Source organism: Phodopus roborovskii, unplaced genomic scaffold (assembly GCF_943737965.1).
Source record: "Phodopus roborovskii unplaced genomic scaffold, PHOROB, whole genome shotgun sequence".
NCBI lineage: Eukaryota > Metazoa > Chordata > Mammalia > Rodentia > Cricetidae > Phodopus > Phodopus roborovskii.
In genome coordinates this window covers 16,422,164-16,709,430 of record NW_026126549.1, presented here as the reverse complement: position 1 = coordinate 16,709,430, position 287,267 = coordinate 16,422,164, and the positions used below count along the sequence as shown (strand labels likewise).

The 287,267-nt window shown below is 43.3% G+C and overlaps 4 protein-coding genes and 1 pseudogene across 6 annotated transcripts; 1 reads left to right on the top strand and 4 right to left on the bottom strand.

Moving 5' to 3' along the window:
- Positions 1 to 75,078: 75,078 nt before the first annotated feature.
- Positions 75,079 to 81,011, bottom strand: Tex43 (testis expressed 43). Its single transcript, XM_051201044.1, is given in 3 exon segments — positions 75,079 to 75,360; positions 77,820 to 77,928; positions 80,632 to 81,011. Coding segments are annotated over 3 exon segments (429 nt in total). The 5' UTR covers positions 80,742 to 81,011; the 3' UTR covers positions 75,079 to 75,150.
- Positions 81,012 to 81,838: 827 nt separating this feature from the next.
- Positions 81,839 to 96,373, bottom strand: Phax (phosphorylated adaptor for RNA export). The gene is made up of 5 exons (XM_051200788.1): positions 96,138 to 96,373; positions 93,440 to 94,023; positions 90,018 to 90,138; positions 85,674 to 85,757; positions 81,839 to 82,471 (listed from the first exon to the last, which is right to left on the bottom strand). The coding sequence occupies exons 1-5, from the start codon at positions 96,339 to 96,341 to the stop codon at positions 82,202 to 82,204; spliced, it is 1,263 nt and encodes a 420-aa protein (XP_051056745.1). The 5' UTR covers positions 96,342 to 96,373; the 3' UTR covers positions 81,839 to 82,201.
- An 11,076-nt stretch (positions 96,374 to 107,449) lies between these two features.
- Aldh7a1 (aldehyde dehydrogenase 7 family member A1) lies at positions 107,450 to 154,818 on the top strand. Of its 2 annotated transcripts, XM_051200773.1 has the most exons (19): positions 107,450 to 107,708; positions 108,579 to 108,632; positions 110,011 to 110,076; positions 114,300 to 114,380; positions 114,792 to 114,915; positions 115,724 to 115,856; positions 117,191 to 117,235; positions 118,949 to 119,026; positions 121,683 to 121,780; positions 125,456 to 125,497; positions 127,233 to 127,327; positions 127,703 to 127,787; positions 129,385 to 129,491; positions 131,066 to 131,182; positions 131,339 to 131,436; positions 131,581 to 131,654; positions 134,628 to 134,703; positions 135,628 to 135,665; positions 154,758 to 154,818. In XM_051200773.1, the coding sequence occupies exons 1-19, from the start codon at positions 107,517 to 107,519 to the stop codon at positions 154,808 to 154,810; spliced, it is 1,656 nt and encodes a 551-aa protein (XP_051056730.1). In that variant the 5' UTR covers positions 107,450 to 107,516; the 3' UTR covers positions 154,811 to 154,818. The 2 variants fall into 2 exon arrangements, with proteins under 2 accessions (XP_051056730.1, XP_051056731.1); XM_051200774.1 differs by lacking the exon at positions 154,758 to 154,818 and having other exon boundaries at positions 135,628 to 135,874.
- Positions 154,819 to 160,375: 5,557 nt separating this feature from the next.
- On the bottom strand, positions 160,376 to 219,984 carry Gramd2b (GRAM domain containing 2B). Of its 2 annotated transcripts, XM_051200758.1 has the most exons (14): positions 219,720 to 219,984; positions 185,831 to 185,950; positions 182,136 to 182,247; positions 179,750 to 179,816; positions 177,897 to 178,000; positions 174,381 to 174,476; positions 170,506 to 170,577; positions 170,331 to 170,411; positions 167,606 to 167,717; positions 166,860 to 166,982; positions 166,244 to 166,331; positions 165,067 to 165,171; positions 164,721 to 164,814; positions 160,376 to 161,595 (listed from the first exon to the last, which is right to left on the bottom strand). In XM_051200758.1, the coding sequence occupies exons 1-14, from the start codon at positions 219,800 to 219,802 to the stop codon at positions 161,554 to 161,556; spliced, it is 1,299 nt and encodes a 432-aa protein (XP_051056715.1). In that variant the 5' UTR covers positions 219,803 to 219,984; the 3' UTR covers positions 160,376 to 161,553. The 2 variants fall into 2 exon arrangements, with proteins under 2 accessions (XP_051056715.1, XP_051056714.1); XM_051200757.1 differs by lacking the exon at positions 219,720 to 219,984 and having other exon boundaries at positions 185,831 to 186,081.
- A 31,440-nt stretch (positions 219,985 to 251,424) lies between these two features.
- Positions 251,425 to 251,884, bottom strand: LOC127234048 (cofilin-1-like; annotated as a pseudogene).
- Between the last annotated feature and the right edge of the window lie 35,383 nt (positions 251,885 to 287,267).

Sequence of the window (287,267 nt, the reverse complement as noted above, 5' to 3'; positions counted from 1 at the left end):
CAGAATCTGAAGCAAGAAAGAAAATGCTAAAGACTACTCTCCAATATATATTTATTGAGTGAATGAAAGTAAAACAATTAAATACAGAGCTTCATATATACTTTGCAAAATACTTTTTCCAGTTGTAAAATATTAAGAACAAATCATGTTTCAGGAGATTAAGTGACTATGCAGAATCTCTTACAATTCTGATAATGATTTTGGGGGGGGGGGGAATTTGTGTTGGTTTGGTTTGGTTTGGGGGGTTGTGGGGACAAGGGTTGGTTTTTTTTGAGGCAGGATTGACGCTCAGTAGAGGTGATTTGTGGCTCACAGAAACCCCGCCCAACCCCCTCCGTTAGAGCAACAGAGCAGAATCCATCAGCAACCTTGTCTAGAACTCCGTGGTCAGCATCATCGAAAGGACAGCAGCAAGACTGCTGAGCATGCTCTAACTAACAGAGCACTTGCCTGTCGCTAAGTTCCCAGCACCAAAAGCAAAGGCAGCAATAAAGGATAAAAGGAACTGCACAGAACAGCCTAACTTGCCTGCAATGGTTGGGCTGGGCCAGATGCCTTCGTAGTGAAACTTCATTCTAGATGTATCTGGAAGGTGTCTGGGTGGTGTTTAATTTCAGTCAGTAATCTTTGAGTGATTGGGTCTCGTCCAGTAAGTAGGAGGCTAGACTAGAACAAGACTACTACGCTCTAAGGAAGGAAAGGGATTGCTAGCAGACTTTTAGCTTGATCATCAGCTTGTTCTCCCTCTCCAGCTTACCACCTACCCTTGCCAGTCTTGAATGGATTCCTTAAAATACATCTGCCCTATAAAAATATACCTCCTGTCTGTCTGGGATGTTTTTATGGAAGCTGAACTAATACACCTTCCTGCAACCTTTCCACAGGATGTGAAGGAGCTAAGGAAGCCTGCCCTTTGGATTGAGGGATTGAGACAGGAAAGGTTTGAACTCTGTTGAACATATGCACGCTGTGATACAACACTGGGGTAGGTGAAGCTCTCATATAAATCATCTAGGCCTCCAAGTGCCAAGTACTAAAGAGCCATGCAAAAAGTAATGTGGGAACACCAAGGGCTGGGCAGGTCTCTATGTGGGAGGAGGGAGCACAAAAGACATCGATGAGCTGGCATCTAAGAATGTCAGCCTCCAGGGACTGACAAATGGATTCAGTACCTTGTAGAGATCTGAAAATGGCAACCCACAGCCTCCAGGGGAAATTGGGGGAATTCTCAAATGGCATCCCTAATCTTACGTTGTGCTTTTTGTTTTAAACCATACCTACCCTGGGAAGTACTTCAGGGACTAGTGAGGGGCATCCATTTCAGTCACTGGGCTGGCCTTCACTAGTCAAGAAGATCAGAAAACTGAAGAAATTACTTCATTATTAAAACAAGAAAATTGGTTAAGGTGTATCCAAAATAATAGTAAGGTCTTGAAATGTTCTTTTGTGCCTACTTGTGTAAACCACTGCTCTGCCTACTTTAAGAGAGATTTATAAGGACTGGGAAGATGGCTCAGTGGTTGAGAGCACTTTGCCAGGCATTGGTGGCACACATCTTTAATTCCAGTGCTCAGGAGACAGAGGCAGGAGATCTCTATGAGCTCAAGACCAATCTGAACTACAGCATGAGTTCCAGGACAGGCTCCAAAGTTAAAGCGAAACCCTTTCTTGAGAGAGAGAGAATGAAAGAGAGGTAGAGAGAAGAGAGAGGGAGCACTTTGTTTTTGCAGAGGATGCAGATTCTAGTCCTAGCAATAATCTGTCTTTCTATAATTGCAGTTCTAGAAGGTACATCACCATCTTCCCATCTTCTGGCCTTCATGAGTACTTTACAAACACAAGGTGTGCTTACATATATGCAGGCAAAATACTCATATAAAAAGAAATAGATCTTGGGAGCTGGAGAGATGGTTAAAAGGATAAGAGCACTGGCTGTTCTTCCAGAGGTCCTGAGTTCAATTCCCAGCAACCCCATGATGGCTCACAATCATCTGTAATGAGATCCAATGCCTTACTCTAGCCTGCAGACAAACACGAAGACTGAGCACTGTATGCATAAAACTCATATACATAAATAATCTTTTTTAAAAAATGAAAGAAATCTTAGAGAGATAAGCATGCCTTTAAGTTCAGTATTCAGGAGGCACAGGCAGCTGATCTCTGAGTTTGAGGCCAACCTGGTCTACAGAACTAGTTCCAGGACAGCCAGGGCTACACAGAGAAAACCAGTCTTGGATTGGGCCAGGGCAAGGGGAAAGGAGAACAGGGTAGATTTATACAGAATTAACACATGCATACTGTGGAAATGAAATGTATACATGTAAATGAATAGCCTAAGCAATCAATCTATGAATTATAGAGGCCCGAAGGAGTAACAAGATGACAATGACCAGTCACTGCACTGCTAAAACTTAGAGAATGTCTCTTCTGCCTGGACAACATGCTAGAACACCTAGACATGAAAATGCTTATAGGCCCCTAACACATGTGATAGGGGTCCCAGGACTCCTTGAGCTCTTCAACAAGCTAGTCTTGTCAATAGCCAAGCATCAGTTTCAGGGAGAGACCCTTTCTCAAAAGGTGAACAACAACTGAGCAAGATACCCAATGTCAGCTTCTGCCCTCAGCGTACATCATACACCAGACACACACACACACACACACACACACACACACACACACACAAAATAAACAAATAAATAAATAAAATAAAAACTAGAATTTGACAGAGTATTTGTTAGAGAGGTTTATAAAAGTTATGAATTTTCACCTGGACACATGAGGCAGGACAGGCAATGTTCATCCCCAAAGGCACTTCGCAGATTTGAGGGACCCCTGAGGTTTTCCTGTTCATCAAAGGATGCTGGGGCGATGCAGCTATGAGATACAGCCGTGGAGAACACAAAGATGTGGGGGACCAAGTGCTGAGCCTTGACTCACTAGGCTCCTGAGCTGCATCCAGAACTATCAAGGTAAGTATCTACCAGGTCAGGAATGAAATGATCAGATGAGACTACAGAAACAACCCACCACTTCTATATTCACTGGGGAAAAGCACCCTGCCTATGTTAACCCCTTCACAGAGTTCCAGAAGTGTGTGGTCACTTATACGAAATAGCTTTCATTTCTCTAATCTAACACTTCTATACTTCCTTTAAAGGATTTCAGTTGGTTGATTCTAAAATGAAGGATGGAGAAATGAAATCTCAGTTGTCATAGGAAAATAGGAAGTCACCAAATTACAAGTCCAAAATTTCTATTTTATTTAATGTTTTTGTTCTTTGAAATTATAATCATATCATCATTTTCCCCTTTTCCTCCTCCCAACCCTCCCATACCCTACCCTTCTCTTGCTCTCAAATTACTTATTAAATATATATACATATATATTTACGCACACATATATGACTAAATACATGAATACAACCTGCTATAGTCCTTACATAGTCACCTGTGCATTTATGATCTCAGGGCTGGTAACTTGCTACTGGATAACCAATTGTGAGTATTCTTCCTCGGGGATGACCATTTCTCCCACTCGGTATTCCCCAATTACCCATAATTCTTTGTCTAGGGTTAAGGCCCTTTCATGTTATAATATGTATTCAAGTTTTGTTTAGGCATCCATGTTGGTGAAGTTTCATGGGTGTAACACCTGACATTTCTAGAAGAAAGAATCTCACAGCAAATGACCTGTGCCTCCGGCTGTTACAGTCTTTCTGCCCGCTCTTCTGCAATGATCCCTGAATGTCAGTTTCAGGAGCTTGTATTATAGATGTAACAGTTGAGCAACATTTCTCTTTTTAAAAAATAAAGTGAGAGCCAGCAAGACTCTTCAGCAGGTAAAGATGATTGCTTCCCCCATGATATGAGTTCAGGCCCTCAGACCCACATAAGTAGAAGAGGAGAACTGACTATGAAGAGTTACTGTCCTGACTTCCACCTGAGTACCATGGTGTATGCGTGCACGCACGCGCACACACACACGCACACATGCACACACACACACACACACACACACAAGTAAATGTACATTTGCCTTGGATTTATTTATTTATTATGCATACTGTGTTCTGCCTGCATATATGTCTGCAGGCCAGAAGAGGACACCAGATCCCATTACCAATGGTTGTGAGCCACCATATGGTTGCTGGGAATTGAACCTAAGTCCTCTGGAAAAGCAGCTAGAGCTCTTAACTGCTGAGCCATCTCTCCAACCACAAGTGTACATTTTTAATTAAAAAAAGGGGAGGGGGCTGGAGAGATGGCTCAGCACATAAGAGCATTTGTTTCTCTTGCAGAAGACCCAGGTTTAATTGTCAGCACCCATATGATGGTTCACTGCCATCTGTAATGCCAGTTAAGGGGATCTGATGCCTTCTTCTGACCTCCATGGGCACCAGACACACACCAGGTATACATACATGCAGCAAAACACATATAAAATAAAATGAATAAATCTTGAAAAAATTAAATATAAAATACTAAAAGTGAAGTGAATAAAAATCATCTGCTTTGGAAATAACTAGTAAGCCATTCTCCACACCTTATCATTAAGAACTGAGCATGACTTTGTGATTTATCTTTTCATCCCCTGGGGGACACAGCAGTGATGCTACTCTGTCACCTCTGTGTCCCCAATGCCCATGTGCAAGTAGACAGTGTAAAACAAAGGATGTCTCAGTACACTGGCCTTTACCAGTCCCGCGCCGCGCCGCCGGCCCCCCCCCCCCCCGTTTCTCTCAAGGTACTAACATAGCATAGATATGAGTGTGTTTCCTTTGAGCAAAAAACTGTTTTCGTGTGTGTGTGTGTGTGTGTGTGTGTGTGTGTGTGTGTGGCGCACCAGTACATGCAACACCACCCATGTGGAAGTCAGAGGACAAGGTTTTTTTCCTTACACCTCTATGTGGTGCCAGGGATTGAACTCAGGCTACCAGGCTTGCATGGCAAACACCTTTCACTGAGCCTTTAGACCTGGCTTTCAGCAAACTACTAACAGACATGAATCTTGCTTTTGAAATGTTTTAAAGTGATTCTTTGTAAGAATTACACAAGACGATTGTCTGACTTCCTGTTCCCTATTCTTGTCTGAGAGTGATAATCTGACCTGTGATGGTTTTTAGTGACTACATATCTGCTGTTATTAAGATGGCACTGAAAACAGTAAAAAAACACATATATTCTCTCTAAATGGCATTGCCCGAGTTCAGCTTCGTAGTTACATATTTCATATTTAATGTTGCTCACAAAACTAGTCAGTTATTGGTGAAAAATGGAGGAAGTCAACCACTTAATTAAAACACAGATACATACACATATACCTGGGTTGGGGGCCAGGGATTGAGGTAGAATTTTATGTAGCTCAGGCTAGCATAAACTTGCCATGTACCAAAAGATGACCTGGAACTCCTGATCCTCAAGTCCCTTCCTGCTCAGTGCTGGCATGAACCCCACAGTGATTGGCTACTTCTCAACTTTAAAAGTGATTTACTTAGTTTTCAGTGAAAATGAAAACACTTCCAAGGCTGTCCATTTTATTTAGTCATGTGCACTGTTTATCTTAGTGCAGCATCCACTGAATAGTGCACGTGGTAATGGAATTGTTACAGTTTGATTCAATTTAACACACTTTCATTTTTGTGGTTTATTTTTGTTTATGTTTTCAAGACTGTTTCCTCTCTGCAGCCCTGACTATCCCAAAACTCACTCTGTAGACCAGAGATCCAACCGTCTCTGCCTCTCAAGTGCTGGGATTGAGCCTAGATTTTACAGACTTTAGTAAATACAGCTCCAGAGAGAAGAGGAAATGATAAAGGCCATCTCCATCCATCCCACAGGTGTTTGGGAAAAGCCATGGTTGGTTTCTTTGATTTGTGCTCTCAAAACTCCCTGGAAGCCAGCCTGTCTGCAAACACAACTGCTCAGGCTGCTGAGTGAGAACCAGCCGCCTTCCTTTGGAGTCAGTGCCTGAACAGGCACCCAGCTATTGCAAAAGGCTGCAAGAGATAAGATCTGCTTTTCTTAGATGGGGTATTTAGATTGTTGTGCTGCATGGCCACCACTTACACATTTTGAAAAGAAAAGTAAATGTGTGCTTTCTGCACAACCACAAGACCACCCCCACCCCCCCACCACACCCCACCACACCCCCCACACCCCCCGGTTGCCTGCTGGACAGAGGAAGGGTAGCATTAGAGGTGCAGCCATCTGCTTGCCTTGGCTCCTAGGGAGGCTAGACATGCTAATTGGCACCCTTGCCCCACCTCCACACCCACCCTTACTATCGTGCCTCCACCATCTGGCTGGATGATCCTGTCTGCCCACACCAGCTCCTTTCTTTCAGCAAACCATAGATGTTCAACTTCCTAGAAAGGTAAAACCAGCTTCAATGGAACTTGCAGCCATGAGTTTGTAAAATTTCAAAAGAAATTGCACAGATTATCTTCTCCATCCCCACAACCATGCCCTGTCCCTCACTAGCCCCTGTCATCTCAACTAAATCATCCTTTCTTCTCTATCTAGGAAAGCCGGTAAGTGTGGGGTCCAGGGTGTTTTGTTATTGACAGTTGTCTGATGATAGCCAAGAACCTAATTACTACAGCGAGTCTCTCCCAACAGTGTGACTTAGATAGTTAGGAGTTTAAATGGGGTTCAAAAACATACAGTAAATATAATTAATGTTTCTTGCTATGAAGCCACATGAAACGGTGAGAGGTACACTTCTAAAACAGTAACAGTGCATTGATCCTTAAACAGATTCAGCAGAAATAGACCCCAGTGAGGCAGACTAAGATTCTGAGAGGTTTGAACCTTCCAATAAGTAAACACCAGGTAGTTAATAAAAGAGAAGAAATATGATTCTATCTTTCTGAGGACTGACTAACTGATCTGGATAAGCTGGTGTTTGTACCACTGTTTTTGTTTTGACTTAACAAAATCCTGTTAGTCTATTTTAAGCCACACACACACACACACACACAGAGAGAGAGAGAGAGAGAGAGAGAGAGAGGTACATAGGTACTCATATATTTTTCTTTTGGTTTTTGTTATTCTATGTTTTGTTTTGGATTTTTTTTGTTGTTGTTATTGTTTTTTTGTTTTGTTTTTTTTTCTTTGATTCTTGTTTGTTTTTCTCGAGACAGGGTCTCACTATTTAGCCCTGGCTATCCTAGAACTAACTATATAGACCTAGCTGGCCTCAAACTCACAAAGCTCCACCTGCCTTTACCTGGGTCATTTTTTCTTTCTTTCTTTCTTTTTTTCTTTCTCTTTTCTTTTTCTTTTTTTTTTATTAATTTATTTTATTTTATATAACAAAGTCCAATTAAATGAAAACAAACACTTATACACAATATTTGGGAATTTGGGCGTTGTTCTTTCCAAACTACTTCCTGCTGGTAAGGGGAGCTGTCATGGGGGATTCGAAGAAGATTCAGAAATCCTGGCTGTAGTCTGTAAGGCTGCTTTGTCCAGCTGTTTTGAATGTAGGATCACCTTGTACTCTTTTTCAGGCGGTCTGGCATGATCAAACCACATTAGTCTGGAAGGAATCCACATCTTTTCCCCAGCTTTTTTCTTTTTCTTTTTTTTATATTTATATCTTGTACTGCCATCATAACAGACTTTGCATACATATATGTAATATATAATATATAGTAGTGCCAATTAGTATGTCTAGCCTCTCCAGGAGCCAGGGCAAGCAAATGTCTTCACCTTTAATACTACCCTTCCTCTGATCAGCAGGCAACCAGGGTTGGTCTTGAAAAAAAATCACAAAGCTATCATTGACTCAGAGTGGGAATCTGGTTAGGACATTGGTGATGGGCTGTAGTTAGCCTGGGATGAAAATCCTCACTCCGTGATTACATTGCAGACACTGCAGTGTAAACCTGGAAAAGGAAAGAACCTCAGGACCCGGGGGGCCCAGTGTTTACCATGCTGAAGGCAAGGATTCAGGGAAATGCCTGTGTGTTTTTTTTATTTTAAGAATAGAGGCCAAGAAACTCGGTGTAGGGTATTTTTCTAAATTAGATGAAGTTGCAACCCAGATCTGATATTCCTATCTGTGGGAGACTTTTTCCCCACTTTACCCTTTGTAAGTGTCTGGGGAATTCCTCACCACCAAAACTTAGCAAGCCACAGGGGCCACTGGGAAAGCAAGCTGTAAGGGTTGGCAGCCTCTGAGGTGGGTGTGGAGAAGAGGAGGAGAGATGATCATGCTTGTAGAGTTGGGGTCTAAGAAAGCACTTTAGAGGTTGGGCACTGTGGTTCATGCCTTTAATCCCAGCACTCCAGAGGCAGAGGCAGGTGGATCTCTGAGTCCAAGGCCAGCCTGGTCTGTGAGTGGATTAAGGAAGTCCACGAATGCCCCAGTTATTTGGGGGACACTCACACACTGATGGTAAAGTGCCACCACGGTCTTCTGCCTCTAGAGGCACAGGATGCTGGGATGCAGGATAATGATCACCTCTCAGCCCTCACTCCAAGAGAGAGAGCATGAGAGCCACCCCTCCTCTTTCTTATAAGGGATCACATCCACCAGTCCAACTGCACACCAAAGACACTCCCTAAGACCCAGAAACTATTGGGGGAAACAAATTCCCACTACACTGGTCTACAGCGTTAGTCCCAGCACAGCCTGGGCTACACAGGGAAACCCTGTCTCGAAAAACAAACCAAAACAAACAAACAAACAAACAAAAAAGGAGGAAAAAAAGAAAGAAAGTGAAGTGTCTCCAGAGAAACAGTGAGAAGTCCCAGAGTGTCGAGGAGAGAATGTCCAGGCCTTTGAGTGTACCCAAAGAAGACATGGAAAGGTAGAAAGGAAAAGTTATTCTTATCTTAGTTTGAACTTAGCAGACAGGCTCAGGCCCAGCAGTGTTGCTGTTGGAAACTCTGAACTGGAGAGCGGCTCCAGGGATGTCTAAGCACACCATCTCATTAAGGAGATAATTACTTTCTGCTTTCCTGCAGGATGGTCTCCGAGTGACTGACAGGCTCAGCTGGATTAATTCTTAAGAGAAGGAATAATAGTTCTAATCTTTAATCAAAACCATCTCCCACCCTTGATGCTAAACCTCCAGTTACCCATTTCTTTGGCAACTTTAGGAAATGGCCACTCGGATGAACAGGCTCCATATTTTGACCCAAAACCCAGTGACCCAAAGAAACCAGAGTGGTGAATCCATTTTGGTAGCCACATCCAGTTCTTGGTGGCAAGGAGACATCACTACCCTGCAAGCCAAGTCTTTGTGGAATGACTGCTGTGCTGTTGGGCAGCAAGAACAATCTCAGTAGAAAATTTCTAGGACTCCTGCATGTAGCCTCCTTTAACCTTGAACCTGTAGCCTCCCTGTGAGCTACACCATGCATTTTCAGTGCTCCCCTCTTCTGCCTATGCCAAGACCACTTTCTACTGTCTGTAACAGCACGCCCTGGGAGAAGCAGCCTCTAGTGGTGACTTAGAAAGAACCACAGGCTGGGGATGTGGGTCAGTTGGGAGAGTGTTTGCCCAGCATGCCTGAAGCCCTAGGTTTGACCTTAAGCATGAGAATTGGGGGCTGAGGATCATACTCAGCTACACTGCAAGGTCAAGGCCGATGCACAAGGGACCCTGTCTCAGAAAGAAAAGCAAAAATGAAAGGAAGGGGAAGGGACGATGGCTCAGAGGGTTAATCACTTGTCAGGCAATCATGAAGAGCTGAGTTTGAATCTCCATGAAAGGGATTGGTGCAAGAACGAATATCCCAGTGTCCCTACAGAGAGATAGGGTAGTGACAGGAGAATCCCCAGATTCTCAGGAGACATCCAGCCTGGAACATGCAGCAGTATGACAAAAGAGACAGTCTCAAATACAATGGAAGGTGTCAGTCCTCTGATCTCCACACATGCACTCCATAACACCTGTGACACCTCTCTCTCTCTCTCTCAATCACTCACTCACACACACACTCTCACATTCACACACTCACACACACACACACACTCCACGCAGGCACTCGCTATTTCTTTGGAAGGAAGGAGGGAAAGAAGGAGAAAGGAAATTTAAAAGAAAGAAATTAGAACTGTTGTGGGGGCTCCACCGGAGAAGACTTCGTGGGCATGGATTTAAGCCAATAGAAAGTCTATTCGCTGACCTGCAACTACACCAGGTGCTCAGGGTCCCAGTGCAGTCCCAAGCCTTTCTCAAGGTGACCTTTTAAACACAAAAATCATGTCCTGGGTTAGCAAGAACAATTGGCCAGATCTACAGAAGCCAAATAGTAAGGTTAGCACATTTAAAGACTTCCCATTAACTATGGACTTTGATGGGTTAGGTTGGGTCTTGTTTTCGTTTTGGCAGGTGATGCTGTCTGTGTGCTGAGTATTATGGCCTGAGTGGTTCTTTCATTATGGAGTCTGGGTGTGCTAATATCTGGGGACCTGTTACAGAACTGAGGAAGGGGGTATAGGGTCTCTTAGAAGCCATATTTTGCTCACAGACATGAGTTAAAGGCAAGGTGATTAATGAATACATGTGTCTATTTTGCTTGCTTAAAGAGGAAAAGGAGCCTTTACTGATAGTTGAAAGCACTGAAGGGAAAACTTTTCTTTATCTACGTCCGGGTCCCCAAAACTTGTACAAAATTCAGGACTTGTATCTGAAGGTCTCTGGTCCACATCCCTGGTGCCATTTCCTCTGTGCTCAGGTCTCCTGAAAAGAGAGAAACTCTAGCCTTTGGTCCTGGAAAAGAGCAGAGCAGATGGATCCTGGAGGTAATGACAGATCCTCTGGAATTTGTAGCTGCAAGCTCAGACACCAATAATCAACAGGGGTTAGAACAGCACCTGGTGGAGAGCCAAGGGCAGAGACTGAAGATGTCTAACTCTGTCTTTTCCCTCTCTTTATAGCCAAAGGACTTTCAGTCTAAGCTTGATCAGATAGCACAAGAGTCAGGGTTCCCTAAAAGAACAGAACCAATACAATTAATATATATGCTTAAAAGGGAAGTTTTGTTTTATTTGTTTGGTTTTGTTTAATTGTGACAGTGTCTCTTGACAAAGCCCTGGCTGTCTGTCCTATCACTGTGTAGATCAGCTGGCCTTGATATGTCTGCCTTTGCCTTCTGAGTGCTAGGAATAAAGCATGTGCCACCACCACCTGGCAAAAAAGGAGTATTTGTCAGACTGGCTTAGAGGATGTGGTTCAGGTAGGGTAGCCCAACACTGACTGTCTCATGACAGAAAGACAGACAATGTGGTAGTTGCTCAGTCCACAAGGCTGAGTCATTTGCAGCCCCAGTCTGGAGCTGGAGACCTGAGGATTTCAGGAAGCTGCCGGTCTTCAGCCTGTGTTAGAATCCTGTAGATATTGGATTCAAATCTAGGTAGAGCAACCGCAACAACTTGCCAGCAAGAGTGAGAGCAAGCTGGCAAGAAGCAAAGCTTCCTCCGTATGTGTCCTTTGTATCTGGGCTGCCAGCAGAAGGTGTGGCCCAGATAGAGGGTGGGTCTTCCTGCTCCAAATAATGTAATTAAGAAAATCCCTTCCAGGAATACCTTGTGGGTTTTAGTTGCTTCCAATCATAGTCAAATTGACAACAAAGATCAGCCTCCACAGACTGGTATAGCAATACTTTCTACGTTTTCTTTGAGGTGATGAAAAACTCTAGAAATAAATAACAGTGATGATTACACAATACCATGAGCAAGCATACTTAAAGCCACTGACTTGTGGTTAAAAATGATAAAGGGCTGATGAGATGGCTCATTGGGTAAAGGCACTTGCTGCCAAGCCCAAAACCCTGTTTGATTTCCAGGACTCACTTGGTAGAAGGGAGAGCAGACTCTAGTAAGTTGTCCTCTATCTTCCACATGTGTTCTGTTGTTCTGTGTCACACACACACACACATTTATTTTTTTCATTTATTTATTCATTTATCTATTTATTTATTGTTCTGGTTTTTGAGACAGAGTCTCTCTATGTACCCCTGGCTGTCCTGGAACTTTCTGTGTAGACCAGGCTGGCTTTGAACTCACAGAGATCCCCACCCCTCACATCCCCCAAAGTATCCTTTCTAAGCATTTGGTATTTGGTGCTAAGCAGCTCCTCTTTCGAGGAGCTGAGAAATTTGCCTGTTGTCTAATAGACAATTAGTCACTCTCCTTTCCCAACTCATTAACTGCCCCTGAATAATCAGGGGCAGTAGACTCACTAATGCCTCTAGGTGTAATGAAAGGAAAAGTGGACCCAAGGATGTGGTTCAGCTGATGGAGAGCCTGCTGAATGCGCACGAAGCCCTGGTTCCATACCCTGGACTGCGTAAACCCTAGCACAGAGTACGGCACCTACCTCAGAACAAGGAGGCAGTAGAATCAGAGGTTCAAGGTTATCATCAGCTACACAGCGAGTTCAGGGACAGCCACTGCTGTAGGAGACCTTGTCTCAGTGAATCAAAATCAAATCAAAAACAAGCTGGGGGAGACAAGCATCTGTTATCACTTGGAGATAAACTATCCAGGTGTTTAATGAAAGCTTCCTGTACACCAATACTAAGCCTCTCTGCCCATGCAGCAAGTCAAATCAAGCCAAATTAAGAACAAAAGATCAAGTTTATTGGACAGAACATTCCCTGATGATTTTTTTCCTGGTGCCCCCAGAGATGAGACTGGGAGAGGAGACTGAGAAGAAAAAAAAAAAAAAATGTGTGGCCTTTCTGTAGGCGGCATTTTAAATACCCTGAAAGCAAGGTCTTGAACAGCTCCAGGGTAGGAGCCAGACGCTTGGGGGCTTTCTGAGAAGGGCAGGGTTTGGAATGGGGTAGTGAGACCAAGGTGGAGCTTCCAACTGAACATTTATTTCTTTATTTATTTACTTATCCATTTATTTATTTATTATGTGCATTGGTGTTTTGCATGCGTGTATGTCTGTTAATGTGCCAGATCTCCTGTAACTGTAGTTATAGACAGTTGTGAGCTGCCATGTGGGTGCTGGGAATTGAACCTGGGTCCTCTGGAAGAGCAGTCAGTGCTCTTAACCATGGAACCAATTCTCCAGTCCTGAATATTTAATATTTTCTATCTGGTGACATTATTAAGAGTTAATTGGATCATGAAAGCACTAATTTCATTAAGGACTTTGTACCTGTGGTGGTTTGAATGTTAGGATCATATATTTAAATGTTTTGCTAGAGAGTGGCATTATTTGAAAGGATTAGGAGGTATGTTTTTTGTTGGTGGAAGTATGTCACTGCGGGTGGGCTCTGAGATTTCAAAAAGCCAATTCCAAGCCCAGAGTCTGCTCTCCCCCTCTGCCTTTGGATCTCGATGTAAAATGCTCATGTATTTCTCCAGCACCATGTCTCTCTTCACAGCACCATACTTCCCATCATGATGATAATGGAGCAAACCTCTGAGACTGTAAGCCAGCCCCTATTAAATGCTTCCTTTTATAAGTGTTGCCATGGTCATGCTTTCTCTTTGCACCAATAGAACTAGACTAAGACAATAGTTACATGGAATACTGGGAGATGGGGGGGTCTAGGAAATGGCTCTAGAGCATGTCTCTCCTCCCCCCCCCACCCTCCAGTCTGCCATGAAGTGAGCCACACTGTGCTCCCTGATACATTAGGCTTCTGTCTCACCATACACCAGCCAAGGGCAGAAACCTCTAAAGCCATGAGCCAAACCAAACCCTTCCTCCCTAAATTGTTTATCTCAGACAAAACACTAAGTGGCACAAAATCCTTATCTAGAACGAGGCAGCCTGGCCAGAGAGAAGTTAAAAGTTATCAACTGAAACTGAAAGTTGACTTAGGAAGTATCTATGAAGTTCACATAGGAAGCTGATGGCTGTAGACCCACTCCTAAAATCACATACTCTCAGCAGACCACACCTACCAAACTCTACAGACACACCCTTCCCTGATTCCTCACTTTTAGATCAGCACCTGGATTTGCACTGGACATGCCTAGAGCCACGTAATTAATCTAGTTGTTCTCTATTCCAGGAATGTCCTTTCTGCTTATCAACATACATCCGGACCTTGCAGGTTTCTCAGGGTTCAGTCAAAATGCTTCCTTCCCCTTTCTTATGCCCTAGCTGCCCATACAAGTCAACTGATTTCAAAATGATGATTGCAGAAATAGTACCTACATGGTTTTGACCAGGAAGGGTAGTGATGGAGGAGATGAGAGGTGCTAATGTCGTAGCTGTTGATATATAGTTCAGTCAGTAAAGTGCTTGTCTAGCATGTAGCAAACCCTGGGTTTGATCGCCAGCACCAAATAAATCAGGCATGATAGCACAGACCTGTAGCTATAAATCTAGCTAAAACAAGAATGGAAGCTTCCTTCCTGCTAGCCAGCTTTCATAATCCTAGAAGGTGCTACACAGGCCACTGGAAGAGAAAAGGCATCAGTCATCTTACCAGCTGTGACCACCAGCCTGCCAGACAAGATGTGGTCCTGAAGCAATCATGGCAGCACCGCTGTGGGGGTAACCAACTGTGTTGGCTTGCTCTATAGGAGGGAGCCTACATAAGTTCCTTTAAACCCAGTCCCAAACTCATTGGTTTTAGGCCCTAGGGGTAGAAGGAAGGGCTACTTTACCACTATAGTATAGCTAACTTAACATGAACTCAAAGTGCTGTCTAGATATTTATATTTATTTATACTGTTAATACCACCAGGAGACATTAAGACCACTACTGCATTTAAATACTGTCCAGGGTGATAGACAGTGGCCAAGTCCATATCTGGGATTCCCAGAGAATGGCCATGAATTATGTCAGTCCAGTGCTTATAAAGACAAAACCCCCGCAAAGCTATGTACTTCCTGCCGTCATCCAATCAGAGGCAAGAACACATGCTGAAATACTTCCTGCTTACATACATCCCACACAAATGTGATCAAGCACATCCTAGGCAGTTGGGACAAGCAACCTTGTTTACAAAAGTGAAACCCAGAGCTTGTTATCATACATGAATCATAGCCTCCAGCATTCCAGGAAGTAATCTGTCCTTGGGCAAGTAGGGCTTACTGGTTAGAGGCATGTTGTTTTATATAGATCTCTTTTAATGATTTTTTTAAAAAATACTCATTTATTTATTATGTATACAGTGTTCTGTCTGCATGTATGCCTGCATGACATTACAGATGGTTATGAACCACTTTGTGGTTGCTAGGAATTGAACTCACCCCTAAACACACACACACACACACACACACACAAATAAATGTAACAAAAGGAAAACAAAAGAAAAGCTCTTCAAGATAAATGCCTTGGGTCAGGCGGTGGTGACACATGCCTTTAATCCCAGCGCTCAGGTGGCAGAGGCAGGAGGATCTCCTGTGAGTTAGAGGCCAGCCTGGTCTACAGAGTGAATTCCAGAACAGCTAGGGCTGTTACACAGAGAAACCCTATCTCAAAAAAACAAAACGAAACGGAAAATTAAATTGGTAAATTTAAAAGCCACTGTGCAGCAAGGGGAAGAATTAGGATGGAGAGGCAGCTGATAGAATGGGAGAAAATCTTTTCAGACAGGGCATTAATATCCAGAATGCATAAACAACTCAAAAATTAAACACTGGAAAGAAATAAGAAAAAGTGCCCCCCACAAAAAATGGGGGGAAATGTTCTTTAGCTGTCATAGGAAAGCAAAGTACACTGAGATTCCACTCTGGTCAGAGTGGCCATCACCAAGCAAACAACAGACACTGGAGAGAACAAGAAAGGGACTACTAACATGGTTGTTGGGAATGTAAATTAGTGTAGCCACTATGGGGTCAATATGGCGATTCCTCAATAAACTAAATACAGAATTATCATATGCCCAGCTCTACCACTCCTGGGTACAAATCTGAAGAAATCTAAGTCAGTAAGTGAGTAAATGTTAGTGATATCTTCACACCATATTTAGTATGACACTGTTCACCATAGACAAAAGGTTGGTACCCATCAACTAATATAATAAATGGACAAAGAAAATATGCACAGCAAGTATCACTCAGCTGTGAAGTGAAATCACTTTGTTTGCAGGACAAAGGCTGGAAGGGGAGATCACATACGTTCAGCAAAATAAACCAGACTCAGAATGATAATGTCCTACCTTTTCTCTCATATGTGACTCTAAGACGCAGGGGTGAGAGACATGAAAGCAGAAGGGTGGTACGTGCCTATGACCCTAGTTTGTGGGAGACTGAGACCAGAGAAGCAGAAGCCTTAGATACCTAGTAAGTTCAAGACCAGCCTGGGTTACATGCTCAGACAAGCAAACAGAAAAACTTGAGAGACAGAGAGGAAGAGAGGTAGAGAGAAGGAAAAGGGAGGAGGGAAGGAGATAGGTAATGTATAGATGAATAGATAGATGAAAGAGAGAGGTTTGTTTAGAAAGAGGAAAGCAATTGGGGACAGGAAATAAGAAAAGTTAAGAGGATGAATAGGACCCAGCTATATCCTATGCGTGTGTGTGCAGTTTTAATGTACAATGTACATTGATGTACAAAGAAACCCATTGTTTTGTACTATTATATGTATATGGATAATTTTTTTTTTTTAGTCTGGAGTAAAGAGTTCTAGGAGTCTCACAAACATTAAGGCCTTGAAGCAGGAGAAACTGTTTTCTGTGTTCTCTAGGAATGAGGAAACTATCAGCTAGGCAGGAAGTTCATCTCCGCCCTCCTGGCCTGCATCTCAGAGCTTCAGTGAACTCTAGAAACCAAGACAGCTGGGCTGTACTGTGCTGGGCTGGGCTGGGCAAGGCAGCAGCAGTCTTCCTGCTAATGCCTCAAGAGACCAGTGTCACAGCAGGTGTGCTGACCACTTCTGAATCCCTAGAAGAGCATTTCCAGTGTGTTCCTCTGACCTCCATACATGGATAATGCACACATATGCCTCCCTGTGCCCACATCACACCTAGAGAAAGAACTAAAAAGGACCAGCCTGGGCGATATAGTAAGTTCCAGACTATCCTGAACTACAAAGTTAGACCCTGTCTCAAAACAAACCGGAAATAAAGGGGGAAAGGAAGGAAGCTAAGGAATTTGCAGAGAAGCATTAGGCCTGTTAATATAAAGGTTTCTTTCTGTTAGGAGTTAGGGTTGAGAGAAATGCATTTGCCTTTTTACAGAATTTCAGTGCCACAGGGAGACTGTGAACTATCATGGAGGCTATTCACTTTTTTTTTTAGATTATTTTATTATCTTATGTATATGAGCATTTGCCTGAATGTATGGATGTATACCACAAGTGTGCCTGTTGCACTTGGAGGTCAGAAGAGGGGGAAGAGGGGGGGTTCAGACCCACTGCCATTGGAGGTGTAAGCCACCATGTGGATTCCAGGACTCAAACCTGGGACCTCCACTCTTAACTGCTGAGCCAATTCTCCAGTCCCATCATTCGACTTCTCATAGCCAAATGATACTTCTTGGGTTTAGTCATCAGACATGAATGTTCTTGTCTTCCTACTCAGGAAGTAAAAGTCCTAAGTCACTACACACCAGTAAAGTTAAAAAAAAAAAAAAAAAAAAAAAAAAATCAATAGGAGGAAATAGAGCAAAACCAGGCAGTGTCCTGTCTTGCCACAGTCCGTGTTACTGTCTCATAGGCTCTGGAAGGAGGTACCAGATGCTTACTGCCCAGTGTGGAGCCAGCAGCAGCATTTAAGTCCCCAAGGGGCTGTCTCTACCCCCACCCCAGCCCCAGCCCACTGCAAGAAGCAGCAAAGCTGGTTCTTGGCACCTGAAAGTCTCCACTGAAGGCACAGCTGGGCATCACGGAAGTCATCGCCTTGGTTCCCAAAGAAATGGCCTAAGACTGTGAGCATGTTGGGTACAGTGACAAGTGGAGATTTGGGTAAGAGTCCCAGTCTGTAGCTAATTACAACATCCTGTCGTTGAATGCAACCCTCCCACTAATTAATTGTTTCTTGTTTGTTTGTTAGTTGTTTTTTGATACAGGGTTTCTCTCTGTTGTTTTGGGGCCTGTCCTGGAACTAGCACTTGTACACCAAGCTGGCCTGGAACTCACAGCGATCCATCTGCCTCTGCCTCCCAAGTGCTGGGATTTAAGGCGTGCACCACCAGCCTAGTTCACTTTGAACCTTTGGTCCTCTCGACATCTCTGAGCACTGAGGTTTTAAGTCTCTGCCTGGTATATTTGGTGCTGAAGATCAAACCCATGTTAGCCAAGCATTGTGCCTACTGAGCCACCTTCCCAGCACCTTGTAAAAGATATAAGGCCACACTCTACCTGTTCTAAATGAGAATTTTAAGCATCACTTAGAGGTATTTTAGTTAATTACAGTAAGTGTGTCTTAGTGTTGGCTGAAATGAACAATCTCCACTGTACTACCCTTTGAGTCCTTGAGAATCAGAACTTCATACTTCATCTTTTTGTTTGTTTGTTGTAACGAGTACGGTTTTTCCGCCTGCCGCTTGGTCTTGTCCTGCCGCTGCGCCAGCCCCAAATAACACACAGAGACTCTGTATTTGATACAATGCTGTTGGCCCGGTTACTTGTTTCTTATCGGCTAGCTCTGCCTTTAATTATGAACCCATTTCTGCTGATCTATGTATTTCTCTTACCGGGGAGCCGGCGGCATACTGCTTTCTCCAGACTCTCCATCTTCGCTCCTCCTTCCTACTTCCTATTTCCTCCTTGTCTCCTAGTCCCTCCTATCTTCCTTTCCTATTGGCCAACAGTGCTTTATTATTAACCAGTATGAGAAACATATACAGAATGACATCTCCCATCAGTTTGTTTGTTTGTTTGTTTGTTTAAGTGTTCTCCCTGCATGTAAGCCTGAACATCAGAAGAGGGCACCAGATCTCATTCTAGGTGGTTTTGAGCCATCATGTGGGTGCTGGGAACCAAAATCAGGACTCTCTGGAAGCACAGCCAGAGCTCTTAGGTGGCTCAGGGCCTAATGTACAATCCATCTTTACCTCACTCACACCAGTATCATGTCTGCTATTAACAGAGTCAAAAGCCAAGCAATGGTAGCACACGTCTTTAATCCCAGCACCTGGGAGGCAGAGGCAGGTGGATCTCTGTGAGTTTGAGGCCAGCCTGGTCCTCCACAGAGTGAGTTCCAGGGCATCCAGGGCTACACAGAGAAATCCTGACTCAGAAAATAAAACAAAACAAACAAACAAACAAAAGCTGGAAAAGACTGGAAAAGGAGAGCAAATAAAACCCAAGATATGTGGCCCAGGAAGAGGTAAAGACTGATAAGCTGTGTTTTAGGGAATAAACAGTAAGCATAGAACCCTCTGACTATGAGCATGGAACCTTCTGACTGTGGAAACAGAACCCTCTGAGTGTGGGGATAGAACCCTCTGACTGTGAGGATGGAGCCCTCTGAGTGTAAGCATGGAACTCTCTGAGTGTGGGGATGGAGCCCTCTGACTGTGGGGATGGAACCCTCTGAGTATGAACATGGAACCCTCTGACTGTGGGGATAGGGTCCTCTGACTGTGGAGATGGAACCCTCTGTGAAGATGAACACTCATTTTGAGGACTGTTACCAACATGGTTTTAACAAGGTTTTAAAGAGTCACTTTGTTCTTTTCGGTTGGCTGATGAGTCAAACCAAAACTGTCATGTAGGTATGTAGGTTACCAGGGTTTCCCCTCTTTTTTTTTTTTTTTTTTTTTTTTTTTTTTTTCTACTAAGATCATCTGCTTTTAAAGGGAAGTCAGAATTACCACAATAAACTGTGCCGCCCTAGAGTAACAATATGTTGAACTAAAGACTGAAGGCCATAAGAAAACAGCACAGGAAACTTTACCCATGTCCTTTCTGACCAAAAGCAGGACACAAATAACCCTTTGTAAACACATTCCCCTCCCCTTCACTAGGAAGAAAAGATCAACCTGTGTGTGTGTGTGACACACACACTTACTAAGCACCCTATATCTACTATGCATTTTTTTCTTGTTTCTGTTTTTCAAGACAAGGTTCCTCTGAGTACCCGGAGCTGTCCTGGAGCTCACTCTGTAGACCAGGCTGGCCTTGAACTTGGGAGATCTGCCTGCCTCTGCCTCCCAAGTGCTAGGATTAAAGGTGTGGGCCATCAGCACTGGGCTACTAAGCATCTTTACTTATCTTCCTATAAATAACCAGCCCCAAGCCCTTTTCCCTTTGGTAAAATTAAACCCCTGGGTCTAACCAACTCTGAATTGTAGTTCTCTTGCTTGAGGCCCATATGCACAAAAAACACTTATGTTGTCCTAATCTATTTTCTGTCGCTAGAACAGAATACCTGAGAACGGTATTTATAAAGGAAAACGTTCATTTTGGCACTTGGATCTAAGTCTGGAAAGGTCGATGTGTGGCAGCAGCACCGGGGAAGACTTTGTGCTGCTCCAATCCATGACAGGAAGTGGGCATAGCAAAGGAGGACCGACCGACTCCTGCTACAGTGAACCATTCCTGCAGGGTTTGCTGCCACTGTGCAAACACCGCCCAAGCTCCAGTATTGGTGCACTAAGGAATTAAGATCCCACTCATAAACTGGAGGTGGGGTGGAATGAAAACGAGTGCGTGCCGCTCCTGGGTATGATTGAGAAGAGGGTTTTTATTGTAGTTATGAGGGAGAGAACAACCAGAGACATCTGCAAGGGTCCAGTGTGAATTGGGCCATGAGGAGGGTGGGTGGACACGGGCACGGGACGGGGACCGGGGGTAGGGGACCCGACACAAAAGTGGAGAGAGGGGGTCAACAGCACCAAGAGGACCAAAATGGCTGAGTCACATAGAGATCAGAAGGGGGGGGGGGAGGAGCCCAGCCTCAAGGCTAGTGAGAGTTAGGGTAGGGGACCAGGTGAGAAATGCTAGGAGGAGCCACAGGTACTGAGTGAGACTTGTCCTGGGTGACTTTGCTGCCTGACATTCCTGAGTGCTGGGATTAAAGGCATGGGCCAACAAGCCCAATGGCTACTTCTTTCTTGAGATGACACAGATATCCTCTTAATTAAGCTCCTAGAAGACCTGGCAGGGATGAAGGGTGAGGTGGGGTGGGCACGTGGCACTTAAACCCCAGCAAATGTGAATTAAAGAGCAGGCTTTTGTCCCAACTCCCTCCTTCTCTCCCTGTTCTTCCCCTTCCTTTGCTCCAGTGCTGGGAACTGAGCCTGTAAGCCTTGTGCTGCAAAGCGGTATCCTCAGATCTATAGATCCCAGAAGACCTGGCTGGCAGGCAACAGGAAAAAGAAAACAGAAATCTGGTGGTGAAATAGTGTGCTTGGAAGAGTGACTTACTGGATGTCATTGGGAATGTTCTCTAAGGGGTTAATTAACTCTGTGCCTCTTGCCCCCAGGACTATCTGGGAAAACAGAGAGAGCTGTACACATTCCTGCCTGGAAGAAGCTTCTACATATCATGCTCTGAAAATAACTTTTTATCTGGGCTTTAGTGGGAAAGGGACCAATGGAATTTCACATGCAAGCAAGCCTTTCATGGTTTTAGTATGGAAATGTCTAGAACCTCGAGTGTTACTGAAACATATACATTAATTATGCTTTTATTTCACTGTATTTACTTGTTTACTGGTATTTTAAGGCAGTTTGTGTAGAGAACGATACCAATGAACTGGTACTCCTCATCCATCTCTCAAGTGTTGGGATGACAGTTTTGGACCACCACTTGAAATGTATGCTTTTTGTTTTGTTTTTAAAGATTCATTTGTATTATTTGTTTGTGTATGTGTGTGTGTATATACACATGTGCACACATATGCAGGTGTGCAAGGAGAACAGAAAAGGATGTCAGATCCCCTGGAACTGGAGGCTGTTGTAGACTGTCCCATGCTGGGACAGAACTTTGGTCTTCTGTAAGAGCATCCAGTACCTTTAACCACCGAGTCATTTTCCCACACACTTACCTGAAGTCCCCTTTAAGGTAGAGGAGCTGTGAAAGCATGCTCTCTTGGGTGTGGTAGAGAGGATCAGAAGGACAGAGACTGCATCTTCTGGAGTCTCTGGGTTCTACACTGATGCAAACAAATCTGGGGCAAGATCCCACTACACATACCCTACACCCTTTTAATTTGGATTTAGCTTTCAAAACAGGGTCTCACTACATAGACCCTATGTAGACTGGCCCAGGGCTCACTATATAGACCAAACTGGCCTAGAATTCGATATGTGGTCCAAACTGGTCTATAACTCACTATGTAGACCCGGCTGGCCCTGAACTGATAGATTCACCTGCCTCTGCCTCCTGAATGCTGGGATTAAAGGTGTGCCCCACCACGGCCAGCTGAACTGTATGTTTCAAAATGACTAATAATTGATTTTATGTTAAGATAACTTCACACCAATAGAAGAAAAGTTGACAAGCAAGTTGCTATCCCTGGAAATCATTTCACAGTCATAAAATATGTCCACATTGCTTTGTGTTTGTGAGGAGCTGGACAAAGGCCAGAGTAGTTAGCACTGCAAAGAAACTGCAAGTCTGGGTTTTGCTCCCAACTCTGCTACAGTTTGAAATTATTATAATTTTAATTCTTTTTTACATGTACTTATTTATTTATCTGCTGTCTTGTTTGGAGAAAGGAAGTAATGCACACCACGGCCATATGGAGGTCAGGGAACAACTTTCAGAAGTTGCTTCTTTCTTCCACTGTTGGGGTTCCAGGATTGAACTCAGTCATCAGGTTTCATGCTGCAAGTCCCCCACCCCCTGAGCCATCTCACTGGTGTACCTTGGGATTCTTAAATCTTCCTACTCATCTGTTGCTTGCAGCTGGAACACATGTCTTTGAGCCTCTGGGATGCCCCAGCCTCCTCATTTATTTTATAAATAGTGGAACAGTAATATCTGGTCATTAAGTTCTCTTGTGAATGTAAACTGACTCACAAGCGAAAGTCATTAAACATTCTAACTGACTGTGAATATAAAAGTCTTACACACATCCAGGACACAGGCTACAAAGCTACAAAGAAAACCGGTCTCAGGCTGGAGAGGTGGCTCAGTGGCTCAGTGGTTAAGAACACTAACTGGTCTTCCGAAAGTCCTGAGTTCAATTCCCAGCAACCACATGATGGTTCACAACCATCTGTAATGAAATCTGGTGCCCTCTTCTGGCCTGCAGGGATACAAGCAGACAGAACACTGTATACATAATAAATAAATCTTAAAAAAAAAAAAAAAAAAAAAAAAAAAAAAGAGAGAGAGAAAGAAAGAAACCCTGTTTTGAAAAACCAAATAAATAAATAAGAGCCTTACAGGCATCTCTTCTTCTGTGCAGAATGATACCAACCACATGTTCCATTACCTGGGTACTGAGTGTTGGAGGGTGGCAACAACTTACCATGAGGGAAACTTTTCAACAATATTAACAAAAGGCCTTTCTTGCCATTATACCCTGAACCGTCACCTCATGAACCCGCCACCAAGCCTCCCTCACCACCACAAACCATAACTGAAAGCCTGGAGCCATACAAACCCTTGCTTCCCTTTATTTTGTCACAAGGAAACGAATAACTAGCAAGGAACTCAGGCTTGCCCCTGGAGACATGAAGAAAAATACTGATTGGCTAATGGAAGACATTCTGTCTGCCAGGGATCAAAGTTATAATCTGAGATTCTGCTCAGAAAACAACTTGCTGTCACACCACATTCTTTCTGACTGAATGTGTGGGTCTTCTGCGGAAATTTCTGCCATCTGCCTTTAATTGCAAGGAAACACCAGGCACACTGAACTGAGGTGTTAGAACGTAAATGACCTGTACTCTTCAAAAATCTTAGTATCATGAAAGATTTTTAAAAATTATCTCTGATTAAAGGCAGGTAAAGAGATGTCACACTCAATTTCTGAGTTTGAGACCAGCCTAGTCTAAAGAGCTAGTTCCAGGACAGCCTCCAAAGCCACAGAGAAACAAAACAAAAAGACAGAGATACCACACTGAATATATTGTATAAGCCCTAGGCTTTTCTTTTGCTGTAAAGGACATTACTCAGATAATAGAAAAATACCCAAATAAGATTTGCCAGATATAATGCCTTATGCATGTAATCCTATCATTAGGGAAGTTGGGGCTGGAGAATTGCCATGAGTTCCTGAGCTATTAGGGTTTAGCTGAAGAAGGGTACCTTGGTGGATGGGAGCCAAGGAATTCCACAGAGATCATACCATACAATGGATCTCATGCAAGAGATTTACTGGCAGCATGGTCAAAAGGCCACCTCAGAGAAGGGACAAGAGAGACAGAGATCCAGACAGACAGACAGAACAATTGAGTGGGCTGTGAAGGCGGGGACCTTTAAAGGGTACGATTGTCACATTTGGCAGCTGGTGAAGACTTGACTGCTGGTGCTGAGTTGCTGAAGACAGGCTTGGGAGCACCTTGTTACTAACATGAGCTACAGAGTGAAATATTACTTCCAAAAGCAGATGTAGTTAAGTTGCTGGAGTGATAATACACACAAAGCTCTTGGATTGATCTCTAGTGGCTCATAAAGCTGGTGAGGAATACATACCTGTAATCCTAGCACTCAAGAGGTAGAGGTAGGAAGATCAGAAATTCAAGGCTATCCTCAACTGTAGAGTGAGTTTGAAGCCAGCCTGGGCTACAAGGGTAACTTCTTGATTTGTGCTTAGGTTCTTTTACGGCCTCCTGTAAGAGCTAAAGTTGACCTGTAAGCCCCACTTGCCCAAAGACAGATAACTTCCTAGATTGCTGGGGGCTATGTTTTTACTTTTGTAAACAAGGTTGGTTGTCCCAACTGCACAGGACGTGCTTGATTACACGTAGGCAGGAGGTATGCAGGCAGGAAGTCCATCAGGATGTATGTTTGGCCCTGATTGGACAAAGGCGGGAAGCAAGTTCTGCCGTTATGAGTTCCTCACTAACGTAGTAATTCAGTACTGTTCTCTGGGAATCCTGGGTATGGACTTGCCCTGTATCTATAATCCTGGCCAGTATTAAAGAAAGCTTATTTTAATTGGACAACTGTCATTTGGTCTTTCGCCTCCTGTTTTCAGGTTTAACACCTGATTCTGTGGTTGTTTTCCTTTTTTTTCTTCAAGACAGGGTTTCTCTGTGACTTTGGAGCCTGTCCTGGATCTAGCTCTTGTAGACAAGGCTGGTCTCCAACTCACAGAGATCCACCTGCCTCTGCCTCCTGAGTGCTGGGATTAAAGACATGCGCGACACCATCACCCAGCTCTGTGGTTATTTTTCTTACAGTCAGGAAAGGTAGGAGTTTTCTATCTCTTCTGGTTTTTAATAACCTACCTTGAGTGTGGGGGTTTGGAGGCTGAGGGTTGATTCAGGAACCATACCCGAAAACCAAATAATAAATGTCTAGCTGTTCACTTCTATACCCCTCTCCTACATCATGTCTATTACACCATACATGCCGTTGTAATCCAGACAAACCTGGCCCCGCCCCTTGGGAATCTGGCACTACACAAACACCACTGCACACGGAAATAAGAGGAAAATGCCACCCACTTCCCCTCTCTACCGCTGTTCCTCTGAATGGGGCAGACAGTACCTTTCTCTCTCTGTCGCTCTCCCTGTCTTTCTCTTCACTCCTCCCTCTCCCTTCCTTCACTCCTTCCCTCTCCTCCAATAAAACTTCCCACTTAAGCTCTGTCTGCCTGGCATGTTTGTCCTCATCCGCCATGGGATCCACCACAATCCCACCTTGTGATTTATTGTAACAGCCTTCCCTGACATCTTCCTGTTCCAACTCTGGTCTGGAACTGAGTCAATAGCTCAAGTTGCCTCCTTGAGCCTGGAAGGAGTTTTCTTTGTAAAGATCTAGTGAATAACTAATTCTCTTATCACCCACAAACTGAGACCCAGAGCATGCCCAATCAGTGTTTGCAAAATCTCTCTTGTTGCCCTCTCCATAATACGTACACTAGAGTCTGTCTGTTCCTGGGGAGGTTCTTCACTACTTAGACCTCTGATTTTTGCTGGTTGATAGGTTTCATGTATTCCAGAGTGGTCTCCAACTTGCTATGTAGAGAAGAATGACACCTTAACTTCTGGTCCTCCTGCCTCTACCTCCTGAATGCTGGGTTAGGGGATGATGCTCTGACATGCCCAGTTTTATTCTGGGGCTTTGTGAATGCTAGAATAGCATCTACCAGCTCAGTTCCTTCCTTATTCCCGCTTGATTTCTTTCTCCTTCAAGTATCTGCCTCCAGTGAGCCTCCAAGACAGCAGTTCTCAACCTGCGGGTCTTGACCCCTTTGGCAAACCTCTGTCTCTAAAAATATTTACATGACGATTCACAACAGAAGCAAAACTTACAGTTATGAAGTAGCAACGAAAATAACTGTATGGTTGGGGGTCTCCACAACACGAGGAACTGTATTAAAGGGTACAGCTGCTGATCCAGAAGAACAGCTCTCCTGGTCTCTTCCCCTTTCCCAGTGTCTGGCTCTTGGTCTTCTTCCCTAAACCTGGCATCAAAACAGTAACAGCAGGGTGCACAGCATGGTGAGGCCTCAGTCTGGACAAGACCAGCAGGTCCTTCAGTCATTCAGATCCATCCATAGCACCCTGCTAGAAAACAAGCCTTTTTCTTGCAACACCTGTGGAATTTGCTGGCACTCCTTCTAGGCTTCTGGCTACATTTGAACAGTTTGGAAGTGGGAGTTAAAGGCAAGGTTGGGCAGGGGGAACACACAGGACAGAAAATCCTTTTTCTGTCACATTTGGTTAATAAAACTTGGAAAGTCATTTTCATGGCCTTTATGACATTGATACCTTATAAAATTGTGGTAAATTTAAAAATCAAAATGGAGAGGTTACAAGCAGTTAAAATGTTCAGCTATATGTATTGAGAGCTTTTAACTAATTATTTGGGTATTTAATTTTTTCAGTTTTGTGAAGTTAAAATGTAATTACGTCATTTCCTCCCTCCAATCTTTCACATTCCCCCACTTGTTACTTCTCAAATTCATGGCCTCTTTTTTCCTTAATTGTTATTGTTACACATATATGCCTGGGTATAGAAATACAGCCTCTTCTGTTCATTTAATGTTAGCTTTATGTACATGAATTCTGGGGAGACTTTTCCCCATGCTCTCAGCATTCCTTAACTGACAGAGTACTTTGTCATGGGTGAGGGCCCTTGAGAGTTTCCCCTTCCATGCTGGCATGTCTACAGGTGCCATCCTTGCCCAGGCCTTGTTTCGGCAGCCATATTGTTGAGGTATCGTCAGTGAAGCTTCTCTGCCATTTCTAGGACACACAATCTCATAGTAGTTTTCCCGTTCCTCTGGCTCTTCCAACCTTTCTTCCTGCTCTGCTGTTCTGCAGGGTTCTCTGAGCCTTAGGTACAGGGTTTTGTTGCAGATGTGTTGCAATATTGGGCAGGGCAACACATGGTCACTGGTTCTCTGCATTTGGACCAGTTGTAATTTTCAGTTTCTTGGATGAGGAGTCAGAGCACACTTGCCTATCTGCATAAGTATTCAGGGTGCAGTTGGGCATTATTACAAGACAGTTCTTTAGTAAAAAGTGGCAGTAGCTACCCCTTTCAGATCCATGACCTTACTAGCTGAGATTGTCTGGGTAGGAGGATTCCAGTACTAGGCATAATTTCCTTCTTGCCCAGCAAGCCTTAAATCCATGAGGATAATAGACTAAGCCCCTGAAATTGTAAGAAAGCCCCAATTAAATGTTTTCCTTTATAAGAGTTGACTTGGGGGGGGGGTCGCTGGAGAGATGGCTTAGTGGTTAAGAGCACTGACTGCTCTTCCAGAGGACCTGAATTCAATTCCCAGCACCCACATGGAAGCTGACAACCGTCTGTGACTCCAGTTCCAGGGGACCAGAAACCCTCACACGGTTACATATGCAGGCAAAACACCTATGCACATGAAATTAAAAAAAAAAAAAAAAAAAAAAAAAAAAAAAGAGTTGCCTTGATCGCGGTGTCTCTTCTCAGCATAAAAGCTCTAACTAAAACAGTAGGCAAAAAGCAAAAGCTTTTTTTCTTCCATGTCTTTTTTTCATGGGCTGCCACCAGAAGGCATTGCCTAGATTTATGGTGGGTCTTCCCAACACAAATAATCCAATCAAAAAACTCCTTCACAGGTGTGCCCAGATGCTTGCGTTATAGTTGACTCCAGATGTAGTCAAGAGGACAACCGAGATTAGCCATCACATGTGGCCTGTGTTTTCCCCCTTAAAAGGAAAATAAAGCCTGGGCAGCTCATGGTGGCTCTGGTCTGTAATCTCGAATTGATTTGGGAGGCTGATTAGAACTGCCAGGAGTTTGAAGCCAGCTGTTTGGGCTGCACGGTAAATTCCATACATGCCTGTCTCAAATATACACTACTCGCACACACAAAATGAGGGTGGTGGAGATGAGGGATAAAATCTGGGTCATTTCTCCTGAGAGCCCAAAGGGGCTAATTAAGAACAGCTGAAGGCAGTAATGGCTCCACCCTCCACAGACTAGCTGAGAGGTGGGGGTGGGGGTCAGGGTGAGGACTGGAGTTTCTCCTGAGGCTAACCGGGTCGGGTCGAGACGCCGCCAAGTACTGTCGCCAGAGAGGTGAGCCCCAAACCACCAGTTATGCAGCCTCAGGCCGTGTTGGAAGATAGTGCACAGCCAAGGGGATCCAGCTGCCCGGCAGATAAGAGTAAGGAATGTTGGGGGCGTGGGGCGCAGAGACACAGGGATGGAGCTCAGTGTTCCAGAGGGCTCTGTCCCCAGCCCTCGGAGTAGAGAGGAAAGAATGCCCCCTACGGTGGAGACAAAAGGAGTCTGAGTCAGTCTTAGAGGCATGATAATCACTTACTGCTAAGTTTTATAGGCTACTGATTTCAGAATTATTTCACAGTGGAACCCGCAGGTGGGAATAAGAAAGTGTATAGCTGGGAACAAGATAAATTTAAGTTCCACTATCTGGGAGGGCTGACCGAATCAGTAAATTTTAGAAGTACAACTTAAAACTCTCCAGTAGTACCAGTTTGCTGGCGTACTCAGAGCAGTGTAGGGGCCTTGACTGGTTCACTTTCTCACCGGTTAAAGAATGAAAATACGGGAAACCCCTTCTCAACGGGTAGCAGCAGAAAAATCTTGAACACAGCACACAGAACGAGTAGTTTTTATTGATTGAGGTTGAGGAAACACACTCATAAAGCTAGAACCCAGTCACTTACTGGTTGTTTTTTTTTTTTTGTTTGTTTTTTTTTTTTTTTTTTTTTTTTTTAAGTGACTGAAGGGTCTTCCTCCCCTAATTTAGGGTTGGTCAGTTTGAAAAAAGGCAAGCTGGCTGCTTGGCGTACAACTGTTATTTAACCATGTCCTGATCCGACTGGAACTTGTTTAACCAGTCGATCAGTAGGGGGCTTCCGGGTAGGAGAAAAAGCCCACTGGGCCTTTGTTTTATGTTGTCTGCCTTTTGTCTCAGGTCAGAAGGGAAAAGGAAAAGCCAGCCGTCGTAGACGTTTGCCACCTTTATTGCCTAGCCACAGCCCCTCTCTCTGTCTGCCTGTCAGGGAATCTAAATCCTGGTCCTTCAGTGTGATTTATTTGTGGCACACACCTGTAATCGCAGCGCTTAGGAGGTTTAGGAAAGAGGATCACAGATGAAAGGCCACTTAAGGGCTGCCCCTGTTACTATAGAGTGCATGGGGGACCTTGTCCCATTCCATGGAGGGCAAGGGACAGACATGCCAGGCAGACAGAGCTTAAGTGTGAAGTTCTATTAGAAAAGGAAGAGAGGGGGGAAGGAAAGAGAAAAGAGGTAAAGAGACACAGAGACAAAGAGAAGACAGAAGAGAAGAGGGAGACAAGAAAAATCCTGCCTGCCACAACCCAGGGGAACATCGGGAGAGAGATCAAAGTGGGCAAGGGTCTTTATTTTAAGGAGCCAGGATGCATACACCTGCCAAGCTCAGAAGTGGATCCAGGTTTGCCTGGATTACAACAGCCCCTGTCTCAGAAAAGCAAAAGTCCAGGAGTAATGGCCTGAATTCCAACACTCTGGAGGTCCAGACAGGAGGTAGGAGGACCAGGAGTTCAGAGCTAGGCTCAGCTAATTCAAGGCCAGGCTGGGATGAAGGAGGCCTGGTCTTGAGAAACTAAAATAAGGATAAACAATATAATATTTGTGTTCTTTTAAAAATATGGCGGTGGTGTGTGCCTTTAATCCCAGCGCTTGGGGATCCAGAGGCAGGCTCCAAAGCTTCACAAAAAACCCTGTCTCAAAAAACCAAGGGTGTGTGTGTGTGTGTGTGTGTGTATACATATACATAATACACATACATATACATACATGTTTGTTTTTGAAGCAAGAGTCCTTCTATGTAGCCCTGGATGTTCTGGAATTCATGATGTAGACCACTTTGGGGGTCTCCTGGAACTCACAGAGAGCCACTTGCCTCTGCTGCATCTGTCCCTTAAGTGTTGGAATTAAAAGTATGAGACACAATACAACATATTTTTTGTTGTTTTGTTTTTCTATTTTTTTGTTTTTGTCAAGATAGGGTTTCTCTGTGTAATAGCCCTGGCTGTCCTGGAACTCACTCTGTAGACCAGGCTGGCCTTGAAATCAGAGATCTCCTTGCCTCTGCCTCCCGAGTGCTGGAATTGAAGTTGTGTACAGCCACAGCCCATATCCACCTCTTTTAAAAAAGATTTTTTAGAATGTTTTATTTATGTGTGCGTGTGTGTGTATATATATACATATATATATATATATTTTTTTTTAATGAGTAGATGCCATGTGTGTCTGTGTGTGTGTGTGTGTGTGTGTTGGTGCTTGTGGGAACCAAAAAAGGGGCCATGACAGGAATCAGAGGCATTTGTGAGATTTCTGACATGGGCCCTGGGAGTGAAGCTGGATGGAAGAGCAGCAAGTGATGACCCCTCGCTCATGCCCCAATAATTGTATAAGAAATTTATTTTATTTGACATAGGAGTGGGGTATGTGGAGGCAAGGGGACAGTTTTCAGGAATCAATTCTCTCCTACAGTAAGATCTAATAGGTTTCACACCTGCCCCCCCCCCCACACACAATACATCACTCCACTGATGCAGTAAGTCAGATCAAGCCGAATTAAAAAGATACAAGAGCAAGTGTATTTGAAGAAAACAACTCTTGGGCAGGTTCTCTAGTCCCAGAGATGGAGACTGGAGAAGCTGTGCCCATAAACAAAAGCAGGGAGATTTTATAGGTTGTAGGGGAGAGGTGATGATGTGTCCTCCACAAGCTGGGTTTGTGCCCAAGTAAGTATGGTCAAAAGCTGGGCACTTTAGGTGGGGACTTGGTCAGTTTGCTACTTCAGAGGAAGAAGTTATGCTAGTCATCAAGAATTTGGAATGGGGCTTTTGGTGCCTTTCCTTTGTTGAGAGACTCTCTGAGTGAGCAGGGTTTGGAGAAAGGGATAGGACTGGGGCTTTCTGGATCATACAGGTGTGAGCAGGAGATCCCAACCAGACAGGATCCAGATATTAGACTCAGGACATCAGGCTTGCACAGGGACTTTACATAATTTTATGTTTTTATCCGATAATCCATATCATACTTTCAGCTTAAAAAAAATCACCATCTGTGGTGGTTAGAATGAAAATGGCCCCCATAGGCTCCTAGGGAGCAGCATTATCAGGAGGTGTGGTCTTATTGGAGGAAGTATGTCATGTGGTTGGGCTTTGAGGTTTCAGAAGCTCAAGCCAGGTCCAGTGGATCACTCTTGCTGTTTTCTGCTGGATGTAGAACTCTTGGCTCCTTCTCCAGCACCATGTCTACCTACATGCCACCATACTTCTCACCATGATGATAATGGACTAAACCTCCAAATTGTAAGCCAGTCCCAATTAAATGTTTCCATTTATAACAGTTGCCATAGTCTCTTCATATCAATAGAAACCCAAGTAAGAGACCATCTTATAATGTAATATTTTGGATTTTGAGGGGGTGTGGTTTAGAGACAGTGTTTCCCTGTGTAGCTCTGGCTGTCCTGGAACTTGCTCTGTAGACCAGGCTGTCCTGGGAACTCACAGAGATCCACCTGCCTTTGCCTCCTAAGTGCTGGGATTAAAGGTGTGGGGTACCATACCTGGCTCATAATGTAATATTCATAAATATTTAAAATGAGCAAATCCCCCTTTTGCAGAAGCATGCATATCTCTGCAAAATCCTCTGTAGGGAGGATTTTCTTTTTTGTTGTTTTACTTTCCTTCCTGGTGGGAGTGCCTATTACACCATTCAAAAGGAACTCAACTTCATTTGGCAGTTGTAAAGAGAAAAGGAAGAGAACAAAGGAACCGTGTCTTCTGGACTTGCCAAAACCACCCAGGTGTGTCTCACTTCAGATTGCTTTAACACTTCACCTTGGCAAATTGAAACTTGTAACATTTCCATAACAAATAATATGACTGATTATTTCTCTACCACATAAAGGGAGTTGAAATGGTCTCCAAAACTCAACAAAAACCCAATTTGTTAAGAGGATTATCTTTGTTTCAGAAGTATAAATGCATGCACATGCACACACACACATATACACACACAGATACATCATCATTATCAGAGGACTGTGTCTGTATTCTTAAGCTGGGATGGCATTAATAGAAAAGTCTCTCAAATATACTCACTTGTGTTATCTGCTTATATAATCATCCCTGCCCAGGCTAGCCTTGAACTCCTGACCTCAAAGATCCTGCTGGGCCAACTTATCTACATCCAGCTTTTTTATGAAGAGGTAAGACCAGTTTTATAAAGATCAAGGACCTGTCATCTGGATCATTGCAACTTTGATGCTTGTACTGGAACATCTAAATGTTCCTTTTAGTTCCTTGATCAAATCCACAGAATAATGGATGCCTGTGACATCTAAAGAGTTGGGAGCCTGATGTGGGATGGCCTTCTGAATGCTATGAATATGTTTCTCTCATTGGCTGACGAATAAAGCTGTTTTGGCCAATGGACAGGATGTAACCAGGCAGGAAGTATAGGCAGGGCTACCAGACTAGGAGAATGCTGGGAAGCAGAAAAGCAGAGAGGAGATGCCATGTAGCTGCTGAGGAAGGAAGATTATCTGGGTATTCTCCTGTAAGCCAAGACCACGTGGAAATATATAGATTAATAGTTATGGGCTAATAATTAAGAGAGAGCTAGCTAATAAGAAGCCTGCGCCATAGGCCAAACAGTTTATAATTAAGATAAACTTCTGTATGTTTGTTCGGGACTAAACAGCTGTTGGACCAGGCAGGACAGAAACTTCTGTCTACAGAAGCCAGCAAGCTGGCTCAGCAGGTAGAAATGCTTTCCACATAAACCCTGATGACCCTTCTGACCTGAGTGCAATCCCTGGGATCTGTCATGGAAGAAAAGAATGGACCCTGAAGTCGTTCTCTGACCTCCACATTAGTGCCAAGACAACATGGGCACACACAATAATAATAACAAGAGTAGTAGTGATAATACTAAATTAAATAAACAAAGGATACAGAAAACAAGAATAAAAACAAGCTGCTTAGTAGAAATGCCACTCATGAAAATGCCTCACAAGGAGATGACTGTTGAAAACAGAAAGATCTGAGGTGCGGTTCACAAACAGAGCTCACCTACTGTACTGTCTATTTTGTTTGTTTTTTTTTTTTTTCAGTTTGACACATGCTAGGACCACCTGGTGGGAGGGAAATCTCGGTTGAGAAACTGCCTCTGGCAGATAGGTTTATGAGGAAGTCTACAGGGCATTTTCTTGATTAATGACTGATGTAGAAGGGCACAGTCTGCTCTGGGAGGTGTCACCCCTAGGGAGATGGCCCTAAGTTATGTAAGGCAGCACACTGGCCAGGACATGGGGTTTTATACTATAATCTCAGCACTCGGGAGGCAGGAGCAGGTGGATATTTGAGTTCAAGGCCAGCCTGGTCTACAGAGTCAGTTCCAAGGTAGCCAGGGATGTTACCCAGAGAAACCCTGTCTTGTGCAGGGTGGGGTGGGGAGTGGCAAAAAAAAAAAAAAAAAAAAAAAAAAAAAGCAAGGAAGCAGACTGAGTAGGTCTTCTGTGGCCTCTACTTTATTTTCTGTCTCTTGCCTTCAGGTTCCTGCCCCAACTTTGCTTCTTGATTGACTGTTAACAGTAAGCTAACATAAAGCCTTTCCTCCTGTGAAGTTTCAAACCCAGGACAAAGGGCCCAGGTACCTACTGAACATATCAAAGCTAGACCTGGCTTCCAGGTTCTCCCAGCATCCTTCAGTCCCTACCTTTTACAGGGTATGGCTGGTATAGCCTGCTCTCTACCCTGAACTCTCCAGCCCAGAACTGGGCTGCCCCTCCCCCAAAGGCTCTTCCCTGTATAATCCAGACATTTTGGTTACCCACCCCCTTTTGTACCTTTGGCCTCCTGGCTGCTATACCTGGTCCCCTCTCTCCTCCTCCCCCTCTCCCCACATGGACTAGATCAGTCTGGTTGTGTCCACTCTGGACTTTTTCAGAAGTCCCTGCCTCTGACTATGCTCTCCCTTTTATCTACAATAAACTTTCTCCTCCACCATACCTAGGAGCAATCATGTCCTTTCCTTTTTATTCCTTTTTTTCCATTCACCTCTCCAAGTTGCTTTGGGTAATGGTATTTATCACAACAACATAAAAATAACCAAGACCTTGGTTTTGAACCCCATCACAACAAAGAAGAAGAAACTTAAGAAATCTCCTTTTCTGTTGTAGGATATCCAGAAATGTTGAGCGCTCAGCTGTACTTTATGCAAATAGCAGTTTCATGTCTTCTGCAACAAGCTCCGGTATTAAACCTTATCCTTTCTTCCCCCTTACCTCTGTGTAGCTCTGGCTGTCCTGGAGCTCATTTTTGTAGACCAGGCTGGCCTCGAACTCACAGAGATCCACCTACCCCTGTCAGTGCTGGGATGAAAGACATGTGCTATCACTTTTGAACCCAATTGATACGTCTTCAACTCAGCCGAAAATACTTAAATTTGCATGTTATATGAATTGCCTTAGAGAACAAAATAAAGATTCCCAGGAAGCATGCTTGTTTTCTTCATCAGGAAAGCCAGTCTTCAAAAATGTTAGAATCACAGAAAACTGCAACACTGCTGCTGGGTGGGAATCTGTACTCCACAGTTGGATGGCAGAGGTCTGGGAGCGCACTCGACAGATACTGGAATTTATATCTCACAGGAAATCATACTACACTGATGTGTTAGTGTATGCAGGCAGGTTTCTCCCCCTGCCTCAAACATTTCAGAAATAAACTCCTAAGCCAGCCTTGCTGAGGAGCCCAGATAATTCAATAATCCACCCAGACAGCTGAGAAGGTAAAGTTGGGTCACAGATAAGCAAGCAGTGGCTGAACGTTCCGAGCCCATCTACCACCTGACAGGCCCAGGCATGGGCTGTGAGGCACATGTGTGGCCATTGTGCTTGCCCAAGCCATTCAGACACCGTGTTCCAGCCTCTGAGACTGTAGCCACATGTTCCTCTGGCCCCAAACATTTGCTTAGGAGAATAGATTTCCTAAGTTCATGCATGAGTGCTGAAACAAAATCGTCAGGTTTTGTTTTTTAATACCATAGTTTTATCTCTCTCCTGGGTTTTCATGTCCCTCACTCAATAAGTATTTATTGAGAGCCTCCTGTGGCAGGGGTATTCTCTATGCTTGAGCCAATCAGAAGACAGATGCCCACACTGGGTCTTGTCATTTTCCCCTAAGTCAGCTAATTCTCCAAGAGTTATGGTTTAGAGTTGTATTCTGTGACAGCTCCCAGCTGCAGGGGAGCAAACGTGTCTGACTGATGACAGATGGAAATAACAGCTTGGGTTTAAAAAAAAAAAAAAAAGCAGACTGTCTGGACCAACAAGATAGAAAAGTCAAATTTCTTTAATTGCACCCATCCAAGCTCCCAAGTAGTATAAAAATCTAATTGAGATAAAATGTTTACATGTTGTCACAGTACTAATAGATTTGAGAATTAAAATATTATTCTTAAGTAGATTAACACCCTCTATGTACTCCTGGTTTCTCCTGCAGCAGCCGGCACATTTTCCTTTGCAAGCGACAGAAACCCAACTCAAAGCAGCCTGAGTGTGAGACAGTTTATTGGTTTGTGTCATTGGCGCGTGCAAAGTGGGGCTGGTTTCAAGATGAGAGTTATCGTCTCAGGTGTGTTTGTGAGATTTTTCTCTCAGTTTAGGTTTATGCTGATTGTGAGACTTCATGTTTTGTTTATTAGTTTTAGGATATGGTTTTACAATGTAGCTGGAGTTGGCTTTGAACCTTGTGATCACGCTGCCTCAGCCTTGGGGGTGCTGGGATGCCCAGCATGCTGCTGGGGGCAGATAATTGAAGTCATGGTTACTGTAGCTGCTGGGGTTCCACTTCTACAGACAGTCCCGCCTCTGCAGGTGAGCTTTCCCCACAGAGCTGGGGTGAAGGGTAAAAGGTCAGAGCCCTTTTCTGGGTTTGAAAAGTCACCAAAACCCATCAATCCCTGTACCCCAAACCCACCAATACCTGAGCTTGAAATCCAACCAATCCTGGAGCTTGTCTTGAAATTCCACCAAACCCCACCCCCAAGAAACCCTATGTAATGCTGCCTTCTGCTCAGTTCTCTGTTCCTTCTCACCCAAGCAGAGGCTGCCTCCCACTCCGAGTCCCTCCCAATAAATCTCTTGTGTGAGATCTGTTTACTTGCCCCACATAAATCCTAAGATTGCATTTCTGTGGAGGACAGATTCCCCAAGGAAGAAGAGATCTGCAAAGGAAAGCAAAAGACATGGCAGAAGATTCCATTCCTAAACTTGCCCTCCTCTTTTGATTCAGCCATGCCCACTGAATTATTGAGTAATATGGCTATTATACTTCTATCTCCATGGGTCTTTAACACATAACAGAAAATCATGTCTGTCATCAAAGCAGAACAGCTGGGATCCAGCCCAGAGTTCTTTTTTTTTTTTTTTTTTTTTTAAGATTTATTAATTTATTATGTATACAGTGTTCTGCCCACAGGCCAGAAGAGGGCACCAGATCTCACTTCAGATGGTTGTGAGCCATCATGTGGTTGCTGGGAATTGAACTCAGAACCTCTGAAAGAACAGCCAGTGCTCTTAACCTATGAGCCATCTCTCCAGCCCCTCCCCGTATTCTCTTGAGACAGAGGTTTTCACTTATCAGTTAAGGCAGGGAATTCCAGTGTTCCAGGAAGGAGTTGCTGGACTGCAGGATTGACACAGGCTTTGTTCTTTGGGACAGGGTGTGGCCAGGGGGAGCACTGGATCTAAGTAAAAAAAAAAAAAAAAAAAAAAAATTATTTGACGATGGCCTCAACTTTATTATTTTTCACTGTGATTTCATAAGTCTTTTTAAGGTTCAAGCATATTGGAGGACATTTATACTACAGGTAAGCATAATAAAATGCAATCTAGCTGATGTTAATAAAGAAAGGGAGATGACTGTGTCATGTATAAGGCTACCACCTAAATTACTGGGTTAGCATAAGGCCTTCTGCTCTGGCATTCCAGATTGCAGGTGTGTATTTCCACAGATTTTCTTGATGTTACTGGTTAACCACTAAGTGACGATTTCCCAGTTGTCTTTCTAGAAAACCTACAAGGAGGTGATACACAAAACCAAAACCAAAAATTGAAAACTAATTATTTGAGTAAAAAGTGGCTCCCATCTGTGTAATTTGGCTTGGTGATGTGACATAGGCATCCTTTCTTTTTTCCTGCAGCCTCAAGGGACACATCATGCCTTTCCATATTTCTTGCAACATCTTTCTCCTGCCTGTTCAATACGGTACAGATAATAAGACTTGGGGAGATACAGAATAGCATTCACTTGGCTCCTGGGGGTCCAGCTGATTGAACCTGTTAAGGCAAAGCAGGAGGCGGTGTGAGTTGCCTTTCTTACTGCTATGATGGAGTACCCAGCAAGAAGCAACTTAAGGAAGCAAGGACTTCTTTTGGCTCACAGTTTTAAGGATACATTCATTATGGTGGGGAAGACATGGCACCAGGTAGCTTCATAACAGTGGGAACACAGAGCTGGGAATTCTCACCTCAGCATCTTTGTGAAACAGGAAGCAGAGACTGGCTAGGGTCGTGGTTACTTTTTCAATTGTTATGCTAAAGCACCATGATCAAGGCAACTTATAGAGGAGAAGGAATCATGGCAGCACCGTGGCAGCCAGCAACCCTCACACTCTTGGTCAATTCTGAAGATGTCTCACCAACTCAGAAATTGGGCCAACTTATAACACGTACAAGGTCTGCCCACTTCTGCACCAGAGGATAGGACTCCGGGAAGGAAATGTACGCTATCTCTTTAAAGAACTAATTATTCTGCCTATCTTGTTAGCGTGGTTTAAGATGAGTTCACTTAACTAGGGGTGGTCCTTAGCCAGTGATTGAACCAACCAAACTGGAATGTTAGGTCTCCACCCAGGCTAGAGATTCCATTCTCTTGACCAGGAGTTTATTTTCTATGTTAACAGTGGAAGAAAAGAGCTCCTGTAAATGGTTCTGTGACCTGCACACCCTGACATGCTTGTATACACACACACACACACACACACACACACACACACACACACACTATCTGTCATATATCTGTCTGTCATCTGTCTAATAAAGCTTCTCTTTCATCTAAATGCTAGATGCCAACTAGAAGTCCATGCCATATGGTTGACAAGATCAAGGTCTCTATGTGGTAGAAATGAGGTTTCAGCCATTTCGCTTTGGACATGACAAGCAAAAGCAAGCACTCACAACAGACATTAGCTCAGCTGTGATATCAGGCTCTCCTTTGTCTGCAGCACGGCGGCACGGTGGCACCTTCTGTGCTAAAACAGCCATCTTTAGAAGGGCACGTCTTTAAGGCGGGGGTGATGTGCACACGGTATGGGCGCCTACACTTGACACCAGTGGTAAGACTCAGCAAGCAGGGCTGCTCATTGGAGTGAATATATTCGGGGATTTGTATGTATTCGGAGAGAAGGACTCAGAGGACAGACTCTGAACATACTGATAATCTGACTGAGGATATGCAAGTAGGAGGCAGTTCCATACCAAAAATTACAATTTGGAATGCCTTAGTTAGGCTTTTCTGAGACAGTCTCACTGCTGAGGTGGCTCTGCAATTTGCAAACTCACATGAACATCCCCCCTCAGCTTTTGAGTGGCCCCAGCAACAGCTCCCATGCCTGGCTTAAACATCAGGCTTTTGCTTTTTTTATTTTTCTCAAGACTGGGAACTAAATCCTGAGTCTTGTGTATATTACCCCCAAGTTACAACCCAGCACTGTTACACTTTGAAGAGGATTTACACTATTGCTTTCGTTTATTTATTGAGTGTATATCCTTGTGTATGCAAACACAAGAAAATCAAAAAAGGATGTTGTAGCACACACATTCTAATGGGTAATAATAATAATAAAAACAACCTGGAGTCAGATGGGGAGTGGGGCTGAAAGATCAGAGAAGCAAAACAGCCAGCCACTCAATCCTCAGACCAAAAGGGTGCATGCAATCCTGTCTCTAGGAATCCTCAGAGCCAATGCATCCTCAGACTGATGACCTAGACTGACAACTCAGACTGCTGCCTCAAGACGGCCATGAACTCCTGTCTCCTCCTACTTTATATCCCTCTCTCTGCCCAGCCATATCCATTCCTGTGTCCACCTCTTTAGTGCTGGGGTTAAAGCCGTGTCACTCCAAGTGCTGGGATCACCTTTGTGTGAGCTCTGTTTCTCTTTTAGACTGGGTCAACTTTATGTAGTCCATGGTGGCCTTGAACTAACAGAGATCTGTCCCCCAAATGCTGGGATTAAAGGTGTGTGCCACCATTGCCTGGCCTCTTTGGCTAACTAGTGGCTAGCTTTGCACTATGATCTTCAGGCAAACTTTATTTGTTAGATCTTAAACAAAATATCACCACAGAAAGTCAGATCCCTGAGAACTAAAGTTTCAGGCTGTAGTAAGCTTCTTGATGTAGTTTCTGGGAAACAAACTCAGGTACTCTGCAAGAGCAGCAACCACTGAGCTGTCTCTCCAGCTCCTGCACGATTGCTGTGAAATTCTAGAGCCCTCACTTTGGACATGTAAACAACTTTACATTTCATCTCATTAAGCACACAGCCAGTGTTTAGATCGTGTTGGTTGTTGAGTGTCATCCACGTTTCTGAACCAGATCTGGATGGAAACTGAGATTCTGTACCTTCTTCACTCTGTGTTCAGAAAACACTAAGAACATGGTATTTTGAACATTGAACCTAAAAGCTGGGCATAGTGTCTCATGCTTGTAATCTCAGGCACTAGGGAGGCTGACGCAGGAAGATTACTGCTATTTCAAGGTCAGTGTGGACTACATAGTAGTTGCAGAATGAGAAAACAAAACAAAAATAAACAAGGAAATTAAGTGGAAATGTGTCCTTTTGTCTAAGGCACCGTAGTCTGAATTTAATCCATCTTCCACAAAACACCCTCAGATAACCTGGGACCTTGTTTTCAGAGCCAAACCCGCTTGAACCTTAGGGGTCCTGAGTCTCCTGCTTTCTCGCCATGAGCACTCAACAGCGATCTGTTTTCCTTGTTAGAATCGACTGCCGTGCTTCTGGGGAGAAGGCGTGGCAATTCCCTGTGCCGGTTATTAATACAGGCGGGATCACACTGGAGGGCTCTTTGTGTGGGAGGCGGAGAAACCTCAAAATGGGCGTGGCTGGTACAACTGCTGGCTGCCTTCCCCGGGTCGTTTTTTGTGAGAGGTTTTGCTTTTGTTTCCCTCCGGGCAACCACTGGACTACTTGACAAACTGCAAGGTCCATAGGGGTCACGGTCCAGCAACCCAAAAATAGCTTATCCAGAATTCCAGATTCCAGGCAACCCCATGCGTTCAGCAGCAGGTTGTAGCTGTTCATAAAGGAATGACTGTGTATCTTCCCCCCCCCCCCTTGGTTTTTGTAGACAGGGTCTCACTATCTCACAATGTAGCTCTGGCTGTTCTGGAACTAGCTTTGTAGACCAGGCTGGCTTTGAACTCAGAGATCTGCCTGCCTCTGTCTCTTGAGTGCTGGGACTAAAGGCACTGCCACTGTCCCCTGCGTAACTGCGTATCTTTTAAACATCAGTGAAGATGCCAGGTTCATGAAATACCTATTGGAGCATAGATAAAAGAACAACACAAGGATTATTATTTAATTCAATTTCACAATACCTTTACTATTCTGGTTCTGAAAAATTAATATTTCAGATTCTTAGGAAAAAAAACAAAAAAACAGTAGTAGAGTGTTCCATGGCTGTGTGCTTAGAGTTGAACCCAGGGCCTCAAGCATGTTAAGCATAATGACTCCTTCACTGAGTTATACCCCAGGCCCTCTAGAATATTTTGTGAGGCTTTTAAAAGCCTCCTTTTGGAAGACTTGTCACTGAAAAACTGCATTTGTCACCACAAAGCTCAGGTCCACTCCTGGGAGCCAGTAGTGGTAGTTTATGTCCGGCAACCCTCTACTTGGGACACGAACACAGAAGGATCAGGCTGGTTAGTGTGTCTATGGTCTCTCTCTCTCTCTCTCTCTCCCTGTGTGTGTGTGTGTGTGTGTAATTCTCTTTCTAGCCTCCAAACGTTTGAGAAAGAAAAGAATGAATTAAAATAAGTGACTTTTCAGGCAGGAGAGACGACTCAGCAGTTAAGAGCACTGGCTGCTCTTCCAGAGGACCAGATTTCAATTTCCAGCACCCACATGGCAGCTTACTGTCGATAACTCAAGTTCATACCAATGCACATAATCACGGCCAACTTTATAGAGCTTAGAAATGCAGTTCTTAGATACTTGGCACAGACAAGGAATCTGTCAAATTCTTAGGAATGTGAGATTCCAGGTTCACAGGTTGGTTTTTTTATTTGCTTTTTCTTGGTTCTGGAGATTGAACCAGCAAGCCTATATTGAAGCAGCCCATATTTGGGTCATTTAAAAAAAAAAAAACCTCACAAAAACTCAGCTGTGGCTAACAAACAAATGACTTCATACTTCATGGTGTAAGTGACAGCATTTTAGATCACATCTGGACTTCCACTGCTGTGTGTGAGCTATGCTGCCTGCTAGGCTCAGCCCTTGAAATACCTTCCTTTTCCTATGGGAACTACAGGAGCGCAGCAGCACCCAGATGGACTGATGTTTCACTCTCTAAAAGTGAAGCAACAAAATGAGTTTTTAAAGAAAAAACAAATGCTGAAGAATAGCCAAACCCCACTGGTATTCACCCGCCTACACACCTCAGCGTGTGCATGGACACAACTCTGTTTAGGGCTGGCCCTTCCTCTCCTTATCAGGAGTCCCATTCCTGGGTGGAATTTCTTTCTACAGGCAGAGTTGGCAGAGAAAGCAGTGTTGTGTAAAATGTGAGCTCAGAGGTTAAATCAGTTCCCTTCCATGGGTTCCCGCCCTTCTGCCTACTGCTTGGGTCTAAGACCAGTTAGGATCATAAGGAAGGTGTTTTCCCACTGCCCCATACCCTGGTCACACTGTCTGATGCAGTCTTTCTCAGGTGAGAGCTATCAGCCCAGGGAAAGGCCAGCTGAGCACCTGGGTGGAGCGTGGTGGTGGAGGAAAAGGCTATGTTAAGAAAAGGGCTTGTATTCCTCAGAGACAAGCACTGTCTGGTACGTGGACCATTCTGGGTGCCTGATAGGACCATGACGGGGACTCTCACCAGACCAGGACAGCTAGCAAGGCAACCCAGCAGACCACGAACCACTGCACACACCAGATGGCCTCTGGTTGTCATTGACGCTGACTTCCATGTTCCTCAGAGCATCCAATTTGATCTTTCCTCTTTCCTTCCTTTGATCAAGCAGATTCTTTTTTTTTTTAATTGTTTTGTTTGTTTTTGTGTGCATGTATGTGTGTGGCTTGCACAAGGTGATATATTCAATGTGCACACAGTGCCCAAGAAATCGAGGAGAGTACACCAGATCCCTGCAAATGGAGTTACTACTGTTACAAGCTGCCCTGTGGGTGCGGGGAACCAAACTCAGGTCCTCTGCAAGAGGAGTTACATGCTCTTAACTGCTGAGCCCTCTCTCCAGACCCTCTAGTGATTTCTTAATTTTTGTCTGGGGATGGGAGTAGGGTACTATAAATGTTTATCTGAATTTTTGGCTTTAGCTACGCCACTGGGTTTGTAACACTAATGTGCAGAAAATGGAATGTTTGGCCTAAAGCCAGGGATGACTCAGATCTAGCTCACTGGCTGAGGCTTTCGAGGTACAGGCAGTGAGTGTGGTGTGGGGGAAGGCATGAAGATCACACGTTTATCCTTTGAAGTATTCTGTGACTAAATGTCCTCAGAGAAAATGGAACTGATAACATATAATTAATAATAATTTAAAAAAACTAGAAAGAGTTTTAGGAATCATGCCTCTAGATTCTATAGGGAAAATAAAGGAAAACTTGGAAAAACAAAGGTACTGCACTTAATGGAAACATGTGACTCCTAGGGAGAATAATAATCGTAGTGTTAAAATTCCTGACTGTTTTCTTTTATTCCAAGAATCATCATTGGGAAGCTGGGCGTTGGTGGTGCACACCTTTAGTCCCAGCACTCGGGAGGCAGAGGCAGGTGGATCTCTGTGAGTTCAAGGCCAGCCTGATCTACAAAGCTACACAGAGAAACTCTGTCTCAAAAAAATAAAAGATAAATAAAAAAGAACCATCATTGGGCCATCTGAGTTCTATCCTTGAATGTCTCTTGGCAACATCCATTGAATGGGTCTTATAAGCAGTTCACCACAGATGTTCGTATTCTTTGAAAGTTCCACATACGTCTATACTATATTTTTAAGATTGCTTATTGGGGTTGTAGATATGGCTCAGCAGTTAGGGGTGCTCTTCCAGGGGACCTGGGTCAATTCTCAGTACCCACATAGCACTGTAACTCCGGGGATCTGACATCCTCATACAGATAAACATGCAGGCAAAACACCAATGCATATAAAATAATCATTTCACAACAGATTGTTTTTCTTTGAGAGAGTGTTTGAGAGATCGTTCTTTGAGAGAGTGTGTAGCTTTTGGCTGTCCTGGAACTCACTCTGTAAACCAGGCTGGCCTCAAGCTCACAGAGATCCTCATGCCTCTGCCTCTTGAATCTAGGATGAAAGGCAAGCATCATCACCACCTGACAATAAAATAATCATTTCTTTTTTCACCTTTATGTGCATTCTGGGGATCAAACCTAGGTCTCCAAGCTTTTCAAGATGTGCCTTTATCCTCTAAGTCTCCTTATCAGCCCAAGATGTTTATAAAAATCACTTGTTTTCTCGATTTCATGAAATTTCTGTCTCCAAATATGGTTACATGGGACTCAGAGTTTTGGCATATTAATTATAGAGACATAAGCATTCAGCATATAACATAAGGAATAAAAAGTGGCATCATGAGACTAGAGAGATAGCTCAGGGGTTGAGTATTGACTGATCTTCCAAAGGTCCTGAATCCGACTCCCACCAACCACATGGTGGCTTGCAACCATCTATAATGGGATCTGGTGTGCTCTTCCGGCGTGCAGGCAGAACACTGTTCTTTTTAAAATGTTGATTTTGTTGCCAAATACTAAAAATGTTTATCATCTTTCTTTTCTTCTCTCTCTCTCTCCCTCTCTCTCTCTCGAGACAGGGTTTCTCTGTGTAGTACTGGCTGTCCTGGAACTCTATTTGTAAACCAGGCTGGCCTCAGACTCACTGAGATCCACCTGCCTCTGCCTCCCGAGTGTTGGGATTAAAGGCATGTGCCAACACTGTCTGGCTATTTAGCTATTTATACATTTTCTTTGGAGAGCTATTAATTCAAAACATTTGGCTGCTTTTACAAAGGTGCTGTTGTCCTCCCTCCCTCTATTCCTCCCTCCCTCCTTCTGTCCCTCCCTCCCTTCATCCATCCCTCTACCCCCACCTTCCTTCCTTTCTTTCTTCCTTCCTTCCTTCCTTCGACAGGATTCCTCTGTGTGGCCCTGGCTGTCCTGGAACTCCCTCTATAGATGGGCTGGCCTCAAACTTAAAGATCCACCCGCCTCTACCACAAGTGCTGGGATTAAAGATGTGTGTCACTACACCTGGTTGCTTTTGTTTTTTCTTATTGAATTGCCACTTATATATATAACGGATACAGTTCCCTTTGAGGACCCTGCCTGACTCCATTTTGAAGGCAGAAACGATTATGTTCTATTGTTAAAGATAAGTTTCTATTTACTGAGTTGCTCTCTGTTTGCTGGAACCTGACCTTTCCCAGCCCATACCCTTGACTTGATTTTAAGAACATTCTTACCATCCTTGACCCTCTCTGAACTCTCCCTAATCATATGGTAACCACATAATTGTTTTTTAGATCTTTCTTAGTATTTCTTTATTGCCCCGATGTCTCTCTTCTGTAAAACAACTCATGATTTCACTTCTTAAAGGAAGTCCAGTAAATGGATTCCAGGATGTTTGATGGGGGATGGGATGTCCGTGTGTGTGTGTGTGTGTGTGTGTGTGTGTGTGTGTGTGTGTGTTTCTCTTATTGGTTGATGAATAAAACATTGGCCAGCAGCCAGGCAGGAAGTATAGGTAGGGGTACCAGACAAGAAGATTGCTGGGGAGAGGTGTCTGAAAGAGGTAATGAGGAGGCACCATGTAGCCAAGGAAGGAGTAACAGGTCCAGGCATTCTCCGGTAAGGTAAGGCCACATGGAAATACTTAGATTAATAGAAATGGGTTAATAGTTAAAAGAGAGCTAGCCAGTAAGAAGTCTAAGTCATTGGCCAACAGTTTAATAATCAGTTCATCTCTGTGTGCTTATTTGGGGCTAATCGGCATGGGACCCGGCAGAACAGAAACCTCCATCTACAGATGCTCTCTTTAATCCAACTTAGGAGGTAGCTGCCGGCCAGCTCCTGGGTGTGCCCCCCCCCAAAAAAAATCAAGCCTTCTTCAAATTTGGCTCAAATTATGGTAGTGGTCTTCATTGACCTGGAACCTCCAGCTCAGTGCTGCTTGACCCAGAAAATCCCATTCCACTCTCTCTAAACCCTGCCCTCCCCGAGACTCTCCAACAAAGAAGAGGTACCAAAAACCCTAGCTCAGCATCCTTAGTGACTATGGCAACTCTTCGCCTGAAGCTGTCAGCAGCCCAAGACCCTGCCTAAAGTGGTTAACTTTTGACCTTACTTAGACACAAACCTAGCTTATAGCAGACTCATCACCACCCCTGGCCTACAGGCTATATAAACTCCCTGCTTTAGTTCAGACATGTGACTTCTACTCCCCATTCTCTGGGACTGGAGGACTCATATGGAAGTTGCTTTGTTCAAATAAACCTGTTCTTTCACGTTTTCAATTTGGCTGGCCTACTGTATCAGCTGAGAAACCTATTAGTCTCATTCTTACCATTGAGATTAACACCTTATCAGATATACAAAATGAAAAAAATACAAATTTTATAAAGAAACAATTTGGGTGGGTGTAGGGTGTAGCTTGGTATGTAGAATTCATGCCTGGTATGCATGAAGATTTGCGCTTGACACTCCCCCCCCCCCCATTACGTAAAACAGGTGTGGTAGCACACAAAGAAAATCCCAGCACTTAGAGGTAGGGGCAGAAGGATGAGATTCAAGGTCATCCTCAGTTACAAAATGAGTTCAAGGGATACGGAGACCTTGAAGAATAAAACAAAACAAAATGAAACCAGGACAGAAAGAAAGAAACCCCTGGAATTGAGTGCAGGGCCTTGCATATGCTAAGTATATGCCATACCTCTGAGCTATACCTTAAATTCCAGAAAAACATTCTTAATCATAAAATTTATAGAAAATGTAGACTTCCACAAATATTAGAGTTACCAAAAGAACAAAGAAAACAAATTACATTGAAAAATGTGAAACTATAAAGACAGGAAATGAAAAGGAAGAACAGAACCAAAACCAGATGTGACTGTCATGGAGATAAGTGGAAAAGTGCTTGAAGTTCCATGTGGAAACAAAGAGAGCTCCAGACTGGATCACAAAGCAACAATTCAAACTGTAATGTATGTGAAAGGAAAGCACTTTGGGTCACAAAGGGTGAAAATGAAGAGATGGACAGAAGACATTTTAGTATCAGGCATAAGTGAGTCATGGGGGCTTGACCCCCAATTCCTGGCCTCTGCCAAAGAACGAGGTCTCAGCTGGAGAGCGCCAGTTTCCAGTGAGATCCCACTTTCCTGCAAAACCTTCTCAAGTTCCAGCTCAGCCCTCGTCCTCTTCTGCCGGCTATTGGCCAGAGAAAATGAAAAGATGTGGATTCCTTCCAGACTAATGCAGTTTGATCACACCAGACCGCCTGAAACATAGTACAAGATGATCCTACATTCAAAGCAGCTAGACAAAACAGCCCTACAGACTACAGCCAGGATATCTGAATCTTCTTCGAATCCCCCATGACAGCGCCCCTTACCAGCAGGAAGTAGTTTGGAAAGAACGACGCCCAAATTCCCAAATATTGTGTATAAATGTTTGTTTTCATTTAATTGGACTTTGTTATATAAAATTAAATAAAAAATAATAAAAAAAAAAAGTGAGTCATGGGGAAAAGTATAAAAACTAGACCAAGGACAGGTACCGTCCTTGTTAGTCTTGTGTCAGTTTGTCACTAGGGTTATCTGGGAAGAGGGACCTCAGTGAGAAAATAACTCCATCAGATTGACCTGCAGGCAAATTTGTAGGACATTTTCTTGATTAATGATTGACATAGAAAGGCCCAGCTCCCTGTAGTTGGTGCCATCCATAGGCAGATGGTCCTGGGTTGTATAAGGAGACAGAAAGCAAGCTGGTATGTTTCTCTTATTGTTTGATGAATGAAGCTGTTTTGGCCAATAGACAGTCAGGATTTAGCCAGGTAGGAAATCCAAACAGGGATAGAGAAAGGTAGCAGGTGGAGTCAGGGAGATGCCATGTAGCTGCTGGGAAAGCAAGAGGTCTGGGCATCACCAGTAAGCCAAGACTATGTGGAGATATACACATTAATAGAAATGGGTTAATAATTAAGAGAGAGCTAGCCAGTAAGAAGCCTGAGCAATAGGCCAGCAATAAGCTTCTGTGTGTTTATTTGGGACTAAATGGGTGTGGGACTGGGAGAAACAGAACTTCTTTCTACATCCTTGTGAACTTTAGATTGTTTTCTAGGGTTTTTCAACTCAAAACTATTATCTAAACATCTGTTCTATCCTAAAGTTATTTTAAAGTTTTGTTTCAGCTAATGATGCACACCAAAACCTATGACTTCAGCATTGAGAGAATTAGAGCCAGCCTAGCTCCTGGGGACTCAGCTGTTTTCCTTAATCATTCACTTGAGTTATGTAGGGTCTATACATCTCCTTACATGAAACTCATAGGCCTTAGCAGTGAATCATTTCCTTGTATTTATTGTTATTTGTCAAAATTCTATATAAGCTAACATTATTATTATCAATTAGACAGTACTGCTTAGGGAGAAATCATCTTCATAATAATCCACAGGTAAAAATGCCCAGCAGGACAGAATATCTCCAAGAGATAAACACAATACATTACAGGCAGTGGGAATCTCCCCACATCCATTCATACCATGCCAGATACCAGAGGAAGATGGCAGCAGAAGCAAGAAACATTCTAGGATATGTGGTCTTAGGGCCTTGCCCGTCCAAAATTGACCCATCAGAGAGTTTCTTGGTGGGCTGATACCTTGAGCTTCAGTTGCCACCTGCTGCTTCTCTAGCACAGCCAGCCACCAGAAGCCCTTAACCACTGAGATCTCTCCAGCCTCACCCTTTTCTTTACGGATAGGGGATGTCCTTCTATATATATGTTTCTCTTATTAGTTGATGAATAAAACACTTGTTGGCCAGGCAGGAAGTATAGGCAAGGCAAGGAGACGAGGAGAATTCTGGGAAAGGTAGGCAGAGGGAGCCCACCAAAGCAGTCACCATGTAGTCAGCAAAGGAGTAACAGGTCTGGACATTCTCCAGTAGGCCAAGACCACGAGGAAATACATAGATTAATAGAAGGGAGTTAATGTTTAAGACAGAGCTAACCAGTAAGAGGCCTTAGCCATCAACCAACAATTTTATAATTTATATAAGTCTCTGTGTGCTTATTTAGGGCTGAGAAGGGTGGCAGAACCTGGTGGGACAAGAGAAATCTACAGCAACACTTTACTCCTCATCCTCTTCTTCTTTCTCCTCCTCCTCATCCTTCTATTTATTTTGGTGATTAAATCCAGGAAACTGTGCATGTCAACACATGGGGTGCTTTTAAAAAATAATTATATCTATTCTTCCTTTATTTATTTGTGTGTGTGTGTGTGTGTGTGTGTGTGTGTGTGTGTGTGTGTGTGTTTGGAGCATAGAGGACAACTTTTAGAAGTCAGTACTCTTCTTCCACTGATGGGAGATGTCATTCTGTAAATATGTTATTGGTTAATGAATGAAGCACTGTTGACCAATTAGGGAAGCAAGATGGGTGGGACTAGGAGAGGTAGGGGATTCTGGGAAACATAGGACCAAGTCACGACATGATCTCAGGAGGAGAGGATTCACGAATTTGATATTCTCAGTAAGATAAGACCATGTAGAAATACTTAGATTGATGGAAATGAGTTAATAATTAAGACAGAGCTAGCTAATAAGTTCTAACCATTGGCCAACAACTTAATAACTTTTAGAGTGTGTTATTTTGGGACTGACACAGCTGCAGGACCAGGCTGGCAGGAAAGTGCTAGTAACAAAAGGGTGCCTGCAAAGTGGATACTAAGAACTTCCACTTAAAACTTGACCAAAGCTTGAAAAGGGATTTCAGAAACAAAACAATAGAGTCAAGCCCCACTTCTTCGATTCCACTTGATTCAATTTGATGCATCTGGATTACAAACACCACTCTAAAACCAGTTTGGGGCTATAATGCTTGAGACAACCCCAGACTAGATAGCTGAAATGATACACCTTCTTATTACACCCTGGCCAGAACCTCAGATAAGAACTTCAGCCAAGCATTTCCTGCCACACAGAGACTAAAAATGTTATAGCTAGTCCCCTTGATAAATTTTGTTGCCTTAATTTCTTTTCCTTCAGGATCCCATGGAGTCATCACTGTCCCATTTCAGCAGGAAGTAATTTTAAGAAAACAACATCCCTTTCCCTACTGTTGGCATTAAGTGGTAATATTCATCTGCATTGGGTTGGTTTCCAGTTGCTTATGGAAGGTGATGTTCAGACTCGGGTATCTCTTTTAGATAAGTATAGGGTATGGTTGGGAAAGGTATGGTTAGGGTGTGATATAAGTAGATGTACATAATTTCTAGTGTACTAACTTTAGCAACTGTTAGCTATAGATAACTAAAATTGCTAGATCCTTGACAACTTAAATTGTTAGATTCGTGTATGATGACTATTTAGAGTCTTCTTTCTGTTTATGATGTCTTGCACACAAATATAAAACTATATATATTAGGATATTTTATCATTTTGCACTTCACAGTTCTACCTCTTGTCAAGACATTTCAGCTCTATCTCTGTTAGTAAGAAAGATATACATGTATATAGATACAAGTCCCTGTCCTTGCTAAATTAGTTTGGGAAGCTTCAGCCATTGTACAACTAGGTTCCTGAGAATTAGAAATATTTTCACCCATATTTCTTATAACTATGAGATTAGTCAAACAGATTTTGATCTTCAAACACTTCATAGACCTGTAGGATCTGGCATTTAAGTGTTTTAATAGTAGTACCCCGTTGACATGAGACACATTTGCTCCTGACAGCACCAAGCGATTCCTGAGAGTATGTTGAGCACTGATGTCACTCCTGGAGTCCATCCTCTCCTCTTCTTGGCTGATGGCCTCTTGGGCAAAGAACTGCCCCCACCTCAACCACTGACTTTGGACATGATGTCCTACTGTGCTTGCAGGAGATGATCTTAAAAGATGGCTAAACCTTGCCAAGTCAGGGTAAGACAGCTTTTCAACCTCCCTGCTTCTGAGTTGGTTAGTCAGATACTCTAGGTCTTAGCCAAAGCTGGTTGCCCCAACATTGCTGTGAGACTTTAGGTGACTGTCCAGGTAGCCTGCTGTTTCTGTCCTTGCTGCAGGGGAGGGCCTGAGAAACATGCCAGGAGTGGAAGCCGCCTGACTGTCATCCCACCATTCCCAAGACAGGCAGCATTACAAGTTCTAGGCCAGCTTGCAATGCTCTGACTCAACACTGAACCAACCCAATCCAAACCCAACCCAAACAATAAAGTACCAAGAGTGGGATGTAACTCAATGATAGAACATTTGCTTGAGCATTCCCAAGGCCCTGGGTTCAGTCACCCAGAACACATACAAACATTTGTGACATGAATCTACTAGTACGATCTATCTGAATTCTTGAGGCATGGAGGGCTCACATGTAAACATGATTATTGTTGGACATGATTTAGGAATGAGTGTCAGACATGGGTTTGTTTTTGATCATAGAAGAAACAAATAATGAGAGTCCATTTCTCCTTCTCCAACCTGAGCAGATGCTCAGTTAATTACAGGATTATTAACTGGAGGTAAGTTTATATGACAATAAGGGAGACTGTGCTACCAAAAATAAAAAGAATGTGCCATGTCCTCACTCTGAAACATACCAAGCTACCCTGAGCTTTCTCTTTCATAGCTGCAGTTAATAGTCTAGCCTGTCATCTATGAAATGCTATGAATGGGGAAATTACAAGGTAGAAGCATCAGATGATGTAATAATAATGTAGCCAATAAAACATAAGAAAGTTGAGGCCTGGTGTTCTCACCAATTATATAAATATAGAGGAGAATTGTAATGTGGCAGATGCTAGTTTGCTTCTTTCTTTACTTTTTCTCAGGATTTATTATAGCCCTGAGTGTGTGTGTGTGTGTGTGTGTGTGTGTGAGAGAGAGAGAGAGAGAGAGAGAGAGAGAGAGAGAAAGAAGAGGGTATTGGATCCTCTGCTGCTGACATTACAGGCATTTATGAACTACATAATGTGGGTGCTGGGATCTGAGCTCAGGTCTTCTGACAAGGCTGTAAGCAATTTTAACTACCAAGCCACCATCTCCCCAATCTCTTGTTTTCTAAATAGAATTATATGGTTAGGATTCAGTGAGATGGCTTAGCAGATCTTACGGATAGGCAAATCAAGCTGTTCTCATACCTCAGCATACCACTGTGCCCAACTTGGCCAGGGTTGCAAGCAATTCCCTGATTTATTATTTCACTGGTAAGTATTTTAACGTGAATTGCTGATAAGTATGGATTTTAAAATTATATATAGCCGGGCAGTGGGGGCACATGCCTTTAATCCCAGCACTTGGGAGGCAGAGGCAGGCAGATCTATCTGATTTCGAGACTTGCTTGAACTACAAGAGCTAGTCCCAGGACAGCCTCCAAAGCCACAGAGAAACCCTTTCTTGAAAAAAAAATATATATATAGATATAGATATAGATATATAATAAGTGGACAGTAATTTTTTGGTATCTGTGTTAATTTAGCTTTTCCTTACTATAATTATGAGACAAATTAATTCTTAAGAAGAACAGAATTACTATTATTTTTATATTTCATTTTATATTGCTTTATGTGTATATGTGTTTTACCTACATGTGTGTCTGTGGATTAAATGTATGCCTGGTGCCTGGGGAGTTCAGTAGAATGTATCTGATCCCCTGGAACTGGACTTACAGTTTCCAGGTCCCAGATGGGTTCTGAGAATCAAAATCAGATCCTCTGAAGAGCAACCAGTACCCTTTACTGCCGAACCATCCTTCTAGCCCCTAAGAGAAGAATCATTTTTAAAGATTGTTTTATTTGGGGGCTAGAGAGATGGCTCATTGATTAAGAGCACAGGCTGTTTTTTCCAGAGGACTCAGAGTTGAGTCCCAGCACCACAGGGTAACTCACAACTGTAGTTCTAGGGGATATGATGCCCCTTTTGCTGGTCTCTGAGGGTACCAGGCATACACATGGTACTCTGACACACATGGAGGCAAAATAACCATACAGATAAAGTAAAATATAGAAATTTGAAAGGATTCACACACACACACACACACACACACACACACACACACACACACACATTTGGTTTTTTAAGAAAGGATTTCTCTATGCAGCCCTGGCTGTCCTGGAACTTGCTCCGTAGACCAGGCTGGCCTCAAACTCATTGAGATTCACCTGCCTTGTGCTTGTGCTGGGATTTAAGGTATATGCCACCACTGCCAGATGGTTGTGTAGATGTGGGGTGGGGGAGGCACTGGGTTCCCTAGAGCTGGAGTGACAGGTGGTTGTGAGCTGACAGACTCAAGTGCTGACAAGTGAAGTTGGGTCCTTTGGAATTTGGAAGTTCAGCAGGGGCTCTTAACTGTTGAGCCCTCTCTCTAGCCCTGAGAACACAATTATTTCACTCTTTGCTTTGAAGGCTTCGTCCACAGTTAATTGGACCTCTGGTGAGTCTTGTGGGGGGATTGCAGTAAACTCTTCAAGGAGGCCATGGAAAGGCAGAGACTGGCATTCCAGTGTCCTTTAAGGATAAACCTCCAATAACTTAAAATAATGCCCCTAGCCCTGGGTCTTCCAACTTCCATGACCTCCCCAGATCCAACCATTGCATTATCATCTAAAACTCAGTTCATGGGGCTGGAGAGATGGCTCAGAGGTTAAGAGCACTGGCTGTTCTTCCAGAGGTCCTGGGTTTAATTCCCAGCAACCACATGCTCATAACCATCCACAATGAGATCTGGTGCCCTCTTCTGGACTGTAAGCATACATGCAGATAGAACACTGTATACGTAATAAATAAAGAACGACTTAGTTCATGACAAATTTCAATTGAAAAATGCACGTTTTCGCATTTTTTTCAAGACAGGATTTCTTTGTGTAACCATCCTGGCTGTCCCAGAACTTGCTTTGTAGACCAAGCTGGACTCAAACTCAGAGATCCACTTGCCCCTGCCTGCCGAGAGCTGGGATTAAAGGCCTGTGCCATGTCCACCCAGCTGGAAAATGCACATTTTTAATCTTCTTTTATTTTTTTTTAACCTCAGAATTCAAATATGTTACAACAATTTTCTTGCTGACTTAAATATAGCTTTTTTTTTTGTTTTTGAAAGAGAACTTTCTACATTGCCCAGATTGGTCTTGAACTTCTTTTTTTTTTTTTTAAAGTTTTTGGAGACAGGGTTTCTCTGTGGCTTTGGAGCTTGTCCTGGAAGTAGCGCTGTAGACCAGGCTGGCCTGGAGCTCAAAGAGATCTGCCTGCCTCTGCCTCCCAAGTGCTGGGAATAAAGGTGGACGTCACCAACGTCCGGCTACCCTTGAACTTCTAAATGCCATTGATTGTCCCACCTCGGCCTCCAGATAGCCAGGACTGCTACAGCTCCAGGCCTTTTATATCTCTTTTGAGCTCATTTAGCTCCCGAGGAATAGAGTAGTGTGTGGATTTTTAAATTTTATTATTTTTCTATAAACTTTATTATTAAAATACTTACAGGAAAATCAAATACAAAATTAATGAGATCCAGAGTGTCTATACATCTCAGTGAACTTCTATACAGTTAGAACAGCCATTCTAAAGCAGAGGACTTCACATCAGATTTTACACTTTCACCATCAGATATATTTTTATGTGCTATCCATTACCCGGAAACAAAAAGATTCACGGCAGATTTAGACAGAAAAACAGTTAGCTTTATGTCCTCTTTTCATAACTCTTGCCTGTTTCCTGCATTCAGTCCTTCCTTATCCTTTCTTCTAAATCTGATCATTTAAATTCTAAATCTGAAAGAAAAGATGCACTTGGGAGGCAGAGGGAGGTAGATCCCTGTGAGTTCCAGGACAGTTCGAGCTACATACTGAGACCCTGTCTAACACACACACACACACACACACACACACACACACACACACACACACGATGATACCAAACCAAATTCTCTCTCTCTCTCAGGTCTTCTGCAGCCTTGGACTGAGGGTGACCTTGAACCTCTGATCTTCCTGTCTGTGCCTCCACTGTACTAGGATTACAGGCATCCACCACCATGCCCACTCCTGCATGCTATGCCATCACTCAACCAACTACATCAATATCCCTCAACCTACTTTTAAAATGTAATGGACTCAAATTAAACGTGGCTAAGAATATGCAGTTAAAATTAGATAAAGTGGAGCTTTTAAAATATGATGCTGAGTTACTTGCTTAAGGACAGCAACTACACTTATTTATTCTCTTCCCCTCTATGTCAGGGTTGGGGGTAGGGGTGCTGAGGGAATTGAAGGATTTATTAGATGATTCGGGAGAGCAAAGAGTTCAGACCAGCCAGAGCAGATGATCCTAAACAAACACTGCCCTCCCCCAAGGACAGTTCCATCTATGTTCCAGAGGAAAGTCCTGGCTTCTTATCCACTCCACCAAAGCTATTCTATTGTTATTTTTCGACAAATTTAAAGGTACCTGCCCAAATCTTATTGAGGGTTCTGGCACCAATCCCCATGCCAGGGGGAGTGTTAGTGAGAACTGTCTTTTGCTGGGAGCTCCAGCCTGCCCAGAGATAGCCCCAGGCCAATGACTGCCTGCAGGAATTGAGATACCAAGTTCTATTTCCTTGTCTCAGACAGGGACAATGCTGAAAGACTATCCTAACTTGAGGAACACCACAGGGGACTGGAGAAGAAGCTGAGTCCTCAGATGCAATGCCATCATGGATCAGCTTCCCTCCACACCAAGATCCCCTCTGGATTCTGTAGGCGTGTCTCCTAAGGTCACTTGCCAATAAACCTTCTTCTGCACTCAGTTTTTGGTTTTCTGCAATTTTCATAGTTACCAGCCTGTGATACGCCCTTACCAAACAAGTGTAAACAGATGCATCTGTCCCCCCTCTCTTAGTTTTTACACAAATGATAGTTTACAAACCATTCTGCATTTTGCTTTTTTCCTCTTGAATCATATATTTATCTCTTAATAATACATTTTGCAAAGACATGTTATTATTTTTAATGGATGTTTACAGTGGATATATCATGCTCTATCTAACCATCACTCTATTATTATTGTATATGTTCATTAAGCTGTTTCCATCTTTGGTATTACATACTACAATGCAATAAACAGCATTCTCTGTGTGTTTGTTCTTTCAGACATATGTGATTATATCTCCAGAGTACGTATCTAAAAGTTGAATTGCTCGATCAAAGTGTGTGTGTAATATTATAATGATTGAGGGCCTGGGGGTGGAGTGTGCTTAGAATGCAGGTTAGGCCCTGGGTTCAATTTCTGGAGCCCAAAATAAATAACAATGATGACAAATGCTGCCAAAATGCTCTCCATAGAAGCTGAAAAATGAGTCTACCTCAGCCAATACCCTGAGTGACTAATGCTTCTGTTTTTTATCAATCCGATGAGGAAGAAGCTGCCTCATCTGAGCTTTAAGTTACATTGGAATAACATTGAATGCTTTATGTTTAAAAAACATCATATTATTTCATGTATGTGTATACTTATATGAACTGTCTCTTCAAATCCATCCCTTCTTTTTGCTATTGAGTTGTTATTTATTTGTTTATAGTAACCATTTTATTAGAATCCTATATTTTCAACTACAGTTCTTCTCACAGTTTGTGATCTGTATTTAGACTTTGTCGGTGGAGGGTTTTGCTATGATTTATGTTGCATATATTATGTTTATTTTACTGAGAGGCTTGCCCAGACAGATCTTAAACGTATGATCCTTTTCCCATCTCTTGAGCAGTTGGGGATACAAAGCATGTGCCACCATACCTGGTGATTTTGTTTGGTTTTCCTTTTTCAGATGAGGACTCACTATTGTGCAGCTCATACTGGCCTTGAACCCTAGATTCTCCTAATTCACCCTCCTGTGTAGTTGTAACTACATATGTGAGAACCCGCAGCAAGCTTGTTACTCAAATATTCAAAGTGCGGCTTCTCAATCCTTTGTGGTTTCCGGGATTGGAGCTATAATGGTACAAAAGGAAAAGTGGTTGAGATAAAATTTGAGATGTACTGAAAAGGACTGTGCCAATTAAAACTTGTGGTAAGATCAGAGCTGTCTTATCATCATCAGCCCAACCAAGAGCTATCTTCCCTCAATCCCATCTTCTTTGTTTGGCTTTTGTTTGTTTGTTTTTTTAAGACTTATTTATTTTGTATACAGTTTTCTACCTACATGTGTCCTTGCAGGCCAGAGAAGGACACCAGATCTCATTATGGATGGTTGGGAGTTACCATGTAATTGCTGGGAATTGAACTCAGGACCTCTGGGAAAACAGCCAGTGCTCTTAACCTCTGAGCCATCTCTTCAGCCCTTGTTTTTGTTTTTCGAGACAAGGTTTCCTTGAGTGTGTAGGCTTGGCTGCCCTGGAATTCTCTCTCTGTAGTCCAGGCTGGCCTTGAACTCAAAACACCTGCCTGCTGCACCACCAGTGCCCACCCCATTCTATCTCCTAAATCCTCCTCCTTTCCTAATTTGCTTATGCTCAGCTCACTTTCTCCATTCTTATACAGGCCAAGCCCGGCTGGTGGAATGGTGTCACCCACATTCAGGATGGATCTGCCCCCACTCACAGGCATGGCCACAGACTAACTCATGTTAGCACTTTCTCACTGAAACTCTCTTACCAGGAGACTCTAGACTGTGTCATGTTAACCATTAAAGCGATCACAGTACACGTTTGGAAAGGTTCAAGTTCTTCCTATGTTAGAGCAGGTTTATTAAATTAACTTGAGAAAGTTAATGCTGGAAAGTGCAAATTTAGCTTAATTTACAGAGAGTTAAGGGTAATATTAAACTTAAATATATGTGAGATTAAAGAAACAGAAGAAATTAACATACTGGCAAATAGTCATAAATGATTGTTGTCTACTATTATGCCAAGATTCATGGGAGCTGCCTGCATCAAAGCCAAATGTATAGTGTCACATAGAGGGCCTGAGCTAAGTGGTGATGGCTTCAGAGAGGAATGACATGGAAAACCTGATGTATGCTAAACAGACTCAAACTAGTAAGTGATTGGCTGCAGAAAGAAGAGACATTGGGGCTGGAGAGATATCTCAGAGGTTAAGAACACTGGCTGTTCTTCCAGAGGCCTTGATTCAATTCCCAGCAACCACATGATGGCTCACAACCATCTGTAATGAGATCTGGTGCTCTCTTCTGGCCTGCAGGGATACATGCAGGCAGAACACTGTATATATTATAAAAAAAAAAAGGGGGGGGGGGAGAAAAGATGGATAATGCTGTATTTGAAGTGTGAGCCAAATAAACATATGTTTCATGTACAGAATCTCATTCCTAAACAGTGTGACACAGACGCTATTGGCCCTTCCACCCTTGAAGGTCTCCTGTAGGTATCCGGAGATGTTCTAAAATGGTTCCTTAGCAGAGATGCTCTACGTTCTTCCCTTTCACTAGTGATAGGAGTATAAGCAAGAAACATCCCTGCAGTGGGGACCCAGGTCTGCAGCAAGTAGAGAAGATGCATGACCAAGAGACTGAAAAAGGCTTGGGACACAGCTCAATGATAAAGAGCTTGCATAGCATGCCTGAAGCCCTGGATTTGATGGACTGACCCAAACCTGAGCATGTGCCCTGCATGTGCACCAAGACTAAAGGATCACCAGCGTTTTCTGTACCTTTAAGTAGTTTATGAGTGGCCATTGCTCATGTGACACACGACCTACATAATTTGAGAAGAACTGGCATAGCTATTTAAGCAGGGTTTGATGTGATAGCCCAGGCTGAATTCAGTAGCTCTCCACACTATTGGAGATGGCTCAGCACCTTTCACTTCGGGAAAGTCATCCCAGAGAAAACATGCGTGTTATAGAATGGGTAACGCACAAGCAGCCAGGAAAAGTTCAGAACACCCTTTTTTCTAACATGCATTTGGCCTAAGTTTCTTATACAAACCACAGGCGACCGAAAGCCTTGCTGTGAGTGCAGAAACAAACCTGTGATTCTGAGAAGCAGATTATCTGTAACGAGTGCGGAAATTTTCCTTTTCCTGATTGTATGCTTTGTCAAGTAGTTTCTTTAGCTTGTTTTTTTTGTTTGTTTGTTTGTTTTGTTTTGTTTTTGGCAGATGATTACTGATACATGCAAATACAATTTTATTGGAACACAACCATGCCTGCTTATTCATAAAGAAAACAAAACTTGGGGCTGGAGAGATGGCTCAGTAGTTAAGAGCACTGACTGCTCTTCCAGAGGTCCCAGGTTCAATTCCCAGCAACCACTTGGTGGCTCACAACTATCTGTAATGAGATGTGCTCTCTTCTGGACTGCAAGCATACATGCAGACAGAACACTATCTACAAATAAATAAATAAATCTTAAAAAAAAAAAAGGAAAGAAAACAAAACAAAACTGCAATCTGCTTGTACCTTAATGATGGATCCTTTCTCAGCCTGGATTGTACGCTGGTGACATGGTCCTGGCCAGGTGCCTTGGCTGACTTTGGCATTGCCTAACAGCCTTTTCCCACTGGGCTTTCTTGGCTCTTATTAAGACTTTTCTGAAGCATAAATCATTCTCAATTACTACCTTAATTGAACAGACTATTGAAACTCTCAGTCAACTTAGCTTTCCTCTGGCACCAAAAGCCACGATCATAGTCTCTTTGGCTCATCTCCTGATTTTAAAGTCCAATAATAAAAGATACTTAGTGATCTAAAGGTTTACGTATTCTAGTGTAAGTCTGTGCATTATTTAGCATGCTAAACCTTTGTATTCCCCATGCTCCTAGCTGTTGGGAATCGCTGTAACACATTAAAACAACTTTATTTTAATACAACATAGAGAATCATGAACTCCAGACAAGGGATGGAGGGGGGATGGAGAATAAAAGCACCAGTCTTGCAAGCCTCATGGCCTGAGTTTGATCCTGAACCCATGTACAAAGCCAGATGCAGTAGTGTACATCTTCAATCATAGCTTTCCTGAAATGAGTGAGAGGCAAAAAACAGGAAAATGGCCAAGAAGCTCATGGGCCAGCTAGCCTGGAGTGCATAGCACAGGTACAGAAACAAGAGACTGCTTCAACATGATTAAAAGAAAAACAGACTCCCAAAAGCTGTTGTTGAAACAGGGGCTGGAGAGGTGGCTTGGTGGCTGAGAGCACAGTCTGCTCTTCCAGAGGACCTGGGTTCCATTCCCAGCAACCACATGGTAATTCACAACTATCTATAACTTCAGTCCAGAGAATTCAATGTCATCTCCTGGCCTCCAAAGGTACCAAGTATGTTCATGGTGCACATACACATATTCAAAAAAAACACCCATACCCACACAATAAAATTATAATTAAAAAAATATTTAAACCAGACCTTATAGCAGGCTTGTAGAAAAACTAAGATTGGAATCTAGTTCCTCTGACTCAGTGGTCTTTGACTTCTTCAATGCATGCTATAGGGGAATAAAGAGACCAGCGATTCAACTCTCAAGAGAAATAACTCCTAAGCCAATCAGTGGTTTCTCAGAGGAAATGTGGCAGAGATTCTATATCAGAAGGGGCCTAGGGGGCATCAGGCTGATTCTCTAGAACATTGCTTTAGAGTTCACAGTAGAGTAGGACCTGCTACCATTACCACTCCTGAGCTAGGGGCTAAATACAACAGACATTTATTTGCTGCTCGATTACCAGCATGGATGCTCCTGGCTTATGACAGCCTTCTACATGGTGATTCAGGAACCCAGAACCTCCCTATTCCTGGCTTCCACACCCTTTGCAGACAGGAAGCGGCTAGGGAAAGAATCAGCACAGAAGACTTCTCAGAGTTCTTGAGAAAATACAATTCATTTCACACATTACGATACTTAACACTCTTCATGCAGCCTCGTCTCACGGGGAGAGTCGGGGATATACAGGCTGTGACTGACCACTGATTTTGTACACTTGGGAGTGGTGAGCACAAAAGTTTGGTGAGCTGTCCCAGAAGCAAGGGGGCTGGGCCTACACCCTTGCAACAGTTACCAATCCAAGGGAATCTATGAGGTTGGGAGTGCAGTTACTTTCAAGTTGTACCTGGTCCAGACAGCATCCCTCAGCCCAATGCTAGCCCCTTGGAAAGAATCATTACATCATTACATCTAGCACAAGTCAGCCTGGGGAGATGATTTAGTGGGGCCAAAGTAGCATCTGGTCCAGTCAAACATTTGTGCCACCCAGCTCTAATCACTTCTCAAGTCAATGTGACTCCATCTGGTTTCTAATCTGCCAGGATTCTGACTGGTACAATTCTGAGCACTCATGAGAGGAGGGTTAGTGTAATAAACTTAAACACCCTGAATGGTTGTTGCAGCTGGTCCTGAGCAGACGATAAATACAATCATCCTTAGGATGAATGCTCGCTTGTTGCCCCATGAAAGGCTCTGCACAAGTGGCTGGTTGCTTTTCTGAAAGGACCGTCCCCTACGGAGGGCTCAGCACTGCTCCTCTTCACTGATGGTGACAAGTGCAGTAGCCGTATCAGCTTTGCTGGGGGTTCATGCTGTTGAACTCACTCATAGGTCCGTTTGCTACTCTGTTCACAAGACAACTGTGTAAGAACTGGAGTGGCTGAGCCCGAAAGCTAGTTGAAACCTTCTAGGTGGTATTTCTATAACTTTAATTTTAAACATTATTTTGCGTGTTTGGGTGTTTTGGTTGCTTCTGTGTCTGTACACCAAATGCATGCCTGGCGCCCACAGAGGCTGGACAACAGCATGGGGGATGCTTTGGGACTGGAGTTACATAGATGTGGTCTTGAGTTGTCATGTATATTCTGGGATATATTCTGGGACTCAAACCCAGATCCTCTGGAAGAGCAGCCAGTGCTCTTAACCTCTGACTCTTGTTTATTGCCTCGTCTACTATGGTTGATTTTGGTGTGCGTTAGTGATATTCTAAAGAAAAAAAATTACATTTATTTGTTTATTGGGGGGAGGAGCTAGCCACAACATGGGTGTGATAGAGGTCAGAGTTAGCAGAGGCTGGCCTCAAACCTGTAGAAACCAACCTGCCTCTGCCTCCCAAGTGCTGTGATTAAAGGCATAAGCCACTATGCCCAGCTGAGGATGGAAGTCTGATTGTCCTTTTGGCAGCAGGCCCTTTTACCTGCCATGCCATCTTGCTGGCCCAGTATCTTTTGGCTCAGTATCTCAGATCCACTCACATACTGGTTCTTCCGATCATGACCCTCTTATTGGAAGTTTCCTCTCCACCCACAGTGAATAACAGGGAGCCCCCCAGAAGTTCTAGCCCTAACACTGTCTGCCTTCCCTCTATCTTTTTTCTTACAGTGTTGGATGACAAGTACTCCACCACTGAGCTACATACCTCCCCGAGCGTATGCTTTTTCCCTTAGTGGCTGGAGACACAGGACACAGTATCTCCAGAGAAGAGATGCCCTACCATGGCCCAGAACACTGGAACCTTGGAAATTTTGCCAGTATTAGCAGGCTCCTTCATGTTTTCTTAGGGGTTATCTTCTGTTTGTACTGCATGTATCTTGGCAGCATTCTGGAGCACTGGGCATTTCTTTCTAACCAGGTTCATCTTGATATCAACAACAGGATTGACCAATATAAATGTCTACGGAATGTCAATACGATCCTTTTGTGTACTTTTTGGTTTTGTTTTGAAACAGTATCGTGTTATATAACCAAGACTGCCCTCCAATTTAGGACCCTCTCCCCTCAGCCACCCTCAGCCCCTCAGTGTTGAGGATACAGTTTACCCTAATATACTCTGCACTGAGTTTTGCTTCTTGGTTGGTTGGTTCAGCCCAAAGCATCTGGGGAAACTTAGAAAGAACTAGTCAAGGTCACTGAATTGCCACATTCTTTCTCTTAGGCCACATAGACCAAAAGTTACTCACTATAATACTGAACTGATCATGCTGAGACATTCATGTCCACTGTCTTCCCCACTTTGAACTGGTGCTTTTAGACCCTGAAGTGAGCATGACTGTGAATGTTCCCACCATCTTTCCTTTAAAAACTTTTTATGTTATGGGTATGAGTATTTTGCTTGCATGTATTTCTGTGTACCACAAGTACCATAAGTACCAAGTGTCCTTGGAGGCTATAAGAGAGGATTCTCTGGAATTACAGATAGTTGTGAGCCACCTCCTGGAAGCTGGGAACTGAGCCCAGGTCCTTTGCAAGGGCAACAAATGCTCTTAACTGCTGAGCCATCTCTCCCAATCTTTACCTTTTAAACTATGATCACAAACTGAGCATGCTCCAAATAGGTATCTTAAGTTGAGCAAGCTCAGAAATGTGCCCACCCTAACATGCTTTCCTACACCAAAATGTATAGATTCTTCAAATAAACTACCATTGTTACTAATTTTAGGGAGAACATTGCTTTGCAAAGAACCTCAACAAGACTTAAATACAATAAATAACAATACAACTACAGAAAATAAATACAACGTGACTGTACCCATTAAGACAAGATTTGAAGAACTGTGTTAAGTCCCACTCTGACTAAGAATGGGGAGGAGGGAATTAACACAGTTCTAAACCAAAGTTGTACACAGACTGAATGGAAAAGAAATAAAAGGAAAGTACATGACTGCTCCTAGTTATGGTGGAAGAGAAAGTTTATTGTAGATAAAAGGGAGAGCATAGTTAAGAGGCAAGGACATCTGGGAGAATCCAGAGTGGATGTGACCCTGAGCCATGTGGGAAGAGAGGGGACCCAGATACAGCAGCCAAGAGGGCAAAGGTACAAAAAAGGGGCAGGTAACCAAAATATCTGGATTACATACTGAAGAGCCTCCAGGAGAAGGGCAGCCCAGCCTCTGGGCTTGAGAGTTTAGGGTAGGAGCAGGAGACACCAGCCATACCCTGTAACAGGTAGGGACTGAAGGATATTGGGAGAACCTGGAAGCCAGGTCCAGATTTGATATGCTATATGAACAATAATAAGACAGCAAGAGGCAGCTGCTCCTGTTACATCTGCTGTTGTGAAGTAGAGAGGCAGAGAAGTTAGTTCTTTCTACTTTTTTTTTAGACAGGATTTCTCTTGGTAACAGCCCTGGATGTCCTGGAACTATCTCTGTAGACCAGGCTGGCCTTGAACTGACAGAGATCCACCTGCCTTTGCCTCTGGAATGCTGGGATTAAAAGTACTTTTTCCTTTTTATTACAGCTCAGGACACCCAATCCGTGGAATGGCTGAAGTGGGTTTTAAAGTGGACCTTCCCATCTCGGTTGACACTGATCTAGATGGTCCCTCATAGACATGCTCAGAGGTTTGTCCCTAGGTGATTGATTATAGGCAATCAGTATTAGCCATCACTGGTGAGCCAACATCTCTTAACAATTACATGCCGCAGATGATGGGGTTCTCATTGCCATCTAGTGGTTGAATGACGCAATGTTTAAGAAGCACTTCTATCACCAAGGGTTCCCTGTGAGCAGTGGTACTGAGGGCAAAGAAGCTGAGGAAATGGCTCAGTAGTGCAAAGATTCTCAGGAATCACCCGGAAACTCCCAACCCTCTGTAACTCCAGGGGTTGCTCTCTCCTGGTCTCCCCAGTACCAAATATGCTTGTGGCACAGGATTGTACTATACACGTGCGCCCAAAGCTCCAGTACACATAAAATAATTTAAACACAAGCATGCACACGCCTTTAACCCCAGAACTCAGGAGGCAGAGGCAGGTGGATCTCTGTGAGTTAGAGACCAACCTGGTCCACAAAGAGAGTTCTAGGACAGACAGGGCTGTTCCACAGTGAAACCCTGTCTCAAAAAACAAACACCACATCAACAATAACACCCCCCCCCAAACAAAAACCTTAAACAAAAAAGAAGTTGGGGTAGGAATTTTTACTTCTGTGATTCCAAAGGAGAAATTTTTCACTGAGGTAAGAGGTGAAGAAATCCAGATTCCAACTAAGTAAGCCCAAGGCAAGGCCAAAATATGTTCCCTCCCTGCCACTGCCCCAAGAGGCTGCTGTCCTGCATCAGCCAGTCTTTACCGGGATCTCCTCCTGGAGTCCGGTAAAGCCTTTTAGACATTGTCTGCAGACACATTTCCTGGGAGGAAGCTCCTGCCAATCAGTGACAGCCCTTCACACAGTGACAGAGGTCTGAACCCTGGCAGTCAGCCATTCTACAACTGGATGATATGTAGAGTCTGGTGAAGGGGATATGGACAGGGCGGCCAACAGCATCCACCCTGCTCCCCAAAGAAGACAAAATGCAATCTAAAAACTAAATGATAAGAAGAAGGCAGCTATGTGTGGGGCTCGGGGTAGTGCTGAGATGGGGACAATGTTAGCGCATGTGACGTCCAAAAAGAAAGACAACGTGGGGAGAATGTGAAGTAGATGGAGCTGGACAAGGCTGGGCTGGCAAATGCGACTGGGTCTGAGGTAAGAGCAGCTGGCTTTCCCTTGGAGCACATTGATAAAATGATTTAGTTCCTATGTTAATGAATACTTTATACAGGGAGCCACTTCTCTTCAATAATTGGACGAACGAGAGTTATAGTATTAATTTGCTGGACACTAAGACACAGAGAAATTTGAGTTCGTGACCTGGTTGGGTCTGTTGTTTCTGCTTTCATTAGAATTACCGGTCCACACTTCAGCTCATACTTAGCTCATTCCAAATATATCAGATCTAAGCTGTTGCTGCTCTCATGAATTTTTATGAGATTACAAAGCAAGTCCAGCGCTGACCTTGAGTGTCTTATCTACCCTCTCTTCATTAGGCTGTGCTCGGAGGAGCCATTCCCGAAGGAGAAGATGCTATTAGTCATACTAAAACGATCCAGCACAAAAGAGCCCTGGACTTGTCACTTCTGACACGGACATCGACCTCCCACTCTGTGTCACCGTCCGCCTTTGTAGTAGAAGTATTTTATTCCCACTTGAAGGATAAAGTGATTTTATCCTTTCCTGACCTCATTTATGAAGGGAAATGTCATGAGCGGTTATGCAATTCTAGTGTGGCCCTCGCCAGTCTCCATCTGCACAAGTCCCTGGGATGTGTGCCTCACTCACACCATCAAACCCTTCTCAGTCCCTGGGCTCTGGTCCTCAGCAGAGACCGCCACCTGGAGTTTTGACTATGTGAGCACTCATGTCTCTCACACTGCAACCCATCCTTTGACCTACTTCCAGATTAATTTTTGTCAAACCAGCTCTGCTCATTAACACCATCATCTGGTCCACAGAAATCCATTACAACTGCTTGTCTGCAAAATTAAAGTTCTTTCTGAAGAGCCAGGTGTGGTGGTACACACCTACAATCCTAGCATTTGGGAGGAAACAAGAGAGTCTTGACTTCAGGGCTACATACACATAAAGCAAACATTAAATTAAATATACAAAAGAGTGGGTGAAGCCAGGTGGTGGCATGCTTTTAATGCCAGCACTCGTGAGGCTGAGGCAGGCGATCTCTGTGAGTTCAAGTCCAGCCTGGTCTACAGAATGAATTCCAGGACACTCTGTCTTGGAAAACAAACAAGAAAAGAGATGTGGGTGAGTCAGTTTAATAATTATTTTTACCTTTAGACCATTTGTGCTCCCTAATTTGGCTTTGAACTGTGCTTGTTGAGTTTTCGGGTGTGCCTCAGCAAGAGTGCATGACACACAGAGAGCTTGCCCACCGGGAAGAAGAGCAGGAGGAGTGTTAAGTGCCTGCTCACCTTTTGCCTACCACTTTGTGAGTGGGGTGTGAGGATAAAGATCCGTTTTTAACAAAGTCAGAAGCTTCACATTTTCTTTTATGGTTAGTGTTTTTTCTATCCCATTTATACACTATTAAAAGGCATGTGGGGACTGGAGATGTGACTCAGTCATAGGGCGCTTGCATATAGAGGTCCTAGGTTCAATCCCCAGCACTACAAAAAGAAGAAGAAGGAGGAGAAGGAGAAGGAGAAGAAGAAGAAGCATGCACCATCACACTGAGAGAAAGAGAGAGAGAGAGAGAGAGAGAGAGAGAGAGAGAGAGAGAGAGAGAGAGAGAGAGATGGGTTTTCTGAGCTGCATTTTGAGATGTGTGGAATGTATGGATGTTTAGACAGTTAAGGGCTTCCTCTCCCTTGAGGAGCCCATGCACAGGCAGGCATGTCTTAAGTTCCCCTGCTTTCTCTTGGGAAGCACATATTCCTACCTGGGTGTGCCATGCTTTCTGGGTGCCTTGCTTCTGACGGTAGCACTTCCGCCTGTATTAAAATCATCCTAGCAAGCTCCCAACTATGATCTCTAAGCCAGTCCTCAAATTCTTTTCAGCATTGAAGCCACAAACCCTGGTGTGACCTCAGGCTGGTGTGGGTGGCAGTGTAGAGATGGGTCTGTCCTCTGATCACTGACAAGTATAGGGATTAGGGGTATCGATGAAAGCATGTTGTTGTTTGAGACAGAGTTTCCCTATGTGGCTCTAGCTGTCCTGGAACTCACAGATCCTGCACCACCACTCTGTGATGAAAGGTTTTAACATGACGTCCCTGGGGATGCTTGTGCAACGCTGTAAATACACTAATTACCACTAAATGGTATAAGAAGGGCTATCTTTCTTCAGACCAGTGTCAATGCAAAAACACAATTCTCACCCCACAGAGGGTAAGAGATAGCTGTCTTATTCTGGTGCCAACTCATGACCATGGCCAGGAACAGATTTAGGTCACACCAAATTACATGTTCCAACCTGGAAACAGCTTCATGAATTTTTTATTGTAATGAAACAAAGTAAGCAATAACTCCGGGCACTTTTCAAATAAGTTGGTGGAGACATCAGAGAAGTGGGTTATAGCTAAATGGGAACCCTCTGCTGTAGCCTCTGAGGCTGTCTGAGGACACCCTGAGCATTTGGGCCTGTGGAAGCCAGTGGTCTAAGTCAACACATTCCAAAGGAAATCTAGTCTCCGTCTGGGCATTCCAAGTGATTACCTACTGATCGCAAAGCTGTTAGGTCAAGAATAGAGGAGGGCCATAGATGGCTACTAAGAAGGCTAAAGATGGGGTTTGGAGGGCTGGCTCTGTGGCTAAGAGCACTGGTTGCTCTCCAGAGGACCAGAGTTGTGGGTTCAATACCCACAACTCACATGGCAGCTCACACCATCTTCTGGTCTCCTCGGGTACCAGACACACACATGGTACATATACACACATGTAGACAAAAACATATAGGCTCATAAAATAAAAGTAATAAATAAGAGGGGGACAAACCCACTAAAGAAGGACCAAGTTAATTAGGCCCTTGTCCTGCAACATTCCAACTCTCTACATCGTTTGGGGCTCCCAAAGTTAATCAGGGGTTGGACGTCTGTTTACATTCTCCCTGGTAGCTGAGAGTCACATTTTGTGCATGGGGATGGGGCACACACTGATTATTAAATGTGATACTTGGAAAGGCTTCCTGTGATCGGATATAAACGAGGCTGAGTAGCAGGCAGGAAAGCAGTCTTCAGGAGAGAGGGATAGCTGCCAAAGCCATTAAGGAGCAAATCAGAACATATTAAAATCTACTGGGCATTATGATATGGATCTTGTCTTTTAAAATTATTTAATCTTCTATACTTGTCATAACATGACATATATTAATATACCTAAAATGAAAATACTGAACAGATGACAAGAATACACAGTTTGCCTGTTTGTTTGTTTTTCCCAGACAGGGTCTCTCTGTGTAGCCCTGGCTGTCCTGGAACACTCTCTGTAGACCACACTGGTATCAAACTCATAGAGATCCACCTGCCTCTGCCTCCCAAGTGGTGGAATTAAAAGCATGCACCACCACCATCTGGCTAGAAATACACATTTTAAACAAACAAACCTTCTACAGTTTTTAAAAATTAGATTGACTATTTATTTGAATCTGAAACACAGGAAATATATGTAAGGTATCATAAGTATCTAAAACTTATAAATTCAGTTAGAACACATAGTCTCGTGTTTTCTTAGCCAATTTAAATGAGTGCATTTGTTAAAGAATTAAGTCATTATATTGGCTACTTTGAAATTGTTTTTATCTTTTAAAAAGACATTTACTTGTCATTAAAATTTATGAGGCATTGAAAGTTGAATAAAGTTGGTGTATTTTAATTTTATTCTTTTTGAGCTAACTGTTGACATTTGTAGTAAATATATTAAGCCTTTATCAAGTGTTTTACCTAAAATATTTTTTTCTTTATTTACAACTAAAATAACAGAGATGAATAATTGTCCCATGTATATTATAATTGATTATGATTACTAAGATAAGCAAATATGCAAAACTTTACATAATATGTAAAAATTATACAAACCTTAAGATGTCTTTGTAAACCTTTATACAGGTCTTTAAAAAGAATATTTAGAATTGTGTCTACCATAGGCTTGGTAAGACACAGAACGTTGCAAATCCCATTTTGTTTTAAGAAGCAGTAGTGGTCAAAATATATTTAAATCCTTAAAATGCAAACATGTGTATACACACACACAAAATCTAAAAGCACTGAGATTGGTCACATTTTTTAAGTATTGGAATACAGAGTGTAGCATTTTAGAGGAAGGCAAGTATCCCAAAGGAAAAATTGCTCCCGGAACATAAGTGAGCATCTCTTGACGCTAATTCATACCTCAGGCAATGGAGGCCATGTTACAGAACCAGAATTGACACAAGGAAAACAAGATAACCTTTGGACCAGAACTCTATGTCTGTATGTATATATGTATATATTCTTTTTAAAAAGAATTTTTACATTTAAACTTAAGAGCTTATGTTAATTCTAACAAAATGGGCCACCAGCCACCTCAGTTTGATCACATTGACTCTCTTAGTACTTTGTTATTCTGTCCCTTCAATTGGCAAACTTACTTAGCCTGTTGGGGCAGTTGGAGTTAATACTTTTCCTCTTCAAGTTTTAATTTTATTCTGAGCCAAAAGAAAGCTGAGCCAATCTAACAGCTTTAGACCTACAAGTCGATTTGGTATTAAGTAAATGATATGTAGAGACTGTGCATACATAAATCATCCTATATCAGCTCTTTTTAAATAGCTAAATAGCTGGTGAGTGGGCAGCTTCCTTTACTGCTAAGAATCTTTTTCCAATGTTACTTTAGGCCAAAGTTTTTTACTGTCTTAATTATATTTACCATGCTTGCTTTTGTGCCTAAAAGAAAAAGGGGGAGGAAAGAAATAAAGGAAGTGTAGATTCTTGGATCAGGAATCATCTACTGGCCCAGATTTGGCAATACTGGTCTCCTCTGATCTGGATCAGACATCACAGGCCCTGTCCCACACAGCCCTTTCCCAGCATAAAGAAAGCAAGCCAGAATAGCAAGAGGACTAGGGGAAGGCCTCCATCTCAGGAGGAAGGAATAATGACATAAAATACAGCTGAAACCAGTTCCCAGAGGCACAAAGGATTGTTTCCAGCACAAAAAGGAAGACTTGAAACACAGACTCCAGCTGAACTGGGCTCCCAATGGCTAGAAGACCAGCAGATGGGAAGAAGAGGAAAATGCACTAGCTGTTCCAGAAGTCTGCAAGGAGGTTGTTTCAGAGAATGGGGTGAGAACGCATCCACAGTGGAAAGTATGAGAATGTGCAATAAGACGGTCATTCGTTCGTCCTTTCAGTGTGCCAGAAGCTGTGTGAATGGAGACTGATTGCGACCGAGTGTTGATGGCCTTTCCAAACACTATTCTCTAGTAAAGCAAAGATAACATAAGGTGGTACAGGCCTCTGAGTCTGAGGCCAGCCTGGTCTACAAAGCGAGTTCCAGGACAGCCAGGGCTACACAGAGAAACCAAAAATAAATAAATGTACATTTAAGACATAAATATAGTAGGGGACTTGTTGGGAATGAGGTTTCAAGGGGAGGGAATAGAATAAGAAAGGGTAATGGAGGTGAATAGGATCAAAAACAAAATAGATGTGTATAAAATTGTCAAAGAATTTTCTCAAAATGTAAAGAAGTTCTTCAAATTGCATTTTTAAAATTTATTAAAAATTACATTTATTTTTAAATCCTTGATGATTATATACATGTGTATAATATATCTTGGTCATATTCTTCACCCACTTCATCATCCTTACCAACATCGTCCCCATCTTCCTCCAGCTTCATGCCTTTTCATCAATAACCCACTAAGTTCAATTAATGCTACCCATATAAGCATGGCACATGGGATTGTTCACTGGGGCTTGGGGAAACCTACCGTTGGCTTCTTCCCGCAAAGAAAAGTACTCTCCCTCCTTCAGCAGTCATCAACTGCCATTAGCTTCTCAGGTGGCAGCGTCTCTTTTCTCCATTATGCAAATTTATTTTTTCTTTAAAAATTTTCCTTTTTGAAAATAGATTGTTCTCTCATACAATACATCCTGAGCACAGCTTCCCCTCCCTTCAATCCTCCCAGCTACCCCCACCTCCTCTCTTCCCCATCCACTCCCCCTCCATTTTCTCTTCAGAAATCAAATTGCATTTTAAGTGATGCAACAGAGCCCCCTTCTGGTCAAGCCGAGGAACTGGCGTGTGAAACAGCGTCCCAGAGTAGCTGGCATTTGTGCTGATTTTGGAACAAGGACAGGACAGAGGGAAAATTATTTCCCACCCAAGGAAGAACTTCTGTTGATAAAATACATGTTTGTACTTGCCTGTGCTCCAAGAACTCCTGAGTTCTAGGCTAGTCTGGGCTACAGAGACCAAAATCATCTTTTTGTCTCAGAAGACCGAAATCATCACCATCATCACCAGTGACATAACCGCCACACCCAGAAGTACTAACATTGGGACCATTTTGGTGTTCTGGCTTCCAGAATTATTTTTGGTTTGAATATATTGCTATTATTCACATACATACACACCACCACCACCAACAACAACAACAACAGGTAAACTGGCCTCATCCCTCAGGGTTCTGGCATACATATTCCCCACATTGTTTGCAAAATACACAGATCCTCTCTTGGCAGAGCCCAGAGAATGCAGAGAACTATTTCAATTCAAGCCACTGTTCATATTTCTGCCTGCAACCCCCTGCCCTGTGGACTATGCCTGCATAGCTGGTTCTCAAGGCCCCTCAGATAGACAGAAACTAGGCAGTGCTGGTTAAATACTATCGCCAGGGGTTTTAGTATAGGAGAGCTATACCCTAGGCAGTTTGGACTTTGGAAGTCCAGAGGGTTCACAATCACTGGGAAGAACACAACTAGACAAAGATCCATCGTGAATTAAAGCTCTATTGGGAGAGAAATCGTAACCTCAAACTAACCCGTCATGGAGGAGGGAAGAACCAAAAGGAATATAAAATTAGGCAAGGGGCTGTCTGCAAGGGACACTCACTGGAAAATAACTTGGCATTCACAGAAACAGAAGAGAAATCAAGAGGAATGAAGAGTTCTTTACTTTTGTATGATTGTGACTAACATACCTGAGAGAACAGTTTAATGGACAAAGATGTATTGGGGCTCGTGGTTTCAGACAGTTTGGCCCATGTCTCTTAGCTTGGGCAGAGCATCATGGTAGCAAGGGGAAAAAGAAGAAAGGACTGTGGCCCAGATAAAACTTTCAAAGGTACATCCCCAGTGACCTACTTCCTCTAGTTAGGTCCTGCTCCTAAAGTTTCCAGAACTTCCAAAAATAGCTCCGTCAACTGAGATCAGGTGTTTAAACATTTTCCTGAGGAAGACTGTCTCGGTTTGGGTTTCTATTGCTGTGAAGAGACGCTGTGACCATGGCAGCTCTTACAAAGGACACATTTGATTGGGGTGGCTCACTTATAGTTTCAGAGATTCCGTTCATTATGACCATGATGGGGACAGCGTGCAGGCAGACGTGGTGCTGGAGCTAAGAGTGCTATGTCTTGACTGACAGGCAACAGGAAGTCAACTGATGGTCACACTGAGGGAAGCTTGAGAAAGAGAGACCTCAAAGCCCGTCACCTATAGTGACATTTCCTCCAACAAGGCCACACCTCCTAATAACAACACTCTCTTTGGGGGGCCATTTTCTTTCAAACCACCACAAGGACATTTCAAACTGTAACAGACTGTTCTGGTTACTATATAGTATGTCTACGGGGAGATACATTTATAAAGAAAAGGTTGAATTGGGTGTGGTGGCACATACCTTTGATCCTAGCACCAGAGAAGTAGAGGGAGAAACAGGCAGAGCTCTGTGAGTTCGAGGCCAGCCTGGTCAACATAGTGAGACCAATGTCTTGGGGGCAGAAAAGAAAAGCCTAGGCTGGGGTCATAGCTCAGTGGTCCAGCAGTAGTGACCAACAGGAGTGAGACTCTGGGTTTGATCTCCAGCACTGAGGAAGGAGAAAGAAAGAGTTCTTTGATGAAGCTTTTCATTTGAAGGCTGAAAGTAAGACAGGACAGACACACTGGTTCAGCCTCAGGTTAGTGGCTTTGTTATCTGAGCATGGCCAAGAGTGAGATGATATCCAAAGACAGGCCTTCAATGAGGGAGGCCCTAGAGTTGAGCCCTGATAATAAAAGCAACAGCATTAACCACCAGCCAGGGGACTGGAGTGATTCAAAGGTTCTTACCCTCATCAGAACTAACTCAGGGGTCCCCCAAGCACTACCTTAATCTCTTCTGAGGGTGCACACCCAGTTACCCAAGGTTCCCAATATGCTTCCTCGTGTGACAGTGACACTGTGGGGGCCAGACACAACACATGAACCCTTGTGGGGATGAGAAGACCCAAACCACAGTTTGTTAATACCAGGAGCAGTGAGCAATGTGCTCAGAGGTCTCTGCATGTGTCCACTGCTCATTTCAACACAAGATTCTTTCCTACCTAGTCCTAGACATATATGAAGATTCTCAGCTCCCAGACTCAAGGTACCCTTTCCCAGAGGCCTCGGGCTCTTTAAGATGTCCTGTGGAGTTCCCATCCCTCATTCCTGTAAAGCTGTCTGGGCTTCAGTTATTGCTGAGGTTTTAAACGCTAGTTGAGTGTCATGAATGTAAGGGCTATCTCCGAAGTCGACACCAAGCCTCCGCTTTCCCTATTTTCAGCTGCTGAATTTGCTTTTGTGGTCAATGACAGAGACAGTCCTGGACTGATTCTCAGCAGGGGCAGGAGAGCTTGCTCTAGAGAAGTGGATTAATCAGTTCACATCTCTTTTAGACACTCAGGGTCACAAACCTCTCAGTTCTTAAATATGTAATTTATATAAATGTATAGACTATCAAGAAAATGCAGAAAATAAGTCCTCTGTAGGGAACTCCAGCTATTTTTTTTTTTTTAGATAGAGTTTCTTTGTGTAGCTTGGAACTCTGTACAGCCCTGTCCTGGCACGCTCTCCGTAGACCAGGCTGGCCTCAAATTCAAGAGATCCATCTGCCTCTGCCTCTGCCTCCTGAGTGCTGGAATTAAAGATGTGCACCACCACCGCCCAACTTCTCCAGCCATTTCTTAAGTTTTGGATTGAATTAAGGGACAGAATGATAGTTATCATGAGTGTGACGTTACAAACATAGAAGTGTCTGTGCCTTTCCACAATGTCAGAATTTCTAAAACACAAACTTTCAAGCCATGTTGGCTTCATCAGCTGTCGCCTGTCAAATAGTCCCAGCTTCCCTTGATAGCAGTGTTGGCAGACTCGGTTTCGTTTATTCCAATCTTAACTTGGTTAACTCTGGGTCACACAGCATAAATCACACAGCACATTTCCCCCTTTCCTCCCTGCTCCCAACCCCCGTGTATGTGTGTTTCTGTGCAGGTTTGTGTGCACACGTGTGTTATGGAATGCCCACGAAGAGTTAGAGGGGTGCAGCAGAATTCCAAAGAGGCCTAACTAGAGGCAAGCACAAAGCTGCCTCTGTCTCCGGAGTGCTGGGATTAACAGCGTGTGCCATCACCACCCGGACACAGGATATAGCCCGGACACAGGATACAGCAGCGTAGTTGCACCTATGGACTCACGGTGACTGGGGCTACATGCACAAGACAGCAGGGCTGGGTCTATCTGTTGCTCTTTATCCACCTGTAGTGAACCACTTTACTTCAGACAGCCTAAGAACCGATGCCCTTCCCGAACCTTCGAAGATCTCTGTATTATGTTATTGACAATCATTCATCAAATGAACTTAAACACCAGAACTGACAGAGGGCAAGAGATTGAGCTACTTTATCATTTTATTCTTCTGAGTAGTAATGGGATTTGAACCCTGAGCCTGTTGTACGTTAGGCAAGCACATGGCTACCCCCAGGCTGGCACATCAGATCAGTCGCCTCCTGAAGCCATGGGAGATCACGGTGCTCTGGTATCTGGAGAGAGGTGAGTGCAAAGGCAAGTCGGCGATCTTTATATCCGGTGGGCCTTTCTTCAGAACGACTTTCCGATCTTCCCCATGGCAAAGCCGCTCTCTGTAACCCCAGAACAGAGAATCTTCCATGGGGCCAGCATAGATCCCACAAGCTTCTGCTTGCTAAGAGAGAAAACACTCTGCTGAACGGCACCAGACGTCATTTTCATCTTAGGTTTAAAGACCCTTCCTTCCTTCCTTTCTTCCTCTCTCTCTCTCTCTCTCCTTCTCCCTCCTTCCCTCCCTCCCTTCCTCCCTCCCTCCCTCCTTCCTTCCTTTCTTCCCCTCTCTCTCTCTTCTTCTCCCTCCTTCCCTCCCTCCCTTCCTCCCTCCCTCCTTCTTTCCTTCCTTCCTTTCTTTTTAAAGAAGTATTTATTTAAGCTGGGCAGTGGTGGAACATGCCTTTAATCCCAGCACTTGGGAGGCAGAGGCAGATGGATCTCCATGAGTTTGAGGCTAGCCTGAGCAAGTGCCAAGAGAGGCTCCAAAGCTGCATAGAGAAACCCTGTCTTGAACCCCCCCAAAAGAGTTATTTATTTAATGTACAATGGTGTTTTGCCTGTGTATATTCTGTGTAAGGGTGTTGGATGCTCTGGAACTGGAGTAAAGACAGTTGTAAGCTGCCATGTAGGTGCTGGGAATTGAACCCAGGTCCTCTGGAGAATAGCCAGTGCTCGTCTACTGCTGAATCTCTAGTCCCTGCAATGCTATTTATTAAGCCATCAAATTATATAAAATAGATCCCAATATTAAGATGGAAGAAAAGCCAGTTATGGTGGTACACACCTTTAATCTCAACATTTGGGAGGCAGAGTCAGGTGGATCTGAGTTTGAGACCAGCCTTGTCTATATGCAAATTCCAGAACAGCCAGGAATATACGACAATTCTCATTCCCTCTTTCACACACCACACACACATAACAAAATTGAAGAAAGTCTTAATAATAAGCGTATATAGACTGGCATTTCATACCTTCGCTTTAATTTCTTTAGTTTTTTTGTTTTCTTTTGTTTTTTAAGTATTAGGTAAAAACACAACCCAAGCTGGGCAGTGGTGGCCTGTGCCTTTAATCCTAGCACTCAGGAGGCAGAGGTAGGTGGGACAGATAGAGCTACACAGAGAAACCCTGTCTCAAAAATAGACAAACAAACCAAAACCAAACCAAACAACTCCCCCCCATATATCTCAAGGAAAACATAACTTCTTTTATTTTATAGCATTGTACAGGGGCATTTTATAAGGAAACAATTGAGCCTTTTTGTTTGTTGTTCGGAGGCTGTCTTGGAACTCTCAAAGTAGACCAGGTTGGCCTTGAACTCACAGAGATCTACCTGTCTCTGTCTTCCAAGTGCTGGGATTAAATGTGTGTGCCACCACCTGGCAACTGAGCCATTTTTTATAATTTATTTTACTTTATGTAAATATTTATAATTTCTAAGACTTCTTTTTTTCGTGCCAGAACATATTTTTATCCAATAGTAACTATTCTTTTGAAAATTTCAAATTATTTATACTTTAATATATTCTAACTCTTTTTAAAAAAATAACTTACTGGATAGGTATGATGGCTCCTGTCTTTAATCCTAGCACTGGGAAAACTGAGGCAGGAGGATCACTGATGTGGTATTGTTTGTGTTCTGACAAATAAAGCTTGCCTGGAGGTCAGAGGGTAGAGCTAGAGTTAACCATGGAGTTCTGGAGATCTATACAGATACATAGGAAATGATATGGCTGGGCAGAGAGAGGAAGTAGACAGAAGCTTGGCCTTTTTCCAAGAAGAAGTGACTGTGTCTGGTCCTTTACTTCTCTGATCTTTCAACTCCACTGTCTGACTCCAGGATTTTATTATTAAGACTAATTAGGGTCACACTTTAGATAGCCATGAGTTCAAAGCCAGCTTGGGCTAAATGGTGAGTTCTAGGATAATCTGACTCCAGAGTTCAGAATTTGAGAGGGGTTAGTGAGAAGGAGAAGGAAGAGGAGGAGGAAAAGAGAAAGAGAGGAAGGAGGAAGGGAGGGAAGAGGAGAGGAAGAAGGGAGGGAGGGAGGGAGGAAGAGAGGGAGGGAGGGAGGGAGGAAGAGAGGGAGGGAGGGAGGCAGGGAGGGGGAGGCTGGGAAAAGAAGAGTCTATAATGGCCAATCTGAATTTGGAAAACTTTCAAATTGACCAGCAGCACTGAGTAGGCAAGTCTTACCTGTAGATCCAGCCCAGCTGTCTCCATGACTCTACTTGAATATTCACCGTCTGAAAACATAGCTCCTGGGCTGCAGTTTTACTTCTCGACACCTCATGAGTGTATGTGGCCTCAAATGCTGTCATTGGCCATTTTAAGTTTGCATTTGGGTTATATGTGAAAATACATAAAATAGGTGTTTTTACAGAGCTATATATGCCTCAGAGAGTATACTAAATTGGCTTTGTTTTCATTATCACATTTAGTTTATTTAGTGAGCATGTGTATGTGAGAGCAGGCCAGAGGATGATTTGTAGGAATCAGGTTTCTCCTTCAAACCGTGGGTCACACACCTTCCTTTCTAACAGCACAGACAGCCTTTAACCTGAATATTTGTGAGAAAATACCTTCAGATTCACTTTCCTGAATTTCATGTTTTCTTTCCAAGGCATAACGTAACGTATCGGGATCATGCCTTGCCTTAGTGAGAACCGTGGTAAGTGAATTTCCTCATACCTGAAGATCAGGAAAGGAGAAAGGAGATTTTTGTCAACTTGGGTCCATGTCATTCTACAACAATGGTTCTCAACCTGTGGGTCATGACCCTTTGGGGGGCAGTCAAACAACCCTTTCACAGGGGTCGCCTACGACCATCAGAAAACACAGACATAGCCAGGCATTGGTGGAGGTAGAGGCAGGCAGATCTCTGTGAGTTCGAGGCCAGCTTGGGCTACACAGCTAGTTCCAGGACAGGTTCCAAAACAATACAGAGAAACCCTGTCTCAAAAAAAAAAAAAAAAAAAAAAAAAAAAAAAAAAGGGGGGCAGACATTTACATTATGATTCATAACAGTAGCAAAATGATAGCAAGTAGCAACAAAAATAATTTCATGGTTGGAGTGATCACAACATGAGGAACTGTATTAAAGGATCAGAGCATTAGGAAGGTTGAGAACCACTGCTCTAAGAAATGGATGCAGTTAATCACATCCTACAGCTGCAGGTCCGAGAGCTGTGCTACTGAGTTTCCTCAAACAGCCAGCCAGCCAGCTGGGTGTGGTAGCTCAGGCCTTTAATCCCGGCAGTTGGGGAGCTAGAGGATCCCTGTAGAGACCATCCTACTCTACATACTGAATACTGGGCGGCAGCCAGGGCTAGAGTAAGACCCTTCCACAAAACAAACAAACAAACAAACCCAAGTATCACTAGGATCAAGTTAGGGCTGAGTATGTGTACTCCAACTCCAAAAGTACATACAACCCAGATTTTCATTTTTATTTGGTGTGTGTATGTGTGTGTGCAAGGATGCCTTTCAGAGGCCAGAAGTGGGTATTAGAGCCCCCAGGGCTAGAACTAGAGGCAGCTCTGAGCTGCTCAATGTGGGTGCTAGCAACTGAACTCTGGTCCTCTGGAAGAACAGCAGATGCTCTGAACCACTGGGCCATTCCTCCAGCCCCTACAGTCTGGTTATAAGATTGAATCTAGTACACCATAATTTGCTTCATACCTATGAATTGTCCAAAGGAAATATGAAGCCAGAGATAAGAAAGAAAAGGAGGGAGGGAAAGATTAATTTGGATTCTGGATTTATCTAAGCCAGAGTCACCATCTCTGCCCAAACTTTTCTGTATGGGACATTTCACTTTCTGTATAAATGCTAAGGAGAAGTGTGTGGTGGTTTGAATGAGAATGGTCGCCACAGGCTCAGCTCAGCTGTTTGAGTATTTGGTACCCAGTAGTAGAAGGGTTTGGGAATGGTTAGGTGTGGCCTTGTTGCAAGAGGTGTGTCACTGGGGGTGGACTTTGAGGTTTCAAAAGCCTCTCTTTCTCTCTCCCTCCCTTCTCTCTCTGCCTCATGCTTGTTTATGAAATGGGCTCTCAATTGCAGCATGCCTGCCTGACTGTTGCCATGCTCCCTGACATAATGATCATAGACTAACCCTCTGAAACAAGCTTCTCATAAACCCTTTCTCCTATAAGTTGCCTTGGACATGGTGTCTCTTCACAGTAATAGAAAAGTAGCTAAGACAAAACTCAAATTTACTGTACTCTTATATGTCCCAGACTGCCCAACACACCGGCAAACAGAAAACCCAGGACTCACTCAGAGTTGATGATGGACACCTGTAATCCCAGTTAATTGGGAGGCAGAGGCATCACAAACTTCAGACCAGCACACACAGGAAATTTAAGGAGATACTACCTCAAAAGATTGAGTCAGAGGGCATGGAGGACACCAGGTGAATGTGGCCACCAACTCAACTAAGCAGGGCTCACGTGGGCTCAGGGACTGAACTGGCAAGCACAGAGCCTACAAGGGTCTTACACCAGGCCCTCAGCATATGTTATGGCTGTTAGCTTGGTCTTTTTACAATCCTCCCAGTAGGAGCAGGGTGTCTCTGACTCTTTTGCCTGCTCTGGAGACTTTTTCCTCCTGTTGGGTTGCCTTGTCCAGCCTTGATGACAGCTTTTGCCTTGTCTTATTGTATCTTGTTTTGCCCTGTTAAGCTGTCCTCTCTTGGAACCCTTCTCTTTTCTTAAGAGGAAATGGAGGGGGAATAAAAAACAAAAATCTGGGGGTTAGGAGAAGTTGAGGGAAAGGAAACTGTGGTCAGAATGTATTGTATGAGAGAAGAACCTACTTGGGCTGCAGCAGAGATGGCATGGCTGAGCAGTTAAGAGCACTTAAGTGTTCTATCATGAGGGCAGGGGTTCAGATCCCAGCACCCACACTGGGCTGCTCACAACTGCCTGTGGTACCAGTTCCCTCCAAATCTTGACACCCTCTCCTGGCCTCCAAGGACACAGACACCACACACACACAGTGTGCTTGCCCATAAACCCATGCAGACACACACCATACATGTAAGTAATGATTTTTTAAATTAAAAAAAAAAAAAAAAAACCAAAAACCCAGAAAAATAAGGGACAAGGGCAGGGCTGCAGTTTAGGTGGTAGAGCTTGCCTAGCATGCATAAAACTTAAGGTTCCATCCCCAGCACTTCTTGGCGGTGCACACCAGTATCCCTAGCACTCTGGAGGCAGAAGCAGACCAAGAATCCAGGGCCATTTTCAGCTATATAAGGAAGTCAAAGCCAACTTTGACTACATGAGACCATGCCCTGGGGGTGTAATGGGGGAGGCTGGCAAAGCTCAGTGGAAGATCACTTGCCTAGCTTGTGTGAGGCTCTGTACTGTCTAATACAATACAAGGAGCCACCAGCCCAGACCCTGAGATCCTCACTTATTGGCAGGCTTAGATGCATTCTCTGCTGCGCTGCTATTGTCCAGTTTCGGTAAAGCAGGACAGGCATCTTTTTCCAAAGCCATCACTGGCAGCAATGACAGAATTCTCACCTAGAATCTCACACAGTCCAATTCTGATGAAACTGCAGCTGTTGATGTAACAATTGTCCTGCTAACACCACAGCAACCCTTAGAAGCTAAGAGTATGCAGCTCAGAGCTATTTTCAAGTGTGTCTGTAAAGTTTCTTTGGGAAAAACATCACCGATTAAAAAATGAGAACACTTGGAGACATTTGGAATTTTACAAACAGGAAAAATCTGTTAGACTAGAGCCTGAGGGTGTGGTTCGGTTATTTGCTTAGCATGACAGAACCTTAAGATTTATTTACTATGTATGTAGTATTATGACTACATGTATACCTGCAGGCCAGAAGAGGACAATAGATCTCAATACGGACAGTTGTGAGTCACCATGTGGTTGCTGGGAATTGATTCAGAACCTCTGAGAGAGCAGCCAGTGCTCTTAACCTTTGAGCCATCTCTCCAGCCTTTAATCAGTCTTTATCACTGTATACAAACCAAGTGTGGCAGTGCACACCTGGAATCTCAGCATTTGGGAGGAAGAGGCAGGAAGATCAGCTGTCCTAGGCCGCCATTGGCTACAGAGGGAATTTGAGGCCATTCTGGTCTACATAGTGAGTTCTAGGACAGCCAGAGGTACACACTGAGATCCTATCTCAAAAAGAGAGAGTAAAAAGCTTCTGGTATTTTGCTTTCAACAAATGGCAAGCAGCTTCCATATAGACTTAAGTTTCCAAGAGTGCTTGAAAGGACTAGTGAGAAAGCTCAGCAAATGAAGACATGTGAGGTTCAGGCCCTACACCCCAGAGCCCACTTAAAGGGGGAGACAAAAATCACACTTTGACCACCCCATGCACACTGTGGCCACATGCATGGCCCCCCACATCTCCATCTCCCTCTCTGTCTCAGGCAGACAATAATAAATAGTTTTTTTTTTGTTTGTTTTTGTTTTTTTTTAATGCCAAAAAGTAGTAGAGTATGGTGGCATAAACCCATAATCTCAGCACTGTTCAGGCTGAGGCAGAAAGACAGGAGGTCAGTCCATACCAAGACCCTGCCCACTCTATTGGAACAATTGGATGTATGAACTGAGTAATCTATGCACATTATAGCATATTTTAATGGAATGTGTTAAAACCAAAGCATAGTTCACCACAAAGACAAATCAGAAAACAAAAGCTTCTTAATGGCATGAAACAGTGAGCTGGACAGAGGGAGCACAGGTAGCATTAGGCGTTAACAGTCACTACATGCAGCAGAATGAGAAATCAAACCCCATGCTGACACACCTGTCAGACACTGCCATCAAAGGCATTTCACTGCCCACATACAATTTTTACTTCAAACAAGAAATAGAAATAGCTCTCCTTTCTCCAGATTCAGTGTATAGTACAGCAACTTCAGTAGAAATGGAAACTATTATTTTTTACAAAGTTCTATTCTTCAAAATGTCCAAAATGTGCCTAAAAGATGTCCAAATCCTGAGTATGGTCCACCTCGATGGCTTCCTCAGCATCCAGCTTTGTTTCGCTAGGTCCTTCCTGGGCTTCATCAAGAGAGGCCAGGGCCTCATTAGTGTCACTGGCAAAAGTTTCTCGTGATGTATCATCATCCTCTTGAAAATTCAGACTTTTAATAGCTTGTTTCATCTTTTTACCCAATAGCTGTGTTCTTCTTTTTCTAGCAGCTTTTTTATTTTCATATTCCTTTTGATTTTCAACGTAGAAAATGTCCTGAAATAAAATGAACTTTGAATAAAAAAAAAACAAGCAAAACACCACGCCATATTATTTATTATATTAGGAGGGAGGCCTTTTATAATAATCTATTACACACACACACACACACACACACACACACACACACACACACACAACTAGTGATCCCATTATCAGAACAGATTTCATGACATTGTCAATTGCTATAGCCAAAACCAATCTACTGTTAGATAAGCCATGCTCACTCTACCCTAACACATTGTTCCCACACATCTATCTGCTAAAAGAGGATCTACCATGGGGAAATTTTGCTTAGAATTTAAATAAACTATTACTGATAACACACACACACACACACAAAACAGATTAAAGATTAAAGATGTACTAACTCTGAAACATCCTAACTATATATGACTACCATCCTAACTATATATATATATATATAACTATATATGACTACGAAATTAAACTGACCTATGTAAGAACGTGTCACTTGCAAAATTTAACAATTCCCTCTCTAAAAAATATTACTGTAGGGACTGGAAAGATAGCAGTCAAGAGTACTTGCTGCTTTTCTAGAGGACCTGGGTTCAGTTTCCAGTTGGCTTACAACTGCCTGTAACCCCAGTTTCAGGAGAGCCTACCCTCCCCCTCAGGCTAAGAGCACTGAACATACATCGTATGTGTACACACATGCAGGCAAACACACATACACACAGTGCTTCTTAACACTGGCATGACTGAGTTCCTAGGCAGGGTATCTAGCCTTTCCCACTACCTATAATATAAAGCACCCCATCCCAAAATATGACAATCAAAAATGTTTTTTGAGGAACAAAACCAATATAAATAAATACATGCTTGTTAGGAGACAGTTTCACTACACTGCCATGGCTAGCCTGGAACTCACTATGTAGACCAGGCTGGCCTCAAATTGTGAGGATCCTCCTGCCCCTGCCTCCCAAATGCTGGGATTACAGGTGTGTAATCCTGTAATCCTTGGAACCATATCCTGGTGTTAAGAGGTAAAATGCATTTTTATTTTAATTTATTGAGTATTTTGATCTTAAAGAGAAAAGCTAATGTTTGGCAATGCAGTAAATGGTTACGATGTTCCTTTCCCATCAAACGGAAACGGAAGGTGGGGCATGGCGATGCACACCTTTAACCTTCAGCACTAAGGAAGCAACCAGGGTTACACAGTGAGACCCCGTCTCAAAAACAAAAACCAAATTATTACCTCCTGTTTTCCCCCAAACATGAACGCAGAGTGCACACTTATTCTTTTTTATTTGAGATGGGGTTTTATATCAAATTTTCAGAGATCTGCCTGCCTCTGTCTCCTTTATATTTTCTATTTTCTACAACTTAAATATTAGACTACAAGGTTCCCAAATAAAGATAAGCAATAAACAAAAACCCAAAAGGAAACAAGAGAAAGAAAAAGGAAAGGATGAAGGCAGGTAGAGGAAAACAATAAGGCTGGGGAGGTACCTCAGTGGGTACCAATCACCAGTGTGGTGATATATATCATTATTTACGTTTAATAAAGATTGTCCGAAGTATCAGAAAGCAGAGCTAGCCATACTAGTTAGCCATAGAAGTTGGGCAGTGGTGGCACACACCTTTAATCCTAAGACTCAGGAGCAGAGGTAGATGGATCTCTCTGTGAGTCCAAGGCCACCCAAGGTACTCGAGAGCTGAATCAGTCTAAAAGATTCAGAGCTCCCGCCTTTAATACCGCCCTAGAGAGGTGTATATAAGACAGGAGTCCAGTGTCTCAGGCTGCATTCTGAGATTCAGTCTCCAGCCATGCTGAAGAGAGGCAGCAGTCTCAGGCTTGGTAAGAGCTGGTGGAGACAGGACCAGCCCTTTCAGCCTGAGGTAGAGGTAAGAGCTAGTGGCTTGGCTGCTTTGCTTTCTGTACCCTCAGGCAAGCTTTAATAAATATCACCACGTATCAGAACCAACATGGTGGAAAGAAACTACTCTCATCAGCATGGGGACCTGTGTGTGTGCTCTAACACTAACACACACACACACACACACACACACACACACACACACACACACACACACACACACTAAACCAAACCCAAAATAACAACAAAAAGCCCTACTCAGCAAGTCTGGTTCAAGTTTCCAAACTACAGACAGACTGTTACCAATGTGGCAATTAAAAGAGTAGTTGCAACACCATATGGACAGAATATACTATCTGGGATGGCAGATGCAGTGGTGGCACACAACTTGAATCCCAGGACTCAGAGGCAGAGGCAGGTGGATCTCTGTGAGTTCAAGGCCAGCCTGGTCTAGAGAGCGAGTTCCAGGACAGGCTCCAAAACAATACAGAAAAACCCTGTCTCAGAAGCAAAACAAATAAATAAATAAATAAATAGGAAATTTAATCTTTTTATTTATTGAATGTGGGTTTTTGTGCATACTAAGCACATGCTACATTGAGAACCTTAGTTCACTTTTATTGCACCTGTAAAAATCTCTTATTACATTTATTCATGTGCATGCTTGTACACGTGTGTCGTGAGGTAGTCAGAAGACAACTTGCAGGAGTCAGTTCTACAGTTTCTCCATGTGGGTCCTAAGACTAAACTCAGGTTGTATACCTTGCTGGCCATCTACTTTAGACACTGAGCCCTCTTGTCCACCCTACTCATGTTCTTAAAACCAATTCTCAAAAAAAAAAAAAAAAAAAAAAAAACTAGACTAGCAGGGCAGTGGTGGCACATGTCTTTAAACTCTGCACTTGGGAGACAGAGGCAGAGGAAAGCAGATCTCTGTGAGTTTGAGGCCAGCCTAGTCTACAAATTGAGCTTCAGGACAGCCAAGGATATTACAGAGAAATCCTGTCTCAAAAACAAACAAAACACAACAACAACAAAAATCAGAAAGAAAAGGAGACTAAGTAGAAGTTCAAAAAGAACTATGCATCTTTTTTCCTCCTCTTTCTAAGACAGGATCTCATGTAGCTCTGGAAGGCTTCAAACTCACAGAGATCCACCTTCCCCTGCCTCTACCCAAGTGCTGGGGTTAAAGGCGTGTACTACCATGCCTGGCTGTCCTCTATCTTTTGGAATGGGATCTTTCCTGGGATGCAGCAACCCTCCTGTCTCTGCTTCTGGGTGTTGGGATTACGTGTGCGCCCTAAGTCTGGCTTTTTGATCCATCCTAAAGCCAAGGACACAGTCACTGTCATTACCTTAATTTGTTCTTCACTGATGCTAGGAGTGTTTTTCAGGAGATTCAGGAAAACCCCACCAGGTGTTCTTCTTCGACTACCATCCTACAAAAAGAAATGGAAAAATTAAACTATAGAAACTCACACAGGCAACTTTTCAAGAGTATTTCAAATGTATTATGAGCAAATACTAACAATGCTGAGACAGAAGTCAGGGCCTTTGCCATGCTAGGAAAGTGCTCGGTTACTGCACCACAACCCCGACTCCCAGACTACGGCTCCAGGAATGATCAGGACATATTTGACTAGCGGTATGCTTATGGAGACAGCCAGAACCAGACTTGAATCCTAGATCTGGTTCTTTTAAAGAATTTTAGATTTAAATATATACTCTTAAGAGATATACATCTACCACTGCTTCCCGCTGCTCATAAAGTTGTCACAAACACCCAATTAGCAAGTATTAAAACACAGCTCTAGGTGTAATATAACGTTACATTTGTTCAAACTTCAGTCCGGTTTACGGACACTTTATTTAAAACATTTTGTTGGGGTTAAGAGTATAGCTCAGTAGAAGAGGGCACATTTTGCATAAGACTGGGTTTTAATTAACCACTGAAGTGAAAACAATGAATCAAAAATCAAAGAAATGAACTAACCAAATGCATGCGTACACATACAGATTCATTAATACTGGACTAATGGCTTAAAGCATTATAAATCATTATTAAATGAAGCTTACTGCATAATTTTTTTCCTTAAGGCAAGGCACAGTTCTCTTGAATTTATAAGCACTAGTCAGTACTCACATACTATCCACGGAGGGCCAGCTAACCACCAGAAAATAAACCACAAAAATGCAAAACATGTAACACTATGTACAAAGACCTTGAGAAGGACACTAGCTCATAGAGCAAGAGGCAAAACTCTGATTCATGATATTAATTCCTATAGCTAGAATGCAACGTGCATGTCAAAGACCTCCAAGAACTATTTCATTCAAAGTAAAAAGTCAAATTTGAGCACAGATTATTTCCCACAAGGACCTGCTCACAGTCCTTCTCTAGCCTTATGTAGTGGTTTGGATGAGAATGGCCCCATAGGCTCATGTTTGAACACTTGATGGCAGCTAGTGGTACTGTTTGGGAAGAATTAGCAGGCATGGCCTTGGTGGAGGACACTGGGCACAGGCTTTGCAGTCCTAGTGTCTCTCTGTCTCGTGTCTATGTCTTAAGATATGAGCTCTTAGCTACTGCTTCAGTGACTTGCCTGTCACTTTACTCACAGACTCTAACCTTCTGAAATGCTAAGTCCCAAATTAAATGTTTTTTATAGGTTGCCTTGGTCATGGTGTTTCAGCACGGCAATAGGAAAGTAACTAAGACACTTTATATCCTAGTCTCTCATTGATTTTATTCAGTCACAAAGACCCCCCCCACCCCTCCATGTTCCTATCGGGCACCAGAAAGAGATTAGGTCAACTACACAAGTTGAAACCCACCTTTTATTAGGTTCAATGAGGATTTTCTTGCATTAAGTTTTAATTTTGAGCCAGGTGTGTGAGGCATAGCTTTGATTCCAGTACTCAGAGGCAGGTGGATCTCTGTGAGTTTGAGGCCATCTGGTCTACAGAGTGAGTTCAAAGGCAGCCAAGTATATATAGCAAGACCCCCATTTCAAAAACAAAGGAAAAAAAAAAAAATCACACTGTAATGGCATGTACCTTGAGTATTCTTGGCATCCTGCCAAACTTTGCACCCCAGGCAAATTCTTGCTCACTTTGAGCATTTCTGGCCCTAATTGGTACCTCTCATGCCTTCCATGCGGTCACACACTGCCTATTCTTGCAGTACTTACTGCTTTGCCTGTTAAGCCTGTTCAAATCTCTACCCTGACCACTCATTTACAATCCCCTATTCTCTTCTTTACATCTTCTTTTGATCTATTTCTTTTCCCTTAGGGCATACACTTGCTAATACACTTTAATTTATTACTCACTCATAAAAAATTTTATAGTAATTTTTTTTCAAGAAATGCCACAGCATACATGTGGAGGTCAGCTTTGCAGAAGCTGGCTGGCTGTCCCATGTCATGACCTGACCCCAACCAGGAATGAACTCAGATCATCAAGCTTGCAGCAAATGCCTTTACCCACTAAGCCATTTCAAAGGCCATTACTTGTTCTTTTTGGTTCCTTTTTTTTTGTAATTTTGAGACAGGGTCTCATTATGTAGGCTGATTAGGTAGACCTGCTCAGTAATCCTCCTGTCTCTGCCTCTCAAGTGTTGGGGTTACAGGCATGAGCTACCATGGCTGGCTTTATGATTACTGTAATTATAATTCTTGTCTTCAACCTCAACAGCTCTCAGTAGATCAGTATTAACTCACTGGAACATAAATTTCCTTTTAAAAAAAATTACAGCCAGGGAGTGGTGGTGCACACCTTTAAGCCTAGCACTTGGGAGACAGAGACAAGAGGATCTCTGTGAGTTTGAGGCCAGCCTGGTCTACAGAGCTAGTTCCAGGACACACAGGACTGTTACATAGAGAAACCCTGTCTAGAAAAACAAAATCAAACAACAACAACAATAAACAAATAAAATAAAAAATTACAACATTACAAATAAAATCTAGCCTAATGGCTAATTTTATCTTTGGTTGCTAAATTCTATAATTTAAATTTATAGGCTGTTTTTTTTTTTTTTCAGCCAATGTCAATATCAATTCTTTTTAAACATTATGTATGACAGGGTGAATGTGGTACCCAGAGAGGCCAAGGGCATTGGATCCCTGTGGAGCTAGAGCTAATGGAGGCTGTGGGCCATCCAGCATATGTGCTGGGAACTAAACTGCGCCCTCTCAACCTGTCAATCCTGTAGGCTTCTTTTCTCTCTATTCCTACTGGGTAACACACTACAAAACAAGAGCAGCAAGTAAGAAGGAAGGCATTCACATTTTCATCCTTACTTCACAGTGAAAGCTGAATGAATGGAAGCTCTAAAAACCTGCTCTAAGTGATACTGCCCTTGGTCTTGTCAGAGAAGAAACAGTGAAGTTTTTCTCAATTCCTTTCCCAGTTATTGCTGGCCCACTCTAGAGGGTTTTCAGATAGCTTTCCTTCTTACCCCTTGAACCTATCTATTTATTTATTTATTTTATGTTCACTGGTACTTTGCCTGCTTGTATGTCTGTGTGAGTGAATTGGATCTCCTGGAAAAGGAGTTACAGATAAGTGTGAGTTGCTGTGTGGGTGCTGGGAATCGCACCTGAAACCTCTGGAAGAGCAGCCAGTGCTCAATGGCTGAGCCATCTCTCCAGCTCCCCACCCTTGAACTTTTAATACACACAGGTATACTGTATATCTATTTGTGATTTGACTTGTTTTTGAAACAGAGCCTTGCCCAGGCTCCTGAAACCCTCAGTAATCACCTTTGCCTCCTGAATGCTGAGATTACAGGCAAATCTCATCATACCCAGTTCTATTTGGGTTTTATACCTTCAGTGTTTTTTTTTTTATGATTTGTTTATTATGTCTACAACATTTTGCCCCCATGTCTGCCTCACACCAGAACAGGGCATCTGACCTCATTATAGATGGCTGTGAGCCACCATGTGGTTGCTAGGAATTGAACTCAGGATCTCTAGAAGAGCAGTCAGTGCTCTCTTAACCTCTGAGCCATCTCTCCAGCCCTAACTTCAGTGTTTTCAAGATAGGTTCTTAATCTGTAAACTAGGCTGGCACTAAGCTAACTACCCTATGTATACCACCTCATCTAATCCTTTTAGCACAGGATGTTCAATTCTACCTGAGGAGACTGAGCACAAGGAATCGAATAATTTAGTTAAATCACAGTAATTTGTGCTCCAAAACCAAACCATTCAAACTTTAGTTTTCAACTCCTTTCAGATTGCTGTCTCAAAACTATACTTGTAAGAGGGTATAATAACAGCCTACAGTCCCAGCACTGATGGGGCCAGGGCAGCACCAAGTCTGAGGACAGCTGGAGGTACACAGTGAAATCCTGTCATCAAAGGGGCTGGGGAAGGCAGACTGGCAGGTTCATTTTGATTAGGAAGGAAGGAAGGAAGGAAGGAAGGAAGGAAGGAAGGAAGGAAGGAAGGAAGGAAGGAAGCCAGATGGTAATATGAAACTAGAAACAGGTGTGAGGCAGTGGCGGTGAACTTCAATCCCAGCACTTGGAAGGCAGAGGCAGGCAGACCTATGAGTTCAAGGCCAGCCTAGTTTACAGAGAAAGTTCCTGGACAGCCACGGTTACACAGAGAAACCCTGTTTCAAAAAAAAAAAAAAAACTAAAACCAAACAAATTCCCCAAACCAAACCCAGAAACAGTAAAGCAGTCTTACCATTATGCAAAGCCCACCATTCTGTTCAACTTCAGCAGTTTCCATCAAAAGTTCAATGGCTTTTTTGGTCCCAATTATCCTCACTACTCGGGCTATCAGGTCTTTCTTTGGTTCCTGTAACCTGTTGAGAACACACAGCAACTTACTACTTGTTAAATCTACTTTAATCCCCAGTGTGCTCCTCAACTAGAACCCAAACCTTACTGATAACACTTGCTTCCTAAATCTCCATCCAGTGGATGTGGAGTCACTGACATGGAAAAACCTGCTCTTCAGGCAAAAAAGAAAAGATGCTGACCTCAAGTTCCATATCAACTCCTAAACTAAGGCTCTTCATTTGCCTTGTTGGATTACAGCAGTTCTCAAAATAAGCAAGTATGCAGAACAAGGCGAGTTAATTCAATATGAACAAATAACAGACATATAGTGTGCTTCCAGTTATTACTCTTCCAAATTAACCTTCCAACATCTACAAATGGTTTCTCATAGTGCAATCCTAATGGCCTTACCTTATCTGCACACATCAATTCTTTCAAATGTTAGACACACTATTTTCATTCTACTCTTCAGAGTAGCCAGGAGGAGCACTTGCTTCACTTGCTTCACAAGGAGCGTTGGGCATGATGGCGCACGCCTTTAGTCCCAGCACCCAGGAGGCAGAAGCAGGCAGATTTCTGTGAGTTTAGGCCAGCCTGGTCTACACATTGAGTTCCAGGACAGGCAAGATTGCAAAGACAGACCCTATTTCAAAAAAACAAAAAACCGGGAGCTTAAGTAGCTCTTCTAACTGGGTCAGACAGAGTCCATGGCTCCCAGAAATAAGAAAAACAGCGCAGAAGCCTTTTCAGTTTCTGCCCAGACCCCAGACCTTGGTTTCTCCTCATGGGAGCAATGCAGTACTTTGGAAAAGGCACCAGAAAGGAGGAGCAAGTGACCAAGGTTCAGCTTCAGTCTGATGCTCACAAAGTTGACAACCTTGTGCAAGCTAGGTAAGGTAAGTACTGGGTCTAAGATTCCTTATCTCTAGGGGAGACCTTGGTTTATAAAGTCTACCTTTCTTCAGAATACAATTTCCAAACTTCTACTTAAAATGTTTTGCATGTGTTAAGTGTACTGCCTGCATGTATGTCTCATGTTTGATGCCCAGGAGGCCAGAAGAGGATACTAGATCCCCTGAATTGGACTTTTTAATGTGTTGTGTATGAGTGTTTTGCCTGAATGTGTGCATGTGTACCATGTGTACACCATGCCCACAGAGGCCAAAGGAGGGTGTTGCACTGTCTGTGGCTGCAGTTACAGATGGCTGTGAGCTGCCATGTGGGTGCTGGGAACCGAATCTGGATCCTCTGAAAGAATAGCCAGTGCTTCTAACTAATGAGCCATCTCTCCAGCCCCAAACATCTTCACTATTAAAAGAAAAACAAACGGAACCCAAAACTAACCAGTACTGGTGTTACCTGAAACACTTGTTCAGCATTATGTAGAAAAATAAATGCAGACTGTCCATCCAGTATAGAGATACATAAATCTATACAGATCCAGTAAAACTGCAGAGTCAGAGTGGTGGTTGAGTACCTGTAATCCCAGCCCTTGGGAGGTAGAGGCGGGAGGATCAGAGTTCAAGAACTATCTTGTAACATAGTTAAGCTTGAGGCTGGCCTGAGCTATGGGAGATCTTCCTCAAAACAAAACCCCTAAATCAAAAAGCAACACTTCTCATTTACAAATAAAGTAGCTGGGGTAGTGAGTGGTGCAGGCCCTAATTCCAGAACTTGGGAGGCAGAAGCAAGCAGCTCTCATGTGAGTTTGAGGCCAGTCTAGTCTATATAGCAAATTCCTAGGACTGGCTTTAGCTCAGGGTTCCTTCAACGATGGAATAATTCAAACTATCTCAAAAAAGAAAAAAGAAAAAAGAAAAAAAAAAAAAAAAAAAAAAAAAAAAAGGAAAGGGGTAAAAGTAATGATTAGTTTCTGCTACAATATAGGTTGATTATTGATAATAAAATTGAAGAAAGTAGCTGGGCGATGGTGGCACCCGCCCTTAATCCTAGCACTTGAGCAGCAGAGGCAGGTGGATCTCTGTGAGTCTGAGGCCAGCCTGGACAACTCCTTCCAGGACAACAGAGCTACAGTGAAACCCTGCTTATAAAAACAAACAAACAAAAAAAAAAAAACAAAAAAAAAAAAAAAAAAAAAAAAAAAACACAGAAAGAAAGGAAAAGAGAAAAAGAAAGCAAAGGCAAGAAAAAGAAAAGAAAAAAGGTAGCCAGGCATGCTAGCACTTGGGAGGCAGAGGCAGGTGAATCTCTGAGTTCAAGGTCAGCTTGGTCTACATAGCTATGAAGAGAAACCGTGTGTGTGTGTGTGTGTGTGTGTGTGTGTGTGTGTGTGTGTGTGTGTGTGTGTGTGTGTGTGTGTGTGAGAGTTGGGTGGGGGTAGAAACTACAAAAACGTATACTGCACGGCTGCATCTGTATGGCAAATTTACAAGGACAGAAAAGTATACTTGTCTTGGAAGGAGAATAAGGACATTAGTAGTAAATGGACATATGGATGAGGACCGGAGATTTTACTGGGTGATGGAGAGAAAGGTTTTTTAAAAGCAATGGTTGTAATAATAATAAAACAATGGTCATAAAACTGGATAATTTGTCTCCATAAAAAAAAAAAAATCAACACCTGAAAATGAGTGGTTTTCATATTAACACATCAGTTATTTTCAACTTAGAATAACATTAAAAAATTTACATTCATGTGTGTGTGTGTGTGGACACGGCATAAATGTGGAGTTCAGAAGACAACTTGCAGGAATCAATTCTCTACTTCTACCACATGGAACACCAGGCTTGGTGACAAGAGCCTAAAACAACTGAGCCATCTTGCCAGCCCTGCCTGGGGTTTTCCTTTTCATCTTATTTCAAGACAGTAGCTCATCTAGCCCAGGCTAGCATCAAGCTCCCTGTAAAGCTGAGAATGATTTTAAACTTCTGCTCTTCCATCTCATTTGTACTGGGGTTGCAGGCATGTTATACTCTGCCCAGTTTATGGGGTGCTAAGGGTCTCATGCATGTTAGGTAAGCACTGTACCAACAGAGCTACATGTCCAGCTCAATGTTACCTTTAAAAAGACACAAATTTGGTCATAGTCAAATATGATCCGGGTTAATTCCTTTAAGAAAAACAAAACAAAACCTCAGCCAGGTATGGCATACACCTTTAATCCCAGCTCTGAGAGTCAAGGTTCAGGTAGGAACTCTGTGAGTTTGAGGCCAGCTTGGTCTATACAGCAATCTCCAGACAGCTAAGACTATAGAGACACCCTAAATACAAACAAATAAACAAACAAACAAAACGTCAAAAAGGAATGTATTTAGCATCTATTTTGCTTCCTGTAAATAGGAGATATGTGGTCAAGTGCCTACCTGAAAGCAATTTCATCAGCCACTTTCTCTTGAGAGTCATCTTCTGTGATCTCATAGCGGCCTTTGTAGTTCATTTCTACTCTGTTACCCAGTCTGTCTTTGACAGGCCGCTTCCGTTTGAGATGACCTTGCCCATTCTCTTCTTCCTTTGACCCTGGTTTTTTGTCACCATGCATATATTCATCTAGATCTTTGTCTAATTCTTTTGTGTATTCTTGAGACTCCCGCTTAAGTTTCTTAGCAAGCAAGTAATTGTAGGTCTCAGATTGCCTGCTTCTGTCAAGGGTACCTTCCATTCCCAGGATGCCAAGCTCAATGGCCACAGCATCTTGATTTTGTTCCTGGAGCACAGCACCCCAAATATTGTTCACCTTCTTCCCTCCATTAAGAGCTGTTTTCTGACTGCTCTGGCCAAACGAAAAAGGCTCCGGTTTGGGAGGAGGGTTAAGGCATTTCTGCCGCTTCCTTTTCCAAAGAGAGCAGTCTTCGTCTGAATCCACACTCTCCTCACTGGAATCCATGTTTTTCACAGTCCGATAGTGCGATACTGGTGCACATGCAACACTGCCCCCGCCTAGCACTTTCTGCAGAGGAAAGAAAAGTACAGTCAGTTCCACAAAGCATTAATTCCACCTACCATGGGCTATTTTTTACAGCAATGCAGGTACTGCGCATGCCTGTCATCCCAGCATTCCAGAGGCTAAAGCAGGAGGACCAGAGGCTTAAGGACGACTTAGGTTTCACAGTGGATTCAGGCATGTCTGAGGGGGCACACAGACTTTACTAAGGAGAAGAGAAAGGAGAAAGAATGTACCCGAGATTCCACTGGAGCATCTAAAACAATCATGCTCCAAAGACAGTTGACATTCATCTAGTCCCTATTAAATTAACTTGGTTCTGGAGACCGCCTCCTAAGAATTTACCAAAGCCTGTACCTCTCACCTTTAAAGACCACAAGTGTGAGAATGACATACATAATAATTGTTACTTGCAGTTAAGACACAGTTTGTTTCTTTTCTCTCCAAAACTATATTTTCTAGTTGGATATATCCACTTCTTTTATATGGTTCTGTGGCTACTCCTTTAAGAAGTGATGTTATCAATCCCTGAACTCTTGGGAGTTCAAGGCCAGCTAGGTCTACATAGGGACAACCCTATATAGGGGGAAAAACAAAAGATTTGATGGTAAGCTATGGCGAAGAATCCCAGACATACTACTTTTATCTCTATTGTAGTAGTGCACACCTTTCATCAGAGCTCAGGAGGCTGAGGCAGGAGGTTCCTGGTTTTGAGGCTATGAAAAGAGACTCTGTCTCAAAACAAAAACAAAACCCCTCAAAGTTCAGATTTCACAGCATTATGTTAATCAAATTATTAACATTTTAAAAAAAGGAGGGCTGAAAAATAAGATCCTAGTATTAATTTCCTAAGACAAGTACATGCGAAGATAATCACTAAGAACATTTAACCAGCACATAATAACTACACAAATTTACGTGGTATAATATGATGCTTCAATATATGTATATATTTCATAATGGTCAAATCAGGGTTGTTACTATCTATCACTTTGAACATTTATCATTTCTTTATGGCAAAAAAAAAAAATCCCTTTTATGGGGGAGGGGATACCTGAGTGAATTACACATGACTTATGAGTGGGGAGGATTGAACTCAGGGCCTCCAGCATGCTAGGTGAGCATTCTATAATTGAGTTATACCCCCACTCCCTGGCTATTCTGAAATATACCCTATTGTTAACTAGTCACCCTACTATGCAATAGAGCCCCGAGTTTATTTCTTCTAACTGTAACTTTGCCCTCAATCTTTGCTTTTCTATTGTAAACACAAAACCAAGCACTTAGAGAATTCCTGTTAGGTATTTAAAATAAGTGAGATGATTTGAGGCAGCAGATGAATAATCCGCCAGCAATAACCGCTGACAACAATGGCCACGGCCAGGCCTTACAGTGTGCAGTATTCCACATCACACCCTTACAACCCTGTGCGGAGTCTCATGCCAGTCCCATCTGAAAATAAAAACAGGGCATTTAAAACATTTTGCCGATAACGGCGGTGCCGAGGATTGGGTGCGAGAAGCCTGGCTTTCTGAGGGAGTAAAAACAGAAATCTCAGAAAACTAGGAAGCTGCCTAGAGTGGTGGTGCACTGTGATCTCCCAGTACTTGTGGAGTCTAAGGGGCAGGACGACAGTTCAAGCCCATCAGCCGTGGGATACATAGCGAGATGCCGTCTACAACCCGGAGCAGCTGAAACAAAGCCTGGCGCCTGCCTGCCTGCCTGCCTGCTGGCACGTGGAAGCTGACCAAACTCGGGGTGAGGGTGGGGGGCACTGAAGACCGGACCCCGGGTACGAAGTGAGCTCCCTGTCCCTGTCCGCCAGGAGCAAAAATTAAAAAGGGGAGAGAGTGCATCAGAAGCCGTCTCAGCTCCCCGTCCCCACGTTCTAGCTTCGGGGAGGAACGTGTGTCCAGCGGCGGCCGCGCAGGAGCGGGAGAGCGTGCAGCAGCAGCAGCCGCAAGCGAGGGGACGCGCGCCTGTTCCAGGAGGCCGCGAGGCGGGCGGCTCCGCGGGGTCGAGGCTCCGCCGGGGCCCCGCGGCCTCCGACTCGCCGCCCGCCGGGGCCGCCCGCGCCCCTCCTCCCGCCCGCCCGCCCGCCCGCGCGCCCTCTCGCTCACCGCCATTTGCACCGGCCTGTCGCTGGGCACGACCGTCATGTCGGAATCCGAGTCGGAGAGCTGCCCGTCTTCCATGTCGCCCGCTTCCAGCGCCATCTTCCCGCGGCGCGCAGGGTCAGCGGAGCGCTTCCGGCGGACGCAGGGGAGGCCCGATGGCCGCGCTCCGGCGCCCCCGTGCGGGCGGGCCCCGGAGAGCGTCACCATAGCGAAAGTCCCCGCTGGGGGGCGAGAGGCCCGCGCCCTGCGGCGATGGCCGCTCCGACCTCCGGCCTCTCACCCGGATGGATGCTCCGCGTGCATCCGGCTGCTCGCCCCCACCTCAGCTCCCCGCCTCGCTCGGCTCGCCCGGCTCGCACGCCTGGCTGTGCGGTTGTCCCTGGCCCAGTTCTGTTCCCGGGCCGCCCTTGCTGCAGCTGCTTTTCCTGACTCACCCCAGGCCATTCTCCCAGAGAGGATAAAATAATAGCCCACCTCACACCAGGGTGTTTACCTAACCACGGCTATATTTTCATTTTTAAAGTGCTGTTAATGTTAATGATAGGCTTTAAAAAGCGCTCGTTTTAATGTTTTTTTTTTAATTTATGCTGATGGAGGCCAGGGTTGTTTTGCAAGAAATAAATCCTGTTATGTGCTGCTATGCCTTCTATGTCATTGTGAGCTTTGCCCCCTCCCCGAACTATAAGTCAAAATAAACCTTATTGAATAGTAAATGTAAATATTAAAGTCTTAAACTTTTTTATTAAATAATGGATAAGTAAATTATGTTTATGAGGTGGTTTAGCGTTCAGTTACAGATAATCTGGAGGCGCTAGCCCACCCCCTACCACCAAGGTCCCCAACCACACCCATCTTTTCCCTTAGTTGTTAACTGGTGCCTCCTTGTCTAGGCACTCCAATTTACCCTGGGGCTAAAAAGTTACAAGCACTCTGGCACGTGACTGAGCCAATGCTGATCACAAAAGGGGATACCAAGACCCAGAATAAACGGTAGGTAAATACGGCTGTATGTTCTGAGCCAATAGGATGGGGAGTTTGGTGAAGGTGCTTTACTAGGTGAGAGCAAAGGTTGTGTCACTCTCTGGAGTACCAGCCTATAGGAAGAAGGCAAGACGCTTTGTTTGTTTGTTTTTGCAATTGTGGTCTTTAAAAACCACTGTTTCTCACAAAACCTAAATAAATAAATAAATAAATAAATAAATGAAAGTCACTGTCTCATGCTAACCTGGTACACCACTCCTTCTAGTAGGTCAACATCCATGTCTACAGAATTGTAAAATAAAAACTTTAACTTTCCCTAGTCTCTTAAATTCGTTATCACAAAGTGAGGGGCTTGTCTCTCACATAATTCAAAGTTTTTAGCACCTTCCTTGGTGACCTAAGCAAAGGACGGTCAGCCAAGCAACCGAACAGACTGCCCTCAAGCCAGTCCAGTAACTTAAAACATTGCACAGACAGACACACAGCAGCATGGTGGGGTGCTCTGTTGAAGGCCTTGCTTTGTTTTTGTGCAAGACTAGGAGTCGCACACAGTAGGCAAGTGTTTTACAATGGAACTGTGCCCTCAGGGCCAAGCTTTCTGATCTTCCCACCTGCTTTCTTTAAGTCCCAGAACACCCGGCTCTGCTCAGTACTAATTTGCCCACCTCTTTGTTTCCTGTTACTATTCCTTACAACCGTGTAGCTGAGTGTGTCTTTGAGTTCGTGATCCAAGCACCGGGATTGTAGGCCTGTACCACCATACATGGCACATTTTATCTTTCCTAGTATATTGCTTACATGAGGTTTTTTGTGATACATTATTTTATGTCTGGCCTCTTATTTTGTGTCATGCTTTTCATATTTATGTATGACTTTATGAGAACAGGAAAGATTTTCCCCCCAAATGCTTCTGCCATTTTTAGGTAACCCTAATTAAAGAGCATTTTAGTTGAGTCTAAGCCAACCTTTGTGACTATAGTTAGTATTGGTCTGAGTTCTACAGAAAAACAAACCACATTTAGAGAGAATTTCACAATATAGAATGACTGTGTAAATTGGCTAATGTGACTATGGTGTCAGAAAACTCACAGTCTTCCATCTGTAGACTGGAAACTGGGGAGATTTAGTGGCATACTCATGGTTTGAGTTTGAAGGCTTAAGTAAAAGGAAAACCTATGGTATGAATTCTAGTCCAAGTCTATTATAATATGGATATTGTCCTCCAACATGTTTGTTTGTTTGCTTGGTTGGTTGTTTGGTTTTGGCGACAGGGTCTCACTGTGTAGCCTTGACTAGGCTGCACTAGACTGAAACTAACAGAGATCCTCTGCCTCTGCCTCCCAAGTGCTGAGAGTAAAGGCCTGTGTCACCCTACCAGTCAGAGTTCATGTTTTGAGGGACTTGTTTTTACAGTATGTAAGAAATGTGGGTTGGAAGATGGCGCATTAGGTAAAGTGCTTGCTGTACCTGGGTTCAGGTCCTGAGCACTCACTTAGATGTCAAGTGGGCATGGCAGCTCACTTGTAACCCTAGCCCTAATCACATCTTTGGCCTCCATTTAAACTTTAATCTCATCTTGGAACCCAAAGATGGGCTTTAGTGGGAGTCATGGATCTCTTTGTCCCTCTTCCCAACATGGCTGCATTGAATAAATCTTCCTTTCCTGATTTTTACTATTAATGTGGCTACTTTACTTGGCTTCTTGAGGAACTTGACTTCTTGGATCACAGACTGTGACCTCCAAGTTTGATAACATGATCATGTGCCCACACATACACAAACATGCATACGAATGTGCAAAAAGAAAAGAAGAAACACTTATGGTTCCACAAGTCTGACTTAAAAAAAAAAAAAAAAATGTACCACCAGGCAGTGCTGGCACAGGCCTTTAATCCCAGCACTGGGGAGGCAAAGGCAGGCCAATCTCTGTAAGTTCAAAGCCAGCCTGGTCTAGAAAGTGAGTTTCAGGACAGCCTGGGCTGATACACGGAGAAACCCTGTCTTGATAAACAAAACAAACAAACAAACAAACAAAAAATGTACCAATTTGACAGACCATTCCCTCTTAGGACTGTGGAACCAAGCATCAGCTGAGCAGAAAAAGGAGACTTATTTTTGGCTAAGAGCCAGAGTAATAGAAGAGAAAGTTTCAAATCAGTTTTTCAAGTCTTGGGCATTGAAAAGTAACAGGTATAGAATTAAGTGAGGAAGAGGAGATAGGATATCCAGATTTTTTCATAGATTGGATAGTGAGCATTCTGGAATTCAGGTGACACTTCTTCCCTCTCCCCTCCTCCCCTTTTCTTTTTGATCACTGCCATGGTAATTGTTAAATGTCACCAATCTGTTGTGGCCAGCAGTGTCGCCCCCCCTCCCCCTTAACCCGAGGAGTTCCTCACCTTGGGGATATGGAATGGAATAAAGTTAAACCTTTGACTATACAGCAGAAAACAAAATCCCGAACCGGTCAGAGAGAAGAAAAGTTAGCAAGCCCGGCAAGTAGAAATAAGGGATCGTATATACTTTAGATTTAAGTGTTGGCTCTGAGAGAGGCGGGGAGAAGGGCTGTGCATACTCAAGATGGATCAGAGTTCAACAGAGAGTTGTGCTTAGCAGACTCCATGCTGGATAAATGGGATTGCAATGTCCTGTTACATTGCACCAAGAAAAATAATCTACAGCAAGGTTTAAATATTCAACAAGGGCTAAGAATTAAGTAAAAATGTATGGTCCACTTTATATGGGTTTTTTGTTTTTGTTTTATTTCTTTTGTGAAACAGGGTTTCAACACCATCACCAGTTCGGTTTACTTCTCTTACATTCAAGAATTTCTTTTTGTAAATGAAATTTAAAGTAAATTTTACACGGTACATTGTTTAAATTTAGATATGAGAGAAGCCCCCTGACCCAGTAAAACTGAACACAAACATTCTGGCCCTGAGGCGTCAGTAGGAAAATCAGCATTATCTCTGTAGATCCTCTTGTTTTGTTTTTTTCAATAGTGTTGAATTTTTTCTAGATTCTAGGGTGAGGGCTTAAGTAACAAAGGTTTAAAGTCATCTTTTAGGCAAAGTCTCAATTCTTTTAACGCTTTGCAACTAGTTTTCCTTTCTTTCTTTTTCTTTTTTTTTTTTTTTTTTCTGAGACAGGGTTTCTTTGTGTGGCCCTGGCTGTCCTGGAACTAGCAGACCAGGTTGGGCTTGAACTCAGAGATCCACTCTACCTGCTTATGCCTCCCAAGTGCTGAGACTAAAGGCATGCACCACTATGTATGGTTACAACTGATTTTTCAAGAAGGGACATGACCAGAAAAATGTGATCATCTGAACAGTTATACTATAAGCTCAAAATCTCCTGGGCAGAATATAATTGCCCTGGCCACACTGAAATATGTGACCCAGAGGCATGTGTCATGATTTTGTTATTAAATTGTCCTAAAAGCTCATGTATTGACAGTTTAGTTCCCAACGTGTCATTACTGAGAAATGACTGATCATAATAAAAGCTGATCTTATTAACCTATTGGTGAATTAATAGCTGAATGGACTATTAGGAGGAGGTGGGCCTGGTTGGGACAAGTGGGCTACTGGGAGTATGCCTTTCAGAGGCCTATCTTGTCCCTGCCCCCTCCCCCTTCCCTGCCAGCCATTAGGTGGGCAGTTTTCTCCTCTTCTGTCTTTCCATGAGCCCAAAAGGCAATACAACCAGCCATGGAGCAAAACCTCTAAAATTGTGAGTCAAACAGAATCTTCCTCCTTTTAAGTTGTTTTTCTCTGGTATAGTATTACTGTCAAAAAAGTGACTGACTTAGCAAATGGGCAAGCAACACTCTCCCCTCTCCCTCCTGTACATTCTGCTACCAACTGGTTGGGGGGGGCAGATACGAGCCTATAGCTTCCCCTCTGAGTCAGTCCGCTGTACAGAGCCTTTGCTGTAGTATTTAGGTACCTTCCTGTGGTCAGCAAAGGACATTATGAAAGCTGAAGGTCAATAATCTGTCTCTTATGATGGCCCTGTGAATCTTGAAAATACCTTAGTCACTCTTACCTCCCTGTCCTCAGCCCTGAGGGAGGAAGGTCACCAGTTTCAAATAAACACTCCTTAAACGATTAAGATGTTGAAGTACCGAGCTGAGAAGTCTGAAATAAAATGCCAAAGCAGTGGAGGAGACAGACAGGAAATGAAGACAGAGATGCAAACCTTCGTATCTGGTCTTCAGTGACCCTGAAATATCTGCAGGCCCGAGTGAAGAGTCAAGGCTGTTGGGAATAGCAGCTTCAGGGTCCCCATGATATTTCTATCTGTGGCAATGTGTGGATTCTATTGATAATTAAGGATGTAACTGAATAGTTTGCCACAGCAAAGATATTTCTTATGGTTTTCTCTAAGAGTTTTAGAATTTTAGCTCTTACCTTTAGGTCTGTAGTGTTTTGAATTAGTTTTATATGATGGTCATGAAGATGTCAGCCACTAGGCATGGCAGGCACTTTTAGGGGACAGGTTTATAAAGCTCTAGCAAGCTAGAGAAAAGATGCTGCCCCTTACAACCTTATATTCATTTTAAATCTGTGTATGTGTGTGTGTGGGGGGGGGGTGCAGATGCCTCTAGAGGATAGAGGCATCAGATCCCTGGGAACTGGAATTACAATATGGCTGTTGGGAAGCAAACTCAAGTCTTTGGCAAGAGCAGCAAGTGCTCTTGACTGCTGAGCCATGTTTCTAGCACCAAAGCTCCTTCTTTCTTTTTTGATTTTCACTATAACTTGTCTTTTTGTCTTTTCTTCCCCCCTCTAACCTCCTCTTATTTGGTTTTTCAAGACAGGGTTTCTCTGTATAGCCCTGACCATCCTGGAACTCACACTGTAGACCTGGTTGGCCTTGAACCTAGAGATCTACCACCTCTGTCTCCCAAATGCTGGGATTAAAGGTGTGTGCCATCATCACCTGCCTTTTATTCTATTTCTTAACCTGTGTACCTCCTTGAACATGGGATGTAGCTCCATTCCACTTCCTGGTTCTCATTTTCAAATTGTACTTTTTGTAGTTTTTCTTGTTCAGCTAGTTCCTTTTCAGTATAGATCTTTGTTAGAGTTAACACTAATAAGCACACAGAGTCTATCCTGGGCTGTTTTGAGAGTTGCTCTACCAACAGAATTAATCCAAATATCTTCACTTTAGTCTCAGGCAGACTCTTTGGACAAGGGCAAAAAAGCAGCCACATTCTTCACCAAAAATCACAAGAATGATATCTAGGCAACACACTAAAATCCTTCTCCTCTGAAACCTCTTGAGCCAGGTCCCCACAGTTAAATCTTCTATGCTCCTACTAGTATAACCCATTAAAGCATTCCATTGTAAACCAAAGTACCAAAGTCCAAATTCTTACCAACAAAAACCCATCACAGCAATGCCCCACTCCTGGTACCAATTTTGTCTTAGTTAGGGTTTCTGTTGCTGGGAAGAGACACCATAAGCATGCAACTCTTATAAAGGAAAACATTTAATGGGGATGGCTTGCAGTTTCAGAGGTTTAGTTCATTATCAACATGTGGGACATGGGCATGCAGGCAGACATGGTACTGGAGAAGGAGCCAAGAGTTCTACATCTTGATTCACAGGGCAACAGGAAGTAAACTGTGACCCTGGGCATAGCTTGAGCATAGGAAACCTCAAAGCCTACCCCCACAGTGACACACTTTCTCTTACAAGACCACACCTATTCCAACACATGTAATAGTGCCACTCCCTTTGGGGGCAATTTTATGTCAAACCACACTAGTGAACAGTGATTTTTTTAAAAACCCAAACCCAAACCAACACCAAAAACCCAAGCTTCAAGATTTTTCCTGAAAATTATTTTATTTTACTATTTGTCTGCTCTCTCTCTCTCTCTCTCTCTCTCTCTCTCTCTCTCTCTCTCTCACACACACACACACACACACACACACACCTTTATCTATCTGTTAGTGGACACCTAGGTTGATTCTATAGCTCAGGTATTGTGAATAGTGCCATATTAAAATTGGGTGTTAAGCCAGATGTGATGGTGCATGCCTTTAATCCCAACACTCAGGAGGCAGAAGAGTTTGAGGCCAGCCTGGTCCACACAGAGAGTTCCAAGACAGCCAGGACTGTTAAATAGAGAAACCATATCTGAAAAAACAAACAAGATGTCAGATGTCCCTGTTGCATGCTGAGATTCTTTGGGTATATGGTATATACCCAGGAGTGATCCACCTGGATCGTGTGATGGTTATATTTTTAGATTTTTTTTTTTAACCCTCTATTCTAAGTTCCCCAACAGCTGCAGCAATTTCTACTCCCACCAGCAGTGGGAAGTGCTCCCAGTCCTCCATCTTCTCCAGTGCTCCCTGACTTCTTCCCTTTGGCACTTTCACTGGGGCAACATAGACTGTGCAGTTGACTTTCATTTCTCTGATGGCAAACGATGTTTAACATTTTAAAACAAAGGCATTAGCCGTTTGTACTTTTGAGAACTGTCTTTTTGATTATTTGCTCATTTACTGATTGAATTATTATTTTTAATATTTTTAACCTTTTAAAAATTCTTCATAGATTCTGGATACTAACAATACTAACACACTGTCAGAAGAAGAGCTGGCAACCATTTTTTTTTCCTGTCCTGTGTTCTCCTAAACTCTGTACATAATCTCTTTATGTTCATTTCATTATCTTTTAAAATTATCTTACTTTTTTCTTTCCTTTTTCTTTCTTTCTTTTTTCTTTCTGTTTTTGAGTCAGGATCTTTCTATGCAGTTCTGGTTGTCCTGGATCTCATCATATAGACCAGGTTGGTCTCAACCTCACAGAGATACTCCTGCGTCTGCCACCTGAGTGCTGGGATTAAAGGCATGTGCACCATACTTGGCTTTGTTTTTTATTCATATGTATGAGTCTTTGCCTACATGTATGCCTGTATATGCCGTGTTCCTGTATCCTCTGTAAGAGCAACCAGTATTCTTAACCTCCAGCCCAGTCTCTTAATTTCATGCAATCCTACTTTCCTTTTTTTTTTTTTTTTTTTTTTTTTTTTTTTTGAAGAAACAGAGTCTCATGTAGCTCAGGCTGTGCTATATTGTTTATGATTAAATAAAGCTTGCCTGGGGAACAGAATGCAAAGCCAGTCATACTAGTTAGCTATAGAAGCTGGGCAGTGGTGGCACACACTTTTAAAACAGGACTCAGGAGACAGAGGCATATGGATCTCTGTGAGTTCAAGGCTACCCTAGGCTACATGAGAGTGAATCAGTCTGAAAGAGTAACAGAGCTCATGCCTTCAATCCCAGCACTAGAGAGGCATGTAAGAAGCAAAGAGTTTCATGAGAAATTTAGTTTCCAGTCACAAGGAAGACAGGATCTCCACTTTAGACAGAGGTAAAAGCTACTGGATGGCTGCTTTGCTTTGCTGATCTTCAGGAAAGCTTTATGAAATTGTTTACATATTATATAAATGATACATCACCACAGAAGATGACTTTGAATGTCTGATCTTTCTGTCTGCCCCTGCCAAGTGCTGAGATTATTTGCTTATGATATCACCCTGGATGTAGAGTAGTGGGTTAGACTCAAGGCCTTCTGTCTGCTAGGCAGCCACTTTATCTATTGATTTACACCCCCAGGTCACATTTGCAAACTTTTTTTTAAAGATTATTTATTTATTATGTACATGTGCACATGACAGAAGAGGGCCCCATGTGGTTGCTAGGAATTGAACTCAGGACCTCTGGAAGAACAGCCTGTGTTCTTAACCTTTGAACCATCTCTCCAGCCCTGCAAACTCTTTTTTTTAAAAAAAGATTTATTTCATTTTTTAAAATATCCGTGTGTGTGTGTGTGTGTGTGTGTGTGTGTGTGTGTGTGTGTGTGTGCGCGCACACACACACACACACACATACACACACACACATCAGTGCAGGTGCCTACAGAGGCCAGAGGCGTCATAGCCCCCTGGAACTGGAATTACAAGTGGCTGTAAACCACCTGCCATGGGTGCTGAGAATTGGACTCAGGTCCTATGGAGAGCAGTTATGGGCTCTTAACAGCTGAATCAACTTTCTAGGCCCCATTGGATAATTCTTGTTCTTCTTAGCTCCTGGACTACAGGAATACTGTTTTAAAAGCTTTTGTCTATACTTACATCTTGAAACTTGAGACATTTCAAAATTTTGATGCAGATGCTCATGCAGTTTGGGCTGGCCTTGAATTTGCTATGTCCACACCCAGCCTTGTTATGCCACGCTGGAGCTGGAACCTTAGACTCCGTGCATGCTGGGTTTATCAATGAGCTATACCTCCAGGACCCCCTCCCCCATTTTTTTGAGGCAGGGTTTCTCTGTGTAGCCCTGGCTGTCCTGGAGCTTGCTCTATAGACTTTGAACTCACAGAGATCCATCAGCCTCTGCCTCCTGAGTGCTGGGATTAATAGGCATGTGTTTGCCACTACTACCTGACTGCATTTTCACAATAACAATTATGCCAATCTATGAACATGGGAGGTTTTTTCACTTTCTACTTTTTTTTCAGTCTTTATTCGGTAGTTCTTAAGTGTTTCGAAGTTTATATTGTAGGTCTTTTATTTCCTTGGTTAGATTTATTCGTAGCTGTTCTATTTTGTATTTTATCATCATCATCATTGCTATGGCCATTGGGATTGTTTTCCTTTTTTTCTCAGCATGTTTGTTATTGCTATATTGAAAAGCCACTAGATTAATCATGTAGCTATGTTGGTAGACTATTTGCCCGTCATCCATGACACCCTGGGTTTAGTTGCTAGCACAGGTGCATTTGCACATGCCTACAATCCCAGCACTCAGGTAGGGGAGGTAGGCATTAAGGTCATCATTAGCTGCATAGTGAATAGGAGACTAGCCTGGGCTACCTAAGACTCTGCCTTAAAAAGGGCCATTAATTTTTGTATCTTGATTTTGTGTCTAACTACTTTGTTGCCAAGTGTTACCAGATTTAGAAATATCTGGTATAATCTTGGAGGTTTTGTTTGTTTGTTTGTTTGCTTTTGTTTTTGTTTTGAGAAACAGGGTTTCTCGGTGTATATCTGGCTGACCTGGAACTCACTTTGTAACTCTGTAGACCAGCTGCCTGCTAACTTAGAGACATCTGCATATCTGTCTGTCTCTGCCTCTTGAATACTGTGATTAAGGACTTGCACCACCACCAGATTTTCTGTGTTTTCTCTGTGTAGCTTTGGAGCCTGTCCTGGAACTAGCTCTTGTAGACCAGGTTGGTCTTGAACTCACAGAGATCTGCGTGTTTCTGCCTCCCAAGTGCTGGGACCAAAGGTGTGTGCCATCACTGCCAGGCCATCATAAGATTTTTAGGTAAAGTGTTATATCATGTGCACATAAGTCTAGTTTGATTTTTAGTCTTCCTTTCCTGTTTGTATCCTTTTGTGACTTTAGCTGCAGGGTAGAAAGCAATGGAAGTATATTGAAAATATAAGTGGGGATTCGTTGAAAAACTCAACATGGCCTTGGAATCACAAAGGCATGTAATAGGTTGGAAAATGACTGAGGCACCAATTGATTTTGAATGCTTATATCCAGTGCTGATGAGATGTTAGGGTTTCTCTCATACAGAAAGGCCTGGTAATTGGGGAATGACAAAGGGTTATCCTAAGAGCGTGAGGGGCAAGGATATTGCAGGAAGGTAGAAGAAACAGAGAGTGAAGGACATTGATCAAAATGGTTTGTTCTTCAAAGGTCTAAGAAGGATATACTCAGGCAGCGCATTTAAAGGTGATGCATTTATGCAATACTTTTTATTTATTAGGAAACGTTTGTAATTTACCAAAGCAGTGAAAATAACCTTTTTGAGACCCTGAAAAGGTCTCCACCAACTGAAAAAAATCCCAGGGCTACAACAGAGATCAGAGACAGTAAAGCTTCTTGAGAGCAGATTAGAAATGCTGAGATTTTTCAGGTCCCAGCCCAGACTCACGGAGTGAGCATGCCCAGAATACCCTAAACACTGGGGCCTGGGAGCATATTGTTTTTGAAAGCTTTGCTCAGATCCACTGGACTTCAGAACCAACGGGTGGCGCGTTTCCCCGCCCCCTCCGCCCCCGAACCCGCCCCCCCAGACCCAGGCAACCTCATTGTCCAGAGTGTAAGGTCAGGAAGACCCCGCGGGAGCGGATGGGGGACGGGCAAGGGGCGTGTCGCCAGGGGGTGGAGCGAGGCCGTCCAATGGGCTCCCGGGGAGGGGTCTGCCCAATGAGCATTCGCGGAAGGGGGTGGGATGGGGACGATCTTCAATGGACCGGGCAGGGGGCGGGGACTGCTCTACGGACTCTCCCGAGCGGGGGGCGGGGCTGCATTTCCCGGACTCCCCTGCGGCAGGGGCTTCTGGCGTTCTAAACTCGGTATGTGGCGTCTGGCTCGCACTCTGTGCGAGCATACTGCGAAGAGCATCATGCTTTCCCGCCCTCCGTGCAGGCCTACCGCCCTCATGTCCACTCTGCTGATCCATCATCCCGATTATGCTTGGCTGCAAGAGCTGGGGCTCAGCGAGGAGAATGCTGGCGTGTATAATGGAAACTGGCGCGGCGGGGGACAGGTATGCGAGCGCCCCGGAAAGTTGCAGCCAAGGTTTGCCTGGGAGGCCGCGAGGCGGGCGCACCGATTCCCACCTCCGGACTGGAACTGGAAGAGTAGACCGGGTGGGAAGTTTTAAATTTGTACAGTAGAAGTTTTCTCACTAAGAAAAACAAGCGAACTTTAGGTTTTAGTGCTGTGAGGAATCGATGGAGGTTTGGAGCCGCCAGGAAAGCTAAACCCCAGAGTTTAAAGCCGTATGACACTTTTGCTTGGGATCTGTCACAAGCTCGCCCTGGCTTGTGAACTATTTCCCCTTGAAGACTTGATTTTTAGTATTTATTGCCCAAACTTGTCACCATAATAAAACGTTTTCTAGAATGCATGGACAGGTAAAGTTATAGTTGCCCAAAAGTTGGGAGAATGTCGCATATTTTCAAAGGAAAGAAAGGACGTTTTTTCAGAAACCTAATATTCAGCAGTGGCAGAACCTGCTTTGGTACAGAAAACGTATCATCTTTTAAAGGCTACTCTTGACCGTAGGAGAGCCAGGTAATTTTAATTGTTATGAAATTGGGAGTTTCACCCTGTTGTCTCTTCAAAAAAATTTCTTTTCTTTTCTTTTTTTCTTTTTTTTCTTTTCCCTTAGCCTTCTTAGTCATAAAGGTCTGATAAAATCTAGCCTTTAGCTGCACTTTATCAACACACTTTTTTGGTAGTTTTTCTGGACATGGGCATTCTGTTTCTAGATCAGAAGTTCCTAATGCATAGGCGAGGGTTTCTCATAACAGATGTTAGCCTGTTTTGCTTTTATTTTTCTATTTGGCTTCTCCTCAATTTGGGAATAGTTATAATTTCTGTGTTTAACTGTCATCTTTTTGTTTGTTTCAAGGTAATTACATCCTATTGTCCTGCTAACAATGAGCCAATAGCAAGGATCAGACAGGTAAGTTGCTAAAACTCAAGCTGTGATAGGGAACTGTGCTAGCATTCTTTAGAGGCAAAGGTTAAGAGCTGTACAAAGGTACAGATGTAAAGAATCATTTACTTCTTCGTCATTGTGAGACTGTCTGGGGATCAGCTAGAAAAGGAGACTAAGAGAGATGATTAGGTAGAGGGTCTTTTATTGTTTGGATACAAGATACGTAGCCTAGGCTTGCCTAGAGCTTGCTGTATAGCTGACTTTGGAGTTAGCCATAGACATGCTGGGTTTTTGCTAGGATTTGAACCTAGAGCTTCATGTGTGCTAGGCAAGTTGGACTACATTCCTAGTCTCCCTCTGGGGTATTGCTTCTGAGTCATTCCAGAGGTTTTTTTTTTTTTTTTTTTTTTCCAAATCTGGGTTGGAGCCCAAGATTGAACTTTCTAATATGGGTCATGTGTTGTATCCAATTGAGGCTAGACCTTGATTAGAAAAATTTGAAAAGCACAGCTGGGTTATCTTTTTTTCTGTCAGACTCTACTCGTTTTTCTATTTATGCTCTAATATTTCTATACCCCCCCCCAATGTGCTGGGAATTGAACCCATGACTTCAGCCATGCCAGTCAAGAGCTTTGCACCCACCCCCAACTCCAGCCTTAATAAACAGTCTTAGGGACACAGACTTTTCCCACTTCTTTTGCAGAGATGTATGTATATTCCGGAAGGCAAGTATCCTGTGCTTAACACGAAAAACACAACTCTCACCTTAGAGGGAATAGGAGATAGCTTTTCTGGAGCTGGATTTGAGTGACCACCATGCCCTGGGAAACATAGCTAGGTTACCCCAGGTTGTTCCCTCAGGGAAGCTGTTCTTAGAGTTTTATATATAGTTGCAGGGTAATAAAAGTCATGCACATCCTTGGTACCTCAGATCTGTGGTTACAGCAAGATGGGCGACTCTGCCTGTTATCTGATGACATTCTTTAGCTTTTGGGACTAGTGGTCTGCTAAATTGACTGGCTGCAAAAGATTTTTATCAGCTAGCCACAGGATGTTTAGAGAGATACTACTGAGGTGGGCAAGGAATTCAAGGGGCTGAAACTAGCTCAGGATAAGGTAATTAGGCTCTGGATTTGCAGTATTCCAGCCTCTCTGCAGGTTTAGTGTTTTGTTTGTTGTTATTTTGTTTTTTTGAGACAGGGATTCACCGTGTAGCCCTGGCTGTCCTAGAACTCAATCTGTAGACCAGTATATCCTTAAACTCACAGAGATCTGCCTGCCCTGCCTCCGAGTGCTGGGATTAAAAGGGCCTTCCCCAGTTTTAATCAGTATCTGCAGACACAGCCTCTTTCTGGGAAATGTCACTTACACTTTTTTCATCCCATTTCTCTCACCCCAATAGGCCAGTATGGAAGACTATGAAGAAACTATAAAGGAAGCCAAGGAAGCTTGGAAAATGTGGGCAGAGGTAAGTGTGGCTCCCGCCGCAGAACAAACAGGTCATTTGCTATAATTGTAAAGATAGATAAGCATGAGACAGTGTTGAAATGTGTGATCTTGGGGACTTTGTTAGTTTCCTGCCCGTTATTCCTAAAATAATGTCCTTCCCATTTGGGATGACAAGAATGGGTACCTTCAAAATAAATGAAAATTATTATGATATTCTCCCCAAAACTTGTAATTGAGCAAAAGAAGAGGAATTCTTTGTTCTCTCTTCCTCCTGCCTCTCCTCCCAGACTGACCAGGGACAAGATGTCCTCACAGCAGGTCTGGGCTCCAGAGCAGCTACACCATTTTCTCAAGGCCATGAGGCAGAATCTACCTCCTTTATCTCGGTACACTATCAGTTGAAAGAGCCAAAATGTGGCTGGTGAGTGGTGGTTCACACCTTTAATCCCAGCGCTTGGGAGGCAGAAGCAGGTGGATCTCTGTGAATTTGAGGCCAACCTGGGCTACAAAGTGAGCTCCAGGACGGCCAGGACTTTTACACAGAGAAACCCTGTCTAGAAAAACGAAACAAAACAAAAGCCAAAATAGGAATTCTGAGGGCTGGTGGGCTGGGCCTCACTTGTCTGCTGGTGCAGTTGGGAAATGAAGGAGAGAAGGAGTCATTTGGATTTTTCCAGCATCCCTCTGCCTATATCAGAGTGTTTTCATAAAGAGGGGAGACCTGGGTGCTCTTCTTCTGGAGTTGTTGTGAGGATTAAATCACTTAATCATGCATCGTTTGCAAGTGTTTATGGCAGAACTGGTACATGGCAAGCATCAGTACACCATAATGCCATGTGCTGGAGACTGAACTAAGGTCATCAGGCTGGGTGGCAAGTGTCCCTACCCACTTAGCCACCTCAGCAGTCAACAGCTCCCTGGCTTTTTTGACTTTTCTTTTTCTTTTTCTTTTTTTTAAGGATGATGCATTAAGAAAATCAAATGTAGTCTTCTTAACTTCAACCTCTTTAGTACAGATATTTGTCAGAGCTGCCTTTGGGTATTTCTCTCCCAGCTCTCAGGAGTTTACTCCATAGCTGTGATGTTTCTATGTTTCTATGCATGTTACATGATGTGTGCACAATTTTATGCATAGTTTATGAAAACTGGTGTTTATTATTGTGTGTTTATGTGCACATGATGCATGTGTGATGGCACATGTATCACGGAGTGTGTGTGGTGGTCAGAGGACAGCTTTGTGGAGTTTCTTTGACTTCACATGGGAAATCAAACTCACATTACCTGGGGCATCCTTCACTCACTGAGCCATCTCCGAGATCCAGTTACTTTTCTCTTTGGTTTTTCAAGACCTGTGGCTTTGGAGCCTGTCCTGGAACTCGCTCTTGTAGACCAGGCTGGCCTCAAACTCACAGAGATCTGATCTGCTTGCCTCTGCCTCCTTAGTGCTGGGAGTAAAGGCGTGCGCCACCACCGCCCGGCTTTTTAAAAGACACTTGTTTAGTCATGTGTGTGCTGCACTCCTGTGCCTGTGCATACACGAAGAGAGGCCAGAAGAGGGCATCTGTGTCCTCTTCCATCTTTATTTGTTCCTCTGAAGCAGGGTTTTCACTAGGTTGGAAGCTGGCAAGAAAATCCCAGTAATTCTCCTTTCTTTGCTCCCTTCAGTGCCTTGAGGTTACTGGGATTTACCCAAGATTCCTGGCATGTTATGTGCATGCTGAGATTAGAACTCTGTTCTTTAAGGTACTGAAGCAAGTGCTCTTAACCACTGAGCCATCTCTCCAGCCACATTAAGCTTTGTTTTTTGAGGCAGGGTCTCTATTTGTCCTGACGGTTATGTAGGGTCTCTATATGTCCTAGAGCTTGTTATGTAGATCAGACTGGCCCCAAACTCACATAGTTTCGCCTGCCTCTGTCTCTTGAATGCTGGGATTAAAGGTATGCCCCACCACACCTGGCCAAACATTTAAAAAAGATTTATTTTATACATATGAGGGTTTTGCTTGAATGTATGTCTGCATATCATGTGTGTGTAGTGTCTTCAGAGGTCAGAAAAGGGCCTTGAATCCACCAGAGCTGGAATTACAGATGGCTGTGAGCTGTCACATGGGTGCTGGGAACTGAATCTGCATCCTCTGCAAGAGCAACACATGCTCTTAATTGCTGAGCCATCCAACCCTGACCTATTTTTATCCTTTTTTTTTTTTTTTTGAGACATATTATGTATAGCTCAAGAAATATCTTCTTGCCTGAGTCTCCCAAATGCTGGACTCATTCATACGTTTTTTAATTGAGAAACACTTATGCTCATGTGTGTTTAGAGTAAATACAAACATGTTTGAGAACAGTTTGGTTTCAGGGACTGTTTTTCTAAATTTATGGTGGTGATGGTGATGTGTGTATGTGCCACAATGTGCATATGGAAGTCAGTGGTCAACTTTGTGGAGTTGGTTCCTTCCTTCCTTCTTAAGTGGGTTCTGGGGATTGAACTCAGGTCACCAGGCTTGAGCAGCAAGCACTTTACCTGTTGAGCCGTCTCATTTCATCTCCTGTTAAGTCTGTCTCCCTTGCTGTAGTGGTTGTTGTCATGATAACCTTTCTGGAATGTTGTCCTTTATTGTTTTGGTTGCTATTTCTGAATTTAGAATCTCATATGTTACTTCTTCTTGTCCCACATTAGCAGATTGCATTTAGCATTCCTTCCGCAGCTTGTGCATTTTTGTGTTAGGTGGAGTTGTTGGAGAAGTCAGGCGAGCCACTCTTGGACGAGAGTAAACTGAACCAGTGGGGGATCTATTTGTTGGAATCTGAGTTAAGCAATTGAGTTCAAAGTTTAGTGTAGAGACAAGCTTTTTCTAACAGTCCTCTTGGGCTCTGGTCAGTGTGGCAGTTTAGAGTTGGGATGGCTGGGCCTGAGACAAAAACATCAGAGCGGGCTGTCCTGGTCTACAGCCTTCCTCCAGGATCCTCTCTATGGGGCTTCTCTGCTGCCCTCTCTCCTTCTGTCAGCTTGCTTATATCCCAACAGAATATTGTTTCATTTCATTCCAGTTAAGCCTACAAGCTTCAAAGGGAACATTTTTCCTTAAGGGAAGTAAAAACAAAGTATAAATACAAAGGAAAAGTAGTTTATAAAAGCTGCTTCATCCATCCATCTATCCATCAATCCAGTCATCCATACATCCCTTTTGAGAGAAAGGGTTTGATGTAGTTTAGGGAGCCAACTCCTGAGCCTCCGCATTCCCAAGTTCTGGTGTTATAGGAGTGCACCTTCATGCCTTTGTTGAAAACAGGTTTGTCTCTCTCCCTCCCTCCCTCTCTCTTTCCCTCTCTCCCTCCCTCCCTCTCTGTTTCTCTCCCTCCCTCTCTCCCTCCCTCTCTGTCTCTCTCTAATTTTTCAAGACAGGTTTCTCTGTGTAGCTTTGGAGCCTGTCCTGGAACTTGCTCTACAGACCAGAGCTGGCCTTAAACTCACAGAGATCCACCTGCTTCTGCCTCCTAAGTGCTGGGAATAAACGCATGAGCCACCACTGCCCACAGGTTTCTTTCTCTTAATTATAGTTACTACAGAGAACCTGGCTGTAGGACTCATTGCTTCCCCTCAATGAATAAGCTTTTTGCAGAGGGCTCTCCTTGTCTTGCTCCTCCAAGTTCCTTGTGTGTCCTCAGTTTCCCCTTTGTTGCTGGTGAGAAAGAGCCAGTGACTCTTCTGTCCCTTGAGGACAGAAATGGATCATTTCTCCTAAGTACAAAGAGAAATAAATACCTGGAAGCTATGAATGTGCCCACATTATGCACCAGTGTTCCCATTTGGTTGTTTCTTTATGAATGGGCCTCAAATCTTGAACATTTTAAAATACATGGCTATGTCTTAGTCTGGTTTTGATTACTATAAATACTATAGACAAGACAATTTCTACAGACTTCTATATTTCATGGCCAACTCTTTCCATCCTTCATGATTCAGCACAGGTGTGAGCTTAGATTTCCCCATGTCTAGTCTTGCTGTTTTCTCTCTTTCAGTATTTGTCTTTAGACCATCAGCAATTGGTAATAGTTTGTTGCCTATTCATCTGTGCCTTCCAGAAGAGATTAGCTCCAAGGATATTTAGCCATATCACGGTACCAATGTGACCCAAAAAAACCTCTTCCGATGTTGCAGTTTGTCTTCTGCGATGCACATCTGACAGTGTGGTAGACATGAACATATACTTTGATACCAAAATTCCACTCTTTTCTTAGATTCCTGCCCCAAAGCGAGGAGACATAGTAAGAAAGATTGGCCTTGCCTTGCGGGAGAAGATCCGAGTACTGGGAAAACTGGTAAGATATTTTTGAAGTCTGTTTGTGATCTCTTGAGTAGAAAATAGGCTGTCATGAGTTTTCACATGTGTGTTTTATTTTGTTTGAAATTGAGGATTTTGCTGTGCTGTCTAACCTTGGGTCAAGTGATCGATCCCTCTGCCTCAGACTCCTAACTGCTGGGGTCTGTGTGCTTCCTTCCCCCTTTAGATTGGATCAGATTTAAAAGGATCAACCTTGTACATGTGTCCTAAGACTGTACATTTTTTTTTTTTTTAATTTTCTCTGTAGCTTTGGAGCCTGTCCTGGAACTAGCTCTGCAGACCAGGCTGGTCTCAAACTCACAAGAGATCTGCTTGCCTCTGCCTCCTTAGTGCTGGGACTAAAGGCGAGCGCCACCACCCGCCTATGCTTGGATTTTTATATTTCTAGGTGTCTCTGGAGATGGGGAAGATATTAGTGGAAGGAATAGGAGAAGTTCAGGAGTTTGTGGACATTTGTGATTACGCTGCTGGCTTGTCGAGGATGATCGGGGGACCCGTCTTGCCTTCTGAAAGTAAGCCTGGCATCAATTAAAGTGTTTGGTTCTGTGACCGGGAGAAATGGCTTGGCAGGACACCAACAACTTCAGTTCTATTGCCAAGAGCCACAGAGTGGAAGGAGAGAACTGGGTTTTGTTGTCCTCTGGCTTCCACATGTATGTACACACAGACTCATACCAAATATGTTTTAGAGCTGAGGGTGGTGTCAGGGAATTGGTAGCTATAGCATAGCAAGTAGAGGATAGGACCATAGGCCAGGGGACTTCTACCCCAGCCTGGGCATGCTGACGAAAAGGCAAGCAGTCTACCAAATAAAACACATATTCTGCCAAAATATAAACATTTCTATTCATACTTTTAATTTCCTTACAGTGAATAGAAAGTTTTTGTAACCTATCCAACATGAGTCTGTAACATGAGCTTCCTTGTCTTGAAGATGGAGAGGTCAAGAGACAACATAAAGAACACAGCTCTGAGAATCACATGTTCTGTGTTTATATTTTACCCTTTGTGTTCACATCTCTTGGGGGAACCTCCTACTACTGCACTGACATGTCCCTGTCTTCCCATGCCCTTACCTCTGCAGCTCCTGAGGTGTGAGGTGTGAGGTGTAAGGAACACCATTATAGTTCACTACAGTAATAAGCAGTTCCGTTTTATATTAAGCGATATATTCATATATTTTGGCTATGTGAGGTGATCGAAGGAGGCATCAGGAATCTTCTCTGGTCTGGTACATGTACTTCTGACCTGAAGAGGAATGATATAGGATTTTATTCTTAATAAATTAATGTCCACTAAGTGAATGTTTGCACACCGTAGGACCTGGCCATGCTCTCATTGAGCAGTGGAACCCCTTAGGCCTGGTGGGAATCATCACTGCCTTCAATTTCCCGGTGGCCGTGTTTGGCTGGAACAACGCCATAGCGCTGATCACAGGCAATGTCTGCATTTGGTAAGCTGTACTCATTTCCTGTCTCAGAGTAAGACGGTGATGAATATATAGAGGTAGATATTTTTATTCACTGCTGAAAGGGTTCAGATGTATTAAAGTGTTTTCCAACTTTCTCAGCTAATTGTCTTCACTCTTAATTTGCATTTTCCATCGGTGACATATTGGGTTGTAGTAGTGTCCCCTCCCCTCCCAGCTGTTCTTATTCCAAGTGGAGGTATTGTTCCTTGGTTCTGATACTAAGTTAGTGTCCATAGGTTAATTGCTCAGTCTTCTATAGAACTTCCCCAAGTTCAGATAGATTGATTGATTTTTGTTTTTCTTTTTTAAGCTTTTATTTTTTGAGAGGAAGACTCTGAACTCTTGCTTTTACCTTCTAAGTGCTAGGATTACAGGCATGGGCTACCTTGTCCAGGACTTTTTAAAATTTAATTTTTTTTTTGAGATAAGATCTCACTATATAGCCCAGGCAATTTTACTGCCGTAGCTCCCTTCCCAACCCCCATGCCCTAGTTTAGGGATTATAGGTGTACAGCAGTATGCTCAGCCAAATTTATTAGTGTTAAATAATGCCTGCAATAGAATATTCTCAATCTCTCTATAAAACAGTGTAGTTTGAAGGCTTAATTATTTGGTACCATCTTTCTGAAGGACCCTGTGTTTTCTGTTTGAGATTTCTCGTTGTTGTGACCAACTGCTTGATAAGAGGCAACTTATCAAGTAGAGAAGTTTATTTTGGGTCACAGGTGGGAAGTAGGGTAGAGTCCATCATGCAGAGATGGCATGGTATGGGACCAATTTGCTCACATCCCTTCAGTAAGGAAGCAAAGGGAGGAGAATGCTAGTGTTCATCTGGCTTTCTCCCTTTTTCCCTTTTATTCTGTCCCAGGGCCCAGTCATGGGTTGATGCTCCGCCTGTTTGGGGTTGGTCTTCCCCCTTCAATTGATGGTCCCTGGAAGCACCTTTATGCACATCTGGTTTCTGTGCTGTGTGTTTCAGCACTGGCTTAGGCAATGCTTAGTCCAGTCAAATTGACAGTCCTAAGTAAGAGTCATACAGTGTTGAAATCAGTATGCTATTATATAGCTGGCAGTTGCCTTAACAGTTCCGATGGATAGCAGGTAGGCTCAGTAATGCTTGTTTGCGGGGTTATGTTCATGAACTTTCCTTATCCATTGTTCCCAGAGATGCCACCTGAGGATAGGTTTCCCATTCAGTTACTAGAGTTTTTTGTTGTCTAATTGGACAGAACCTTTCTCCATAACTTTTTCTTTGTAATGAAAGGTATTTACTTTTCCAGTTAATTTTCTTTCCTTCTTTTTAAAAATGTCTCTAGGAAAGGAGCACCAACAACTTCTCTTGTTACTATAGCTGTCACAAAGTAAGTATGTGTGTCTTTCTTTTTCCTGTGTATGACATAATTTTGCAAAGGTGATGACAGGTGCTGTTTTCTGGAGTTTTTTTTTTCTTTTTCTTTTTTTTTCTTATATTGTCTTTTGAGACAGGGTTTCTCTGTGTATAGCCCTGGCTGTCCTAGAACTCGCTCTGAATGTAGGCCATCCTGGCGTCTGACTCCCTAGTATTGAGATTAAAGGCATGTACCACCACTGCCCAACTTGGTGCTGGGTTTTTAATGGTGGGAAGTGTCCTGTTTGTTTCAGCACAGAGATCAGAGAACTTTCTTCTTTGGTTGTAGTAACATGATCACTTTGCAGTTTATGTGGTTCTTTCTGAGCCATGTCCTTTAATTTACCTCTTTGGAAGGATGCCAGATGCTGACATGCATATCAAACTCTTCTAGACATTTTATCACTTGAAAAATAAAGACTTCTGCAGCAGAGAAGAAATACCCTGGCACTTTAGGAACTGTATTTATTCAATAACTATCTAACATGTTTCTGGCTGAGAAGTCTGTTCCTGTTCCGGGGATTGAATTTAGGATCTTATGTATGCTAGGCAAGTGTTCTACCATTGAGATATATTTTCAGTCAAATGAATAGACCAATAACAAAACCGAGTGAACCAACTAGTATACTAGTTAACATTATTTAAAAGGAATTACATTTTTTTTGGTTAAAAATTATAAGTACCTTATTTATATTTGAGACTTTTACAGCTCTGAGGTCATAAAATCAATGTTATTATTAATCAATGCAATTTATGAATCTAGAATTTAGATTTATTGGCTTCTTCTGGCCTATTTAATACTAATGGTTATTTCCAGTGGTTGCATGATCTTCTATCTAATTTAAGACGTTTTAGGGCTGGAGAGATGGCTCAGTAGTTCAGAGCACTGGCTGTTCTCCCCAGAGGTTCTGGGTTCAGTTCCCAGCAACCACATGGTGGCTCATAACCATCTGTAATGGGATCTGGTGCCCTTTTCTCTCCTTCCATCCTTTACTCCTTCTCTTTGGAGAAGACGTCTCTTTTAGTCCTGACTAGCTTGAGCTCCTTTACAGCTCCTGCCTCTCCTTTCCAAGTGCTGGGATTTATGCAGGGTAGGAGATTGAGTCCAAGGCTTCATCCACGTTCAGCAAATGCTCTCAACTGGGCTAAGTTCCCCCACTTCCCTTTACTGCTTCTGTGTGTGAGCAGATGCAGGGGTATGCTCACACGTATTATTTATTTATGGAGTCTCTTATTTCCTTCATGTTCCTGTACCTTGTTCCTTTGTAATTTCCTTACTGTTGTTTTAGTGGATGTGGGTTAGGAAGAAAAGAAGAAGCAAGGCTTTACCCTTGGACCTCTGTGCTGACTACACCCCAGCCTCCAATCTGCCGAATTGACTCAGATGTGTCATCATAATTGGGCAGGAAATATTTGATGAGAATATGTTTTAACCACCCAGCTAATGCTTTCCATCTTCCTATTCATGTTCTGTATATTTTTCCCTTTAACATTGTATTTTAAACCCAAACTTCTGCTTTTGCTTGTAAACCTTAGCTATAATCTGTGAGGAAAAGCCAGGTCTGAGTGTTTGAAGAGTTGGCGGGAAAACTAAAAGGGAGGTCACGTGAGAGGGATTTCTCTCTCATTTATAAAACTGTTCCAAGGGGAATGGTTGGCTGAGCAGTATTTGCCTTTTCCTTCCTAGGATCATAGCCAAGGTTTTGGAGGAAAATGACCTGCCTGGTGCCATTTGTTCCATGACTTGTGGTGGAGCAGATATTGGGTAGGTGAATGGATGAAGAACATCATTCTGTTGAAGGAACCTGGGTTGATTGCTGGGCATCTTCTACCATAATAACAAAACCTGGGGTGACTAAAGAATCGAGGCTACCTTCTATGGGCATTAAAATTATAGACCTGCTATGCTCTTGTTAGTGAGCAACCTTCCCAAGAAATATTTGATTTTTAGTTATTGGCCTATTGATTTTCAGTGTTTATAGTTTGGACAGATAATAATTTCCTGATACTTGATTTATGTAGGGACCTATAAAACAAAGCTGTGACATCTAACTCCCTGCCTGGAGACTTACTTAGCCCAGTATTATTTCCTTAGCTGACCATAAAAGGGAACAGGAGATGTAGCCTAGCGAGTACAATGTGCATTCAAGAAACTTGGTTCAACTGTTAAGAGCACTGGCTGCTCTTCCAGAGGACCTAGGTTCAGTTCTCAGCAAGCACATGGCAGCTCACTACTGTCTGTAACTGAAGTTACAGGATTCCAGGGGATCCAACACCCTCACACAGAATACACACAGGCAAAACACCAGTGTACTTTAAATAAACAAATCTTAAAAAAGAAAAGAAACTCTGGTTCAGTTCCTAGCACTGAATATACCAGGTGTGGTGGTGACATATGCCTGTAATCTCAGGACCCTAGAGGTGGAGGCAGGAAGATCAAGGGTTCGAGGCATCCTCAACTCTATGGCAAGTTTGAGACCCTATTTAGAAAAAAAAAGGGGGGGGGCTTTGGTTGTTTTGTTTTAACTGCCACAAGATTCATGTACCATAAAACCCTCCCTTTGAAACTGGGTGGGTTTTGTTTTGGTCTTAGGATGGGAGCCCAGGTGCTCTGTGTGCAGCCCAGGCAAGGGCTCTCCCACCCTCCAGCCCCTGCCAAGTAGCTTTTAAAACATTCAGTGTTGTGCAACCATTGCTGTCTTATTCCAGGATATTTTCCACACCTACTTCTCACTGCCTTCCCCAAGTTTGTGACAATCACTGACGTACTTCTTGTCTCTGAATTTTTCTTTTCGTGCCGTTTTGTATAAATGGAATCATAGAATGTGAGGTTTTTTTTTTTTTTTTTTTTGTGATGCTCTCTTTTGTGACTCTTACTTAGCATAAGGTCACAGCCTTTGAGTCTGGAATTAGCTAAAATTGCCCCAGTCATCAGGAAAGCTAGGGTCACTTTTGTTTGTTTGTTTGTTTGTTTATTTTTACTAGTTTAGCCTTTGACCCAGGAGGTTCCCTAGGAGTTGAGTCTCTTACCATGCTAGTCTAGATGTTAGGGTCTTATTTCCTTGTTCATATAGATGAAAATAATAGAAAATCTATCTTACTGCCTCCCTACTACCTCCCAACCCCCATGGTACACAGTGAAATGTTTTTAAATGCCACTGAAACACGAGTGTTGTATTCTTTGGCCTACTCTGTTCTTGCACTCTGGGCATCCTGTCCTTCTGTTGGCCTTGGCATAGGCCATTAGCATACACAGAACCTTACTGAGCACAGCCACCTGGCATGCAGGCACTCCTGATTATAGGTTGAACCTGGAGAGTTTTACCTGAGTAATTAGATCAAGATGTCCAGTGTGCAGGCTGAAGCAAGGGCGGCCCTACATTGCTCACACTGAATGGAAGTACACACAACTGAACAAAGTTCCAGTCAGCAGTGTTTGAGCTGCATTCCTGAGAACCAACCGGAAACCCTAGAACAGCTTTTGGTTTTTTAAGTGTACATTTTGGGGGAAAGTATTAACTGGGGATGGGTGGAAAGGTGGTTAAGGGAGGGACTGATTCTGGCAAACATAGGGCAGCTGTAGAACTTGAACTTTTTGGTCTTCTTCCCTTCACCTTTCAACTGCTGGGATTATAGGTGTAGACCGCTCGCATCCGGTTTTGGGTGATGCGTCCTGAATACTCTGAAGCAAGCTGCATCCCCAACCCTAAGAACAATGCAGGTTACCTAGGTGCTGGAGAGAGCTGCAGTGTTAATCATGGGGATTTTTATTTTTGAGGTAGTGCCTTCCTTACTGAGTGGCCCAGGAATTGAATATGTGATCTTCCAACCTCAGGCTCCCAAGTAACTGGGATCACAGGCTAGTGCCATAACTCTGGTGGTTCTCTTCTTCTAAATAAAAGGCTTATTGAGTTTCATGTGTGTAGGTGTTTTGCCTGCATGCCTGGTGCCTGTAGAAACCAGAAGGGTCTTCCAGAACTATAGTTACGGATGGCTGTGAGCCACCATGTGGGTTCTGGGAATGGAACCAGGATCCTCTGGAAGAGCAGCTGGTCTTGTAACCGCTGAGCCAGATCTTCAGCCCCAGGTGTTGCTTTCTTAAAGGGATAGTATTGCAGAGTAGGAGCCCAAAGGCACCCTGTACTGCTTAAGAAGCACCAGGAGCACATTGTCTGTTCCCTCTCAGCACAGGAAGAACGTTCTTCGTGAGCTAAAGGGCTGTGACAGCTTACACAGCAGGTCAGCCTGCTTTCTCTGTGCTTCTGCTTGTGAACAGTTTGTTTCACCACCTTGTGCCCTGGGGGCAGACTTCCCTGTACCCTTGTCCGTCTTGTCAAGGGTCCATAGCATGCTTCTTGCTGATACTGTTGGTTGCATCATTCAGGTGTTTTTGCTTGGGTGACCCTCTCTGTTCCCTGCAGCACAGCAATGGCCAAAGATACACGTGTGAACCTGCTGTCCTTCACTGGGAGCACTCAAGTGGGGAAACAGGTGGCCCTGATGGTGCAGGAGAGGTTTGGTAAGTGCAGGCTTTGTGATGAGGACTTGAATCAGGGTTTGATATTTACAGGTTTTTGCTGGGCCTGGTGATGCACTCCTTTAATTCCAGCAGAGGCAGAGGCAGGTGGACCTCTGAATTCAAAACCAGTCTGGTCTATGCAGTGAGTTCCAGGCCAGCCAGGACTATATTGTGACCCTGTCTTCAAAAACCCGGAAACCTTACAAACCAAACAAAAAATTCAACAAAATAAATAATAATGTCAGTAAGGTTGTACGATGCAAGATTAGCTGTAAAAGAAAAAAATATATATTTCAGTGTAGTAAAAATGACTTGAAAATGAAATTTAGAAAACAGTTCCACTTATAGTGACATCAAAAGACCAAAACATTGACACACAAATCTAAAGTAGTGCTAGCCTTTTGTTTAAAGTACCTCTCGAAAGATATTAAGACCCAAATTAACAGAAAGACATTGCGCTTTCGTTTTTCATAGTGTGTAGCCTCATTAAGATACCAATTCTTCCCAAGTGATCTATGGGCTCAGTGTAGTTGTTGTCAACATCAGCTGTCTGTTTTGTGGCTAGTGACAATTGACACCAAAATTCCTATAGCAATGCAAAGAGCCCTGGATAGCTGAAACAATTTTGAATAAGATTAATGATGGAGATTTCCTACTTGCTAATTTTACAGCTTACAACAAAATGATTGCATTAAGTCACAGATCAATGGGAGAGGACCAAGAGCCCATGCATTTATTACTAATGGGTGCTTTTCCTCTCAGCAAGATTGCCAGGCATTTTCAGTGGGTAAGAACAGTCTCTCTTGATAGGCAGTGCTGGGACAACTAGACAGTCTCGTGAATTTAGTATGAAATTTGCCCTTGTCTTACACTAAACCCCAAACTTGACTAAAAATCCATCAAAGACCTAAATGTAAAAGCCAAGACCAAATTTTTGGAAACCTAGGAAAAAAAAGTCTTTGTGACCCTGGGTTAGGCAGTGGTTTCTTAAATGAACCCAAGGCACACGTATTAATAGTAACAATAGTTAAATTAGACTTCAGAAACTTTCTGTGCTTCACTGTATAGCAGAGGAAGAAAGTGAGAAGGGCACAGAATATTTGCAAGTGTTTTCTCCACTAAGGAATGTGTGTCTAATATATAGGAAGTGTTTTGTTGTTGTTGTTGTTGTTGACAGGATAACTAGCATGGAACTTGCCATGTAGACCATACTGGCCTTGAACTCTTAGAGGTGTGTCTGCTCTGCCTCCTAAAAAATACTAGGATTAAAGGTGTGTATGAAATATAGAAAGATCAACCACTGAGCTATATTTCCAACTACAAATAATACACTTATTGGGGGGCTGGTAAGATGACTTAGTGGATAAAAGCATTTGCTGTGTAACCTTAATAACTAAGTTTAATTCCTGGAACCCATGTTAAAAAAAAGCTGGATTCAGTGTCTTGCATCTGTAGTCCCAGTACTTCCATTGTGAGGCGGTAGAGACAGGAGAATCACCTGGAAGCTCACATTCATAGCCTAGTGGTAGAAATAATAGGGCAAAAACAAGATGAAGCCAGGCGGTGGTGGCACACACCTTTAATCCCAGCAGAGGATCTCTGTGAGTTTGAGCCCAACCTGGTCTACTGAGTGAGTTCCAGGACAGGCTCCAAAGCTACACAGAGAAACTCTGTCTTGAACGCCCCCTCTCTTCCCCCCAAAAAATACAAATCAAACCCCCCCAAAAACAAGGTGATAGGAAAGAGCCATCCCCCAAATGTTATCCTCTGACATCCATATGCATGCTGTGATACTTGTATTCTTGTGTGTGTGTTTGCTCTGTCTGTCTCTCCCACCCTCTCACATACACAGAATAAATGAAGAGAATAATAATGGAAAATGGGCAATAGATGTGAATAAACACCTTGTGTGTATGATAAGCAGGAAAAGACACTCATTTTCATTCGTCTCTGTTCTCAGAAGCAGAGTTTTCACCTTCTCACCATCTCTTACACAAAGCCGTAGTTTGTTCTTGCTTAAGTAGTAGCATATTAGGATTGCAACCTCTTGAATGCTGTTGGCTATCTTAAGCGATAGGCACTTTTGTCTGGAAGGGGAGGGAGATTAGGAAGGCATGTGACTTCCCTTATGCCAGATTTCCCTTACTACCAGGAAGTGGAAATTACTGTACGGAAGAATCTTCTGCCATGCTGTTGACAGTGAGCCTTCTTAGATCAGTTCTTGTCCCTAAAGCTGGAGCTGTTGTAGTCCTCAGAGGCTTTGCGGGCCAATAGTAGCCATAGCGTTCATACTTGGTACCCACTAATTTTCAGAGCCGTGGGAGTGACAGTGTACTCTCCTCTGTCACACTTCTGCAACTTCAAATGAGTTACTTTAGAGGAAACATAATCAAAAGAGTAGAGCGAAACACATCTATAAAACTGATCAGATCTCAAGTCTTTATGCTGTGGAGTGTGGGATGAGCCAGGCATTCAGAGAGTCTTTAATACAGGGGAGAGTCCAGGCATCTGAACTGTGAATGAATTTAGTTACATGTCAAGAGTCCTTTTGTCATAACACCTAGGCAGTGTTATGTAGATTACGTTAAGTAGATAACGAAAAATACTGATAGCCAACAACTAATATATTCAACATTGAATGGTTGATTAAATACATTTGGTGTGTCATCACAATGAAATGATAGGCATTGATTTCATTTTTTCCACTGCTGGGTGTTACCTACCCCCCTGTCTTTTGTTCCCCTCCCTCATCTGCTTCTTTCACCTCCTAACTAGCCCCCTTCTGTTTTCATTTGTCTTTTGTATGCGTGTGTGAGACCCAGTGAGTTACGTTTTATAGTGTGTGTGTGTGTGTGTGTGTAAGTAAACGTGCCCTCACACACATCTGTGGAGGTAAAAGGACAATTTGCAGGAGTCAGTTCTCTCTAATCATGTAGGTCTTGGGGATTGAACTTAGTCTTGGCTGCAGGCACCTTTATTTGCTGAGCCATCTGGTCAACCCCTAGGGAATTTCATTAGGGTTCTTCTTGGGGTTAGGGTTTGTTTATAGGCGCACAGGTGCCTTACCAGTTGCTATACCACTAAGAAAAGATCTCTCCCTCATCCATCAACCACTAACTATGTATAAGTCCCTAGGGAGTGGTGGGACTCAGTGAGTTCCCCCCTTTCCATGGCATGATGTTGATAGGTCCCATCCTATTTGGGTAATCACACAGTTACTTTGAGTTAATTACCAGCCACATCCTGCCTGGAAGTCACTGTTCTCCACCACTTCAGAGGGCATGATAGAGATGTTCCATCCCATCCATGGTGGGCTTCAGCTGTCATGAATTGTCAGTCCTCTGACTAGTTCTGAATCAATGTAGTCACTGTGGAGGAAAGCTTCCCTGACCAGAGCGAGCAGCAATGGCAGCTGTGTGTATAATGCTTTGTCATTTCCTCTCTTTAGAAACATATATGCATGGGCTCACTCGCATACAGTGTGGGCATTTAATTTATATCCATTTGCAGGGTGTGTATGTAACTGCCATACAGTGCTGTAATTGTCATTAATATTATTGTTAGGCTGCTTCATTAATCAGAAGTAAATGAAAGGATACCTGAGATGGTTCTAACAGGAGGTGGTATATATCGAGTACTGAAATAGGAAATAATTGTGTCTGTTTTCTTTTAAAGGGAGAAGCTTGTTAGAGCTTGGAGGAAACAATGCCATTATAGGTAAGGCTGTCGCGTTTTGCTTTGCTTTCTGTTCAGTGTGCTCTCTGCAGTCATCTTGAATATATGGAACTTGCATTGGAACTCATCCTTTCTGTGCTCTGTGTGTGTGGGACTCAGTTTCTGTCTTTAGGACTTTCCCTTAGAAGTCAGAACATGAACTTGCCTTAGTGGAAAAGGGAGCTAAGGAACAGGATAATGTTGGGAAAATGTTATCTGGGGTCTTAAATGTGGGCATGAGACTTCTGTTGTCTCTAATGTGGCATTACTTCCTCATGCTTTTCCTTCTCTTGTTTTGTAGAAACTGGCTATGTGTTTTAGAATAATCAATTGTTTCCCAAGTGACTTGTTGATTTCTTTAGTTTCAGGTACACAAAGATGACCTTTAGTGGAGTATTGGGGGGCTTTCGTGTTAGGAAGGAACACTTCCTTTTTTAAAGATTTTTTCTTTTACGTGTGTGTGTGTGTGTGTGTGTGTGTGTGTGTGTGTGTGTGTGTGTGTGTGTGAGAGAGTGTGACCTGAGGACCCAAAAGAGCTACCAGCTTCCCTGGAGCTGGAGTTATAGGTGGTTGTGTGCTGCCTGATATGGATCCTGGGAACCAAATGTGGGTCCTCTTTGAGAGCGGTACATGGCCTTACACTACAAAGCTAATTCCCCAACTGCTGTGCATCTTTTAAAGCTGTAGTTTGCTCATTTGAAACATAGGATAATGATGCTTTCTTCCTGAATGGGTGGAAGGAAGTCCTTGAAGCTCTGTGGTCTGTGCTGTGCTCTGAGAGCTGATGTCAAGGATGGAGCTAGTACAGAACCTCACATGTACAAGACCTTGGATTTGGGGGAAAATTGAAATATTGGAACTGAAGAGTTGTGAAATGGGTAGAAAGTCAAGCCTGTGTGTGTGAGATGCCTTCTTTTCATCTTCCTGACCTGGGGATGTTTAGGTTGGAAGGGTGACAGTGACAGCATAGGAGGGGGCAGTGGCTGTCAGATTCCAGAAGGCACAAGGAAGCAGGGATTATAAGTAGTAAATTAGCCTCGTAAAGGTTAACCTTGTAAAGAATACTCTTCTGAGGGCAGAGGAAGAGGAATGGAGAAAAAGATAGTGACAGGACTTCCCTGGATGTCTTCCGGGGAAGCTGGAACAGGCTTTGATTTTTCCCTTGTAGCAAGGGACAGGCTGTTTCATGTAGGAGCAGGAAACTGTGGCAGTGGGGAGTGGTTTGGGACAGGTGAGCATCCTGATGGTGGCAGAACTCATGCGTTTTTTTTGTTTTTTTTTTTTTTTGAGATGGGGTTTTTCTGTATTAATTTGGAGCCTGTCCTGGCACTCACTGTGTAAATCAGGCTGGCCTCAAACTCAGAGAGATCCGCCTGCCTCTGCCTCCCGAATGCTGGGATTAAAGGTGTGTGCCACCATCGCCCAGTTTGAGCTGATGGGTTTTCATGGAGCAGTAGTGAGGGATCTCTGAAACAGAGATGAAAGGTGACATGATCTAGCTGAGCCTCAGTTTACTTGTGTATTGGGTGATGGTTGTAGATTCTTTGCCCTATTTGTCATCATCAACGCTTCCCTAGAAGAAGAGCGCACCTTCCCCCTTGGATGTGTCTCTACCATGAGTCATCTGTCCTGCAGTGGTTATTTGGTGTTACTATATTTTCCAAAGGCATTGTTTTGCACTGCTTAGCAAACACTGTCTGCCTACTGTGCAGTGATGGCATACTTGTACTTCTTTAAGCTTTTGAGGATGCAGACCTCAGCCTGGTTCTGCCATCAGCTCTGTTTGCTGCTGTGGGAACAGCTGGCCAAAGGTGTACCTCTGTGAGGCGACTGGTGAGTGTGTCCAAAGCATGCTTGAGATTGTCCTTTTAATTCCTGTGAATGTGTATATGTGCACAGGTGCCCTTAGGGGGCCAAAGCGGGGAGGGCATCAGGTTTCCTAGAGCTGGAATTACAGGTGGTTGTGAACTGCCCAGGGTGGGTCCTGGGAACTAGACTTGCATCTTCTGTAAGAACAGCAAGATGGTTTATTTTCATGTAATTAATATTAAAACTAGAAAATATATAATTGAAAGCGTGATTTCGGTTTGTTTTCAGAGACTGTAGTTTTTTAGTAGTTACTAATCAGTACTGTTGAAGAACTTAGTTACTGTCTGAAGACTTGTATATTCATTTTGCTATTCCCCGTAATGCCTGTTCTTTACATAGTTCTTGCATGCAAGTATCCATGAGGAAGTTGTTCGGAGACTGAAAGGCGCCTACTCGCAGATCCGCGTTGGCAACCCCTGGGACCGTGAGTAGCTGATTCTCTTCTTAAAAGTTACCCTCTTCTGATAGCTGGTGTTACTTGTGTTTCTGACCTTCCGAGTTGGAGGTGGTAGTGGGGTGCCCTTTTCTGAGAGGTCTGAGGGGCATTTGATGACATGTTTTCCTGGATTAGGACCTCGTCCTTGACATGTGTAAACGTTGAGGTCCTGCTGGTTGGATGGGGTGATGGTTGAGTTCTTTTTCTTCTTACTGCTCTTGTCCTTTCCAAAGGAAAGTGTTTGAATCGCCAGACTTGCCTTCCACTGCTTTCTTCCATAGCATCCAGAGTAGTTTCTAAGATATAATCACACTAGGCATGGTGGTGCATGCCTTTAAGCCCATTGCTTAGGAGGAAGAGGCAGAACTAGCTAACCTCTGTAAGTCTGAGGCTAGCCTTGTCTTCATAGTAAGTTTTCATAGAACTACATAATGATATCCCATATTTTAAAGGGGGGGGGGGAGAGAGGAGGTTTGGGTCAGGAATGATGGCTCAGGGTTAAATCGAACACTTAGTGCTCTTACAGAGAACCGCAGGGCTCATTTCCCAGCACCCATATCAGGTGATTCACAACTGCTTTTTGGGGGTGGGGTTGATACAGTGTCTCATGGTGTAGTCATGACTGGCCTTGAACTCACAGAGATCTACCTGCCTCTGCCTCCTAAGTGCTGGAATTAAAGACATTCACCACCATGTCCAGCTTTAAAACTATCTAATAACTCCAGCGTCAGGGGTCTGATGCCTCTGGGCTCTGCAGGCACTCAGATGTCTCCACAAACACACATGTAATCAAAAATACAAATAATTGAAAAAATATAATTCACCCTTCTGCTTGGGACACTCCAGCGATTCTCATTATGCTTAGACTAAAATCAAGATTCCTTCTGTGGCAGATGCCCAGGCTTTCATTGTGTTGCCTGCCTTCCTCACACTTTGCTTATTGTCCACTAGACCCATGTCCACTTGGCCTGTGTTCCAGTTTGTCCACTGTTTTCAAGCATTCCTGGCCCTTTCCTGTTATTTTCTCTGCTAGAAATAATCCTTGCCAAGGTCTTCCATGGCCAACTGCTGCATCCTTGCAGGGGCCTAACTCTCCCAGTGGTTACATCAGTACTCTAGTTTCTGACCATCGACTTGTTTGTTTCTGGCAGTCTACCCCGTTGAACTGCACACCAGCCACAGAGATTATAATTGCCTTCAAGAGTGGGCACACTGTTATGAACATGCCATGGCTGTGTTTTTAGGGCATCACTTTGATAGCTATTCCTCTAAGGCAAGGGTTTAGCAAACACATTTGCTTTGCTATCTCTTTCTGTCTGCTTCTCAGCCACCCTACTCATTTGCATATTGTGGGTGGCAGCACGGGGGACTACAAAGGCAGAGTTGAATAGTTGTGTTGGAAACCACATACCTGATACAAAGCATAAGATATTAAGAATCTGGTCCTTCACAGAAGAAGTTGCTGATTCTTGCTCTTAACCAAGTGTATAGGGAGGAGGGCTTAGCCGGTTAGTTTTGAAAGCACTAACATAATAAAATGATGCTATTGAGGGCAAAATGAAGAGTTTCCCTTTTCTTTCTCCAGGGAATATTCTCTATGGACCACTCCATACCAAACAGGCAGTGAGCATGTTTGTTAGAGCTGTGGAAGAAATAAAGAAACAAGGAGGCACAGTGGTCTATGGGGGCAAGGTAATGAGAGTTGTGGGTGGGTAGTGACAGCCTAGTTTCTTTCTTTCCCTTCAACACAGATTGCTGAGAAAAACTGGTAAAGGGTCTTAGATGGGTGCTTTTCTTCTTCCCATACCTATCACAAGGGGAGAAAGGGTTTTGAGGAATGCATGATGACAGAATAGGCCTGAGACACAGAAGAAACTCAGTCATGGTTGCCTTTGAGCCAGTCCCTAGGATTTGTATGGAGGAGTCTGGATGCGCTGTAGAATAAAACAATATTAGGGTAGTTAGAATTCATGTCTACTGGTTATTTGAGAAAATTAATTAAAGAAATCACAAACACATACTGTTATTTTCAACACCTGAGAACTACATTTTGGTTGTAGTTTGAGACCCCATTTTATCATTTGACTCTGGTGGCCTGGAACTCAGTATTTACCTGCCTCTGCCTGTCTTGAGTACTGGGACTAAAGGCAAGTGTTATTCTCCCCATTGAGAACTGCATTTATTTTCAGTTCTCTTAGCATATAGCCAAGGCCTTTGCTTCATGGATTTGTTGCCTCCATGTGTGCAAAAGGTGTACACTCATTTATTGCATGTTTAGTTTCATTTAATTTAAAATTTATGGAGACCCAGTCCTAGCTAGACATTCTGAAAGCAGATTCCCCCAGAGTGGGAACACTTAAATCTGATTGGACACCATGTGGGTGTATATTTGTGTCTTTTTTTTTTTTTCTTATATTGAGCTTTCTGTCAAGAATTTCACCTAATTGTTACAGAAATAGGTTCTACCCCTATGTGACTCTTAAGTTCATGGTTCAGTCTGCCCATGGAAGAACAGATAGAGTTGCATGCCAACAGTTTAGAGTGCAGGGTTGATGCAGAACTTGGGCTAGAGTGTTTCATGAGGAAAGATAATGGTACACTATGTGGGCAGGTTGTGTGGAGACTGGTTACAAATGCACCTTTTTGGAGTTTTATGTAATGTATATGGATTCCCTAGGGCTTGCATGCCAAAGTGTCAGAAACTGGTTTGGAAGCTTTGGAAATTGGATGTTGAAGACCACTTCCAGAGTGCTGACAGAGTTAGTTTCTGGTGACATCTCTCTGGATTGTGGATGAGTCCTCACATGATCTTTCCCCAAAGGGCAAGAGACTGGCCATATTGGATTAGGTCTGTTCTGCTGACTTCATTTATCAATGACTGATGGCCTCCCTGGGGCTCCTGTGTCGAGATCCCATCATTCTGCGTATTCAGTGTATGAATTGGGGCAGAACACTATTTATCAGTAACACAATGGGTACAGATTGCCTATTTTAAATGAACTTAAAAAGCATTTCAGCAGTCTGCCCTGTCAGATAACTTTATTGAGGCTCACGGCAGGAATTTCCTCTCCAAACATCTTTTTCTGTTTTCTCTCTGACAGATAAGAGTAGGAGGGCATTTTCATTCCAAATAGGATGCTGCTTGGAGAAATAGTATATGCTGATTTGTTTTTCTCCTCATAAATGTAGGAAGGATGATGTCCTCTGATCCCAAGTCCTGGAAAGGGAAATCCATCCATTCTTTTTATTTCATCTTTCTACTTAAGGTTATGGATCATCCTGGCAATTACGTAGAGCCCACAATTGTGACTGGCCTTGCCCATAATGCACCCATTGTACATGAGGAGACTTTTGCCCCAATTCTCTACATCTTCAAATTCAAGGTAAAAAAAGGGGGGGGGGATCCAAATCACAAAAGAAAACAGATATAGCAAAGCATTGACTCTTGGTTTTTGCTAACACTGTATTTTATGAAATGAACTTTGACCTGAGCATAGTAACACTGATGACACTAACAGCTTCCAATCTTGTCCTTTTAGAAGGAAGAAGATGTTTTTGCGTGGAATAATGAAGTGAAACAAGGACTTTCTAGTAGTATTTTTACCAAGGATTTGGGCAGAATCTTCAGATGGATTGGGTATAACTTAGTCTGTTTTGAGCATTTATATAAGTTTGATGTGGTGAATGACTGTGTTCATGGTGAGAGCCTGAATGTCTGGACTTTGTTCTGTTCTGTTTGATTTCCTTTATGTTCTCACTGTCTCTCTCCTCTCACACACAGACCCAAAGGTTCAGACTGTGGCATTGTGAACGTCAATATTCCTACCAGTGGGGCTGAGATTGGCGGGGCATTTGGTATGTAGAGATTCATTTTTCCTTCTTAAAAGATGCTTTTATTTTGGTACTGGGGACTAAACCCAGGCAGTCATATGCTAGGCCAGTACTCTACCACTAAGCTAAGAGCCTCTGTTCTCACCACTCCATTTCACATTGAGCAGCAAAGAACAGAAATGGAAACACAAACTGGGCCGAGATGGTATATGCCTTTAATCCCAGCAAAGCACTTGGGAATCAGAGGCAGGTGGATCTCTTGAATTTGAGACCAGCCTGGTCTACAGAATGAGTTCTAGGATAGTCAGGGCTGTACAGAGAAACCCTGTCTCAAAAAACAAAAACCAGAAACAAACAAACAAACAAAAAACCCAATACACAAAACAAGAACAACAACTACAACAACAACAAAAACCCAATAAAACAAACAAAACGAAATGGAAATACAATTTATATTCCGTAATAACCTGTGATCTAGCATGCTTGAAAGAGCATGTGCTCCCACCCAAGTTCTTACCAGGGTCCTCATCTTCTCCTTAGGTTGGAGCAGGGCCCTGAGCTCAAGATACATTACATGAGCCTTGAAATTCAGTGTTTTTTCTAGGCAGAAGACCTTAGACCTAGAAAGATTAAAAACCTCTACTTCAGAGCCAGGAAACTTAAAACACAATACACTTGCAAATACACATGCAAAGTGGACTTAGAAATTGACCTGAGTGATTGATGACAGACACACACAGAAAGGCTGAGAACTGGTGGGCTGTGCAGTCTGATGGAGACACAAACAGCAGCCTAGGAACTGAGGGCATTTATTATCCAGGGTATGAACAGGAGGAGGAGGCAAGTTTGCTAATGCCCACAAGGAAGGCCTGTGGGGAGCAACTCAGGTTGTTGTCTTCAGGATGAGAGATCTGCACTTGAAATGTTCTGCATACACAGATTTTTAGCTGAAGCTCAATTGTTTGTGGGTACCCATACTTGTACCTAGGAAAGGCCTTGCCGTTCTCATGCATCTGAGGTGTTGGGGTCCTTGGCATAGCTGTGCTCACGTCAACAGTATGCATTTCCTCAGGACTTTATGTGCTCCCTCCTTGTATTTCACTGGGTAAAAAACTAAGTCATTATTCCTCCTGGAGCCTATGAGCTACTTGTTGTTCTTTTGCTGCAGCTAATGCCTAAGAAACACAAACACGAGACTCAGCGCCCACATGGAGTTTGGGGGGGTAGTTGGTGGCCAACCGAAAGCAGGAGAGAGAGAGAGAGCAAGAAGGGGGGACAAAGAGAGAGAGACCAAAGAGGGGGAGCAAGAGAGAGAGGTGCGCTTGGCGCGCTTGCTTTAAAAGGGGGGCTTGTGTGCATGCGTAACAGTCCTCTGGCAGCCAGGTAAAGCTTGAGCTTCCAGGTAAGGCTGTCGTAGTGATGACACGGCCATGAGCCATGAGCGTCCCGGCTATCGTCGGGGGCAGGGGTCAGCTGGCTGCTAGTTCCTAACACTACTGAAGTATATAAACTTATATAAATAAGTTTAACTCCTTACACATTGTTTGTAGTGGGGCTGGAAAGAAGGCTTAGTAGATAAGGTTGTTTGTCATCAGGCCTGAGACTCTTGAGTCCTATCCCCATAAGCTAGAAGGAAAGACCTGACCTTGGAGGTTGTCTTCTGGTCTTTACACTCACACTGTGGTATGATGAACACTCAATGAACACACACACACAAAGTAAATCAATGCAACAACAACAACAAAAAAGTAAAAACAAATTACCCAGAATCGCTGAATGTGGTAGCTCATGCTTGTAATCCCAGCTCTCTGTAAACTGAGGCTGAAGGATTGCCATGATGATGCCAGCCTGGTCTGTATACCAGGCCAGAAAGACAAGCTTGAAAAAAGAAAAACAACAAAAAAAAAAAACCCAAAACAAAACACTAAGTATAGTAAAAATAAGTGGCTTCCAGAACCTCCTCACCTTCCTCCCCACCCAACTTTATGTTCTCTCTCTCTTCCTCTTTAAACAATGCACACGGAAATCAAGCAAAAGACTAGTAAGACAAAAAAAGAAGTGCCAAAACTAAATAAAAATTCCAGAAAACCCCACCGAGTTCCCTTTGTTTTGGCTAACTACTCTGAGCACCCTCCCCCCCCCCCCAATGTGGAATGTGGTTGATATGTACATCGAATGCCATTGACAAAAACTGATTTTCCTGTTGCCACGGGGTATCACTTGCAAATCGTTTCTTGCTTAGGGATGGGGCCCAGTCTTCATTTCTCCCATTTGTGGCTGGAACCCTATCTGGCTTGAGCCTATAAAGATGTTGTGTGTGTTGCCGCAGTCTCTGTGTTCGCAGGTACTCCAGTTCTGTTGTGTCTGGAAGACATCCTCCCCTCCCCCCATCTTTCTGCTTCCTCCCCCACAGAGATGCCTGAGCCCTGAGGGAAGGGGCTGATGATACCTTTTATCACTGAGTGCTCCAGAGTCTCATGCTCTGCATGTTGTTCAGCTGGGTCTCTCTGTTGATTTCCTTTTTTTTTTTTAGTTAAAAAGTTTTTTAAAGATTTATTTATATGTATGAGTGTTTGTCTTCATGTATATGTGAGGACCACTTACGTGCCTGGTGCCTGCAGGGGCCAAAAAGAGGGTGCCAGGTACCCTGGAACTGGAGTTACAGATGGTTGCGAGCTTTCACGGGTGCTGGGAACTGAACCTGGTCCCTATACAACAGTGCTCTTAACCACTGAGCCATCTCTCCAGCTGCCACTGCCACCACCTCTTCCTTCTCTCCCATTTTCTCTTGCTTTTCTTTTTCTGGCAGTGGAGAGGGAGCACTTCATTTATCATATACCCCAGGCTGATCCTGAACTCACAACCTTCCTGCCTCCGTCTCTGAGGGTTGGGATCATGGGTGTGTACTACCCTGCCCAGTGGTCTGTCTCCATCTGATGGCTCTGATGTCCTCCGAGGGCCACAGGAAAGGTGTGGGATGATTTTGTGTTTCTGTAGGAGGAGAGAAGCACACTGGCGGCGGCAGGGAGTCTGGCAGCGATGCCTGGAAGCAGTACATGCGAAGGTCCACATGGTAAGGAAAGCTCTGCGGGGCAGGGTTTGCGCTTGGAGCCTCGGGGAACGGGCTGTTGCTCTTCCTTCTTCCACGTTTGTCTTTGCTCAGGTTCTCTTGGTTTTACATTTGCAGACTCTGTAGCTGCCTTTTTTTTTTTTTTTTTTGACCATGCATGCTACACTACAGGTTAAGCACCACTAGTCCTAACTGCTCCCAGATCTGAGCAGTTCTGCATTGGCATGCCATAACATGTGGGAAACTGCTGCAGCTGGTCATGCGATGGGTGGCAGTCACAATGGAAGTATACTAGGAATGTATGAAATTACCTGGAGGCAGTGCGTACAGAGGTACACAGAACAGGAATGGACTTGAGGTTGAGACTCGAATCCCATCCCTCAAGGTGTCTTCTGGATATGCAAATATTCCCAAATCAGAAAAAAGTGACTCCCACACATTTCCAGTGAAAGATGCTCACCCATGGTTGTCCCTTCTAGCCTCCTTGTCTAGCATAACAACTGACTATGAAATTTCCTTGTTGGATTTTACCCCAGAGGTGGGGTAGGGAGGACCAGAACACGGGGTCACTCAGCATGAGGAGGTGGAAGGAGCCGTCCTTTCCATTTCTCCCGTGATGGAGTTTTCTTGCATAGTGAAGTAGAGAGGACCATGGGGGTCTGGGTCATGGTTTAAGGATGGAGGGACCAGCTTGGAAGTATGAGCAAGACTCTGAGGCCCAAGTCGATAGTAACTGGTGATGTGCACCTCTCAGACTTTTGTTTCTCTTTTTATTTTATGAGGAATCACACTCACATTGTTTTGTATACTACTTTTTGTTTTTTTACCAACTTGCAAGTTGTTAATATAAATGGACCTGTGTTGTTATGTCATGAAAACGTTCTATATTACATATGTACTGCCATTCATTTAATTCTCTCTCCCCAGTACCATCAACTACAGCACGGACCTTCCTCTGGCTCAAGGTATCAAGTTTGAGTGATGATGCTTTATTTGGCATCATTCATGAAGCCATTCCTGCAGCTACCCTGAAGAAGCCCAAGGAAACTTTGATTTTCCCTGATCGTTTTATGTACAACAGTGTGTGATGTGATCCCCAAACCTGACTAAATCAAGATACTAATTTTTCAAAAATTCAAATTAAATATTCTCAACCTAGTCACTTCTAGCAAAACATGTGTTTGGTGAGTTTGTGTCACTAGTTACCATTTTTTTTTAAAAAAATTACAGTTATTTGTTTCTTAGGTAAGTATATGCCACTGTAGGAGGCTGGGGGTGTGGGAAACAGAATGGAGAGAGGAAGGAGAGAGAGTCCTTGCAGTAGAAAAGATGAAGGCTGCTTCTGAGTAGTGTTCAATACTCACGGTCCCTTCTTCAGGCAGGGATTGAAGGGGAGAGGTACCCTCACATGCTGGGGACCACAGCACAGTCTCATATGCATGACTTGCAGTTCTCCAAATGACAGTGGGTCACTGTTGAGTGAGGTAAGGGATTTAGCTCAGTTGTGAATGGTTGTCTAGCATGTGTGAAGTCCTGGGTTCAATTCCTAGCACTGCAACAACAACAAAATGCTGTAGAATGAAGGGTATTCACCTGCTTATGAATGTCAAACAGAAAGAAATGTGTGGGGTAGATAGACTTCATTCTTATCCCAGAACTTGTCACCTGCTGGGAATTTTGGGACTGAAGTCACTCATGAAAGCATACCTGGATCCCTTGAGTGACCTCAGACCATAGCCAGAGCCCAGGCTTGTGCAGATGCTCACTGGTTTCTTCTCAGCCTGAGTGCTCACAGTGCGTGCAGGGAAGGTCACTGCTGAGCGTCTAAGGTCTCACCGGGAAGGTGTGGACAGGCCCAGTGTACTTGTTCTGTGATGCTGTCATTCTGTACTGTATAGCAGCCACCCCTGGACCTACTTAGGTCACACTGAGCCCATGTAGAAGCCTAAGGAGAATAGGACATTTGTATGTAACTAGAGTCATGGTGTGGAAAGATTTGGATGACAGTAAAGAATTCTGGGGACTGATTTCAGTGTGGGGACGAGGCAGGTGGCACACCAACCAATTACAAATGTATGTTACACTGCTCTATTGGCACCGGTGACTAGCGTTGAGTGGCATGCCCTTGCCATCACTGGATATGAGCCAAGCTAAACATTAGTGATGGAGCGGATGTTGTCAAGAATGAGGGTAGGGGAAAAAGGACAGTTCATTTCTTGAGGAAAAATTGTTGACAGTGCCCCAAATGACTAAGTAAACTGACATAGCTTGCTGAGATTTGGAGGTGGATTCTGCATCATTGTGGCCATGAGGACACAGAATGCAGTGAGCTGGCCAGTTTCTACTGTCTACATCACAGCTGTTTTCTTGAGACAGACACCCCCTCCCCAGGCATCCCAAGAGCTGGGAGTATAGGTGTGTGTCACCGCCCAGCTTGATTCTTCAAAGCTAGAAAATGAAGTTGGAGAGTCCAGAACTTGGAATATAGTCCCCATACCAGATAAATCAGTGTGGCAGTGCTCACCTGGAATCTCAGCATTCAGGTGGTAGAGACGAAGATCATGAGTTCTAGGCCATCCTTCCAAATGAGACTGTTGTGATGAACAAAACAAAACTACAATCGGGGTCAGTGTTGTAACTGATGGCCTTGAACCCAGAGATCCACCTGCCTCTGCCTCCCAAGTGCAAGGATTAGAAGTCTACCATCACACCTGACCAGTACTCATTTTGCTCAAAACACACACACACACACACACACACACACACACACACTTACACTTCAGTTAAATGGTTAAGTAGCTATGGTAATGTGGCCACACATGACAATGCTCTGTGTAGAAAGTGATTGGGAACTAGAATCTTGGCCAAAACTGATTCAGAGTTTCCTTTGAAACTTCATAATTTTTATGTGTTTTTAGCACAAGGACTTGGCTTTTTGTTATAGTGTTCTTATTAAAACTTTAGCTTTTAAGTTTTCCTCTGTACCTTTTTTTTTCTTTTTGGCTTAAGAAATAAAGATGACTGTGTGTGTGTGTGTGTGTGTGTGTGTGTGTGTGTGTGTATCTGTATATACACAAATTCTGATAATGTGATGATTCTTCAGCTACATACTGAGGCTGATTCATCTAGTCTACATAGCCATCGGGTATCCCCAGTCTGTAATCCTCGTGAGCTGCTGGAATGACAGGCAGGTCCATGCCCACCAGGAGTCTGGGAGTGCTGGGCTCCAAACTCAGTCCTTCATGCTTGTGTGTCAAGTGCTTTTCCCACTGAGCCATGTTCCTGTCCTGCCTATTGCTGTATTTTTATGTGTGTGGGCCTTTTGTATAGATGCATGCCAAAGAATGTGATGGATCCCCAGGACTGGAATTACAGTTGTGAGCTGATGTGTGGATGCAGGAAATTGGACCTGGGTCCCCTGGAAAATGCTGTGCCATCTCTCCACCCCCACCTCAGCCCCATCCTTAAATGCAGGGTTCAGGCTGGCCTTGGACTCACTGTAGCTGACAATGAGTGACCTTGAGTCCCTGATCATGCTGCCACATCTCCAATGCTGAGATTACAGGTGGACATCACCATGCCAGTCTAATGCAGTGCTGGAGATGGGAACCCGGGCCTTGATTCCCAGCTCCTTTAACTTTTTTTAATTTATTTTTTATTTTACATGTCGATCCCAGTTCTCCCTCCCTTTCTCCCTCCCTCCCTTTTACCCTCTCTGCCTTCTCACATGCACTCTAACCACCCTCCCCTCCCCTCCCCCCACCCCAATTCCACTTGTAGGGCAATGCCATTCAGGTGGAGTCATGTAAATCTGTCAAGTCATTTGAAGTAGGGACTAGGACTTCTCTCCTGTCTCTAGGTTAAGGCAGTATCCCTCCATGGGGGATGTGTTCACAAGGACCTTTTGTGCACCAGGAATACATCCTGGTTCCATTGTCTGAGGTCCCTTAGATTGCTCAGTCCTTCTAGCTGAGACCCATATTGGGGGGGGGGGCTGAGTCAGTCCCATGCTGGATTTTCAGCTGTCAGTTTGGGAGCCCATTAGCTCCTCCTTGTTCAGGTCATCTGTCTCTATGTGTTTCTGCAACCTGATCTGGTCCTCTCCCTCTGCATCTGGATTCTAGTTCTACTCAGTGTTTAGTTATGGGTGTCTGCTTCTGTTTCTGACAGGTACTAGATGAGGGCTCCATGATCGTGGATCCGGGAAGGGCATTTATGATAGCCTTTCCATGGTTGCTCAAATTGTTAGTTGGGAGCAGTCTTGTATGTCTCTAGACCTTTCTTTAGGTTCAGTTTTCTCTTTAACCAATAATGGCTCCCTATTTTATGTTCTCTCTCTCTCTCTCTCTCTCTCTCTCTCTCTCTCTCCTGTCTTCTATTCCTACCCTGACTCAATCTTCCTAGTCGAATGTGCTTTCCTCTCCTCCCCTTCTCTTTCTCCTACTTGTCTGTCAGATTCAATGCCCCCCTCTTCCCCTGTGCTCTGGGGGACTTGTCTCTTACCCCTTCTATGAGGGACTTTATATGAATCTCTTAGAATACACCTTGTATCCTAGTTCCTCTGGTGGTGGGAATTATAGGCTGGTGATCCTTTGCTGTAGGTCTAAAATCCATATATGAGCGAGTACATACCATGTTCCTCTTTTTGTCACTGGGTTACCTCATTCAAGATGGTTTCTTCAAGTTCCATCCACTTGCCTGCGAATTTCAAGATTCCATTATTTTTTTTCTGCAGAGTAGTATTCCATTGTGTAGATGTGCCACATCTTTATCCATTCTTCAGTTGAGAGGCATCTGGGTTGCTTCCAGGTTCTTGCTATTACAAATAATGCTGCTATGAACATAGTTGAGCACATGTCTTTATTGCATGGATTTGGATCATTTGGGTATATGCCTAAGAGGGGGATTGCCGGGTCCTGTGGTAAACTAATTCCCATTTTCCTGAGGAACCGCCATACTGATCTCCAAAATGGCTGTATGACTTTGCACTCCCACCAGCAGTGGAGGAGTGTTCCCTTTCTCCACATCCTCTCCAGCATGAGTTGTCATTGGTGTTTCTAATTGTAGCCATTCTGGCAGGAGTAAGATGGTATCTCAAAGTTGTTTTGATTTGCATTTCCCTGACAGCTAAGGATGTTGAGCACTTTCTTAAGTGTCTTTCAGCCTTTTTGATTTCCCCTATTGAGAATTCTTTCTTCAGTTCTGTACCCCATTTTTTAATAGGGTCATTTGGTGTTTTGTTGACTAGTTTTTTGAGTTCTTTGTATATTTTGGAGATCAGCCCTTTGTCAGATGTAGGATTGGTGAAAATCTTTTCCCAGTTTGTGGGCTGCCGTTTGGTATTGTCCACTGTGTCCTTTGCCTTACAGAAGCTTCTAAGTTTGAGGAGGTCCCATTTATTAATTGTCAATCTCAGTGTCTGTGCTACTGGTGTTATGTTCAGGAAGTGGTCTCCTATACCAATTTGTTCAAGGGTACCTCCTACTTTCTCTTCTAAGAGGTTCAGTGTGCTGGATTGATGTTGAAGCCTTTGATCCATTTGGACTTGAGTTTTGTGCATGGTGACAGACATGGGTCTATCTGTAGTCTTCTACACACCATCGTCCAATTGTGCCAGTACCACTTGTTGAAGATGCTTTCCTTTCCCCATTGTATTCTTTTTGCTGTTTTGTCAAAAATCAGGTGTTCGTAGGTGTGTGGGTTTATATCAGGATTTTCGATTCAATTCCATTGGTCTACCTGTCTATTTTTGTGCCAATTCCAGGCTGTTTTCAGAACTATAGCTTTGTAGTAGAGCTTAAAGTCAGGGATGGTGATGCCTCCTGAAGTTCTTTTATTGTACAGGGTTGTTTTGGCTATCCTGGGTCTTTTGTTTTTCCGTATAAAGTTGATTATTATCCTTTCAAGGTCAGTGAAGAATTGTGCTGGGATTTTAATGGGGATTGCATTGAATCTATAGATTGCTTTTTGGCAAGATTGCCATTTTTACTATATCCTACCTATCCAAGAGCATGGGAGATTTTTCCATTTTCTGGTATCTTCTTTAATTTCTTTCTTTAGAGTCACAAAGTTCTTATTATATAGGTCTTTCACTTCTTTGGTAAGCATTACCCCAAGATACTTTATGTTGTTTGTGGCTATTGTAAAGGGTGATGTTTGTCTGATTTCTTTCTCAGCCTCTTTGTCATCTGAATATAGTAGGGCTACTGATTTTTTTGAGTTTATCTTGTATCCTGCTAGTTTGCTGAAGGTGTTTATCAGCTGTAGGAATTCCCTGGTAGAGTTTATTGGGTCACTTATGTAAACTACCATATCGTCTGCAAATATAGACAGTTTGACTTCTTCCTTTCCAGTTTGGATGCCCTTGATCTCCTTTTGTTGTCTTATAGCATTAGCTAGAACTTCTAGTATGATATTGAAGAGATATGGAGAGAGAGGTCAGCCTTATCTTGTTCCTGATTTTAGAGGAATCGCCTTAAGCCTCTTTCCATTCAGTTTGATGTTGGCTGTTGGTTTGCTGTATATTGCTCTTACTTATTATGTTTAGGTATGTTCCTGTTATCCCTGATCTCTCCAAGACTTTTATCATGAAAGGGTGTTGAATTTTGTCGAAGGCTTTTTCAGTATCGAGGGAAATGATTATATGGTTTTTCTTTTTCAGTTTGTTTATATGGTGGATCACGTTGATAGATTTTCGTATGTTAAACCATCCCTGCAATCCAGGGATGAAACATACTTGGTCATGGTGGATGATTTCTCTGATGTATTCTTGGATTTGCTTTGCCAGTATTTTATTGAGTATTTTTGCATCGATGTTCATCAGGGATATTGGTCTGTAGTTTTCTTTCTTAGTTCTGTTTTGTGAGGCTTGGGTACCAAGGTTATTGTGGCCTCCTAGAAAGAGTTTGGCAGTGAACCTTCTGTTTCTATTGTGTGGAACAATTTGAGGAGTATTGGTAGTAGTTCTTCCTTGAATTTCTGGTAGAATTCTGCACTGAAGCCACCTGGCCCTGGGCTTTTTTTGGTTGGAAGGCTTTCGATGACTGCTTCTATTTCATTGCGGGTTATAGGTCTATTTAAGTTGTTTGTCTGTTCTTGATTTAATTTTGGTAAGTGGTAGTTATCCAGAAATTTGTTCATTTCCTTTGAATTTTTAATTTTTGTGGAATACAGGTTTTCAAAGTATGACCTGAAATTGTTTGGATTTCCTCTGTGTCCATTCTTATGTTTCCCTTTTCGTTTCTGATTTTGTTAATTTGCATGTTCTCTCTCTGCTTTTTCGCTAGTTTGGATAAAGGTTTGTCTATCTTGTTGATTTTCTCAAAAAAACAACTTTTTGTTGCATTGATTTTTTTTTTTGTTGTTGTATTGTTTTCCTGGTTTCTATTTTGTTGATTTCAGCCCTCAAATTGATTATTTCCTGGCATTTACTCCTTTGGGGTAAGTTTGCTTCTTTTTGTTCTAAGGCTTTCAGTTGTGTTGTTAATTCTCTAATGTGACTATCCTCTGTTTTCTTCATATGGGCACTTAGTGCAATGAACTTCCCTTGTAAACTGCTTTCAAGGTGTCCCATAAGTTTAAGTATGTTGTGTCCTTATTCTTGTTGAATTTTAGAAAGTCCTTAATTTCTTTCTTTATTTCTTCTTTGACCCAGGTGTGGTGCAATTACACATTGTTCAGTTTCCATGAATTTGTAGGTTTTCTGCGATTTGTGTTGTTGTTGAATTCCAATTTTAAAGCATGGTGGTCTGATAAAATGCAGAGGACTATTCCAATTCTTTTTATCTGTTGTTATGCCACCTAGTATGTGGTTGATTTTAGAGAAGGTTCCATGTGGAACAGAGAAGAAGGTATATTGTTTTGTGTTTGGATGGAATGTTCTATAGATGTCTGTTAAACCCAGTGGAGACATAACTTCTGTTAGTTCTTTTGTTTCTTTGTTGAGTTTCTGATTGGTTGTCCTGTCTAGTGGTGCAAGTGGTATGTTCAAGTCTCCCCCTATAAGTGTGTGAGGTTTTATGTGAGGGTTGAGTTTTAGTAGCATTTCTTTTACGAATGTGGGTGCCTTTGTATTTGGGGCATAGATGTTCAGAATTGAGACTTTGTGTTGATGGATTTCTCCTGTGGTGAATACGAAATGACCGTCTTCATCTCTTTTGATTAATTTTGGTTTGAAGTCTTAACTTGTTAGATATTAGGATAGCCACACCTGCTTGCTTCTTGGTTCCATTTGATTGGAAGATCTTTTCCCAACCCTTTACCCTGAGGTAATGTCTATCTTTGAAGCTTAGATGTGTTTCTTGTATGCAGCAGAAAGATGGATTCTGTCTTCATATCCATTCTGTTAGCCTGTGTCTTTTTATAGGTGAGTTAAGACCATTAATGTTGAGGGTGAGTAAGGGCCATTGATTGTTGATGCTTGTTTGATTTAGGTTTGTTGTTGGCAGTGGTATTGTGAGTATATTAGTTCTGCTTTACCCTTGGTTTCTGGTGTAGTTGGATTATCTGTTGCCTACATTTTTGTGGGCGTAGTTACCTTCCTTGGGTTGGAGTTTTCCTTCCAATACTTTCTGTAGGGCTGGATTTGTAGATACGTATTGGGAAAATCTGGTTTTGTCATTAAATATCTTGTTCTCTCCATCTATAGTGATTGAGAGTTTTTCTGGGTATAGTAACCTGGGCTGGCATATGTGAACTCTTAGTACTTGTAGAACATCTATCTAGGACCTTCTGGCCTTGAGGGTTTCGATGGAGAAGTCAGGTGTAATTTTGATAGGTCTGCCTTTATATGTTACCTGTCCTTTTTCCTTCGCTGCTCTTAATATTCTTTCTTTATTCTGTATGTTAGGTGTTTTGATTATTATATGTCTAGGGGTCTTTTTCTTTGGTCCTGCCTATTTGGTGTTTGGTATGCTTCTTATACTTTCATGGGCATGTCCTTCTTCAGATTGGGAAAGTTTTCCTCGATGATATTGTTGAATATGTTTTCGGCACCTCTGAGTTGGGCTTCCTCACCTTCCTCTATGCCTATTATTCTTAGGTTTGGCCTTTTCACAGTGTCCCACATTTCCTGGATGTTTTGTATTAAGGATTTGTTGGATTTACAATTTTCTTTGGTCGATGAATCTATTTCCTCTAGTTTATCTTCCACGCCTGAGATTCTTTCTTCCATGTCTTGAATTCTGTAGTTATGCTTGTGTCTGTAGTTCACAAATTTTGCCCAGTTTTTATATTTCCAGCATTCCTTCTGTTTGTGTTGTCTTTATTTTCTCTATTTCAGTTTTCAAGTCTTGAACTGTTTCCTTCACCTGCTTATTTGTTTTTTCTTGGCTTTCTGTACTTTCTTTACTTTCCTTAAGAAATTTGTTCATTTCTTCCAATTTTTTTGTTTGTTTTTTCTTCCATTTCTTTAAGAGATTTTCTCACATCTTCTTTGAGGGCCTCTATTATTTTTATGGTGAAAATTTTTAAGTCATTCTCTTCTGCTTCATCTGCTTTGTTGTGTTCCGGTCTAGTTGGTGTAGATTCCCTAGATTCTGGTGGTGTCATGTTTGTCTTTCTGTTGTTAGGTGTTTTCTTGTATTGCCTTCTTCCCATAGCTTCTTCCAGTAGGTGTTGGTGGGGTCTCTCTCTCTCTATGGTACTTCCCCAGTGGGCTTAGGTGGTCAGAGGTTCAATGTCTGTAGCTCTGGGTGGTCCAAGCTCTCTAGGAGGTCTCTCCACAGGGGGCCCGGCGATGGGGGTCAGCAATCCGGCTCCAGCAGAAGACTGGCAATGGGGATCAAAGATCCTGAAGGCTGGGACTCAGGATGTTCCTTGTGGCTATAGGCAGATCTAGCCTGGGCCTGGCACTCTCCAGCGGAGGCCTCTTAGACAGAGGCCCTGGGATGGGGGTCAAGGATCCTGCTGGCAGAAACTCAGGGTGGTCCTGCAGAGATAGGTGGATCTCTGGGAGGGGCCTGGAACTCCAGTAGAGGACCAGTGGTGGGGGTCAGGGACCAGGCCGGTGGAAATCACGGGTGGTCCCGCGTGGATAGGAAGATCTTTTGTGTTCAGAGCTGCTTCCCGATGTTCCCTGAAGGTGTCTGGATTGTTGGCTCCACCCTCTGTCCTAGTGCTCAACCAGAGTCTTGGAACAATGGGCAGGGTAGGACACAGGGTAAGGGGAGGGCAGGCTCTCGGTGGGGGTGGGTGGAGTGTATCAGAGCTCCAAGAGTACTCTCTATGGGGATAGGACACTGGCAGGGGGATCTGGGGCCAACCCAGGGAATTCCCGGGGAAGTGTGTAGGGGAGAGTCCACCCGAATTGGTCCTAGATTCACCTCTAGCCAAGGCCTGGCAATGGGGGACAAAGGCTTGGCTGATACTCAGGATGTTAATGCACGGATAGGCAGATCTAGCTGGGACTTGGCACTCTCCAGCTGAGGCCTCTTTAGTAGAGGCCCTCCCAGCCCCTTTAATTTACATAGAGTCACATCTATTAATATTGTATTGTTATGCCACATTTAGAGAATCAAGTCAGGGGTGTTTTCCTCTGCTTTCTTTTTTCTTTTTTTAACGATCTGTTTATTTAATGTGCTTTGGTATTTTGCCTGCATGTATGTCTGCCACTGTCAGATCCCCTGGAGTTAGAGTTACAGGCAGTTGTAAGCTGCCTTGTGGGTGCTGGGAATTGAACCTATGTCCCATGGAAGAATAGTCAGCGCTCTTAACTGCTGAGTCATCTCTCCACCCCTTCCTCTGTTTTCTATTTAAGTGAGTATTTTTAAAAATCATGGTAGAAAGTAAAATTTTAGGAAGGGTGAGAATGCCATCATAGATGCCAATAGCCGTATTCCCTTTCCCAATTCTCCATAGCAACCAACACTCACCATTCCTGATGCTCTTTGCCGCGGTGCTTTCAGATTTATTCTATTCTAGATTTGTTTTGTTTCTGAGTGTTTGCTGCACTCATGTCTGCGCACTGTGTGCCTGGATCTGGAGTTATGGATGCTAGTGAACTTCCCTGTGGGTGCTTCCAATCAAAGCACCCCATGGGTCCTCTGTGAAGGCAACGGGTATTCTTGACTGCTAAGCCACATCTCCAACCCCTTCGATTTAATTAATTAATTGATTAATTTTCATTTTTTCTGTGTAACAGTCCTGGAACTTACTATGTAGACTAAGCTGGCCTCAAACTCAGAGATCCCCCCTGCCCCTGCTTCCCAAGTGCTGGGGAATTAAAGGCTTGTGCCACTACACTTGGCTTCTTAGATTTTTTCTTTTTATTATTCTCCCTCTTCTTAGTTTTATTTAAACATACAGAAACTTTTGTTTAATTGTGTTTAAGATGTATTTATTAGGTATATAGTGTTCTCCCTGCATGTATGCCTGCAGGCCAGTAGAGGGCACTAGATCTCATTAAAGATGTGGGAATTGAACTCAGGACCTCTGAGCCACCTCTCCAGTCCCCAGAAAGTTTTTAAAAGAATTTTACATATGCTATTTGATACATGTATGCTTTTTTAAATGCTTAAATCAGGGCAAATATATCAAATAGTTATCACTTCATGAGAAAATATTGAAGTCCTTTCTTCTTGCTTTTTGGAATCCATAGTACAGGAATTAGAGAGATGCTCAGGGGTTAAGGGCACTGGCTGCTCTTCCAGAGGTCCCGGGTTCAGTTCCCAGCAACCACATGGCAGCTCACAGCTGTCTCTAACCTCAGTTCTAGACATACATACAGATAAAACATACGTGTACATAAGATAAAAATAGGTGAAATCCACAATACATCCCTGCTGTGTGTAATCATATGTGCTTATTCTAGCTGTAATTTAGTAGCCATTGGCAACAGCTCACCTTTCTCTAGGGCAGTGGTTCTCAACCTTGCTAATGATTTGGCCCTTTAATATGGTTTCTCATGTTGTGGCAACACCCTCTAACCCACAGTTATTTTCATTGCTATTTCATAACTATAATTTGGTATTGATAGGAATAATGATGTACACATTTATGGAGTTAGAGTTTGCCAAAAGGAGTCATGACCCACAGGTTGAGAACTATTGCTCTAGATATCATTTTTTCCTCTTTTCTCTAGCCTCTTAAAAGTCACCCCCCTACTCCTGATTCCTAGGAGATTAGCTTTTTTAGATTCCATAGGAGTGAGATCTTTTCTGTGCCTGGATTATTTCACTAAATCTCAAATTTCATCCATGTTGCCACAGAGAGCAGGGTTCTACCCTTCTTTAATGGCTGAGTGGTGTTTCCCATTGTGTATATTTACTGTATTTCATCTCATCAACTGGTGCACACTAGTGAACTATTAAACACGAGCATGCAGGTGTCTTATAAATGGAGAAGTAGGCAGATTTGGTTTTTTTAAAACATCTGCATACACGCATCTTGACCTATTACAATTTTTAACGTGTGTAGTTTTGTAGGGTTTTGTTTCTTTTATAGCCCAGGTTGGCTCCAGCTGGCTTTTAACTCCCCCACTCCCATTCCTAGAATTACAGGTGAGAGTCACCATGCCCAGTTCACTGTCTTAAATTTCAAATTTATTACTACATATGAGATGATTTCGGTTACTGTACACTAGATTCCAACCACCATGTGGCTGAGAGTGTGTCAATTGCAGTTATGGTGTTGACCTGTAGGTGTCGCTGTTGTTCAGTGAAATGTTTGAGCAGGAGCGTTGAGCTCACTGCCCCATTTTCATCAGTCTCCTTACCTTCCAGCACACTTCTGCCAGCCACACAGCTCACCTGAGCTCCCATGGGATAAGCCCCAAGGAGAAACACAGTGTTTGTAATTGTGGGTTCCTGTCTTTATCTTAAAAATGTAATTATGGGGTCTGGATAGATGGTTCAACAAGTAAGAGCGCTGGCTGTTCTTCCAGAGGTCCTGAGTTCAATTACCAGCCCTGAATGGTGGTTCACAACTGTCTGACTCTAGTCCCATGAATATCCACTGCCCTCTTCTGGTGTTCATTGCATGCAAAGAAAACAGCCACACACAAGCCTGGTGATGGTAGTGGATGCCTTTAATTCCAGTACTCAGGAGGCAGAGGCAAGAGGATCTCTGTGAATTTGAGGCCAGCCTGGTCTACAGAGTAAATTCCAGGACAGCCAGGGTTACATAGAGATCCTGTCTCAAAAAACAAAACCAGACCCAATCAAAATAAAAACAACAAAACCAATAAGCACACAAAACACTGCTAAAACCCAAGTGTCTGGGCACATCTGTGAGGGATTTCAATATACACATATCTGGGTCCGTGGTCCTACAGCAACCAGGGTCTGCATCTGCTTTGATGTCCATGGCTCTGGCTACCACTAGAGGCTGAGCAGATGTCCCAGTTCTGAGCCAACACCCAAGGCCATGTTGGTGCCGGAGGGTTATGCTGCTGCCAGGACCATACCGATTGAGATGGCCTACACTGCCACCCAGGGCGTGGTGTTGTCTGGGCCTGAGCTGTGGCTGGGGGCCATTTCTAGGTCTGCGACCCTACCACAGCCAGGGTCTGTGTTGATTTCTGTGCCTCCTGTTACCACTGAAGGCTGTGCCACTGCCTGGAGTCTGTGCCACCACCTGGGGCCATGCTGGAGTCCAGGGACCGTACTGCTGCTGGGCCCATGCTGACCTAAGAGTCCTGCACTGTCAGCTGGGCCCAAGTTGATGTCCAGGCCCAAGCTCCATGGTCCTCCGGCATCTGGGGACCTGTGTTTCTGGGGACCTGTGTTAATGCCCATTGCCCGTGTTACCATAGGAGCCCTTGCAAACCGTGTGTTGAGCAACCCATATATTGAAGTACAAGGGGGCAAGGCCAAGCTGTCTTCATCCCTCCCTGGCCTCCTGAGCTGAGCCCACCCCTCTCCATGGACATGGGAGAGCTGGCTCCGCCCCTCACCCGAGGGGCGTGGTCCCATAAGGGCAGACTGATCAGCTCAGCTACCACTCAGTCACACATCCAGGGCTTTGGGTTGGCACTTTCCAGTGTCTACCCCATCTGTGACCTGCTAGCGTGTGTGAAGAGACTGGTCCTGTTGAACCATAGCCACAGGATCTCCATGACTCTGGGCAGCAGCAGGATATCTGAAAGGAGTTTGGGTGAGGGTCCAGTATTGATGGTGTAGCAGAAACTAGAGGCCTTGAACCAAACCAACAATGCATTACACAATGAACATTTTCAAGTAAAGCTGTTTGGACAGAGGGATGTACTGTGTGACTTACAGCAGCTCCCAATGCCACTGAGACGAAGAGGCGATGGAGAGGTGGGAAACATGGAGGAGCGGAGAGGTTTTTTTCCATTTGTTTTTACACTTGTTTACTTTTAGTTGATATTCTTGTTTGTGTTTTTTGGTTTTGTTTTTATTTTTATTATTTCTTTTTTGCTTTCCTTTGGGCAGACAGATATGGGGTGGGGGCAGATACAGAGGGACTGGGGGATGGGTAGGGTTGGGGTGTATGATGTGCAATTTCCAAAGAATCAGTGTAAAAAATTACGTGTAAAAATGACTAAGGAGCTAGACAGATGGCTCAGTGATTCAGAGTTCTTACTGCTAGTTCAGAGGACCCAGGTTGGGTTCCCAGCACCCACATGGTTGCTCATGATCATCTGAACCCCAGGGAATCTTATATCCTCTTCTGGATTCCACAGGCTCCTGAACACATATGGTAGACATGAACTCATGCAGACAAATGTGCGCGTGTGCATGCACACACGCGCACACTCACTTTTGATTTTTTGAGACAGGGTTTCTCTACGTAGTCCTTGCTGTCCTGGAACTCCTTCGGTAGACCAGGCTACCTGCTTTTGCTTCCTGACTGTTGGGATTAAAGGAGTGCACCATCACATAGGGCATATGAAGATTTTTTGAGTAAGAATCAAAATAGTGCCAGATTGTCCCTTGCCTGCTACGACAGTGAGCAAGATGCTTGTAACTTCAGTCAGAAGAGGGGCCAGATGGTAGTGGGCATGAGCCCTTGAGATGGAACACCAATGTTCCAGATACAGTAGCCTAAATAATCTCACTTCATAGCCAGATGTAGTGTCACACTCCTTTAATTTTAGCACTTGGGAGGCAGAGGCAGGTGGATCTTTGTGAACCTGTCTCAAAACAACAACAATCATGATCATGATTGTCTCAGAGTTTCCATTGTTACGACAAAACACCATGACCAAAAAGCAAGTTGGGGAGGAAAGGGTTTATTTGGCTTATACTTCCACATTGCTGTTCATTATTGAAGGAAATCAGGACAGGGACTCTAAACAGGGCAGGAACCTGGAGGCAGGAGCTGGTGCAGAACCCATGGTAGGGCACTGCTTACCGGCTTATTCCCCATGGCTTGCTCAGCCTGCTTTCTCATAGAACCTGGGACCACCAACTCTAGGATGGCACCACACACCATGGGCTGGGCCTTCCCGCATTGATCACTAATTGGAAAAATGCCTTATAGCTAGATCTTGTGGAGGCATTTCAACTGAGGTGTCTTCCTTTCTGGTGACTAGATTGTGTCCAGTTGACACAAAAGTTGCCTGTACACAGATTATCATGACCATCATCATCATCTCATATTTCTCATTGTGATTCAGGTGAGCTGGACTAACTGTGAAGTCACAGTTGGGGTTGAACTCAGTCTTGGGAAAGCACATGCCAAACAAGCCTGATGGCCTATGCTTAGTCCCTGTAATGCATGTGGAAGTGGCAGGAAAGAACGACTCCATAAAGTTGTCTTCCCTGTCATACGATTGCCATGGCTTACTGCATGCCCTCTGATATATCATACACTTCAGTTTGTTTTGGTGGAGGCTGTTGTCCCTCTAGTTAGCCCAGGTAGGGCACAGCTCTGTTCACCTTTTCCAGTTGCACATATTTCTTTTATCTAGGCCAAGTGACATTTGAAGTCTCTTCCAGACACAGCAGTTCAATGGCTTTATTCTTCCGGTACTAGTGAGCCAGGCATGCCTCCAGCTCCCCTTAGACAGCCACTTCATCTAGAAGAATGAATGAAACAGGCATGCACTTCTAGGCAGAACCTTCTTATTATAGATATACTTTAGCTGCTTGCACAGACTAGGGAAAATAAAGGGAAAACAGGATTGTTTACCATTAATTAGCCCAGGTAGAAACCATCCAGGGTGAACCTGTACCAGGCCTCTGGCTTCTAGTTGCTGTCTTGCATAGCTGGGGATAGCTCACTGCTATGTCTGTGTTTCAGTGGGTGGATGGGGCAGAGTATAGCCTCTCTTTCAGGGTGTGACCAGAAGTGGGCATGTGCCTTCCACACATTACATATGGGCAGAACTCAGTCACATAGCACATGCAGCCTTATGGACCCAACTTTACATGTGGAAGCTGCTCATTAGTCAAGAGCCCCATGTTGTATGTTGACAGGGCAGAGTGGGAATGGGGGAAGTAGCCTTCACCGCGGGCTGGAGTATCTTCCTCATGTGGTCTGACTGCCTGTCAGTGAGGATTCACTTCGATTCTTCTGTCATTTCCCAGGACAAATCAGAGCCATGTGCTTCTAGAAGCAGCCCATCATGGAAAATTCAAGGGTGATTAGGAAAGAGGGGAAGGAAAGAAAGGATTGTGGACAAGGGGGACAGCTGAAGCTAGGGCTTGCAGTGTTGGAAACCCTGTGGTGGCCACTGGGTAGACCAGAAGGCCTGTCTACCTGGAAAAGGCTGGCTGATAAACGAGAAGTGGGTAGCCAGAACAACAGGGTTGTGGTCAGTGCTGTTCTCAGCTGCCACTGCTTCATTTTCTATGCTCAGTGTTTCTTCTTTTATGGTCCCTGGCATCTAGGGGTCCTGGATTTGTGCTATGATTCCTAACACCAGGCCATACATGAAACACCAGGGAACCATCTCTCTTTTAAGGCACAATATCCTTCTCTACAAATGATAGTAGTCTTATCTACCACATTTCTTCAACATGTTTGAGCAGAGCTGTAATCCTGAGCTGGTGTGAATGTGCCTTTCTGTCTTGCAGATAGGGACATGTGGGACCTGCTTAGCTTCCCTTCCCAGGCAGATCAGAGACAAGGTGAGTGGTGCTTGTGTAGCCTCACATTGCTGCTTTTCTTTGATCAGTTTCCAATTGACCCCTAAATGACCTCAGGGCTACTGAAGGTGCCAGCCAGTGCTGGGATGTAGAGAGTCACAGCAGCAGACCTGCAGAGTAAGATTCCATAGGCTCAAGAGAAAAAAAAAAAAAAAAAAAAAAACAAAAACCAAAAAACAAACAAAACCCACCACAATGTTTTGAGAGACAAGCTTGGCATATTTTAGTGGCAGGTTGTTACCTAAAACAAAACAAACAGTGGGTGGATGAACTCACAGTGTGTCACTCCCCAGAGATTGCAGAAGTCTTAGAGAAGATAAATTATTATCAGGTTGGCTTACTGTAAGGCTTTGCTTGGTTGGGAGTGAGAAATGAGACCTCAGCCCTTTCTCCCATTTAATCTGAGGGAAGCTTGGCTCTCAACTGCAGCCAGGCTGGAATTCCCCAGCCACTCACTCACCTTGTTACATCTAAGATCTAGGATGGGACCTCTGGCTTCAGCGTCTGTTCCATGAGCCTAGACTAACCACGAGATATGTGTGTGTGTGTGCACCTGTGCACATGTGTGCATCTGTGTGTGTGTGTGTACCTGATGAGATGGCTCAGTAAGTAAAGGCCTGAAAGCAAGCGGCAGCTGGCTTCAATTTCTTGTCTTTCTGTACCCGAGTCTCACTATGTAGCCCTGGCTGGGACTCTCTTGGTAGACCAGGCTAGCCTCAAACTCATAGAGATCCACCAGCCTCTGTTTCTTCAGGCTCTGGGATTAAAAGTGTGTGCCACCATGCTGAGCAAGACATGCTCTTGAAAAGAAATTAGTGTGGAACTTTCTAGTGGGTGAATCTGGCCTTGGATTCCACAGTGCAGTAGCAACAGCAGCCTGGATTATGGTATCACTGTGCTCATTATCTTGTAGGATTTCCTTCAAGTCATCAGAATTGTGTCATTGTTCCCATTGCAATGGGCATGATAGATAAATACTTAACAAGGCAAAACCTCCAAAGCTCACCACTAATAATTCATGGAAGAGAAGTTTGAAGTTAGAGATGTGGGGTCTGGAATCTGTGATCTTAGCTCCTGAGAAATTTGCACTCTAGCCTTCCCATCACTGGGCTTAGGAATGGCATTTTCTTCAGAGTTTCTCTTTCCTGGGACTTTTTATGATGTAAAGGTTCTTTGTCTGGTCCAGATTCAATCTGAATGTGCAAAATATTTATAAAAATTTCTAATTTTGTGGTAATGGATAAATGACAAATTTCCTTGGGGAAGAAAAAAAATACTTTCTATACTCCTAGTTTAGTAGTTTGCTGTGAATCAAACTGAGAGAAAAGAGGAGACAGACTAACATGGGAAATTTTAAAGATTTATTTTAAACTGTGTGTCTGTGTGTGAGTATGTGCATATGAGTGTTGTGCCTGTGGAGTGGGATTTCCTGGAGCTGGAATTACACGTGATTGTGAGCCACTCCCTGTGGATGCTGGGAATTAAATTTGGGTTCTCTGCAATTACAGTGGGTGTTCTCAATCACTGAGACTTCTGTCTATCTCTGAGGTACATGGTTTTATAGGTGTTAGGTTTGCGTGTGTGGCAGAGAAACCACCCCAGAGCAGTTAAAATCAGATCTAGATACGTACCACCACTCCCAGTTTATGTAGTTCTAGGGGTGGAAATGAGGACTTTGACATTGCTAGGCAACCCTGTGGTGTTCTGAATGAAAATGGCCCCAATAGGCTCATAGGGAGTGGCACTATTAGGAGGTGTGGCCTTGTTGGAGGAAGTATATCGCTGGTTTCAGAAGCTCAGTCTCTCTTTCTTGTAGATCCAGATGTAGAATTTTTAGCTCCTTCTCCAGAACCATGTTTATCTGTACACTACCATCCTTCCCACCATGGTGATAATGAACTGAACCTCTGAACTGTAAGCTAGCCCCAATTAAATGTTTTTCTTTGTAAAGTTGCTGCGGTCATGGTGTTTCTTCACAGCAATAGAATCCCTTACTGAGACTGAGCCACATATCCAGCCCTAGATGGTAGCAAACTCACTGTGGTTAGACAGAGCCTTTCCCAGAGCCTCAGTCAGGAAAGCAGTGTGCCTGTGGCAGTTATTAAGGCAATTGCAATGCAAGAAATGAGCTAGTTACTGTGGCTTCAAGAACTCCAGCCCCAGAGAGAGATGGTACCCTAGCCGATCACTAGCAATTGTTTGGCACTGTCTTAGATAATTTTCTATTGCTGTGAAGAGACACCATAACCAAGGAAATTTAGAAAAGAAAGCATTTAATTGGGAGTTTGCTTACAGTTTAGGAGGGCGACTCCATGACTATCATGGTAGAGAGCATGGCACCAGGTAGGCTGGGGCTTTTGAAACTTCAAAGTCCATCCTCAATGATATAGCTCACCCAGCAAGGCTTTACCTCCCAATGTTGGTATTCAGGCATCTGTTCTGTCCTGCCCTTGGGGTTCTGACAGGATACACCCTCAGCTGCAGCCACTAAGAGCACTACCTGTGTACATTCACTATGTTCCCTTTTTAAAGGTCCCTGCCCACCTCTCGTCCTCTCTCTCTTCCTTTTGCTCCTCCTGTCTGTTCCTCTTTCTCTCTCCGCTTCCCTTTCCTCTTTCCTGATGCTCCTGCTCCTGGAGGCCAGTCTCCCTCCTCCCCTTTTCCTTTTTATGATTCTTTTCTCTTAATAAAAAACCCTTCTGCTTGAATCCTGTTGCAGGGCATCTTTCTTTCGAGCACCATTTTTCTTAAATTACAACACCTAATCCTTCCCAAACAGTTCCACCAACCATGGACAGAGCATTCAGATATATGAGCCTATGGGGCTATTCTCATCCAAAGCACAGCAGTTACCATGTTTACAATTGGTACCCAATACCAAAAAATATTTAAAAATGATAATTATCAAACATTAATAAGGGAATATTTTGGAGATCCCATATAGTTCATAAGAAACAGATTCATGATGAGATAGCCCATTTGAATCTAAATGTTCCCTTTCTACAGACTCAGCTTGTGGGAGTCGTACACACTCCTGGATATATGCCTTTGGAAGTTAGACCTACTTACAGCCATGAGATGAACAGCCTTCAGCACATGCTCTTAGTACCATGATGTTCTGTGTAAATGTGTGGGACCAGGAAACCATGGACTGGACCCAGGGAGATGGTGAGCCAAAATGATCGTTCCTTGTGTAAACTGTCCTCTCAGGTTCTTTGTTCTGACACAGGTAAAAGAGACAAAGCTTGTGTTCATGTATTTCCCCATAGCCAGGATCTAAGCAGCATGGCTATGCACGAGGACAAACATCTATACTGAAAGACTTAAACTATCAAAGACATGAAATGGAGCCCAAATAATTGAAATGAAGGGCAGTCTGACCCAGAAAGCTGACCAAGGCCACTGTCACTTAGTTCCTGGAATTTGCTAACCACCTGCAACCTCTGACTTACAAGGCCCTAAGATAGCCAGATACCAAGAAGGTAACCCTCCCCCAAGGAACTCAAGGGGGAACAAACTGCCCCTCCGGTCAATGTGTCAGCAGGGTCCTAGAGAAACAAAGAGATAGCTGCAACACCCGTTTGCTTAGGTAAGATTGATTAGCACCCTAAATAGTGAGACCATCTAAAACGATAAAGAGCATGCTAGAGCCCATGACTCTGGTCACGTACTCAATGGTCAGAGGGTCACAGCCCCTCCTTAAGCTTGTGGGTTTTGCCTTTAAAAATGCTTGTGCCTGGAGAATGATGCTTCTTTCTAGCCTGCGTGCTGAGGGGGACCATTTGCGCAAAAACGTTTCCCATTCATTAAAACCTCTTGCATGTTGCATCAACTGGACTGGACATTTAGTTCTTGGGGGAACTGACCGAAACAGGGAGACTCCTCGTTCTGAGGGTCTTACAATACAAGGAAAGGAAGCAGAATGGTCGGTCTAGTGTCAGCTCCACGAGCTGATCCTGGCTGTTTGGTCACCTTTGCTAGCTCAGGCACTGTTTATTTTATTTAGTTTTGAATTTTTATTTTCATTTGTATGGGTGTTTTGCCTGCTATATGTCTGTGCATGTGCATGCCTGTTGTTCCAGGAGGCCAGAAGGAGGCATTAGATTTTCATTGCAGTTTACAGACGCATGTAACAGTTGCATGGGTGCTAGGAATCAAATCCAGATCCTCTGAAAGAACAGCCAGTGTTCTTAACCACTGAACCATCTCTCCAGCCCTCCAGTACTATTTATGAAGCTGGACACAGAGAATGGGGGTGGCATAATTTGTCCTTTACATATGCCATGGCCTGATTCGTTATAAAGTTTACCCAAATATCAGGAAGTGGCCCACATATAGAAGGTATGAAAGTGCCAGAACAAAAGATTATAAAAACATTGGTTTAGAAATAGGAAACCTTGTATTTTTCCAGGAAGACCATGTATCTGGTTTTATGCAGCTGCTTTAATAGCAGGAGTGGCCATGTGGAAATATTTACCTGGAGGAGAACCAAGAGGAAAGCAGAGAAGCTTTCCCAGTCATCGCTCTCAGAGGCAAATGTGCAATCTGCTCCCACACTTCCCCAGGTCCTCATCAGAGCAAAGTTTCAGTGCCATGCTGTAGCTTTGGCATCCTCACGGTTGTTACTTCATGTTGTCACCTGTTTTCTGGACAGAATTTAGAACCCTGAACTACTGCCATGTACAAGTGGAAGGTTCCCGTTCTCCAGCCATGTTCTTCTTCGTTGACTAAATTAGGTTTGGGGATAACCCCAAGACCTGTCTTCTTGAGGCCATAGTTGATGTTCCCACTGGCTATTACATGGCCCCTGGGAAAGGGAAACTAATTAGTTTTTCATGTGATTTGTCCCAAATGACTACCAAATTCTTATTTTAGAAACTCACTTTCATATTATTTGTTATTTTTTGTTTGTGTTCATGAGTAACGTGTGTGTGTGTGCAGGTATATACATGTGTGCACATGGAGACTAGAGGTTAGTGTTGTGTGTCTTCCTTATTGAGAAGGAGTACCTCGCTGAGTCTGGAGCTCACTGATTCAGCTCAACTGGCTAGTCAGCAGGCATTAGAGATCTCCTCATTATGCCTCTCCAGGATCAGGATTATGGGCATATGCCACTGTGCCCCACTTTTTGTGTAGGTATTAGGGATCCAACTTAGGTCCTTATGTTGTGTAGCAATCATTTCTGAATGGGCTATTTTGTTGTTGTTGTTGCTTTGTTTTTTTCAGCAGGGTTTCTCTGTGTAGCTTTGTAGATCAGGCTGGCTTCAAACTCGACTCTGCCTCCCAAGTGCTGGGATTAAAGGTGTGTTCCACCACCGCCTGGCTTGAATGGGCCATTTTAAAAATAATGATTATTGCTGATACTGAAGTACAAGTTAGGTGAATACTTGAGGAATTCAAACTCCTTGAAATTGTCCTAAAACCATCATTTAAGGGGCTGGAAAAAGTGCTTGCAACAATAGCTGATGACCTGGCCTGAGTTTAATTCAGGTACTCACATGATACACACTGTAACTAGAGAAAGGACTCCCACATGTTCTCTGACCTCCACACACTTGCCGGGGCACATGTGTGTCCACACACACACGTGCACATGCATACACACACACACACACACAAACACACACACACACAGGCATATACTAAATATAATTTAAAAACTTCACACAGAGACTTGCACATGAAATAAATAAAACGTAATTTAGAAACTCCGTTCAGAAGTCCATTTAGGACCTATGGATGTAGCACTCACAACACTAAATAAAATGGATGTGGGAGTTGCACACCTGTAGTCCAAATCTCCACAGGTGGAAGCAGGAAAGTCAGGTGTTCTAGGTCATCTTTGGCAAAATATCAGGGTTGAAGCCTGCCTGAGCCACGTGGGACTCTGTCTCAAAACCACATCTGGGGAAAAGGAAGACTGGCTGAGTTTACTGCCGTGGTACAGGGTTAGAGGAAGTGGAGCTAGAGGGAAACATGAGCATCCCACCCCGCCTACTGACGCACAGAAGAGTCCGAATCACCATGAACTGTAGCCTTTGAGGTTTCCCAAGAATTAAAACGCTGTGTATGCTGACCTGAAGTGCATGCACTTCCCTGATCAGTGTGCTAATAGGATTCTGGTCATGGGGTGACACCTGAGCACAGGCAGAGATCAAGTGACTGGACTTAACACACTAATTTAAGCTGCGAGTTTCACATAGGTGAAGATTAAATGAATTAGTCATACCCTGATGATGGGAATGTATATTTAGGATAACAGGGTATAGTTTCATTCTTTTTTTTATCTTTTTAAAAACATTTACTTCGTGTGTGTGTGTGTGTGTGTGTGTGTGTGTGTGTGTGTGTGTGTGTGTATGTTTATGTGTTTACCAGTGTCTGAGAAGGCCAGAGGGCATTGGATGCCCTGAAGTTATAGGTGGTTGTAAGCTCCCTGATATGGCTGCTGAAAATTGAACTCAAGTCCTCTGGAGGAAAAATTGTGTGTGTGTGCATGTGTGTTTTTTTTTTCCCCAAGACAGGGTTTTTCTGTGTAGCTTTGGAGCCTGTCCTGGAACTTGATTTGTAGACCAGGCTGGCTTTGAACTCTTAGAGATCCGCCCGCCTCTGCCTCTCAAGTACTGGGATTAAAGATGTGTGCCACCACCACCCAATTTCAGCTTGTGTTTTTAAGCATGGACCCAACTCCCCAGTCCAGTTCTCAGTTTCTTAAAAAGTTAATCATATACTTGCCATGAGATGTAGCCTTTCAATTCTTAGCCGTTTTCCAAGGAGAAATGAAAATACCCATATAGACTTGTACTAGAATAGTTATAGTAGTTTTCTGTCTGTCTATTGGTTTTTATGAGACAGGGTTTCTCTGTGTAGCCCTGACTGTCCTGGAACTTACTTTGTAGACCAGGCTGGCATTGAACTCACATAGACCCATCTGCCTCTGCCTCCCAAGTTCTGGGACTAAAGTCATGCACCACTATGTCCAGCTTATTTATATTTTAAAAATATTTTAATTTCATTTGTATGAGTGTTTGCCTGCATATATGTATGTGCACTACATATGTGCAGTGCCTAAGGAGGCCAGAAGAGGGAGTTGTGACTCATGTATACATAGGCAGTTCAGTCACAGCGCTCAAAGGAAGGGACAAGGGGGCAAGGGAATCTTACATGGCCAGAGCCTGAGAATGCAGGAGGGAAGGAGCCTAAATATGCCTGGGGCCAAACCTTCTTCGTCATCCCATTGGCATACTGTAACAGGGAGCGCGGAAAGGAAAACAAAGGAACTGGTGTCGCTACACTAATGTATGCACAGGCAGCTGAGGGCTATCAGGAACTGACAAAGCAACACTCTCAGGGAATATTTGCAGCTTTCTGCAGACAGGAGGAATGCTTTTGTCTAGAATGTGCTTAAAACAGGCGGAGGAGGCTGGAGACAGCTCAGCGGCTAAGAGCACTTGCTGCTCTTGAGAGGCCCTGTGTTTGGTTCCCAATACCCACATGCTGGCTTACAATCATGTAACCACACTTCCAGGGAATCTGATGCCATCTTTTGGTCTCCATGGGCACCAGGCATATACAAGGTACATACATACACACATACACACATACATGCAGGCAAAATAACTCAAAAAATAGGATAAACATATCTTTTAGAAACTAGGTAAAGTGTTGGCAGGACAAATGGATGCATATTTCTCCACGCTGCATTTCTCATAGTTCTGTGTATTAAGGCTACTTTCAGAAAGAATTGTCAAAGTGAGGCTATCTGGCCAGATTCTTAAAAACCTAAAGGATAATGAGTTGTGTGATTTCATAAAGACCCATTTAAACTGGCTTTATCTGCTGCCAGATGGCTTCAAAGATAATTCTTGGAGGTTGGATGTGACATGTGCTTTTAATCCCATTACTTGGAAGGCAGAGGTAAACAGACCTTTGTGAGTTTGAGAACAGCCTGATCTATACAACAAGTTCCAGCAAGAGCTACACAGTAAGACCCCCATCTCAAGAAATACTTTTCCATGTAAAACTGATATTTACCTAATGATTGTTTTACCTGATTATTTCCAAGTGGCAGAACAGTAACTGTGGGGTCAGTGAGGTCTTAGTGTTAAAAGTGCTTGTAGAGCAACTGGACAGTCTAAGTTTGATGGCTGGAAGTTGTGGTTTAGAGAGAGAACCGACTCCTGAAAGTTGTTCTCTCTAACATTTTGCATGTGCACACAGACACATGTGCAGATGAAGAAAGAGGAGGAGAAGACGGTACCTGTTAGGAGGGAACAAAGCTGTATGCTTCAGAGACAGCATCAATCCACACTGGTTCTTCTCCTTTGGCACTTGAAGTCTCATGAATAAAATGGGCAGGAGGATGGCAGACTATCTTGTCTGAGGCCACACACCTCATAAAATATCAATCAAACCTAGGGATCAGACATTTGTCTGTTGATTTCACAGCTCATTTCCTTTCCTGGATACCATTATAACATCCCCCGATTTTTTTATTTTTTATTTTTGTATTTTTGAAATAAATGCTCCATGGTGGTGGTGAGTATGAAGTTGAAAGTTGTAGTGAAGGAAACTTAAAAAGCACAGGAAGTCTTAAGTAAAAGAATTCACAAACCCAGGACACAGTGTTAGGTAGAGAGTTTTAGCCAATGAGTATTTATTAAAAGCCAGTGCACCAGGCACAGTTACCCAGTAGGCTGACAAATACAAATGATGTAACCAATCCACTTATTAGCCTATCTGATTAAATAAAATACATTTCATAGAAATGATTATAAAACGCATTGCAGACAGAATGTTTTATACTTACAGATCTTACGGTACCCTGGATAATTATTAATAAAACAAAACAACAACAACAACAAAAAAAACCACATCCAACCCAAACTGTAAGTAAAGTTAGCCAACCACCACTTACTGTTTTATTGTAGGAGAAAGACATCCGATTACCAGGCTGAGTTGGGATTTAGAGCCCAACACAGACATCCAGTTACTGAACAGCTCCCGTGGTCCACTTAGAATCTTAGAAACAGTATTTTCCATTGCATATTAAAACATTATTACAGTGTTTGGCCTGAAGATTAGTTTTGGTTTCATAGTGAATCTAATTTAGTATTTCAGTTCCCCTCCTCCAAGATTCCTGGTCAGAGGAGGGGGAGAATCACTCCAATTAAGTACTAGTCACGGGGAACAAAACAGCATAACAGCCCATTTAGTGCACTTTACCAGACATGCTTATAAAACTGAATTGAGATATTAAATCGCATAGACGAAAGAAGTCAGAGCATAAGAGCAGAAGGAAAAAAAATAGAGACAAAAAACGCGGGTGTTTGAAGCAAGCCTGTTCATCTGGAGCTATTCACCACCTTGTTGGAGGCTCATGGCTAATCTTTTAAAGAACCATATTGAGCTTGTTGGTCTATGGCACCCTTTAGGTCCGAAGGTTGGTTGGGACGGGTGAAGGGAGCGAAGAGGAGGCTGGGAAGGGCTGAAAAGCATGGAGTGCAGTGTTAACTGACCATCACCATAACCCTCTCGATACAGGCTTCTTCCGGGACCTTGCTCATCTCCCGAGATGGGTCTGTTTCCTTCAGGCAGCAGCAGAGACAAGGTCAACTTTTATTGCACAAAAGCAAAATCATTCCCTTTCCCCCCTTCCTGAGCTGGAGCCCTCCAAGTGCAAACACATGTGGATTCTCAGCCTCTTGCACCTCTGGCCAGCAGGGGGCGCACACCAGGCTCTCTCGGGAAGCACCTTCTTCGAGGGAAAATATGAGGTATTCTGTTGCCTCCAGCATCTGGTCACTCAGTCACCATTCTCAAGCAGCTTTTGTAAGTTGTTCTGTATCTTGAAACAATAAGAGAGATGTCATTGTTATACATTGTTATAAGTTACAATATGTATCCTGAGAGTGAGTGTATATATAGATATGCAGGCAAATATCGTGCACTAAAATAATTTATTTTATAAAGCAACTATAGTTTCCCCTCCCTCCTGAGACATTTTCTTAATTGCTGATTGATGCAGGATGACTCAGAGGTCAACACCATTCCTAGGCAGGTGGGCCTGGGGTACATAAGAGAAATAAGTAAGACCTGAGTTTCTACCACCCAAATGGTAGGTCCCTACTGTCTGTAATTCCAGTTTGAGGTGGTGTGTGTGTGTGTGTGTGTGTGTGTCCAATTCCCTCCTCTGGCTTCTACATGCATTGCATATATGAGGTGCAAATAGGTACAGGCAGTCAAAACACTCAGGTACATAAATTTTTTTTTAAATCTAAAAAAAAAAAAAAAAAAAAAAAAAAAATTGGGGTTGGGGAGAACCCTCAGTGGGTCAGAGCATTTGCTGTTTTTGCAGAGAACCTAGTTCCAGTTTCCAGCATCACATAGTGGCTTACAACTGTCTATAACTCCGGCTACAGGTTCCAGGGGATCCGATACTCTTTCTTCTGTACTCTCTAGGCACCAAGCCCTTATGTGATGCTCATATATACCTGCAGACAAAGTACTCACACATATAAAAGTCTTAAAAGAGAGGAGAAAGAAAGGAAACTGAGCAAGCCAGTAGACAGCACTGCTCCATGGTCTCTGCTTCAGTTCCTGCCTTGGCTTCCCTGGATGATGTACTGTAAGCTGAAATAGGTCCATTGTCCCCAAGATGCGACCGGTCAGCGTTTTATCACGGTGGCAGAGAAGCAAAACAGGATAGTGGGCCTATATCATTTTGCCTATGACCAGCATAAAGGCTCTGTAGTAATTCTCAACTCTAGGCTAGATATTTAGGGGACAGTTCTGACTGTCAAGCCTGACAACCTGAGTTTGACCCCTAGAACCCATGCTGATTCCCACAAATTGTCCATATGTGCTCAGTGGTATTGTGTGTAAATGCGCGTGTGCACACACACACACACACACACACACACACACACACACATAAATGTGAAAAAGAAAAAGCAAACAGTGCCAGACAATAGTGGCACATGCTTTTAATCCCAGTAATCAGGAGGCAGAAACAGATGGATCTATGAGTTTGAGGTCAGTCTGGGCTATAGAGTGAGTTCCAGAACAGTTGGATTACACAGAGAAACCCTGTTTCAGAGAAGAGAGAGAGAGAGAGAGAGAGAGAGAGAGAGAGAGAGAGAGAGAGAGAGAGAGAAAGGGGGGAAGAAAAGGTAAACACACCCATTAACACAAACAAAAAAAAAAAACAAACAAAAGATAAATAAGCAGCAGATAGCCAAAACCCCGGCAGCTAACAAATATATCCTATGCTGATTTTCAGGCGTATTAGAAAATATAAATGGGGGTCATGGAGATGGCTTGATAGGTAAAAACACATGCAAGTTTATGGACCTCAGTTGTGTTCCTGGAAAAGAAATGACTCCCAAAAGTTGTCCTCTGACCCCTACGTGTGTCCAGGGGCACATGTATACACACTCCTTATATCCCCTCACGTCCCATAATAATAAGTAGAAAATATTAAAAAAAACTCATAATGGGATTCACAGTGGAGACATCTGAGGACAGACTTCATGGGACTTGAGGGGGAGGAGCAGTGGGGGTTCACCCTTGGGTTTCCTGTGAGGGTAACTGAGGAATGATCATGAGGCTTGGATATGAACAGTCTCTGATGGCAGAAAGACATTGCTGCAAAAAACTGAGTCACGCCTCAGGATTTCCCACAGCTCATCTGCGGCGAGCCTGTTCGTTCCCAGGCTATGCCAGGCAACTGCTCAACTGCCTCTGGGAACATTTTGGCCCTGATCTACTTTTTACAGACTTTGCTTTGAGATGCAAGTGGTTGCCTTTCATTTCTAGCAGTCTCCCTTGCTGCTCAGCTGAGCTGGGTTTGAGCCCCACACAGACACGCCAACTGCGGATGGTGAACAAATCCTTTTGTGGCGTCCTGGCAGGGCCTGGCAGGGGAGGAGGGAGAAAGGATTTTGTGTGTGTCTGAACCAAACAGTAAAACTGAAAAACAACAGTGCCCCACCCTGGGAGCAGTAGGGAAAGGATTAGAGCAAAACCAAGGGAGTTACCAGATGTGAAAGGAGAAATAAACCCTGATAATAAGGTGTATCTCTAGGATAGGTATGAATGGTTTCCTCGTCCTCATTCCTCCTCTTACCATCTTAAAGCTAAGAATGAAGCTAAGGACAGACGTGACCCTGGGAAGATACTTTGGCGATAGAAGCCTACGAGCAGAAAATCAGGAGGCAAATTTATTTATTGTGGGGATTGAACCCACACCCTCTTAAGGGCTGAAGCCAGAGGACCTGCTCCCCACCCCCAGACAGAGTTCCTCTATGTAGCCCTGGTTGTCCTGGAACTTTGTAGACCAGGCTGGCCAGAAACTCAGAGATCTTCCTGCCCTTGCCTCCCAAGAGCTAGGATTAAAGGCAAGTGTTACCTCACACAGCAATTTTTGTTTTGTTTTAATGATTTTATTCTTTTTATTTTATGTGCATTGGTGTTTTGTTTGCATATACATCTGTGTTAGGATGCTGGATCCCCTGGAACTGGATTTACAGACAATTGTGAGCTGACATGTGGATGCTGGGAATTGAATCCATGTCCTCTGGAAGAACAGTCAGTGTTCCTAACTGCTAAGCTGTCTCTGCAGCCCCTAAAGCAAGCAGGATACTTCTAACCACAACTTAGCCAGTGGCTCAAATCCAGGTAGCCTTCTACCTCTGCCACTGGGAGCAAGGTAACTTAAAACTTTATTCATTCCTAATTAGCCAAGGGAGTAACAGGAATTCTAGTTGATTCCCAAATGTAACCCTCCATGGACCCCAGTGTCACTGACAACTTAACCAGTGGTCCCACGTCCAGGTAGGGACACAAATGATAGACCAACCAAATCTTTATTTTGCTGAGAGGAAATTCTGTTTCTTTATAGAAATAAAAAGGGCCAGTAGCAACTGACAGGAATGATCAGCTTGCTCCTATCCTCAGGAAAAAACAACTTACCTTTTCTAATTTCACTATGTTAGCTGTAAGTTCTTGGCAGAGGGCCTCCACATTTAACTGTACTTGTGATCCCAGGCCCGACGGGACTGTCTGCCTGTAAGCAAGGAGAGAAACATTAAGAGGAACCACTGAAGGAAAGGCACAGAATGTTAAGTTTGAACAGAAAACTACAGGCCAGAAGAGAAGACAGGAGTCATTTTGACAGGAGTCATTTTGCCTGTAACTGTCACAAAGGACGACTGAGTCCTTTATACAGAACGTATTCTCAGTGTTTGCTAAGGAGGACTCCAAACTGAGGACAGTTGGTACACTAATCTGAAGAGCAAGCAAAGGAAAGCTATCTTACTCAGTACTGTAGGGATCCACAAAGGACGTCAGGGACCCCAGCCGCTCCTCCAGAGTGTTAATTCTGTATCTCATATAGAAGGTCGAGACGATCAATGCACAGACACTAGAGGGAGGCAACGAGAAATTTCCAAATGTTAATGGCCAGGAACTGATCTATAAAAAACAATGACCTCAGAGCCATTTTTCCACTTTGGGAGCATTTTCAAAAGGAACCAAAGTCTTAAAGAGACTTTATGAAGTCTAAGTTGAGTGGCTGGAGAGATGGTCTGGGAGAGAGGGCCTGAGTTTGATTCCTGGTACCCCCCAGAGAGGCTCACAGCCATCTGTAACTCCAGATCTAGAGGATCTAATGCCTTTTGGCCTCCAAGAAAACCAGCTGTGTATGTGGTATACAGACATATATGCAGGCAAAACATTCAAATGAAATATAAAATATTAACAAAGGAAAACAAAAGTGAGAAAATAGGTTGATACTTATTATAAAACTTCACAGCAAGGGGACTTAAAATCCTGTCACCCAAGTCCTCCAAGTGAAAAAAAGATGGCCATTCTTACAGGACTGTTCAAGGCCAGACCCAAGCTAAAACTCCCATCCTTTTTGGTATACTCTTCCTCTGGTCCAGGAGCCTGAGCAGAGAGCAGCAAATCTCATTCCCCCGAGAATCACAAATTCCTTGCTTTTGTGGGGACCAGAGGAGCAGATCTATCCCTCTCTGGTATGAGAGACACCCCAGAACTGAACCAGCTCCTCTCAGAAAAGCAATTGGTTATAGAGTGGGGGCTGATGAAAAGTTAAAAAATGTCTGCGCCTAAGATGTCGGTGAAGATGGCTGATTGTTGGAGATGGATGATATCGTGATGATATTTTGGCTTCTGTTCAAAAGAAGCTGAACACATGAAAAATAAATAAGCAGAACAGAGATACTTCAGAAGATACTGACTGTTGCTCAGGATTTGGTTCTATGGCAGATTTAGCACAATCATTATAAAAAGCTAACCTTAGCCTGAGGGAGAGGGGGAACTGCCTATGAAGGAAACAGAAATTGCCAAGAAAAATATGCGAGTTATGTCAGCACCAGGGGGATTTACAAAGACTCTTGGCAGTGTGAAGAGATTATTCATCTGCAAAGCCAGATCATTTGCATAAATCACTTACAGTAACCACATCTACTTACACAATTGCATAGAATATAAGAATATGGCGGAGAGTTGGGCATTTCTGAGACTTGATGTTATGCAAAATCCCGGCAGTTTCAGACTGGCCTGTTGAGTGGAAATCAAAATAGCAATAATTTAGCACCTCAGTATACTTCTTTCATTTAGCACTATTTCAACACAGAAGAGGTACTGGAGGTAGGTACATTCCCAGACAGAAGGAAAAATATTTGTGGAAAACTCCTCCTTGGTATTTTAACCAGTAGGTTCATTTTTTTTTTCCAACTCATTTCATCTAATAATATATATTTGAGAGGCTTCTTTCTGCCAAGTATTGTACTGGGTAGGTCAGTGGAACAATGTAACATTATTATTATTGTTAATAAATAAGAAACAAGACAGTAAGGAGTTTGACCATTAACTTTTGGTTCTTAATCTCAAAGTATGGAGGACAATGCAGCAACTTTCACTGTGACCCCGGTGAAGCCCAGAAGCAGGAACTACTTACAGAATAAGTAAGTGGGATTTGACATGCAAAGACCAACAAGAGGAAGGGAGGGAACATGAGTGACAATCATGGTGTGAAACACCGGAGCTCTTTACACAATCGCTTTCCCACCAATGACTGCGCCTCACCATGCACAGGAAGGCTCTTGGCTTTCCCATCCGGCGCTCTGTTCCCGTGGGCATCAGTCCGAGGTGGTTTTGTTTCTCCCTTGGTGACATTCAGAACTGTCTGAGACTCGGTCACATGGAAGTCTGTCAAGAAAATGAGGCCAGGTCAGTTTGCTCCCCAATATATTTAAAAATCATAGGATCAGCTATAAAACCCTTGACTCCTTCATCTACATAATGGCCATGTTGTGGCTCTCCCATGAGTGGGATGTGATGCCTGGAGACTAAAACCCAGAGTTCACTAGGAAATGATGCAGGGACCCTGGGTTGTCATCCACAGACACACAGTTTTAGTGTCGTTACTATCACTGACAGTAGTGAGAAACCTCATGTTGATCCCCTCTCTCAGCCACCCTAGCGCATCAGTGTAAGAGATAGCTGCTAAATATAGACGAGGTAGATGGATTTTGCCATAGAAGCAATCTCCCCACCGTTTTTTCCTTTTTGGAGACAGGATTTCTCTGTAGGATTGGAGACTGTCCTAAGAACTCATTGTAGACCAGGGTGGCCTCGAACTCACAGAGATCCACCTGCCTCTGCCTCCATGAGTGTAGCAATTCCCTTTCTTAGGAACCCTTTCTCAAGATTTCCTTTGCAACTGTTAGCTGGGAGGAGGGGGGGTGGACCTTGTTTTGTGTCTTGAAGAGGGGGAGAGGAGGGTGTTGTGTGGGGCATGAAACTTGAATCGGGACACGATTTCCCCAGACCTCGGGAGTTCTCGGATTCTGGAGTCTGAGAGCCGGAGCTGCTGTACCCTTCCATGTCTTGCCTGCGTTGTCGAACCACACCATCCAGGTCTGAGAACTCATCGTTGAAGTCCTATGGGGAGACAATGACGTGAGGAGACAGGCAGGCCTTTGTAAACCCAGCCACCTCGCTCAGGCCCAACCCATAAAATATGAAAATGAAGCACGGGTTGCCACACGCCACAGGTTTTTTCCTAACCTAGGAGTATCTGGTTACGGAACCGAGAGTCCTCCGCATGGTTAGAATCCTTCAGCAAACAGCTGAAACAAAAAGCACCGGCCGACTGGTGAGACAGAAACGGCTAGCTGGAGGCTGAGAATCTCAGCAGCACTGTCCCGAAACACCCGACTGCTGCCGACAGAATGAGAGCCGGGCAGACAGACAGCCCAAAGCCACTCCAGAACGTGGTCAAAAAGCGTTGTAAATTATAACGAAAACAAACGACAGTGGTCACAGAAAAGAACAAAACAAAACAAACAAAACCACTTCTGGCAAATCAGACCGGGAAAGGAAAGCTGGCAGCCTTTTCAGTTAGATCCAGTCAGGGTCAGCTACGTACAGAGGAAGCAGACAGGAGAGAAGGCTACAGCATAGGCATTTTAATTTGTATTCTACTGGCTTCCCTGAAGTGTTCAAGACCCAAGGGGGCACATGGTGTTCCCAGCTGGGCCTGGCAAAAGGCAAAACTAGGCTGAACTCTGAACAGTTTAGCTGCCCACTGAGGGAGCTCTAATAAGCAAATGAGCAAGGTTTGTGTTTGACTTTGCTGTCTTTGGGTAATCTCAGCATCCATGAGATTCCTTACAATGATGTATAGGGGAAGGAAAGGTGAACATCCGATGGATTGATTTATACTTGGTTTAACTGTTTGAGGCAGGGTCTCCATCTATCTCAGGCTGGTCTCATAGTCCCATTGTAACTGAGGATGACCTTGGACCCTCCTGCCTCTACCCCTACAGGTGTGAGCCACCATGCCCGCTTTGTTTGGTGCTAGGGACAACCCATGGCTCTGTGCAGGCCAGGCTAGCACTCCACCAACCGAGCTACAACGCAGTTTTGAAAAGTGAAAAACTTTATAGTTAAGTTCTTCAACTTAATCGTGACTTACGGGCCAGTGTGCAAACCGCCTTACACACATGGATGCTCTGGCCCTCCCCACCCATATGGTGAGGTTAGGATTCCAGGGGATGGAATAAGAGGATCAGAGTGGAAGGACCTTTTCTGAGGAGAGACTCCAGCTGGGTGGGCTCAGACTGGAAACCATGTTTGCTGAATTCTAGGTCATCACGTGTATTTTGTCCTGCCCACACCCTCCCCCTCCCCCTCCCAGTGCTATGGAACATTATGATGGTCTGTGAGGATGGAAACCCATTCTAACTTGAGAAGCATTAGCAATCATGCAATACACAGCCTTCTGTGTTTGTTTGTCATAATGATTTTAAGGCCCATCTATGTGATAGCATGTATCAGCCTTCAATTATTTTTTATGAGTGTGTAATATTCCACTGTGTACTCTATTAAAGACATCCCATTCTTCAGTTAATGGGCATCAGGGTTTTATACTACTTTGGGCTATTATGAAAAATACTGCTATAAACAGTCCTTTCTGTTTTTGAAACAAAGTTTTGCTGTATATTTCTAGCATGACCTATGTAGTTCAGTCTGGCCTAAAACTCATTAGCAATCCTTCTGTCTTAGCCCCCACCCCAAGTACTGGAATTACAGGTGCATGCCACCACTCCCAGATAAACTTTCCTGTTCGTATTTTTATGTGAACATGTTTTAATTACATTAGTTTTCAAAATGCAAAAGAAGATTCATAGATGTTGAACTATGTTTTTGTTTGTTTGTCCCTCCCCCACCCCCCAGGATAGAGTTTCTCTGTATAGCCCTGACTGTTCTGGAACTCACTCTGTAGACTAGGCTGGCTTCAAACTTGGAGATCCGCCTGCCTTTGCCTCCTGAGTGCTGGGATTAAAGGTGTGTGCCACCACCGCCTGGCTGAAATTATGGGCTGTATTGTTTGACTCAAGGCAAACATTTATCAATATGGTTTGTACGATATTGTTAGACTTCTCTATTATAGGTAGGCACCATGTGCAAATAGGCACTAGAGGTTTTCACTGTGGTCTACAAAGTCCAAGGGAACCATCGTAGCTCTACCTGACACCTGAGCATAACGGCTTTGCCTAGTCATTTCTGAGTCTGCCTATCTCCCCTAAGCTGAAGTCTCTGAAGGTGAGAATTAGTTTAAATTTTCCCTGGTTTACATCAGTATAGCACCCTGAGTGGACCTTTGTGCATTGAGCCCGCCTCAAAGAGATTTGTGAATGTCTAAAGCAGCACAGTGTCTGAAATGTAACTAAGTGGAGAGTGCTTGGCCGGCATGCATAAGGCTCTGGGTTTGACTCCCAGCACCTCACACAGCAAAACTGACAAGCAAACGAAGCTAGGTCTTATGTACCTCCAATCTAGCTATCATATTTCTCCTCCATGTAGATTACTAGAAAAAAAGTTAGTAGCTTCCTTTGGTCCCTCTGCTTCTGGAGAGTCGAGTTGTGCTTTGCAGCTGCCCCCAACTACATTGGTCCTGAGTTCTTCCCAAGCGCTGGCTGTCCTGTGAGCACAGGGTAGCCATGGCTCCATCCTTTGTTGTGCACTTACATCATTATTTGGGCAGCTTACCAGAGGCAGAGATGAAGGGCGATCTGCCCGGAAACTATTTTCAGGAGAAGATGGGTTGGAATTGTTACCGACACTTGTGTTCTGAAATCATAGGAATAAAATGAAAACCCAGATCAACTTCAGACCTTAAGGCATACCAAAGAAAGACAGCATATAATTCGGATGTTATACGCACCTCCAAGTGTCCACACACAGATTTTAGCAGTTTGTATGTTGAATCTCTGGAAAGTAGGGAAACGAATATGTACTGGAAAATAAAGTTCAATCAAAAGAGTTTAGAGTTCCAAAAATACTTGTCACATGTTTTCTGTTTTCTTGTAAATTTTCAAGTTACAGTGTGTGTGTGTGTGTGTGTGTGTGTGTGTGTGTGTGTGTCTGTGTGTGTGTGTATTCACATGTGTGCTATGGTGTACCTGTGGAAATCAGAGGTCAACTCTTTCTACCACGTAGGTCTTGAGGATTGAACCAGGCCATCAGGCTTTATAGTACAGACATCCTTTACCAGCTGAGCCATCATTTTGGCCCTAGCTTTTATATTTCCAGATGACAAAGACTATCACTTTAAATATAACCTCATTTTTTTTCACCTAACATTCAATTTTTATTTTCTTTCTTGTGTCATGTGTCTTCCTTCCTTCCTTCCTTCCTTCCTTCCTTCCTTCCTTCCTTCCTTCCTTCTTTCCCTCCCTCCTTCCCTTCCTCCCTCCCTCCTTCCTTTCTTTTTTTCTTTTGAGGCTGGTTCTCATGTGGCTCACTCAGACTGGCAACAAACTTGCTATGCAGCTAAAGATGATCTTGAACTCTTGAGAGTTCTGCCTCCACCCCAGAACTGCAGAGATTATAGGTGTGTAGCACCATTCCAGTGTATGCGGTGTTGGGGACTGAATTCAGGGTTTCATGCTGCTAGGCAAGCACTCTACAGATGAAGCCACATCTCTAGCTCATTATATCCCCTTATTATAATAATAAATTCTCTATATTCAATTTAAACATAATTTTAAAAATGGCAAAATGAAGGCTGCCAAATGATGACATGGGCATCCCTAAAAACATAGATGAGATGTCAGGGCACTAAGGCAAGGCTGGTGATATAGGCTGGCCCCTCCAAAGTTCTCTCCTCTCTCTAGTATTTTGTTTTTAAGGATATTCTGTGATTCCTGGAGGAGGCCTGCTTTCTCTGCTCTGACATAGATTTCTGAAGAAAACGTCCTAGCAGTTCTAACAGGGTTGCTCTTTATCACTTTCAGGTTCTTCCTGTGTGTGATGCGGCTTTCTCTGTGTGTGTATGATGCATCCTTCTCCATGTGTGTGATGCATCCTTCTCCATGTGTGTGATGCATCCTTCTCCATGTGTGTGATGCGGCTTTCTGTGTGTGTGATGCATCCTTCTCCATGTGTATGATGCATCCTTCTCCATGTGTGTGATGCGTCCTTCACCATGTGTGTGATGCATTCTTCTCCATGTGTATGATGCATCCTTCTCCATGTGTGTGATGCGTCCTTCTCCATGTGTGTGATGCATCCTTCTCTATGTGTGTGATATGGCTTTCTCTCTGTGTGTGATGCATCCTTCTCCATGTGTGTGATGCGTCCTTCTCCATGTGTGTGATGCATTCTTCTCCATGTGTATGATGCATCCTTCTCCATGTGTGTGATGCGTCCTTCTCCATGTGTGTGATGCATTCTTCTCCATGTGTGTGATGCATCCTTCTCTATGTGTGTGATATGGCTTTCTCTCTGTGTGTGATGCATCCTTCTCCATGTGTGTGATGCGGCTCTCTCTCTCTCTGTGTGATGCATCCTTCTCCATGTGGGTGATATGGCTCTCTCTCTGTGTGTGTGATGCGGTTCTCTCTCTGTGTGTGATGCATCCTTCTCTATGTGTGTGATATGGCTTTCTCTCTGTGTGTGATGCATCCTTCTCCGTGTGTGATGCAGCCTTCTCCATGTGTGTGATGCGGCTCTCTCTGTGTATGTGATGCATCCTTCTCTATGTGTGTGATATGGCTTTCTCTCTGTGTGTGATGCATCCTTCTCCATGTGTGTGATGTGGCTCTCTCTCTGTGTGTGATGCATCCTTCTCCATGTGGGTGATATGGCTCTCTCTCTGTGTGTGTGATGCGGCTCTCTCTCTGTGTATGTGATGCATCCTTCTCTATGTGTGTGATATGGCTTTCTCTCTGTGTGTGATGCATCCTTCTCCATGTGTGATGCAGCCTTCTCCATGTGTGTGATGCGGCTCTCTCTCTCTGTGTGTGATGCATCCTTCTCCATGTGGGTGATGTGGCTCTCTGTGTGTGTGTGATGCGGCTCTCTCTCTCTCTGTGTGATGCATCCTTCTCCATGTGTGTGATGCGGCTTTCTCTGTGTGTGTGATGCATCCTTCTCCATGTGTGTGATGCATCCTTCTCCATGTGTGTGATGCGGCTCTCTCTCTCTCTGTGTGATGCATCCTTCTCCATGTGTGTGATGTGGCTCTCTCTCTGTGTGTGATGCATCCTTCTCCATGTGTATGATGTGGCTTTCTCTGTGTGTCATGGCATCTTTTCAGACCGAGTTTGAAAGATCCCTCTCTTTGGCCACCAGGAGAATGATGTAATGCCCAAGTCAGCATCATGGCATTCTAGAGGAGTGGGCACTGTGGGTGTTGGCACTGGACAGATCTAGGTGCAGAGTCTGGCTCTGATACTTAATAATAGTGAACAATGAGAAACTGATCAAGCACGCTTTCCCTATGGGGTGCACACAGATAAATTACAAAACGTAAAGAAGACACTCAGTGTACACCTGGCAAAGAGTAAGTGCTTGATAGCTGTTTGTATTTTTTTGTTTTTAAAAAGGTATGTTCATTTATTTTCTAGTTTACCAGAATCTATCTATTTAATCTATCTATCTGTTTGTTTGTCTGTCTGCCTATCATCTATCATCTGTCTATATTATTACATAGTTCAGACTGGCCTCAAACTTATGATTCTCCTGAGTTAGCTCCTAAGTATAGAGATCACAGATGTGTTGTTCGTTTTTCTTCTCATCCATACTTAGTTTTTAGTATGGTAGAAGTTGAAAGTAGCTTTTACGCTTTCACAAAAATAATACGTGAAACAAATATCTAAATGGAAATGTTTCTGGTTGCATGTTCTGGGTAGCTCAGTTCAGGAGTTATTCCAGCACCTTGGTGCAGAAGAGAGGCTGTGTGTGTGTGTGTGTGTGTGCACGTGCGTGTGCATGTGTGTGTGTGTGTGTGTGTGTAGGCCTGTCACCTGTGAGACTGGGGACCAAACTTAGACTGTCAGGCTTTTGCCAGTTCCTTCACTTGCTGAGTTACCTCATTAGCCAGGCTTCTCCTCTCTCTCTCTTCCTCTTTTCCTTCCTTCCTCCCTCCCTCCCCCCCTCTCACCCTTCCTCCCTCCTCTCTGTAGTCAAAGCTGTCTTGGAACTTGCTATTTAGACCAATAAGACTTTGAATTCACAGAGATCTGTCTACCTTTGCCTCCCAAGTGCTAGGATTTAAGGCATGCACCACCACACCCACACTAAGCTTTTTTTTTTTTTCCATTTTAAACAGTTTAAATCTATTATTATTATTATTTCAAGCACATATGCATGTGGACATATATGGATGTGTGAGTGCTACAGTGCATACATGTAGATGTCAAAGCTCTACGTTTGGGAGCTAGTTCTTTTTTCCATTTTGGGAATCTGGGAACTGAATGCTAGTTGTTAGGCTTGCACTCTTATCCACTAGGCTATCTTGCCAGGCTCCCAGATCTTTTTCTAATGAATAAATTTCTTACTGGTGTCAACTGGATGGTGAGGCAATTGTTAGCACACAGAAGATTCCATGCATTAGATATACTTTTCAGAGTTGTCCTATATGTGATGCGTGTTTAATGTTGTTTGCTTTCTGTGCTGCTCCTGTAAATTTGCTATTGAAATGAATTAAATTGCAACAACAACAATAACAACAGCCCCTCAAAAGAACAAGAGCAACAATGACGGAGAAGAAAGCAACAACAGACAGAAAGGGTGGTCCTGCAGTGCTATACTCACCCTGTCTGTGACTGTCGCTATAATCAAGGCATTTGGCACCAGAAGGGCAGTTTTGGTTTTCTTTATCAGGGTGACTGAGAAAGCGGGGATAGAGATCTGAAACAGAACCATCCAGTTAGTGCCAGCTCGGACGTGACACACAGCACGTCAGATCTACACTTGGCTCAAGACACCGCCAGCCAGTTTCGTGAAGAACAGTGCATCTGGGGAAGGGTGGGAACACATTACTGAGCTGTTCAGACTGGGATTTCCAAAGCCACAGCTGGGAAGTTCTAGACATGGTAACAGAACACAGTCATTACGCTGACGTGCATGCATCAGGGCTCAAGGCTCCACGGAGGCTTATCGATTATGGCATCTGCTCTGCACTCGGTTTTTGGGTTGAGCACTTGTGGGTGGGTAAAACATCCTGGATAGAAAGTCTTGAACCTAAACCTGAATTCAGTCCCATTACTATTTACATGGCCTTCTCAGCCTGACAGGCCATCCATGCAAAGCTTTTGTTTCCCGATTTACAAGTATAGACAGCCCTTTTTTCTTTTTAATTATCTATCTATCTATCTATCATTTATACTGTGTTCTCCCTGCATGCATACCTGTACACCAGAAAAGGGCACTAGATCTTATTATAGAAACAGCTGTGAGCTACCATGGATTGCTGGGAATTGAACTCAGGACCTCTGGAAAAGCAGCAGTGTTCTTAACCTCTGAGCCATCTCTCCAGAACCAGACAGCCTTTCTTTATACTCAGATTTATTTTTTATCTGCATTAAAAGATAAGGGTCAGAGTGCATTCAATGCTGAATGAAAACTTTTACCAAGTTTCTCATTTGTTTCTTGATATCAGAATAGCAACAAACAAACAAACCACATTACGTTCATTTCTGGCTCAAATAAGAAATAACAATTCTTACTTATCAGGTGAGACTGTCATTTAATTATGCCAATCATGTAAGGCTTAGAAATCAGATCACAAAATCTGTTTGGAGAGATACATGGTTCATTCAAGGTCCTGTACATCAGAACTTAAAAATGTTGGAATCTGAACTGATCTGATCTGAAATAGTCACTCCCTCCCATATGATATGCTATAAGACTATATCAGACAACACAGAGAGCAGCAACTGCCCAGTTTTGTTTCAAGTGAAAATGATAATATTAATATGAACCTCCAGTCTCACATACAGGCATGGTTAAACAAAAAATGATTTGACTCCATGCCTAGGTACACAGGCTTACTTGAGCATATAGCTTATAAAATAGCTCACGTACTCTGAAAGAGGTCACAGGGTCAGTGGGGGAAGAGGAGGGTGCTGGTTCTGCCAGTCTGAGGGATTGTAAACAAACTCTCAATTTTGAAAACTGCGTTCATGTTTGGGTCTCGGAGATGAACTATCCTCCGCTCTGAGTTGTTCTAGGAAGGAAGACTGAGAAGAATGAGGGACTGATGCCACTCAGAGTCTTTTATAAAACGCTATTGTTTTAAAGATTTCTAACCACAAACATTCTCAAGGGCAGGGGACAATTCTGGTTGGGGTAACTTTGGGGAAAAGGCTGCAGACCTGTTAAGATAACGATGATAGCAGAATGAGTCCAATTTGGTTTCTGAGCAGGCTACAAGCACACAGGGACAGGGGGCCAGAACGTCAGGCTTTTCTGAGGCATAAAAGACCCAGCAGGAATTTTAATCATCTGTTCTGTGACTATAAAATTATAACCACATAGCTTGTGAAATGAAGACGAAGTGAGTTTTTTTCAGTGGGATTGGACGAATGTGATACAGGCGCGTTAATTTTACCGGCATCTGAAAGAGCCTCACTAGTAACAGGTGTTTCAGGGTAGGCGCTTAGAGACGTCCCCCTCTGAGAGCAAACTGGAAGACTTTAATCTTATTAGATCATGTTGGACTGAGGTCTGTTGACTCATGAGGGAATTCTGCAAGACCTCTGAAGCCCAAAACTCTTTGACAGCATGTTAGGGGCTGGGAGAAACAGACAAACCACTGTCCCTGTTCTTACTCTGTCCCATGCTAATTCTGTCTCCTCTCTCTGAGGAGTAAATGCAGCACATACAGAAGATGCCTACTGTGTCCAAGTATTAAAAAAAAAGCCAGGGACAGCAGAATTTTCAAATCGCTGCTAAATCACCTTAGCTCAAAGCTCACATACTGCCTTTGTGAACTTATATGTTACTAAAAAAGGAAAAACACTTTGTTCAGAATGTCTTTTGACTGTGCTTAGAGGTGCAGGCTGGCTTTGAATTCAGACCCATGCTTATCCCACAGAGAAGCAGGACCCCCTCTAGACCCCATGGCCAACTTCTTATAATCCTGAAATCTAGAGTTAAGCTGGAAGACTACGTTGTACTGTATTAAATCAGAGAATGCCTCAACTCAAAATATGCCTAAGAATAGCATTCAATAAGCATCTATAAAAAGCAACATGAAGTATGTTGCCCTCCAGAGCTAACATCAGCAATAGACACTACCCATCATATTTGTTGCGTGGCCCTTATAGGATTACCAGTGGCTATGGGGAGAATGTTTAGATATAGTATATTATTGCAAAGAGTTCATAACTGGCTGCCTCATGGGTATGAAATGGCTTATTTATAATCTCGAGGCACAGTCACTGAATGCTCACTGAGGTCATGGAAAGCAGGAAGGCGTTCTTCTGACCTCTGGCTGCTTGAACAAACTGTGCCACATATGCGGCCATAGTTCACAGGACATGGATTGCCTTTCCCTTCTTTGTGGGACAGTTTCAGAGCGTGGTGCCTTGGGAAACTGCCACGTCCTTCATCACCCAGGCTGTTCTCAAGCTCCGGGTATCCTATATCTCAGCTCAAATTTGAGTTTAACCGAGAAATAAAGGCAGCCCCACCAGAGCGTATTTGAGGTCATAGGGCTCTGCAGACAAAGCCTTGTACACTTGAGCTCCAGGTCCCTTGATTTACAAACCTGTTGTCCTAGTAACTGCTATGGATATAGCAAAGACGGATAATTTAAAAAAAAAAAAAATGGGGGGTGGGAGTTGTTTGAGGCAACGTCATATACAATAGGTTAGGCTCGTCTGCAACTCACTTATTATAGCCCATCCTGTCATCAAACGCATGGAGGCCCTCCTTCGAGGATTAGAGGGCTGAGCCACCACACCCAGCTACATGTTTTGGTTTTTTTAATGAATGCCTTTGGGATGGATTTCCTAGAAATGCACAGGAACAACGTCATGTCTCTGATGATATGTGGGTAAAAGGGATTCAGGGCAAAGGGTGGAGAAGTGCAAGGTAATGTGTGTTAGGAAAGGACAAAGCAATCGGTGCTGGGGGGGGGGGGCAGGAAGGAAGTCGGAGTCATCCGGAGCCATTTAGAGCTGTCAGATTTGGAAGCACAACAAAGGAAACTGGAAATAAAGTCAGGCTTGTGACGGAAAGACTTAAATACAGCTAAATTTAAAGTAGTTTCTATTTAAGCATGTAATGAATACCATATTAACCTTTCCTTCTAAACACACCAACCTTAGTGTCTTTTCCAAAGACCTTGGAATGAAAACAAATCCAGTTTTCCGACACAAAGAGCTTCCCTTGGTATAGAATTTCTTTCTGGAGAGCACAGGTAAAGCCTAAAAGACAGACAGGTAGAAAAGCGCCATTTAGAATCTCACCAGATTACTATTATTCCCATGATTTCTATTTCAAATAACCCTGTGTCTGTATTTCTGTGATGAAACACACAGTCGTACTCCAAAGTGCCATTGCCAGCCACTACGAAAGGCAAACTTCTTCTGGGCCAAAGCTGCCGTGTAATGTAACTTCAAAATGGCCTGCCTTGTTTTGCTATTGTTGCTTTGTTTGTTTTTCACCAAACAAACACAAACGAACAAACAAAAAACCCAAAACTTTCTGTAAAGAGCTCAGCATGACCAGAGGTGCTCTTGTCCACCATCTTTGTAACCCTGACTTTGAGGTCGGCCACTTTAACTTTCAAGCATGTGCTATGTGAATCTGGGTTACAGCATGCCAAGATGTGTGCCCGCCATCTTTCCTTCTTGAACTATTATCTTAAAATGAGCATGCTTGGCAGCATGGCCCGCCTGCAAAGTGATTTCCTACTTGTATAGTTTCCCTAGGCTTCCGTTCTTTGAGGAGGGCATTGCTTTGGAAATGACGCCTGTGCCCTTCATCCACTGCAAGTAATAATAGATGGCTTCCCACTTTTCAATTTCTTGCTGTTCACGTTTTCGTGCTTACACACAACATGCGAACATACTACATTTGGCTGCATTACCACTTCTTTATGAGTTTTCTTTTCTTTTTCTTTTAAGATAAGGTGTTGCTGTGTGGTCCAGACTTGCCTGGAGTTCAAAATTTAGATCTGGTTGGCCTTAACCTTGAGAACCTCCTGAGTGTTGAGATTACAGGCACACAACAGCATGCCTAGCTCCCCAGTCACCATTAGCTTAATAAAGTCATAATAGCTAGATATTCTAAGAGTACAAGCGGGAGAGAGGCAAGTCTACCTCTAGAAACCAGGGACAATGGCTTAGAAATCTCTTCTATCTGCAACCGTGTGTCACTTGCATGCTGATATAAGCGCCCAAGCGCCCTGGTCCTCTCTTGCCAAGATCCTAATGACTCACTGATGAAATACATGGTCTCACTGGGGAAAGAGCACATGACCACACCTATCAGCTGATCATGGCAGGAACTTAGCCTCTTGACTTAACAAGTACACACCAAGAGAGGCTAGAGTTGAATCATGGGTCCTGTGATGAGCCACGTGCTGACCTGGCACAGTGGGAAACTGCTTGGGTGTGGCCGCTGTGCTCTGCCCAGCACAGGAGAGACTACTTCCATACACCAGGGACCATGCATCCTTTTAGCTGTCTGTGAAATCTTTCCTGTCCCAGGCTTATTATCCCAAATCTGAGGGTGACTCAGTCACAAACATTTCAGCATAAATAGAAACGGCAAGGAGATTGTGGTGGGACCTTTCTGGATTACTTGGTATCACCAGAGCAGGCTGCTCCCTCTGTCTTATGCTCCAGGGTACCAGCAAAATGTGAGTGCAGCTGGCATTACTGTCATGACATAACCGATACCTTTTCCCTGAAATGTGCGTTCCTTCTCCTTAGACAACTCAATTTTTTTTAAAAAAATATTATTTCTATTTTAAGTGTGTGCATGTCTATGTACCATGTTCATGCAGAGGCCAGAAGAAGATACTGATGGCCTAGGACTGGAGTTACAGATAGTTGTGAGCTGCCACGTGGATGCCAGGAACTGAACCCAGGTCCTCTAGAACTGCTGAGTCCTCTAGCTCACTTAGAGTTTTAAACATGGAACTTAAACCAATAACAGATAGGACTTACTTTGCCTCAGTGGCTCTTCAGTTGGGACATCAACAAATAACTTGTGGAAATGCATGTTCGCCTTGTACTGCAGGAGGGCAAAGCACAGGGATTAACACCATTGCTATAATTTTTCGCAACTACCACACATTTTAACCCTAATTTAACTGATTAATTTTCCAGTTCAATCCTTCAGTGAGAGTCACACAGGTTCATGTTCCAACAGAATTAACACATTGCTGGGTCATCAGCTGAGTATCAGAGCCGGGCAAAGGTACGTACTTCTGATAAGACGGGAGACAGCATTCTAAGGACTCTTACCAGGGAAGGTGCTAGAGTCATACACCCAAGTGCCCCGGGGAAAGTTCAGGGCTCAGAAACTGCACTCAGATAACCCTGAACTTGAAGTCTTTGGCTCTACTTCTGCCTTGGTGTGTGGTTGTGCCCTCATCATTTAGCTCCCCTGGGCCTCAGTTTCTTTTTTCTTCCACTGACAACAAAAGAAGTCCTGCCTTAGAGGGCTATTTACATGGAGTAACACATTGGGAGAGCCCACCACTTGGGACAGTATGTGACCACTGGTAGTATGTGGCCACAAAAGCCAGAGGCAGATGAGCAGGACATAACACTCTAGGGCAGTATAAGGCCCAAGAGTCTAGAGCACTGTAGATAGTTTCCTTGCAAAATGCACCTGTCTCTACAACAGTGGAGATAATTTATAGCTAGTGAAATGTTTACCACAAGCATCATCTATACCCAACCCCAAGTAGGTGGCACCCCATTCTAGGGTTAGGACACTGTCAATCAGGGATACTGAGGAACATGGCCACACAGTGACCAAGACACAGATCTAGGTCCTTTGGTGACAGGTTGCTTTGCTTCTAGAATGCTCTTGAGAAAAACAGGTGATAAGACAGTGGCTCTCAAACTTGCAAATGCTGCTCCCTTTAATTTAGTTAGTTCCTCACATGGTTACCCCACCATAAAATTATTTCACTGCTATTTCATAACCATAATTTTGCTACTGTTATTAACCATAGCATGAATATCTGACATCCAGGATATCTGGTATGTGACCCCTATGAAAGGGTCATTCAACCACAAAAGGGGTCACTACCCATAGGCTGAGAAGCACTGTGGTAAGAACTCTGGAAAACAGATCTTGGATGGTGTGCTCTCCTAACCAGGGAGCTCTCAACTGCAAACCAGTCGTCTATTGGCATGAAAAAGCCCCAGATCAGGCCACTAAGATGCAGGCAGACGGCCCCAACATGTCAGCTGTCTAATACACAAAACATCTTATGTAAAGTGCATGAATGCATTCTGCCTCCCATGTGTTCATTTTGCATCAGAGGCCTGGAATTTCTTCCTGTGATGATCCCCCAATCTGCTTCTCCTTTCTAGGAGACTTGAACTTGCACATCCTCAAGCCTCTGATGAAAGCTGCATGTACTATGAGTGGTTCACAGAGGTTTTCCTTTCTAATGGTTACAGAAAGCATTGACTACATACTTGATTTCAAATATCCCTCAACAGTTGTACATGGTGACACACACCTATGATCAGGGCTACTAGGGAACCTGGGGCAAGAGGATCCCATGTTTAAGGCCAGCCTGGGCTATATTGGGCAGACATGTAAAAAAAAAAAAAAAAAAAAAAAAAGGTTGGAGAGATATTAAAGCACTTATGAGACTAAAACATGAGAATCATGAGGGGTGGAGGACAGTCAATATAGTAAGTCAGTACATAATCGAACTGCCCACTGACCCCATGGGGGAGGGCAAAAACCAGCCTTTAAATAGGACACACCTTGGAAGGACAGTGTGGAAATTAAAAATAGTTACTTAAGTTTCATGTATGTGCCAATTATTTTGTATAGTTCTTAGAAGGCACGTGTCCATGAATTTAGGGGAGTTGTGCACAACAGCGAACTGCAGGAAACTGGGGCCAGGGGTCTTGCTCATAGTGGAGTATGTTCTTGGTGCACAGGACTTGGGTTCAACTCTCAGCACCAAAACCCCACATAAAACCCAAACTCCCCTGAGCTGGTCCTAGTAAAGGTGGATTTTTGTCACCTCTCTGGGTATATTTAGCACAGAGTGGTCACCTGTGTGTTCATAGGTCTTAATTCCCTGTGCAGTGGGTATTATAAGCGGTGGACATAACACTCCCCCCTGCTCTGTGACATGTCACACTAGCACCTGACGGTCAGGCTCCGTCCCACAGCCTTGCACTCTTCTCCACGTGGGCTGGCCGGTCAGCTGTGGAATCAGCCTGGACGAGCAGCGTCCATCTGTCCTTCACATTTTTCTAAGCCCTGTACCTGCTTTGGCCCTGGTTAGTAGAATGCTGCATTTCTGAATTCTTATTCGCCTTCAGAGTCAACACATACCACAGTCCTCATTACCTGGCTGGAAGACGAAGACTTTTTCCTTTCAGTCTTAGGGTCAGTCTTGCTTTCGGCTTTACACTCATTCTTATCAGCCGACAAAGGGGAACCATCAAAACTGGATTTTGACCTGGGGAAATCAAACCCACAGAGATTACACAAGGAGCTGTCTTAAGTCACTCATTATAACTAACTTCTCACCGTTGTACCATGTCACATGGAAGACTGATATTTGCTTTTTTTACCCCCTTCTAGATACAGATCAGAACTCACTACACTCTGAAGGCATTTACATATCACGTGACTGGGGTGATCTCAGCAGGCTGCGGTGATGAACTGCAGAAAGGGCATTGGACATGTGAAAGCAATTATGTTGGTTCAAAAGTGTTTTAATCAATAGGAAGGGGTCCTTGAGGCCAATTGCCAAATAAAATTACAGCTGAAGCTCAATCCAACAATATTTTTGCTTCACAATCCATTAATATTTAATAAGAATTAACTAATTGGAGCATTGTGCTGAAGGCCTTAGGCACACAAGACAGTCTTTATCCTTAGAGAGCTTGTGGGCACACACATCAAACATTTTTTCCCCTTCTTTTTGTTAAAGGCAGTGCATGCTGGGCATGGTAGTGCAGGTCTGCAATCCTGACACATGGAAGAAGGCATGAGGCCTTGTATAAGGTACCCAGCAGTTTCATTTCATGTTTGCATTCTGGTCCCTGCTCACACTACCCATAGAGAGTGAGAACAACACCTTGAGAAGATTCAGAAAGCAATACTGTGTAAGGAAGTGCTCCACCCACAGAGGACAGTGCTCCACACAGGAGCCTCTGTACTACAGGACCTTTCCAGATCATCAAAGGTAGCACTGTCTGTCCCATTTGCCCACAGTCCACACCTCTTCAAAAGACTGTTCCTGCACTTTGGTTGGCAGGAATGAAATGCATTGGATGCTACCCTGGGCTATATAGAATCTTCAAAAAAAACAAGAGTGGGGTTTGGGGAGATGGTTTAGTGGGTAAAGAGTGAGTACTACCCACTACTCGTGGACCCCCAGTACCCATGTAAAAAGCCAGGCATGTCTGTGTGTGTCTGTAACCTCAGCACTGGGTTGGTAAAGATGGGGGCGGGGGGGGGGGTTGCTGCGCTTGTTGCCACCAGCCTAGCTGAAAATGGTGGACTCCATGCTCAGTTTAAAAGAATAGGATGAAGAGAGAGAACAGGATACTTGAATTCCTCCTCTGCTCTCTCAATGTGTATAGCCCTCCCCATCATTTGTGTAAGGCATGCCACACAGACAGACAGGCAGACAGACACCATCATAAGATCCAAATCTTCCCTTGCCTGTTACAGGCAGAGGCCAGAACTTTGGAATTTTGGGTGCAGGTCATTTTTAGCCTGCCTCTCCACTTTGCATCTGCACATTATCTTCAGTCCTGTAGCTGAGTACATTCATTTCATGGGACAGAATGTGTATGAGCTCCAGAACCGATACATGAGTGTGTTTTATAATTATGTAGCTGCTTTATTGCTACTGGCTGCAAATAGTACACAGAATGTCCACAATTTTACAAGGTTTCTTGAATTGAAACCACTTATCTGGTTCAAAGTAGATTTAGGAGGAATCTGAATGGATTCAAATGCCACAGAGGACAGATATGATGGGAGCTGGGCAGACAGTAGACACTAGTTTTGTCTGCTTTGAGAACATAGGCTGTATGATGTTTAGGCTTCTTCTAGCAGTTTATGATCCATAAATCCCAGGAAAAGAATCTCTCAGCAATTCACAGTAGATGAACTTGACCAGCTCTGAGCTAGCTAATGCGTTCCCTGGGAATTCTGGGATTATTATTAATTTTTAAATTATATGAGTTTGCTGATACTTGACCTGAAAAGATAACAAGTTTTACAAATGTCATAAATAATAGTGCCATTAGATATGCATAACAGTGCCCAATGTGATCCTAGTATTTGGGAGACTGAAGCAGGAAGATCATGAATTTAAGGCCACCCAGGGGAATATAGTGAGTTAGGAGCATTCCTTAGCTACACAGTACCTCAAATATAAATAACAACAACAACAAAAAAAAAAAAAATGCTGGGTATGGTGGTATATACCTTTAACCTCAGCACTTGTGAGGCAGAGGCAAATGGATCTCTGTGAGTTCAAGGGTAGCCTGGTCTACACAGTAAGACACATCAAGAAAACAAAATGTCAACAAGTAAAAACCCCGAGCAAATAAAATACGGGAATGTATCACTTCTGTGGTTCAATGCATGTTAATGGAATTAGAAGGTGGCAGGCAGATGTTTTAAAGGACTACACATGGCAGGCAAGTGCAGTAAGAAGGCCAGTTCTCTCTTTGAGGGCTTGAAAGGCAGATGGCACAGGTGATGCTCTCTGGAGCAAACGGGGAACTTCTTTGCATAGTACTGATTTCAATGCATCTTCTCTGCCCTGCTATTCTCACTTCCTATAGCTGCCCACAAGCAAGACCAGAGCCTAGTGCAAAATGAAGGCGCATGAAAAAACGGTTAAGAATTTCCAGACATCATGAGCAGAGCATCAGCGCCGGGCCCTCTGCATCACCGCGTACCCTACTCTCGTGGTTCCCACATCTGATACTGACGAATTCACAGGTCTCATGTAACGCCTGGGGAAGTCAGAATGAACAAGTATTTGCAAGGTGACTCCCCAGTCAGTCACAGTGAAAGAAAGGCCTGTGAGAGCGCACACACTGCTCCTGTCGGGGGAGTCACGTGGTGAGTGGGGCAGGATGCTCTGCTGGGAACCGGCTATGAAAAAACCCCACAAACGGTGGGTGTGTAGGGAGGGCAGAAATACTCGCAAGTGGTACCTGAAAAGGGAAATCTGGGTGAGGAGTGACCACGCAGGCATTGGCTTAGAAAGGACTTACAGGTGCAGACGAAGGGGAATGTAGGACTTGGGGAATTGTCTCCTGGCAGAGGTCAAAGGTGGGAGAAGGCAGCGGTTCTAACAGTTACAGTAATGGAGAGGAGAGCACTCTCCCTCAGTGGAGAGTTCTAAAATCCACATTTAGGATCAGGGATGTAGCTCATGTGTTCAGCCTCAGGTTTGATCCCCAGTACCAAAAGAAAAAAAAAGAAAAAAAAAAAAAAAAAAAAAAAAAAAAAAAAAAAAAAAATAACCACCACCAACAAAACTTCTCAAACTTATTCCTCTGGCCACAGATATCTCTAAGCTCCCCTGGCAGTTTTTGTCTGAGAGTGATGAAGCCTACAGCTCTGTATTAAAACACACCATCACCCCTCCTGCCTCACAGTCAAACCAGGTCTCCTTCACAGCTCCGTCACAGGACATGGGGAGCTCAGCACATCCCTGGAATGCGATCTGGGCTCCTTCTTGTGGCTCCCAGGCAAGAAAGGGAGGGCCAGGTGTGCCTAAGTGGTGGCTGGGCAGACAGTGGGTGCCCTCTGCATCGGCAACAGACCTGCTCGCTCGCTGGCTTCCTGGGTCAGCAAATCAGCGTTACCAGAAAGAGGCAGCTCTTTTGCAGAGGCTGGGGAGCAGGAGCACAAGGAAGACATGAGAGGTCAGGGCAAAGACCAGGGCCATGCTGCCTTAGGCATGATTTGCCTATGGTTGAGCCCCACTGTAAACCACAACCATAAAACTAGAAATAGCAGTGCTCTCTACCAGCCCGGGAAGAAAGGGTCCACTGAAGACTCACCACAGGCCAATGCTTCTCTTCTGGTCTGGGGACTCGGCCTCCACCCATGAGGTAGGGGACTGTGCTGTTGGCGACTTGCTGTTCTTCCTTCTGTCCTCCACACCATTCTCAGCCTCCGAGCTGGAGAAGAGAAAGAACCTCTTCACTTTAGGCATCCAGAGGAAGGCGGAGGGAGAAATGACAAAGTGAGTTCTGGGGAGGGGAATAATCTTCATTCCTCACTGGCAGCCTTGTCAACTCTGACAGCTGTGGTCCTTCCCAGGCTCCATTCTAAGGCTACGGCTACGGCTGCGGGAGCCTCAATGGCAGTAGCTGCAGGTGACACCTGCTTCACTTGTAAATAAATGTCTGACCGCCCGGCTCCGGGTTTGTGCCTGTGGCCCCAGGCTGCTCAGCTCTGTCCAGCCAAGGCAGGTGCTGGGCAGCAGATCACCTGGAGGCTGGGAGAGGCCCTGTGCGCAGGCGCAAGGCTCACACGCATGGGCGGCCTCCTGCAGGTGCTGGGAACCCCCACCCTCTTTGTTTGAACTTCTCTTATGTCACTTATCACCTTTTGTTGTACTTATGACGGTCCCACTTTGGGTTGTTGTTTTAACTACGCACTTCCCTAAGCAATGTACAGACTCTAATCTTTACAGCCACCCAGGCTAAGTAGTAACTACAACCTTCATTTTATAGGTAGGAAATCTGAGGCCCTCACTGAATGTCTTGCCCACAGAGCTCAAATCTACTTCAGTTCTGTCCCTTCATAAGGTTTTTGTTTTTGTATACACATTCCTTTTTTAATTAATTTATTCATTCCATCCATCCATCCATTCCTTCTCCCCACCCCTGACACACTCACTTATTCAGCTTATTTCATGTGGGAGTTCCAAAGCAGGGTGCACTCTCTTTATATTAACCCATTCAGTACAGAGTCTAGCATGGGAGTGGGCTATGAACAACAGACTATGGAAAAACTAAGCCCGCCTTGATAAAAGAGACAGGAAGAGAGTAGAGAAGAAGGTAAATGAAGAGGGTTTGCTCACTGAACCAACAAATGGATGACTGCCAGGGTGCTGGATGAAGCAAGCACACCAGTTGGTGGATGAAGACTGCTGTGGGATGATTTTCTACATGGGAAGTGGGAAGGAAGGAAAACTGGAGGAGAACAAAGGTGGTATTCATGGTCCAGACTGTCTTTGATCTTAGCCTATGCCATAAAAATTCAGGAGACGTACTTCTGAGGTTTCCAGAACGACATTGGAAAAGTGAGCTTAAAATCAGCTCCAATAAAATGGCATTGCTGTGACGCATTAGCTGATTTTCATACTAATTTATCACCTATTTGGTATTTGTTCTTGGTGTGAAGGTTAACATGCAGGTGGGCTGAGCTCTGTGTGTGCTCACTAACCAGACACTGCAGGACACACCCAGTGGGAATTATATCCTGGCACTGAAATCGAGACGGAGTGTATCTGACAAGCAAAATCCCCAAAACGGCTGGCATTCTCATTTTGTAGTTAGTAGTTCTCATTTTTCCAAGAAGACAAATACTGAAGGATAGAGACCAACCCTCTCCTCCTTCAGCTTTTTATCAAGGTGTATTAAAAGGGCTGAGTCCACACCATATTGCTTTACATGACAAAGATTGAGCCAGGTGTGGAGGTGCCTGGGATGTAGAAGTAGGCATATCTCTGTGAGTTTAAGGCCAGCCTGGTTTACATAGTAGAAAGAAAAATGCTTTGCTTTAAAATTTTAGAAGAGAAAAGTACTTTATTGAACCTCAGGGCCAATTTAATTTGTGGTCTTGAAGAGCTGAGGAAGTGTTAGGAGCCTTTGAGGCCAAGCAGTGATGGCCCCCAAAGTGGCACTATTAGGAGATGTGGCTTTGTTGGAGTAGGTGTGGCCTTGTTGGAGGAGTGTCACTGTGGGGGCGGGCTCAAGCCACTCTGTGTCACAGTCCACTTCTTGTTGCCTTCTGATCAAGATGTAGAACTCTCAGCTCCTTCTCCAGCACTATGTCTGCCCGCACGCTGCCATGTCCCACCATGTGACAATGAACTAAGGCAGCCCCAATTAAATCTTTCCCTTTGTAAGAGTTGCTGTGGTCATGGTGTCTTTTCACAGTCATTGAAACCCTAACTAAGACAGGTCATCTTTGCCTGGTCTCTCTATTCATGTTATGTGTATGAGTGTTCTGTCTTCATGAACATCAGAGCAGGGATTCAGATCCCATTACAGATATTTGCATGTGGGTGCTGGGAATTGAACTCAGGACCTCTGGGAGAACACTCAAGTATTCTTAACCACTGAGCCATCTTTCCTGCCTCCCCCCCCCTGTTCTTTTTAACCCCTAAGGTACACTCACGCACTCGCGTCACACACACACCCTTGTTTCAGTAGGGAGACTGACTTCTTTTATGTGGGAGATGACTTCATTTCACCATCCACTTTAATACTTCCTACATTCAACACAAGGTCAGACTGCCTCTCGGAGGCAGAGGCATGGCTGTCTTGTATGGAAAGAGCTGCTACTCCTAAAAACCACTCAGAAGGTGGCTCTCCTGATAATGGGCTCGGCAGGGATAAATAAATGTACCTTGCTCTGAGCACAGACAGCCTAGCAAGAAGCTACAGGTGAACCAAACTGGGCTGCATTTCAGCCCCTCCTGGACCCAACCTTACATGTGCTTTTGTACAGGGCAGGGTTCTGAGAGTCTCATCACATGGTGGTTCTGTTTCTGGGACTCAAGATTAGAGCCGGAGTTTCCAGCACACATCTCTGAACATTCTATCCAAACAGTGACTTTCAATGTTAGACATGTTTCCACTCTCCTTGAGCATGTGTCTGCCAGTCTTCGGTGCTGCTGTTCTGGTTGACAGTCCTACTGGTGGCACACTGGCTTCAAGGCCTTTCCTATCTGGTCTCCTCGTACCTGCTGGGCTTTCTCTCTCTCTCTCTCTCTCTCTTTTTCTCTCTCTCTCTCTCTCTTAGATTTATCTTATTTTCACTTATATGTATGTATCTGTGTGTGGATATGTGCATGTGAGTGCAGGTATCCCCAGAGGCCAGAGGCATTGGGTTCTCTGGAGCTGCAGTTATAGGCAACGGGCCAGCCAATCCCTGCAGGTACTAGGAACCTAATTCTGACCCTCCGCAAGAGCTGTACATGATCTTAACTTCTGAGCCACCTCTCTAGCCCCTCCTGGTGGTTTCTTAACTCACCAGGTGCCAACTCAAAGCCTTGAGCTATTCACTTTCCTCCCAAATGCCTTCCTTATTGAATTACTACTTGAAGTTCCTTAAAATTCAGGCACTTTCTGGTTTTTTTCCATGGCACCCAGCTTAGCATTTTATTCTACTGGTCATCTGTAAATTGACTGATGTGGGATTAATTGTGCATTGTCTCAAAGAGGAAGTGAATTTCAGTTTCAGGGTGTTGTTTATTGAAAGGTGCTAGGGACTTAAGGGAGTTCTTTCCCAATAAGCAACTTGCCTGCAGATGCTCCTCAGCTTGGAGGCCTTGTGAGCAGAAGACTAAAAGCTGTAGAATCCAGACAGTGGAGGCCCACCCTGCTGTGCTTGAGGGAGTACCTGCTCGGGCAGGCAGGCAGGCACTCAATGCTTCCCTTAGGCTCTCAGGAACCAGGGAATTACTAAAAATGAAGCCAAGTGGGCTTAACTTGACCATGAACACAAAACCAGGGTTTGGTGTTGTTTCTAAACAAGAAGACGAACCTTTTTGTGGACAAAGACTGAAAGAATCAGTTGGGAAATCCAATCAAGGAGTATTTCTCGGAAAGGCATTTATTAGGCTCAGAGTTGCCTCAGTGAATGATATTGGGATGTGGACATATCTGGGCACTAACAGAAGGAACAGAAATCACCAGAAACGCGGGACATATTTTCACCTGCCTTAGGACATTATTTCTTCTCCCACCTTAGGTACCCACGTTAAGTATCAGTTACAGACCCGCCAAGCCTCTCGTAGGAACTTGAGAACAATGAGATGGCTGACTTACACAAATAAACCTGTCTTGGCCTATTAAGAGCCTGCATCTCATACTAGCTGAGACAAGCTGACTTTAATACAACACTGCCACATACTATTACACAATCTACAAATAAAAACAGGTTGGATCACCCTTATCAAAAGATTGATGTTTGTCATTTCCCAGACCTCATTAATCTGAGGATAACTGTAATTCAGATTTCACTTTTTTTTTTTTTTTTTTTTCCAGAATTAGATTTCTTAGGTAGAGGCTAGAATCATTTCTTCTGGTGATTGGCCCTGGGGGTTTAAAGGACATTCAACATTCCTTTCTTGGGTGAGCACATTGCCAATAGGCAGAAGCCACCATTAAACTGCTTCTCAGGCAAACGACATCAACTGCCTTGCTGTTGTTTAGTCTGGGGAGCTGGAATCCTTTCCAATTATAGTGACAATCCCGTGTTGTTAATCTAAGTGAAGGCATTACAATAATATGAACTTTCTGGGGCTAGTAAAGGTTGGGGTAATTTTCCAGCCACTTCTATACATGCCCTCTACCATCAGAGAGGATATGTAGGAAAAATTTCTGGAAATGGGACCAGATCAAGGCCAGGTCAAAAGCGGCCCTGCTGCTGAAGACTGAGCTGCTGGACTGGGGTCCTCACAGACCCCTGCCTGGTGTTCTGCCTGCGAGCTCCGTGGCTTCACGAAGAGCAGGCAAAACTGTTATTTGAGAAGCAGATTTCTCTTCTAGTAATGGAGGAGGGTTCTGGGAATTTCTGGGCGACACCCTCTGTAAAAATACAGACAGCTGGTCTAGCTACCCTAAGGAGGAAGTAGAGTGGGTGTAACAGTCCAGGCAGAACGAAGATACTCTGAAAGAAACTTTACTCTTTTTTTTTTTTTAAATGGCTGACAGACTAGTGAAAAGACATTCCTGGTCCTTACAGAGCTGGAATGGCCCCAGAAATCTCATGCTGGAAGGAGAAGGCTGGGATCCATCCCAGTCAGGGAAAAGTGTCTTCTCGAAACAGATCTCACATAGTCCTAACATTTTACCAGGCAGTCTCGCTGGAGAGACTGGAATGAGACAGTGATGGGTAGGACCACATCTTGACTAACACTGGCTAGTTATGCACTTGCCTTTTGTTTAAGCTAGACCTCCAAAAAGGACCTCAAAGATGGATGAGAGTCTGGGTAAGGGGGAGGTGTTTACCAGAACTTTCTATTTGCTCTTTTTCCCAATGTAGCCATACCGAACAAATCTTTTTTCTCTGCTTTTCACCGTTATGCATCTCTTTAATTGGTGTATTGAGAGCAGGTGGCTGAGCCTATCTTGCTAGGAACATTGTGGCCCACTCTGACCTTAACAACTGTAGTGACATGAGGTGTGAAAGCAGAGAAGTTGGTAGTAGATGTAAGGATGACTGCAAGACCATTCAGCTTCTCCGATTTGGTAGGGGCAGAATATCCAGAAGCTTCTGGAAACACTATATTAAATCAAGGTATGCCTGTGAAAGATCTTCCACAGCCTATGCTCGGGCAGCCGGGAGCACAGTGCAAGAGGAAAAGATATCAGAAAGATTGTGACTGAAAGACGATAAACCCTGAGGTACAAGAACAAGGGCAGCCAGGACTGACACAGGGCCCAAAGACATCCTCATCCTTCTGGGGTTGGCCTGTCCTCAAGCAGGGGACACTCTCTATCCATGAACAACAAAGGTCTGGGACAGACTCGTCTAACCCCCTTCTTATATTTATTTCCCTTCCTGACCAGTACTAGAGGTGAAACCAGGGCTTACATATGTATTGAGTCATGCTCTCCACTCTTTCTTCATTTTGAGATGGGGCTTGCCAAGTTACAAAGGCTGGCCTTGAACTGTAATCCTCCTGCCTCATCCTCTAGGGTAGCTGGGTTTACAGGCTCATGTTATTAGACCTGACTGAGTCTCATCACTGTTTTTACAGATCTATTTTATTTTTAATAACGTGTGTATGTGTGCATGTCTGAGTGTGCTTGTGTTAATGTATGAATGTGCACATATGATTGCAGGTGCCTGTGGAGTTCAGAAGAAGGGGTTGGAGTTATTCGAAGTTGTAGGCCACCTGAGGTGTGTACAAGGAACTGAATTCAGGGCCTCTGGAAGATTAGGTCTTTAACTATTGCAACAGCTCTCTGACCCTCAATCTTAAATAAGAAAGGTAAATGGACATTCAGAGATGGCTAGATTTTGTGGGAGGAAACCTAAAGTCTGAAAGAAAAAAAAAAAAAAAAAGATGAGCCAAAAAGTAACTGGGCAAAGAACAGCAAAAACAACAACAAAACAAACAAACAAACAAACAAACAAAAAGAATCTAAGTCTTCACAATGGAATCCTCAGAGAAAGAAGACAGAACCCTGTTGTGAGTCTTTAACTGTGTAAATGTGTGCTGCATTTTGTTTAACAATGTAAGGACATGTTGCATTCAGTTCACCCTGCCTGCCCAAGACACCTGCTTGATTTAATAAAAAGATAACCGGCCAATGGCTAGGCAGGAGGCGGACAGGCAGGGCTGCCAGGCAGAGAGAATAAATATTAGAGAGAAAAAAGAACTAGAGAAAGGAGAAGAGGAAAGAATGAGAGGAGAGAAAGAGGGAGCCAGGCAGCCGCGAGGAGCAGTGAAAGTAAGCCACACAGAAGGAATGAAAGGTCAAAGGCCCTGAGGCAAAAGGCAGATAAAGACAACAGGTTAATTTAAGTTAAAATGAGCCCAAGCTAGGCCGAGCATTCATACATAACTAATAAGGAGTCTCTGGGTCATGATTTGGGAGCTGGTTGGTGCCCCCACCAAACAGGGAAAGCAACACAAAGTAACAACGTTGTGAAGTTTGTCTATCAGTCTCCTAACTCTTAGTTCAAATCCTGGTCATAGTTTGTCACACTCTTTAAGACCAGCCCTCTACCTTCCTGGTGTCTCTGATGCTCACACACTCCAGCAGCCACCCTGCCAGTTCCCAGAAGGAACTACTGCCTGGGTTTTTCCTTCACCCGGGCACTCTCATCTTCAAATCTTCATTAGTCACCTTCTCAGTGAAGCCATACCTTTACAAGCGCTAGAAAACAGAATCAAGACAGAAAAAAAAAAAAAAAAAAAAAAATCTAAAGGAGAAAAAGCAAGAAAATAAGGATGCGTAAACCAGGCACGGCTGCATTAAACAAATAGGGATTCCAAACAGAAGACAAAATCAACAACAATAACAACCAGAAAAAGAAACAGAAAAAAAATTGGGTAAGGATCATAAAAAAAAGAAAATGGGAAGCTTCAGGGCTATGGCTTTAGCCAGAAGCTGTGTGTCAATAAAAGAAAACAAAAACATATTAAAAAAGGGGGGGGGGAGATCTTTATTAATATATAGAAGTTATAAAATTGTGGTAGTGGTCTTCTCTCCCGGTGGGATTAAAAATAGCGGCCATGAAGATGTGCCTAGGGAGTCTTCTAATTGTGAGGAGGAGAATCAGGAGAGCTTTGGAGCTGCACTGATGGGTGGTGGCAGTTGGAGTTTTTAAAGCCTGGACAGGTGGCAGGAAGCCGCAGAGCTGAGAGGCAGTGAAGCCTGATTTACCTTAACAGACAGAGGGGAATATCTCAGACTTCATTTGATTGGCAGTGGGGATTATTTAATGAAATGAAATGGTGGGTGCCCAGCATTCCTCACCAGAACTTGAGGACATTCACATCTCTGGGGGATTATAGTTCCATCAGTGGCCAAGGATGGCACATGGAGAGGTCAGAGAGAAGGAAAATGGAAGCGTGGATGGGTGATGAATTTGAGGACAACAAACAGATTGCACAAGGGAAATAATCCGGAGATAATATTGAGATGAGTGAGAAGAAAAGCAATGAGAGAAACAATCAGGGCAAGCCAGGGCCATTGGGAGTGGGGAGGATAGCATTTCCAGAAACAGTCCTAGGGTCTCAAGAGGAAACCCTGCTAGGAAGGGTTTTGTGTATCTAGTCTTAGATACAACAGACAGGTGTGGGCAATGGGCAGAAAACTGAACCTAAAAATAAAATAAAATCAAGAAAGGCTAAGAGAAACAAACCAACATTAAGAAGAATATACGATGCTGTGGGGGTAGGGGGCGGTTTGATGGTTTGGAACACTCAGTTGGGTCTAGCACACAGCCCCAGCAGCCTCTCTGGAATCGTACAGAACTCTCTCTGTTCCTACTGATGTTGGTAAGGCATTGTCCCTATAACCACCCAATCTTCATTCCTGATGTCTTCCCAATTACCGAATGTCTCTCAAAGCCTCGGGCAACTAACAAACTATTCTGCAGTTGTTTACTTTTCACAATCCCTACTGTGAGGTGACTGAAAAAGCAGCTCATATTAAAAGCAGACAAATAGACAGCCAGCCTCTTGGAGCATGGCACCATCTGTGCTTTGTGAAACAGCGAGCAACAGCCACAGCTGCTGTTCCCTCCACCCTGGGAGGCGCACAGCACCGATGCCCACAGTTGCTCAACTCGAGCCTTCTAAGACATCAGGGTCTGATTCATCCTCCTCAGATTCTACCTCCATGTGTCACACTGCAGCTCCAGAGCTAACAATGGCCTTTCATTGAGCCCTGGATGTCACGCAAGCCTCTCTAGGGTCCTCCAGTCTCCATGTACTTTCTTTCCATTCTGGTCCTTCCTGCTATGGCCTCTTTTAGAGTCCATTCCATCTCCCTCTGCACACACTCTGCTTCCTCTCATGGCCTCAGGACAGGTCTAATTATTTCCCTTCCCAATATCTGGATGTAAGAAACTGCAACTAATACGAGTTGACTGGACAAAGAGTATAATAACCCAAGGACAAGACCCTGCACTATAAAGCAAGCTTACCCTGGAATCTTGTTTCAAAGCTACATGGTAACCTCCTTTTCAAATGTGGGCGACAAGCCCCATCGAGGATTGAGGTGAGAGGACAAAAGGCCAGTTTCTAGGCTTCCCCCTGCTTAGTTAGTATTATGCAAACTTCTTTTTCAAATGGATTATCAACGAGGTGAGCAATAATTTGAAACCATATGGAAACTTGGGAAACTGTCTTCACTATTAGTAGAAATCACAGCAAGAAAAACCAAAATCAAGTTAAAGAATTTCTCAGCAGTGGCACTTTGAGGCTGAGCACAGTTGGAAACAACTGTGTCCAATCTCCAGCCAAGTAGAATGATGCGGCCAACAGAGTTCTCTTGTTATTTACACCCTCTGCATGGGATGTCAGTTTGCATCGCTTATACAAAGAAAATATATGATTATATTTCAATTGTAAACCAGAATATAATGTCTTGAAGTGCAAAGAGTTATTTCTTTGTTTGTTTGTTTTTGAGAGGGGTCTCATGGACCTAAACAAGCTAGGTAGAGCAGGCTGGCCTTAAACTTGTGGCCATCTTCCTACAAGTTAGGTAGAGCAGCCTGGCCTTTAACTTGTGGTCATCCTCCTGCCTCTGCCTACCACAACCAGCTATTTTTCATATTTTTGTCTCCATCATTTTTTGAGGCTGTTTATTTACTAGTGGTTGCTGAATATCAGTATAAATTACTTTTTATACACTTATAAGATATATTGGGGGACATTTATTTGATCAAGCTATGTTTTGGGAAGAATTGGCTTTTAAATAGGATAGACACTATACTTTAAAAAAAAAAAGAAAAATAATACATAAAGTGCAGGGGAAATGAGATAAAGTACCATATTAACAAACCTTCAGCTATTAACTACTATAAACATCAGAAATAGACGATGGAAGAGTTGGTTAGACATTTCAAAAATAGCTAAAAACTGAAGCTTAAATTTTGTAAAGCAATCTGACCATTGGGAATATTTTGGGGGAAGTAACATAGAAAAAAGAGTATGACATGTGATTAAATCAAAATAGCCACTTGGAATTAAACACAATCTTGAATGGGAAAATGCAGCAAAACCCTCTTACTGAAATACAAAACCAGGAAATTGGGGACTTCAGGCAATAGTCATAAAAGGTGGAAAGTATGTTAGGAAGGAGCAAGCAGCTAGGGTACCAGGAGTGCTGAAGCTGAAGTTGTGAGTGTGCCGGAGGATGAGTGTGCACCTAAGGATGGAGAATAAGCTGCTGTACTGCTTGAGGGAGGGGTGATGGGAGTGAGGTGGGCAGAGTTCTGAATTTAGGACAACAAGTTCTCCCATGGCTTCCAGGGATGAGGAAGCTTACAGTAATGATACTGCTGAGAGTAAGGTCTGTAATGTCACAGTCTGAATGCTTGTGTTCCCACATAATTCCTGGTCTCTCTTTGTTCAGACACTGGTTCCTAGGTTGTTCCTAGATACTACATAGCCTAGGTTGCTCTTGAACTCATCATGCCCCTGCCTCAGCCTCTCCAGTGTTGGTTATAGGTGGGTACCACAATGCCTTGCTCTACATAAAATTCTTTTGTTGAAACGAAAATCTTGAAGAGGTATTGTCTTTGGGAGGTGACTAGTCAAGAAAGTGCAACCCTCACAGATGGAATAACTGTCCTTCTAGAGGTGACAGTAAATGAACGTGGGCAGGAATCAGCAGCTGGCCCTGCCACTAGAGATACAGATTTCAACTGTTTGATATTGTTACCGCAGTCCCAATAATCTAAGACACAGGCTTTCTTCTTCCAGGGAAAGAATGAACAAGGACCAGGTGGGAATTCAGAGAGAAAAAGGAAGAAGTTAGAAACACCAGAGTGAATCACTAATACACTTTATAGATAGAACAATTCCTTAATGTTAAAATAAACTGTTCTTGAATTAAGTTTCAGTCTTCTTGTTGAAACCTCAGTGAAATCAAACCCATGACCACATTTAAACCGGGGCACAGGGTGGGTAGTGGTACAGAATATGCAGTAGTAGAAATACACGTATTTGGCCAGAAGGGAATGTTTTATCTATTAACACTGCAATGGCATTTAAAGTTAAAAAAGCCAGGACCACTAGCTAGAATGGAGGCAGACTATGACGAGACAGATGTTTGTTTGCTTTAGTTCTGAGGACTGCCCTTTCCTCATGGAGCCCAGGTCCCTACTCTGACCCTACCCTGTGGGAGTGGACATTTGGACCTGAAGCACACGAGGGGAAGGCTGTACTCTGCACTGTTGCTGGTATTTCTGGAACCAAAAAGTACTTCCTCTGTCCTCTGCCCTATATTTCCCATGACTGTCATTCTGTCCTATGTAGGAGAATAAAGTGAGTAAACAGAGACCAAAAGTTATAGGGAACTAATGACCAAAATACATGGTCACTGCAGCTGGACGGGAGGGCACCAAGTCCAAAACAGCTCCAGAATGTTCCAGAAGCCCCAGGTTTGCTTCTCCCCAACCCAAACCTGCTGTTCCTACTTCCTGTCTCCTGCGTTCTGACCTCCCACTTCAGGCTTCCCGTATCTGAGGAAAGCATAGGTGTTCACCACACTGGAGTTTCCCAGAGGCAGGCTCATCTCATGCCACATGACACCAGGTAATGCACACAGCATGGGAGGGGACGATGCCATGAGGAAATGTACTGTGGGTAAATACTATGCATTATTAAATTCAGGACGCCGTTTCTAACAATCAGACAGGCGTGGAAGCACCTGCTTGTAGTCCCAGCTATTTGGCAGATTGAAGGAGGAAGATCACTTGAGCCTGAACAATGTAGTGAGACCTACTTGAAAAAAAAAATAATGAAACAAACCAAAAACTAACCATAGTCAACTTCTAGAAAAGAGACTGCCAGTTCTTCAAAACAAGATAGCTATACATCAGAGAAAATAGTTTTCTACAAAAGGCTTTGTCTAACCCAAACACTCCTGAACTAGATACATTTACTTAAGAAAAAAAAGCAACTCATCTACTCTTATGAGAAACAAGCAAGTCTTTAATCGCAGCACTCAGGAGGCGAGGCAGGCAGATCTCTGTGAGTTCAAGACCAGCCTCATCTATAAAGAGAGTTCCAGGACAGCTAGAGCTACATAGTGAGACCCTGTCTCAAAAATAAAAAACAAAGAAAAAGAAAAACAAATAAAAGACACTATAGTTTTCGGTCTATCAAATTGTAAGGGAAGCTTTAAAAGTGTTAATTATATTTTTTAATTATATAAGAAAGTATCTCTCATTTGCATTCCCCCCACCCGGAATTTATCACCATACATCATGCATATTAGTGTCAAAAATAATTCTGCATTAAGACAGTATATTTAAATGCTATGTTAACATATTGTTATAAATTCTCCATGTATGAAGTCATGGAAAATTGCACATGATAGTGCCTTATTGCTGTGGGAAAAAAAGGGTCTGCCCATATATCTTAAATACAACTTTTTTGTATTTACTTTATTTGTGTGTATGTGTATCTGTCTCTACGCATGTTTGCTATGTATATGTGGCTGCCCCCAGAATCCAGAACAAGGCATCAGATCCCCTAGAGCTAGGACTACAGCCAGTTGTGAGGAGCCCATGGTTGGTACTGGAAATCAAACTTGGGTTCTCTGCAATGGTAGTAGTATGTACTCTTATATTCCAAAGCACTCATCCAAATCCTAAAGACTTAGATTTAATGTGATTTACATGAGACAATTACCCCCAGTCCCCCATTTTGGGTTTTCGAGACAGGGTTTCTCTGTGTAACAGAGAACTCACTCTGTAGACTAGGCTGACCTCAAACACACAGAGATCAATCTGCCTTTGCCTCCTTAGTTCTGGGACTGAAGGCATGTGACACGCATATTTTTTACCTGCAGTAAATGCACATGGTTTTGGAAAATGCATGTCTCTTCCGGGTGAATTCATGTTTGCACTGTGCTAAATGCACGTGGTTTTGGAAAATGCATGTCTCTTCCGGGTGAATTCATGTTTGCACTGTGCTTTGCTGTCCTGAATCATCATTTGCACCATGGCCACCCACCTGACACACAGCCCTCTCACCAGCCTTTTCAGTGAGGATGTAAGACACCTTCTGTCCATTCTTCACAGACAGAGACAATGAGGACAGTCTTGAGGAAGCACACAAGGTGACCTCTGAAGGCAGCCCCGCCTTGCTCATATTTGATGACCTTTCTCTCACCACAGCCAGCCAGATGCCTACCTCCTTGGTCTTTTCTGGCCCAGTTCCTTCCTTTCATCTTCTAGTTTGGTTGGTTTAGCCAGAGTCCAAAATTCCTCCTGCCTGGATGGATTCCCCTCCATTTGAATTTATATACAACACCTCCTTTCATGTTTATTGGAAAATAACTTAGCTAGGAGATCTCTGAAAATAGCAAACAGAATCACGATGTCTGGGGGTGTATAGCTCGGTGAGTAGAGTGCTCACCTAGTATGCATGAAGTCCTGGGTTCAAACCTCAGCACCACATAAAACCAGATGTGGTGGCACATGCATATACCACCAGCTTCTGGGGGTGGATAGAGCAGAAGGCTGAGATGTTTAATGTCAACCTTGGTTGCATACATAAGAATGAAGCCAACCTGGGGTACACCATGAGATCCTGCCTCAAAAACAAAAATATTAAAATAAACCTCTCAAAATTTAGGTTCACCTTATCCCTCTGCCTCCAAAGCCCTTGTAGTTCTCCATTGCCAAAAGGATGAAGTTGAAGTTAGAACATGGAATAGGACACTTGAATTTCTGGCTCTGAAGCCTGAATACCTCAGATTGGGCTGCCACTGATTCAGGGTCTCCCGTGGGATCTGCAATTTTTTTAAAGAAAGATTTATTTATTACGTTTACAGTGTTCTGTCTGCATGTTTGCTTGCATGCCAGAAAAGGGCATTAAGGACATCCAATATCATTATAGCTGGCTGTGAGCTGCCATGTGGTTGCTAGGAATTGAACTCAGGACCTCTAAAAAAGCAGTCAATGCTCTTAACCTCTGAACCATCTCTCTAGCCCTGCACTTTCTTCTTTTCTTTTTCCTTTCCTTTTCTTTTTTTTTAAAGATTTGGCTCTGGTTGGGGTCACACCCTAAGTGAAGTTTGTCCTAACTTCTCAACCCTTGTGGATCCTAAGACTGACTCTCCTCATACTCTATACCCTATGAGGTATGACTGTCCCAGCAATGTTATCCTTTAGTATTTGACTTAAAAGTTACAAGTGAGCTACTGTTTGTCTTTTCCTGCTTGGGCCATCCATCAGCCCCTGAAGGGGTAGTGTCCTGGTCCTGTCACACCTGTGTAACCCACAAAGGTGTAAAGTCATTTGTCCCCTAAATCTAGGGTATATGATTTCCCTTTCTTTGCCACTCACTGTCATCAACAGTGGGCAGGTAGGGATGGATTTCACTTGGAATTTCCAGGGCTTAGGAATACTAGCACAGGAAGGCCAGTGGCATTTTCTCCTGGGGATGGATCTTGATCTGAGTACTAGACTAGTGAGGGTCAGTCAGAAGGAGGCAACTGCTGCCCTCCAATTCTTCCAGGGAGTGATCAGCCACAATGAGCCTGCAAAGGTAAGAAGTTCATCTTCACCGAGGAAGCGTCCTCAGTCTTTCTCAATAACTGGGTGAAAGGTAACAGAATTGGTTTGGTGGCTGAAGCCAGATGATCTTACCACTCTGCTGGGAGTGGCCTTCAGGCTCCAGTGTGGACTTTGCCTGAGTTCAAAGGGCAATGTTCAAATACTGGAGGCTATCCTGAAAGAAAACAGGATGGATTTTCTCCATGTATTACTTCTTGGTCATGGAGAAGGAGAGTCTCCTCCATCATCTATGGTTGCCTAGGGAGCCTGAGTTAGAGCCCAAGTGAGCCATCTTCACAAGAGAGGCTATCACATTTCACTGTATGAAGAGGTGGGGATTTCCTGTGACCAGGTCCATAGACTGTGTCACATCTGCATGGTAGGATCTTTGTTAAGTTTTCCACCAGGTTAGAAAACAGACATCTAAACAGGCGACTGGGAGTCTGTGAACTGTCTACCTGATTGGAGAAACCAATAGATGAAAGAAATGGTGGTGATGGATTTCATTAGAAAAATCTAGACTGGCCTACTTTTTGAGATGACTAATAGATTTACATCATAGTGAGTTACTAGGCAGTCGTTCAAGAAAGAGGGAAAGCTATAGACTCTAAAGCGGATCCTATTTCATCTGTAACCCTGCCAACTACACCCACTTCCTATTAATTTGTAATCAAATCCCCCACGTTATCTTTTCATCTGTGGCTACTACAGCATGTAGCTGGAGAAGACGGTTTCTCAATAACCAATGACGGGGATGAAGAGATGACGCAGTGCTTGCTGTGAAACACAAGACCAGAGTTTGGATTCCCAGAACCCAAGTAAATCATGGGTGTGTATGGCTGGCCAGCTGTAACCCCAGTGCTCAGAAAGCAGGGAAAGGGGATCCCCAGAGCAAGCCAGAGACCTATATTTGCTGTATCTGTGAGGTCTCGGTTAATAAAGCACAGTAGAATGGAGGAACATTCCCAGGCCTGCACACATACATGTGTAGGCATGCCCCCACACGAGGGGAGGCACACATACACATAGGAAAGCACCCTCCACATGTACATATGCAAAACAAGTAAGCAATGCAAGTCTGAAAAATGATAAGAGCTGCTGATATGTCTAATGGAGCTAAATTCAGATGTTTTTCTCAGGATGGTACTAATGCTGTGCAGGAGGAGGCAGGAGCCCATGGACCAGAGCATCTCTAGACACACTGCTAGGCACTGGTACCAGTATGAAATTCGAGGTCCACATTTCCTATCTAGTCCACAGGTCAAGGGACAGTACCTGCTCTGGTACTGTTGGATTGCCACTGCCCAATCCAACATCTAGGCCAGATTCTTTTTTATTTTATTTATTTATTTCATTCATTTTTTTGGAGATAGAGGAAGAGATTCCAATTACATGGGTCAATATGAATTGAGTCATAACTATAACAGATTGTATCAAAGCACATGGATGATGGCTAGGCTAGGTTGGAAGATGGGACCATGCGTAATGCTACAGCTATTTCTTTTCTGTATGCTGAACCCTTGTCCTATGCTGAAGAGAGCAACCCAAGCAGCAGTACACATGACAATCTATCAACACCTTATGTCCCCCCGTTGCTCATGGTGTCTTAAGTTTTGAAACCGCCAATAGATGTTTGAAATTGCCAATATAAAACTGCAGACTGTATTGGATCCTATATGTACTATGTTTTTTCCTATACATACATACATTCATACATACACTTGTGATATGTATGTATGTTTAATTCATGAATTAGGCACACAAGAGGCTGAAATAACTACTACTTATAGAGCATATCGAAACACCAGTATCATTATTCTTAGAGCTTGGGACCCAGTGTTAAGTCAAATAAGAGTCACTTGCACACTACCAACATAATATCATCACAGAAGCTACAATGCCAGCTAGGTGACTGACAGTTAGACGACATATACCACCTAGATACACTAGGAATGGTGTCTGAGTGGGAAGGGGTGGGAAAATGTAAGAGTTCATGTTATTACCCAGAACTGAATGCAACCAAACTTTTACTCATTGTTTACTTCTGGAATTTTCCATTTAATGTTTCAGATTGTAACTGAAACTTTGGAAAAGAAGGGCTGTCATAAACAGCCCTACAGACTACAGCTAGGATATCTGAATCTTCTTCTAATCCCCCAAGACAGCGCCCCTTACCAGCAGGAAGTAGTTTGGAAAGAACGACACCCAAATTCCCAAATATTGTGTGTAAATGTTTGTTTTCATTTAATTGGACTTTGTTATATAAAATTAAATAAAAAAAAAAGAAGGGCTGTCATATTGTATAGGAAAGTTACCATCTCCACGGAGTGAGCAGTGGGAGAGGAAAAGAAAACTAAGAGTATGTGGGAGGGTCTTATCTAGTTAATAGAACTCTAGTACAGGAAAAAAAAAATGCAGTAAAACCAGAACTAAGAATAGAAATAAGGCTGAACAATTTCCCCCTCCTTCTCTTAGGCGTCATTTCATGTGTGCTTGGCCGTACAGTAAACTGTACCATGGGTCTGTAAAAACATCCTTCTTAGCTCTCATCAGACCTTTAGACATCTCATACTCACTAAGATCTTGGCATCGCGGGGCCAAGCAGGGAAGGTGTTACTGTGTTTCTGTCATGCAGAAACCTTGTAAGGAAGCTGGGGGACAATGGTAAATACATCACTACAAACAAGCACTACTGGAAAGACAATCCCTATCGTGTTGAATCAGTAACGCTGTCTTCAGGAGTGGAGTTCCTATATTTATTATAAACACGCTACGGATGTTCAAGCTGCGGACCTCATCTGGGTTTAATTTTCACTATGATCGTGTGTAGCCAAAGTTTCATAGATGGTAATGTTTTGAAAATACTCTTTGAAAATGGGGAACAAAAACACAAAGATCAGCCAGGCAGTGGTGGCACATGCCTTTAATTCCAGCACTCACTCTGTGAGTTCAAAACCAGCCTGGTCTACAAAGCAAGTTTCACGACAGCCAGGACTGTTACACAGAGAAACTCTGTCTCCAAAAACAAAAACAAAAAAAGAGAGAACACAATAATTTTGACAGCTGCTTTATACCATACCTTGAATTTCAAGTAAGTTTTTAGGGTGTGTTTGTGAGCAGTAGATTCTCAGGAAAAAAATCTAAAAGTCTTATAACACACAAATGTGACTGGACACTGGGAAATGCATCTTAAATTGGGTTTTGAAGAAGTGGCTTTAAAGTTCTGACTGATGTAGATACTTAGGTGAAGGAATGAGATTAGGAGAGAGTGGGTTCATACACTACATTCAAATCCTGTCTGGTTTTGTTTTGCTAGGTATTTGGTGGGGCAGATAATCTAGTGGTGTTGGTTTTTTTTTTTTTTTTTTTTTTTTTTTTTGAGACAAGGTTATCTGTGGCTTCGGAGGCTGTCCTAGAACTAGCTCTTGTAGACCAGGTTAGTCTCAGACTCACAGAGATCCGCCTGCCTCTGCCTCCCAAGTGCTGGGATTAAAGGTGTGTGCCACCACTGCCCAACTAGGGGCAGATAATATTATTAAAGTATTTTCATATACATGGCAAAAAATAATTCTTTTTTGGGATAGTAGAAAAATAATACATATTTACATACAGAAACACATGAAAATTTTTACTTCAGCCAAATAAAAAGTATTTGCAATTGACTTGAAAACTAATTTAACCCTATGGGCACTGTGACGGTTATTAGACAGTTGCTGTTGTTTAGCATTGGAGCTAACAGGAGTACGTTTTATTAGGCGCCTGTAACAAACTGGCTAACACATTTCTAAACTGGCGCTCACCTTGGGAACACTTACAGAACAAGAGCACACAGTCTGTTTTCAAAAACCCGCTTCATATCAAGATTGTCCATCACTATGGTACGGGGCATCAACATCAGCATCTGTGTCTCTCTATCCTGGGGTGATCAGATGACTTAACCATATGAGGAGTAGAGGGTGAAGGGAAAGGCTGGGAGTTTTCCATAGGCTGCTGTTGGCATACCTGTATTCAATGGTATGACTGTAGATGACTAGGAACATGTATGTACTAGTGCCAAGGACAACACAGTAGAAGGCCATGACTCAATCCCTCCTGCAGTCTCCTCAGCACCCAGAGGTGAGCCTGCAGCTTTGGCAAACTGCATCCCACAGCCCACACTGAGACATGCAGCTTGGTTGCAGGGTCAGGGGTCCCAGCTTTATAGAACCTCAGTCTGTAATGTAATTAGAGTCTTCAGGCTGTTACATCTCCACTAAGTTCAGCCAACCGTATCTTAGTGATGAAAGGTTTTGATGGCTTCTGTGGAGTAGGCAGTCAAGTTCAAAGGGAAGGAGTATGCTAAATCATACCCTATCATAAAGTGTTCTGTGTGTCCCCCCCCCCCCCGTTGTGATAATAGATGTTCATTTTAGGAAAACCAAAAAGACAGCAATGTGTAAAAAGAAATTGGCAACCACACAAAAAAAAGCACAATTTATACAGAACTCTCCTAGAAAGATCTTAACAACCTTCTTCTCAGGCCCATTTCAATGAATAGAACACTCACATACAATTTTATACAGTAGGACCATGTGACTTTTTTTTTTTCAATTTAAAAGATTATCTAAGACATCCCTGAGTTTATTCTACTCCAAGAACAGAGATAAATGATAACTTTTACAAATGCTGCAAAATATCCCATCGTATTAATATATTATTTATTCAATAATTGATGGTTTTATAAACGTCATCTAATGTTGATGGTTCTTTAGGCTCTCTTGTTTGATTATCCTATTTCTAAAAATTTCACTCAATTTCTCCCTTCAATTTAACTACATGAGCCTTTACATCAGGGTTCATGTTATCTTCAAGCATTTTCACATGTGTTTAAACACAGGACCAACTAGGAGCTTATTTTAATTATGCGGTAAAGAGATGTCTTAAATGGCTAACCAGTTATTTCATCTTCTCTCCACTGACCTGAAAATACTCCCAGATAAATTCTTACTTCTTTCTGATTCTTACTTCTTTCTGATCCTCCACCCCAACAGCTTCACCATGATGTGTCAGGCCTACGTTTCTATCATTCTGATTTCACCTGGGTATTCCAACACCCTGCTCTTTACAGGAATCGTAGGGCAGTTCATAATGTCTTTCTGAGAGACAGGGTTAGTTTGCAGTTGCACACAGAGTTCAGTAACTGTTTCCCACGTCCAGCAATCCAGAAGAAGGTAAATCCTCCATTTATCCAGGTTGTTTGCTTCAGTGAACATCTTGTTCTACTTTGTCTTACTAAATTCACTACTAGGCATTTTATATTTTTGGATGCCTGTCTGTACCCCCTTCTCCAATTTGTATTTTAACTCATTATTGGTAAGAAAGCTGACTGATTTTTTTTTTCATCTTTTTCTTGGCAATCAGAAAACTTACTGAACACTTTAATTGCAGTTTGGCTGGTTCGCTTGAGTTTACAACACTACATAACAAAACTTTCCCTCCGTTCACCTTGTATGTTGAGAAAGTCTGACAGCCCACATGTGACTCTTCTTTTCCCCTCCCACTCCCCACACATGACTCTTGACCTAGCTGCCTTTACTTTTCCTTATTCCCTTCATCCTCTGGCATACTTTCCTGTGAACTCTGACACCTTCAGCGTTTGTGCGTTCGTTTGGGTGGCAGCTCATCACCCTGTGGCTTGTATAGACACGTCACATATCACCTCCTGTCACTATGGCTCAGATGGCTCCTTATGGTCATCCTCCATCAAAATGGTGTTTCTAATGCCTCAGCTGCTTGCCTGTGATCACATATTTTACCAATTCTCAACCCTTGCCATGATCACTACCTATGCTTTTAGCCTCAGAGGCAGACAGCTGCCTTTGACATGTCCAAGTGCTTCTAGTCCACGACGCCTTCTGAAGGTGACTCACTTTCTAAAGCGGCTTGGATTATCTATGAAGTCAAGTCATGTCACTCATCTGACACTCCTACTAAGCACACTACGTTCCTGCTGACTAGCTCAAGCTAACCTTAAACATCATAACCCCTGGCTTCTAAGCAGGAAGGAGAAATAACCCAGTCCTTACTGTGGACTGAGGTTTCCTGCCAGACAAGCACTCAGACATCCTCTCCTTCCATTCTCCCAACTCCAGTTCCAGGCATGTATCATACTTCTGAAGCCCCAAACCAAACATGACTCATCTCTCTAGATCAGTGGTTCTCTACCACTCTGAGGCTGGAGAGGATAGGGAAGGAGAGGGATGGAGAAGACTGATGAGCCATCGGTACGATGTTACAGTTAAGACAGGGGCAAGTGTGCTAAAGTAATAGGAGAGTGAGAACAGATAATAATAATGAGCTACATATTTCAAAATGCTAGCACAAAATGCTTATGGATAAAGCTAGTTTTTTTTTGTAAGGTTTACTTACTTTATTTTATTTGTATGAGTGTGTGCTTGCCTGTATGTTTGAGTACCACACTGGCATGGTGCCCAAGGAGGCCATAGATGGTGTCAGATTTCCTGGAGCTAGAGTTACAGATGATTATGAGCCACGATGTGGGTGCTGAGAACCACCTGGAGATCACTTTGTTCAACCTGATTTCAGTATTATACATCATATATGTATTTTGAAATATCATAGGGTATCCTGCTAATAGATATGTTTTATGTATGTTAAAAAAATAAACTGAGTTAAAAATGATTTTTGCCCTAATGTTCTTGAGGACAGTCTATGCCAGATACTCCCCAATGCTAACAATGTAGGTGCCTTAAAAATGTCCCTTAAATTCAATTACTCTGCAAATACAAGAGTTTCCAAGACACAAAGGACACTACAAACACAAGTGTAATTATAGAGTGGAAGGCTGCAGCCCCTTCAAATGTTCCTAGTTTCCCTTCTGAAGAAAGAGCTTTTTCATCTTATTTTGTATTCTTCACACTCCAGGAATGATGATCGTCAGGCTCTAAGCGTGCCAGGGCAGCTTGCAGCACTGTTGATGAGGAACTTGGCCCTCGTTTGTGTCACAGGCTTAAGTGGCATTGCCACCGTGACACCATGGCAACATAGGGTCACCGGAACGAACTGAATGCTGATACGGAACTATAGTTTGTAAAGGGTAGTCTAGCTTTGTTCCAGTGGTAGCCCCACTTTACACAGCTGTGAGTTTACTTAAGGGAGGAAATTAAAGAATTAATAAAGACGTCCAATCATGCAGAAAGGCAAGGATCCTCTTCGTATTTAAACGGCTGTTTCCAGTTTGTTCGGGCCAATAGAATTCTCTACACAAAGGCACCAAAGAACAGTGAGAAGTAGGGCAGTTTCTTCAAAGACCCACTCCTTAGGTTGGCAAGGCTCTAACAAGCCAGGTCATTCCTCTATAAAGGAGGGCACTGAGGGCCCGAGGAGAATGGTTCTCCCGAAGTGTCAAAGCACTGGCTGCAGAGCTGGGAGCAAAGCAAGGTCAAACCACTGAATGTTGGCTTAAAGGACTCCAGGCCCTCCTCTTCCCATTCTTTCTGTTCAGGACACCCCTACCTTCACATCGAAAACATGCAAGGGGCCAGATGGCTCAGTGGGTCAAGGTACTTGTTGCCAAGCCTGTGTGTGGTAGAATAGTATTTTCAGGTGTGTGACTTTTGTTTATGCTGCATTTGTTTAACTCCGGGAAGCTGTGTTACTGTGATTGTCTAAAACACCTGGTGGTCCTAATAAAGAGCTGAACGGCCAATAGTGAAGCAGGAGCAAGGGTAGGCAGAGCTGGCTGGCAGAGAGGATAAATAGAAGGAGAAACAGGAGGAGCAGCAGCAAGAGAACAAGGAGAGGAGGAGGTCAAGGGCCAGCCACTCAGACATCCAGCCACCCAGCTAGCCTTATGCCAAAAAAAGCACATGGGTAAAACATAACAATACACCTGTATGATCTGAGCTCAAATCCCAAGGATCTGCATGATGGAAAGAGAGAACTGGCTCTCACATGCTACAATATGCTTTCGGATATCAGAAGAAAACTTGTGAGGCCTTTTTGAGGGACCCGCCACCCAGCATGTATGTCTGAGCGTCATATGCCTGCCTGGTGCCTGCAAAGGTCAGAAGAGGGTGTCAGGTGTCAAATCCCCCAGAACTGGGGTACCGGAGTAGGAGATGGTTGTGAACCCAGGTCCTCTGAAATAGTTTCTTTCCCATCCCCCCCCCCCTCCCGAGACAGTTTCTCTGTCCTGGAACTCACTCTGTAGACAAGGCTGGCTTTAAATTCACAGTTTTGCCTGCCTCTGCCCTCCGAGCACTGGGAATAAAAGGTGTGTGCTACCGCCACCACCACTGTCACCACCGAGCTTCTACTTTACTTTTTAATTATGTGTATCTGTGTGTCTGTGCATGTAAGTGCAGGTTCCTGCAGAAGACAAAGGTGTCAGATGTTTCTGGAACTGGAGTTAGAGGTGGCTGTAAACCACCAGCCTTAGGTGCTGAGAACTGACCTCCCGTCTTCCAGAAGGGCAGAACATGTTCCTAACAGCCATCTCTCCAGAACCCCTACCTTATGTTCTGAAACAGGGTCTCTCATCAAGCCCAGAGCCCACCAACTGTCTACAGTGGCTGGTTCCAGAGATTCTGTCTCGATCTCCCCAACACTGAGGTTACAGGTGCTCTCTGCTGCACTTGGTTTTTTACGTGAGTGATGGTTCAGGTTGTCTTGGTTGGGGTTTCGATTGCTGTGAAGAGACACCATGACCATCCCAATTTTTTAAAAAGATTATTTATTTATTAATTATGTATACAGGGTTCCGTCTGCATGTAACCCTGCAGGCCAGAAGAGGGCACCAGGTTTCATTACAGATGGTTGTGAGCCATCAAGTGGTTGCTGGGAATTGAACTCAGGACCTTTGGAAGACCACCCAGTGTTCTTAATCACTGTGCCATCTCTCCAGCCCCAACCACAGCAACTCTTATAAGGAAAACATTTAATTGGGTCTGGCTTACAGTTCCAGAGGTTTAGTCCATTGTCATCATGGCAGGAAGCATGTGGCGCATACACAGACATGGTCCTGGAGAAGTAGCTGAGGGTTCTATATCTACATTGGCAGGCAGCAGGAAGAAAGATTGACACCGGGCCTGGCTTGAGCCTCTGAAACCTCAAGGCCCACCCCTCAGTGACCAATTCCTCCAATAAGGCCACGCCTCCTAATATGCCACTCCCTATGAACCTATAGGGGTCATTGTCATTTAAACCACACAAAGATTCTTACGCCTTCATGGTAAGTACAATGGATCCATCTCCCCAGCCCCTTAAAATATTTTATGCTGATGCTATATCAGCATTTACCTGAGTATATAGAAAGAAATGAAGACCATTTTAGAACAAAATAGCAATCATAAATACGTATTGTTTTCATGGGGGCATTGAGCAGTAATTCTAGATCTGGATGTGCAGAAATTATTGTGAATATTGCCAGAAACTGTCTTGTTATTTTATAGTCACAGCTTGTTTTTACATAAAAAGCTATCTTATTTACAGAAAGGTTTAAAGGTATTTAAACTGTTCTTGTCCACTTTCTTCACCAAAATTGGCTTCCAACAACTTTAGGCTATTTCAAGAACTTGAATTCTCTCTCAAAAGAAGAGGCCTTTCCAACCCTGTGGCTGTTCATTCCAACAGTGACCTATTAAGGCTGTAAAGGATCTAGAGGGCTCAGGAGATGTCTCAGTGGTTAAATCACTTGCATTCCAGCACAAGGACTGGAGTTCTGATCCTCAGAACCCATGGAAATGCTGAGAATGTGTGGTAAGCAGTCTGTAATCCCCACCTCGGAGGGCAGAAACAGGATCCTCAGAGCAAGCTGGCCAGAGGAGACTAGCAGCGATAGCAAGCTCTGGGTTTGATAGAGACCCCCTAATAAATAAGACGGAAGAATGATTGAGGATGGGTACAGACATCAATCTTGGGTCTCTACACGTGTGGGCACCCATACAAATGTGTACCCACACATGTGTTCACACACCTGCAAATACACCCACGTATACGCCAAATGTGCACACTTATATGTGTGTTCACACACTTGCAAATATGCTCACACGCATATACACATGGCAATGGAGAAAAGAATACTGCTATAATGAATTAAAACAATTCCTGTGACATCACAGCATTGTAACATGGTACCATAATGTGCTATGTGTATTGTTTATGGTGCTGTTGGGACAAAGGAACTAGTTACAGGGCAACTGTACAAAAGCACAATGATATTATTATACACTCCCTAAATGTTCACACCAAGAACCTAATAGTACCATTTCTCCAGATATGTTCCTGTCACCGCACAACACACAACTGTATGCCCATTTGAAGCTCAACATTGTAAGGAAAACAAAACACTTGATTATGGCCTTAAATAACAACAGAATAAAAACAATTGTTTTATTCTGTTAGAAGAAGTATGATATGCCAAAGATCAGCAAGGCAGTGGAGTACCTTTCGCTGGATTTAATACATGCAGAAAACTTGGCAGGTCAAGGCTAAGGATTCACAAGAGGAAGGCTCAGCGCCATGAGTCAGGGTGCCAGGATCAGGTGTCCTGAGTAAGAGTAATTGCTAATGTCTGAAAGAAGCTGAGTGCCACAGAAACATGGCATTTCTGCATAGAAAATGTAAAGCCGAAAGCCAAAAGACTCGTCAGGGTCATAGAACAGGTCACTGTATGCTACTAGAAGAATTTAAACCTTCCAAATCTTGAGAATTTACTTACTATGCATTACATCTTTCCCCCAGCCCTGCCCTTTAGTATGCCCTAGACCTTTAGCAAATACCAACACAGCTACAGCTTATGAAGTGTTGGGAAACAGCCCTGGGCCAAGTACACATCTTATTTAATGTGAGCTGATACAATACAGGTGATGAACTTGAGGCTCAACCTCCCAGTACTTTGCCAGGGGTCTTTCTTGTGGAATTGGGCTTCTTAGCTTGTCCAGTTTATGGTCCCAGAAAGTCCTGACAGGAACAAGCTGTAATAAAGTCACACTCACTCTCGCTTTGGCCAATAGACAACTGAGACAATGGACTGCGAGAGATGGGATTACCCTAGGATCTCATGCTGGAAGAAGCTTCCTGGGCCCCCGGGGCAGCCACTCAGGCACCTTATCTGCCAGAATGATGTGCAGTTTTCAGATCACCACACAGGAGACACTGGAATGCGGTGAGGGGTCAGTGATGAGTAGGACCGCAGTTTAGTTATGCAGAACTCGGAACCCTTAAGCCAGGATCCAAAGGCGGTCTGGTGTAGAGCATCCCTGGGGTCCTTTCTCTCTCTTCCTACCTTGGCAAATCTCTGGTTTTCAGTATTAATTTGGCTCCCCCAAACTTCCTGATTTTGCAAGACAGGGTCCCTCTGTATAACAGCTCTGATTGTCCTGGAACTCTCTCTGTAGGTCAGGTTGGTCTGGAACTCACAGAGATCTGCCTGCCTCTGCTTCCTGAGTGCTGGATTAAAGGTGTACACAAACCACTGCCTGGCTTAATTTGGCTTTTTAAATTTAGCTTATTGAGGTGGGGCTATTGAGCCTGGCTTGTTAGCTCTACCAATCAGTAGACTCTGACAATAACTGCAGCAGCAATCCTTAGTCTTCAGACTCCCAGCAGGAAATTTTTATGTGACCCAGGGTACACAGGCATATAAAATAGGCCTACAAATGAAACAGTTACTGATAATAAATCATAAAGAAATGTATTTTAAAACAATTTTTTGTTATATGTATAATTTTACTATTTCTTAGCGATGGGTATGCTTTAGTATTGTAATATAAAGAATTACATTTTGGCTGAATATTTGATACAAATACTACAAGCCAAGACACCTTCCAGAGTTGACAGACATTTTGATTTGATAATCATCAATGTACAGAATGTTCCTTGGCATAAATTCAAGAGAAGTATGTTTGGGAGAACTTCAGACACTGTATTAATTCCAGGCCAAAATTTGCTGAACAATTTAAGAAAAGAAATTTTTTAAAAACTATGTGTATGTCACATGCATGTAGTGCCCTTAGAAGCTAGAAGCGGGTATCAGATCCCCTTGGAACCTGAGCTATAGAAGGCTGTAAACTACCATGTGGGAGCTGAGAATCAAACACCAGCACTGCTCTTGACACCTGGGCCACCTCCCCAAGTCAGCAACTTAAACAGCAATTTTAAAAATCAAACATCCTAATATTTAACCCAAATATACACTGATGTGATACAGGGCAGGGAGTGATGCTAGGAAAACTATTAAAAAGTCTGTTACCTGTAACTGAAACATTGCATTCCTGTAAGAGCACAAAGCTTTGTATGTACAGTGAAATCTCCACAGTTCATAACAGAGAACAGTCTGGGACCTGGGATGCTGCTTCAGGCGGGGTTTGTTGGCATTCTGTGCTGAGACAGCATGCACCCCACAAAGTACTATCGTTCTGTGCTCAGAACCAGGATGATGCAGAAACTGATAACACAACACAGCAAGAAACACCTCAGGTTCGTGATGTGCTTGATCTTGAGTTAACTGAGGTCATTTCATTCGGAAACCCACGACTGTTGCCAACTTTTGTTTTGACTCCCACATTCAGTAATAAATCCCACATGTGGATTGTGTCCCACAGTTTAAAAAGCCAGGCTCCAGGAGACAGGGAGACCCTAATCCCATCCCCAGTTCTCTGGAGCCCAAGGCCCTGACCACTTTCTGCACTGTCTGGATAGACCAGCAGTTTCCTGTGATATTAACCCAGCCATAGAGCTGGTTTGGTTCACTACAGATATTTTCACTTTTAAACCAGAACATGTGTATGGGTTCCATTTCATGTCTCCATCATTGGTGACTATACTCCAACATGCTTTTTAATATACTATAATGTTTAATTCCTACCCCAAAGTTTATAACTAGCAACTGAACTGGGGTATCAGATTTCATATCTTAGAGACAGACAACCCTTCCCCCCACCCCCACACACACAGAAGGAAAGAAAAATTTACAAACCACAAAAAGCTTAGTTAAGGATTGGTAAGATGGTTCAGCATGGTTCTTGCCACCAAATTGAGGATCTGAGTTCAATTCCCAAGATCCACATGGTAGAAGGAGAGAACCAAGGTACACACACACACACACACACACACACACACACACTTGAATATAAATAAAAAATTTTAAGTTCAGTAAAGCTTTATAGGCAGCTGTCATTACAAGTTACTCATTTTTACTTAAATTTGACTTTTTTTTAAAGATTTAATTTTATTTATGAATGAGTGTCTGCATATATATGTATATGTATGTATGTATATGTGTGTGTATGTATGTATGTATAACATGTATGTGCCTGGAGCCTGCAGAGGCCAAAAGAGGACATCAGGCTCCCTGGAAAAGGTGGTTGTGAGCTACTACACGGATGCTAGGAACTGAACCCAGGTCCTCTGGAAGAGCAGCAAATACTCTTAACTTTTAAGCCATCTCTCCAGCCCCTTGAATTCGAATTTAAAGAAAAAAAAAAAAGTGTGCCCAAGATAATTACTGCTAATCCCAGAGAATTTCTTTTGAAGGCAATATTTATACCGTGCATATCCATTTTCCTGTTCTACTAACACATGCAGTTAGACAGATTTTCAGTCTTAGTTGTCTGTCTGTCTGTCTGTCTGTCTGTGTATCTATCTATCTATCATCTGTGGTATGTGTGTGGGGTCAAACCCAGGACCTTACAAATGTGAAGTAAGCCCTCTACCACTGAGCTTAAATTAAAATTTACATGTCTCAAGGTATTAAAGTTCAGATTTAAAAAGCCAAACTGCATTAAAATGTATATTGCAAATGTAATTCATTAATTGCGATATGATCCAAAATAACATTTGCTGAGAAATATATCTCTAGTTTTAGTCATTTGTTGAAACTCAGTAATATTAACTTGGCCACAGTTACTATAATTTTAAGAAGCCCCATCACATGATAATTTGTCAAAAAAAAAAATGCTGAACTATACCTGATTTGTTCATGGAATGGTGCAAATAAAAACAGAAAGAAAAAAAAACAAAGATAATTAATATACAGTTAAATTGCCCAGTTTTGTTCAGAAAAAGGGTACACTGCATTTTTAAGACTATCCTTTTTATTATCTTTAATTGTGCTTGTATGTGTGCCTGCTTGTGGGTATGCTCTTACGTGTGAGGGTGGCTGCAGAGGCCAGAAGCATCAGATCCCACTGGGGCTAGAGTCATAGGCAGTTGTGAGCTGCCTGAAATAGGGTGCTAGAAATCCAACCTGGGGTCCTCTGGAAGAGCAATATGTGACTGTAACAGCTGAGGCATCTCTCCAGCCCCAGGGTATCCTGCAGGCTAATATCAGATATGCAGTTGGGTGATAAGAGTCAACTGTCCACAATGTCTAGCACAGTGACTGCATAGCCATTGGGCGAGCAAATGTATCTAAAAATAGCTGACAGAAAGTCTGATTCACACAACGAAAATGTAGCATTCCCCCCACACAGTCAAGCTGAATGTCAGGTGTAAGCTGGCCACATTTCCTAATTAGGGAGCCACGGGTCTCTGCTTCCCTAGCTCACTAGCAAACTATATTAAATGTGACCATCCGCAGGTCACTTTGAATAAACTCTTGAGAAATTTAGTGTGTGTGGGGGGGAAAATGTAATCAGTTTATAACCCTTACCCACTTAGGGTAAAAACACCCAAGAGGGTCTAGTGGGTAGCATGTGGGTTGATATATGCCAACAATTTTTTTTAATTAATCCCCCCACCCCACCCCCCACCCCTGAGACAAGGGTTTCTTTGTATTGCTTTGGAGCGTGTCCTGGAACAAGCTCTGCAGACCAGGCTGGTCTTGAACTCACAGAGATCCACCTGCCTCTGCCTCCCACATGCTGGGATTAAAGGCATGCACCACCAACATCCAGCTGATATATGCCAACGATTTATGGTAGCACTCAGTACAAACTAAACCTTCAATAAACAATGAATAATTATTATGATAGCAACAGGTAAATCCCATCAACTGACTATGTATATACAAGGTGGGCAATGATAAGGAAGGAATGTGTGTGATTAGTGATGGGAAGATGGTTATAAAAGAAAGAAAATTTGAGTTGATTTCTAAAGATAAAAGAGAAAGGAAAGAAAAAGCTGTGTTAAGAAGCAGAGGTGAGGGGGCCGGATGGAGACAACTCAACTCTATCCTTCAGTATATTGTCTCCTCTGTTAGTTTTCTAAGAGTATTTCCAAGATTTAATTTCTCTATTATTATATCTGGTGCTGGGTTTTCACATAGACTATTCAAGCAGCCTGCTGCTAAGCTAACATTGTCCCTAGCTTTTAATTAGTAGTTTAAATGTATTAATTTTTATTTTCTGTGTACCACCTGCATGTATGTAATTGTACTGTGCATGTATCTGGTGCCTGTGGAAGCCAGAAGAGGGGATCAAGCCTTCGGAGACTGCAGTTATGGATGGTTGCAAGCTACCATAGAGGTTCTGGGAACCTAACCTGGCTTCTCTGCAACAGTAGATAGTGCCCTTAACCATCTCTTCAGCCCCCTTAGTCAATATTCTAAAATGAGTAATAATGACTACATGTATTTATGGGGCACACACACACACAATCATGGAATGGGTAAAATCAATCCAAATAACATATTCTGAACCTCAGTTACCTATCATTTTTTAGGATGAGACATTTGATATTTTTCTACTTTGAAACATACATCATTTTTGTCACTTCAGTTACCTTATAATTATTATCTCATGTTTATTCTTGCCATCTATCTGAAATTCTGTCCTCTTTATTACAAATTACATTGATTTTGTTTGTGCCTGTGGGTAGCACGGCACACGAGGAAGTCAGAGGGCAACTTTGGGAGCCAGTCATCTCTTTCCACTATGTGGGTCCCAGGAATCAAACTCAGATCATCAGCTGGCTTTACACTCTGAGCTATCTTGTCAGCCCTGAAACTCTGTGGTCCCATTAACAACTCCCCATTCCCTCCCACTCCATACCCTGGCTAACTATCATTCTACTTCTATGACATCATGCAGTATTTGTCATTCTGAGCTTGGCTTATTTCCCTTAGCATAATGTCTTCTTGGTTAATTCATGTCCCAAATGACAGGATTCCCTGCCTTTTTGAAGCCAAATAGCATCCCTATATAACATTGAACTGCACATTTGAACTACACATATGAACTACATTTTATTTAACTCTTCACTCATTAACAGATAAAGGCTGATTCTATAGCTTAACTGTTGTGAATAATTCTGGGATCATGTGGCCATGCTACATGCTACCTCTTAAATACAGGGCTACTAGTATGACTACCTCACTCTAAGTGATGAACAGGTGGCTAATGTTAGGAAAGGAGGTTGAGATGGTCTATGTGTGTCCAGAATTAGAAAGACCTTAAAATTTTGGCAGAAGACTGTGTGTTTTAGAGTAGGCCATGGACAGCTACTCTGGTATACAGACTCTGGAACTAAGGACCAGGGATAAATTAGCATCCAGTGTTTATATCTAGAGAGAGAGGATGTGGGCTGGAATCTAAGCCACTGCTGTATTTATCCTGCTTAGCTCCTCAAAGCTACAATGCTCTTATTTGTAAAATGGAGTTACAATGATGCCTAGCTCAGTCAATGTGCAAATGAGTGTCAAGTGTTGAGCATCTTCCCTCTCACATAGCCAGCATTCTCAACAATGCCCACCATTATTATCCAGGAGGCACAAGGTGGGGCAGTTAAGGTACCTTTCTAGTACTTTCCCACAAATGTTTACTGAGACACCTGGAAGCCCACAGGAGTTAGCATAAACATCTGGTAAGCCAAAATGGTTCCAAGTGACATTATTGCAACTACATTCCCTCTTTAACTCTTATCCTGACAACAGAGCAAGAGTTGAAGAGCTCAAAAGAAAATGCCTAAAATCTAGACAGGAACAAAAGTGACACTGGCAGGCTTAGCAAATGCTACATTGTAGGGACAATTAAGTTAGCAAAGTTTGCCACAATTTACCAAAGATGACAATAGGCAAACATCTTCACTATATGAAAGATTGCTGGAGGGGGTCAAACTTTTTGTGGCACCTTGTCCACTTCACATGGCAACGGTCACATCTGAGCTCCAGAAGGACGGATGCAAAAGCACATTTATCTTTGACCACATAACTGTACAAGTAGCTACCACAGTACTTGTTGGCCAAAATGAATTATTCTAAAGAAAAGGCTGAATTGGCACTGTGAGCTTCAGAGTGGTCAGGCTTACTACTTTTTATGAAAGTATGTCCCTAACATCTAAGCTTTGAGCCAACAAAACTTGTATCACTGCTATAGGTCAGTCTTCAATCAATCCCAAAGCTTAGCCTTATCTGAAGATCCAGACGCCTGGGACACGGAGATTTCAAAGCTTGACAGCTGTTCGGTAGACTTGAGTCATCATTCTTTGTTTAACTGGATATGACTGCCGTGGGTAAAACTAGGAGTTTCAAGATCCAGGCTCTCTAGCCCTGCTTCTGCCCCTCAATGCTCCGTCACAGACAATGTCTATAACTCGGTGAAAGGCTATCCATACTGAGTTTTCTTTAAAGAAATAAAGTATATATAAATGATAGAGAATGAAGGAAACAGGTGTTATTTACTTAGTTTTTGGTGTTCGGAGACAGGGTCTTCCTATGTAGCCCTGGCTGTCCTGGAACTTTCTACATAAATTAGGCTGGGCCCGGACTCATGGACAGTCTCCTGCCTCTGCCTCCAGAGTACTGAGATTGAAGATGTGTACCATCACACTTGGTCATAGATCTGAATTGTTATTATACAGTTAGGATTTTATTTGGGGTGAGAAAAAAAAACATATTTTTACAGGAGTTTTAATTCTGCCAACCTTTTCCTTTCATCAAAATGAACAGGAAATATACCACTTCTTGCCCTTTTCGGTAAGATTAAGTGCCGGAACGTTAGCTTAAGCTGCTGGATACTGGTCGGCAAAAAGAGGTCTGGGGAACAGAGGCCTAAGAGAATGTGTGGACACCGCCTTGAAATCACATATCATAATGGCTAACAGCTCCTCTTCCCAAATTTCTATGTAAACTCAATTGGTAGAATCTAGAGCAATGGTTCTCAGTCTTCCTCTAATACAGTTCTTCATGTTGTGGTGACTGCCAACCATAAATTATTTTCATCTCTACTTCATACCTATAATTTTGGTACTGTTAGGAATCGTAATGTAAATATCTGTGCCTTCCACAACCCCTGTGAAAGGGTCATTTGACCTCCAAAGGGACAATGACCCACAGGTTGAGAAACGCTGATCTAGAGTCTGCAACCATGTATGAGAGTCCTCATGTGGAACAAGGCTGGGATTCACAAATGAAACAACAGCAACCACAAAATGCCTACATGACGGTCATAGACTGAGAGTTCGCTATTAGAAATGATCATTGATAGTATTATCAAAACAAACTAGGCTCACCAGCAACTTCATAACATGAAATAAAAGGGGGGTTACTTAGGTATTGATTGTGCCACTCGTTAATGTTGCAGTGATATACTCTGACACATTGCAGCGATAGAGCAAATCAGAAATAGTGAAAGTTTCTTTCCTTTCTTTTTCTTTCTTTTTTTTTTTTTTTAAAGAAACAAGAATAGCAATCATTTAAAAACCACACCTCTGGATTATTAAACAAGCATTCAAAGTAGCACAAGAGAAAGCAAAGTAGCAAAAGAGAGCAAGTGTCCTTGCAGGACGTATGCTTGTGATAGAAATATTTGTTCTCTGTTCGAAGAATATACAGGTCAGTTAATGAGCAAACCCAATATGCACACAAATGCCTTAGGAGCACAGACATAGCAGTATTTTAAGTGTTTCTGTCTTAGTACATTATTTCAGCATTCCTTCACAACACTGTAAATGGTGTGTGTGTGTGTGTGTGTGTGTGTGTAAGGACACAACTTGGAGGGAAAGATAAAGTGTATTTGTTTCCAACTACTTCTATCTTACATGGAAACAGTGAAGAGAGCCAGCCATGAGCTCTAAATCAAATAAAGTACACGTTATTGTAAAAGTGATCAATACATGACATCCAATAACCAGAGACACTTGGATCTCCCCAGATATCATTCGGAAATAGAAGGACTGAAGCAAAGTTTAGCATGTGTTCTTGACATGGCTCCAAGATTTGAGGAGTTTCCCCAGAACTCTTTAGGGAATTAGAAATCATCAATTATGCTTTCAGATCCAGTAATTCTCATCACCACTGGATTGCAAGATAGACAATGCATTCTTTAATGAGGGAAGGAAAGAAGGGAAAGAGAGCTGGAGGGGAGAGAGAGAGAAAGAGAGAGAGAGAGAGAGAGAGAGAGAGAGAGAGAGAGAGAGAGAGAGAGAGAGGTGTCTCTACAGAAGTTTAGAAAGCCCTTCCCATCGGAACGCAGGCTAACAATTCGGTCTGGGCGCGTCCCCCCAGAGGTCACTTACTGGGCTGGGCCAACTTTGGCTTCTCTCTTGCCGAGCACTTTGGCGGGTTTGGTGTCCTCCACTTCTTGCTGGAGCTCAGTCATCGGGGCCGCGTCCCGGGCGCACCCCAGGACTCGGCTCCCCACTCGGGGTTCCCGGCTCCTGGCCCTCTGGCACTTTAGCCCAGCGCATCCAGGCTGCCGAACTCCGGGTCCGCCAACCTGGACACGTCGGAGACAGCGCGATTGGTCCGAGCCAGGCTGGAAGAGCCCAGAGGGAGGGAAGGGGAGGGTCGAAGCAAAGTGACAGCCCTTTTCCCCAACCCAGGAGGCAGAGGGAGAGCAAATGGAAACCTGTTGAACTCGTCTTTCTGGGAGAGGACGCTAATTGGCCAAGCAGGTGAAACATTTGCCTAACAAGACAACGCAGTAGCCGCCTGCTGCTCTGGGTATTATCTCCCCCACCCGTCTCCCATCCCCGCGGGTAATCTGGGGCGGGGGATGGGGGGCGGGGGTAGACTGGGCAGGAAGTGGACAGCACTGAGTGGTACTGGCTCACACCAGTTCCCTGCAGGCCGGCCCTGTCCCTAGCCGAAATTTATCCTCACCGGGGACAGACTCACCGTGCTAACGATAGAGCCCCTCGGTTTGTCAGGTGGGGACAAAAGTAATAAGTAGTCACCTTGTTAACCCCGTCTGGTTCTTCTGTGGGTAAGAGATGGGAGAGGCGACAAAACAACCATCGAAACCTCCTTAGCAATCTTGGCGGGTGTGGTTTGGCTGAATAATATTCCATTATCATGTATACATCTTCCATAGCAGATGTGCTTTCAGGTGTATGCGGATGGACATTTGGGGGCGCCCCACCTCCCATGGTTCTGAATGATGCTGCTATGAACCTGTGATCAAGTCCCTGCTTCCATTCTTTAGGATGCTTATCTAGATAAAAGTAGACATGGTGGGCCACAGGGTGCTATGTGTTTAACATTGCGCAAAGCCATAGTCGGGCCCGTTTTGATGCTTGAATGGGGTAAAAATTCAGGCATACCCTTACAGCTGAATTAAAGAGCGCTAAAATACTCTCTAGCGTCTCAAATTAGGACTTCAGCGGTATGGCTGTAAGTGAGGCAGGGCTAAGAGAGGTTATAGGGGTGGGGCTTGTGGGTAGAGAACCAGGAGTAAGAAACCTGCTCTGTTTTACTTGCTAAGTTTTAATTACACCAACAAACAGCTAATTGTTTTTTCTTCCAGTAATTGTTTTTTTTTTTTTTAATTTTATAAAAATGGCAAATAGGTAAGAACGTCACACACAAAAATTAACCAGAACCAACGTCTACACAAGTCTGTGAACTTCTCTACGGTCAGAATTGTCATTCGGGCCCGGCAGTGACCTCAGAGCAGGCACTGAGTTCCAGGCCAGCCAGGGCTACACAGAGAAACCCTGACTCGAAAAACAAACAAACAAACAAACAAATTGGCATTCAGGATGGAACCTCTGAACCCTCACCTTCAGTTTTACACTTTCAGTGTCCAATATATTCATGCACTTATCTACCAGCAGAACCAGAAAGATGCAAGGTAGAAATAGAACTAGAAAAACACTCACCTTTATACCTTCTTTTTAAACTCAGGTTCATCCCCTGCATTCAGTCCCTTCTTCATCTCCTAATACTTAGACATTCTTGTTCCCTTTTCATGTTGTACTGTATCCATATGTACATTTGTTTACATATTCACTTATATTATTGGCTAAATTCCATATATGAGAGAGAGCATGTGTTTTCTTCCTTCCTTCCTTTCTTTTTTTCTCTCTTTCTTTCTGAGACTGTTTGACCTTGTGTGGCAGCCCACAGAATTGACTCCATTCCATTTTGACTTAAGGTCATAGAGTTTTTACCTGCCCTTGCTCTTTCAAGGTGAAACAATAAAGATGCCTGACCTAAGCTGCAGACGCACTAGGACGTTTGGCCTAAGGTGTGGATGATGTGTGTCCTGCTTAAACAACAGAGTACCTAACTCAGGGTATGGTTACTTGACGTTTCGGGTGTTGGAGAGGTAATTACTGTTTGTTCTTTGTATCTTGGTAAGGAAGTCTTTTGCCTTCCCCTCTTTTGATTGGGGTATATAGGAGCTTTGAGTAATAAACTTGGGTCTGATCCTAGAATTCACTGGATACCCTCCTGACTCTATCTCTGCCTCTAACCTGTTTTTGTCCTCAATTCACACTCCCCTTCTCAGGTATGAAGCCAGATTAGCTGGAGAGTCCAGACAGATGGCCCCTCAACATGGAGCCCAGATAACCCTGCTTAATATTATACATTTAAAATCCATTTTTCTACAATTTTTAAACTCCATTTTCCTTTAAAACTGAGTAGTATTTCCATACACACACACACACACACACACACACACACACACACACACACTAAATTTTCAGGATCCATTCATCCATTAATGGACAAGGAGGTTGATTTTAATTCTTTGCTACGGTGAATAAAGCAGCAGTAAACATTGGAGTGCAAATGTCTCTGTGGTAGGGTATGATATGGAGTTGTCTGGACATATACCCAGAAGCGAAATAGCTGGGTCCTGTGGTAATTCTATTTCTTTTTTCTTTCTTTTTTTAGAAAGCTCCAAACTGAGTTCTACAATGGCTATATTAATTTGCACGCCCACCAGCTTTTAAAAAAAGGTTCTCTTTTAATGACTATGCAATCAAATTAAGCACAGTGTATGCAATGTAGCATCAGTCAATCAATCAGTCTCATGGGTATACAGAGACAGACGATGTTGCTTTAAATGTGTTTTCAGAGGCTTTGACCTTATGCCAATATGAAATTCATTACTTTCCTTTCTTCAGGCCTCTGAAAACCTGAATTCTTTTCTAATATCAAAGGAGAATTCAAACTCATATTTCTTCCAGTTATTGAAATAACTCTGTTAGAAAACTCTGAATTCATTTTTTTTGGAGGTAGAAGCTTCAAACAGTTCAGAATATTGGTCAAATGTTGACCTTTACTTAGCATTGGTCAGACACACTGCACATATGTCACAAGTTCAAGGGTAGAGTTCAAAGGATGAGTTTGGAAATTTGAGTAGAGGTGTGGTCGTGGTGTGTGCCCAAATGGTTACCCAATTCACAGAACATGGCAGGGTGTATATTTATTAATCAACATGACTATGTATTAACTGGCTTTGCAGGCCAGTATTGTTACTCACAATCTGATGATACCATTTGGAAGGTGCCCATGATTTTTCAAGATAAAAACCAGATGCTCTATAATAATTTACTTATGCCCAGTATTCACTGTCAAAGTATCCCAGAAACACTTATCAGTCCATCCCTGTTTTCGATTACAGTCAGTTATCTGAAGGGGAAAATGGGAAGACTTTGAGAGAGTAAGAAGAAAAGTGTGTAGGAACACTGGAGAGCTTAATTTTAAGACTTAAAGAAAAGTTGGAAGAAGCGAAGTTGAGAAATATTACTGGAGGCTAATCACTTTTAGACACGCTTTATTATGTTAAATGAGAAAGTCTGGTGAACACAACCTTTTCAGCAGAGGGGTGTATCATGGGACATGAAAGCATCTGCTGTGACGTCTTTGAAATAATAAGATATTTGAAATCAATAGAAAGATTTTTGAACCAGTGTTTCCCAAGCCAGGTAATAGTGTATACTGGGACATTTAATCACTCAAGATTTCTCCCTCTAGATGAGTTAAAACCCATGTTTCCAGCCTGTGTTGAAGGGAAAATGGCAGAGTGGCCAAAGGTCCTAGGGCCAGAAGGTAGTTCAAAACCACTAGGATATATCTGGTTCCGTGAGAACAGAAGAGGCGATGCAAAACCTTTCTCATTTCAGTACTCTTTACATTTTCAAAATATTAACTTATTAATTTAATGTTTTAAAGGCAGGGTCTAGAGCCCTGCTCACCTTGAACTCTCACCACATGTGGCTTGTGTGTGGTGCTGAAGATTGAACTCCAGAGCCTTGTGTATGCCAGGCTCAAGTTAAGTACATCTCAGCCCTCATTTCAGTCCTCTTCAAAGATGGAAAAATGATGCCACATGCCATGGTTTAAATAAGTGTTCACTCCAAGCCCACATGTTAAAGAGTATGGTGCCCAGCTCAAGCAGGGCTGTAGAGATGATAAATCTTTAGGATCAGGACTCATGGGATTCAATTTGGTCACAAGAAGATCAGGACCCTGGCTCTTTCTGCTTTTTCTCTTTTGCTTTCCCAGCTACTACAAGGTGAGTAGTTCCCTCTGGCATGCTTTCCTCCACACTGTACTTCCTCCTAGCAATTTCCAAAACGATGGTACAATGGATCATGGACCAGAATCTTCAATACTGTGACCTAAAATGAACCTTTCCTTCTCTGTAACTTGATTATCTCAGATATTTTGTTATAGTAATGGTAAGCTAGTATACAACATAAACAGTAAATTAAAATCTGCTCCATATTTTAAAACACCTGCCTATTGTCTAAATGGTAAATGTTATTGACTACAGCTTGTAAATGGGAAGGCATCCAAGATCATCCAGGTGAGGTCCACACTGGCTTTGGGTTGAATCCAGACTCTTAGTTCTAGTGAGGAGAAGACCAGGTACTTGAACTTAGGTCTTCTGACTCAATGCAAACTGTTTTTCTTATCTTTTAAAATGCACACACACACACATACACACACACACACACACATAATTTTATATAATGTATTTTGATCAAATTCATTGTCTTTCCATCTCATCCAGCTCTTCCCCATCCCCCCACCAACGTTCCCTCCCAACTTCATGTGTTTGTTTGTTTGCTTTGATATGATTTTTGTTTTTTAAAGACCCACTGAGTCTACTTAATGTTGCCAGTATGCATGGGTATAGGACCATTTACTAGACCATGAGACTCTAGGGCTGTACCCCTGAAGAAAACCAATCCTTTCCCAGCAACCATCAATTGCCAATACCTCCTCAACTACTTGAGTCCTCCCCTGGTCTATGCTGGAACTTCCACTGGCTCGATCTTGTACAATACTTGTGCATACAATCACAGCTGCGGTGGATTCATGTGTGTAATTGCCCTTTCATGTCCAGCAAATACTCTCTTGCTGCAGGTGTCCTCTACTCTAGCTCTTAAAATCTCCCTGTCACTTCTTCCACTATGATCCCTGAGCCCTGGGGAAAAGGAATGTAATATAGATATCCCATTCTACTGTAAAAGGAAGCTTCCCTGGTGAGGATGGAGAGATGTACTTATCTATGGGTGTAAAGATAAGAACTTAGGGGACAGTTTATTACAATGTCCATCTAGAACAATAATAGTACTAGGTTTTCCCCAGGGCACTATGACCTTGACAGTCATAGGTTTTTGACCAAGTTAACAGTACCATGCATGCATTCCACCTTAACTTCTTAATACTACTTAGGTGTAGTCACTCCAGCTTCAGCTGGAATTCTTTTGCTTAACTTTGTTTCATATAATTGTACTTTGCCTTTACTTTACTGGGGGAAATGGGAAGCTTGCCTACTACACTCTAAACAAAATTTAAACCTCCATCACTTTTAAAAGACGAGTTTAATTTTCAAGAAGTTCAACAATGACAACAAAAACCCACAGCACTCCCTAGAAGATAAAGACCCTGATTTCTTGCCTTCCAATGGGGTGCTTATCGGATTATAGAAGCCTGGATAATGCAAAACACATTTTGTTGGTGGCAAAGAGCATGTGCCATACTGGAAACGTTCAAGGAAAGCCTCATTAGGGGCCACAGGTATGAATACAATATTTGTGGAGAAACAACTTGTCAAAATGCAGAGAACAACCGACATGAGGTACCCAACCCAAATTGGTATACCTGCAGCGCAACCCCGACATCTATGGCTCAGGTAATGTGTGCAAGAGGGAGCAGAAAGATTGTAGGTCCCAGATGACCAGGATGTCTCCTGTGGGACAGTGTCTTCTATGCATAACAGGAAAGCTGCATCTATGAAATGACAACAGTATAATTGCCTAAACAAGACTTGCATAATGACAACTCCAGTTGACGTGTGTCTTAGTCAGCGTTTCTATTGAAGAAACACCATGACCACAGCGACTCTTGTGTGTTTTGTTATTCCAAGACAGGGTTTCTTGGTGTAGCCCTGGCTATCCTGGAACTTACTTTGTAAATTAGGCTGTCCTCAAACTCAGAGATCTACCTGCCTCTGCCTCCTGAGCGTGGGGATTAAAGGCGTGTGCCACCATGTCCAGTAGACCACAGCAACTCTTAAAAAGGAAAACATGTAATTGGGGCTGGCTTACAGGCTCAGAAGTTTGGTCCATTATCATCATGGTGGGAAGCATAGCAGAAGGTAGGCAGACATGGTACTGGAGAAGGAGCCAAGACTTTTACATCTGGATTGGCAGGCAGCGGGAGGAGAGAGAGACACTAGGAGTAGCCTGAGCATCTGAAACCTCAAAGCCCACCCCCAGTGACACACTTCCTCTAACAAGGCCACACCTACTCCAACAAGGCCACACTTCCTAATAGTACCACTCCCTGGCAACCAGGCATTCAAATCATGAGCCTATGGGAGCCACTCTTATTCAAACCCCCACAACATATCAATATGGATGAAAGAAGTTTCCCATCCATAGATGAAGGGCTGCAATTTGAGAGGCACAGGAGGAACTGGAGGGGCAGAAAGGTTTTTTTTTTTGGGGGGGGGGGTTCATTTCATGGACCAGGCCATATTCTGGGTGATAGAGCTATAGAAACAAACAAGCATCGTACTTGCTGTAAGTGGATTTGTAATCGTGTGGGAGAGCAGATCTGCAGAAATTTCCCCAGCATTATACGCAGACTGTTTTGTTTCATAACTAGGTACTTGGCACTAAGTACTATCAAAGTGTCAACGAGTGGGAGAGAGAAGGGACTGGCCATTCATGCCTGTTCTCCTGCCTGCGTCACACAGAAGCCACCTCCCCGCCCCCACATCTGCATAACTATGTAGAACTGACAGTTGCTGGGGAGAACTGGGCTGGGGTCCAAGCCCTGTGCTTTGTGTTGGAATGTGACTCTATTACCGGAGCACAGAATGAAAGTATCAAGCTGTACCTAGGGCAGGCCAGCTAGAGCAATGGCACTTCTGCTTTGACACAGACAGGGGAGGGTGACATACATGTTCAAACCAATTGCAAAACAGTCGAAAACTTTCCTGAGGCTAATTATTAGGGTTCATTCATCCGAGAAGACAGGCCTTCTGCCTCCTTTCTACAGGGCTTTGCATTACTTTCCAGATGGAATCAGCACATTTCTCTGTGTGTTAAGGTCACAGATTAATTAAAATACGAATTCAAATTTAATTTTTATTGTAACCAAATCCATTAGCTAAAAATTAATCTTACTCCATATCAGCAGGTGGTGGGTAATAATCTGTCTACCAGGACATGCACCACAAGTAGAGTCGCTGGAATGCTTAGCGTTAGAAAATTTAAAATTATAAAGGCAGATCTTTAGTAGACAGCACAAAGCAGCCCCTGATGCAAGCTGCTGGATATCCTCCTGACCTCTCTCCTCACCCACAGATGTTGCCCAGTGCTTGTTTACTTTTGTCCTTAGGTGTCAAGGGATTGTTTGTGGTGTCCTTTCAGTAACAGCTAGAAGCTTCCTTTGCTTGAACTCCAATGGGAGGAGCATGTGTGAGGCTTGTCCTGGCAGTTGGAACCCCGACTGGATGTAGAAGAAGGGCATGGTAGAATGAGAAGAGTCAGGCTGACCTGAGACTCTTCATATGAATTCTATTGCCTTGGACGGATGACTTACTTTCCCCAAATCTCACTTTCCTCATTTTTCGAGTGGGAGACCAGAACAGCAGAAGCATTTGCTATCTAGAACCATTAAGGATTTTTAAAAGATCACCGTAATTGTGAATGGTATGCCAGACACATAGTAAGCATTTGATTGCTCTGAACTATTAAGTATCATCATTACATTATTGACCAAAGAATTGCTTGTAACAAATTGGGGATGTGGCTGTCCCTTACTTCATTAGCCCTCAGTATTTAAAGTCAACCCACAGTCTATAGAGTATTAATGTCACATGCTGGAGGAAGTTACCAATGCTACATGAGCTGTATTCAGGCTTATTCAGGCTAATTTATTCATGTCAAAAGTCAAGGCTATGTCCTCAGGTTAGCGGCATGGATAGATTTTACTTATTAAATTTCAGCCCTAATCTGTCACCTTCTTGACCCCCCTCCCCAACCCTGACAATATCTTCCTTAACACAAAAGCTTAAGCTTAATTAGTAAAAGTGTTACTTGAATTAGGAGTTAATCAGTATTAACTCTTCCGGAGATTTGTGGTCGCTCTGCTCTGCTTGGGACAAGCCTGACTTAGCTCTATAGCTCTGGCATACTTATAATACAGTTCCATTTCATTCCCTAAATATGACTGCAAAATGTAGTGGGGGGAAATTCGCAGGCAAATGGATGGAACGTGAAGAAACCATCCTGAATGAGGTAACCCAGTCACAAAAAGAGGAACATGGTATGTACTTGCTCATATATGGGTTTTAGACATAGAGCAAAGGATCACCAGCCTATAATTCACACCAGAGAAACTAGGATACAAGGAGGATTCTAAGAGATTCATACAAGGTCCCTCACAGAAGGGGAAAGAAACAAGATCTCCTGAGAATATGGGGGGGGGGGCAGTGAGTGAAGAGGAGGCTAGGAGAAAGAGAAGGGGAGGAGAGGAAAACATGTGGGACTAGGAAGATTGAGTCAGGGGAGGAATAGACAAGAGTAAAGAGAGAGAGATACCATAAAAGAGGGAGCCATTATAGGTTTGAAAAGAAAACTGACTCTAGAGAAATGTCCAGAGAACTACAAGACTGACCTCAACTAACAATTTGAGCAACATTGAAAAGGCTATCATAAATTCCCTTCCCTGATAATGACATTGATGACTAATTTATCCACCATCACAGAGCCCTTATCTAGTAGCTGATAGAAACAGAAGCAGACACCCACAGCTAAACACTGAGCCAAACTGGAATCCAGATGCAGAGAGGGAGGATAAGACCAGGCTACAGAAACACAGAGACAGCTGACCTGAACAAGGAGGAGCTAACGGGCCCCCAGACTGATAGCTGGGAAATCAGCATTGGACCGACTCAGACCCCCTGAACATGGGTCTCAGAAGGCCTGGGCAGTCTAAGGGACCTCTGACAGTGGAACCAGGATGTATTCCTGGTGCACAAAAGGACTTTGGGAACACATTTCCCATGGAGGGATACTCCCTTAACCTAGAGGCAGGAGGGAGGGCCTAGACCCTACTCCAAATGACTTGACAGATTTAGATGACCCCTCCAGGAAGGCATCACCCTACATGTGAAGTGGGGGGTGGGGTGGGATAGGAGGGTGGTGGTGGGGGGGCATGGGAGCATGGAAGAGAGGGAGGGAGAAAGGGAGGAAGAGAGGAAGAGATGGAGAGGGAACTGGGATCAATATATAAAATAGGAAAAATAAACAAAGCAAAACAAAACAGTCCACTTGAAAAAAAATGTAGTGGGGGATGAGACAGTGTTTTATTGTGTAGTCCAGGCTGGCCTCAAACCTACAAACTTCTTGCTTCAGCCTTCTGGGTGCCCAGATTACAGATGTGTGTCACCACACCCACCTTTAACCTATAGTGTTGACCATGCCAAATATTTCAAGTGGGTATCCAAATACCCAGGCTGCTCTCTGTCAGTTGCTGTGTTCCCAAGATTTCTATTAAATGACCAGCAAGTCGAGGTGAAAACAAGTGTGTGTAGTTATCACAATTGCTGGGCAACAGCCAAAGTTCCCACTCTACTGAGAGGAAACCAGAGTGCATCCTTAACCACAGGGCAGAAAACACAGTGACGCCATCTGCTCAGGATCCTTTACTTTGTCTTTACCATTTTATCTATACGAGTTCTGAAAAATGTTCTATACATTGGTCTTAGTGGTCAGTTACCTGTTTGTATAGATTGAACAAATGCATTGAACATTTCAATATGTGTAAGTTAAGATTCAATGTTAACCATTAAAAAAAAAAAACGTCAATTGTCTTCTGTTAAAGCTGCTTAAAAGAAGTGTGTACTGCTAGTAAAGTAACAGGTGAACTAAAAGAACACGTTCCAAATAATTTTTTATCTCATTTTGTCTCTGTTTTTCCAATGAATGTCTCATTATCTCTGCTTTAAATATTTGATGATAAAACTTCAGTGGTGACAAAGGCATTCTTGACTGGGATTTTCTCCATTGTCCTTTCTCCCATTCATCTTTTAGTGCATACATGGTAAAGCATATGGCTCTTCACCGTGGAAACCTAGGGAATATCTGTGGCAAATGTCCCAGGACTCATACGTCCTGGTTTAACAGTGTAGGTCTTTACTTCTTGACTCCTAGTTGGTTGTGCAGGTTTTCAAAGGTTAGTTGAGGGGCGGAATCAAAGGGCTCAAGGAGAGCAAGTAGGATATTGGCGTGCAACATGCCTGTGTACAGATCAGAACCTTTAGTTTTAGCAAAGAGCTTACTATCATCAAAGATTCTTCATTTTACTTTGTTTCTACCCCCAGAAGGCCTTTTAATGCTGTGCAGCCAGCCCGGATCTGGTTTACTAGATGTAGTAGTTTGGGGACTGCGATTTTATGCAATTAAAGGAAATGAGGCAATGGACGTGAAATTACCTGAGTACTTCTGATACGTTAGGCATCCCAATGAGGGACGTCTCATGTGACAATAAGAAACAAAGACTCATCCTTGTTCCAGGAATGGGCTACTTGTCTCTGAGTTATTGGGGTAGGAAATGTTTTTTTGAAATGTTGTCAATTTAGTGTAGTTTAAGGAGAAAAATGTCAATTATTTTGAAAATAAGAGTTTATTAGTCATGGAAAAATTATTTATGTATTTTGTATTAGTGTTAAATGTACTTTAAAAAAAATAGGAGTGCCTTTAAGGCCCCTTGGATTTCATGGGTATCTAATTCATATGCCACAGAGTTCACTCTTTTAAGTGTGCACTTTGTGACTGGGGAAATGGCTCAGAGGTTAAGAGCACTTGCCTTTCTTTTAGAAGTTCCAAGTTTGTTTCCCAGCACCCACACCAAGAAGCTAACAACTACCTCTATCTCCAGGGACCCCAACATCCTCTTCTGAGTCCCCACAGGTGCCCCCACACATGCACCAGACACTCACATGTATACATCAGTAAAAATTAAAACAAATACTAATAAGTAAAGTGCCAGGTGTGTTGGCACATGCCTTTAATTCCAGCGCTAGGGAGGCAGAGGCAGGGTCTGTGAGTTCGAGACCTGCCTGATAGTGGTGAGTTCCAGGACAGTCAGAGCTATGTAGAGAGACCCTGTCTCAAAAACAACAAACAAAAAGTGAAGCGTACATTTCTATGGTTTTTGTACCACTAAACAGAATGGTGCAAGTATCATCACTATCCAGTTCAGGAGCATGTTCATTATCCCCTCTCTGCCAACAGACAAAACAGAAGGCAAACCCTTCAAAACTCCAGAAACCCAACTCTGTATCTATTAGTTATTAGTCCCAGTGTCCCTTCCTCCACCTCCTGGGACTATTGTCTGCATTCTCTTTCTACAGATTCATCTACTTTGAATATTTTATTTAAATGGAATCATGTAGCATTTTAGGCCTAGTCTTTTGCATTTATGTCCTAGCATGCAACAGTATTTCATCCTTTATTATGATGACATAATATTCTAATAGCATTAATATTCCACATTTCACTTATTTATTCTTTAGCAGGTTGTTATATAATGGCTATCTATTGTAAGTTTTATATATTTATATGTAATTATATGTGCATTATAAACAATGTTGTGGCAAATATTTATGTTCCAGCAGTGGTTCCGTCATTAGCACAAGTGTCCCCCAGCTTTGCTGAGGAGGCATAAATGACAAATAGCATAAGCAGGTGTTCACTGGCTAACAGTTTTATAAATAATATAGCGTCTGTGCTTATTTGGGGTTGAAGCGGTTGCGGGACCAGACTGGCAGGGCAAAAACTTTCATCTACAAAACTCTTTGTTTGTTTATTTATTTATTTATTTATTTATTTATTTCAAGGCAGGATTTCTCTATGTAGTTTTGGCTGTCTTGGAACTCACTCTGTAGACCAGGCTGTTCTCAGGCTCACAAAGGTCCACCTGCCTCTGTTTTCCAAGTGCTGGGATTAAAGGCATGTGTTCCTACTACCCGGCAAAAACAGTAAAACTCTTGATTGATAATTAACGTGTAATTATATTTCTCAATGCTGAAGAGCTACCAATTAAAGATGGGAAATATAGTAAAATTATATTTCTCAGTGCTGAAGATATTTAAACATCTTTTGGAGAAAAATACTAATTACCCTCTGTTGAGAGATACTAAGTGAAGGCAAAATTTTCTTTTGGGGGTGTTTTTCTTGTCTTAACTTCCAATCCCCAAATCAAGGAGACTTGTGTGGAGCAGAAGACATGCTGTAGGATGAATTTGCAGATTATGCTGATAGTGTGATTTTCTAAGTGTGCTCACATATGACTTCTGTTTGTTGTCTATGTTGGCCACAGAGACTGGAGGTTCTGGAAGCAGGACCCGGGTCTTTAGCTGTACTCAAGGAAGGGCTGCTTTCAACAGACTTTCTTTTATGTGCAGGTGTATGCTAGAAAGGAAAGGGTGTATTCTTAACCACCCCCACCATAGGAATTCTGGGTGGGAGGTTGAGGGGGTGTTCCTTAGTTCTGTGTGAATTTCCAATCTTTCAATATATTATAATCACAACAGCCAACATTAGAATGTTTGTATCAAGTACATGCTACATAAACAAACATACACACAATATTTCATGTTTACTACTGTACCTATTTCTGAATGCCTCCCCTCCCTGGGACTCTGCAGACAAAGTGCAAATGTAGTGGCCCATGCCTTTAATCCTAGTTCTCAAGAATTCTCATGAGAATTCAAAGACAGCCTGGTCTGCCCCATGAGTTCTATTCAGCACTACATACTATCACCCTCTCTCAAAACCACCAAAACCACCACCACCACCACAAAACAAACAAACAAACAAACAAACAAACAAAAAACCAAACAACTGAATTCCCCTCTTTACCACTGAAGAAAATGAGACACACACAAATGGACGGGTTCATAGAAAACCAGCTGTACACCTCCTCACACAAATACTCCCCTAAAGATGCTAGGAGGGAGCTTTCTCTATTTAAAAATACTACCCACCACACTTACTATTTCACCACTTCCCAGAATCACTCAGAACACAGGCTGCTGTCTTTTGTAAGTAGATGGTCAAGCATTGAAGTGCTCCAACTTTGTGTTTCTTTTGTGTCATGATGGTGTGAAAGAGAAATGTGTTCAAAAGAAGCCATACTTTCCGTGTGTGTGTGTGTGTGTGTGTGTGTGTGTGTGTTGTGGGTATGTGCACATATTCATGTGTGGCCTTTGTGTCTGCATATGTGGGGGCCAGAGGGCAATCTCCAATGTCATTCCTCAGAAGATGTCCACCTTGGTTTTTGAGACAGGGTCTCTCACTGGTAACTGGAGCTGAACGATTTAGAGACGTTGGCTTGCTCATTAACTCCATGGATTGTTTGAGTGGCAGGGACTTTTTTGAAATGTTGGTATTTTCCTGGGGTATTATCAATGAGAATTCATAGAAGCAAGCTGTGTCTGCCAAGACTGACTTATTAGAACTGCAGTGGTATGGAGAGGTTGGAATGTTGCAGGTCCAGGGTTAATTACCTTATCTCGTCTAACTTTAGCACTCCGAATAGCCATTCCTTGTCCACCTCTGTGTTGGAACTAACATCCTGTGACTAAAATATTAAAAACCTTTTGGAATCTATTAGCTTAGCAGACAGTAGAGTGAGCTTCCACCAACCCGAAAGCTAAGAATGTCATCAGATAGCCTCTTAGGCCTACAGAAAAGCTCCCCTACCCCCCCCCCACCCCGAAGTCTTGCTGTACCCATGTCTCTGATGTGCCCACTGATGCATTTTAAACCTGCCTTGTTTTTTGACTTTCTTTGTTCTGAAAAACTATACAAACTTCATGAAACTGCTTCAAAATTGGAACATGGAATTTAGTTTAACCTAAATCTGTGTTCCTGGGCCATGGTCCTTCAAAATGGTTCCAGAATAAACTCTTATTCCCTTTAAGGCAGTGGTTCTCAACCTTCCTAATGCTTTTACCTTTTAATACAGTTCCTCATGTGGTGGTGAACCCCAAACACATAATCGTTTTCGTTGCTACTTCATAAATCTAATTTTGCTACATTATGAATCATAATGTAGCAAATATCTGAAATCCAGGACAGCAGATACACAACCCCTATGAAAGGGTTGTTTGGGACCACAGGTTGAGAACTGCTGGCTACTTTAAGGTAAGAGCTGTGGATTTTCGGTTTGTTGTGTTTTGTTTTTTTGTTTTCTCTGCCTAACTTACACTGGGGTTTGGGGAAGTAAACCCATCAGGAGTTGATGGCATCTGTCCACTTTACTGGAAACCCATGGAGCCATAGTGAGTCTAGGCTCAGCAAGCTCATATTTCTCTTTAAAAACAGTATGACATCTATTCCTGAATGTCCCTTTTGGGACTCTAACAACTATCCTAGGTGACATAAATATACTTAATTAAATCACTGCTGAATTCTGAAAATAATAGGAATAATTTGAATCTAAGCCAGATGAAAGGCGACACAGTTGGATAGAACAGGTCCATCAACACATTTGCTCCTGTAGCCAATTTCATTTTCATTGGTTTTATTCATCACATAGCAACACAGAAACCTTCCTTTCTTGTTATGTCACTTTTCTTTCCTCATCTGAGCAATGTAGGGGGTGCCTGCAATCCATCTAGTAAGTGAGAAGCACTCAAGTTTACGGAAATATTGCGGCGCACAAGCCTCTATGCAAACACAAGGGACAGTCATTTGTCTTGGGCTCTATGCAAGCACTCATCCTGCCCCCCAACACACACACACACACACACACACACACACACACACACACTCCCGGGCTAGGATCCCCATTGCTATCCTTTTGTCCATGCTTTGTCTCCCATAGAGTTGTAAAGGAAGCAATTCCTAGACTTTCTCTTTTTTGTTTTTGGTTTTTTTTTTTTTTTTTTTTTTTTTTTTTTTTTTTGAGACAGGGTTTCTCTGTATTGCTTTGGAGCTTGTCCTGGAACTAGCTCTGTAGACCAGGCTGGACTCGAACTCACAGAGATCTGCCTGCCTCTGCCTCTTGAGTGCTGAGAATTCCTAAGACTTTCAATTCAGTTCTTCTTGCCTGCTTTTGATTTTGTTAAATACAAATGTTAAACAAATCTCAAATGAACAAAGACAAAATCATATAAACACATCTGATTTTTTTTTAATCTGTTGACAAGCCCTTAATAGTAAGGGCAATTAAATTGAATTAATCTGTGTGGTTTTAAATTTTAAAGATGGAGAACATAGATGATTAGATCATGCTTTTCTTTTGAAGAACAGTTTTAGATGATCTACAAATTTTAATAGAATGAAAATTTGTCAAAACCTTTCATAAAATTGGCTTCCTCCTTCCCTTCTTTCCTTCCTTTCTTCTTCCCTCCTTCCTTCCTTCCTTCCTTTCTTTCTTTCTTTTTTTTTTTTTTTTTTGAGACAGGATTTCTCTGTGTAGCCCTGGTTGTCCTAGAACTCTCTTAGTAGACCAGGCTGACCTCAAACACAGAGAGCTTCTACTTTGCCTCTCAAGTACTGGGATTAAAGGCCTGCACCACTACCACCTGACCAATTTGGCTTTAAAATTTTTTTCCAAGAAAAAAAAAAATGAAATACTGGTAGCAGGAGTCACTTCTAATCTAGCATGAATTCCTTGTGGGGGTTAAACCCCAGAGCTGGCCAAACCACATCTATTCCTTAATCCAATACTGCACAGTGCACAGCCAGGGTCAGGATCTATCCATACCAAAAGAATACTGTCAGTTGTAATCAGAAGTGGTCACAGAGGGTCTGTGGTTATGCAATTTTAAGTTTTTCTGTAAGATACATCATGACTGGCTAGGCAGTGGTGGTACACACCTTTAATCCCAGTACTTGGGAGGCAGAGGCAGGTGGATCTCTGTGAGTTCCAGGCCAGCCTGGTCTACAAAGAGAGTTCTAGGACAGGCTCCAAAGCTACACAGAGAAACCCTGTCTCGAAAAACCAAACCAAAACAACAAAAAATGAATCTTCAAACAGCATTCCCTAGATCAGAGTCAATGATGCCCTTGACTATTTCACTAGAGGTGAAGTGTGGCAGAGGGAAAATTAGTGGAGAAATACAGCAATCAGAACTTTGATGAAAAATGTATGGGTGTGAGTCCCTCCCTAGAAACTTTCCAGGGGCCTTGGAAGATAGGTCAGGGAGAAGGGTGTTGACTTGGTGAAAAACAAGCAAGCAAGCAAACAAACAACCGCACCCCAGTGCAATACATTCTGAAAACTGGCTGCTACAGGACGAGGTGCCAACAAATATAAGAAGACTGCTCACTTGTTGTCTCAGGAATTGGGGCCACAGGAAAGTACCCCAGAGGTTGTGCAAAGCCTTTCAGGAAGTACATCTTGAATGAAGAGTAGGAGTCTATGAGGCAGTCAAGGGTAGAGCATGATGTTGGGGGAGAGAATCTTTGTCTCCTGGCAATAATAGCTGTTGACCATGTTTATCCTTTCTTGCTCTGAGAATTCTGACTCTCCTAAGGAAGAGACCTAGACATCTGCGTTTAACTTCCTCATTCTAACTTCCATAGCCAGATTCCCTTATACCCTGGTGCTCTTATTCTCACCTTATGTATTTGCTTGCCCTTCACCCTCCTTTCTGAGGTTCTCCAGCAGCCTTGCTACTCTGGCCTTCTTCACAGGAACACTTGCCCTACATTCAGGAAGCAAATGATCTCCCTAACATAGTCCTGCTTTCTTTGACTGCTATCAAGTTCCCCTTGTTCCTGGAGGAGGGAGCAGCAATGTTCAGATTTTCAAAACTCAGGTCCCCTTAGTCTAAATTTCCCTCTTGTCTCAGTGACCCCTATGGATAGGAATGAAACTTAGTCTACTGGGTTCCTGCTCTTCATGTGCCAAGGAGTGCTCTTGTCCTTAGTGTTTGGCTGAGCAAGAGTATAGCTCTGGGAGAAGGGAGAGCTAGGAGAGAGGAAAGCACAACTTCTTCCACTAATTGCTAAGTGAAGAAGTAGAAGGAGCTTGTTCAGGTCAACAAGAGGAGGCAAAATGTGTGTGACTGTAGAATGTGTGTGACTGTAGAATGTGTGTGACTGTAGAATGGGTGTGACTGTAGAATGGGTGTGACTGTAGAATGGGTATGACTGTAGAATGGGTGTGACTGTAGAATGGGTATGACTGTAGAACGGGTGTGACTGTAGAATGGAAGTGACTATAGAATGAGTGAGTGTGCTGTAGAATGAGTATGGCTGTAGAATGAGTATGACTGTAGAATGAGTGTGACTGTAGAATGAGTGTGACTGTAGAATGAGTGTGACTGTAGAATGAGTGTGACTATAGAATGAGTGTGACTGTAGAATGGGAGTGACTGTAGAATGAGTGTGACTATAGAATGGGTGTGACTGTAGAATTGGTGTGGCTGTAGAATGGGTGTGACTGTAGAATGAGTGTGACTGTAGAATGAGTGTGACTGTAGAATGAGGAATGTGACTGTAGAATGGGTGTGACTGTAGAATGGGTGTGACTGTAGAATGAGTGTGACTGTAGAATGAGTGTGACTGTAGAATGAGGAATGTGACTGTAGAATGGGTGTGACTGTAGAATGAGGAATGTGACTGTAGAATGAGGAATGTAACTGTAGAATGGGTGTGACTGTAGTATGGGTGAGTGTGACTATAGAATGAGTGTGACTGCAAGGCTGCCTTGTACTTAATGTCATTGTCAGTTATCTGGAACAGTCCCCAAACCAGAGCTCAGGGACAGTCGTCAGGCATGGCTGGTTCTCTCTCCTGCATTCCAGCACAGTTTTCCCTCATTTTTTACCTCTTCGGTGACTATCCTGAGCCTGGTGTGTGTCCCTAAAGCCCACAGTGGCCTCCCACCTCTTACATATCGATAAATAACTTTCCCCTTGGTCTCATAGTTAACTGGCACAATGGCTCCAATAAATAATTCCTGATTTTTCTATTTGCTGGATGTCTAAGTTAATTAATTAACATTTAATTATTAAATAATTCAAATTAACTTAATAATTTTATTACAATTTAATTAAGTTCAATCAGTTTAACTATTAATTTGCTAGTTTTCCCAAATCAAGTGAACATAAGATTATAAGAATTTGTATTTCTTAAAGGTTGCCCAGTATCCTGTATATTTTAGCCTATGACGTTTTTTGTAATTTTGAATGTAGTGATACTGTACATATTATCCATTTTCAAATGAGGATCATCTTGATGGGACCTAAGGAAGTGCTCTATAGCTTTTTAAAGCTCCTTGGAAAACCTGAATTAGAAGGGGAAATTTTTAGATTTAAAAAGATCGATAAACTCTTAAATGTTAAAGGATTCCCTTAACAAATCAGAAATAAGGGGACTGGAGGGATGGCTCAGAGGTTAAGGGCACTGGCTGCTCCTCCAGAAGGGCAGTACCAACATTGTAGCTCACAGCCATCTCCAGTAGGATCTGATGCCCTCTTCCAGAATAAAGGAGTACATGTAGATCGAGCACTCATATACATAAAATAAATAAATACATCTTTAAAAAATGGAAACAAGTATATCTGGAATTACTACCTATATGCAACCTTGTAACACTTTCTTACATGTGTAATTATTAAATAAAGATCAGAAGGGTAAAAACAGGTGGAGATGGCTCAGCGTGTAAGAACACTTGAAGACCTGAGTTCCAATCTCTGCACTCATTCATATAACAAGCTCAGTACTGTGTGTGGTAGAGACAGGAAGATTGCTGAGACTTGCTAGATACCAGCCTCATTCCAGGTTCAGTAAGAGACCCTGCCTCGAGGGAATAAAGTGGATAAGGATGGAGTAAAGCATCCAATGTGCTCCTTAGGCCATGTACAAACACACTTACACACAGATGTTATAATACACCAGATCACATACATATGCACAGTAAAAACAACTGTATTAATATTTCTAATAGTATTAGCATCTCTATAGAGGAAACATTTGAAGCCTATGAATTATCAAGGATAATAAAATGATGTTGAGTAAATGGAGAGATACACGGTGTCTATAAATATGGATATTTATGCTGTAAAGATGTCAAATTTCCTTAACTTGAACAATTGATTCAGTGTCATTTCACTTAAAACTAAAAGTCAATCCTAAGACTCACAAGGGTAACTATGCCCTTCAAGTAAGTAAGCAATCCTGTTTTGCCAGATTTTCTTTTTCTATAAAAATTAGTAATATGATATATGACAGACTGATTTTGCATATTAAGCAGAAGAGGAAAGGCTAGTCAATAAATAATGTAGAATAATAAAGTATCTAAACAAAAATTCTAATGCTGCTGATTAACATCAAGAATCAAGATAAATTCCAAATGTGAGAAGGACCCTAACTTAAAAGGAAATGTTAAAAAAACAAATTCTTGTAAGGTCTTCATTATAGAAAACCACAACCAATCACAATGCAGAATTGTAGAGCTCCATTACAGTAGATGCAGCTACAAAACACCCTGTCACCTAAGGCTAGGGCAACACTTTGGAGAAGGGACTGAAAGACCCTAAGGACCAGAGGGTCAGGGAGTTTGCTGCGAGACCTTGTCTCCTAGTCATGCCAGAAGCTACATCTGTAAAGTGTCACCAGCAAGACTGCCTAAGTATGAGCTGAGTGAGAACTATACCAATAGGCATGGTACAGGTGGATGGGAAAGTCCAGGGGACCTCGACCCTACACGAAGAACTAAGACAGCTAAGGAACACTGAATGGGAGAAAGACTTTCCCCTAGTGAGGAGTTCCCAGTTAGTTACACAATACCAAATGGTCAGCCCTGAACACACACAGACAAGTAACATTATACAGACTGGAGTTATTTTTTTTAGCAATATATGTATATAAACATATGCGTGTTATAGCAATTAGTGAAAAAAGAGGCCATGAATTTGAAAGAGAGCAAGAGAGTGTATGGATGGGGGAAAGGGGAGGGAGAAATGATAGAAATATAATCTCAAAATACAAAAAGATAGAAAAATAAAATCTTGGATATAACGTGAAAAGACAAATTTGAATTAAACAAAAATATTACAACACTTGCAACTGACCAAAAAAAAAAAAAAAATTACTCTCCCGGGTATTTAGTCAACAAGAAGAAAAAGATATTGGTTCCATCAAAGAGGTGGGGGTTAAGCATGACTGGCAGCCATCCTGAGGTGATGCTCCTTTTGCTCTTAATGAGGAAAGCACACTAAGGCTGCACCAGGATTCCATTTCCTAACTTCCAAACTGGGGAAACCATAAAATGAGCACAACTCAAATGCTGTTGAGCACTATGCTGGCAGTGGTGTAACCAACACAGTAAGCTGGAAAACAACTAGACATCAGTGGGCAAAGCTTATAGTGTCCACGATCTATGACGAGCAAACGCGTCTCCTAGCAGTGTACACCTGCAGTGCTATAAAACACAGCACACCAGGAGACACGAGGCTAATGACACTTCCTTGTGGAAAGAACATGCTGGGATGTGGAGAGCTCATCTAAAGTGAAATCACATCATACTCTCCTCCCCTGACCCCGAGAACACCCTGCCATACTTGGAATAGAATGCCAACCTTCATCCACCCTTTCTGATACTGTCAAGTATCTCTCTCTCTCCAGGCTCAAGATTTCTGTCTTAATTAGGGTTACTGTTGCAGCAATGAAGTACCATGACCAAAAACAACTGGGGGTGGGGGAGGGTTAATTTCACTGACACTTCCAAGTAACAACAGCAGTCAGGGCAGAAGTTCAAACAGGGCAGGAGCCTGGAGGCAGGAGCTGATACAGAGACCATGGAGGGTGCTGCTTGCTGGCTTGCTCCATATAGCTTGCTCAGCGAGCTTCTGTTTTGTTTTAAATAGAATCCAGGATCACAGGTCAGGGTGGCACCACCCACAAAGGGCTGGACACTCCCACATCATTCCGTAATTAAGAAAATGTTCTACAGGCTTGCCTACAGGCCAATCTTATGGAAGAATTGTCTTTATTGAGGCTCCCTCCTCTCAGATGACTCTAGCCCGTGTCAGGTTGACATAAAACCAACCAACACAATCTCCCTTGTCCCTGGTACATACTTCCTTCCACACTGTTCACGGCTCATGGAGTTCAATATCACTTGCTTGAGGAGCCCTTTACCATTTTATTTAAGTTAGTTTTCCAACTTTATTCTCCCTCTTGGCTTTGACTTGTTTCCTACTAAAAATACTTATTTTAAATTATATATTTATGTATGTACACATGCATCTATCTGTCTGTGCGTGGTTTATTCTGGACCTCCAACATTAAACATTATCTTCAAGAAGCCAGGGACTACCCTTCTGTTGCTCATGAGTGTAACCCCTCCACATAGCCTGGCATCCAAAAGTTACTCAATAAACTTTGCCTGCTTGAATAAAAATAGTGCATGGATTCTATCTGTTTCTATTTAAGGTAGTTTGTTGATCCAAGAGTAAACTTTATCAGCTCCAGTTCATGGGAAGGATGATAGGAAACAAACAGCCACAGCTGCAGAAATTCCCAATATATATTTAGAATATAGATGATGTGTTTTCTTGTTCTTTTATATCTGAAAATTTTAACCATTACATGCCTGAACATTTGTTCAGGTACTGTCAGTCATTTTACATCCAAAACACCAGGCTCTTCCAACCTATATTAAAGGTTCCTCAGTGCATACACTATTTGGAGGTATGTTAATGTACTTTTAGGTTGTTTCCAACACATTTAAAGATCACATTCATAAAGTAGCACCATAAGATGGGGAGCAGATGTCAAATATTATATAGGCAACTGGGATCCTTTCAGAAAGATATGAACATCTAGATTTTGGCAGCTTCTCTTTTGGTAAGGATCTTATTTTTATTTTGAAATTATGTGTATGTGTGTATGTGTGTGTGTTTGGGGTATACATATGACTTCAGTGCCCCTGGGCCCCGGAAGACGGTATCAGAGTCCCTGGGGCTGGAATTACAGGTGGTTGTGAACCACCAGACATGGGTACTGGAAACAGACCTCCAGTCTCCATCAAGAGCAGCAAGTCCTCTTGACTGCCCAGGATGCCCCCGCCTTTCTTTTTAGTCTATTTACTTACTGAAGATTGTATTTATTATTATATTTACTTACATCATACATATAATGTATTTTTGTTTGCTGGTACACCTTAACTTTCCTCATCATTTTTTGCACACTAAAGAAGAGCTTGCACGGCTGCCCAACAGGCAGACTAAGCAGACAACACATTTCTGAGACCATCAAAACTCAACAAAACATGAGCATACGGCTGCAGGGGTCTTACATTATTTTTTAAAAAGATTTATTTCATTTCATTTTCTGTGTATGAGTGTTTTGCCTGCAGGAATGTCTTCAGACTGCACGTGTACAGTGTCCAAGAAGTCCAGAAGAGGATGTCAGATCCCCTGCACTGGAGTAACAGTCATGCGCTTCCATGTGGGTCCTAGGATCTGACCCAGGTCCTCTGCAAAATCAGCCAGTGCTCTTAACTGCTGAGCCATCTCTCCAGCCTAGAGCTTTACATTTTCAGTCACTTAACTAGCCACTAAGGATGGGTGGGAAAATTAAACGAAAGTGAAAACTTACAAAAGAATTATTGAGACTATATTATTGATTTTTCATTAGTAATATGTAATTACAGCATATCAGAACAGTGGGTTGGTATTAACACAGCTAAAAATGGATGTGTCCGGACTGGTCAAAGGTTCTATAAGTCACCATACAGTAAAAAAAAACCGAACCAGAACACGTAGTAATACTTAGTATTTAATTAGAACGGCAACAAAAAGAGGGTTTGCCTGAATGTTTTAAGAACTGCTACTTAATAACGCCTTAATAAGCCAGATTTCAGTTTGATGGTCTAACTCCACTTCCTGAAAACTTACAACAAGTCAAAAATTGAGAAAATCCCCAGTGTCCAGTTGTCTGATAAGAATATGGAAGAAGACATGAAAGATTGGGCTTAGTGGTGGCAAAGGTTGTCGCTGTTTGCCTTTGATTTTTGTTTTCTCTCTCTGCTCATATTCCTTCTCTCCACACATACCCTTCCAATTCCACCTGGCCGGACGCCCAGCCTTAGAAGTCTCTTCCCCCTGGCCCAGTGTTCCTTCAGGGAAGGAGGTCAGAACTCTCCAAGGGCCACCTGCTGGGTGGCTGGGGGTGGCTCGGTCAGCATGCTGGATGTCCAGGGCAAGGTTCTACTTACCCAAAAAACACGAAGCTGGGGTTCTCAGTGGAGCTGTGTGGGGCACTGGTCTTCGGGCTACTGGGAATCTCGAATTTGAACACGTTGTCACTGGAGGAAAGCCTTTTCTTCCCCATTGTACTCTTGACCACCAGCACGTCAAGAAGCCACCTCACAAGCTCATCACTAGAGCTCTCAAATAAAGTGAAAATTCCTGTATTCCAGCAGGCAGCAACAGCTTCTGCCTTGCAGGAAGGGCCTACCTGACTCTGATCTAGCCCAGGCAATTTTTTTTTAAAAGTTAGTTAATGAGTAACATATCAGTATGACACAGCACGGTTCTCATCCTGCTGACATTTGCTCTGAAAGAGAAACAAATGTGTTTGGGGGACTCAGCTCTCATTTTATTAATGTGAACATTGCTGAATCTGTGGGCTTAGGCAGAAAAGCCTATGGAAAAAAAATTAACAATTGAACCAAAACAGGGAGGAGCAGAGTGGATTTGCAGGTAGACATTAAAAACAGATGCCCTTGCTACTGCCTGAGCCTGCTGGGCAGGGTGAGGAATGTGGATGTGATGGTTTCCCACACATACAGGAAATAATCCTCATCACTATGCCCAGGATGCTTAAAGCTGTACAAGCCTTGGTCCTGTGGGAGCCTTGGTCCCAAGGACCTGAGGCTTCTGGAATTCTAATGGATATGATAGGGCAAAGTCACCCAGAATTTTGGCTGTATATTCTGCTGAGTTATAGTTGGACACAGCCTTTTCCAAAACCATAACAACAAACCCACTAAGAAGCAAGAGTTTGAGAATCTCATCTCTGTCACTTTGCTGACTGGGCAGCTCAAATGGTCCCCACCTTACTGTGCTTGGTGTCCATCTCTCTGCTTCACAGGACAATTACATGGAGGAATGTGTCATGGTGGTTTGTAACTAAGCATGGACTGATGATATACATTGTATCTAATTCAGGAAGTCCAGAAAGGAAATGTCTTTGTGTGATAATATTCAACTGTTCTATGTTCACCAGATGGAAAACATCAGGACCCTCCCACTGGTATTTCTACAGCAAGGCAGGTTCATGCCAGAGGAGCCTGGGCCTTTGCCATTAGCCAGTGTCCCTGAGAGAAGTACAGATTCGAATGTGGAAGGGAGCACAGATTCTTGGGAAACTAAACCTTCAGCCTTGGCCTAATTTATCACTCTGCTGATAACCAGGCAGGGCCAGGTTTGCTAATGGCACCATTGCCTTGAAGCACACTCTGGAAACGAGGTGAAGTATGGCTTTCAGTGCAACTGTTTACCTTTGTCTGCCTGGGATTTTTCCCTTTTTAGGCCTGAATGTCCTGACTCCTAGGAATCAATCATTGCTGGGCAAACTATGACTGGTGGCCGCAGTAGTATCCTGCATCGAGACTCTGATGGTGTCTTGGATCCAGCTGCCCCTTGGGCTTTCTGATGAGGCATAGTCTGTGTCTCCCTTTTGTTCCCTTGTCTTGGTATTTTTGTTGTGTGGGAAATCATGTTGCAAAGTTATGACATAAAGTGTTGTGTGATACTGGTTATCAGATATCTTAAAAAAGCAGCCACCAGCAGCGTGGTTTTTAACCTTGTTAGGACAATCTGCTCCTTGGATGTTAACAAGAAATGAAGTGCAGGATGTTGTTTAACTCCGCAGGTATGGATTTTAGCCAGAAGCAATGTTTGACTCATAATAAAATGTCTCTGAGGGAGAAAATTCTGGTGTCAGAGTGATGGGCACAGCTTTCACTAGGAAAATTTCCCTAGTACACAGTTAACAAAATATTGGCAAAACTGTCGACTAGCTTCCAGCCTTCGTGGCCTCTCTGGCTGCTGTCTGCTGCTCATTCTCATAGCCTGCATTTCAGTTTAAAAAACTCGGCCAAGATGATGTTTAGAGTATTCTCAATCTCTTTGTGTAAACACAACAGAGTAAAATTTGGCTGTAGGTATTTTTTTTTTTTTTTTTGTATTCAATCAAACAAGGTCCATTGTTCCAACAGCTTAGCATTGTGCAATGATGATAGTCTTGTGTACTTGAGCCCCAGTGTGAAGTCCATGTCTGAAGACATAATCTATCTTCTGGTGCTAGGCTAGATTTGAGGTGAGGTCTTTATGACTATGTAACCCCGTTTTTCCTACTGGTGTGGATTTTAGATATCAAGACATACGATCAAACTGAAAACACCAAACAAAACAGTTTCAAACCAGCTTCCCAGAGGCATGGAATGTAAATTTCTATTTATAAGTGAATGTTTCTTCTGTGATTAAGCAGGGTTAGAAAGATTTGTACTCTGAGTCATCTGGTGGATTAGTTTGCTTCTTGGCTAGTATGAATGGCATTAGTTTGTGTGCTCATATGCTCATGTTACTGCCATTGGAAGTTTCTGAGTATGCAGTCTGTACACAGACAGAATCAGAAAAATACTATGATGGCAGTTTTAAAGGAGTCCACAATTACCCAGATAAAAAATTGACAGGTATATATTTGGGGAGCACTCACACAATGATGGTGAATAACTTCCTTGGTCTTCCTGCTCTGGAGATGTGGCCTCTGCCCTTCAGCATGCTCTGACCACAATCCAAGAGAGCGAGAGCCAGCCCCTCCTCTTCCTTATAAGGGTCATGTCTGCACCCGAATCCATGCCCTAAGGTGTGGCCATCATCTCAAGTCCACTGGCAGAACACGATGCCACTACAGTATTATGGATGACAGATTATGATGGCTTTTTAAGAAAAGATTGGTTTTCAGTTATGTGAATGTTGCTGGGTCTGTGTGGTGTATATGAGTGTTGGTGTCCACAGAGGCCAGAAGAGGATGGAACTGGAGTTACAGGCAGTTGTGATCCACTCAATGTGAGTGCTGGGAAGCAACATTGGGTCCTCTGCCAAATCAGCAGTGTGCGCTTATAACTGCTCGGTCATCTTCTCCAGCCCATCGTAGTTCTTGAGCTGGCCATATTTCCACTCATTTTAAATAGATTCATACATAGTACAGTTGAAAAGTGTGGTTTCTTTTTCACTGTGATTGCAGCTATGCCCATGTGGCTTGTGGAAGACCCAATCCCACAAACAGCTAAGAATCTTGGGACTCCAAGTATCCCCATTTATTGTAATGGGGATCCATCAAGTAGCTTGTACTGTTCCAGGCTAGCTCTTCGGCTGAATTACATATAAAGTCCCTTTCAGTGTCTTTAAAACCTTCTGTTCTAGATCAGAGATGAGGTTAATTCATCCCTTGTGAGCCCATCTTTGAGAGGATGAAGGGAGAAGACAGACATTGTCCTTGACAATATATAATTATATAACTCTCTGTAGAGGTCATGACAATAGAGGGAGTTTTGTCCCCAGAAAGATTAGAAAATTAATCTTCCAATTGCAGTAAACAGAGCAAACTTGAGGCACTCTTTTTTTTGTGCATTTGGTCTTTGTGACAGAAGGGAAAGAAATTTGAAAGCACAGTTTCTATGCTAGTCCAACCACCAGCCTGGGCAAGGATCTTCATTGTTCTCAATTATATTTGCTTACATTTATAAGTTAAATTATGATTGTTGACTTTGGGCTGGTGAGATGGCTCTGTGCATAAAAATGCTTGAGACCAAACCAGAAGGCATGAGTTCAATCCCTGGGAACCACATGGTAGGAGCAGAGAAGTGATTCTGGCAACTTCTTGTGTCTGTATGCAGTGCACACACACACACACACACACACACACACACACACACACACACACACACACACACACACACTCCCAACAGAAAATAAAGGTAAACACTATAAAAAAGGACTCCTCTCCCTCCCTTCCTTCTCCTCCTTCCTCTCGCCCCTCCACTTCCTCCTAACCCTTTGCAAGGCTCATTGCTCAGAGCCCTCACCCCTCTCCCCGCTGCCCTCCGCCACAGCTCCATCCTGCCCACTGCTCAGAGCCCTCACCCCTCTCCCTGCTGCCCTCCGCCACAGCTCCATCCTCATTTCACAATGTCAGAGATACGTTGGACCAATGCCCACTGTGGCATTGAGGCTACTCTCCTACGGAGGTGAACATGTCCTTTGCTAGCCGTATCTTCTATGGTGGCCTGAGGGAAAGGGGCAGATGTGTATTCGATAGATCATGGTTCCTGGTTGTGTCAGGCACAACCATCAATTTCTTAGAACATGATCGCTGGGCCATGTGGCAAACAGAGGTGTCATGTTTAAAATGATGCTGTCTGGGACCCAAAGTGGACTGATCAGTCCTCCCATTCACAAGATAGCGATATTCCAGATCTTACGCTTCCATGTCAGCACTTGGTGCTTTCGGTTTGCCATTTTGCCCATTTGGCTGGCTCGCACTGACAGTAGATATGGGACCCACAAGAAAGCTTCTGTTTCTAAGTTTCTGAGCTGTGATGCTGCAGCCACAGACACCTTTGGGGAGGATGAAGTGACATTCAAAGGGGAGAGGCCTAGGGTTCTAGTTGGCCCCATTGTCACTCCGTTTCAGGTGGCTGAGGCCCTGCTAGAAGGCAGACATTGCTCACACCACAGAACCGTTGCTTTTAAAATACCTAACTGATGCTCTGGGCTCCATTACTCTCTGTCTAAAGCTCCTCTTTCCACAGTGTAGCTGCCTGCTGGCAGGGGCCGATGCAATGCTGGCTAAGCTCAAGTGACTTGGCTTCTTCGTTCCTTCTCGTCTCCATTGCTTGTTCGCCCTGGGCTTTCCTTTTTAACTATAACGAATTATCCCCAGTATTCCATCTGAGCACATTCTTTGTCCTTGAGCTTCTGTTTGTACCCATTCTTGAATTCTTTTATAGATGAGGTTAAAAACTTCAAGGGGGATCCCAGATTTCCCGGGTATCATCTGATGGTTCTGCTGGGGTTCTCCCGGATTTCTGAGAACATTTACTGGTAAATGAACCTGTCCCTGCCCATGCTCCATGATCTCCAGTACCCATGTAACAGGCATGGCATCATGTACCTACAACTCCAGTGCCTGGGACTGACAGGTAGGATGGAAGTGAGCAGATTCCAGAGCTTGATGGCTAGCCAGTCTAGTCAAAGCTGTGAGCTTTGAGGCACTGTCTCAAAAGATATGGTGCAGAGTGACAAAGTAAGATCACCAAAGCTGACCTCTGACCTAGCACATACATGTATACATGTACATCACACACACAAACACACACACACTCAAGCTACTAATTTTTAGTATTGTTATTGTGATTGATTAACACATTTCTTTCACAACAATGTTATGTTAATAGGCTGGTTTTCCAGAAAACAAAGCTCTAATGTGTAGTGTTCGATGATTTCGTGTAAATTTTCCCACTGTGGCTGGTCCTGACATGATGCCCGCTTGGCTTGGTAACATTCAGTCCTTGTGAATCTCCAGGAGCTGAGCTGGCTCACTCACCTTGAGACAGATACTTTGACATTCAAGCCTGGGTGCTGGGTGAAGCACCTTTTATCTGTCCCCAGGGCACTAGATTTAAGAAGCCCGTGTCCTCTGGTTTAATTAGCATTATCAGCTGTCAGGTTGCATAGCAGCTATTGTATACTCTGACTTTGGCTATATGTAAGCTGGTAATTATTTTTGGAGATACTACGATTATTTGTGCCTCTATAGGGACATTTCTGGTTATATTATTATAGTAAATTATAACATAAAACTTAAAATTTTCAAGTTAACAGGTTGGTGGTGTTGTTCACAAAGTTAAGTGCTTATTTATTTATTATTCTGAAAAATACATAATTCATAAAAGTACCCCATGCCCCCAAGAAAAGTACTGTTCATATTGTAGTGTCATCTAATTTACATTTTACTCCCAAAGCATATCAAAGTAGTTCAGCAATCCTGAAAGAATGTTTAACACGACTAAATAAATTTATCACCTTTGAAAACCCTTATCAGAAGGGAGTAATAAAAAATGTCTTCTTGGCTCCTTCCTTCCCAGAGGCCAAGGGCAGTTGAGATAACATTAATAGTATCATTGGACAACCTCAGGACACAGATTTGCATTCACCACCAGCCGCCATGGTTTTGAGATAAGTCTAGGAACTTGCTGTTGATTGCTGGTGGCCTTGTCATCAGAGGAGCAGCAAGTGGCAGTTGACTTCAGGATGTCAGCCAACCAGGAGCAAAATCCTTGATGGGTGAATCTCAGGAAGGCCCTGAGACTCCAGACTCTAGAATGTCTTTTGCTGCTACTGTGCTTTTCCATGTTTCCTGCTACCATCTTTCTGGTATCTGGCATGGTGTGAATGGATGTGGGGAGATTCCCGCTGCTTATAATGTGTGTTTATCTCCTGGAACTAGCTTGTTTTACTGGGCATTTTTACCTGTGGATTATTATGAAGACGATTTCTTCTTAAGCCGTACTGTCTAATTGATTATTAATAACTTTAGTTTAAATAGAGTTTTGATGATTAAAAATAAAACAAGGAAATATCACACATGCTAGAACACATGCATTTATATTGAGGAGCCAAATAGACTGTGGCTCAGCTTAATGATTAAGAAAAACAATTGAGTCCCAGTAGCCCAGCTAGTTTAAATTCTTTTAATCTTAATGTTTGGAGATGTGTTCACAGGTTTTGGAGTTCATCACAGCTGAAACAAAGCTTTGAAAATAACTTAAAGTTAGATTAAGATGTTTTTGTTAAATAGTTTTGAGATGAAAATCCCAAGAAGACAATCTAAAGTTTTAGAAAGGTACACAGTTGAATGAGGAACTCTTTAAGGTCAGGGGCCAACAACAAAGCAGCCCGATTGTCATTGGCTGAGGTGCCTTTCTTGCTAGGATTGGTTGATGAGCAAAGGTGATAATTAATTCCTTGTACCCACTTTTGCCTTCAAACTTCTAATATTAAAAAAACAAAAAACAAACAAACAAACAAACAAAAAAAAAAAAACTATTGATGAGCGGGTATGCACCTTCAAGATTTAAAGTAGAGCTGACTGTTTTTCATGTATTAAAAGCTTAAGTTTGTGATTCCTTTAAGATTACCTTTCAAGTAATTGATTCTTTCTTTATAACCAAAATATGTAGCTTGACAGTAAAAGAAATGGCTGAGAAAATAGCTCCTGCTTGCTCACACTCTGTTAATGTGTAACAAGTTACTTGGATGTAAATGTATGTGGGCTCTTGGGATGACTTTGTTTTAATCACATAAGAGAGATGAAAAACATGTTTTTAAGCAGTAGTCATTATAATCATTCAGTTGAAGGATGAAATGTAATCACATTGTAATTTCTATATTGCCTGAAAGATTTTCTTGGCAGGTATATAAGCTGTAGAATTAAAATAAACACAGAATGCAGGAAGAGAATGCAAAAGAAGAATAAAGAATAAAGAAAGGGTCTGAAGGAAACCATCAAGAGAGTGTGTGAGTGTTCTTTTCCCTTACCCTCTCAGATAAAAATAAATTCATAGTACGCTGACTCCATGGGTTTCCCTTCGAGCCCTGTGCTGCTGGAGGCTGGCCCTTCCCAGGCAACTGAAGTTGATTATGTGATCTGGGGACTAATAAGGATACAAAGCATCCAGTTAAAATAGCTCTTGTTATAGATGTTTTGTCTCTGTTTGGAGGGGATGATGTCCTCAATCTCCCAGGGATAATCAGTAGCAAGGATAACACTGCCTCCAGGCTCCCTTAATTTCTAACTCCATTACTGGATGCTTTCTACAGGATGGTGCTCTGTAGAACCTATCCTCCTCATGACTCATGGGAGATTAGCTCCCTTCAGCTGCAACCCATCAATGTGTGCTGTTTGTTCCTTCTGTTTCTTTTTGGTTTATTACTAATTTCTCCTCCTCCTCCTTCCTCTTCCTCTTCTTCTGTTAATTAGCTATTTATTTATTCATTTATTAAATTGAAGGCCCCTTTCTGGTCCTGCTTTCATGAGTAGCCAAAATCAAGGGAACCAGCTGGCTCAGGGAGGATTATTTCCACATATCATTTACACTCAGAACTAAACAGACAAACACAGTCACTATTGTGGTTAGAAGTTGGCAGCACGGGGTGGGGCTGGGATGAGGAGTAGGGATGTCATTAAAAAAAATACAGACTGTCCCCAAACTGGGTACAACTGGTCTGCAACAATCCAAAATCTAGAGGTGAGGACAGTCCAGGGGATGGGGGTAAGGACATTTGACAACTGAGGTGAAGGGATTGTCCTCCTCATGCTGGGATACTCCCAGCCCCTCCAGTCTGGCAGGAAAGGGGCAGCTTGCAACACCCAAGAGCAGTTCTGAGGCTACCAGGTGCTCCGGGAAGGGAGCTGAAGGGGTTCACAAAGGCTTGCCCTCCAGGGAGATGGCAGATGCCACCTAGTTTTTCTGCCAGGGTGCAGCAGTCCTTGAACACCTCTTAGCAGTTTGCTTGTAACTCATGCTTGATTTCTGTCAGCTTTTTCTTGATGGCATCCTTGGAGCTGGCATAGATCATTTTGTTCTTAAGTGGTGCACTTTCGGGTGCCCAGGCCTTCCTTCTTGTTCTTGGTCTCATAGATTGCATTGTAGAGAGCACAGTGACAGTCCTTGTCTGGCCAGCATCTTGACAAAAGTGTAGGGGTCATCCACAGTCTGCCCCACAACTCCTCCTAGGATCTCCTTGCCCTCTTCCTTCTTGTCCTCACTCGGGCAGAAGAGCTGAGTTGTGTTTATCCACTTCTGGTGTTGAGGATTTGTGCACTTTTATATCATTGAACACCCCGATGACACCATCAGAGACAGTCACACCAGAGGCCATGTGTCCAGGAATTTTCCACACAGAACTGAGCCGCTGCAGCTGTTGCTGGGATCCTACTGGACCACTATACTTCTCCTGCATATAGTTTAATAGTTTTAGTTAATCCATGAGTGTAAAGTCTCAATCCCTCAGTGTTAATTCTGAGTGTGTTATGAGATGGATCCCAACTTCTTCTTCTTGTAGTCTGTTCAGGCACTTTCATTGAGAAGACTCCTTCCACCTTGGATTGCTCCAATCACTTGGTTGAAAATTAATAGCCTCTATTTGTTACTGCTTGTTCCCGGATAACTAATTTTTTTTCAACAAAATGAGTAGAAACATACTCAGAATTAGTGAGTTCTTCATTATTTTTGAAGTGAATGGCAACAGAGCCATGATCCAAATGCACGTCTGTGGAATCAAAAGCCCAGCATCCCTCCATTGTTCTGTAGTCTCCTTAGAAGAAAAGCATCATCCCTGGTTTCTTAACCCATTTACATTTTACAATATGATTTCTGCTCCCATCTTCCCACACAGGCACTGTGTGTCTTCACAACGTTGCCTGTGACCATGGCTGTGCCTGGTCATATATATATGGACTTGTTCTCTTTATTGGCCTACTTCTGGGCAGTTAAACCGCCTACCTCATAACCCTCCAATAAACATCTTTACTGTTTGAAGATAGACATCTTTGAGGGATTTAAAATGAAATTGTAGCTGGAATAATAGAGAATTAGAAAGTACATCTACCTATCTGCTAGTAATTTGATAAAACTTAAACTAGAAAACAAAGAAAAATCCCCAAACCCAAAAGCCTGACCCACAGCTCCTGCTTTAAATTTTTTTTAAAATTCTCTCTCTCTCTCTCTCTCTCTCTCTCTCTCTCTCTCTCTGTGTGTGTATGAACACATGCACGTGAGGCTAGAGGCATGATACTAGGAACTGAACTCAGGTCCTCTGTAGGAGCAGTAGAACATGCTCTTAACAAATGAGTCACTTCTCCATCTCCTCCTTACAAGGAACTCAAGAAACATAACCTAAAACCAAACCTATCTTTATGGATTAACAGGAACTTAAAGGTAAAGCCTGCAAAGCTGACACCCTGAAGAAGGAATTTCAAAGCTCTCCCAAGCACACTGAATCTTAGGCTGCAGCCACACCTTTTTTTCTTGCCTCTGCATCACTCGCCAACCTTCTCTGTCTGGATTCAACTTGAAGTACACAGAAACTCATCTAAGTCTGCTTGCTATGCAAGGAATACATATGCTAAGTGCTCTTTTTTTTTTTAGCAGTCCCTGAGTACCATGCTCACTTTTGCTCAAGACTCAGATAAACAGGGAAAGTGCTTCAATGAGCAGCCAAAGACCGTCTCTATGCAGAGAAAAAAAACCTTTCGCATAGCAAAGCAGCCATTGTTTTTCCAGGTCTGAGACCTGTCACTTACAAGTCCATATCTGGCTCCTCTGGTTTCACATCCTTCCATGGAAGCAAATTCTTCCAGGGCATGAGCTGAGCTTGCAGTGTTTTCTGGATGCTCCTCTTTGGTGAGAGGACCTGCTGCGTTCTCTTCATCTCTGGAAGCCAGCTGGTCCAAAAAACTCTGGATAGTACCAGGAAGGAACTTTGAGTTTATGTTCCACCTGGCCAATAACAGCCCTGTCTTCCAAGTGTCTGGTTTCTCTTTCACACACTGCTCAGGATGACAGGATCAGTCACACCCAAAACGTTCACCTGTGGCACTGAAGTTGACCACAGGAAATTTGTGCAGCCACTGTGGAGATCAGCTATGGAGGTTCCTCAAAATTAAAAATAGAGCTCCCACATGAACCAGCTATGCCACTCTTTAGCACGGACCAGAGCACTCTAAGTCAGCAGACCATAGGCAGACTTGTACACCCATGTTTACTGTAGCGTTATTTACAAGAGCCAAGATATGGAACCTGGATGTCCGAGGAGATGAAGAATAAAGAAGATGTGGTTTATATAAGCAAGGTGCTTTATTCAGCCTTAAAGAATGAAATAGTACCCTTTTCAGGAAAATTGATGGAACTGGAGATCGTGTTAAATGAAATGAGAATGTCTGCGAAAGACAATTGCCACATTTTCTCTCACACAAGGAATCTAGATTTAAATGCAAGTGAGTGTATAGATTATAAACATACAAATACTCATGGCGAGAGCCTCGGGGGACTATTTGAGGAGAAGGAGGTGAACAGTGGAAGGTGGGATGAAGAACAAGTGAGGCTACATTACTAGGTCCTACACCAGTCCTGACGTAGTCCTTTCTCAGTAAGCAGTGAGAATATGTACCAGAATTCCCAGACTATCCTCAGTTTATTCAAGTTTAGGACTATTCATTATATAAGTCAAACCCTCCCGATGCAAGTTGGATGCTCACTACTAAATTATATCACCCATGTTTCAACTGGAATTTCTGTAATCAGCGTTTGCTTTTCAGTGCCAGGTTCATCCCTCACAGGTGGAGAGTCTAGAAATATTTACTGATTAACAAAGAAAGCCAACCACGGGAGGAAGTGGATTCATGGGAGCTGCTCTTTTCTCTTCTCTGTAAATGGTTCCAATGTGTCAACAAGGCTGACACTAAAAATGCTTATTAGTTAGAATAAAAAGAGGTTCTAATAGCCTTTCTTTTCCTATATCACACAAAATCTCAGTTGTTGCCCTCAAAGGGTTGAACATGTTTTGTGTATTAATTTAAGATTACTGCAGAACAGAGGATGCATGGGAAGATAATTTGTTTGCACAGGAAGATCTAAGATAAAGGCATTCAAACAAAAGAGCACAGCATGTTTGAGATCATGGTGAGATGGGATCAGAAGTTCCCATGAACAAGACTATTAGGACCATACATGACGTTTGTTCTCTGATCTCCACTCTTTTTCCTCTTCTTTGATGAAAACTTGCTTGAGATCCTGGGGAAGATTAGAGGTGCTTCTGCCAGTGTTAGTCAGCTTTCTGCTCTGTGAGATTGGAGAAAAAACATTTAAAAGGGAGAAGGATTCATTTTGGCTAATGGCATGAGGTATTTCAGTTCATGGTCAGTTGGGACCATTGCTTCATGGTTGAGGCTAGCCAGGATGTCATGGCAACTAGAGGACATGGCCACAATGGCTCTACTTAAACCAGTGGTTCTCAATCTTCCTAATGCTTGAACACTTTTAGTATGGTTTCTCATGTTAGGGTGACTCCCCAACCATAAACTTATTTTTATTGCTATTTTATAACTGTAATTTTGCTACTGTTATGAATTGTAATGTAGACATCTGTTTTCCAGTGGTCTTAGGATCCCTGTGAAAGGGTTGTTCAGTCCCAAAGGGGTCATAGCCTACCTATAGGTTGGGAGCCTCTGATTTAAATGAATAACATCTATGTCCCCATACAGGACTCTTTGTAACTACTGCCCACTTTAACTTGGGCATGTGCTCTGCTTTGGTGAGTAGAATATGGCAGATGCAAAGTTGTGACGGTTGGAAACTTAGTACTTAGAATGTCTGAGCACTTCTTCCACGTGGTTCTCATGGTAACATGCCTGAATTACAGGCATCCTCCCTGAGCAGACCTGAGTCATTCCAGCTATGGTATACCACTCACCTCATGGGCCATCTCACTACAGTCACATGAGTGAGCCTGATCCAAATCTACTTGACCTAGATTTGCAATATGTATGCTAACCTGTAGGCCCATGAAAAAAATCATAAAGCGTGTTCAACACTTATGCTTTAGATGATGTGTTAGACAGCCATGGGATAATTGCTTCTGGTCATTATTCATACTGTGAACAGCTTCTCCCATGGACAATCACAATGTGAATGTCAAGTGTTTTAAGCAAATGAAGTTAAATATGAGGCAGCATCTTCATCAGGCATCAAGGGTGCCCCAGAGTCTTTATTGAATGATAGACAGATTCATTGCAGAGCCACCATATTAACTGTGAAAAGTAAGATCAGGATTATGACATCCATGGAAGGTCTCAAAGTCAAATATGGTAGACCAGGACTCTCACATCCACAATATGCTGGGACCACATTCTCACCACCTTCCTGTCCCTGCACTGCATTTGAAGTTTCTCACAGCCAAGTTCAGGACAGGGCCCAGCATACCTCTCCTTCTGCCTGTTCCCAAAATGCTGTTCTCTGGGACCCAACTCTTCTTCAGCAAAGGGATAACACACCATTAGAATGACAAATATACCACCAGTGTGACACCACAGAGCTTCGCTTTCTGCCACAAGCCCGACATGTGAGTGTCCTCAGGTCTTCGTAACCATGCAGTTCAATTTTCTTTTCTGAAAAAGGATGAAGAGAGGACATTGGCCATGCCCTTTGCTTTCTCTGCACTGCATAGCCTCACTGTTAAGGGAAGGCATATAAGAAAAACCATATAAGACAGGTAGCCTACGATCCTTTTGATCACCAGTAAAGATGCTTTCTGCTGATTTGGAAGCTTGGAGTTATGGGCCAAAACTTTTGGTAAATATTAACTCTCATTTTACTACTTTTCTTATCAGCCACAGAAATGAAAGTTCAGACTTCACATGATGTGAATCAATCCAAAGTCACATATGTGGCGGGAGGGAAGGTCATAAGTGTAATAACAGATTGATTATTTAAGTCATGATCATTTTCAGAGAAAAATATGAAAATCTATCTCCTGCTGAACATTGTGAATGTGTAACAAGGTCATTCCTCCTTAGGGAGTTCCTGAGCTCACGATGCAATTCCAGACACATAAGGGAACTTGAAGGCCTTCGCTAATCACATAATCGGATGGCAATCCTCTCTAGACACCTCATCATCTCAGCTTTTAGGAGAGCAGGAAAGGGATCTTCGGAGGGAAAAGGTGGAAGAATGTGGGAATACATTTGAAACAGTAAGCAGCATTTTAAATGACGTTGTATTCTAGGACAAAGTGCTCCAAACCATGTTATCAGAACATTTTACTTTGTATGAAATATGGCTCAGGTCACCCTGACCCCCCTTGTCTCCAGTTTTTCATATGCAATACATGAGCTTGGGGATGAAGCAGTATTTTCCTAATGAGTGGATAGCTCCTCTAATCAGTATAAAAGCTGGGAAATGCGGTATAAAATTACTGTCCCTTAAAGAGACCTTGAAGAAGGTCACATGTCATCAATCTAGATGCCTATATTAACCTTGGCTTAGCCAATAGAGATCATGGAAACCTATTAACACCTGCTGGAAAAATCTTAGTTGAGACGTGCAGCCATAGCCAATTAAGGCTTTCTTTGGCTGTAAAGATGTCTACTTTTGCCAGAGGAGGAAATGGAGGAATCATATTTTGTTGACTGCCAATTCTGCCAGGTACCATCCAGGTGTTTTATATCTTTCTTGTTTACTCCTTACAAAAATCTCATAGGATAGTATTAGGCTACTTTGTTAATACCGACTTTAAAATTATGCCTTTGTAGTCCCACCCCATATCCAGTTTAGCTTTATGCAGAGAGCACTAAAAACACGGAATCTTATGGGGTAAGTTTCGTTCTCTTGTTTTGCTTTTGGGCTTTTTGAGTCAAGGGCTCTTTATGTAGCCCTGGCTGGGCTGAAACTTGTTATGTAGACCGGGTTGGCCTTGAACTCATCAAGATTGGCCAGCTTTTGCCTCCTGAGTGTTGGGATTAATGGTGTGTGCCACTATGCCCAGTCCTATGATGAATGCCACATATCCTAGTGGTGCCTTAATCCTAGCATTTCCTGTGGGAAGCCACAGCCCCAAGATGGCGCCTGGCTGGATGCCAGGTAGTCTGAGCTTAGCCGTAAACAAGCCTTATTTGGAAGTGCTTGATGGATCTGGTGTGCTTCCTTCTTCTGTGACCTATCCGGGATTGCCAGGTGGCATGAGCTGATTGGGCAATGAGGGCACATTTAAGGGCTTGCTAGGGGAAGGAGAAGCAGAGTGGAGGCTGATGTACAAGGTTCCTGAATAAACTGCTTGAAGAAAAGTTGTGGTCGTGTTTCCTTGCTGGCCAAGGTTAACGTGACGAGTGGTGGCCCATACGGGGAGCCTCTCTCCGTGGGTGAACAGCTCAGAACGTCCTGCAGTCAGGGTAGTCTACTGGAAAGTCCCAGGTAAGGTGGGACCAAGATAAGGACCTAGGTAAAGAGGCAATAAGGTCTCCGGTAGGAGTGATAAAGTTCTGGGATTGGACAAGGTAAAAGTAACCAAAAATGAAAGTATGGGGAATTCGACATCACAACCCATTTATCTCGCTCTTCAGGAGCTGTTGCATTCTGAGAGAATCTGGATAGTGTACAGTATTATATTGTCTTTATATTGTTTGACTACTGAGGAAACAACAACTGTTAAAGGAAATGCTGCTGGATCAACCCAATTTATATATTTTAAAAATGCTTTGACTCCAAAATTTAAGTTCAAGGACAAGTTACTGGGGAAAAGGATTTCTATTTTTGTTTCCACAGAAAATAAAAAGCTGTGGATTCCTTCCAGACTAATGTGGTTTGAGCAAGCCAGACCCCTGAAATAACTGCTGCTTTTGCAATAGCGCAGGTGGAAGCTCTTAATCGCCACATGGTGAAACCATTTTGAAAATGCCACCTGGATTAGAGGTTGATGGCTTAGAGCCCGGGAGAGGGATAACTCGACTATTCCGCCCCGCAACCCAGGTGGGCTCCTTATTGTAATCAAAACCCAGCTCAATGTGGAGCCTCTAATCCTTTTGATCATTGGCTACTCTGTGGCATCAGTGGTAGCTGCACTGATCTCACCATTGCCATGCATTCCACTGTCCAGACTGCAGCTGCTTTAAATAACCTGTCAGCGAATGTAGCCACTGCTTTGGACGTACAGTCTTCCCTTAATGCTCAATTAAAAGATGATATATGGTCCTGAATCAACGAATTGATCTAGTTCAGGAACAGATTGACACTTCGTGGCAGTTGGCACAAATAGGATGTGAATGGAAGATGATGGGGCTATGTGTGACCTCTGTGCCGTTTCAAAAGTATTCGGTGGCTGCCAATATGTCTAATCAGCTTTCTTAGTATCTTTTAGGCAATTGGTCCGGCGAATTCGATAAGTTAATGCAGGACCTGAGACTTTACATCGTGCATGTGAATTCCACCCGGGTCGAGGTCTTGGTTGCAGAGGGACTATCTACATGGATCACTCAAGCCATGAACCAACTGAAAGAATGGGCAGGACTGGGTGCCCTGGGAGGGGTGCTTATCCTAGTCAGTCTCATTGTCTTATGGTGTATCTGCAGGATGAGGGTTACACAGCGGAGAAGTAATGCCACGATTGCACAAGCCTTCACAGCTCTGGAGGCAGGGCAATCACCTCAGGCTTGGTTAACTGTGTTAAAAGGCTGAGCAGTCATCACGCTCAGGATGCCAGACAAAGAACTGCACTTGAGGCCAGCTTCTAGCGGCTTCATGGAGGGCAAGTCTGAATGCATATGGGTTGGTATCATAATCCCATCTCTAAGAAAAGATACCGGATGGGTGTGGCACCTTGGCTGATAACTGGGCGCGGGGCCATTACAATGTCCCTTGTTCATCAGAGATCAGACCTCTACCCTTGCCTGTTGCATTTAAAATAAAAAAGGGGGAACTGTGGCCCCAAGATGGCGCCTGGCTGGATGCCAGGTAGTCTGAGCTTAGCTGTAAACAAGCCTTATTTGGAAGCCCTTCCTCCTTCTGTGGCCTATCTGGGATCGCCAGGTGGCATGAGCTGATTGGGCAATGAGTGCACATTTAAGGGGTTGCTGGGGCTGGGAGAAGCAGAAGGAGAAGCTGATATGTACAAGGTTCCTGAATAAACTGCGTGAAGAAGAGTCATGGTCATGTTTCCTTGCTGGCCAAGGTAGACGTGACAATTTCCTGTGACTGATCCCTAGTAAGTAAAACTCAGATTTCACGTGACCAAAGTAAAAATTTAAATCCACAACACAATTTTAAATGTCCTTGAAAACATTCCTTGTGGAGTTTTTCCTTTCTCATCACAGTGTTTCCTCATTCGCCTGGGTGATGGGGGAGCAATGGAGACAATGCTGACGTCTCTTATTGCCTCCATCTTCACATTTCATTAACTGGCATTGTCAGCCATGCCTTCAGAACCTGCCTCTAAGCACCACTACCCTGATGCTAGACAAATAGTATTCCGGGTCTGTCTGTCCTTCCTCACGAATCTGTTCTACATAAAGTCATCTTTAAAAATAAAATTAGGCATGCTCTCTATCCCTACCCGCATGCTAGGAATGAAACCCAGGACAGGTACTCTAGACTGAGCTACACTCCGTCCATCAGGCTCTTTTCACTTTCCTATTTTAGACGGTGGCGGTGGCAGTGGTGGTGGTGTGCTCCTCAGTGTTGCCCAGGCTAACGTTGAACTCCTGGGGTCAAGGGATCTTGCTCTCTCAGCCTCCTGAGTATCTGGGTCTCCAGGTGTAACCATGTATGGCTTTATTCTCAAAGTTGCCTGTTGTTTGCAGGGATTGCTAAAATGGAAAAGGAAATACAACCTCTGGTCCTGATGAGATCCCTGCCTTCATCTACACCTTACTTGGCTCATATGTGCTTGCTGAGCAATGTTTCATCCTCATCCCCAGAATGTGTGCATGCTCTGCCCTCTGCTTAGATAGCCTCACCTCCAGCTTTTCCTGTCAGTCTCTCCTCAAACATCCCCTCCTTAGAGGCCCTCCCTGACTACACTGTGAAGGACACACTGTGGTCAGGAATGACCACAACCCTCTATTTCATCTGTAAAAGCTTCTGCCCTCTGTCCTTGTCTGGTTCATTTCTTTTCTTTTTCTTTGTTTTGTTCAAATGTGTATCCCTAATTCAATGTGTGTGACAGTGCCTGGCTGGATGGAGAGTTCTAGGATTGCTGTGGTCTGAATGTGTTGCCTATACAATCTAGGCATTGCTAATGTGATGCTGTCAGGAGGTGGAGCCTTCAGGGTGGTTAGAGCCCAATGGTTTCTCACTTGTTAAAATGGAGAAGACTTCACACAGGCCTCAGACCATTTAAAGTCCTGCTTCATTGTGAGGGAAACCCTGACTGGACAAGGGATGCTGGCAACTTTCAGGATAGCAAGAAAATAATCCTATTCTTCACACAGCAACTATTTGCAGATATTTTATTATAATGGCACAGACTAATTAATGTAAGAAATATTTTTTTTTGTTTTTTGGATTTTTTTGTCTCATTTCACTTTCTCACCATTTGATTAATGCACATTTTGAAAACAAATACATGTAAAGACAAACACACTGTCCTCAAATAGATCTCAAGCACATGGACTGAGAAACATTTTGGATGAGATTGTTTTCCGCACAAAATTTAATTTGCAAAAGATGAGAAGGAAGAACTAAATAGTTAAGGAAGCTTGTCAAATACATTTGCTTACAGACAACGGGACTTAGGAAAGAAAAAAAATATTGGTTATCACTGTACATGTTAGAAGTGTGGGTGGGGTGGGGGGGGCAGAAATAGGAAGTACACAGGATTAAATACAGACATTAGGAAATTCTTACCCTGTTGATCATGACTGGGAAAGGCAACCACCTGCAGTGACTTTCCTCCTCGACACATGCACCCTAAGTGAAGGGAAAGGAAGGGACTGAAGCGGCTTCTTCCCTGAGACCCTCTTGGAAAACACCTGTATGTTAGAACCAAGACAAACACAAGCGGAGACTGCTTAGTTGAAGCTGAGTGAACTGTTTCTGAAAGTTAGGGAGTCAGCAAGGAGTAATGTAATGAAACCAGTTCTCAGGAGAGCCCCATCTTTGAAGTCCTGGCACCATCTAGTGGCTAATGAATCCAGATTTCTAGACCAGTCATCTCCCTTTCAAGTGTCTCTGCTTGTTTCAGGGCTGAGCAAGGAGCTTGTACAAACACTGTTTTCATGTGGATTCTGACTCGATAGGTTTGGAGTATGACTAGGGCATTGCCATTTTAAAAACTAGCATTCCAGACGCTTCTGCTTTAACTGATTTTAAGATTCAATGCTCTCTTTGGAAGTCAGCTGTTTGATTACTCCCTGCACTTCCCCTGTTTTTCTTAAGTAAAAGTATTAAAGAGTATTTTATATTGTAAAAAATCTAAGTGAATATTTTTGATATAATCAAAACATAGAGCGTTGCATTAGCTGGAGTGGGGGAGGGTGACAGTCAAGCTATGCTTGAAGTATGGAGAATTACTGGAGTAGTCAGCCACGGGCCAAGCATGACAGACAGCTTGGCCAATCTTAGGATTCTCTTTCAGTTGTTCACCTTCCAGCCTACTAATCTTAACAATGAAATGAATTTTAGCTTTTCATTTTAAGATAAGTCATTTCAGACTCAGAAAAAACAGAATTCTCATTTACCATTCAGATTCCTCAAGACAATTTCTTCATAGCAGATCTATCAAACTTTAAAAAGTACCTCTTATACAATAATGTCATTACTTATAGGCTTTATTAAATGTCCCTACTGGCCCATGGATGTACCTGATTTGTATTCCTATCTCGGGTTTATACTAAAGTATGTAATCTTGATTTCCAGTCTGTAATAATTTGGACTCATTTTCTTGTCTTCCAATAGACATGGCTCTTTCAAATCATACTAGGTAATTAATGTGTATAAAGCCTCAATTCGACGTTCTGATGTCTCTTCCTGATTAGGGTCAGGACCTGTCTTGAGTGACAACATGGCAGAAACCATGCTTCTGCTGTCAGTGATGCCCTGGGTTTCAATCGTGCCAATCCCCATTGTCTGGGCTTTGGAGGTGCCCCTGTTGTTATTTATTCTACAAAAACAGTTATTTCAGAGGGCTCTAGGGTGGTGTAACTGTGGGAAACTTGTGTTAGAAGGAATAACCACACCACAGGCAAGCTTATCTGGGATGACCTTAGATGACATTAGATGAGTTCCTAAAGGTTCAAGGGGTTTTGAGGGTGCATGTAACCTAAAGGAACCCAAAGGTACTTGGGAACTTCCTCAGCACGTTTATGACATGCTCTCTGCTTCTAGTGAGGCTGTCCTGTACAGTGCTGGGCAGATGTCCACCCAAGAATTCTTCTGCTACTAGGCCAATGCTCATCCTAGATATACAAGCAAGTTTGATTATCGGGGTGCAGAGCATTGGATTAATGGGTAGATGTTCCCATGCCTAGGGCACCATACAGGGCCTCAGTTAAAGGGGATGCTGACTCAGCATGAGACTTACTCTCATTGATGTATTTGTGTTTGAGAGAAAGAGTGGTAGCCTGGAGAATGTTAAGCAGGATTCTGCAACTTTGAACATAGAGGTTACATGCGTAAGATAAATAAATGGACACACACACAGAGAATGAGAGAGAGATCTAATCAACAACAGATGTCCTGATTAGAATTAACAGGGCCAAATGACTCAGATCATAATCATAAAAGTTTAAAAATAGAGGCTTCAGAGAGAAACCCTATCTATTCCTTGTTGAGTTTTTGCAGTCAGTGAAACAGGCTCAAGGACCATTTTTTTCTCTTTCTCTTGCCTGTGTCACAAGCAACTGTCAGGCTTAGTAGATTAAACTATTGGTTTGCTGTCCCTAGAGCTGGCCTGGACTCATTGAGGTCTTCCTTCTGCTGTTCTAGCCTGGGTACCATCAGGTAGTTTTCACCCTAGGACTGGTTGGGACTGGGCCTCTGTACTTCCTTGGAGCTTTCCCCAGTATCAGTCCAGGAGCGTGAGCAAGCACAGCTGTACAGAACCTTCAGGTCTGAACTTAGAAGTCATACACAATCACCTCAAACTCATTCCTTGGTCAAAGCTGGTGCATGGCTAACCTGATGGCCAACAAGACATTTAATTTTTATCACAAGATAATCTCAGTTCCCAGTGACACAAGTGTTGGCAAGATTCACACTCATCAGGAGTGATAACTCCTATCTTCTCTATCCAATGCTCTCCAACCTCCACTCTTGTTCCTAGCAGATATTTGAAGCTAGGACATTTGGTTTTGTTAATCTGTAGGTAGAAGAGCAGAGGGAAAAGCTCAGGCTTTCTGGCTGACTTCCAGATCCTCTGAAATTGACACTTGTAAAAATGATTCGACTTCAAAAGACTTATTTTGTGAAGCTAAAGGTCCTGTCTTCTGTGTGTGTTGGGATAAGGGGGTAAGGGAGGAAGAGAGAGAGAGAGGGAGAGGGAAGAAAGGGGAGAGAAAAAGAGAGGGAGAGACAAAGAGAGAGAGGGAAGGAGGGAAGGAGGGAAGGAGGGAAGGAGGAGGGAGGGGGGAGAGCTGTTTGGGTGCTTTATGGGATAAAAGGATGTTTCATTAAGTGTATGGGAGCATCTTGACAGTTCTGACATACTTGTTATGAAGATGTTTGTTTGCGATGCTGGAAGTTTTGTGAAGCATCCATAAGTTTTAGAACCTTGACTACTGGCGTCAACTGGTGATAGTAGTTCAGTAACTCAGACATTTGCCTGTAGTGGGAAGATCAAAACCTTGTAAGGAGGACTCTTGATAACAAGTGGCAGAAATAGGATGTGGATGCCTGTTTATTCGAGGATTTGTTGGGCCAAGTGTCAAATGATGAGCAGACAGCTATGGCAAAACTTGATCCCTTACAGGCTCCTGGGCACAGCTGGAGAGAGCTGTAGCAGAAGCTGACCCTCACAGGCTCCTGGGCACAGCATGAGAAGGCTGTATTCCAGAGAGGAATCAACACAGTGGCAAGAGGCACAACCTGGTTTTCTTTCGAAAGAAGACAGTCCTGACATTTCTGAAACATCTTTTCTGTTTCCCTTTTTAGAATTTTAAGGAGTCTTTTTTAACTGACTCGTGTGTGTGTGTGTGTGTGTGTGTGTGTGTGTGGTGTTTGTGTGTATGTGCTTACATGTGCACATATCTGTAGGTGCATGTGCATGTGTGTGAAGGCCAAAGGCGACACTAGGCATCTTCCTCTATTATTCTCCACTTTATTTTGGTGAAGGGTGTAGTAAGATATCCACCCCGCCCACACCTGTTGCATTGACCACACCCATTTGGGCGATGTCACAGGTGCAGAGGTGCGGGGGGGGGGGGGGGGGAAGGCTAGGTCTTCAATCCTGGATCCTAGCTCACTTGCTCTGAGCTCTGAGTTCTGGTTGGTCGGTCATGGAGAGAAGCCTGGGCGTGGATCCTTGGATCAGGAACTTCCAGGTCATTGGTCTCTATGTAAGTGACTTCTCCCCAGATAAACTATATTAACCCATATTAAGCTTGTCCCGTGTATCTTAATCTGAGAAATCTTAATTTCTCACTAAACTGGTGCTCACGGATTTTATTAGACTGACTAACCAATGAGCTCCAGGGAGTTACCTATTTTTGTGCCCCCAATCTGGAGTTACTGATGTGTGCCACTGTGTCCTGCTTTGTCATGGGTTCTGGGGATCTGAACTCAGGTCCTTATGCTTGCACAGCAAGCACTGTACTGACTAACCCATCTCCCTAGCCCCTAAGTTTTATTTATTTAAATTTACTTTGTGTATGTACTTTTGTGTACCACATACATGCAGTATCTAGAAAAGGGCACTGGGTCCTTTGGAATTGAAGTTATAGATATTTGTTTGACACTATTGGAGTAGGCTGCCACACCTTAGTAGTGCCCCAGCCTTAGCACAGCTGACTCCATGATGGAAAAACCATTCAGGCTTTGGAACCCAGCACATAGGCCCAACACCTGCCAAAATAAGAACAAAGACCTAAGTCTGGGAAAGTCTCTGAATGTACTAACCTTGCTTTTTTTTGCTTCTGTAGCTCTGCTTAAGGTTGTGTTCTTGTTAACTGAAGTGTGTTAACTCACGATGTAGTTTTTGTGCTTAGAAGCTTACCCTGAGAAAGACTCAGAGCTGCACTCAGGTCTCGAACACCCAGTGTAGTTGCCAGCTGGCTAATAAAGACATTCTATTGGCCTCAACCTGTGTCTTAGTAGCCTTCTCTGGTGGATATCTCACAGAGCTATTAGATGCTGGGAACAGAACCCAGGTCCCCTATAAGAGCAACAAGTACTCTTAATCACTCCAGCCTCCTTAGGTTTTATTTTTGACAAATACAATTGCTTTCTCTGTTGCTATAATAAAATACCTCATGGAAGCAACTTACTGGTTTGTTTTGACTGTTTGGCTGGAAAGCTGGGAAGCATGGCGTAGGAGTGTGAAATAACTGCTCACATTGTGTCTACAGTGAGGAAACAGAGGACAATCAGCTTGCTTTCCCTCCTTCCTCTTTTTATTCAGTCCAGGTGCCTAGCCTATAGGATGATGCCACTCACATTCAGGATTAAATCACTCCGGGCACACTCTAAGCGATCTATCCCAGGTGTGTCTCCCAGGTGATTCCAAATATAGTTAACTCGATGTTAAAGAGGAACCATGACATCCAGAGAATACGATGTAATATTCCCACATGTGCAAATGCTGGGGAAATGATCAAATTGAGCTAATTGACATTGCCACAGAGCTCTGCTTCTCAGTCTCCCTCCCTGGCTTCTGAGCCAGGGGCTTTACACAGACTTCACCGTTTGCTCTTTGCACCTTTCCCTGTGAATTTTGATGAAAGCTCTGATACTCTAATGCTGGGGTTCAGCTGTGTCAAATGCTCTCCTCTGAACTATTTGCTTAGACCCTTCTGAAGTTGAGAGGCAGCCATGGTAAAGCACAATTACTGCCCTGTGCAAAACCAAACATGGAACTCAGTGCGTGCGTGCGTGCGTGCGTGCGTGTGTGCGTGTGCGTGCGTGTGTGCGTGTGCGTGCGTGCGTGCGTGCGTGTGTGTGTGTGTGTGTGTGTGTGTGTGTGTGTGTGTGAAGAGACAAAGAATGCTTGCTCAATTTACCAGAGCTGGGAAACAGGAGTAGCAGGGGCTCGTGAGGGGAGGGGTTGCTGGCGAGTGGGTTTGAAGTTATGATCCAAGTGCTGGTTACCCGGAGGTGGGGGTGGAGGGGAGGGTGGGGTGTGGTTAGCTTTGAAAATTGAGTGCTGTACTTACTGTTTGCTCTTTTTTCTGTTTGCTTTAGCTGGTTACAAAGTAGGACATCGAAAGACAAAAAGATTTTTCTCATTGACTTTCACTGGAGGCCTGGGACTAGGGACTAGGCACCTCCAGTATTTTTTTTTTTTTTAAAGAAAAAAATTAAGTTTGTAACATTTATCTTTTCAAACCTATCTTTTTTTTTTTTTTTTTTTCCTTTGCAGTGCTGATTTGGATCTCTTTATACGCTACATTCTGGGGAGGGGGGTGGTCAGGCCTTTAAAATCTTAGCAGCAACCAGCACCAGAAGGAAAATGATACACACAGACAGGAAGAGTACAGCACTGAAGTAGGACCACAGGGCATTTTATTGGAGGGAGCTGGTCACATTTTAGTACGCGTGGAAGCCACCGATAAAAGACACCCTTCTGAAGCAAGGAAGGCTCTGAAGAAGAGGAGCATCATGGGAGCTGTGTGAGATGAAGCAAGGCGGGGGAAGACATGGAGATACAAGACTAGGAACCTGGAATCTTGGTTTTCCATGGAATGTGCAAAGTGTGAAGACGTAGGGGGGATGTTGGGGGCTGCAGTGATGGGTGGCTGGGACTGGAGTAGTAACCTTGGCCAAAGCTGGGTGTTGGGCCTTAAGTAAAGAGCAGCAGTAGGATTAAGGAAGGAGTGGTATGAATTCCCCGTGTTTTAGAGAGTTAAGTCAACAGCCATGCGGAGTGTGTATTACAGAGAAGGCAGGCAAGGGAACTGACTGGTTAGGGACCGCTGCAGGGTTCAAAACACTGAACCAAACTCAGATGAGCAACTTCTTAGAGTAGAGAATTCATCCTAGATTTAAATAGCATGCACATGGTTGGCCCAACGCTTACAAAAGCAGGCTACAGGATATATATGGGGCAGAGCTGAGTGATAACACCTTTTTCCAGTGTGTGAGAGTCCCTGGGTTTGACTTCCAACCCTGAAGAAAAACTTAACAAAAAATATGAGCAATTTCCATGTTATCTATACAGAAGAGCACACATACCACTGATAATATTTTCATGCTCACAGACTTCTGAGTAATTGGGGGGGTGTTTTGAGGCATATCATAAGAGTACGTCATATAGGAACATAAAACTGTTTTCTTATTGAGACCCTTAGGGAAACCCAGTGGGGAGTCTGGCATCTCGGGATGAGAGAGGAACACACAGAAACATGGAACTATAAGAGACTAGAGAAGGGCCAGAGGTGAGACAGAAAATGAGGTGTGAGTCGGGTGCCGAGATGGAAACATGGGACGGAGAAGAGGGGCGATGACTTAGGTTTGTCTGAGTGCTTTTTAGACTGGTCCTCACTGGAGTCTGGGTGTTGCTTCCTCAAGATGAAGGTGACTTGAACAATGTCTGAGGACACTTCTGCTCTGATTCCTGCATCGTTTTCTACTGAACAAGCCCAAGAAGGGAAAAACAGTGTTGTCTCAAGTGCTTCTTAAAAGAACCCACACTTAAAGACACAACTTTCTTTTGAAAAGTACATATTTCGTATTCAAGCATGACTTTCTAATGTCAGGAAGCCAAACTGGGAGACTGGGGTAATGCTGTGGGGTAATATGGCCTCCACCCAATCTCATGGGATCAAACTGATTTCACTAATTGGGAGCAAATTCCCATAGAATGGCAGGACTTTCTTAGTGCTAGAAGAAAAGGTAGAGTCACTAGGTCAGCTGACTGGAGGATAAATGTATTTATGACAAGAAGTTACACATTATCTAAACTGTTACAAGAAAACACAGTTCAAAAGAAGGACCCATGTCAGGTTACTATGTCCATCTAGAGTTTTCCTTAGGGGCAGGGGGCCAGCTCATAGCAGCATCTTCAGGCCAATGGGACAGTTTGAGCCCCCCTCCCCAGACCCCAGATGCTGTAACTCTGTTTGATTTCTTGGCTTTACCATTCTCTCACCTATGTTTTTCTTTTTTCTTTCTTTATTTAGCATTTATAGGTATAGAATTAGTAGGGGCAGATCATGTGTTACAAGCATGAGCTCTGTAAAGCAGATAGGCATAGCTTTCGGGGTTGAGTCAAGGTGGGGACTGTAGGTTTCCTCTAGCTCATTCCACTCTCCTAATTGTTCCTAAAGGGTTCCACCCAGAGAGGTTTGGGAAGCCTGGGCTTGAGTCCATGCTCCCCAGCATCAGGTGAACGAGGGTTGGCATACCCTGACTGTGGTAAGGACTCCTTGGGGATAGTGCTCAGCTCTGCACACTGTGTTTTCAAGTGGCTTCATTAAGGAATGTGTGTTCTGATCACCTACTGGCTAGTACCCAAGGCCACTTCTTATCTTAGTCAGACTGCAGTGTTGCTATCAGCTTGAGGGAACCTCTTGCTTGCCTGCACTGTCGGGCAGAGTGAATGTGTCCAAGTGCCTGCATTTTACTTCCTCTTCTCTTACCATCAAGACGCAGAGCCGGCCTCTGGCTGAGTCAGACACTACCCTGAGGTTCAGGGAGAAAAGAAGGAGCTAAACTCTGCCCTTCAAAGTGGCATCTTCACTTGGACTTGACGGAGTGGTTTGAGATCTTCTGGGCCTTGATGTCTCCGAGTCTCTCCTTGTCTAGGGGAATACCTTAGCCTCTCACCTCCCAAGGGCCTGTGTGATGGAGAACAGCAGCATCTGCTGACAAAAGCCATTTTGCCTCTGAAGGCGAGGTATGAAAGGAGTGTAGAATTATCCTCCTGGAAGTGGAACGATCTGATTGTTCTGTTGTGGTTTCCACCAGTGACCCTGCTGCCACCCACCAGAGCTGCTGCCTGGCATGGCCTGCGGAGCTTACAGCAGTTCTAAAGGATGATTTGATGCAGTAGAAACCTCTTATGTTACAACCTCTCTGACCTTTCCCGGGGCTCGCTCAAAAGCTGTACCTGGGACTGCCTTTCGCTGGTCTTTGAAGTGATATATCTTCATTAGTACTTAGGAGTAAATAATTTTTTAAACCCCTAAGAAGGAAGCAATTTGTCTTGAACACAGTGGGTTTGATCTTTAGAGAGAGGTGAACAGCTAGCCTTTTTCCTCAGCCAAAGCTAAAGATGATGAATGAATTGCCCAGGGCTCCGAAAACCTCTGCAATAGGGGGGATTTTAAATCAATGAGACATCGTCCTTGTCTAGGACTGCTGATTTTCACAACACAGCATTGCAAACCTGAGAGGGTTAGGAGGGAGAATATCAAAGGAATAAATCTTGCAAACTGCAAGTGTCCACAGTCTTCAAGGGAAGGATAAACTTGTGTGGATTAAATGCATTGGTGATTAACTCTGAGTCACCAATAATGGATCGGTGTCGAATTAAGGGGAAAAAAATAAAAAACATTTCCCCCTGGAGTCATTTAACCCAGATCTGAATTCTTTACTTCTGCTCCCCATGTCTTCTGTCCTTTGTCTGTCTGCTGTATGAGTCTGAAGCTGTGCCTTTCTGGAGACTGCCTTGTGAATCTGTCCATGCGTCTGTCTGTTCCTGCCTGTCTATCCCTAAGAAAGGGCTTTGCTCTGGGTTTATTGAACATCACAGAAAGTATCACATGGGTGAAGGAATAAGGCACACTTTACAGAAGGCATGAACAGAGCATTACAGGGGATTAATTCACAGGCTCCAGCTGACCCAGATAACAAATGCCATTGCAATGTCATTGCTTATCAGGCAATATCCAAATATTGAGTTGAAATTTACAGTGACTATTCACCTTATAATAAGATTACTTTCCACCTCTATATTTGCTATTTTCAGCAAATGATGACAAGAACACGCATGCATTATTCTGGGTCAGGGACATGGAAGGGTACATGGTTTAATATTACAGCTATGCAATAGCTTAGGGTGTAAAAGTTGACTACATGGGAAACCCAAGGCAAGTAAGATTGGTAGTGTTCTCTTGAAGGCAGGCTATCTTATGATAACACAAGTAGGGAACCTTGTGGAATCCATGACGGGCCAGGGTGACCAAGGCAGGGGGGACAAAGAGGCCAGGCAGATAGAGCTTAAGTGAGAAGTTTATTAGAAAGGGGAGGGAGGGGAAGGGAAGAGAAAAGAGGTAAAGAGACACAGAGACAGAGAGAGGACAGAAGAGAAGGGGGAGACAGGAAAGGTCCTGTCTTCCCCAGGGGAACAGCAGGGAAGAGAGAAAGCATTAAGTAGGTGGGGTCTGTCTTTTAAAGGGGTCCTTTGCACCTGTATGCAGACTGGTACTCATGGAACCCTGGGCTGAGCAGGGTACTGCCTGAGTGCATTCTGCCAGGTGATAGGGGTAGGCCAGCATATTGCCTGAGTTAAACAAGCAGGCTGAGTACACAACAGGAGAGCAGCATGTGGCCTCAAGATTTAACTTTGACTGTGAGGTCCCGAAAAAGTTCCAGTCATTTAGAATGTAAGAGGTTTTGTTTTGTTTTGTTTTTTGAATCATAATGCACTATGATAAGCTCTATTCATCTGCCTGGCAAACATTTTATAAAATAGATTTGTTTTCTGTATGAGGGCAGGCACAGTATTTGGACACTTTCATGGGGAAAGCATGCATGGGCTGAAGAGAGCTGGTTAAGATGTCTAGACAGGGTCTTATTTCTTTAAACCAAGATAGGCTTGGTTGGTATAGTTGTAAGAAATTTGAGACTCACTAATATTTGAATTGAGAAGAAAGGTGTGCGTTTGTCACATTTTTGTTCCTATAGCATTTTGCTAGTTGAGCAGTGAGTTATTTGAGGCCAGAATTTGATCAAACAAACAAATAAATAAAACTCAGTTAGTGTGTAGTGGTGTGAGAGAAACAATGGTTTTGGTTGAGAAAGGCCTGCTTTGTTACCTGATCAGATGGAGATGTGTATACGCACTATAGAGTGGTGTACATGTGTGATACACACCTGTAGTTTACCTGAACCGTTGGAGATGTGTATATACACTATACAGTGGTGTACATGTGTGCCACACACCTGCAGTTGGTGGAAAGGTAGACAGGACTGGAAGCCGACATTAGAAAGGAGACTCCACCATTCCCAGAACCTCTTCTGAGACTGACCACTTGAACTCTGTTAAACACATTGAGACTCACAGAGTAGGACGTTCTAACATTGACACAAATCCGTTTGACAGAAAAGAGGGAACCTGGTTGCTCTTTCTCATCTGTAGAAGGACCTATCTTCTCTCCCACATGGCAGTTTTCTCTGCACTAGGGCAAGGATGGACATTTGAAAACCAGAGATATCTTAGCTTCTTTCCCCCAGGCTAGGCATGCTGGGAACCATAATTTATAAAACTCCAGTGCTTTGGGCTAGTTCCAGTGCTTTCTGGATGTTTATTCACTGACATCATGGCAGGTGCTGGGTGGATGTTATCTGTATCTGTTCTTTCATCTGATACAATCATTGTTCAGGACAGGACTTACTTAGTCACTCTGCTGCTGACTTCAGTTTCTCCTTCTCAGAAATGCTCTCTTTGCTGGGATGTATCCTGGCTGTGGTTTTAGTTTTATTGTCCCAGACTTCCTGCCATCTTGGCTATTGACTTTAATGAGCAATTAAGGGGGCTTTATTGTGCCTATAGACACATTGGCAGGCAATAATATAAATATGTACTTTCATTTTAAAATATGAGAAAAAATAAAATGAAAAAAGGAGAAAATGCAGAGTCATTCTTTCTTGTGTAACTCAGAGGCAGCCCTGCGTTTTTATGTGCCCTTCAGAATATATTATGCACATAGCCTCGTAGCACAGGCTACTTTAGAACTGGGCTTTTCTGTTTATTGCAGCAAACATATTTTGGTATTGTCTTTAGCTTCTATCAAACTTTATTAAGGGCTACAAACTTCACTGTTGATTGACTTAAACTTATAATGTCTAATTTCTCAGTGTTGTGAGCTGCCATGTGGGAGCTGGGAATTGAACCTGGGTCCTCTGGAATGCTGTTAGCCTCTGAGCCCTCTTTCCAGCCCCCAATTTTTCAGTGTTGTAAAAAGCACCAATGAGTGCCCTTTGGGATTTCAATGGTGACGCCATGATGGTGTTTTAGATGTAGGGAGGGTCTTGTCTTTTGAGAGATTTTCCAGTCGCTCTGCTTTATGTACCCCACCCACCCACCCCCACATGTGTCTTAGAATTTCTGGATGCGATTTTGATTTTTTATCTTGTCTCTTAGATGTTCTGTGGATTTCCTATAGGTCTTGTCATGGGGAAAAAAAATCATAGCAAATAAGCTCTTTAAGTGGACATTTGGGTTGAAGAAAGAGGAGAATTCGCCATTCTTTAAAACATCAGTAGGTGAGGTGGAAAGTGCCAAATCCTTCACCCTGGGATAAAACATGGCTTCCTGACACCCAGGACCCCCAATAGCAGTCACTCTGTTTTAGCATAGGTGTGTGTGTGTGTGTGTGTGTGTGTGTGTGTGTGTGTGTGTCTCACTACAGCCCTCCAATGCTCTAGAAGTCTTACAGAGTAAGGAGGCATCTTCACGGGGTTCAGTAATCTACTATGTTAGCTTTTATTTTCAAGAGAAAGAAAAAAACCTCTTTGCAATCACAATAGTACCATACTTGTATTAGGGTATTCTGAGAATCCATGTTATTTCTGAAGTCATGACTGCTGGACTTGGGGATGAAAATGTTGTTATAACCCTGTCAGGACTTAGTTTCTGTGAGTTCTTTCAGAATGGAGGTGGGGAAGACTTGCCCACTTTGGGGTGAACCCTCAGGATGAAACAGAGAAAGCCACCATCACCCCCTGCCCCACTCACTGGCTTCACAGTGCTTTGCCTAATGAATGAACTCCCAAGTGCAAAGGCAAGGACTCTAGTCGGTGGAATTGTGTCTGGGAGAAAGGACCAGCAAGAGAAAAGACACTGAGTATTATTTTGATCATTTAAAGAAAAAACACAAAGTTGGACATCAAGGCACATTCCATAGTTCCAGCTACTCCGGAGTCTCAGGTGGGAACTCTTGGCTTTGAGAGTAGTCTGGGTGGCACAGTGACTTCACCCCCCCCACCCCTCTACCCCCTAGTCTCCCCTACACCCCACTCCTGTCAACCTTTGCTTGTTTGAATGTATCTCTCCAAAATTTGTATGCTGAAAGTTAATTATCAAGGTATACAATAAGATACAGACTGTCTGCATTGGAAGATTCATGCCTTATTCCCAGTGCTTAAGAAGCTCAAGTTTGAGACCAGCCCATGCGGCATAATGATTCTGAGATCCTTTCTCAAAAAGTGATGAGAGAAGGGGGAAGGAGTTTTGGAAATCAAGTCATGAGACTAGAGATGTCACCACTGGGCACAGTGCCCCTTTGTTATGGAACAGTACGGCTGAGCTGGGCATATTTAGCCCAGTGAAAAAGCTCTTGTCTAGCATGCTTGAGTTCTAGTCCTACAATAACAACAGTACAGGAGCTGTTTGCTGTTATGCTGTGTGAGGGTGTAGCAAAGGGCTCTGCCTCTGAAGCAGAGAGTGGTCTTTGCCAGATGTGGAAACCTCTCTTGTCCTGGTCTTAGATTTCCTATCCTTCACAACTGTGAGGGAATACATTTCTGCCTTTCCTGTTCTTTATAAATTAGCAAGGGATAATTGGTTACAGCAACAGAAGTGGCAAGAAGCAATGGTATCAAGAAGTGAGTTGCTGTTGTTGAAACAAATCCCTAAGAGGTGGGAATGGCCTTGGAATGGGGAATAGGTAGCGGCTCTGGGATAGTTTTGTAGTGCATGCTGGGAAAAGCCTGTACTGCTGTAGTGTGTTCATGGCAGTTCTGGTGAGGGATGGAAGAAACCTGTAGGGAAACCTGGAGTTTGCCTAAGTGATGGTGCAGCATGCTCCAGGAACTAAGAATTAGGGGCTTGCGATTTGGCTCGGTTGGGAGAGTGCTTGTCTATATATCATGCCAAGAGCCCATTGATTTGATTCCCTAGGACTAAATAAATTGGAAATTGTGGTACACATCTAACTCTGGTACTTGAGGTGAGGCAGGAGGATTGAGAGTTCAAGGTCACCCTCAGCTACACAGTGAATTTGAGGCCAGACTGGGTTACTGCCTCAAAAAACAAAAAGGAGTACACAGTGAAGGTTGTTCTCATGATGCATGATGTCTTAGAAATGAAGAGTTCAGCACTGGAGACTGGAAAAAAGGTCATCCTTGTTTCAAGATGGTAAAGAACATGGCCCAGTCACCATCCTGCCCATGTAAAGGATGGAAAAGCGTGTTTAGGGGGACAGTAGCAGAGAGTGCCAGTATGGCTGAGCAGCTATCTGATGACATGGTGGCACATTGGAGGAAACCAGATGCTACTCAACGGGATAATGCAAGAATGATGCTAAGGGCTGGAGAGATGGCTCAGAGGTTAAGAGCACCTGCTGCTCTTTCAGAGGATCCAGTTCAATTCCCAGAACCCACCTCATGGCTCACGAACATCTGGAACCTCAGTTCCAGTGGAATGGATGTTCTCTTCTGACTTTTGCAGGCACCAAGCACTTATGTGGTACACAAACATACATGTAGGCAAAACACCCACACACAAGTAAAATGAATAAATCTAATAATAAAAAAATTACTCCCCAAAGGCATTTCAGAGATAGAGGCTGCCAAGGTTCTCACCTGTCTAATATGGACTCTGGATTTAAGTTGTGTGTGAATAAGACTGTTGAGATACAAATGAAAGCATTTTGTGTGTAAGAGTGAAACTAGTTTTAGGGCTGGTGGTTTATAGACAGACTCTATGCTTTGCACCAGATCTGTATGTTGAGACTTAATTACTGGAGTGTTAGTAAAGATGCCAGGCTGCAGGAGGGAGTGGTCCTGAGTGCCATTGGTGTGGTCCTGAGTGGGAATAGCCCTTTCACAAAGGTGCCATGATGGCTCACCACTGCCATGCGAGAATTCAGCAAATATTGTCCCTTTGACGAGGGAACAGCTCTGAACAGAGACTGAACCCATGGGTCCCTTATCTCACCTCTCAGCCTCCAGAATGTCATTGCCAAGTACAGACTAAGGATAACTGAAAAACTACTGTAAAACACTTACTGGAGGTCCATGACTTAGAGTGCCATTCTAACTGTATAGGAGGTCACTGAGATGTAGAGAGTTTGGGACTGGGTATATGTTTGAGTAACTACCTTTGTTTAGCTATTTGAGGCTTTTATTTGTGAGTGTGTTACAACAATGATACTTTTATATAAAAGAATTAGAACTATTCAGGACATTTGATAATATGGAATTATTGCTTTTTGGATAGAAGATGGTATCATGAATTTATACATATCTGTAAGTACATATTAATACATGTAAATTACTTAAATATATTGACATATATTTAAGTATATGTGAATATATTTGTATGTATGCATACATATGTGTGTGCATGTTCCTTTCTGTGTGTGTGTGTATGCACATGAGTGAACATCAACTGAACTATCCCCTCAACTCTCTCTCTTGCTCTCTCTCTCTCTCTCTCTCTCTCTCTTTCTCTCTCTCTTTGACTTTCAGTACTGGGAAATGAACCTTGGACTTTCACATACTAAGCAAGTGTTCTGCCACTGAACTACATATCCTTAGCCCTCTGTTCTATTGCTGAGAAGAGACACCGTGACCCAGGAAACTCTTATTAAAGGAAGCATTTAATTGGGGGCTTGCTTATAGTTTCAGAGATTTGTTGCTTTGCCATCATGGTGGGGAGCATGGTGTCAGGCGGCAGGCATGGTGCTGGAGTAGTAGCTGAGAGCTTTACACCCTGATCTGCAACAGCAGGCAGAGATACATTTATACCAGGTCTGGTGTGGTCCTTTGAAGGCCCATCCCCCAGCAACTCACCTCCTCCAACAAGCCATATCTTTTCCAAGACCCACACCTCCTAATCCAGTGGTTCTCAGCCTTCCTAATGCTGAAATTACCTGAGAACCCTTTAGTACAGTTCTTTATGTTGTGGTGACCCCCAACCATAAAATTATTTCATTGCTACTTCATAACTGTAATCTTGCTACTGTTATGAACCATAATGCAAATATCCACCCCAAGGGGGTCTCGACTCACATGTTGAGAAACACTATCCTAATGCTTCTAATTCTCCTCAAACAGTTCCACTCACTACCAGGTGACTAAGCACTCCAACCTACGAGTCTATGGGCATCCTTATTCATACCTCCATGACCTCTCACACAGACGCATCCAATGGGAAACTATTCTCCTCCAAATTTGTGTGAAGATAGTTTACTGTGGTGGACAGAAACCTTGGTGAGAGGTGAAAGAGATGGGAAGAGAGGTGTGGGCCCCTGTGGGCAGGGCTGTGGGGGCATCACAGGGAGTCCCACACTAAGGTGTGGTTTCTAGAGCACACAACATACAGTTCTGTATTTACTTGCTGTGCTGGGGACCAGCCCAAGGTCTTGCACACACAAGGCAAGGCTCTGTCACCAGCCCAGTTCTAGCATTTTAAAGTAGGGTATTTTCTTGTTGTCTAGTATTGTTTGAGCTGTCCTGTTGGAATTTTAGATGGCAAATCTGGCTGTCTAGGATTTCCACCCCAGAAGTGACACTACTGGCATGCCCAGGAGCTTATAAATAAGGTAATAACAATTAAGGCTACTACTACTATATAAGGATACTTCCTAGGTGAATTAAATCCACTTAGTTTATATTCCAAATATCAGCATTTTAAACGCAGTGGCCTATTAAAAGAGTGAATGGCTTAAGGAGAATTAACAATAAATTCAATTAACAATAGTAAAAAAATTATATTAAAAAACCCTGCTAGGATGAGTGTAGAAAGCATGTAGGTTGGTGTGACATTGGGCCAAGACTATTTTTCTTTTTTTTTTTTTAATTTTATTTTATATAACAAAGTCCATTTAAATGAAAACAAACATTTATAGACAATATTTGGGAATTTGGGCGTTGTCCTTTCCAAACTACTTCCTGCTGGTAAGGGGCGCTGTCATGGGGGATTCTAAGAAGATTCAGAAATCCTGGCTGTAGTTTGTAAGGGGGTTTGTCCGGCTGTTTTGAATGTAGGATCACCTTGTACTCTGTTTCAGGCAGTCTGGCTTGATCAAACCACATTAGTCTGGAAGGAATCCACATCTTTTCATTTTCTGTGGAAACAAAAATAGAAATCCTTTTCCCCAGTAACTTCAAGACTATTTTTCATACAGACCTCAAGTTCAAGGTCAGAGCTCCTTTAGTGTTGCAATGCTGCCACCTGGTGGCCTTAATGTCTTACTGCGGTAGGATTTGTGGCTGTGAATCACTCACAGGTGAGAATTTTCTGCCTCTCTCCCAGAACAATCATTTGCAATCTTATCTAAGACTAAAATCTGTTTTCCATAAAACACACACAACAACAAATCACAGAGATGTTCATATTTTTATACCTGGATTCCCTTCATAGGATCACGGATGACGAATGAGAGGCGAAACACTTACCAATTAATGTCGGTATGAAGGCACCATGGCTTTTCTTTAGGTTGGTTCTAGTTATTAGAAACAAGCTAACTTTGCCACCACAGCCGTGTGATGGCTTGATATAACAGTTGACATCTCATTGTGTGTTGTGTTAGGGGTCAGGAGGAGGAATTAGAATATGACCTGGTACAATCTGGGATGTGGAGGAGGCCAAGAAATTCTGGGTTGAGTTGAAGTAGGGATGAGGCAGAGTCACTCAGAGGAACAGTGTTTGATTGCTCCAGGCATCTGGGACAACCTGCATCACACCTTGGTAATGGGTACACTTTGCCCATCGCTTTAGATGCTAACAATGAAATGACCCCTTAAACGTCTTGGAAAATTAGACTATTGAGTGATGGGTTGTTATTTCCATTTCATATTACTGACTGCTATGTCCCAGCTCCTTCCAGTCCCTGCAGGTCAAGTCTTCCTTATTCTTTTTTGTTCTGGCCTGAACTCTGGAGCTGTTAATGTTTACAGTCCTTACCACTTCTAGATTTTACAGCACAAAAATGGAAATTGTGACATTGAAATTGGAAAGGAATTGTGAGTGTTGAGACGGACTCCTCTCCTGGGAAATGAGGAAGAAAGGCGGGTGTAGATAAGACACAGTTGTGGAGAGCCAGGGGCAGTGCTCAGGAGGGCCTCGGCCATGGGTGTGTGCTCAGATGTGGTTGCTTTGTGGAGATCTGGTCATTTAGCTCCAGTGCCACTTTATTGCCACACATTTGCAATTGGCACAGTGTTGGTGGCAATCCTCAGAGGAGCATTTAGCTCAGGTTTAACACCCTCACCATGCAGTAGGACTCAGAGAGGAGCAGAGATAAGCATAAAGAAATCTTGGGTGTCTGATTGCCTTTCACTGTCCAGTATGGTGTTATCCATAACTGGCTGTTTAACTTTGCACTGGAATGAATGGGAATGGGACAGGATTCAGTCCTTTGCAGCAGGGACCAGCAGGGACTATTTCGGGAAGCTTAGATGTAAAACAAGCTCACCGGTGTCGGGAACTCGATGGCATAGCACTCACATAATGGACAATGTCTCCCTACCCACACTTCTGAGCTCAGTCTGCTAATGATGCTGAGTGATTCTGTCTGTCACAAAGGATTCCGATTCCTGCCAAACTAGGCACCTTCTGAGCAATGGTTATGCCTCTGCTAGCTCTGGAGGCTGGGGATGCTGGCGAAGCTGGCACATGGGTGTTCTCATGAGTGTGCCCTTAGAGTAGTGTTTCCCAACCTTCCTAATGCTGCGACCCCCTTAATACAGTCCTTTGTGTTGTGGTGACCCCAATCATAAAATTATTTCGTTGCTACTTTGCAATGCTAATTTTGCTACTGTTAGGAATCATAATGTAAATATCTGTGATTTCCTATAGTCCTAGGTAACCCCTGTGAAAGGGTTGCTTGACCCTAAGTGGGTAGTGACCCACAGGTTGAGACCCACTAGCTTAGATGCTGATGCATACTGTCATCTTCTTGCTGTGGGCAAATAAGCTTCCTTGGTTTGGGGTGTGGGTGTCTTAGCTACTTTCCTGTTGCTGTAGTATGGTTCCAGAGGGATAAGATGGTTCCATCACCATCTTGGGGAAGTGGCAGGCATGGAGGCTAGAGCAGCAGACGTCTAGAGCTCGCAGTTTGAACCGCAAGCACGAAGCAGAGAGGGCAAACTAGCAGTGGGCAGGGCAAGGCTGGCCCAGTGACATACTTCCTAAACCTACCCAAACAGTGCCAGCAACTGAGGACCACTGAGGAGTTGTTTATCATCCCAACCATCATGGCGGGGGAGGGGGGGAGGGAGGGTGTCGACTATGAGCAAAGCACAGGATGACGTAATAAAATGTCACAATGAAGGTCATCATTTTGTCCAATGGCCATATGCTACTAATGAAAAGGAGAGGGCATCAAGGGCCACTTGCCCTCTCCAGGAGAGCACCGCCCTCAGAGTCTGATCTCCCAGGCCCTTCTTTGTACCAACACACGGAAGCCTGGGTCTCAATGCGTGAATTGTGGAGAGCCACAAGCACTCAGTACATAGTAGGAACCAACAGGTGATGTTCACTGAGAAAGTTCAGGCTGCAGAGGAGAGGATGTCCCCATAGGACAGAGAATAAATGGTTCAACCTGTGCTTTCTTTTCCCCCTTGAAGCAAGTTGTCTTGAATTTTTTTGGGGGGTGGGGGGCTCTGGCCCCTGCCTTTCTAATTCTGGGGTTGTAGGCATGCATTGCTGTACGTGGGTTCGACTTTGGCTTTTAAGAGCTGACCCTGGCATAGAGTTGAGCTTCATCTCTTTGCCACGTATTTATAACCGATGGCCGTCATTGTTAATGCTCGTCCAGCATCAGGCCCACTGTCTCTTGCTACTAGTGTTGGGGACTTCCCTGACTCTCCGAAGCTTCCATGCGAATGTCAAGCAAAGAGCCAACCCTAATCTTCCTAAGAGAGGCATATAACCCAACCTAGCAGAGTGAATCCCGAGTCAAATGGTAAGACCAAGCTCTCGGGTTCATTTTGGTGGCCTGAGGACATTGTCCATTCCTCCCAGCATCAGCCCGCTTTTCATCCCTCCTGGTGCTTACCCATCTGTTTGATGTAAGACCTTATATCCGTCCCAAGGACGTTTCTAGTCTGTATCACTCGGAACCCATATAGGTTTCAGCCAAGTGATTGAAATCGGTATCAAGAGTTTGCTTTAATGCCATGATGAATGGGTGGGGCTGAGGACATCAGCTTTAGAGAAAGAGAAATTCTTCCAGGAGCAAAACAAAACGAACAAGAAAAAAAAAAAAAAAAAAAAAAAAAAAAGCAAGTCGAACAGCACTGTGCTTTCAAGTAGGTCGTGCTGAGCCCACATGTACGATTAAAGGAAAAGTGTTCACTTTCAGATCTCTCACATTCTGGTCTAGTCTCAGGGAAAGGGCACCACGGATTGCACTGTTCTCTGCACAGCATAGTCGCCATTCCGTGGGACCATTCAGTCAGTTTTTACGTAAGTCACATGATGGTGAGAACTCATTCCCTCCTGCCAGTGAGGTTCCTGCATGGTCTGGTCCTTACCCAAGCTTACCCATCCACAGGCATCCCTGGCCTAACTATCATCCCAGCATTTGTTTATGTCATAAGGGACATATTCTCCACCTTCCTAATGCTGTGACTCTTGAATACAGTTCCCTCATGTTTTGGGTGACCCCCAACCGTAAAAGTATTTTCATTGCTACTTCACAATGGTAATCTTGCTGCTGTTATGAATTGTAATGGAAATATCTGACAGGTAACCTCCCACCCCAAGGGGGTTGTGACCCACAAGTTGAGAACCACTGGCTTATGATCTTTAGCTGTGCCCACTGTGGGCCCTCCTGGGAACTTCGTAAGTTTTACAGCTTTGATCTGCTGCTGCATTATTAACCAGGTCTTATGGAAGTGGATGGCTACCCTTGGCCCCTTGGAGTGAGTGAGGTGGGTTCCTCTTCTGGCTGAACGTGTAACCTGGACAGAGAAAATGAGAAGCCCCTGCTGCAGGGCCCCGAACCACTAATGGCCTGTCTTACCCCTTGGCTGACATGTTCTGTCTTCCCAAAGCCTTCAGTTGTCTTTTCTTGCTTCCTTTAGCTTTCCAAGATTTAATGTTTGTGCTGAATGCTAGGCTCTAACAAGGGCAAAGGGCTCCGCTGAAGGTTGACTTCAGCCCTTCCGATAACCCAGTAGAGGCTGCATCGGAAGCTCCTGAGTGTACACCAAGTGTAATGGTTGTGCCAGGGACTTGTGCACACTTTCCAGTTTGTGAACACCAGGGACAGAGCAGTGCCCTTCGAGTGACCCAGCCGTGAGGGCCAGAGGGTGTCTGCAGGGCTGAGTGCATCTGTGTGAAGTTTTGCTGATTCAAGATGCAAACTTTCTCACACCTTGTGATTTCATGTTTAGTCACCCTGAGACTTTGTAGTTATCACTTTCCCATCATGGTCTTTGTCAATGACTGTCCCCAGAATTCAGTGTGAAAAACAAAAACAATTTTTCGTTAAAAAAAAAACCCAAAACAGCATGAACTGGCTTTTCGGAGCCCATTCCCTATGGAGGGATACTCTCTCAGCCTAGATATAAGAAGGGCCTCAGTCCTGCCCCAAATGATGTGACAGGCTTTGGTGACCCCCCCCCCCCATGGGAGGCCTCACCCTATCTGAGGATTGGATGGGGGATGGGATGGGTAGTTGGTGTGGGGGACATGGGAGGACACAAGGGAGAAGAAACTGGGTTAGGCACGTAAAATAAAATTGTTTTTAATTTAAATAAAAAATAAAATCAACACCTCCTCAACAACAACAATTATAACAAAAACAACAAAACAAACAAACAACAACAAAAAACCCAGCACTCCAGGGCAGGCCTTTAACCACAGGTCTTGGGAGTCAGAGGCTGATATCTGTGAGCTCGAAACCAGCCTGGTCTACATAGTTCCAGGCCAGCTAAGGTTTACACAGTGAGATCTCATCTCCAAAGGAACCACACATACAAAAAGCAGCGCCAGTTTGAGCATTAGCTTTTCAGCCAGAGCCTGCCTTCTGAAGATTCATTTCCACCTTCTTACTCATTATAAGGAACACACCGGGCAGTGAGGCTTGAGCATGCGCTGTATGCATTAACAGTCAAGCCAATGTCATGGACACTAGGACTGGAAGATGAGTCACAAGCAGTCCATTCACGAAGAGAAGTTAGGTATTCACATCTGGACACTGAGGTTAAAGGATTGTGAGTTAGAGGCCAACCTGGGCTAATGCTAAGACACCATCACAGACACACAATTCCTGAGATTATGCTCCTGAGTGCATATACATAAACACCTCTCAATTCCACACATCTTATAGTGTACTGAAGTCCCACTTCCAAGATGTGTGGTTCATCTGTAGTCACAACCTGAATGGGAGAGAAAGTAAACATGACAAACCCTGTGCATTACAGAGACCCTTCCCTGGGATAACATTATTACGTCATCATTTGAAGGTTAGTTTCCAAAGCCCTCATCCTAGGCTACGTTTCTCAGAAGGCTAAGGTGCAACCAGGGGACAGCTGATCTTATACCACGGAGTTCTATGTGCTGAGAGCAACTAATGGCATCGGGCAAGGACAGCCGAGGCTGTGCTCCATTTCACGCTGTACCTGTTTGTTTCCCTCCTCTCCCAGCAACATTGATTGATTTGGTAACGTAGAATGTTTGCTTTCCACCTGGCAGATCTAATTGTAAATAAACAGCTGCCGGCTGCGTTCAGACAGCGATGATGTTGGCAGGTACACGAGCAGGGTGTGCGGGGATGATTTAAAGCCTGTGCAGAGGAGGGTGGGGTGGCTGGAAAAGAACAGGAGGGAGGGTGCTTAGTCCAAAGTCACCCTGGCTTACCGTACTGTGATGAGAAGCTAACTTATTAAAGCTCTAATATAAGCCCTTGGTGACACTGTAAGTGTTATGATTATGTACAAGTTGTGAGAAATATGTAGGCTCTATATTATGTCAAAATCTTTTGTTCTTGAACAGAATCAGGTTGCGGTGGTTTAAATAAGAATGACTTCATAGAGTACTATGTCTTCATCAGGGAGTGGAGCTTCTTAGAAGGATTAGGAGGTGTGGCCTTTTAGAGGTTGAGTGTCCCTGGAGATGTGATGCCAGGCCTAGTGGCTGTCTCTCTTCCTGATACCTGTGGATCCACATGTAGAACTCTCAGGCTACTTCTCCAGGTCCATGTCTGCCTGCACATCACCATGCTCCCCGCCACGATGACAATGGACTGAATCTCTCAAATTATAAGCGAGCTCAGTTAAATGCTTTCCTTTATAAGCCGTGGTCCATGGCATCTAAGAAACAGGTATGGAAAAAATCCTTCAGGGTCATGTCACCGAAAAGGGGAAATTTGAGAATCCCGAATGGAGGTAGCAGACCATCTCCTAGGGTGGAGATGAAAACGATGCTGGGACTTCAGCACATGTCACAGCCCTATTACATGAAGACTGGGAACAGAACCCTGACCTCACAGATGAGGTTCTTGGCACAGGGGGATGGAATGTCTCTGGCTTACCCCTGAGGACAATGGTGGAACCTCTCCCAGGACAATCTTTGTTAACAAAACCTTATTATTATTATTACTGTGTATATGAATGTGAGCCGTGGTGTACATGGAGAGGTCAGAGGACAACTTTGGGTTTCTTCTTCCATCTGCACAGGTTCTGGGACTTGAAATTGGGTCACTTGGCTTTTGTTCTTAGTCACCCACCGACTAAGCTATCTTGTTGGTCCAAAATATTTGTTTTAATAGACACATAGTAATCACGAACACTTAGGAGGGCAATGGGACTTCCAATGTAGAAATACAATGAGTAATGGCCAGGTCAGGGTAGCTGGCAGATTCTTTACCCTACACATTGTTTCTCTTTATGGAGACTATGCACAATTTCTGTTAGCTATTTTGGAATATTCTGATAACTGTTAATTACAGTTATAATGAGTTGAATGAGAAATGTCTCTCAAAGTCTCAGGCGTTTGAACACCCAGTCTCCAATTGGTACTGTTAGGGGAGGTTTAGGTAGTGCAACCTTGTTAGAGATGTACATCACTGGGGGTGGGCTGTAATTGTTAAGGAGATTAGCACCATTAAGTAGAGGCCTGCTTGGATGCTCTCAGGGCAGGTCCTACCCCCAGACAAGCTTCCAAATTATCAAAGAAAGCTTAAGGCATTTCCTGCTCCTAGAAAGCAACTGGAATAATAATAATAATAATAATAATAATAATAATAATAATAATAATAATAAAAAGCTGGTGTTGGTAAATTTCAAAGCCAGTAGGATCCATCCGGAGCTGGCTGTGAAACTCGGCAGTACTGTCTACATGGTGCTGGCTTTAGAAGTCTTAACAAGAGTTAAGAGACAGTGGAGTCTTCCTCCAGGGTTTTATGGAGTCCCCAAGGATGAGGAAGTGATCCCAGGCACGAAGGCTGTCCTAGTTAGGCTTACTATTATTGTGATGAAACGCCATGGGCAAAAGCAAGCTGGGGAAGAAAGGATTTATTTGGCTTACACTACTACGTTGGCTTACACATCAACGAAGGAAGCCAGGACAGAAACTCAAACAGGGCAGAAACCTGGAGACAGGAGCTGACAAACAGGCCATGGAGGGGTGCTGCTTATTGGCTTGCTCAGCCTGCGTGCTTATAGAACCCAGGACCATCAGCCCGAGGATGGCACCGCCCACAATGGGCTGGGCCCCCTCCCCCCATCAATCATTAATCTTAAAAATTCCCTACAGGTTTGCCTACGGCCCTATCTTATGGAGTCATTTTCTCTCAGATGACTTTGGTTTGTGTCAAGTTGACATAAAACTATCCAACACCAAAAGCTGTGAGGGGGCAGTGAGAGGGCATTGCATGGAGCTGTGAGGGTGAAGCCAAAATATTTGGGTGAGATGCCAAAATATTAGAGGTTCCAAAGAAGTATACCGAGGGAGGGACGGAGGGAGAGAGAGAGGGAGGGATGGAGAGGGAGAGAGAGAGAGAGAGAGAGAGAGAGAGAGAGAGAGAGAGAGAGAGAGAGAGAGAGGGAAGAGAGGTTGCAAGCAGCAAAGCCAAGGCATCTAAGCCCTTTGACACCAAACATGGGACTACAGGGTCAGGGTTTGCCCTGCTGGATTTCAGTCTTGTTTTTGGACAGTATTTCCTCACTAGGCCCCCTTCCCCTTTCCTCCCTTTTGGGTTGGTAATGTATTTTCAGTGTTATTTTATGTTGGAAGGATGGAATCCGCTTTACTTACACTAGGTTGCAATGAAGAGATTGCTTTGAGTCTGTGAAGAGTCCTTGGACTTTTAAAAAGTGTAGAGACTGGAAATGTAGGACCCAGGGCAACTTGCTACACAGCTGCCCTGGCAGGCTCAATAGAGAGCAACCAGAAAGTAGGTCTGACTCCAGGAGAGACCACAGGCTAGGACCACCAAAGCACCACCACCCAGGAATGGACCATCCAAGGGAAAAATACTTAACATTCCAACCATTGTAGATAGGATCACAAGATGTCCCTTAGCCCAAATTAGGCCCATCCCCTTTCACCAAGATACTTCTAGACAACTGTCAGCCAACCAGGGGTCCTGAACCTTAAAAACCCCACCCCAGCCTCTGCTTGAGGCTTTCTGGTTGTGCCAAGTTTGGCGAGTCTAAGTTTGAACTTGAATAAAGGCTGTTTGCTTTTACATATGGGTTTCTGTCTCCTTGTCAGATTTTGGGGGACTCTGAGATATGAGCCTAACAAGGCTATGGGGACTTTAAAAGTTGGACTAAATGTATTTTGCCTCATGATATGGCCATGAGCCCATGGAGGTCAGGGGGTGGAATGTGGTAGTTTGGATGAGAAATGCCCCTGATAAGCTCAGGTGTCTGAACGCTTGGTTCGAAGTTGATGGCACTGTTTGGGGAGGTTTAGGGGACATAGCCTTGAGGAAGCACACCCTTGGGCAGGGCTCACTTTGGCAGTTTTATATCCTCACTCCATGTCCAGTTTGCTCCTTATGTTTCCTATGTCCAAGAAGATGAGATGCGAGCTCTCATCTTCTTGTTCCTGCTACCAGGTCTGTCACTATGCCTTCTGGTGACGATGGATTCTCATTCCTCTAGTACTGTAAGCAAAAATAAACTCTTCTATATGTTGCCTTGGTCATGTTTTACCACAGTGAGATACAGTAACTAATGCATGTACTGATGGATGCGGATGAAGAAAACAGGGTCTATAAACACAGGATAGCATTCTACAATAAAAATTAAATCCTGCCACAGCAATATAGGTGAAATGAGAAGATAATATATTAAATAAAAAGCCAGGACTAGAAAGACCAAATCTGTATGTTTGGGCTTATTTGTGAAAACGAAAAAGAGTTAATCTCAAAGGACAGAATAGTGCTCATCTGAGCCTAGGAAGGTCACGGTGGTTAAAGTTACAAGGTACAAACTGG

Excerpts from the sequence above, each read along its gene's own strand:
- Gramd2b (XM_051200757.1), bottom strand. The coding sequence starts at position 186,045 with ATGAAGATTATTCCCCTCCCCAGAACTCACTTTGTCATTTCTCCCTCC. Across the intron at positions 179,817-182,135 it reads AGTCTTCGTCTTCCAGCCAG|TACAAGGCGAACATGCATTT; the intron begins GTAATGAGGACT and ends GCCCTCCTGCAG. Across the intron at positions 165,172-166,243 it reads CTTATATTCTATGCAATTGT|TGTCTGTGCATTGATCGTCT; the intron begins GTAAGTAGATGT and ends GCCTCCCTCTAG.
- Aldh7a1 (XM_051200773.1), top strand. The coding sequence starts at position 107,517 with ATGTGGCGTCTGGCTCGCACTCTGTGCGAGCATACTGCGAAGAGCATC. Across the intron at positions 110,077-114,299 it reads CTTGGAAAATGTGGGCAGAG|ATTCCTGCCCCAAAGCGAGG; the intron begins GTAAGTGTGGCT and ends CTCTTTTCTTAG. Across the intron at positions 114,916-115,723 it reads ACCCGTCTTGCCTTCTGAAA|GACCTGGCCATGCTCTCATT; the intron begins GTAAGCCTGGCA and ends TGCACACCGTAG.
- Phax (XM_051200788.1), bottom strand. The coding sequence starts at position 96,341 with ATGGTGACGCTCTCCGGGGCCCGCCCGCACGGGGGCGCCGGAGCGCGG. Across the intron at positions 94,024-96,137 it reads ACAGGCCGGTGCAAATGGCG|AAAGTGCTAGGCGGGGGCAG; the intron begins GTGAGCGAGAGG and ends TTTCCTCTGCAG. Across the intron at positions 82,472-85,673 it reads TCAGTGAAGAACAAATTAAG|GACATTTTCTACGTTGAAAA; the intron begins GTAATGACAGTG and ends ATTTTATTTCAG.